The following is a 288,358-nucleotide window of genomic DNA, read 5'->3' on the forward strand; positions in this document are numbered from 1 at the left end:
CAGTTGGCTGATCTCCTGCTTGGCTAGAGGGACAAAACCAGCTGCAAGAAGACTTTTACTAAAGTGTCCATCTGACCAGTGGCAACTGTACCTTGTGGCCTCTGCTGGAGTGAGTACTGACCCTTAAATGGTGTCCCTGGGGACTTGGAACCATTTGTTGTGTCTAACTAGACTCCTTCAATTTCTTTAAAGCTGAGAGACTTTGAAAACATCTTACTTCCAGGCATGGAGCAACCTGAACAACCACCTAAGCCGATCAGGCTCAGTTGTGACTTCAATGGGCTGAAGAAGCAGGTTTCTGCTGCTTGGAGCTTCTCTGCAGTAGGAATTCCCTTTCAGAAGGCCCTCAGCGAGAAGGTATCTGGTCTCCTGGAACTCATTGCTGGATACAATCTGCAGACTTGCTGGAGGATTCTGAACTCCCCAAAAAAAACTGAACATCTACAGACTCTCTCCTGAGGCGGAAGCCGGGAGATTTTAGCCCACTATCACGCTGCATTTTTAAAACTGTAAAATTGAATGTGACTGCATTTCTTGTTGACGCTCGCTCGCTGATGACACCTGACCGCCCAGCAGATCCATTGCTGTAGCAGAGAGGGTTGCCACAGCAACGCCGCCCTCGGCCACAGGACACGCCCATCGGCGTTGACACGCCCACAAGCCAGCACTTAAATCGAATTGCGCTGCCTACTAGCGCTGTCTACAGACTCTCTCCTGAGCTGGAAGCCGGGAGATTTTAGCCCACTATCACGCTGCATTTTTAAAACTGTAAAATTGAATGTGACTGCATTTCTTGTTGACGCTCGCTCGCTGATGACACCTGACCGCCCAGCAGATCCATTGCTGTAGCGGAGAGGGTTGCCACAGCAACGCCGCCCTCGGCCACAGGACACGCCCATCGGCGTTGACACGCCCACAATCCAGCACTTAAATTGAATCGCGCTGCCCACTAGCGCTGTCTACAGACTCTTTCCTGAGGCGGAAGCCGTGAGATTTTAGCCCACTATCACGCTGCATTTTTAAAACTGTAAAATTGAATGTGACTGCATTTCTTGTTGACGCTCGCTCGCTGATGACACCTGACCGCCCAGCAGATCCATTGCTGTAGCAGAGAGGGTTGCCACAGCAACGCCGCCCTCGGCCACAGGACACGCCCATCGGCGTTGACCACGCCCTCTAAAATCCTCGAATCCAACACTATTTACATGTACAGGAACCGGAAGCGCAGCGGACGAGCGCAGCGGGCGCGACGATTGCGCGCCGAAGGCGCGCATAAGGCAAGCTCGTCTGCGCTCGTCCGCGCCGAGGATGGGCCCAGGGCCCCCCCCCCTGCTCCGCCTGGTCCGCGACCCATCACCAAGACACCTCTGCTATCCTACTCCTCCGCAGAACTCCGGGGTTATAAACCTTATGCTGAGATAGCCCATCCCATACCCCTCTTTAACCACGACTCCTGCATTGGACCGCTTAAATGTCCCACATGCACAGAGACACCGTCTACAGACACCACCACCCCCATACCCACAGTGTCTGCAGCTTTAATAAACGTTTGTTCCTTACCCAAACACAAAATGGAAATCGCCGAGTTCATTGACTCCCATGACCTGGACATATTATTTATCACCGAAACATGGGGAGACGAATCCTCTGGACCTGATTTCAGAGACGCCATGCCTAACAACTATTGTGTAAGCAAGCTAGACAGACCCCTAAGAAAAGGCGGAGGAATAGCAATTATACATAAAGAACACCTAAAATTAACAACATCAGAAACCACTCTTCTTGAGTGCGAAGCTCTCCTCTTTGCCATACGCACCTCCAGTAAAGCTACCTTTAGAGGTTTGTTAATCTACCGCCCCCCAGGATCCAGATCAAAATTTCTCTCAAACGTAGATAAAATCATCGAGATGTCTATTGGAGCCCAACACTTTACCGTACTAGGTGACTTCAATTTTCATCTCGAATCTCATGATAACCTTGATACAGGAACATTACTTGGTGACTTGGAGACAGTAGACCTCCTACAAATTGTCAAATCACCTACCCACTCAGCAGGGCATACCCTAGACGGTCTATTCACCAACGACAGAGATATTACAATTACAAAGGTCATTCCTCTAATATGGACAGACCATTCTGCAGTATGTTTTTCAATTCCCGTTAATCCTTGCCCACCCTCCCAGACAACTTCTGGATCAACGAAATTCAGAGACTGGAAAAACATTAATATCGACCAACTCACCGAGATCATACTTGACAGTCCTCTTCTAAACAATCAAGACCCTGTAGCTGCGTCAGCCATCTACTTGAACAATCTGAACGCAGCCTGTAACAAACTAGCCCCCACAAAAACCTCTCACAAGAACAGAAAGCTTCCTTCCGCCCCTTGGTTCTCGGAATCCCTCAGATTGCAGCGCCAATATTGCAGAAACTTAGAAAGGCAATGGCGCCGACATTATAATAACGCGGACAAGATCAGCTATAAAAATGCCCTTTCTAATTACAAAAAACTGATTACATCCGAGAAAACCACCTATTACACCAACCAAATTAATCAGGCCAAAAACTCATCAGGAAAACTGTTCCAGGTGGTAACATACCTGTCCAATCCTCTGCCACCCCCCTCAGAGGGATCTCAGGACCTCTCAGATGCACTAGCCAAATTTTTCGAAGATAAGGTCAGAGCCATTTTCTCCACCTTTGCACCAGACCCTTCCTTATCCCATACCGAGCACTCCACGACAAATAACACTCCACATTTTTCAGCCTTCGAAAAAATCACGAAAGATACGGTTCAACCCCTTATCGCCCGAACCAAATCCGGATCACCACTTGATCCATGCCCCCCTGCTGTTCTCAACCTCATCCCAGAAGCCGTTGCTCCGTCACTCACTACGATCTGCAACGCAATGTTCACATCCGGCACCTACCCTTCAGTATGGAAGGAAGCTATTATTAAACCGCTACTCAAAAAACCCAGTCTAGACCCTTCTCTCCCAGCCAGCTACAGGCCTATTGCATGCCTTCCTTTTCCGGCCAAAATCTTTGAAAAGATCATGAACCAGCAACTGTCAACATACATCCACAACAACAACTTACTGGATGACACCCAGTTCGGGTTCCGTCAGGGACACGGCACGGAGACAGCACTCCTGAAGGCGGTGGACGAGATTCGATCCACCATGGACAATGGAGGAGCTGCAATCCTCATACTTTTAGATCTGTCCGCAGCCTTCGACACGGTCGATCATACCACACTGATCGACCGTGTCGCGGCCATAGGAATAAGGGACAAGGCTAAGGAGCTTCTCGCCTCATTCCTGTCAAACCGCCCACAAACGGTGAAGCTGGGACAATACACCTCCCAGACTTTCTCCTTGCCTTGTGGTGTACCACAGGGATCCTCGCTAAGCCCGACACTATTCAATATATATGTGTCTGACTTAGCGAGGGTCATCAAATCCCAGGGGATTTCTCTCACCACATACGCAGACGACACACAACTGGTGTTGTCCGTATTTGATGATGGCCAAACAGTAGCGTCAAACTTCCAATCTGGCATGAAAGCAATAAGCTCCTGGATGTCATCAAACTGCCTCAAGCTAAATTCTGATAAAACAGAAGTGATGACATTCGGGAGACTACAACCAATCTGGTCTCCACAATGGTGGCCCCAACAAATGGGACAACCTCCAGAACCAGTAGTCAAGGTACGAAACCTGGGGGTCATCTTTGACAACAAACTTTCCTTCCAGCAGCACGCAAACTCAGTGGTCTCATCCGCCTTTCACACCTTAAAAAAAATCAAAAAACTCATCCCGTACCTACCATCTTCCGCAGGCAAAACTTTAGTCAGCACGCTAGTCTTTTCCAAAACCGACTATTGTAATGCCTTGCTTCTAAATGCACAACAAAAGGTCCTCAACAAACTACAGACGGTACAGAATGCAGCAGCTAGGACCCTGCTACACATTCCCAAATTTGCATCTGTCTCCCCCTACATCCAACAGCTGCATTGGCTGCCGGTAAGGAGCCGCATCAAATGTAAAGCCTTGTGCATAGCTTACAAAGCGACCCACAACCATGGCCCCCTATTCCTAAAACAAGCCTTTCGCCCGCTCGAACAGCAAAGAACACTGCGTTCATCCTCGGCCCATCTGCTAACAGTCCCCCGCACAAGAAGGGCCAACTGGGGAGACAAACGCTTCACCGTTGCCACAGCTAGACTGTGGAACACTCTCCCTCTCCACATTAAGTGTGCACCAACTCTGCTCAGTTTCAGAAAAAATCTGAAAACATGGTTGTTCCATGCCTAGTCCCCCTTCTCCGAGGAGAGTTCTGTGACACAGCGCCGAGACACCCTCGGGTATTTGCGCGCTCTAAAAATCGCCAAAATAAATAAATAAATAAATAAAATCTTGACAGGACGAACGACGAAACCCATTGCGGTGCCTTAGAAAAAGGCACTGCAATGGGAACACTACAACATTTTCCTGCATGGCATGGAATTTAAAGACCATGACATGCAGGAACTGGTCTGCATGCACACAGGGGGGCACATGTTATGCCCCCTGCCTGCCTCCACTTGCGGATGAGGCACAGGGGGCCCTTTAGGTCCCCTTCATTTCATCTCCTGCACAGTTTTCATGGTGTTGGAACTGCCATGAAAACCGTGGTGGAGAGTAACCTCGTAATATGCTTTGCGGGATCACGGTAATCACGCCAATCATACAGCAGCCTCAGGAAATTCCATGGTGGCGTTGGCTGTCCCAGGTAAGTCTTACTGCCCAAATTCCGACGGCCCAACTCATAATGGGGCCATTGGACTGCTGGTGCGGTGGTGGCCGCAGACCACAAGACTCTTAATCAGGGCCCAAGTCTGAATGTAGTAATCTTCACTGCAACTTCATCCAGTGCCTCCCCGACGTCTCCTCCATGGACACAAACTTCAGCCTTGCTTCGCTGATGGTCACCTTCTCAGAGCCTTTTTCCTGAAATTTCTTCTTAGTCCAAAGGTAAAAGCTGATAATGCCCAATCCACTTTTTGTATCCGACCACGCTACTTCGCGGTCAGCCATATTTTCAACATTGACCTGTCTCGAGTGATTAAATGTCTGCAGTTTGCTCTTTGATCTTATAGGTGCTAGTTCTTACCTTGAACTATACAAATGTATAACTCTGGTTCTACTAATTGTAATTTTTTTGTTTAGGTGTCAAATAATTTACTAAGGTATACTCTATATTCCAAAATTGGTGTGGAATTTTTCTTGTGCTGTATTTTCACTTGATTAATGTTTGTGTGCTGCATAAATACGTTAGACTTTGACTCTAAGTTAAGTCTCACTGTTTTCATGCTAAGCTACCAGAAGGCTAAGCACAGGTTAATTTAGTGACATTTGTGGTTCACTATGAAAGGGATTGTGGCTATTGCATGAGCAGGTTTAACAACCCACTCAATCAACAACTGAATGTATCACAATATTGTATTATGTTTTTGGTCATGTCATAGAAAATAACTACCAGATCCTTCATTATGTATAGGCTGCACTGTCTCACTCTGCTGCCCGCACACTCTTAAATGGGTGCACCGGTAGCAGACCGGAAGAGTGCACCCTATTACACTAAACATGAGGGGATTCATGAATCTAGCTAGCCGCCATTTAAGGGGTGCACAGCCAATACATTTTCTGACAGTTCCTTTGCCTTTGCACTCTCACCTGTAATACTGTTTGGGTGCAAAAGCAAAGTGTTTCTTCTTGTGCATGGAGCCATGACCCAATTCAAATGAGGGAACACTCCCTTGTGATGGCACCTGTGCACATGCAGCACTAGCACGATCTGCATTAAGGATGGGACTGTGCAAATGTTTGGAGCACGATCTGTCATATCAAAATGCCCTAGGATTGCAGAAAGCAGATGCACATGCATGTTGCGCCGGGATGCCCCTGGGTAACTGCGCGCGTTACAAATTTTATATAATAATAATAATAATAAGGGGCACTTAATGTTATACAGCTCCTGAGCTTTTGAATTCTCAATAATGCTGCACATACAATGCATCTCATTTTTTTTTTGCAAAGGTATTCCTGTTAGTAAAATCTTACAGTCTTATAAAATGTCTGATTAGTTCTCCTTTGTCTCTGTTTTTCTCATTGTGGCAGTTTCACAATGTAGAGAAACATAATTCACGTTAACACAGCACTGAACTTCAGGGGCTCGCACTCCACTTGCAGTCTGGTAGGGCCACCTCCCTTAACTCAAAACTGCTCAACAGTACTTCCAGTCTTACCTTTTCTAAGCTAATTGTCACAAATAATAGAAACAACAATTTCTGGGTGGAATGCAAACAGTTTTAGTGAACTATAACAGTACTTAACAGAAGCAAAGGGAATAGAGTACAGCAAGGTCATCTTAGGGGAAATAAAAGAATATAAGGGCCCAAACAAAACTCAAATACAAAAATACACTCAGCCATAGCCTTCAGCCTTTGCAAATTTATCTGAGTTTTTGTTTGTTGGCACTGTTTGGCTTCTGTGCATCCACTGGAGGACCAGATGTTGACTGGCTCGATGGCACGTTATCTTGGATTTGCAGCGATAGTCCGTGCGTAAACACATAAAATCAAATATCATAGAGTCTGCATCTTCACAACATAGTTTACAACCGGTGCAGTCTGCAAGGACATCGATTATTTGCACAAGCTCCAGCAGTGTTCATCTTACGAGGATAATTGTATGTTGATTCATATCAAAGCTGGAGTCCTCAGTCTCCAGAACTGTGTTGGCAGTCGAGGTTAAATTGTGACCCATGAAAGTACCACCAGTGCATTTGTGAGCTTTCCTTTCAGTCAGAATTGATGATTTAGACAAGTCACCAAATGACATGTTCTTACACGCAACTACTGCTAAAACCATTTGTCCTGACCTGAAGGTAGTTTTGGGTGCCATTGATTGAAGGCAATTCGTGTGTCAGAACTGTGGACCGCTTATTTCGAAAGGAGGACATTGAACAGCGGAAGGATCCTGTCACCGATGAAGGAATGTCATGTTTGGAGTTCATTTTGGCCCTGCCACAATACCGCTGCAGACCCTTGCGGAAGTGGATTGTAAACAGGCCGTAGGTGATGGGGTCCAGGCATGCATTGAAAAGTCCGAAAATGAACAGAATGTGGGTTAAGGACTGTGAGACCTTCCCCTCCATGGTGTCTGGATAGAACCAGTACCAGAGGCCCAGCAGATAGTAGGGGGTCCAACAGATGATGAAGGAGCTCACAATCACAATGCTCATCTTCAAGGTCCTCATCCGAGCCTTTGGGATATTATTCTTCGAACGACGGAGATAAACCTCCTTTGAGGAAACTGAAAGACAGGTAAAAAAAGAAACTGTAGTCTCAACACACCACAAATAAACCATTTACATGTTATTAATGGCTAAGATTCAATCAATACTGAATAGACAAGAATATCAGTGCTTTTTCTTTTCATTTAAGTAATATAATGCAACTTTTATTACATGGGTTATTGAATAGACAACTCTTGCCCATTCAATAAAATGTATATTTTTACTGAAATGTCATCTGTTCTCAAATCCATTATAAAAGTGATATCTTAAAAAAAAGTTACTTACCTGTAACAATAGTTTTGCACCTTAAAGCTGTTTTGGATTTGCATGGTGTGCAAGTTCACGTTAATTTTAGGAAAAACAATCTGTTTACTTAAATCTTAAAGCAGAGCGTTTTTACCATAGACATTACCAAAATTACTCATCAAGACACGGACCTGACTTCCACCATGCCCCACACCTTAGACACCACCTTCACATTTTTTCTTCCACCTGGTTGGGAAGCACGAGAATTTGTTTGTGTAACATTAACCCCCAAAGTTATTGAATATTTGCCTTCGATTCATTTTCGGATGTCGAGCGTGCCCATTTTGCCAAAATGTTTCCATGGATAGATATACACCGGGGGGGGGGGGGTCATGGTTAGACGTTGATGTAGCTGGAAGCGGGCTGAAGAGCTCTGCCCCGAGAATCCCCCATACAGCAAAATCCTGTGCCCCAGTCCCACTCAAAACTGACAGGAGCGGTGGGGGAGACATCCCGGAGCCTTTCCCCACCAAATCCGAAAGGCCATGTTCTGTGGACAAGCCAGGATTAGCGAAATACAGACACGAGACGCCGTGAACAAAATGGCGTCCACCCAACAACCGAATGCTGAAGCTGATCAGTTACTAGCTGAGCAGTGCAGGAGACTGGTGACCAGTGGCTCCACCCCAGGAGACCAGCCGCCGATTCTGGAAATACCTGTTGTGCCTGACAGAGCGGTGCAGGTGGGGCATGGAGGTGGAGGAGAGAGGCCCTGATACCGGAGGCATGGCTACAAGGGGCCGAGGCGACGGCGCGACTCCAGAAAATAAGGTAGGCTGCAGGGGAAGGCTAGCACAACTGCGCTCTCGAGTGGTGGCCGCCAAGGGGGCTCCGGGTCCTCCCGCAGCCATTAGGAGCAGGAAGTGCCTATAAGACTGCAGCTGGAATGAATTGCTGCGGAGCGGCCCCAGACGGAGAAGCGCTGCAGATGGGGCAATGACGGCCTTGAGCCCTGAAACAGCAGTGACTAGACAGTCCACGTAGGGAGAACTGAATGGGCTGTAAGGAGCGCAGCACCTGACTGGTGAGGCGGCAGAGACGCCTCGCCTGACAGGCAAGCAGTGGTGGAGTCGAGAGCGGTAGGTAAAGCGCACACAACAGAAAAAGGCACAAATAGAAGGTGGACTGCCCGGCTGCAAACGTCCCATGACCGCCAGGAGATCGGCGGAGAGAAGCCTGCAGGAGCCACAGTGGGGGCAGCTCAGCACCTGGATCATTGATGCAGGAGTGAGAAGAGGACCCTAGGGAATCATAGCATGGACGGCGGGCTGAAGGAGCACCCTCTGTACGGCGGGGGCACCGATTGAAGGGGCACCAGAGGACAGCACTCTGAGCCCTGTGACTGTCTCTGCAGGCTTCAAGTACATGGGGCAGTGAAAGGGGGGTGTGGAGAGAGGGCCCCCTGTGAGCACATAGGGCAGTCCGGGTACAAGGAAGATAGAGGAGTCCCCTGCAGATGCCATACCAGCCCAAGGCCAGGTGACGGCTGGTGGAGTAGAATCAGGTAGATTAGGCCGTGGAGGGCCCATGGAGCACTCTGAGCGCCAACGGCTGGAGATACGGCGATCACGGATAGGTGGCCTGTAGTTCCGCCCTGAGCCGCCAGGCATTCTGAGAAGCTCCCTACAACAAAGATTATTCCAGGGCACTAAGGTTAGTGGTTGAAGGTTGGCTGAGTGAGCGCAGCGAGTCCAGTAATCACGTTTCGACAGCGTGAGCCACTGGGTGTTGTGCCTCAGCGAGGAGAAGGGAACGGGGAGCAGTGAGGGACCATGGCCTACCCCCCCCATTTGTGAATATGAGGAAAGTACCAAAACGAATTGGGCACTGCACCCTTATCATGGTAGGGGGAATTGCCCAGACAGATGAAGACGAGGACAGTACAGAGCTGGTGAAGGATGCTCCTATCGGTATGTAACTGTTACCACAGATTTTTTACAACGCATACCATTACCACAGATTTTTTACAACGCAGGTCATTTTACAACGGAAACCTTTACAACGCAATACACTACAACGCAGATACTATTACAACGCATACCATTACAACGTAAGTATAATTATAGGTAAGTTTATCTTTTTTTTAAAACATTTATTAGTGGTATTTTGTTATGGGGTACAGGGGTATCTTTAGGTTTTAGGGCTGGGTTTGGGTTTTGGGGTACAGGGGTATTTTTAGGTTTTAGGGCTGGGTTTGGGTTTTGAGGTACAGGGGTATTTTTAGGTTTTAGGGCTGGGTTTGGGTTTTGGGGTACAGGGGTATTTTTAGGTTTTAGGGCTGGGTTTGGGTTTTGGGGTACAGGGGTATTTTTAGGTTTTAGGGCTGGGTTTGGGTTTTGGGGTACAGGGGTATTTTTAGGTTTTAGGGCTGGGTTTGGGTTTTGGGGTACAGGGGTATTTTTAGGTTTTAGGGCTGGGTTTGGGTTTTGGGGTACAGGGGTATTTTTAGGTTTTAGGGCTGGGTTTGTGTTTTGGGGTACAGGGGTATTTTTAGGTTTTAGGGCTGGGTTTGGGTTTTGAGGTACAGGGGTATTTTTAGGTTTTAGGGCTGGGGTGGGTGATAGCAGGTGTCCCATTACATTGCACTAAGCAAATAATTGACCCAAAGGGGCGATACATAGTCTTAATGGGCAAGCTTGATGGGAAAGATGTGATGATTGGTAGTGTGTAAAGGCCAAATACAGACCAGCAGAGAGGGATCAGATATCAACAGCAGGAAATCACCAGCATGTTCTGTGGATATTATACTGACTTATATAAAAGCAAGGTGTCCCCCACGGATGCAGAGATAAATGATTGGGAAATATTGAATAGCCAACAGTACAAGGGGAAGAGGCGGAAGCACTAGGGAGGGAGATAGAGCTTGGGAGGTGAGGAGTGCCATTAAAGCTATGGCCAGAAACAAAATGCCTGGGACGGACGGGCTCCCAGTTGAGTTTAACTCCACGTATGTCGAACTCTTGGCTCTCCCCGCTTAGTGGAGATGTATAACCAAGCAAAGCAGATTGGGAAATTACCAGGGTCCTTCAGAGAGGCAATGATTGTCCCGCTGTTCAAACCAGGGAAGCAGGCGTCTGATAAAACAGTGTACAGACCACTATCTATGCTCAATTTGGATTATAAAATCCTGAGCAAGATACTAGCCATGCGTCTCCTGCTGCATATGTCAGACCTCATCCAGCAAGATCGAGCAGGGTTTATACCATCCAGGAACACGGCAATGAACGTCCAGAGACTACTGCGACTACTTGAAGCAGACTCCTATTGCAAGGAAGAAGCTGCCATCTTTGTAGTAGATGTACCAGTTCGGGTGATGTGAAGGTTTGGATTGGGATCTGAGTTTGTGGCATGGATAACCTTACTCTACGTGGATTCTAAGGCCAGGGTTAGTACTCGTGAACTTATATCAGACAGCTGCAGGGGTAGACAGGGGAACACAGCAGGGGTTCCTGCTTTCGCCCCTTCTGTTTGCCCTGGCCATGGAGCCCCTGCCGCTAGAGCTCGGGAGGAGTCTGCCTTCCATGGCCTGGAGGTGTTGGCCTGACTTCATCACAAAGCACTGTACGCTGATGATTTATTATTATTCCTTATGAACATGGGAGAAGACCTTAAAGGTGCCAGGGAATTGCTGGTGGCACTGGGGAGGGTGGTGAGTCTTAAGGTAAATTGGAGGAAATTGTGCCTCTTCTCCAGCCACAGGCTGGGGAAAAAATGTTATGGGGAAATTGATGTCTTCCGTTCCTGGGGTCCAGATCTATTAGGACCAGGTGGACATGCTAGAGGCATGTATTGATTTCCGGGGGACCCTTCCCTTATCAGTGGCAGGCAATGTAGCACTACTGAAGATGGTGACTTTGCCAAGGCTTCTATACTTTTTCGGGGTGCTCCCAGTCTGGATCCCAGCGGTTATGTTTCTGCATCTCCAAACACTGATTAAATCAGTTTTATGGGGAACGTGGAGACGTAGATTGGCGCTCACAATGCTAATGAGACCAAAAATGGTGGGGGGATTAGCAGTGGCAGACTTTGAATATTATTACACAGCTGGACAGCTGCAATCGCTCACGAAACAGGTAGCAAGCTGGGTACGAGGGGCAGCGCCACAAGATACTTCCACACCAAGCCTGAATCTTCTCTCACGAGTGGTGTTGCGCCTCCCTAATAAGGGATGAGACACTATCACTGAATTAAAAGTGATTTGCAAATATTGGACCAGAAGCCTGCAGAGATCCAAAACCAAACATCCCTGTGCCCCAGATATCCAGCTGACTATTTGTATGGCACTGTCACATGGGGGGGACTGGAGAGGACTAGAGGACTGGATAGAGGCAGGGGTGACCACTGTTGGAATGCTGTATGAGAGGGGAGCCTTGCTACCCTTTAATGATTTTAGGGAGAGATATGATATACCCAGGGGAGACTTTCTGCTACACACTGTCCTCATTGCGGCGATACGCAAGCTGTGGGGAGGGGGACTCTCCGAACCGCCCCTGTCAAAGGGGTGTCAATCTGTAGTGTCTGCCGCTGGGACATATAAAGAGGTCACCTACCTATACAGACGTCTCAGTCATGCTACACTCCCAGCCCTTAGTGATCTGCAACAGAGATGGGAAGAGGACTTAGGGGAACCCATAGATGAAAAAACATGGGGGGATCTGGTAGAACGAGCTAGCAAGGGCACCAGAAACTCTAGATTTCAACTTGTTCATTTCTATGTCCTTCATAGAGCATACCTCACGCCAGGACGGATCAATAGATATTTTAATATAAGAACTGCAGTTTGCCCCCATTTTAATGAGGAGGGGATGGAATTTCTCCATATGTTCTATATTTGTCCGAAAATAGGAAACTTCTGGGGTGCGGTGGCCACAGTACTGGCAGAGGTGATAGAGAGGGAAGTGACCGCAACACCGGTATACTGTCTTTTACACTGGTTCCCCTACACCTCTAAAATAAAATGACATGTAAGTTTCAGGATCTGGGTCTTATACTGGCAGAAAGAGGTATCACAAGCCACTGTAAGGCGCGGGCGCCCCCAAAGAAGAGGGAGTTCATGCCGTGGGCAGACTGTGAGAGGGCAGTAATGCTATGAATAGCCAGAAATACTGGAAATGCGAAATCGCTAGAATCAGCTAGAGTAAGGGAAGCTCTAGTGGCATTACTGAAGAAACCGAAGGCTGAACCAGAGGGATAACCACAGGGGACATCGCAGGAGCTGGAGACAGGAAATAACCGCCTGTAAACTATTATGAGTAGCGGTGAGGAGGTACTGGGTGGAGGTGGTGGAGACCACCCAGTTCATGACGGTCGGTGGGCAATCTAAGGCTGTGATAGCCTTGATCCATAACTGCAACTTGGGATTGGTTTTTGGAGGGAAAATTAGGAGAAATTCTGTTTTCTTGGCGTTAAGTTTAAGTTGATTGGAGGTGAGCTAATGGACGGTTGATTTCAGGGCCTCGTTCAGGGAGAGAATATCCTCGAGAGAGAGAGAGGAGGCTTTGATGTAGAGCTGAGTGTCATCAGCATACATATGGTAGGAGATATTTGCTGTGCGTAGTACTTCGGCAAGTGGTTCAAGGTAAAGGTTGAAGGGGACAGGGTTGATCCTTGAGGATCTCCGACCTTGACCGGAGAGGGAGCGGATACGTTGCCGTTGATTAGGAATCGCTGCAATCGGTTTTGGAGGAAGGATTTGAACCATTCTAGAACAGAGCCATCCAAACCCATCCTCAGTTTGAGGCGTTCGATTAGTTTTTCGTGGTTGACCACGTCGAAGGCAGAGGATAGATCTAAGAGGATTAGCAGGCACATTTTCCCTTAGTCCAGGGCTTGGAGGGCATCATCAACGATGTGGAGCATGGTCGTTTCAGTGCTGTGCCCAGGTCTGAAACCAGATTGGAAGTCATCAAGAAGGTGGAAGTAGTTGATGTGCTGACTTAGTTGCTGTTGTACACCTTTCTCCAACACTTTGGCTAGGAGGGGGATGTTGGAGAATGGTCTGAAATTGTCGGGGATGGCTGGATCCAGCGATGTTTTTTTCAAAATGGGCAGGACTTGGCCCGCTTTCAGAGAGTCAGGAATGGAACCCTGCTGGAGCGAGGCATTAATTATTGCGGTCCAGATAGGAATAATGGATTTGACGACAACCGCTAGGCAGTTGGAGGGTAGCGGGTCCTTGAAATGGTTATTCGGGTTTAGGGACAATAAGATTTTAGAAATGGAGTCTTCGTCATAGAGCTTGAAGTCAGTCCAAAGTGCTTGATTTTTTGGTGAAGACTGTGGGGGCATTGCAGGGGGAGGAGTGGGCAGGCCAGGAAGGGATAGAGAGTATGTGGCGGCACTAAGTTCATCTTCTAAGGCTGCGCCTTTGTCCGCGAAGAAGGATGAAAATTCCAAAGCCTTGGGGGTTTCTTTCGAGGTTTTGACCAGTTTATTGGATTGGTGTTTGACCAGGTCGAAGAGCTTACGAGGTCTGTTCTTGGCGTTCTCAAGTTCGAATCTGAAAAATTATTTTTTTGAGTTCAGGATGTTCTTGTTGTAGGCGTTTCTGGTCTGGCGGAGAAGTTTTAGATGTGCGGCCGAGGGGTCCTGTCTCCAGATTCTTTCGGAATGGCAGAGGCATCTCCTCTCATTGTTGAGCGGTCCAGTGAACCAGGGGCTCCTATCTTTGGTTTGGGTTCTTTTTAGCTTTAGTGGGGCTAGGTCATCCATAATGTTCGAGATAGTTGCAGAGTAGTGGTTATTGAGGTCATTGACCATTGAGCAATACGAGTGGGGGAGGTCAGACTTGCAGCGAGCCTCCAGTTCATTGTGGTCCCGGTTTCTAGTGTCTCTAATCCAGCTTTTGGGAATCACCGGTTGAGGAGCCCTTATCTTGTGGGTGCCAGGTAGCAGGAATGCTATGGCGTGGTGGTCAGACCAGTTGCACGGGTCTATAGAGATAAGATTGACTGATGATTCCTTGTTGGAGATGATCCAGTCAAGGATGGCCCCTTTAAGTGTGTTGGAAGAGAGCAGGCTTGGGTCAGGGCTTGATCGGATAGGAGGTCTTTGATGGCATTGACATGAGGGTTCTTGGGGTCATTCTAATGGAGGTTGAAATCACCCAGGAAGATATCATTGGAATTGGAGGAGAACTTAGTAGTAATAAGTTCCATGAGGTGGTCAGTGAAGAAGTCGTTCGTGCCAGGGAGATGCTAGATGATGTGTAGGTTGCACAATAGGGCAGAGTTGCTATAAATGGAGAGTGCGAGGTATTCGCAAGAGTCGGTGGAATCAGCCAGATGTTCAGTGACACTGAGGTTAGAATGGTAGATGCAGGCGATGTCCTCTCCTTTCTTGCTAGATTGCCTTTCCAGCCTGGCAGTGTTATAGCCGGGAGGTACTAAGAGGTCCAGGCAAGAAATGAGGAATGGTTGAGCCATGATTCTGTTAGAATAGCTAAGTCGAAGTTTTGTTCAGGATGAGTGCAGCAATGTCAAAGGCGTGCTTAAACGCCGATCGGCAGTTGATTAAAAGGCCACACAGAGAGGAATCTGAGGGAATGTTGTGAGTCAGGATGGATAAGTGTACAGGCGCTAGGTTGCTCTTGACCACACTTCTGTTGCGGAAAGTAGCCGGTCTGTTAGTGTTGATAGAAACTGAGCGGATGGCATGTTCGGCTCTCATGCCTAGTGGGCAAAGGGTGGTTGGGTCAGGGTTGTAGACACTGAAGATGGCAATGATTTCCTCTTCAGTGAGGTCTAGCGGACTAGGGGTGTTCCTGCGAGGGCAAAGGTGTCTCACGGGTCGTGGTAGAGGGTGCTTGGGGACCTCTGTGGTGTGAGGGGGTGTAGTTCTGCTGGGTTTTGATGTTGGCGAGGGAGAGTTCAGCGAGGTGAAGGAGGCTCATAAGATCTAGTATGAAGAGGTGGACACTCTGAGTTAATTTGGCCTCTCTGGAGTGCAGTGTTTCGAAATCCCTATAGGAGGGAGACGTTAGCGGGCAGGGCGGCAGTGGCTCTGGGACGGTACTTTCGGACTCACTGTAAAGGGGAGGCATTAGGGGGCGGGAAGGTAGTAGATCTAGAGTCCTAGTAACGGGTGTATCGTGGGTTTCCGGCAACTGACCTGTCTCATGGTCTGTCAGGATCACGTAGCCGCAACTACCTAATTGGTTGAACTACATGTTCCATTATTCCGGTGTGTGTTTCTGGGGTATAAATAAGGGCGGGACCAGGAGACTTTGTGCGTCTTTTTGGTTCATTTCCGGTTTTCTGAGTTCCTGCGTTGGTGGATGATTTCTTGCTGTGTAACTGTCCTTTTAGGAGATTCCTTGGTTACGTGCTGATTCAGCTCGGTTTTCCGAGCCATGTGCTTGCCTAGTGCCTTTCCTCTTGGCCCCTTGCTTCCGGGTCGATACTCTTCGTCTCAATGGTCGGCTGGTGAGCTGGCTGATAGCTAGCTTCTTAAGGAGTGTGCGCAGGATTTCCAGACGTCCGAAGCGTGAGTAAAACGCCTTCTGACTTGTGCTGAACTTTAGTTAAAATATACCGTCGTGGGTCTTTCTACGGCCACGACGGGTCTTCATTTTTGTTTGCCTCGTGAGCGGAGCGCAGTGGCATTGCTACGCGCTACCGTTACGAAATCCCACATTAGCTGGGGGGAGTTGGAGGTTTCATTGCAAGTGCCAAAGCGGGAAGTAGTGGATGGCTCTACACTTTTCCGGATTTGGAGACTGGTGTTAAAGTACGTTTGTTTCTGAATGCAAAAGGATATATGCGCTGAACTAATACAACGGAAGATAGTAGTAGGAGGCTACATCTTACCATTTGTTTAACTGTTACTTTGTTACCTTCAGATCGGGTAATGGAACCCTTTTCTGATGACTTTGGATATATGTCAATTTAGAAGGGACAAGGAGAAGGATTTCTCTTTTTTCTGGGAACAGTTTTCTAAGGAGCATCATTTCAGTATGAATATTAATACTAGGGGGTATGTTTTTTCCCACTGATTTGTTCCTAATGAAGTATTTCACAAATACGTATGGGTCTGAGGAATAACCTGTCTTTTCTATCATTAGGGATCAGGAACGTGTTCAGTTATATATAAATCTACCTACAGCATCAGGAGGGCACTTTTGGAGGACCTGAGCCAGGTGAATAGAGAGACATTAGCGAGAATGAAATGAGAGTAGTATTTCCTACATGTAGTATAACCCGATGTGTTTTCTCTTTCAGCTATCCCTTCCCTGCTGTTCCATCCCGTCCCTCCCTGTTTTCTTTATTTCCCTCGCCCGATCACTCTAACACCCTGTGTATTTATATATCAGGGTGTTGGTGAGGTCAGGAGGTGGAGCCTACATTGCTGCAATTGGACCCTGCGGAGTGCACCCTGACATGGTCAGCGTGTGGGACTGGCAGAGAGTGGACCAAAGGTCTGGAGAGAAATCTATTGGCAAGGCTAGGAGATGAGTTAGCGATGTCGGGAGGGGCGGTGGTAGAGACTCTTAGAGAGGTGGTTTGTGGGCTGGGTGGGCAGGTTCGATCTGTGTCGCAGCTGGATGGAGGTGTATCAGGCTCACAGTTAGAGTGGGGTGCTGAAGGGGAGGAGATCAGAGGTGCAGGAATGATGATTCTCCTGGTACGGTCAGGAGCCGTGTGAAGGGGGATGGGATGATCTGTGTTGGGAGCCCAAGAGGGACTGGTTGGAGGCTGTTCCAGAGCAGTGCAGCGAAGGCAATAGGGAGTGGCGTCGGAGCTCGCCGGACCACAGGGGGTGTTGGGGTCCTGCCCCAGAGCAGTGCAGCAAAGGCGATAGGAAGACGGGTTTATGGGGCTCGGAGTCAGGTTATGGCTTCAGCAACTGGCTGGGCTTGGGAAGCTGTTAGTGCGTTGACGATTTCAAAGCTAGCCAGAGTGTGGGTAGTCATGTGGATTTACTATGCCGCCATTTTAAGGTCAGGCATAGGGAGGCCATTACAATGTCCACGTAGCGCCGCCATCTTAGAGTAAGGCAGCAAGCCGATTGCAGTGATAGTTGGGCCGGTCCTGGGTATGAGTCGCAATCACATAGGCATTAGTTAGACTGAGCGCCAATCTAGTGTGCGACCACAGTAATGAGGGAAAGCAGAGATCTGGCAAAGCGCCGCCATTTTAGTTCCAGGCAACCATCAGCCATTATTTGAGCATAATAATAATCCCAAAATCTCCATCTCTGGACCAGCATGAGTGAGCGCCAGTCAATCTGCGGGAAGCGCTGGCCGGGGGAAGCGCTGGCAGGGGTGGAGGCTGCTGAGAGATGCTCCACCGGGCTCCAGGCAGGGGCTGCAGGACTCAGAGATCCTGGAGATAGCGAGGTGCCGCCATTTTGGGTCCAGGCAGCCCTCATCAGCATTCGAAGTGCAAGGAATACTAAACTTGAACGCACCCACCTCAAGAGAATCTGTAACGCGCACCGAGTCAGTCAGAGAAAGCGCGGGCAAGGGGGGGGGGGGCGCCGCGTGATGCAGGCTTCAAGCGGTGCTCCACCGGGCTCCAGGCAGGGATTGTAGAGCTCGGGGGAGTCCGTCACAGAGTGCGCGGCCCCAGCCACATCCAGGAGATCGAATCACGCTGGCAACGACTCGTCGGCCACTCCGCAGAGTCACAGGGAGGTCCCAAGGGCCAGCGGCCGCTCAGCTGGGTAATAAGGGATCCCACGAAGGAAGGCTTCGAGATCGGGATACTCTGCGGGCCAGACTTCAAGTGTTCCCAGAGGCCACAGCGTCAGGCAGTCTCGGGCTCGCCATACTGCAGAAAGTCCCTCAGCAGCAAAAACAGCCTGGGAGGATCCGGTGTCTGGGCAGAGCAAGAGCAGGGCAAGAGAGGCAGGCAGCACCCCAGCCACTGCAGTGATCGTCCAGCAGGCAAGATGGCTGTGAGGTATATCTGCCGTGCCATGGTGGGCTCCCTGGTCCACAGCGTCAGGCAGTCGCGGGTTCACCGTATTATGGAATGGTCAATCAGCGGCAAACAGACCTGGGAGGATCCTGCATCTGGGCAGATTAAGAGAAGCAAGGCAAGAAAAGCAGACAGGACCCCAGCCACCGCGGCGATCGCCCAGCAGGTAGGATGGTTGTGAGGTATATCTGCCGTGCTGCGATGGGCTCCCCGGTCAGCTTCAGCAAAAGTTCGGTTTCGGGCGAGCAGGCAGGAGGGCCGGGGCCTGGAGCCGGAAGAGAGCCGAAGGAGCAGTTTTTACGGGGATAAACTACCAAAAGGTACTCCCCAAACCGGGAGCTCCTTGAGATGGCTCCTACTCAGCAGGGACTCCCAAATGCCCTGACCGCTGTTCTTATGTGGTATTGTTCAGTCTTGAGATTCCAAAGGGGTCACAATGCAGAAAAATACTCGACAAGATACTTTAAAGCCGCATCATTATATCATCTCATGCTATACTTCAACTGAGAACCAGTTGCTGCCAGGAAAATAATGTCTGCTATCAAGAATCCGCTGATAGCAATTTTGAGTAAGACTCCTTTTTAGGTCTCGCCTGTCAATGCGCTTGCGCATTGATCTTGCGAGAGATATTGGGGCTTAACGAGAGCTTAACCATCGGGCGATTTCATGCTGTGCCCGTGAAAAGCAAGGCTCAATGCGCAAGCGCATTGACCTAAAAAGCGCATGCACATGAAAGCCAGCCATCTGTACCTCACTTCTCCTCCCCCCTAATTGCTTGCACTTTCACGGCCGCCAGGCCGTGAGCTACATCAAAGGGTTCCGCTGCCCCCACATCTCTTTACTGAAAACTGTTATGATCTCAGATTACAGGTTATTCCGAAGGTTTTCATAATAGGTATTTCTTGGATTCAATGGGCACGCTTGTTTCTCTAAGACCTTCAAGAGGACAGGGAGTCGCAATATAAAACGAAAGTTGTTAAAATCATCTCTGTCCACAAAGGCTATTTTAGGTCTCGTCTACAGATGGCTTTACATTTCTCACAAGCTTGAACAGTTTTCCAACGCATAATATATGCTTTTCGTCAGCATCGTCAACCATGGCATGTTAAAGTGTCATTCACATTTCATTTTGTTTCTTCCCACCACATAAGGGAGCAGTGGTTCAGTACAATGAAACCATTGACACACTTCACAGAGAGTTGTGCATTTCCACCTTGGCTGCCCTGTGTTGGTGCCCACGTGGCGCCCTTTGCCTCCCTCCAACTTGCTCCCTTAGCACTGCCCCTCCCAACGCTGCACTGCAACTCCAACCACCCACCAATGGACACACCACATGCCCCCACCCAGACGCAGCCCTTTGACTCTCCTAGAGTCGCCCCCGCTGCCCTGTCCATCTCCTCACTTAATTCCGATCTCCGCCCACCCCATCTCAGCACCGCCTGCAACCCGCCTGTTCTGCTACACGGAAAACTTTATTTAATCATTTATTTTCTCTCCCCCCTGGATGCCTGCCAACCCCCCCACGTCCTGCACAAGAGGGCACTGCGTTGGTGCCACAATCCCCCCACTCCCCTTTACCTCGCCCACCTCTTGCTCGCCTTGCACTGCACCATCCCCAGAGCCATCGGGAGCCCCTTAATGGCCGTAACGTTCTATATTACAACGCTATGCTCCAGAGCGGCCCATGCGGCTGACACCCCACCCTCCCACCTCACAACCTGTATCAGCAGCCCTCTCTTCTCAGACTGCACCACCATTCAAGCCGCCACAAGCACTGCAGCTGCCCGCATATCCCCCACACCCGCACCTCGACTGCCCAGAACCAACCCCCAATCGCACCATGTCTGACCCCTACCGTCCAGCGCAAGCAAACCAAGGATACCAACTCCCCCTCCCATCTTTCGACGCCCCTTTCTGCCGTCAATAGTCAAGTGATAAATTACAAACGTTAAATCTAGTACCATTATAAATTACAACAAATATTATGTCAGTATTCATTATTTAGAAAAATTCTATGCCATTGAGAATTGTCAGATCAATACATGTAAGACAGGGAAAAACTAAACATGTACCTTTACTAATGCTATAGGTGTCACATTTGCTACTTTTATAACTATTGCCATTTCAAAGAACAAAATTTATACTTTTATTATTGGAAAAACATAAACATAACTCAAAAAATAATTACATTTCCACAACACCAATAGATGAAACTTTTCTAATGCGAGACCTATTGCATTTCCAATGCTTGTTTAGCCTTTGAGTTACACTGTGATTTTTGGATACATACTATCCAATCTCCTATAGTTTGTTTTGTTTACCATCTTCTTCAGCTATTTCTTCATTTACCATATCCTTCTTATTCTCTGGGAAAGAACATTTTATAATTTCATTGTCACCATCTCATTGTTAGAGTGTTTAACTCATGACTGTATGAATGCCCCCCAAAACCCCTTATTCCATCCCCCTCACCCTTTAAATCCTCAACCCTATAACCCACGCACTGAATACATATTACTATTACTCTCTTACTCTTAACTTTAATCTCTTACTCTTACTCTTAATCCCTTACCCTAATTTTGTTACCTTTGTAATTCAACCCTTACCCTTAAATCCTTACCTTTAATCCTTTACCCTTACCCCTTCACCCTTATCTTTTCACACTTACCACTGTACCCTTAACCCCTTACACTAATCCATAATCATTTATCCTTTCTCTTAACCTGTCACTTTTAACTAGTTCCCCTAACCCCTTTCCCTTAAGCACTTATTCTTAACCCCTCATCTTTAATCTTAACCTCACATCCACCCTCTGCCAGCAAAACTCTGATCACCTCACTAATCTTTTCCAGAACCGACTACTGCAACGCCCTCCTTCTCAATGCCCAAGAAAAGGTCCTGAACAAACTCCAGTTGGTGCAGAACGCAGCGGCAAGAATCCTACTCGGTATCCTCAAGTTCAAATCCATCACCCCGTTCATCCGCCATCTCCACTGGCTGCCCATCAGAAGCCGCACCAAATTCAAAGCCTTATGTATCGCCTACAAAGCCATCAACAACTCTGGCCCTCAGTTCCTAAAAAAGGTCTTCCGACTATACGTAACCTGCAGATCTCTACGTTCTTCCTCAGCATACCTCCTACCTGTCCAACGAACCAAGAAAGCCACCTGGGGAGACAGGTGCTTCGTAGTCTCCACGGCCAGACTCTGGAACTCCCTCCCTCTCATCATTAAAACCAGTCCCAGCCTTATCTCCTTCAGGAAACAACTGAAAACGTGGCTGTTCAACCAATAATCCTGAGCGTCTCCCTGTCTAATATCTATAATCCTTAAGCGCCGAGACACCCCAGGGTATTTGGGCGCTATACAAATCGCCCAAACATAAACATAAAAATAAACATCATTAATCCCTTACATTTTATCTTTAGCCCCTAATCCCTTAACACGTTATCCTTTACTGTTACCCAATACGTTTAACACCTTACACCCTTATCTTTAACCATTTTCTCTTGATCCCTTTACCCATTCTCTTTCACTTAACCTCTTACCCCTAATCCCTTACCCCTTTATTGCTAAATCTTATACCTTTTCAACCTTATTCTTTACATTTTGGCCTTATCCCACTAGCTCTTCAATCTTTACCCATCATCTATAACCGCTTACACTTAAACTTATGCTTAACCCCTTTCCTCTTTACCTTTTATGCCTTGACCTTTACCCCTCACCCTTATAATTAAACTGTTACCCTTAACCCCTTACCCCAATCCTCTCCCCTTATTTATTTGCAGGTAACCCATCCTGTTACCCCTTATTCCTTTTACTTCTACTTCTAATCACTTACCCTCAACAAACAAACACTTATCCTTACCCTTTTCCCTAACCCTTAAAACAATACCCTTAACCCACTAACAATACTCTTAACCATTAGCCCCTTAACCCTAACTCCCAATCTTGCCCTAAAAATATTACCAATATACATTGTCATTCTATTACTTACAAGGAAAAAACAGATGAAGTAGTCTAAGAGGAAATCACCACAAAGAAATTACCATGAATTTCATGCAAACAAATTGTATGTTTTTGATTGTTTTACTGCTTGTTTCCACCATCACTACGTTTTCCTTGCAGAAATCCATTATTGATGGATTAGGAACAGATTCTAGCCCTTCAAGTTTATTTAGATACCTTTATTTTGCTGGGAATTACTCCTTTTTTTAAGAAAATTCCATTTGGCTCAGTGTCAAGTGAGAGAGCATCTAAAACTACTTGCTGCACTGTGGCTGACACATCACTTAGTAGTTCCACTTCAACCCTATCGACTTCCAGACTCCATACACCAAACTCCATAACAGTGGCTATTATATACCCTTACAATAGAGTACCTGGCTACTGTGTACCCTTAACACATAGTACCCCGAACATGTCTGCCATTTCAATCACATCTTCTTCATTTCATGATGAAATCAACATGCTTCTCTAATGATAAACATAATGTCACAATTATGATAGTCAATCTGTGGAGTAATTCACTTGCCTGATCATATCCAAATCTGTGCAAAAAAGAATCTATGAGACTGTGAGTAATTCCTTTGAGAGTTCAAGGCCGTGTTTAAGCTTAGGTGCGTGTCATAGTTTAAGGGGTAGAATTACTACAAATACAACAAGGCAACCATACCTTGGTTTCAATTATCACTCACTGATCAAAAGTGTTGCACCTGGTGATGTTTCAAAGTGGATCGCGGAATGACCTACAAGATGCTATCATTCAAGGGGTATTAACACCTTGATAGGCTTGGTAGACCTAACCTTACAAATAAAACATGGCCAGCATGGAAGATGTTGTGACTGTAAAAGAACTAGTAGCATGTGATCTCAAAGATCATGAGCTGCAACCTGCACATCTGTGGCCAACACAAATAATACTTACAGTCTGAAAATCATGAGCCTGTCTATTTAGATGAACAAAATTTACGCCATAATGAAAGCTTGTGTATATACTCTGAAGTTAAGGGGCATTGTATTCACAATTGCTGTTTGTCAGTTTGAAAAAGCTGAGACACAAAAGAAGGTAGAAGGCTTTAGTATGCTATTCCTAACAACCTGGTGCCTTTTTGTTGCAAAATGCCGACAGCCCCAAACTTTCTCCGCCCCGTTCACTTAATGCGAGAATTGTAGTTTCCATCTATCAACATCGTTAGCAAATCAGGAGCTGTAAGTAATTCTATTGCCCACTAATTTGCTCAATGGCATTCTAGTACCATCGTATTGAAGGAACCCCGGCTTTAACCATTAGGTCAGTGGCAGATCTGAACTCATTTTGGGGTGCATTACACATAAATGTATAGCTCTGCATAAGCGCATTGAGAAGGCTATCAAACGTATTTGATCTTCTTGAAGGGCGACCCTGTACTTAAAACATGTAAATAGCAGTGCCTGCAACAAGACTTCATTTGCCATTTACCCGCCCCTGCGAGGCTATGAGGTTTTTTGTCAGAGGTCTTGAACACATACATAGAGAAAACACTTTGGGAAGGCTTTATCTCCCATGATTTATGCAGTATCAAATGTTGGCAGACTGAAAATTATGAGTATGTTAAATTACATAGGGCCATATGTATGAAGCTCAAATAGGTTCGCAAACGCCAAAATTAGCAGAATTTCTGCGTTTGCGAACTCATTTTCGGTAAATGGCATGTATGTAGCAAATTTGAGTGCAAAATAAGGAATCGCAAATTACGATTCCTTATTTTGCGATTGCATTTAAGGAATCGCAAATTTTGCGATTCCTTAACTGCAATGTATGAAGCACCCAAGTTGTGCAATTTCTCATTAAGAAATCGCAAATTATTACCAACTTCAAGTTGGTGGTAATTTGCGATTTCTTTCACAAAAGCACTTTTTTGCATTTGTGAAGGTGCCATGTGGCGCACATACATGTGAATTTCAGGGGTGCATCAGGGTGTCCTTATGAAACCCTTGCACCCTTGAAATTATTCTCAATTTGCGATTCTCGAATTGCGAATCGCAAATTGAGAATAACTTCACATTCATTCCTATGGGGCTCCTGGCCCATAGAAATAAATGGGAAATTATTCCTTAATTGCGATTCGCAATTTGCTAATCGCAATTAGGGAATTTAAAGAAAGCGCAAAAAAATGCGAATTTCTACATACATACCAATTTGCAAATCTCAAATAGCAAATTCTAAAAGAAATCGCTATTTGAGATTCGCAAATCTGGATGTTGATACATATGCCCCATAGTCATTAAAAACTGTCATCCACTGCAACTCATATCCACCCTGGTTCATCAACCTGGATTTGAGAGGTCTTCTAATCTAATGTGAGTGAAAGTGGCAGTGAATGTAAAAATGTGCTGGAATCAAATTTATACATTTTAAGCTCTCTGTGACGCCGTCATACCTGTGCAACACCCCATCTGTATTCTAAACATTTGTGACTCATAATATGACAGGACATATTTGATGTTTATGTCAAAGCATATCTAAATAATAATTCAAATGTTGTACTACAACTTACTGCATATGTACATGAGATCCAGTCTAGAAGTTGTTAGAGTTTGGCGGATGGCATACTCCATCACAAATGTAGTATTGCAAGTGCATAATAGCCTACGGCTCTTATAATGTGGCAAGTGATATATCCACCACATTTTAACAGAGTATCCTGTCTGTGAAGTAGGACCTCAGTTTTCATCACCTTTGTGCAAAAATACAGAACTCCTGAGATAAAAAATGAACCGAGCAGCCTTTGTGATAGAACGGGCAAGATTGTTCTCCTGTAAAGAAGTGAAATTGTTTTATTTTGGGAGTTATTACGAACATTATACATCTCACTTTTCCACACTCTTTTCCCCAGACACTCCTCTTACAAACAACGTTTTCTGTTTCATTTGCTAGCAGTGAAGTGGAAGCATCCATTACGTTCCTCAGAGATGAGTCGGTACTGATTCAGTACTAACATAATCAGAGGCCTGTAAACTCTACATTTTAGAAAAGGACACCTCCAGCCCAGCTACCTGCACTTTCCTTCCGCAATATGATGAAAACCTTCACCCCGGTGCAGGTCATTTGAAACCTGTCACTCTCAAGTCAAATTATATCATCTTCCAGTTGCTGGCTACATAGAATGGATTTTTACAGGTGAAACAGAATTTAGAAGCCATGAACCAGTCCATTGAAGTTGTCACTGATAAAAAGCTTTATCTTTTTAGGTCGAGCATTCAAGACCTTTTATATATACCTTAATATATACTTATATGTCTATGTACTTTGTGGGCTCAGGAGCTCAGCCCTCAGACTTATCTGCTTACGCTTAGGGACTTTTTTTCTGTTCACCTGCCTCTAATTAACTGTCTCGATAGAATACGACCAGTAGAGGTCAGTAAAATGCCAGACTTGCTTTCTGCTTATTCAAGTGCCTCTATTTAACTGTCTTGATAGAAACCGACCAGTAGAGGTCAGTAAAATACCAAAAGTGCTTTCTGCTGAGGGACTTTATTTTTTTTATTTGTCTGGCAACTGCCTCTATTTAACTTTCTTGACAGAAAACGACAAGCAGAGGTCAGTAAAATACCAGAATCACTTTAGATTCCAGTCCATAGTAAGCGTCTTCCACGAGCACCCTTAGACAATACATTTTTTTCAAATCTTGTATTTTCAGTGATATGACTACCGAAGGCTCTGATTTAAAGTTAAAAACAGAGTTTTGGACTATATCATTTCCTACTGAAAGACAATATTTCTCTCCATGTGTTCCCATACCTGTTGTGTCACGCATTTTGGTGCTTACTTTCCCTCCATGTTAATGAACAGTAGATGTTTCAGCACCCAGGCTAATGTGCTGCATAGCTAAATACATACGCTCTGATGTGCTTCCCCAGCGTAGACTGAAGCCAAGCACCAAGGCACACAAAGAATTTAGAGCCCATAAATGCCCACATTCAAGTAGTGGCATTTCTATGCGAACTATGAGAAAGCCACCTTTAACACTGCCGAAGGGTCTCCGTTGCACATCCAATGATATGAAACATCCGGAGGCTGCTCCATTACAGTCCACTATTGCAGCCTAAAGTGCTTTAACCCTTTCCCCATGTTAGCCTATGGGAAGAGCAAACCTCATAGGTAGTGAAAACACCCATGGGTATTCCTCACTATCTGGGCAGGGACACAAGCGTACCTGCCCTACCTTTTACTTCCACTCGTTTAACCCCTTACGATGTACCCTTGGGTACTCAGGTGGGAGTGAAAGGTCCTGTCAGGATGTCTAGTGACTTAAGCAGGCCAGTCTGAGTAAACGTGCAATTGTGTGTATCAGCCTACAATGGGAGGCTGGAGACGTCTTTAAAAGCACCATCGGGACAAAGCAAGCAACAGCGCGAAATGGCAGGCTGGACATATATTTAAGAGCACCATCGGTGTGACGTGCATACCAGCCTGCAATGGCAGGCTGAACAAGTCTTTAAGAGCACAATCAGTACATAGTGAATGTAAGCCTGCAATGGCAAGCCAGACATGTAGTTACGAGCGTAGCTCGTAGGAGTCACAGTTCCCCTAAGAGAGAAGTAGAGTAGATAGTGGGAGGATGGAGTCGTTCTCAAATTATACTCTATGGGGACAGTGTGTCCTTCTCATGGTGTCCTCACACACCCAAAGGATGTCATGCTTCATCATTGGGCACTGCTCCACATTGGGCTGGTGCTGCTATGCCCTACTGGTCCCCCGAAGGGTCACTTTATCGGAGATCTTTTAAGTAATAAAGCCGAAAGGATGTGTGCAGGTCCGAGTGGCAGTGGTGTCCTAGTGTGTAGTTAAAAGATGGCGGAGTTCTGGCTAGTAAAGTTAATAGGAAATAGCTCCTCTGTCATCAGTAAAAAGCTATCCCTGGGCAGAGTATGCAGAGTTGTGCTCCACATAGTTCCACAGAGTTTTAAAAAAAACCCTGTGGAACTACACTCTGCTCCGCCCCATCCCCCCTCCCGAGGGAATCAAAAATAATAAAAAAGGCATTGTACATCTTGCACGTGCGCATGCGCATTCACAAGACACAATATGTATCAGTTTATATAGCTGCGAGGATCGTTTCAACTAGCGTACCGCTGCCTGAACAGTCAGCGTCAAATTTATCCACATCACTTCTGAAGGGTCATTCATCATTCTAGTTAATGTCCTGAGGATGGTCTGGCTTTTGCACACAACATTAGACCAAAAGATTGACCTTCACACCTATTTCTCAGTACTATTGAATTGAAGGACATGTTGTCTGTGTAGTGAGTCACATTTCCTATGATTGTTGTGAAAAGGTGCTCACTGTTGTAACTAAGAAATGGTTGTTACATCAAAAACACTGTAAACTTCAAGGTACATTGTGTTTTTTACTGAATAATTGTATGCTTATTTTTGTACCCTTTGCAAATGATTTTGCCAATATAAATGTATTTGTTGAATACATATACCCGTGTTTAAAAATTTCTTTGAAGATTTGTACATGTGGAAATAACTGAAACTATATTAGAACACATCTAATTATAAGCTACTCGACAGAGCTTGTTAACATTTGAATGCAGAAATTAATATGAATTTATAGCTGAATGAATCCCTTGTAGGCATACGTACCTGATAATACTTCACTACACTAGCACTCACTGCACTTTTACATTGGTCCTGAAGAAGGGCAAGGGATCTCCTCCTGAGACCACGAGCTGCGGAAAACATGTTGATCTTCAACATGCCCATTATTGGTATGACACTGGTCTAGCTACTGAGGGCTATTGTCACCCACAGGCAGCACAACCTTCGGGTTTTTTACTGACGAAAGAGGGGCTATACCCTATTAAATTTACTAGTCACAGCCACTCAAACGCGCACATACCCTTACGGCTTTATCACTTAAAAGATCTCTGATAAAGTGACCCTTCGGGGGACCCATAGGGCATTGCAGCACTAGCCCAATGAGGAGCACTGACCAATGATGAAGCATAAGAGAAAAGAGTGTGTCCACATTGTCTAAGTTTGTTTCACTTGTCATTTTTGTCTTTAAATTTGCTCGTTTTTAAGTGGAATATAACATTGTGTTTAAATGTGTTTTTATAAATGTGGTGGTCTGTAAATGGAAGGTTTCTTTTCTAAGACATGAAAAATTATTTATTTGCTTCGCTAATCTAAATAATTTAAAATAAGCTAAATAAAGCAATAATAACCCTATAATTGATGTTCTAGGGTATTCTCTTTCAAGTGTGCAAACTAGTCCTTTTGGACACACTCTTTTCTCTTGTATTTACAGTGGTCCAGTCCAGGAGGTTTTAGGACCCGAGCCTTCTTTGTTCTCAACAATGATGAAGCATGACAGCCTTCGGGTGTGTGAGGGCACCAAGACAAAGACACACTGTCCCCAGACACTATAATTGGAGAACGACTCCAGTCTCCCACATCCTACGCTACTTCTCTCTTAGAGGAACTGTGACTCCCACGAGTTATAATTCAAGTTTTCAGGACCACGAGTCATTGGACCTAGATCCAGCTCCTTGTCCCCACTCCCCCATTTTTTATGACGTAGTTAGGAGCACCATCTTCGAAAAGTGCCAACCAGCCTGAAATTGCAGGCTGGACACGGGGTTCGGAGCACCATTGGTGCAGCACGCATACAAGCCTGCAATGGCAGGTTGGGCATGTATTTAGGAGCACCATTGGTGCAAAGAGCACACCAGCCTGCAATGACAGGCTGGTCACGTATTTAAGATCACCATCGGTGAGAGTGTGCACACCAGTCTGTAATTGAAGGCTGGACTCAGGTCTCAAAACATAATAGGTGCTAGTGTGCACCCACGGGCCAGCCATGGCAGACATATTCAACATTTTAGAAACCTCAGGTGAGCATCACTTCCTTCACTTTGTGTGTAGTAAGGGCATGCACACTTTCACACTGCAGTTACAGTGGGAAAGTGCCCCAGGCCCTAAGACCGTAACAAAATAATCAGAGAAATGTCCCATCTGGAAAGCCGACCCCTAGGTAGGGAAAACTCACATGGGGCGTTCACCCTTACCTGTGCACTGCACATGCAGCGGTACCTACCCGGCCACTCATCTACCTCAGTTTGGTGGTAAAGAACTGCACCCTCAGGGTTTGCTATGGAGTGAGACCAGCCACCCTGAGTATAAGAAATGTTGGCAGCCTATTCAGGTGGATGGCCCAATCAGTGTGGCAAACACCTAGTAGCCAGTGTCACATCTGCCCTCGATATGTGGTATTTCTTTTTACAGGCATGGCACCTAACCCAAACAAGTAAGCACACTATCCTTACATGTGTAGAATGGCACACACATTTTTGCACTGCAGTACAGTGGAAAAGTGCCCAGAGTCCCAAGGTCTAGAAAAGGGAGTTGGCAAAGACCATGTGGACAAAAAGCAAAACATTTTTTTAGGGAAATTCCCCTAACAAGGGCCATGTCCAAAATGACCACCTCCCAGCCTAAAACCAGCACAGTTTACTCATCGACTTGATAAACTTCTTGGCTCAGGGTGAAAGAGCTTGGACGATGGCCCAAAACTGCGGTGGTACCCCCTGAGCTATAGGCCCCATGATCCCAGTAGGATACTATTTGTTTCCCTCAGGGTCCACCATAGGGTGTGGCCACTCCGCCCCTTGAGTTGTACTCCCGTCTCTACTCCCGGGCCACCTTACTTCACTGGGAAAAACACAAGTCCCAGGGTGCCAACAGCCACCAGCATCCCCAACCAAGCTCCCCATCAACCCAGGAACTCTGCCCTGGGGGCTCCAGGAAGTGGGACCAATGGGCCCAGAGGTTTTGCCCCTTTTTCCTGCTTCCCCTTCACCGAGGTCAGGGATGGCTTTCTGCACCTGGTCCCACAGCCCAAGGTATGTTTATGTTTATGTTTGGGTGATTTGTATTGCGCACAAATACCCTAGGGTGTCTCGGCGCAAAGGACTGTGGTTCCAGACGAGGAAGCGCTGGGGAGGGCTTATTGATTAAAAAGCCAGGTCTTCAGTTGTTTCCTAAAAATTGCGAGTATGGGACTGATTTTGATGGAGTGGGGAAGGGTATTCCAGAGTCTGGCCTTGGCTACTAGGAAGAGTCTGTCCCACCAAGAGGAAGTTTTTGTACGTGGGACTGGTAGGCGGAAAGCAGTAGAAGAGCGGAGGGACCTGGTAGGGGCATGAATACAAAAAGTGTCTATGAGGAACTGTGGTCCTGATTTGTGAATGGGTTTTTAAGGAATACAGAGTGCCTTAAATGTAATACGGTTTCTGACACGCAGCCAGTGAAGATGCCGTATGGCCGTGGTGATGGAATTGTGTTTGGGGGTACCAAGCAAGATCCTGGCTGCTGCGTTCTGAATGGACTGAAGCTTGTTCAGGACATTCTCTTGGGCATTGAGAAGGAGGGCATTACAATAATCCATCTTGGAGAAAACTAGAGTGGTAACGAGGGTCTTTCCTGCCGGAGCCGGCAGGAATGGCATTATCTCCTTAATTTTTTTTAGTGTGTAAAAGGAGGATGATACCACATTGTTTACATGATGATGAAATAGCAGTTTATCATCAAACATTACTCCGAGGTTTCTGACCTTGGCCACCGGTTATGGGGGGGGGGACATTTCGTTAGGCCACCAGGTGGCAGACCAAGCAGGGGATAAGGTGCCCAAGGTCATGACCTCTGTTTTCTCAGAATTTAATTTCGGGCAATTAATTCAATGGCATCCAGGTGCTTATAGCTAGCATGCCCTCCTGAAATCTGTAGGCAACTGCTGCCCCATCTTTATGCACAGCTAGCACCAGCTGGGTGTCGTCAGCATAGGTGGTTAAACTCAGGCCGTATGATTTAATTACCCTCGCCAAGTCCGATACGTATATATTATATAGCGTTGGACTTAGCGAGGATCCCTGGGGCACCCCGCACGGGAGAGTAAAGATGGGCGAATAGAGGGTGCCCAGTTTTACTGTTTGCGTGTGATTGGAAAGAAATGAAGCAAGGAGATCCTTTGCCAAATGGTTGATACCTAAGGTTGAGACACGGTCGATCAAGGTGGAATGATCGACGTGTCAAATGCGGCGGAGAGATCTAGAAGTATGAGCACCGCCGACCCGCCTTGATCAAGAATTGCCCTGAGTTCATCCGTTGCTTTTACCAAGGCCGTTTCAGTCCCGTGGCCTTGCCTGAAACCAAATTGGGTGTCATCTAGCAGATGGTTGTGATGGATATACTCAGATAGCTGTTTATTCATGAGATTTTCTAAGGTCTTGGCGGGGAACGGAAGACACGCTATAGGTCTATTGTTAGCTAACGCAGTGGGATCAAGGGAAGACTTTTTGAGAAGCGGTTTTATTAATGCTTTTTTCCAGACGGGGGTAGGACCCAGTGAGGAATGTGGAGTTAAAAATATCCATAAGCGGAGGTGTAATGACCTCCGGCATCAGTTTGAGTATGGACGGTGGACAGGGAAATCCTGACCTGGTGGACACGATTAGTTTACTAATTTGTTCCGGAGAAACATTGTGAAAATTGGAGAATGAGGGAGAGCAAGGCGTGGGGGGGGGACAAGGGCTAGCGGCGTTGTGGTGAGGAAAGAAGGTGAAAGCTGAGTATATCTTTGTGACCTTGGTTGCAAAAAAGTCTGCAAGAAAGTTACAGAGACCTTGGGATACTTCTGTAGCTTTGCATATTTTTGGAGTAGAAAGTGTATTGACTACCTGGAACAATTTCTTGGCGGAGTTCTGGGCAGCCTCGATTTGAGAGAGGTAAAAGATACTTTTTTGAGTAGTGATCGAGCGCTTATATATGGACAATGCGTCCTTATAGGTTTGTCTGTCCTGAGGGTTATAATGCTTCCGCCAGTGTCTTGAAATCGGATAGCCCTGATATACTATTTGTCACTGAGACATGGCTAACCACAGACTCCTTGCCAGATATACTCTCGGCCTTACCATCAGACTATTACATCCTGTCCGCAAATAGAAAATCAGGAAAAGCTGGTGGAGGTGTTGCCGCCATTATTCATAAAGACCACACGTTTACCACCTTATCTCCCCTAGACTTACCAGATACGGAAAACTTAGTCATCAAATCTGACACCGATACAGGCACCTTGGCACTAGCATTAATCTACCGACCACCTACATCCATGCCTTCCTTCCCTGCTTCCTTGTCTGTGCAAATAGCAGGTCTAGTCGTTGACTATGACAAGGTCATGGTCATAGGAGATTTTAATTATTGGTACAATAACTCAGAAGCTGGACCTCACGCCACAGAACTTATTCGAACTCCTCTCTAATCTAAATCTCCACCAACACGTCTTGATCCCCACCCATGAAAAGGGACATATCCTAGACCACATCTGGTCTTACAACATCTCTACCTCTTGTCCCACGGCCTCACCATGCATATGGTCTGACCACTACTTATTGCAATTCTCTATTACCACTCAGAGCCACCCAAAAAACCAAGCACCCACGGGGGGGTCAGTCAGGAAATGGAGATCCCTAAACCTCCAAGACTTCCTCTCCACCCTGACCAACTCCATCCCTACCCAGGGACCAGACATCAATCTGATGGACAAAGCGCACACCGAGTGGCTCCTCTCTGCATGCAACGAACATGCCCCCCTCACCAAGTTCTCCTGCGCCCGCCGTATGGACGCACACAAATGGTTTACCGCTGACCTAAAAAAGCAGAAACTAGAACTCCGTCAACTAGAGAGGAAGTGGAGACATGGCTACCACGCCATAGACAGAGCACTATACAAGATAGCCCGCAAAAATGATAACAACTCTATCTTATCCGCCAAAGCTACTTTTTTCTCAGACAAAATCTCCAACGCCAAAAACAAATCACGGGAAATCTTCAGAGTCGTAAACGACTTATGCAATGACTCCAGAACCTCTCCCTCTCAACCTGCATCACAAATGATGTGCAACCGACTTAACGATTTCTTCAAGGAGAAGATTGATACCATAAAAAACAGCATCCAGACCAACCATGCTGCAACAGACGATCCGGACATCTGCATAAATCCTAATACCCTTCAGAACATCCCCCCATTGACCCACCCAAATTACTGGAACTAATGAACCGAGTAAAATCTGGCTCACCTAACGATCCCTGCCCCCCGCATATTCTGAAAGAAGTCTATGCCGCACTCCCTCAGGGCATACTTCCCATTTTGAACACCTCCCTATCTCGAGGAATAGTTCCCGATTCCTTCAAAAATGCCACCCTGGTCCCTCTAATCAAGAAACCAGGTGCCGATCCCTCTAACCTCTCTAATTACCGCCCCATTTCCCTCCTCCCTTACTGTGCGAAACTGCTGGAAGCCTATGTAACCAGCTGCTTATCTAATTTCATCGAAACATCAGACTATCTGGAACCCAACCAAGCGGGATTCCGCCAGGCACACTCCACTGAAGCAGTGATCCTCGCCGTGCAGAACACTCTAAGGGCCAACGCCGACAATGGAATTCACCAGGCCCTCGTACTTCTTGACCTATCGGCCGCGTTCGACACGGTGGACCATACCATTCTTTTACACCGTGTCGAACAGGCCGGCCTTAGCGGTGCGGCTCTCTCCTGGATTAAGTCCTTCCTGACGGACCGATCCCAGGCTGTAAAGCTGGAGAACTTCACAGCCCCCACACTCCCAACCACTTGCGGTGTCCCACAGGGCTCCTCACTGTCTCCCCTTCTTTTTAATCTGTATCTTAAACCCCTACTGCACTCCCTGAAAAATAGGAAAGTCACTATATATAACTACGCAGACGATCTGCAGCTGGTATTCCCTCTCAATTCCCCGGACTCCGTTGAGGAATTTCAAAAGACCATGCTGCGCATTCAGAGTTGGATGGATCAGAACCACCTTAAGCTAAATCCAGGAAAGACTGAGTTGGTACTCCCTTGCAACAGCGCACTCAGCTGGGGCCCCCACTTCTGGCCATCCTCAATGGGCACTCCCCCTTCCCCCTCCCAGTCAGCTAAAAGCCTCGGGGTTACTCTCAGCGCCGATCTCTCACTGAAAACCCAGGCCGGAACAGTGATCTCCTCCTGCTTCTTCCAACTAAGAAAGATCAAATAAATCGCCCATCTGCTGACCCATTCTGCCCTCATCCAGGTAGTACTTGCACTGGTACTCTCGCGATTAGATTTCTCCAACTCTATCTACCTGGGCCTTCCCCTCACCATCGCTAAACGCCTGCAGATTGTTCAAAATCAAGCAGCCAGACTAATATTCAAGAGCAATCGCAGGAAGTCAGCCAAACCTTTGTTGGCCTCCCTCCATTGGCTCCCCATTTCCCATCGGATCACCTTTAAGACAGGCTGCATAATTTTCAAGGCTCTCCACGGAAAAAGCCCCAGGTTCGTTAACCAACTTATAAACAAACACGAACCTACTCGCGAGCTCCGCTCTGCCCATCTGTCCCTCCTCACGGTGCCGACATTCAAAAAGAAACAACTTGGCGGATCCAGCTTCGCATACCTCGCCCCAAAAACCTGGAACTCACTGCCCTTGTCTATCCGGAACTGCATCAAGCTGACAGAGTTCAGGCGTGCATTGAAGACCTGGCTATTCATACAAGCGTACGGTTAGAGCACGACTCCATCTGCCCCTTCTCTTACCATCCACCATCTGTTTTCTTCAGCGCCATGAAACCCCTGGGTGACCGCGCGCTTAACAAATTCAGCATAAGATAAGATAAGATAAGTGTCTCTCCAAATTTCTGCAATACTGTCTGTGGAGTCTGAGATCCTCTGTAAACCAACGGGCGGAGGGGGTAGTGCGGTTGGATAAGGTCGATTTAGTAGGTACTATGAGATTACAAGCATCCTGGATCCAGTCCTGATAAAGGTTTGATGCTATGGCTGGATTAGAGGTGCCCTTGTATAAGGAGTTAGCAAGAGTCTGGGTGAGAAGCGGTATGTCAGCGTTGTTCCATGCTCGGGTGATCTTAGGAGTATGGGTCTTAAACTGTGGAGGATTAGGATTCTGGGCCTTAATAGCAAACATCACTACTGTGTGATCCGACCAAGTCACGGGGAGGACCGCTAGCAGGGTGATGTCGCGGTCATTGGTGAACAGACCATCAAGAGTGTGGCCAGCTTGATGGGTAGGGGAGGACACTATCTGATGGAGTCCCACCACTTGCAAGTCGGTGATGATATTAATGGTGTCTTTGTCTTTAGGGGATTCGAGATAGAAGTTAAAGTCTCCTAATATGGTGTACTGCGAGGTTTCCACAAGAGGCTCAATGAGATCGTTTAAGGCTGAGAGAAAGCGTTTGCGGGAGCCGGGGGGGGGGGGCGATACAGAAGGGCACCTCTAAACACTTGATTGTTGTTGAGTGAGAGGGAGTAGGTAAACGCCTCGCAGTCTGGAAGATGGAGTGGTTCTATTTTTGAGGCATAAAGGGCTTTGTGGATAATGGCTAGACCGCCACCCTTCCCAGTGGGTCTATCCTGTCTGGAGACACAGTAGCCCTCTGGGGTAGCTGAACAGAAGTCCGGTCCGGAGGAGGCATCGCCCCAGGTCTCTGTAATAAACAGTATATCTAGATCTTGGTTGGCGATGAGCTCCAGAATATCTAGATTGTGTTTGGGGAGGGAGCACACATTACTGAGCACCGCACGAAAATGGAGCCGATGGGTGGAAAGGGCTGAGATGGAAGAGGGGCAAGGAGTAGGATGGCCAAAGGAGCATGTAGGACATTGAGCTGATCCCGGTAAAGGTGTAGTAGCAAGCGACAGAGGGGAAGAGTGCACTTCCTTGGCACCGGTGTTGAGTAACTTTTGATGCTTACACTGGATTTAGAGTTGTAATGGGTAGGTTCGAGGGGGGTGGCCCTAGGCCCGGTCCAGGCGTGGACTGGCGCAGACGGTGCGCCCGCGGCGTGCCCGCTGCGCGTCAGGGGGGGCATGTGGTTTTTATACTGGGGGAGGCGAGCAGCTAGACTGCTAACCTCCGTGGTAGCCGGAAGTGTGATGTCTCACTTCATGTTCTGGCGATCGATCCCTCCACAGCAAACTGAATAATCAGTGGTGGAACGGGGAACATGCCAAAGACACAAAGTTAACTTTTAACTCAGCATACAATTGTGACAAGCTTAAAACGTAAAGTGAAGTGCAGATGAAATAAAAACGCTAGGAGCCATTAGGGTCGAGCCTCCGTCGGCGATTTTTTTAAAACACACCTCTGGGTAAAAATGTCAGCATTTAGTACAGGACCTGACTGGTCAGTAAATCAGGAAGCGTGCTCACGGCACTCCGATGTCCAGAGAGTCCGAATGCTATCGGTATAACACAGGTTTTTGTACCGGTGGAAGCGAGCAGCTAGACTGCTAACCTCCGTGGTAGCCGGAAGTGTGATGTCTAACTTCCTGTTCTGGCGATCGATCCCTCCACTGCAAACTGAATATTCAGTGGTGGAACGGGGAACACGCCAAAGACACAAAGGTAACTTTTAACTCAGCATACAATTGTGACAAACTTAAAACGTAAAGTGAAGTGAAGATGAAATAAAAATGCTAGGAGCCCTTAGGGTCGAGCCTCCGTCGGCGATTTTTTTAAAACACAGCTCTGGGTAAAAATGTCAGCATTTAGTACAGGACCTGACTGGTCAGTAAATCAGGAAGCGTGCTCACGGCACTCCGATGCCCAGAGAGTCCGAATGCTATCGGTATAACAAAGTTTTTTATACCGGTGGAGGAGAGCAGCTAGACTTCTAACCTCCGTGGTAGCCGGAAGTGTGATGTCTCACTTCCTGTTCTGGCGATCGATCCCTCCACAGCAAACTGAATAATCAGTGGTGGAACGGGGAACACGCCAAAGACACAAAGGTAACTTTTAACTCAGCATACAATTGTGACAAACTTAAAACGTAAAGTGAAGTGCAGATGAAATAAAAACGCTAGGAGCCCTTAGGGTCGAGCCTCCGTCTGCGATTTTTTTTAAAACACAGCTCTGGGTAAAAATGTCAGCATTTAGTACAGGACCTGACTGGTCAGTAAATCAGGAAGCGTGCTCACAGCACTCCGATGTCCAGAGAGTCCGAATGCTATCGGTATAACACAGGTTTTTATACCGGTGGAGGCGAGCAGCTAGACTGCTAACCTCCGTGGTAGCCGGAAGTGTGATGTCTCACTTCCTGTTCTGGCAATCGATCCCTCCACAGCAAACTGAATAATCATTGGTGGAACGGGGAACACGCCAAAGACACAAAGGTAACTTTTAACTCAGCATACAATTGTGACAAACTTAAAACGTAAAGTGAAGTGCAGATGAAATAAAAGCGCTAGGAACCCTTAGGGTCGAGCCTACGTCGGCGATTTTTTTTAAACACAGCTCTGGGTAAAAATGTCAGCATTTAGTACAGAACCTGACTGGTCAGTAAATCAGGAAGCGTGCTCACGGAACTCCGATGTCCAGAGAGTCCGGAGAGTCCAGAGAGTATGTACTGGACAGGGGACAAGGGGACTTTTTTCCCCTGCCCCCTCTATGAAGGCCCATACCCCTCACTTAGAATGGGTACGCCCTGAATCCTGAACTGGGGACTTCCAGTTCTAGTTACACCCCACCCTCCTTCTACTAGGGGATCCCTCTCATTGGATTTCCTCCCGGCACAGGCCAGCTTACTCTCCTGAAGTTCCCATTGGGAATACACCAGCCCTAGGAGCTGGTTGTAGGGCATCCTGGATGTTGGCCTGCCCCGACTCCCCCTTTCAGAAGAAACCCGGGACTTCCTTGCCATCAGCCCACTCAACTCCCCTCTCACTTGGGGATGGATCATAGTACCCCTTCTTCACCCGGTCCTCGGGGAACTGCCTATATCAACATGACTTTCCCCAACTCATGGTGGGGAGATAGCCGGCCCATCTGACTGAGGGCCATCCCCCAAAGTCTTCCCAGCATTGAGCAAGGAATCTCTTCCCTTCGGTTGGACCATTTGGGTCATCCCCCAAATGTCTTGATCAAAATGGCTTTCTTGACAGGGTATCTCACCATGCCCTTCTGTGCTGGTGTAAGGAGGGTGTCCCTCTCCACCTTAGGTACAAACCTTCACAAGTTACCTCCTTAGAGTTTCTCTGGAACCTGTGCACTAAGAGATGCCGTCTCTTAGGTTGCCAGCCATTTTTTGATGGACCCCCAGAGAAACTTTGGTACTATTGTTTTGGGGAACAGACTTCTCCTCTCACTGTCTGACACAGCAGATATGCTACCACCATTACTACGATTGGATCCTATCTGTAGGGTTCTAATATCCAATTATTTGAGGCTAAGCTCATGGGCCATCTTTTTCTCTTCCATGGCTAGCTTATTTTCAGCCAGGGCTTGTTCAGTTCCCAATCTGGAAACAACCTGCTCTTTTTCGAATTTAGCATGGGCTGGGCCTTTTCCTTGTCCTGTCTGGCAAGCTTTTAATCTAGCATCCTTTCTTCCCTTCTGTCTTCCAGCTCCTCGGAGAACAGGCCCCTGGAAAAAATACTGCAGCCTGTGGGCAAGAAGATCCCCGTCCCAAAAGACAGCGGCTGCCTCCGTCCACAGGTAGTCCATTTGGAAACCCATGTGCTCGGTCTGATCCTTCCTGACACTCAGAATCCTCCCCACCATTCACTGATCCTTCTGGGTTGGCATCAGCCCATGCTCACAGGGTTTTTGGAAGATGAGCCTTTGTGGCACTTCCCCTGCCAAGCACCCCCTCTCCTGGCAGAACCCCTTGAGTTGCATCACTCAAAACAGATAAATACAGATCTATATCAGCCAACTCGAATAAGTCTGCCTTAGGCATGGTGGCAAACTAGCAGGAGCAAAAAAATAGAGATCTATAGGGAACAACAATCATCGACCCAGAGGTCAATCAATCTTTCAGGCACCCTTCAGGAAACAAAGGAACAGTTTGCCTCGGTGACGTTTTGGCACTCAATTAGCTACAGTGCAATGCTATGCAAATGAAAGTACTATCCCACTGCTTGACTACCAAATGATGGAACTAGCACTTTCTGGATCGCTGAGGGACTACCCAGCAATGCAGAAAATACCACTCCTGTCAAGGGTTTGTGATTACTCACACTGTATACCCTGCCCTCACCCTTGGGTAGCTTGGCACTGAGGAGTCAGGCTTACCACAGAGGCAGTGTGTAAAGCATTGGAACAGAACTCATTCACGATGAATACCTTGAGCAACAACGAAGAGACTTCACATGTGATAAATGTAAATAAAGTTTGCATTCAACACAGATGATAATCAACATAACATAAGCATCATGTAAATCACATTGGGAATCATTACCAGCAATACTAGGCCCAGTCGTGTTCAAATGGCATTAGTAATATGCACACTTGGGAAAGATACTAATCTACACTCCCATCAGCACCTTTATGTGGTGAAATATGTTGTCCACCCTAGCCCTATCCTAGCAATACTTCTAATTCAATACCACACATTTATAGGATGCCCCCTCAGGTCACAACGATATCAGAAATATGTACATACCATAAGCTATAACCATTTTTAGCAACATTTTGGGCAACGCCGCATGGGTAAAACTAAGGTCACGCGTAATGCTATTATTGCAAGAAATCAATGTATCAGCCCGCCCGTTCCAGTGTCATGAATCACAGGTTGTTCCCCACTGTCACTCCCCCAAAGAAACTCACTCCACACTGCTCTGCGGTGCAACAGTTGGCAGACAAGTCAGTACTTAAGCGCCCTAATGTGGTACAATGATACCAGCATGGCAAGTGGTTACACACTGCAGACCCCGTGGCTCCAAGCATCCCTCTACCCTCCAACTTTCCCTAACCATCAATCACCCACAGATTGGAGACACCCCGTCCTCACCCTGCCCCGGAACTAGGCTGCACACGGTTGAAGTCACTCTTGGTCAGGGTCCCAGGAAGCACATGGGAGTAGGCAGCAAGGTCACTTAGGAGACAGTTGAAAAAGGGGGTTTGGAAACCACACGAGAAGTTCACCCACAGGATACGGAGCAGACACAGGCTAAGGGAAATAGGTGGTCACATCAAACAGGTCCCTGAGGGCCTTCCAACACCAGTCCAATTCTGCTAAGCATATGGGGGGTCACACAGTGGATGTATGGAGAATGAAGCAGGGGGAGGGTCTCCCCAAAAGAGGATGCACCATATCAGGTACACATTGATCAAAGTTGCACCCAGGCAATCCGGGCACAACGCAGTGGGCATGATGATACGGGTCTCTCCAGACCATTTTGGTCACACACAAATAAGACTTGAAAATGAGGCACAACATCCAGTGCACACTGATGTTAGCCACACCAGACAGCTCTTGTCATACAAACAATGAGGAGTTGTAAAATATGGACCTCATTGGAAAGGAGGCATAACATCTGGTGCAAGTATAAAGGTCTTAATCTTTAGTGGGGCCCTGATCTGGATCCAGAATTCAAGTGTCAAAACCTCTTCCTCCAATCTCCAATGGAAGAAGTCTGTCATTCCAGTTGCATGCCAAGTGGTTTATTGCTGTTGCTGGGGAATGCCCAGATGTGCTCCCCCAACCTCCAGTGTGGACTGAAGGCAAGCACCAAGGCACACAAAGAGTTTAGGGCACAGAAAAGCCCACATTCTAGTAGTAGCATTTCTGCTCAAATTACAACAAAGCCACCTTTACCACTGGCAAGGGTTGCCACTGCGTATCTAAGGATATGAAACATCCTGAGGCTGCTTCACGGCAGTCCTCTTTTGCACTGCAAAGTGATTTCAATTATTCCTCTATGTTAGCCTATGGGAAGAGCAAAACTCAAAGGTAGTGAAAACTTGCATGGGAATTCACTACCTGGGCAGGGGACACGCATGTAAACCTGCCCTGCCTTTTACTTTCCAATGGCTTCACCCTTTTTGATGTACCCTCGGGGTACTCAGGTGGAAGTGAAAGGTACTCTCAAGATGGCTAGTGACTTAAACAGGCCAGTCTGAGTAAATACGCAATTGTACGCTTCTGCCTGCAATGGCAGTCTGGAAACGTCTTTAAGTGCAGTATTGGGGCAAAGCACACACCAGCCCGACATGACAGGCTGGACATGTATTTATGAGCATCATTAATGCAAGGTGCATACCAGCCTGCAATGGCAGGCAGGCCATTTATTTATGAGCACAATCAGTGTCAGTTTGCACACCTGCCTGCAATGGCAGGCCAGACCAGGGGCCTTATTTATGAAGGCCTTGCGCCACCGGTGCGTCACTTTTAAAATGGGAAAAAGTGACGCACTAGTGGCGCAAGGCCTTCATAAATGAGGCCCCAGGTCTTTAAAAATAATAGGTGCAAGTGTGCACCCACCGGCCGGGCATGGCAGACTTGACCGACGTTTTAGAAACCTCAGATGACCACCACTTCCTAACATGTGTAGAAAGGGTTCGCACACTTTCACACTGCACTTACAGTGGGAAGTGCGACACACCCAGGAAGTGTCCCATCAGGAGAGCCGACCCCCTAGATAGGGAAACCCACATTGGTATTCATCCCTAACCAGGCCATGCATACACAGATGAGTCTACCAAATCAGTCACCTACCCTGGTTTGGTGGTAGTGAAAGGACCCCTAAGGGTTGGCTACAGAGTGAGACTGGTCAGCCTGAGTATGAACCACAGTTATAGGCTATTCCGGTGGGTGGCACAATCAGTGTGGCATTCCCTTAGTAGCCAGTGTCGCACCTGCCCTGGGTATGTAGTGTACCTTTTTACAGGGCACTCACAGGTACGACACCCAAAGCCAATCAAGTAAGCGCCCTATCTTGACATGTGCAGGAAGGGTGCGGACACTTTGCTGCTGCAGTACAGTCAGGAAAAGAGCTGGCAAAAACCAGGAGGACAAAAGGTTTTAGGGAAATCCCCCTAAAAAGGGCCATGTTCAACAACGACGAAGACCAGCTTCCACAACAGTATAAAGAACGTCTCAGCCTGGATAAAGAACAACTACCTGAAGCTTAACATGAACAAAACGGAAGTACTGATCTTTGGCAGACACACCTCCCTCTAGAACGACTCCTGGTGGCCATCGGAGCTTGGACCGACCCTCACTCTGAAACACCATGTCTGCTACCTCAGCAGTATCCCTGACAGTGAATTCTCCATGAAACATCAGGTCAATACTGTGTCCTCAGCCTGCTTCCACACTCTTTTTGCATTCTACACAAAGTCTTCAAGTGGCTCCCCAAAACCACCTGGAAAACTGTGATGCAGGCCCTCATCACCAGCCGGCTATACTACAGCAACACGCTAAATGCAGGCACATCACCACCAAACTCATTAAAAGATCCAGATGATCCAGAATGCAGCAGCCAGACTGATCCTCAACCTGCTAAAGAGGACTCACATCACCCAGCACCTGAAAGACCTCCACTCGCTCCCCATCCAGGTACGATGACAATTTCAGCTCCTGACCAATTCCTGCAAAGCCCTCCACGACCAAGGACCCAACTACATGAACCAACGCCTGAATTTCCACATACCTCTAAGCAACCTCCGCTCCACTCATCTCACCCTCGCACTGATACCACATATCCTCTACTGCCGCACCGTAGGAAGTTCCTTCTCCCTCTTTGCCGCCAAGTCCTAGAACACCCTTCACGTCACCTCCAAACTTCACCCTGGCTGACCCACTTCAGGAAGGGACTCAAGACCTGGCTCTTCGACTGACACCACAGCACAGCTGTCAGGTGATTAGCAGAGCTATATAAATATAGCCTCGTGGATTGACGTATAACTGACAGGTAATATTATCACATGTTTTGCTATTTGCAAATTTATAAGGCGCAAACTCGACCAGAAGGTATTAGAGCACTGTACATGAGCACCAGTTGCATTACACAAGGATACATTCATTTTGTTTTGTTAGGCTCGGGTAGATTAAGTTTGCCCAGAATCTCAGGATGATGAGCTGATGTTGTAGCGTCCTTCCCAGCCTGGGTTCTCGCCAATGGCTACACCACACATAGAGCTTAGAATTACATCTATTTATTTGTGTGCTTGTAACTTCAAGCTCAAATTTCAAACCATCCTTCAGTGCATTCCGCTCCAATACGTATGTCACAGTTCTACGTAGTCCATAAGGATCCAAAAGGATTCCATCATTTATCATCTTTCAAGAATAGATAGGTATATACAATTAAATCTCATCAATCAATCTTTTTGCCATTTTAATTGTTTGACCTGATCTTGTTCTTGGAAACTGGGAACTGTCATTACCAATGTCCAGGATCTGTGTCAACGGTGAAGAGGCAACAGCAGTCTATGATGTTTCAGACCCAATCTCTCCTTCAAGAGTAGGATAAGTGCCTAAGATGGAAGCGTTTCTGATAGTAGACTTCCTAGGGTGCTGGGCAGTCACCATGTGTCCATTGGTAGACATCACTTGAAAAGGTTCTGCATCAAATGGAGAATCAGATTTTCTTCTCTGCTTCTGTGGTGTGAGTACTTGATCTTCTTTCTGAAAGACAATGTTCTTCACTCGTCGTCTTTGGTAAGCATATGCTTTCATCTTTCATTTGTTAACCAAGTCCTTCTCATGCTTTCTCATCTTTCATTCTCTGATTGGTCCATTGAGATAACTTGGTGTTCATTAGCCTCCTGAAAATCAATGTTGCAGGACTTTCATCTGTCGTCGAGTGGGGTGTTGAATGATAGCTCTCAAGGTAGAATTCACCACATTTTCAAATTGAGCTTCTCAAGAGTAGCACCCTGCACTGATTTCTTTAGCATACTCATAAAAGGTTCATCAAGTCAATTGGCTCATGTCCACAGAGGTCTGCTCTTATAATGCTTTAGATTCACATTTTCCAAGAAATCTTTAAACTCTCAACTGTTGAAAGGCAGACCATTGTCAGAATTCACTATGGCTGGAACACCTCATGTCATAAAGATGCCACCAGGTTTTTCAATGACTCGTTCTTGAGTAGTAGATCAATGATCTTCAATTAATGGAAACTACGAATATTTGTCCATAATCACCAGCAGGTGATGGCCATTGTCGAATGGACCAAAAAAGACAAGCATGTCTATTCTCTTCCATGCATGCTTTGGGAGTTCTGACATGTTCAAGATGTGGTAAGTAGTTTTTGTAGAAAGGCAGTTGCATAGATGATATGCCTTTAACTCCTTTTCAACCCAGTCATAAAGATAAGGAAACTAGACTTGGTCTCAGAGAGCTCTTTTTCTGGCAACGATTCCACACTGTCCTTCATGGGCCACTTCAATTATTTTCTGTTGCAGATTCTCGGGAATCGGAATTCTCAACCCTCATAGAATAACTCTTTCCTGAGTTATGGACAGTTCATCCTTGACATTTTTGTATTTTCAATATTCACCAACACTGGTGAGCGGTTGAGTGTATTGGTTACATGACTGATGTGTAAATATATCCTTCAACTTTAGCATGTCACTATAATGGCTTGTGGCAGTGATAATCTGGGCTAACAAAATGGCAGCTAGTGTGTTTGATTTTACCATCTTGGAGGGAGTACCATGACCAGTGGCGGCCTGTGCAGGTAAGCGCAGTGGGGCATTTAGGGGTGGAGTGGGGGATGAAAAAGACAAACGACGGGTTAGGGAATGTAAAATAAATAAATAAAATCACTTACCTTGCGCACACTGCATCGCCGAGTCAGCGATGTGACGAGCGCGAGGTAAGGTATTTTTTTATTTATTTTAGATTCCCTATCCCATTGTTTGTCATGTTCACCCCCACCCCACCCTTTACCGCCTTGTCCCACACCGCTGTCCACTTACCTGCATGGGCTGCCACTGACAGTGACCTTGTATAAGCACTCTGAAAAGTAGTCAGCAGAGTTTCAATCCTTCCCTGGAAGCCGTGCAATGGTATAATTATACTCAAGTAACCGTAGTCTTCATCGTTCAATGCAAGGATGCATTTTGGCCTTTGGATTTTTGGATAATTAGAGAGCAACACTTGATGATCAGTTACAATTGTAAAAGGTTTTCCAAACAGGAATACATGGAAATGTTCCCAAGCTCATACCATGGCTAACCTTTATTTTTCTGGTTGTGAGTAAGCACATTCTGTTTGGGACTACTTCCATATGCCACAATGTGCCTTCCAGCATTCGGATGTCCGCTGTGCTGTGCAAGGATAGCACCTATCCCAACTGGCCTAGTATCAACAACTTCTGTATGAACCTTTAGATTGAATTATGCCATTTCAGTAGCATTCTCAATGGCTTATTTAATTCTTTTAAACTTTTTCTCACATTCATGTGACCAAGAAATGAAACATTCTTTTTCGTCAAGTCGCTCAATGGATCACTTACAGTGGCGAATATAGAATGTATCTGATACAGTACCTGGCCTTATCAAGAAACGAATGCCCCATAGAAACATTTTGTGGGGGATCAGCATTTGACAGCGCTTGTACTTTAGCAAGATCTGGTGTCATACCCCTATCAGAAAAGATATGGCCAGAGATTGTTATCTTTGTCTTACGGAATTCACACTTGTCTGCATTCAAGGTCAAACCAGCTTCAGCAAGGAAGCAACATACTTGTGAGGAGCATAAAGTATTCTATTTGTGTAGCTCTGAAAACTATTATGTCATCACTGTAATTGATTACATTCATGAAAATCTGTATGTTAAGTCAATGACATCTTGAACCAGTTCTGCAGTGTATGACACACCAAAGCATAGTCTTTTGTATCGAAACAGGCCAACATGTGTACAAAAAGTTGTAATGTACCTGAAATCTTCTTACAGTTCTAACTGATGTTAACCTTTAGTTCAATCAAGGCAAGAGAAAACCTTTGCACCATTTAATTGCGGTTACCAAATAATCAATGTGTGGACCTCTATGTTGTTCTCTTTAAATTGCCTTGTTTGCCCCACGCATTTTAAATGCATATGCATACAGCTCCTTTACTGTCCTTTTTTAGGTACTACTAATATGGGAGAAACCCATGGAGCTGGACCAGTGAAGCGGTCAATAATATCAAGCTTAAGTAATTATTCAAGTTATTTTTCAACAGCTTTGTGCAGATGAAAAGCAATCCATTTATGTCTCTGAGCAACAGGAAAGGTATCATTATTAATAAGTAACTCTACTTTCATAGTATTAAGCTTTCCCAAACCATGAAATGAGAAAGGGAATTGACATACTATTTTGTGGTGAGCATTCATGTAATTCACGGAAATCAGTCACATATCACCGGCTGTGCTGAAACTGAGTAAACTGACACTTGACACTGTGCTTTGAAGCACATGGATAGGTACTTCCCCCTTTGTTTCTTGTGTTTTATTGTCACTACAAATGAACCTTGAATTTTTAAGGTTGTTGATGTAGCCCATGTATACACTTTGGTTTTTGATGGTGTAAGTTGCGGCAATGGAGATACTTCATTGTATTTCTCCTTAGGCATAATGTTTAGGAATGCACCACTGTCGATGATAATAGGTATTAAACAACCATTTACTTGCAGTGTAATCTTCGGACAATGCATGAATGACTTTGGTGCTTTGGCCTGTCGATATTTCTTTGACTGACATTTTTATTCACAAGCTGACAAACCAATAAATCTATGCTTTTCGGAGGTAAACATCGACATCAACCGATATTGATACAGAATAACTATTTGACAATGATTTAGGTGACGATTGACTTTGTTCAATGTTGATTTGTGCTAACTGATGTCGCTTGGCCTTGTGGGTGTGCGTTGAACGTTGCTTCTGGAATGTTCTGGCAGCCATTTTGTCTTCACGCTGTCATGCACTTACTTTTTCCTTCACCTTTCAAACCATCAGAAAATGGTTCTCCTTTCCACAGCCTTTTGTCCAATAACAGGATGTTTACCTTTGTGTGGAAATGAAAATCCACATCTAAAAGAAAACTTCTTTTTACGTATCTAGACTTCACATTGTGTACTTCAGTCCTTTCATTTTGACCTACTTTTCACACTCCTGATGGATTCATTCTGGGCACCTCCATGTCAGCAGCTTGTCTATCAACACTCTCTTCAGCTTTGGCAGCCATTAACACTCGCTCCAGACTAAGAGTTTCTCTCAGCACTCGTCTTCTGAATGAATTTTACAAGCATTCATCAATAACTCTCAGACGCATAGATCTTTATCATTGAATTCATTGAACTTACAATGTCTCATGAATGTGTCTAGTCTCACCGCATATTCATCAGTGGGTTCATCAAATTCAAATTCATATCAAATTAAATCAGCTTTATTCAGTTAAAATGCAAAACATAAAAGCATTCTAAAATGTATCAACAGTAGATGTACATTTTACATTAGTTATCCTTACCACATTTTAGAGAAAATGGAATTAAAATTAGATAAAAAGTTGTATAAAATTCCTTAAAAGAGTTTTACAATAAAACAATGGAAAATAATACTGTACATGTGGTTAACAACTCGTGTTATCTTTCATTTTATCCAACAGTAGTCTAAAACATGGAAACATAAAAAGTTACCCTAACAGTATATATCCTATACAGTTTCATAAATCAGGACCTCAATATGTGAACTAGTCTTCCTTCTTTTAATTGCTAATTAAAGATAGGAGGCTACAGTGTAACATACTCTCTCATTTTCCAGACTACAAATAAAATTAAATGTAACTTTATAAGAATATACTTTCTCACTGGAGAAAAGTGGACGCAAAATTCTCTTCCTAATATCTCTAAAAAAATTAGAAAATAGAATAAAGTGTAAAGTTGACTGATGTGACCGACCGTCGCAAGGGCAGTTTGGTAACTTTTGGTTCCGTTTGCCCATGTCGGGAAAAGCTATCAGAAAATTGAGAGTGCCCAAATTGAGTTTGGTGAGATAAAAGCTATGTTGTAAATTTAATGCCCAGAGCAGATATTTTTGTATACCTTTCTCAATTGGCCCTTCACAGTAAGCCTCAATTGTTGGCTCTGCGCATTCACAAATTTCTCATAAAGATTCTCTGGTCCCTATAAAGCCTATTTTCAGTTCCTTCTGTTTATAACATAAAACTTTCATTGGGTCGCTAATATCAATATTCTTATCAAGATCATTTAAGAGACTGTTGACATGTGCTAGCCATGGGAATTTTTTGCTATAGTCAAGAATCAAACAATCAGCTAGAATAGCTTGAGTAAATTTAGTTCCAGTTTTACTCCAAATCCCATGCCAGACAATCAGTGGGGTGATGCTTATTCAGTTCTCGATATAGGGAACTGCAAACCCTTTGCATGCTATATAAGAAGGGATTGAATTTGCAATGGGTAATAGTCATCTTAGGAAGATGTTTTTTTGAATCTCAAGTGAGACACAATTGGTCATTTTCCATAATACTGAGATGCAGCAAGTTCCGATTAAACACTTTCTCTAGTAAAGGGTCGAGATCTCTCTAATTGGCTTGTTCCACATCTTGGCGTAAAATCTAAAAATGACCTCTATTGACCGTAAAAAGTTTAGTTTACATATTTCTATCTGCGGCCCCCAATTCCCTTTGTATGTAAAATGCATGCCCAAGTATGTAAAAGTGTGGGTTTCAGCTATTGGTTCCCCTTTGACATAGTGTTTTCTAATTTTTGGTTTCCATTTCCCATATACCATTGTAAAAATGTTTTAAAGATTTAACTTAATCTTTTTCTTTCATGTACACAGAGAAATTGTCGATTGGGCACTAAAGGCCATTTCAGATTGTGGACACCAGGACTGCATAATCTGTGTACAATATTACAGCGGTCACAACTTTAGGAGCATAAGCAGTTAACTTTTGCAAAGATTCGTCAACCCTGTTTACACAGAGGGAAAACAACAACAGAGCATGGACACAGCCTCGCTAATGCCATGTGTGTCCCTAAAACCTGACGTACTCACCTCTTATCCCATAATGCACCCTAGCAGATAGATGTTTATATATCTGTGATAAGTAAATATTTATCTCCTATGGGGCACTCATTTTATCCAGTGTCAGTCATAATTTTGTGTGATTGACCAGGTCAAACACACTTGTTAAGTCTACAAAACATAAGTGGAGGTGACCAATCCTAGAAAGGGTATATTTACTAACAAATAAAGGCAAGGTTTAAACAGTGCTCTATAATCCATACCTCTCTTCTAAACTCATATTATTTATTTATTTATTTAATTAAAAATTTTGTATAGCGCTAGTTGGACCCAAGGGTATCAGAGCGCTTCACAGCAGGTACAGTTATGAGCAATTTTTGGCAAAGACAAACATCTGCAGATTACCAACTTGAGAGCATTCAAAAACAAAGTTACAATACAGATCTTCAGGCTGAGGGGTATCAGGAGGAGGAGTTAGTTCTCTTTCCTAGAGTTAATAGTGGAATTCACGTTGCGGTCAAAAGCGCTCAAGGAAGAGGGCTTTGAGAAGGATCTTGAATTTTGGGAAGGAGTTGGTCGTTCTGATGTGGGGGGGGTGGAGTTCCAGATCTTAGGTGCATTTCCCGCAAAGGATTTGTTTGCGGTTTTGAGTTTCCGTGATTTCAGTGGGATGAGTAAAAGCGTGTTAGAGCTTCTGAGGTTCCTGGACTGGCCAGCCCTTTTGAGTTTTGCAGCCAGGTATTCTGGTTTACCAGTGTGTAGGGCTTTGTGGGTAAGACAGGCTGTACGGAAGCTGGCTCGTTGGTCAATGGGGAGCCACTTCAGTTTCTTGAGTGCCGGAGAAATGTGTTCGAATTTCTTAGTTCCTGTGACCATTCTTGCTGTGGCATTGAGGGTGGTGGTCAGGGGACCTAGGTGGGATTTTGCTGTCCCGGTCGGGGCTGCGATTCCGTAATCAATTCTGGAGAGCACTAGTGCCTGGGTGGCTTGTTTAAGATCTTTCGGGGGAGGAAGGGTTTTATTTTGTATAGCAATTTCAGATTTAGGAATTCACTTTTGGCGGCTTTTGAGATGTGATTTTTCTTGTCCAGTTTGGGGTCAAGGGTAATACCTAGGGATTTCACTGAGTCCTTTGGCGCAAGGGCACCAATGAGGGCATCAATGGCTTTGAGCCATTCTTCGATTTGGGGGTTTTCATCTTTGTTAGAAATGAGGAGAACTTCTGTATTCTCTTGGTTGAGTTTGGGGTGGTTCGCTGAGAGCCAATGTTGGACCTCTTTGAGCGTGACATTTAGTCTGTGTATGTCTTTGATCGTGGTGATTTCCAGATAAAGTTGTGTGTCGTCTGCATAGAGGTGAAAGGGGATGTTAGAGTTCCTGAGAAGTGTGGTGAGGGGTTCCATGTAGATGTTGAAAAGTTGGGGAGAGAGTACTGACCCTTGGGGAACTCCTCTGTTGGCGGGAAGGGGGTCAGACTCAGAGTTATTGATTTTTATTCTTTGCGTGCAGTTAAAAAGAAAGGAGGTGAACCAGTTTAGTACCGTCAATTCAATGCCTGCTCTTTCAAGGAGGACTTTGAGGCGCAGGTTGTGATCAACAGTGTCGAAGGCGGCCGATAAATCTAGGAGAATGAGAAGGCTCCATTGATCTGAGTCAAGTGATTTGTGGAGATCGTCGAAGACATTTAAGATTGCGTTCTCGGTACTGCATCCCTTTCTGAATCCTGATTGAAGGGGGTCGAGAAGCTTGATATTCTCTAGGTGTTGGGTTAGCTGTGGGAGAACACATCTTTCAAGAGTTTTGGATAAAAGAGGAAGGTTCGATACCGGTCTGAAGTTGTTCATGTCCTCCGAGTCTAGCCCGGGTTTTTTTAGTAGCGGCGTGACTTGTCCTACTTTGAGGCAGTCTGGAATGATTCCGGAGCTCAGTGAGCTATTGATGATCTTGCACCAAATTGGGGCTAGGGTAAGCTTTAGGTCTTTAGCCAGGCTCAAGGGCAGCTGGTCTAGAGAGTGAGATGAGGGTTTAGCAGAGGCGATCAGATTGACTATGTCTTCTACCTGGATGGGGAGGAAGGAGGACCAGTGAGTAGGTGTGTTCACTGGGATGTTGCTGTGTGTTGTTGGCCTCAAGTTCTCCATGGGAGTGGCGGGGAGTGTGCTGAGAGAGAGATCAATTTTGGACATTTTTTTGCTGAAAAAGTTGGCAAAATTGTTGCAGTGATCTTTGGACGCCACTATTTTGGATGCTGTCGGTTTGGATGTTTGGCTCCTAATGATGTTAAAGAGTTATTTGGGGTGTTTTTTTGCATTGTCTAAGGCGGAGCAAAAGAAAGTAGTCTTTTTGTTCCTAATGTGTTTGTTGTAGTTTCTACGTGCTTCCTTGAGTTGATCGCGGTGAAGGGAGGAGGGCTTGTTCCTCCACATTCTTTCTAATGATCCGAGGTGTCTTCTTTCGTCATTGATCTCTGTGGTGAACCAGGACCTGGAGGGGGTATTTCTGGGTCTTTTTAGTTACAGGGGCGCCAGAAGGTCCAAGGTGGGCATCATGTTTGAATGGTAGAGAGGGGTGAGTTTGGTGGTTGAGAGGTGTTCTGTTCTGCTTGGGAGGAGAGTGCTTAGCCCTTCTTTTATTGACGTCCGGGGGACTCGACCTGTGTTCCTGACCCATTTTGGAGGGGCCTGCATAGGGGGTTGAGATACGTCCAGTTGGTTGATGTGGAAAAGAATAATGTGGTGGTCCGACAAGTCCATGGGAATGATATAATCCATAGTGATTGTGGTTCTGTCCGAGATGATTGCGTCTAGGATCGCTCCTCTGTGGTGTATTTCTTCTGAGCAGTGTTGGGTCAAACCGTTATCCAGCAGGTGATTGTTGAAAGATTGGATGAGCGGGTTTTTTGTTTCGTTCCAGTGTAAGTTGAGGTCGCCCAGAATTATACTATTGTCGTCGCTGAGTGCGCATTGGGTGATCAGGTTAGAGAGCTGTGTTCCAAATTCGTTGGAGTTGCCTGGATGGTGGTACAGGAGAGGCAACGAGGAGATCTGTTCGTGAGCTATTTGATGTTGACCGACAGGCACTGAAAGGTTTTATAAAGGCACGAGGAGCATTCTGAGATGGAGAGATCACTTCTGTGAATGATTGCTATGCCACCGCCTCTATGTTCATGTCTATCTTTGTGGATAATTGAGAACCCGGGTGGCACCAGCATGTCCATGTTGGGGTAGGACAGGGTGTTGAGCCACGTTTCCGTGATGAAAGCTACATCTAGGTAATGGGCGAGGATGGCTTCTGCTATTTCAGTTGCATGTTTGGAAGCAGATCTACTGTTGATGAGCATGCAATTAATGGAAGGTTCTTCTTCGAGTTTCAAAATGCTGGGCTGGGCTCTAGCTAGGAGGATAGGTGCGCTGGGGGTCTGGTATCTCCCCATGGGGAATGGTCCCCACCCACTCCAGTGATGACTTGGATCGAGGATTTAGGGGTAGAGTTCATCGGCAGGCCCTGTGCTAGGATGGGTGGAGTCACATTCTGTGAGCGGAGTGTGAACTTAGGGAGGGGGTATGTGGGATGGTTGTATGATGCGGCAAGTGTGGTCGCTTCCTGAGGGGAGAGGTTGGGGTTAGATCTTCTAGGCCCATCTGCTCTTGACTCAATCCACGATTTGGAGGGTGACGGGCGAGATCTGTTGGGGGCAGAGGTTTGGTTGGGGGTGGTGGTTCACTCTTACTAGGTTGAGATAGGGAGGGGGTATCTGCGGACTGTTGGGTGGGCCGACGGATTTTTGATAGGGAGGATAGGGTTTCCTTCAGGCCACAAATCAGGATTTCGAGTTGTGCTTCCATAAGGTTGAGGCGTTGCGTCATGTTGTTAGCGGGGGAGAGGAGGTGAGGCTGGGGGGAGCTGGGCTCTGAGGGGGAGGAGCTGCTTGATATATTGCTTCTAGTGGGGTTCCCGGGAAGCGTGGTTGCTGACTCAGGATTAATGTCCCTCAGCAATATGACTGAAGGGGGTTGTGTTCCCATTGTGGGTGGGAGTGGTGTTCTTCTCTGGGCGGGTGGCCTTGCTCTAGTTGCATTGGGGTTGACGGTGAAGAGGGCTGTGGATCGGTTTTGGTTGGGAGTTGGACTTTTCTTTGAGCGGATGACTGTGCTCTGGGTGTGATTGTGCTGGTGGGCTGTGGGTCAGATGTGGATGGGGCGAGGCTTGTCTCTGGGCGGCTGGCTGAGATGGGTCGGGGGTATGGTTGGGCGCTAGGAGAAGCCATGGTTGAGGAGGACGCGCGAGGGTAGAGTCACGGTCTGGTGAGGTACAGGGAGAGGGTGCGGGCGTGATCTGGTGACTAGATGTTTGTTCGAAGCCTCCCGTGAGGGGAGTCCGTGAATGGTGTGTGTTGTGGGATGAGGCCTTCTTAAGTGAGGAGAAAAGGGAGTCGAAGAACTGGACGTTCTCGCTTTTTGCCTGGATTAGGATGGTGCCGTTTTCAAAAATGGTAATGGATATGCATCCGATAAGGGTCAGGTGTTTCGAGAGAGAGATTGTCAGTTTACGGTTGTGGGCTGTGATGGTGGTTTTGGAGCTGATGAGGTGAGAGTTGAAGATGGTGGCCCAGGCTTCGAGCCTGTCAGTGTGGAAGATGAAGTCCATTTTACATTTTACGTTGCCCTCTCAATGGTCAGTGGTATGTGTCTACAACTAGCGTTTCGGGATGTTGTCTGATTAATCTGTGTTTAAGGTGTTTTTTTGCTTTGAAGGAGAGTCTGTGGGGTAAATTTATTGCGAAGGCATTCTGTCCGTGGGGTGTCAGGTAGTTAGGTGTAGGACTCAGATATGGGTCCAATTGTATGGCCGGGGGCATCTTCGTTGAGCGGAGGGGGAAGTTCCTCTCGCGCGAGGAAGGGGGAGGGTGTCGCGTCGGGTGGGGGATGAGCTGCTCGACGTGGTGTGTAGTGGGGTAGTAGGTAGTGAAGTCTCTCAAGTGGGGTGGGCTATTGCCATGGCGACAAGGGGTTTACATGTGTGGCCTATTTGTGTGAAGGGGGAGAGTGTTGCGCCGGGGGGGAGGGCGGGAGTTGATTGACAGGGTGGAGTGTGGAGGTGCTAGAGGTGGGGACTGGAGACCTCTCTGAGGGTGGGGGGTTGGTGGCCTAGGGTGAAAATAAGTCTTGGTTTCGCTTGGTTGTGGGAGGATGGTGTGACTGGGGTGACAAGCTTTTGGTTCCCTCGGTTGTGGCTGCAAAGCAGTTTGAGGGATCCCACTAACCTGGTGTTGCTGGTTCAACGGGAGACTGTTTGGCTTGGGAAATCCCGGTCAATAGCAGTGCTTCCTGACCGTGGGCTCAGTCAGGCGACTTTGTTTTGCACCCCTCTAGTTTGCCGCAGTGGGGGGCAACTTAGAGTCAGTGCCCCTCTCGTGCTTTGTTGGGGGTGGTCGCTCCAGCCCCTTGGGGGGGGTCGCTCCGGTACCTTGATGTTGGGGTGGGGCACCAGTGCACCTCCAACCCAGTCTCTAAGAAAGCAGAGTTAGTGACTCTGAGTGGCGGCCATTTTGGGGTCAGGCGGCCCCTTCGCAAAAGTGTGAGTTGGGGTTAGAAGGCTCTGTGAGTCTCTTGATTTGGGCTCTCTACTCGGTCGCTGCAGGGGTCAGCTCATCTCGACCCGAAGCTGGCATCAGTTTGGGCCGTTTCTGCTTTGTGATGTGTTACTAGACTGGTTGGGATTAGCGGGCGACCATGTTGGGAGCAGGCAGCATTCTTTAAGCATCAAATTATCGTTCACCCAATTTTCTAGCCTTACCAAAAGGACTCTGCTCATCAGTTTGGAGGTTGAATCAAGAAGGGATATGAGAGGGTAGCATCTTGCGTTTCCCTGTCTCCCTTCTTGAAGATCAAAACAGTGACACTCTCTGTCCAGGTTGTGGACAAAAATCGACCAGATGATGCATTACACACCCAAACAAGATTTGTGCCTAAAAGTGGATATCCGATTTAAAGGTATCTATGGGTAACCCATTGGGACCAGGTGCCTTCCCATTGGCACATTTCTCTAGAGCAACTGTTAACTCATTCAGGGCAAAGGACATCGAGTTTGGGCAACCTATCATTACTGGTTTTTTATATCATAAGCTAGTAAACTATTATTTTTTTAGTTAAATATCTCACCAATTTGACTTAGCCAATCTGAGGGTTGCACTATAGTCTCTGCCTTAACAGAGGTTTTATCTTTAAAAAAGGGTTGATTTATTTTTTTCCAAAATAGTGTTGCAACCCGGGTATCTGCTGCCTGTACTAGTTTCCCCCAGGATTCCTCCTGTATCACTTTTCTTCTTTTGTTTAAGGCCTGTTTATAAGAATTCCTTAAGGTTTAATCATTACACTAGTTCTAGGTTTGTCTTCCAGAGCTTTTTTAAGGTCTTGATTTGCTACTGTGCACTGGTGGTCAAACCAGCTAGACTTTTTCCTAAAGTTCTTCTTATCGCTAGTTTTTAGCTTTCCTGCAATTGCAGATGTAATTTTACAAAAGGCCATACTAATATGTGGGTCGCTGGAATTCCCCTCCATACATATTTTAATGTCTCATGATTATGTTTCATATGCTATTTTATCGAGAAAGGAGGATGGATTAACACACAACCATTTCAATGCTTCTGCCATTATTACCTTGAGTTTCAATATATGTGGCTAAGCAGAACCCATCCTGATAAATTGCCATGAGTCTAAGAGTAAATAATCACGGATGGCGATCACTAAACGGGCTTTCAACAACCTAAACTTTCTCTATCAATCCTAGGCCAGTTTCGGACACCAAAGTATGATCAATAATCAAACAATAATATATGACCTTCATACGCTGGGGCAACAACTTTTCCTTCTGCACAAGATTGCTCCAAGAGCTCTAAATTATGCTTGCACATTATCCAAATATTTGTCTTATCATTGGAGAAAGTGAGGTTGGACTTCGCTATATTCATCCCAATATCCACACTTTTCCCTTCTAGAACATCACACTTCCTACAAATGAAATCACCAGTCCATATATATTATATATATATATATATTTCGTGGTGTGGTTCTATGTAGAACGCCGGCGCTCTTAGTTGTAGCGTGGTGCCCGTGATCCCGTGATCCCGTGATCAAGCCTTCGGCTGAAGGCGAAACGCGTTTGGGTTAAGACGAATATGCTGAAAATAAAGCAGTTGGTCTAAAACTGAATATTGCCTGAGTGAGTGCCTCCTTACCGGTTTCCAGCCGGTTTCTGCGTGCATATATATATATATATATATATATATATACATATATATATATATATATATATATATATATATATATGTATATATATATATATATATATATATATATATATATATATATATCTCGCTCCAGTGTCAAAAAAGATTGACCAGAACAGCACACACAGTAGATAAAATCTTCTTAGATTTATTGCACAATATATACATATATATATATATATATATATATATATATATATATATATATATATATATATATATATATATATATATATATTACCTACTGGCGATAGCCAGTAGGTATATATAGTTAGGATTTTTTTCCTATGGGACTTTTGAAAATTCTATGTCTAATAACTTTGGCGTTTGTGGACGGAATCGGCTGAAATTTTCAGGAAAATGGCACATTTTGTTTCTGAGCAGCCCTTGAAAATTTGGGGGGGTTTTGTCAAGGGGGGGCTGAGAAAAAAGGGGGGTCCCAAAACGCGTTTTTCCCATGTTAATTTCCATAGGGCGTTTGGCCTCACTTTTAGCTCGAACGGCTGAATGGATTTGCACGAAACTTGGCAAAATTGTAGGGACTGTTAGCCCGATGTGCCTTTGCTGGGTCTCAATATATGTGCTCCAGTGGATTTTGAGAAATGAACGTTTTAAAAAATGTATATATCTGTGACAGCGTCCCAGATAGCGCTCCAGATCGCGTACTTTTCGCGTCACGGAGCTTTGCGAAGCGATGCTGATTGGCTCTCCGGTGTCTGTCAACATTCTAAACAGTCCGGAGCGGCCGCCATCTTGTCTCTCGGTAGGATCGAGAGACAAGAAGAGGTGAAAAACGAAGGGGGAATTTAATGAAAGGGGGCAAGGTAGACCCCTCTTGACCCCCTAGGAATGATGTTGGGGTTATTAAAGGGTCCCGTGGGGAAAATTAAAAAAAATTGATTTTTCACGGTAGAAGCGCTTCTCGGTTCGCAAATTAACGGCTGAATGGATTTGCACGAAACTTGGCAAAATTATAGGGACTGTTAGCCCGATGTGCCTTTGCTGGGTCTCAATATATGTGCTCCAGTGGATTTTGAGAAATTAACGTTTAAAAAACAGGTATATCTGTGACAGCGTCCCAGATAGCGCTCCAGATCGCATACTTTTCGCGTAACGGAGCTTTGCATAGCGAAGTTGATTGGCTCTCCGGTGTCTGTCAACATTCTAAACAGTCCGGTGCGGCCGCCATCTTGTCTGTCGGTAGGATCGAGAGACAAGAGGAGGAGAAAAACGAAGGGGGAATTTAATGAAAGGGGGCTAGGTAGACCTCTCTTGACCCCCTAGGAATGATGTTGGGGTTATTAAAGGGTCCCGTGGGGCAAATAATAAAAATTTGATTTTTCGCGGTAGAAGCGCTTCTCGGTTCGCAAACTGGTAGCGAAACGTGAATTCGCCATTTTGTGTTTCAATTTCATTAAATTACTAGGTATAAGGGGGTACGGGAGACGTATCCTGACCCCTTTTGTTTTCTGAGGGTGGCTGAGGAGGCTCATATATGTTGATACATGTCTTCCAGCGGCTGTGCGTGAGCGGTTTTTTTTTTTTTGCGTGACGTCTGTTAACGTTCGATTCGATGGAAATCAGGAAATGTTGACCGCCATTTTGTCACTGCGAGTAAATATTTTGTTTTAAATAATTGTTATAAATTAATCCTTATTGATAAACATTCTCTGCGCCATCTTGTCTTTTTTGCAATGCCACACTTTTGTTGAGCACGGCAGCCATTTTAGATGCCATGACCAGACCCACTCTCTGCACGCCGCCGATCCTCAGCATGGCTCCTCACCCTCGCAAGCATCTCCCCCACGCACTGGTCACCCCCGCTCTCTCTCTCATGCATGGGCCAGAAACCTCCTCCCATGTGCGCTGCTCTTCCCTGAGAATCACACCCTGTGCCCGCCCGACACCACCCTTTCACCCTATTCACTACCGCACCCTCTGACACTCTTCTTCCTCTGTGTCCGATTGTTCAGGCCGGTCCCAGGCTATCACCTAGCCCTGCAGATGTAGTTTATGGCCCCAGCTGTAGAGAATCACCCCTCTTCAAAGGAGTTACAGTAGATTTGTCACACCACACGCGTTCCTACTATCTGATAACCATCTGTATTGTGCTTGGGGAGGGGATTCTCACTGTGAGGGTGTGTGGGACCGAGCCTGAAGCGGAAGATTCCAGGGATGCCTCTTTGTACATCAAAGTTTTTACAATTAAGTGTCACATTATAAATATATAGTACTCCAACAAAGTAGGATTATAACACTTTAATAACTTTTAAATATATAGAACGCAACAAAAACAGTAAATACATTTAAACATTTTTTTGAAAAAAGAAGCAACAATGGTCAGTAGCTGTGTTTTGTGCGAATAGTCCCAAGGCAGCACAACGTGCTGAGTTCTGGAGGGCACCCAGGTGATGTTACCTGGGTGCCGCACTGGTTTTTGGTATCCTACAATGCAGCTCCGAAAAACGGTGTGGGGCGTCCCGGGTGGTGCGCGGGGAGGCCTCGTCAGTAGCGGTCTGTTGTGCGAATAGTCCCAAGGCAGCAGAACGCGCTGAGATGTGGATGGCACCCAGGTGATGTCCAGTAAGTTGTCGCACTGGTTTTGGCATCCTACAATGCTGCTCCGAAAAACGGCGTGGGGCGCCCCGGGGGGGGGGGGGGGAGGCGGCGTGAACGGGTCTCCCCAGGTGGAGGCTCGTCGGCTGTACTGGGGCGCCCCTTTACCGTTTCAGTTGCCATTCCGCCCGCTTTTGCTACACTGTGCCTCATCCGCCATTCAGCTGTTTATCGCCCACTCTTGCGGCTACAGCGTCTCGCTCACCATGTAGTTGAGTTGCGCCCACTCTTGCGGTGCAGCGATAGGCGGCTGCCACAGGACTCTTAAAATGGCGGACGGCTCTTCGGATTTGGGCCTGGTCCACTAACATGGCCCTGGGACACCTTGGAACTCAGACGTCCCCTGAGCCTTGAAGATTTTACAAAAGTCTTGGGGGCTCCCGACTCCTGCAGGCTTCCGGTGGGGAGCAGCTGCCATGATTGCTCGCGGAATGACCACGACGGAGCCACGAGATGGTGGTGCTCTCAGGCTGACGCCAGCTTTAGTCTGAAACATCTAGAAACAAGGTGGGGCTTTCATCGTTTGGGAAAAAAAAATGTTTTAATCCAATGAAAAGTGATATTTTTAGGTCATATGATCAAGCCTTCCATCATTAGGAAACCAAAAGTAAAATGAACCAATGAAAAGTTTTATAAAGAAGTCACATGACCTGTTATGCTTACGTTACGCGCTGCTATAAAAAGCGTAGAAAATCCGTTGGCACGTGAGGCGGCGTCAGTAGCGGACCGATGTGCGAATAGGCCGAAGGCAGCACAACGCGCCGAGATCCGGATGGCACCAAGGTGGTGTCCAGCAAGTTGCACTGGTGTGGCCATCCTACAATGCTGCGCCGAAAGTCGGCGTGGGGTGCCTGGGGGGAGAGGGGAGGTGGCGCAAACTGGCCTCTCTCGCCTCCCCAGGTGGAGGCACCTGATGTGCAGTGCGGCGCCCCTTATCTTTTCACTCGCCGTCCAGCAGAGTTGCGGCCGCACTTGCTGCTACAGTAGGCCGAAGGCAGCACAACGCGCCAAGATCCGGATGGCACCGAGGTGGTGTCCAGCTAATTGCCGCACTGGTGTGGCCATCCTACAATGCTGCGCCGAAATTCGGCGTGGGGCGCCCCGTTGGCCTGTGAGGTCGCGTCAGTCAGTGGGGGCTGTTTGAGAAAGCAATGTGATGCTGTGCGTCGCCCCCAAGATGGAGGCTCCTCGGCTGCAGTGGGGCGCCCCTTGGTGTTTCACTCGCTATCCAGCTGAGTTGCGTCCGCACTTGCGGCTACAGTAGGCCGAAGGAAGCACAACGCACCGAGATCTGGATGGCACCGAGGTGGTGTCTAGCAAGTTGCCGCACTGGTGTGGCAATCCTACAATGTTGCGCCGAAAGTCCCATGGTCCGGCGGAACTTTTTTCCTTTTCCTTTCTGCATCTTGTCCCACAATCCGTTTAACCTTTAGACACGACCAGGTCCCTGAATGTGTGCAGGGGGACGCTATTGATTGAATCAAAATGGCGGCTTCACACAAAGCTGACTCAAGCGTTGCTGGTGATGCTATACAGTCAAAAATGGTTTTCAGTTTGTACATTCTTCAGGATTTTTCCATCCAAGTCTGCTTGAGAGTTTCTAGAACAATGGCTTTAGATCTTGCCCTCCCCTCTTTTGACTGTTGGTCTTGTTGCCTATCTCTTCTGTTGTCATTTAACTGAACCTTTTTTGACTGCCGAAAGGGGTTCTGGTCCGACCGCTGGTTGGTGGAGATATTTTGACTATATCCTGGACCTGCCCGGCCTCGCCCAAAATGGCGCCGGTATAAATGGGACTCGTAACTTCTTGTTGTGTACTGGTTGCACAACCTTGATATCACGAGATACGTATGCAGTTTTGAAGCACATGGCGGGTGGGAATGAGAATTGATTGAATATTTCGACATCCCTATTGATATTAAGTTCTGATGTGTTATTGATTACTGTACTATTGAAAGTTCGAATTAACGTCACCCATGGTACTTGCCCGCAAATGTATATCTAGATAATTTTATTGTAAGTGGCCCTGTCGTATTTTAATTACAAAATGTACGTCCACCGATTCCGCAACTGTTAGACACCTTAGTTCTTGCAACCTAATGGCCCGCTCGTTGCGTTCCTCTACAGTGTAAATGTCTCCTCATCATATACGATTCCAGTTTGCTCCGTGGCCGGCTCACGTGGTTATAGGCCCGTATTTGTATACTGACATTTTCACAATAAAGGTTTTTAAAACAAAACATGGTAGTAGTATTTACATTGGTAAAGTTTTTAATTTTAGTTACTGTTTTCGAATCAGTAAAAGGCAAGTGAAATAAAGCAGTCCAATTACATGACGGATAAAAGATATAATACGCAGGAACGCAGTAAAGATAAATGGTCAAGGGCTGTTGTGTTTTTTACTCCTGCAACATAAAGTGATCGATAAGAATCTGATATTCAGGCGTATCGGCGACTAAGACAGCAGGCCGAGCATCTTTTGCTCAACGGCTCCGTCATAGGACGAAGAAACGCCCTTTTGCTAGAAAAAGGAATATATTTTACTTGCAGGACAGTTGTAAATTTTCCGGGAAAATACATTAGCCTGGAACATTATAACATATATGTTTAAGAAAAAATAATGTTCGAAAGCAATAAAAAGCGTAATTTTTAGGTCATATGACCAAGCCTTTCATCATTAGTATAACAAAAGTAAAATGAACCAATGAAAAGTTTTATTAACAAGTCACATGACCTGTTATGCTTACGTTACGCGCTGCGCGCCGCGCCCCGGATCCCTTCCGGGAAGCTGCGCTTCGCGCACTGGAATACTTCCGGGTGCGCTAACGCGGCGTGTCATATAACGCATTACGCGACAACGTAGGTCCAGAATATAGTCAAAATGTCTCCACCCACCAGCGGTCGGAACACAACCCCTTTCAGCAGTCTAAAAAGTTCTGTTAAATGACAACAGAAGGGACAGGCAACAAGAACCATCAGTCAAAGAGGGGAGGGCAAGTTCTTCCCTACCGGGTCACGTTGGGGTGCTACCGGAACTGATAGAATTGGTATTCTACAGTGTTTCTGGATGTTTCAGACTGAAGCTGGCGTTAGCATGAGAGCACCACCATCTCGTATCTCAGTCGTGGCCATTCCACGAGCAATCATGGCAGCCGCTCCCCACCAGAAGCCTGCGGGAGTCGGGGGCCCCCAAGACTTTTGTAGAATCTTCAAGGCTCAGTGGACGCTTTCGAGAATGGGGCCCAAGCCCTAGCAGACAAGCGTCCGAGTTCCAAGGTGTCCCATGGCCATTTTAGTGGACCACGCCCAAATCTGAAGAGGCGGCCGCCATTTTGAGAGTCCTGTGGCAGCCGCCTATAGTTGCATCGCAAGAGCGGGAGCAACTCAACTACATGGTGAGCGAGACGCTGTAGTCGCAAGAGCGGGCGGTAAACAGCTGAATGGAGGAAGAGGCACAGTGTAGCAAAAGCGGGCGGAATGGCAACTGAAACGGTAAAGGGGCGCCCCACTACAGCGTGTCTTCAGGTCAAACGGATTGTGGGATAAGGTCCAGAATGGAAGAGTCATCAAAAGGCAAAAAGTTCCGCCGGACCCCGGGAGCCGGCCGCCTATGTCGGGGGCGATCTTAGGCCACGCCAGGGCAACACGACTTGGGGAGGGGGCAGAAGTCAAGCGCACCCTCCCAGTCCGCGCCACCACACCGTATGTTGAAAATCTGAAGCCATCGTTCTACAAACTCTCAACCAGCCTTGGATGAAAAATCTTGAAGAATGTACAAACTGAAAACCAGTTTTTGTTTGCATAGCATCAGCAGCAACGCTTGCTATCAGAATGCATGAGTTTCATGCTCGATCGATTGAGCTAGCCGGATCAGGCAACAAAAAGTATAAAATAGTTATGTAAATAGTTATTTAATAAAATGTTTTACCCTGTTACTTTGCTGGTGTGTTGTATATATTTATAATATTTGCATAGAGTTTATCGTTATTTTGGGCAGGGTGGGTGGCGGAGCCGAGCTGTCTTGCAGCCATCATGGTGTGGAGCTCAGTTCATCTCACTAGTTTCGTATTTCTCATGAAGGGTTGTTCCTAATGTTTCTATTTTAGCGAGGTCAAAAAGAGATCCCATTAGTGGCCTACTGATTTTGCTCGATTTTTTTTTTTTTTTAACACGATTTTTCACTATCTGCAAAGACTAAACAGAGTATTGCGGCTTTGTGCTTGTTAGTAAATAGAGAATGAACCAAAGAGAATAAATTCTAAAATAGTAAATGCTTGGATAACAATCAATCAAATGGAGAGACAAGCAGGCACGACGGATTACAATGGGGGCAAAGGCCTGCGTTAACTACCCTTCACTATCTGCAAAGAGAGAGTACTTCTAAGAGAAAAGAGGGGGGGGGGCAGCGTTTAAAGCACATCAGCGTGCATAAACACGAAAATGTTTTTACCTATCACGTACTTGACATTTGACAGCTTTTGATATTTGTTATTAAAAAACCATTGAAATTCAATGAAAAAACCATAGGTTTTAGCCCATATATAGTTAGGGATTAGCATTTTCAAAACCTTATTTTACTCGCATAAAACCATTGAAATTCGCATATATAGTTAGATGCGCTAACTATATATCGCGCACCCGTAATCCACTGCTGATGATGTCACATATTACATCATTCATGACATGCTCAGTGACATCACTGATGACATCACTGATGACATCTCAAATGACATCACTGATGACATCACTGATGACATCTCAAATGACATCACTGATGACATCACTGATGACAACATCCAGTGACTGTATGTTTCTGTAAAGTTAAAATATGTCTTACATATTGAAGAATGAGTGGATGTATAAGTGTCTGGATGAAGGATTTAGTAAGTGCATGACTGACTGTATGAGTGAGTGATTAAATGTGTCTCACTGAGTGAATGGGTTAGTGACTAAACTGTCTTAATTTGTGCATCATTATGTCTGTTGTTCTGTAAACTGCTGCATGTGTTGATCAGTAGCTATATGAGTAACTATATGGGTTATTGATTGGTTGCCCAAGTATTTGTATTGGAGACTGAGTGTGTGTGGGTGGCTGGGAGGTGTATGACTCTGTGCATAGATGTGTGAGCAGTTGATTCACTAGATGTATGGGTTCAAAAGTGCATGTGGAAACAGCTGTATGGGCGGTTGACTGTGTGCATGAGTGTATTGGTGAGTGAATGGACATCTCAGTGCTACATGTCAAAGTAAGTACATATGTTAAACACAGTACATGTGAGAGTTGACATATATAAATAACTGTGCATAAGAGCCAGTGAATGTGTGAGTGGCTGTATGGATCATTGTGAACTTGTATCAGGGATTGTATAAGAGAGTAAATATGTGTTAGTATATGTTTGAATAAGTAAGGTGTGTATAACTGTATAGTAGAGGAAATGGAGGTGTGATTGATTCTTTGCATGACTGACTAGGTGTGTGAGTAACTCCATGGATGAGTGACAGTCTGTGAGTGTCTGTTTACACTGAGTGTATCTAAGGTTATATTAGAGTCTGAAGAGGTTCATCGTATTATCACATGAATGATGTCATTAGTGATGTGCTCAGTAATGTCAAATGAGATGTCATCAGTGATGTCATTTGAGATGTCTTCAGTGATGTCATCAGTGATGTCATTTGAGATGTCATCAGTGATGTCATCAGTGATGTCATTTGAGATGTCATCAGTGATGTCATCAGTGATGTCACTGAGCATGTCATGAATGATGTAATATGTGACATCATCAGCAGTGGATTGCGGGTGCGCGATATATAGTTAGCGCATCTAACTATATGTGCGAATTTCAATGGTTTTATGCGAGTAAAATAAGGTTTTGAAAATGCTAATCCCTAACTATATATGGGCTAAAACCTATGGTTTTTTCATTGAATATATATATATATATATATATATATATATATATATATATATATATATATATATATATATATATATATATATATATATATATATATATATACATATGTATATGTATATATATATTCCACGCACTTCTAACTCGGTTGAGTTAACAAATGGCAAGCACACGGGTATCCGTTTTCAGATGTTTATTTCACAAACCCCTCACCCCCGACAGACGCATTTCGCTTTGCAGCTTCGTCAGTGTCGATTAGTGTACACACCAGGTCACCATTTTAACCCTTAGGTCCATCCCACAATTTCAACAAATTAGAAGATGGTGCACAATGTAACTTATGTGAACGTGGAAGACATCTTTAAATGCATATTAACTTATACATTTCCAGGGTTGTCATGGACTATAATAAAGTGCTAAGTGCTCATTTAAAAACATGTGTCCATAACTAATTCATAAAGTGCATACGTGCTCCGGACATTGCAAGGGAATATTTAACATGGTCCTAAATAACAACGAGTCTCCTTTTATTCTGCTTATAATAGCATTTTCTCATGCTTGTGTTAATTAAGTATCCCTTACTTTGTTACTTTGTATAGCCCTGTATGGGCAGTTATTGATATTCAAATACGAGAACATGACGGTCGAATCACACATTGGTATTTCAGATAAGTGCACCTTTGCCGCCTACTTATGTAAGCTAATACCCAGAATGTTTTCCCGCATGATCCCATGCAGGAATTAGAGGTGTACCCACATTTCCTCATCGTTGTTTAGTTCCCATGGGGCCATTGTTTTGAGGTCTATAATGTATTTTGATTCAAGCACTCGGAGTGCTTTAGTCCTGTCTCCTCCACGTTCTGAGCGAGCAATCTGATCTATGCAGTAAAAACTCAAAAGGTCTCTTTTGCTTTGATGTAATTCAGCGAAATGGCGTGCCACCGGGTATGATTTATCATTTTTAGTGATGGCACGCAAATGCTCTAGAACATGGGTACTCACAAACTTTCTCTCGGGGGCCAAATTTACAGTTTGGTTTGTGTCAGAGGGCCGCATCGGTGGGGGGGCAGGGTCAGTGGGGGAGGGGGAGGGGCTAGAGCAACAACATAAAACTGACCATGAGGTTGATCATAGGTCCCTGTAGCGGACGCCTTCGTCCACTGAGCCGTCCCGGCATACACACATCTCTCTCGGTCTCCCTCCCTCTCTCTAGCTCTCTCTCCCTCTCACCCTCCCTCTCTCCTGTCTTTCTCTGTCTCACTCCGACTGTCTCACTCCCTCTCTCTCACTCCCTCTCTCTCACTCCCTCTCCGTCCCCCTCCCTTTCCCTCCCTCTCACTCACTCTCTGTCTCACCCCCTTTCCCTCCCTTTCCCTCCCTCTCCGTCTCCTTCCCTTTCCCTCCCTCTCACTCCCTCCCTTTCCCTCCCTCTCTGTCTCCATCTCACTCCCTCTCCCTCCCTGTCCGTCTCACTCCCTCTCCGTCTCACTCCCTCTCCCTCCCTCTCCCACTCATTCACTCTCACTCTCTCCCTCTCTCTCACTCACTCCCATTCACTCCCTCCCTCTCACTCTCACTCACTCACTCTCACTCACTCACTCCCTCCCACTCCCTCCCACTCACTCACTCACTCCCTCCCTCCTCTCACTCCCACTCACTCCCACTCACTCCATCCCTCTCACTCACTCCATCCCTCTCACTCACTCACTCCCACTCACTCACTCCCACTCACTCACTCCCTCTCACTCACTCCCTCCCTCCCTCTCCTCACTCACTCCCTCTCTCTCTCTCTCTCTCTCTCCCTTTCTCTCTCTCCCTCCCTCTCTCTCTCTCCCTCCCTCCCTCTCACTCTTTCACTCCCTCCCTCTCTCTCTCTCTCTCTCTCTCTCCCTCCCTCTCTCCCTCCCTCCCTCTCTCTCTCCCTCCCTCCCTCTCTCTCTCCCTCTCTCCCTCCCTCTCTCTCTCTCCCTCCCTCTCTCTCTCTCCCTCCCTCCCTCTCACTCACTCCCTCCCTCTCACTCACTCACTTCCTCCCTCTCACTCACTCCCTCTAACTCTCTCTCATTCACTCCCTCCCTCTCCCTCACTCCCTCTCCCTCACTCCCTCTCCCTCACTCTCCCTCCCTCCCTCCCTCCCTCCCTCTCACTCCTTCCCCTCCCTCCCTCTCACTCCTTCCCTCCCTCCCTCTCACTCACTCACTCCCTCTCTCTCTCTCTCTCTCTCTCTCTCTCTCTCTCTCTCTCTCTCTCTCTCTCTCCGTCTCCGTCCCCCTCCCACTCCCCCTCCCTTTCCCTCCCACTCCCTCTGTCACCTCACCCTGCCTGTGCGCCAGCCGGGGCACACACACACAGCCCACACACAGCCGCACCCGAGCACTTCACAGGTCATTAAAAGACCATTTGCATGTTAATGATGCCTTTGTATTTCACCTCTCCTTAGGCCCCTGCAGCTTTGCTCTGGCCATTCCTAGGATCGCCCGGCCGGCAGCCCCCACAAAGCAGCAAGAGTCTCTCTCGCTGCTGCAGACACTTTAAAAAAAAACTCGGGAAACACTGGTATGATGTCTCGGGGGTCCGCGGGCCGCCAGGGAAGGCTTGCCGGGCCGCCACTGGCCCGCGGGCCGTACTATGAGTACCCCTGCTCTAGAATATGCAGTTTTGTGGGGTTGATCGTACTCCCTATGTATCTTTTTTTTGCAGGGACAGACTGGACAATAAATCGTGAACTCCGAGTTGCAATTGAGGAGTTTTTTAATCTCTCTATTGGGTTTACCCTCATTAGTTCACCCTGGATAGCTGGCAACTTTTTTACTGTTTTTACACCCCTTACACCTAAGACATGGAAAGAATCCTGTCGCTTTAGACATTTTCGTTGGCTGTGTTTTAGGGGAGAAGTGGCTGTGAACTAGGTGATCTGCTAATGACTGGCAGGACCAATATGTGATTAAAGGCTTTTGTGGGAGGTGTTTCCTCAGCACATTATCGGTGGTTAAAATGTGCCAATTTTTCTTAAAAATCTGTACTAGCCCCCCTGCCCTCGTGCTGTAAAAAAAATGTATATATATATATATATATAGTCATGTTTAATGCATTTTGTAAATATATCCACCTCCTTTTATAGAGCCATGACAGCCGGGCCTATTGTGTTCTCAAAAATATGATTATAGAAAGTAATTAACAATATGCTCAACTTTTCAGTGGGTTGAAATCATATTAGCTGGAAAAATGTGACTTGGTGTACATTTTTTTACGACTCAATGGGGATTCAATAGAAATTAGGGTGGCTAAACCTCCCTTTGCCTTTCTATTTCGACATTCATGTGTTGACAATATAAGTCCGCTTTGGGTACAAGACACAGAATTTCTTCCCCATTTGATAATTCGTAATCACGAACTGTATGATTCTCTCCCCTTTTGTGACACTTTAACTAGGTTATGATCAAAGGTTTGGATAGATTCAGACCCAGAATACCAGAATGCATCAGAATGCCCCATCCTTAACTCATATTAGAGTTTATTGGTTTTCAGCATTTATAAGTACATATTTTGGTTACGGAATTAAACAATGTAATTTATCATTAGATAAACTGTGTATCTAAGGGCATAACAACGAGACAACTTGTTTTGCAAATGTTTATGGACTTTGGAAACCATTCCATGATGGCGGACGCAAGTGAATTCCGCTTTCTATGTCGGTGAATTGTAAATATCCATGTTATCCATAAAGCACAAATTGTTTACTAGAACGTTGTGTGAACAAGCGCTGTGTGGAGCGCGAAATGCGTCACAAGGTTTATGACTTCAATAAACCTCTTGATTTTGGCATAAAGAACCCGGATCCTGTGTTTTTTATATGAACCGCTTGCTCGGCGGTATCCCGTTTTCTTTTTATTACCGGCGGCTCCGCCGGCGGTGAGCAACCCCACGAAAGGCGAAGGACTATCAGAAAGAGCAGCTTCGTTTGGAATATTGATGGAGACAATCTACGCAATTGTGGAAATTTGAGCTGTATTGGATCCGTACAAGAAGCCCACCGAAGAGCTACAAACCTCACGATCTCCCAGGAGGGAGACTACGTGAAGGTAAGAACATTGCGGGGACTTTTAAAAATATTCACGTGTACCTGGGAGGTCCAATACCAGTGTAACAACTGAGACACTTAATTCTTGAGTGCAAAATTGAAATTAAAAAAGTGGCACAAATTGAAACCAACTAAAAACAAATTTGTTCCCTCCAATGACAGAGATGCTGCCAATGATGAGTTGATAATAGGGGACATAGACACTATAGTGGTCTTTGATGAACTGAGCAATGAGGACACTGGCTTAAATATGAGCTCAGATGCTCTTCGCATCTTGGATGCTATGGAGATAAGACATGATTTAGCAGCTTGCACTGAGTTCAAAACTAAATCTTCATTTTTACCCAAAATCAACCATGATAACATTGATATGTTTCAAGAAATTGTTGGCAAAGAATTACTTGAATTTAGAAGTAAAAATAGGTCAAAACGAATGAAAAAATGTAAACATATTTTGACTTTGGCACAAAGAAATGCAATGTGTGAATTAGCCAAAGACACGAGTGTGCTGATAAGACCCGCCGACAAAGGCGGGAATATTGTTATTCTTCCAAGGGAAATGTATATTAATGAAGCGGAATGCCAACTAAATGACAACAGAACTTACAAAAAATCTAACCGTATTAAATACAATCTCAGTATCAATTCTATCTGGGACAAATTAAGCGAGTGGAAGGATAGAGGACTCATTGAATGGGAAGAATACTGCTTCCTAAAAAAAGACCATCCTGTGTTACCCATTCTCTACCTACTGCCTAAGATCCATAAATGCAGAATTGACCCACCAAGCAGACCTATAATTTCATCGAGAGGAAGCGTATTAGAGAATGTGTCACGTTACGTAGATCATTTCCTTAGAGACTTCGTGACATCTCTACCTTCGCATATCAGGGATACCAAAAATATCCTGGACAAATTGAACAGTTTAACTTGGGAGAAAGATTGTCTCCTAAATACCATGGATGTTAACTCCCTGTAAACGATCATTGAGCACCAGCAAGGGACAGAAGCCTGTGCTAGATTCTTAAAATAAAGAAAGTTGTGTTATCTTGAACATACCACCATGATTTTAGATATGATTATGAATTGTCTCACTAACAACTTCTTCCTTTTTAATTTTTTGTACAGTCACATGGGACCGCGATGGGAACATGTTTTGCCCCAAGTTTCGCAAATGTATTCATGGGGGCATGGGAGAATAACATCAAATCCGAGTAATGATCTCCCGAGAGTCAAAGTATGGCTACGATACATTGACGACTTTTTTGTCATTTGGAGAGGGACGAAGGAACAAGCCCTAGAATTCATAGCCAGACTTAATCAGAATCGTCTTAACATCTCACTGACATGTAATATAAGTGACACAGAGGTAGATTACCTAGACACTAAAATGTAGATCAGAGAAGACAGATTACATACCATTTTGTATCAAAAAAGCACAGCAGGAAATACTCTGCTCCATGGTCTGAGCAGCCACCCGGAAAATCTTAAATGGAGCATTCCTTACGGTGAGCTGCTCAGAGCCAAAAGGAACTATAGCTCCGAATCAGACTTCCTCCTTGAGGAGAGTGTAATGACCAGTAGATTCTTAGCTAGGGCATATCCTAGGTGGGTCATCCAGAGGGCCAGCGACAAGGTCAAATTGGTTAAACAGGAGTCTCTTTTTGACACCAACTCACCCCCACAAGTCGAGAATAGTGAAACATCTGAGACGCGTATCATTTTGAATTTCAATGGCAACTCTGAGCAAATACGCAAATGTATAATGAAAAATTGGAACATCGTGAAGGGGGGCCCCATTATAGGTGCTAGCCTACCGAATAGACCTAGCATAACGTACAGACATGGGAAGAATCTGAAGGACATGTTAGTACGTAATGACATAGGTAACAACAAATTGAAAAGAGGTATTGATCTATGTGGCTTTTATCCACGTGGACACTGTAAAGCCTGTAACAATAGTCACATGGTAAAGGACTACTGGTGTCCTAGTTCCAATAAGATGATTGAGATCAAACAATTTTTGACCTGCACCAGCATGTTTGTCATATATGTATTGGTCTGTCCATGTGACCTTAAGTACGAGGGCAGTACCACGCTCATGGCCAAAAAAAGAATTTTTGAACATTTAAGGGCCATCAGCAAAATTGACAAACAATATCACATAGCAAGACATTTTGAGGCTTTGCACTTTTCTGACCCAACCAAACTGTCTTTTTTCATCGTAGAACAGGTGATTTTGGAACAAAGGGGTGGGAACCGTACCTTGAAACTAATATAACAAGAATCAATCTCTGTACTCGTTACCCAAATGGACATAATATGGATGAGGAGATGGCTATACACTTACAGATTGAGTAAATGTTATATATTTCACAAACACATGTGGGATATAACAACAGTGCCTCTTCTCCTTAGGATTATGGTCCTATTGAATCTAGACACATGTATATTTTAGCAAAGTAGGGGAAGTCTCATATTTGGAGCAATGTATTACATGATGATGAAGTTTATTGTGTTAAATTTCAGTATTTCTTCTTTCATGTGATCTTATTTTCTTCTATCTCTCTCTCTCTCTCACAGGAAGGAAGGGAGGGGCTCTGTCACAGGCTTGCGACACTGAAACCCTAAACCTTTCTCAGTGATTCATTTTCCATCCACTACCACAGGATGTAATGTATATTTCTCTATAAGAACATGGTTTTATTATAGCTTTATCATTATTATTTTAAATGCACTTTAGTTTGATTGTTGATGGTATGAGGTTTTTTCTAGTGCCTAAAGATGGATGTTGGACACCGGGTAAAAACGTCCTTGAAGACAACCTAAGAACACACATGATGAAGTAGTAACCAATGGAAAGTACAATATAGTTATATGAAGCTGTTTGGCACTAACCAGCCGTCACTGGAGTTCTCAACTCCACCACAATATGTTATGTTATGTTATGTTATGTTATGTTATGTTATGTTATGTTATGTTAAAAGGGTGCTTCTATAGCGCACGGCTACTCCGAGGAGTGTCCCGGAGCTGTTGGAGCCTCACAAGACGAGGAGAAGAGCAGAGGAAAAATCAGGCAGTATAGGTCCTGAGAAACAGAGCAGGGATGGAAGAGACTTATTGCTGAAACAACCAGGTTTTCAAGTCCTTCCTGAATGTCAGGAGATTGGAACAGGACCTGAGCGCGAGAGGAAGATCGTTCCACAGTTGGGGCGCCAGATGTTTAAAGGCGCGGCCGCCGATGCCAACTCGATGAATCCTAGGGGTGACTGCCCTAGCTTGTGACGACGAGCGAAGGGATCTCGATGGAAGGTAAAACGTGATCCACTTTCGAAGGTAGCAGGCGCCATGACCATGCAGGGCTTTAAAGGCGATGGTCAGGGCCTTGAAAGCGATCCGCTTCTTAATAGGCAGCCAGTGGAGGGTTCTGAGGAGCTCCGTTGCCCTGGCCCTTCTGTTAAGGCCGAAGATGGCTCGGGCTGCCAAGTTCTGTACTATCTGTAGGCGTGATATAAGATAGTCCGGGAGGACAAGGTACAGAATGTTGGCGTAGTCCAGGCGAGAGCCAATCAGGGCCTGCACTGTGGTCCTTCTGTGTTCGATGGATAGGAGGGGCAGGAACTTTCTCAGCATCTTTAAAATCGCGAAGCATCTACCGGCCAGGCCCGACACTTGTCCCCTAAGAGAGAGGCAGTTGTCGACCTGGATTCCTAGATTCTTCGCCGACCCTGAGTCACTGTCAGGAGGGAACATCGTGGCCGGCCACCACTCCTTCCACCTGGGATCGGCCGGGCAGCCGAAGAAGAGGACCACCGAATTGCACTTGAGGCAGTGTCGGTTGAACCAGTCAAACACCACCCGAGGCAGTTCCGTATGGAAGATCCGTCAAAGTCGTGGTCCTTATCATAGGTGAACAGGAGCTGTGTATCGTCAGCGTACGATACGATCTGGGCCCCAAAACCCTCCGCGAGTGCCACCAAAGGGGTCATGTAAATGTTAAAGAGCGAAGGGCTCAAGATTGAGCCCTGCGGAACTCCGACCTCCAGAGGTGGCATCGCGGCGGAAAAAGGTGGGGCCCAGATAGTTTGTTGTCGGTTAGAGAGGAAGGAACAGAACCAGTTGAACACCGTCCCCCTCAAACCCACCTCCCAGAGTCTTGCAAGGAGGAGGTTGTGGGGGATGGTGTCAAAGGCCGCAGAGAGATCGAGCATCACCAACATGACTTTTCCTCCCTTGTCCAAGGTGGACTTAATCACTTCGGTGACCTCGAGAAGAGCGGTTTCAGTGCTCAGGTTAGAGCGAAAGCCTGACTGGGATGTGTGAAGAATATCATTAGCCTCAAGAAAGTGGGACAAAGAGGTGTGGACATGTTTTTCAACCACTTTCGCGAGGGCAGGCAAAAGGGAGATGGGACGGTAATTAGCGTCCGGATTCAAATTGGATTTCTTTAATAGTGGTAAGATCAGTGCATGTTTTCAAGGCTGCGGGACTTCCCCTGTGCTCAGTGAGAGGTTGAGGATCAGGTTGATGAGATGGTTAAGGGTGGGGGCTAGTTGGGCAAGGGTTTTGGCGGGGCAAGGGTCCCAGGGAGAACCTGATTTCAGCTTAATTAGAAGGTCCAGAGAAGTCTGCAAAGACATATCCGGGAAGTTACAGAGGGAAGGTTCTGACGTGGGAGATGACGGAACCAGAAAATCGGGAGAGGAAGTATGGATCATATTGGGGACATCAAAAGAATGCTGGATATTTTTAATTTTGTCAGCAAAGAAGGCAGCCAGCTCGGTGATCCAGGACTCGGAGTGCATGATTTTGGGGTTCGTCCAGGAGGGGTAAATAAAGTCCTTGACAATCCTTGAATCCTTAAAGGAGCTTGTGGCCTCCTCAATACGGCTGGCCAGATATAATTTTTTATTGGCAATGATGTCGCGATGGTAGTCTCTAATCTGAGACCTGTATGATTCCTTGCAGCTGGCGTCGTAGTGTTGGCGCCACTTCCTTTCGGCTATTTTGCACTACCGGCGTTTGTCTGCCAGGGCCGAAGAGAACCAAGGGGCAGAAGATTTTACCGAAGATGACTTGGCGGGTATAGGAGGGGCAAGGTCTGAGAAGCGTTGGGTCAACCAGCCCTGTAGGAGGTCGAGGTCCGTATCCAGCGAGCCAGATAGCCTGCAAGGATGTGTCTCAAGGTCCTTCAGTATCATTGCTGGTGAGAATCGATGAAAGGCTCTCGAAGGCAGGACCTTGTCCCTATGTCCACAATCAGAGTTCTTTCTAGAGGAAGGGATTTTGAATTCTGCCAGGAAATGGTCAGACCAGAGGACCGGGGCAAGGGCAGTGACAGCTACTGGGACAGTTGAAAACACTTGATCTAGTATATGACCTTTAGAATGGGTGGGGGACTGGAGGTGGGGGACCAAACCTAAGGATAAAGTGATGTCATTGAGTTTAATACTATGAGGGTCATCTGATTTATCTAAATGAAAATTAAAATCGCCAAGGAGCAAGCAATGGTTCGATCTCAGGCATAGAGAGGAAATCAGAGAGTGGAGATCTTCAAAGAAGGTGCCTATAGGGCCAGGAGGCCTATAGACCAGCAGTCCTATACAGGACTGCTGGGGGGATAGAGATAGGGAGAAGGCCAGTGTTTCACTCCCATGGATTTTATCTAAAGGAAGGATAGTACAGGCGATACGTTTATTAATAATGAGAGCTACTCCACCCCCCTTCCCGCTGGCTCTATCTGCCCTATAAATCACGTGGCTCGGGGGGATGGCGTGGCTATATCTGGACCGGAGCCCTCTCCCAGCCAGGTCTCTGTCAAAAACAGGCAGTCGGCTTTAGAATCAGTAAGGAGATTGGAAATATCAAACGCGTGCTTGGCTAGGGATCTAGTATTCAGCAGCAAGCAGCTGGTGCTGTCGGAAGGGGGGGTAAGGGAGGCAATCTGACCTAGGTCCGGTAGCCAGCCACAACCCGGGCATCTGATATTGGAACGTGGAGGTTTAGGAAACACTTTAGTGCAGGAAGTGGGTGGGGAGTAGAGGGAGATAAGGGCATCTTTGGGGTAGGTTAACATCTTGCTAGCAGGACGCCCGTCCTGGCCAGCGCCCGGACGCCTCCGGGACGCTGATGGGCGCAGACGGGCTTTCCTTCGGCGCTCCTTAGGCACCTCTGCAGCGCGCGTCCGCTGCGCGGAGAGAAGTGAACTTAGTTTTAAGGCGGAGCTTGCCGTCCGTGGCAGGACTGCGCCACTAGACTGCAGCCCGACTGTCTGCCTACCCCCAATATGGCCGCCACCAAAACGCGTGTCTGCGGGTCCCGAGGGAAACCCCTAGCAGCCAGCTGAGCCGTCAGGAGGCTGGAAAGACCGCAGGCAGGGCAGCGCGGCGCCAACAGAGAAAGTGGCAGAGGTAGGGGGAAAGCGGAGCAATTTCAAAATAAACTCAGGTCACCCGGCTTTCCGCCTCAGTTGCCTGCCCAGAGAGAGATGTGCAAAGTGCAGAGGGAAGGATAAAAGAGCACAGAGGCTATTAGTCAGCCAAGAATAATCATCAATAGTAAAAACAGTCACAACACGATTAAGGTGTAAAAGCAATATTTAAAACGCTATTGTTCAGCACAGAGTAGGGCAATGTGTATAACGGTATGTCCTGGTCTGATCTCTGGTCAAAGGCACTATCCAGCCTGCACTCGGACATTCATGTGTTGACAGAATAAGTGGGTACAAGACACAGAATTTCTTCCCCATTTGATAATTCGTAATCACAAACTGCATGATTCTCTCCCCTTTTGTGACACTCTTACTAGGGTATGATCAAACGGTTGGATAGATTCAGACCCAGAATACCAGAATGCATCAGAATGCCCCATACTTAACTCATATTAGAGTTTATTGGTTTTCAGCATTTCTAAGTACATATTTTGGTTACGGAATTAAACTATGTAATTTATCATTAGATTAGATAATTTATCATTCTAAGAGCATAACAACGAGATAACTTGTTTTGCAAATGTTTATGGACTTTGGAAACCACTCCATGATGGCGGACGCAAGTGAATTCCGCTTTCTATGTCGATGAATTGTAAATATCCATGTTATCCATAAAGCAAGAATTGTTTACTAGAACGTTGTGTGAACAAGCGCTCTATGGAGCGGGAAACGCGTCACAAGGTTTATGACTTCAATAAACCTCTTGATTTTGGCATAAAGAACCCAGATCCTGTGTTTTTTATATGAACCGAGTGCTCAGCGGTATCCCGTTTCCTTTGCATATATATACATATCTATATTATACGAGGGCTGTTTGAAAATACATTTTTTGGTCAGCACGCAGTCTCGTCACCTAGTGGTTTTACTGCCTGAGAGGTGAAGTGTTGTAAGGACCTGACTTCGGAGGTCCTTTTCTTGACGAGACACCCGCTGTTCTGGCAGGCGGCAGTTCCAATCTGAAGTGAGGAGGAGCTGAATATATATATATATATATATATATATATGTATATATATATATATATATATCCATAACTCCAAACCACCTCCTGCCGCTCCACTTTACTCCGGGTGCCTCCTCAACGCGCGGTGGAGCGCGTAATATATTGACAACACACAGTTCCCATCCGTGGAACTGCTACGTAAATGAGGACACTCCAGCCCAATTTCTCGATCTCCGCTTATGTTTATTTTCTGCGCACACACACAGCTAACAAGCAAACGCGTTTCGGCGTTGCCGCCTTCGTCAGTGCTCGCCAACGGAGCCATATTTTTGAGTTTAAATAAAGTTAACATTCACAAAAAAACATCACATGTTAAAATAGTAAACATAAAAGAGGCACACTAAATTCATTTACATTTGGCAGCCATCTTTAAATGGTTAGTTCACCATCCGCAATCTAATATGCTGCTAGGGATATACCCTCATTAACTAGAATTGCATTATTTTATACAGCGCGTTTTCATTAATCTCCATTTTTTTAATATTTACAAATTTAGTTTACAACATTTTGTCCATGTCGCTCTCCATTCATATCCGCTGTATATTGCATTATATTCCCTTGCCTAGTTTGGGATATGGTCTCATTGTTTCAGCCCTGGATGGGCATACTCACGCATTCTTAATGCAGAATGTGTCAGTGAACAATTTAAGGAATGTGCCTCAGGGTATCTGTGTAGTGCCCTGGATGGGCTTCTAATTGTCTCCATATATTTCGGAGTGATACCCTTATATGGGGTGGTGGGGACAGCGTGCAGTGTCATAATTCTTTTAAATTTCTTCGTAGAGTATTCGGGTTGGGGTTTTATTCTATATATATACAGTTGGTGGCATTGTTGGACCTTTCCTATAAGTGTGCCCACATCTCCTCTTCATTGTTCAGGCCTGTCGGGTTCTTGGTCTGCAACATAATAATGTAGCGAGACTCCAACATTCTCAACTTTCTGACCCAGTCTCCTCCTCTTTCAGTCCTCACCAATTGATCCAATATGAAAAAGGATAGCAAGTTGTTATTGCTTTGATGTTCTTTTTCATAGTGGCGAGCCACTGGGTATGCCTGATCTTTCAGATTGATGGCCCTCATATGCTCCAGGACCCTCAACTTGGTCTGCTTGATGGTACTGCCCACGTATTTCTTTCCACACGGGCATACCAGGCAATAGACCGTAAACTCGGAATTGCAGTTCATCAGTTTCAGGATTTTTTTCTTTTTTTGCCCCCTTCCCGGTACCTCATACTCTTTCACTTTCTGGGAATTTTTGAAGGCCTTGCATTTCATGCACGGGTGGGAACTGTGTGTTGTCAATATATATATATATATATATAAACAGCTTCCAGACACCAACCGGCTGCACACAGTTTAATTCAATTTACGCTTCAAACATCAAACAGCACAATTTGACGAAGCCCTAAGGCGAAACGCGTCGTTGCTGTTTGGTTCTCGCAATAAAATCTTTGTGGAACCACCCCCTGTGTGTGCTACTTTCCTGAAGGACCAACGATCCCGGGATGTTTGAAGCGTAAATATATATATATATATATATGTAGAGAATAGAGAGACGGGCGTTTATCAATAAAGGGTTAACATTTATTGAACAGTCTTTCTTCTCGTACAAGAGAAATGTATTGCCACAATTGCAATAACTGTTATTATAAAAAGTACGTACAGTAAGATAAGGATTGCGAAATAGAACTGTAAAAGCATTGATATGGTTTCTTAGCCATACAATGGTTTAAAAGTAATAAAACATATATACAGTCATATATACATTAGGCTAACATACTCAACTGGTGCTTCTAACTAAGCCTACCCCAGTGTGCCTGACCTAAGCCTAACACGTGAGAAGGGGGAGTAAGTAAGTAGCTTAAGTTAAGTTGGTTTTGCCAAGGTTTGTTTCAAGAATTCTCGTCTAAGGGTTTAGTCAACACCATACCTCTGAATAGAATGATGGAGGATTGGTATCTCCTTCAGGGGTCTCTCTCGATATCCCAGTCACCCGCGAGGGTAAACCGGAAGCGCCGGGACTGGATTTCTCTGCACGAGAAATGCAGCGGCTTCTCTCAGCGCGTCGAGGAAGGAGGGGGGACAGCGTCCGCGGGCAGCTGGGCTGGATGTCTTCGCAGAGGACGGCTGCTCGGCTCCTCAAGCGTACTGAACCACAGTTCGCGCTGTAGCGGCGATAATGGTAATCAGTAGCTTCACCACCACAGGATAGCAGGCTGCAGCGACAGATTCGCTCACAGCTAACAGCTCACAGCTTCGCATTGCTTAAGGCAACGTTGGTAATATTTATACCTGACAGGTGCCGGGTTTGACGCAAGTTTGCTGGACATAAGACGTCAATTAAAGATGTCACTAGGAAGTGACAGTTATCAGTTGCTCATTAGAGTTCCATTACTAATCAAAACATAGCAAGCGGGGATTTCCAGGTTTGCTAAGTTTTTATCTTGTTGAAGAACTCGGAGTGTTATCTAGGAATATCAGATAGTGGCTGCTGCTCTGTCATTGCACTAATTGGTCGCAAAGGAAGTAGCAGAGAGTCATGCTGGAATGTGGCTCTGTTCGTGTGAGGCCAGAGATGACTTTTCAGAAAATCGCACTTGAACGGTTATGCCAATATAGGGAATAAATGGATTTATAGCCGAATAGGGGCATAAGGTCACAGTATCGATCAGGAACCTAGATAAGCACGCAATACTGATTTCTGCTGCACTGTCCAACATTGTCAATGCCCACTCCCCGTTTTTCAACTGTTTTTCAATATATATATATATATATATATATATATATATATATATATATATATATATATATATATATATATATATATTCACTGAAAAAACCATAGGTTTCACACCAGTTATAGTTAGAAATTAGCATTTAAAAAACCTATTAAATTCACTGAAAAAACCATAGGTTTCACACCAGTTATAGTTAGCTGGAAATTTTACTGACATAAAACCATTGAAATTCCCACGTTATAGTTAGTTGGACTCACTATAACTTGCGCGCCTGCAATGCACTGCTGATGACGTCACATATTACATCACTCATGACATGGTCAGTGACATCACTCAAGATATCACTGATGACACCATCCAGTGAATGTGTGTCTTTCTGAAAAATAAATATGTTTTATATATGTATTTGTAAAGGTCGATGGAAGAATACATGTTTAAATAAGTGTGTAAATGGATGTTTTTTAAATAAAAAAAATGATTGTTTAACTGGCTTATTAAGTGTATCTTAGTGAATACATATATTAGCAAGTAATTTTTAAATATTTAAATATATGTATCAGTGTTTCACTTTGTGTATAAGTGGCTGCATGGGTTGGTGACTGACTCACTGTTTGTATGTGTTTTGAAGACAGCATATGTGCAGGACTGTATGTCTGGATGAGTGTGTATATAAGTGTGTTAGTGAGTGAATGTCTGCCTCACTAGTGTCTTTATGAGTAACTACATATGTTTTAATCTAGTATATGTGAGTATTGATGTTTATAAGTGAGTACATGTGAGAGTGAGAGATTGTAAGAGTTTCTGTTTAAATAAGTATGTCTTTCTATAAGTGATTGTTTAAGAGAGTAAGTATGTGTAATTTTCCTTAGAAGTAATGTGCTAGTGTGTGTATAGCTTGTAGTGTAGTTCCTAGTTTCCCACTAGGCCCTGCGCATTGGAATAACATAAACAGTAGTATCGACGTGGAACTGCTTATATTCCAGGCCTCCACTGACTATGCTAAACTTAATTGGGTTGTGTTACCAACTAGCTCAGAGGTCACTGGAAACTTTCTTCTCTGCATAGGAAGTGATCAGCTTCCTTGGCACAGACAAGAAGGGATTCAGCTTTCCAACAACCGTGCAACATGACAACTTTGCTCCTCAGATCAAGAGTCGATCTCTAGGGTCGTGTGAAACAATAGACATAGATTTCACTCAGTCAGTCTAGTGCAGTTTACTTTCACAGTATGTAGAGAATAGAGAGACGGGCGTTTATCAATAAAGGGTTAACATTTATTGAACAGTCTTTCTTCTCGTACAAGAGAAATGTATTGCCACAATTGCAATAACTGTTATTATAAAAAGTACGTACAGTAAGATAAGGATTGCGAAATAGAACTGTAAAAGCATTGATATGGTTTCTTAGCCATACAATGGTTTAAAAGTAATAAAACATATATACAGTCATATATACATTAGGCTAACATACTCAACTGGTGCTTCTAACTAAGCCTACCCCAGTGTGCCTGACCTAAGCCTAACACGTGAGAAGGGGGAGTAAGTAAGTAGCTTAAGTTAAGTTGGTTTTGCCAAGGTTTGTTTCAAGAATTCTCGTCTAAGGGTTTAGTCAACACCATACCTCTGAATAGAATGATGGAGGATTGGTATCTCCTTCAGGGGTCTCTCTCGATATCCCAGTCACCCGCGAGGGTAAACCGGAAGCGCCGGGACTGGATTTCTCTGCACGAGAAATGCAGCGGCTTCTCTCAGCGCGTCGAGGAAGGAGGGGGGACAGCGTCCGCGGGCAGCTGGGCTGGATGTCTTCGCAGAGGACGGCTGCTCGGCTCCTCAAGCGTACTGAACCACAGTTCGCGCTGTAGCGGCGATAATGGTAATCAGTAGCTTCACCACCACAGGATAGCAGGCTGCAGCGACAGATTCGCTCACAGCTAACAGCTCACAGCTTCGCATTGCTTAAGGCAACGTTGGTAATATTTATACCTGACAGGTGCCGGGTTTGACGCAAGTTTGCTGGACATAAGACGTCAATTAAAGATGTCACTAGGAAGTGACAGTTATCAGTTGCTCATTAGAGTTCCATTACTAATCAAAACATAGCAAGCGGGGATTTCCAGGTTTGCTAAGTTTTTATCTTGTTGAAGAACTCGGAGTGTTATCTAGGAATATCAGATAGTGGCTGCTGCTCTGTCATTGCACTAATTGGTCGCAAAGGAAGTAGCAGAGAGTCATGCTGGAATGTGGCTCTGTTCGTGTGAGGCCAGAGATGACTTTTCAGAAAATCGCACTTGAACGGTTATGCCAATATAGGGAATAAATGGATTTATAGCCGAATAGGGGCATAAGGTCACAGTATCGATCAGGAACCTAGATAAGCACGCAATACTGATTTCTGCTGCACTGTCCAACATTGTCAATGCCCACTCCCCGTTTTTCAACTGTGTCCTCAGTATTTTCGGCATGGTTGATTACTCTAATACTGGCTACCTTCTTTTTCTGAAATTGAGATTTCTTATTTTGAGCAGGTTCCTTGTCTTTGGACTTGGTGTGCTCTCCTGGGTCTGACCGTCCTCTTCTTTCCGAATTCTGTGGAAAAGATCGAGAGGGACGTGTATCAATACTTTGATATCTGTCAGGTTTTTTTATATTATCCCTATTTCTAAGGTTATATCTTTTCTCAGAGGGCTCCCGTTGGGGAGACTGGCGTTCTCGAGTCGGAGTTCTTTCCCTCCGTCGAGGAGACCTTCCTCTGGACTGGAAAACTTTTTCCTTGGGACTGGATTGTTTATTTCCATCCCAGCTCTTTTTAGGAGTATTTGAATTATTTTTAATAAATAATTTTTCAGGATTTTCGAGCAGTTGGGGCTTAACTGGTTTCCCACCCAAGCTGTCTCTACCTAATTCTTCATAGCATTTTTCTATGATTTTTGCAAGTTCAACAGGATCTTTTATATCTGTTTCCCTCAACTTCTGGCGAATCGCCACAGATGCTGCTTCTCCCTTTACGTTGGCTAATAATCTAGCCGTGACCTGCTTGAAATCTTTCAGTAATTTCATACCTAGATTTAAAGCGGGCTCTGGACCGAATTCATTTTGAATCTGTTTTAGCACGTCTGGTATTACCGCCATAGACGGAACACCGTGTGTTTTTGTGTAAATGGAAGCAAAGACTGTACCCCAAGTGTCACAGTCCTCCACGTGTGGTGCGATTCCCATAGGAAGGCAGATGGTCAAGATTCTGTGTTTCTCAATAGGGGTAGTATCAGGAAATACTGCCTCTATTTGAGTGATTTTCTGGGCTAACCAGAAAGGAATTTGTTCCCGTTTTACGGGTGTTTTACCAAGACATGACTGTATGTTCTGTGGTGTAATTTTATTTGTGTTCCCCTGATGAGGGGTCAGCTGTGGTGAATTAACAGCTGGCTGGACTGTTGCAGTCCGTATTACATATTGGACTAATTGCCTATGTATTTTTATTAATGTGTTTAGCTGTGCTAACAGCTCTTCTCTAGACATTCTTGCAATGTCAGGATGTGGTGTGTAGCTGGCTAGAACCGGCCACGTGGCTCCTGGTCTACCTAGTGGACCGAGCCTAGTTATGTGATCATTGTGTTTTAGGGCGCCATTAAACCAGAGCAGGTGCTCTTGAAATTTAAGTGGGATTTCAATCTCCTCGAAAGGAGCGTACTCTCCCGGAGGTTCCTCTATTTTGTAATAGTGAAACTCTTGTGTTATAGCGTTTACCGCTGGAAAGTTTATCCATGAATAGAATACCTCTGTCTGCCGATATTCGTGAGCCTCTATCACGAAAATTACTGTACCACCTTGAGGTGTCAGTCCGTGTTCTATAAGTTTTAAAGTTATAGATCTTCTTAACTGGACCGGGATGATAATGGCATCCGGGTCTGTTTCTAGGAGACTCGTGTCTTCCTCTATTAGTATGGAAGCCAGCCTAGCTGCTTCTTCATTGTCTGACATTGTATAAATGCAGTTTTTGCAGAGTAGGTCTCCAAGGAGACAAAGATTAGGTGCACAATATTTTGGAACACTGTATCCTTCAACGTTGAATAAACCAGAGCTTTACATAGGAATCTCTTCCTACTAAGGTCGGGCGGATTTTAACCTTTCACCCACTCCAGACGTCTATTGGAGTATTTACGGGAGAAAGGGGTGTGAAATATGCACGACTGAGTTACTCTATAAGTCTTGCGTTAGTTTATCGCCTTACCAAACGTTGGGCGCCATGTAGTGTAGTTCCTAGTTTCCCACTAGGCCCTGCGCATTGGAATAACATAAACAGTAGTATCGACGTGGAACTGCTTATATTCCAGGCCTCCACTGACTATGCTAAACTTAATTGGGTTGTGTTACCAACTAGCTCAGAGGTCACTGGAAACTTTCTTCTCTGCATAGGAAGTGATCAGCTTCCTTGGCACAGACAAGAAGGGATTCAGCTTTCCAACAACCGTGCAACATGACAACTTTGCTCCTCAGATCAAGAGTCGATCTCTAGGGTCGTGTGAAACAATAGACATAGATTTCACTCAGTCAGTCTAGTGCAGTTTACTTTCACAGTATGTAGAGAATAGAGAGACGGGCGTTTATCAATAAAGGGTTAACATTTATTGAACAGTCTTTCTTCTCGTACAAGAGAAATGTATTGCCACAATTGCAATAACTGTTATTATAAAAAGTACCTACAGTAAGATAAGGATTGCGAAATAGAACTGTAAAAGCATTGATATGGTTTCTTAGCCATACAATGGTTTAAAAGTAATAAAACATATATACAGTCATATATACATTAGGCTAACATACTCAACTGGTGCTTCTAACTAAGCCTACCCCAGTGTGCCTGACCTAAGCCTAACACGTGAGAAGGGGGAGTAAGTAAGTAGCTTAAGTTAAGTTGGTTTTGCCAAGGTTTGTTTCAAGAATTCTCGTCTAAGGGTTTAGTCAACACCATACCTCTGAATAGAATGATGGAGGATTGGTATCTCCTTCAGGGGTCTCTCTCGATATCCCAGTCACCCGCGAGGGTAAACCGGAAGCGCCGGGACTGGATTTCTCTGCACGAGAAATGCAGCGGCTTCTCTCAGCGCGTCGAGGAAGGAGGGGGGACAGCGTCCGCGGGCAGCTGGGCTGGATGTCTTCGCAGAGAACGGCTGCTCGGCTCCTCAAGCGTACTGAACCACAGTTCGCGCTGTAGCGGCGATAATGGTAATCAGTAGCTTCACCACCACAGGATAGCAGGCTGCAGCGACAGATTCGCTCACAGCTAACAGCTCACAGCTTCGCATTGCTTAAGGCAACGTTGGTAATATTTATACCTGACAGGTGCCGGGTTTGACGCAAGTTTGCTGGACATAAGACGTCAATTAAAGATGTCACTAGGAAGTGACAGTTATCAGTTGCTCATTAGAGTTCCATTACTAATCAAAACATAGCAAGCGGGGATTTCCAGGTTTGCTAAGTTTTTATCTTGTTGAAGAACTCGGAGTGTTATCTAGGAATATCAGATAGTGGCTGCTGCTCTGTCATTGCACTAATTGGTCCCAAAGGAAGTAGCAGAGAGTCATGCTGGAATGTGGCTCTGTTCGTGTGAGGCCAGAGATGACTTTTCAGAAAATCGCACTTGAACGGTTATGCCAATATAGGGAATAAATGGATTTATAGCCGAATAGGGGCATAAGGTCACAGTATCGATCAGGAACCTAGATAAGCACGCAATACTGATTTCTGCTGCACTGTCCAACATTGTCAATGCCCACTCCCCGTTTTTCAACTGTGTCCTCAGTATTTTCGGCATGGTTGATTACTCTAATACTGGCTACCTTCTTTTTCTGAAATTGAGATTTCTTATTTTGAGCAGGTTCCTTGTCTTTGGACTTGGTGTGCTCTCCTGGGTCTGACCGTCCTCTTCTTTCCGAATTCTGTGGAAAAGATCGAGAGGGACGTGTATCAATACTTTGATATCTATCAGGTTTTTTTATATTATCCCTATTTCTAAGGTTATATCTTTTCTCAGAGGGCTCCCGTTGGGGAGACTGGCGTTCTCGAGTCGGAGTTCTTTCCCTCCGTCGAGGAGACCTTCCTCTGGACTGGAAAACTTTTTCCTTGGGACTGGATTGTTTATTTCCATCCCAGCTCTTTTTAGGAGTATTTGAATTATTTTTAATAAATAATTTTTCAGGATTTTCGAGCAGTTGGGGCTTAACTGGTTTCCCACCCAAGCTGTCTCTACCTAATTCTTCATAGCATTTTTCTATGATTTTTGCAAGTTCAACAGGATCTTTTATATCTGTTTCCCTCAACTTCTGGCGAATCGCCACAGATGCTGCTTCTCCCTTTACGTTGGCTAATAATCTAGCCGTGACCTGCTTGAAATCTTTCAGTAATTTCATACCTAGATTTAAAGCGGGCTCTGGACCGAATTCATTTTGAATCTGTTTTAGCACGTCTGGTATTACCGCCATAGACGGAACACCGTGTGTTTTTGTGTAAATGGAAGCAAAGACTGTACCCCAAGTGTCACAGTCCTCCACGTGTGGTGCGATTCCCATAGGAAGGCAGATGGTCAAGATTCTGTGTTTCTCAATAGGGGTAGTATCAGGAAATACTGCCTCTATTTGAGTGATTTTCTGGGCTAACCAGAAAGGAATTTGTTCCCGTTTTACGGGTGTTTTACCAAGACATGACTGTATGTTCTGTGGTGTAATTTTATTTGTGTTCCCCTGATGAGGGGTCAGCTGTGGTGAATTAACAGCTGGCTGGACTGTTGCAGTCCGTATTACATATTGGACTAATTGCCTATGTATTTTTATTAATGTGTTTAGCTGTGCTAACAGCTCTTCTCTAGACATTCTTGCAATGTCAGGATGTGGTGTGTAGCTGGCTAGAACCGGCCACGTGGCTCCTGGTCTACCTAGTGGACCGAGCCTAGTTATGTGATCATTGTGTTTTAGGGCGCCATTAAACCAGAGCAGGTGCTCTTGAAATTTAAGTGGGATTTCAATCTCCTCGAAAGGAGCGTACTCTCCCGGAGGTTCCTCTATTTTGTAATAGTGAAACTCTTGTGTTATAGCGTTTACCGCTGGAAAGTTTATCCATGAATAGAATACCTCTGTCTGCCGATATTCGTGAGCCTCTATCACGAAAATTACTGTACCACCTTGAGGTGTCAGTCCGTGTTCTATAAGTTTTAAAGTTATAGATCTTCTTAACTGGACCGGGATGATAATGGCATCCGGGTCTGTTTCTAGGAGACTCGTGTCTTCCTCTATTAGTATGGAAGCCAGCCTAGCTGCTTCTTCATTGTCTGACATTGTATAAATGCAGTTTTTGCAGAGTAGGTCTCCAAGGAGACAAAGATTAGGTGCACAATATTTTGGAACACTGTATCCTTCAACGTTGAATAAACCAGAGCTTTACATAGGAATCTCTTCCTACTAAGGTCGGGCGGATTTTAACCTTTCACCCACTCCAGACGTCTATTGGAGTATTTACGGGAGAAAGGGGTGTGAAATATGCACGACTGAGTTACTCTATAAGTCTTGCGTTAGTTTATCGCCTTACCAAACGTTGGGCGCCATGTAGTGTAGTTCCTAGTTTCCCACTAGGCCCTGCGCATTGGAATAACATAAACAGTAGTATCGACGTGGAACTGCTTATATTCCAGGCCTCCACTGACTATGCTAAACTTAATTGGGTTGTGTTACCAACTAGCTCAGAGGTCACTGGAAACTTTCTTCTCTGCATAGGAAGTGATCAGCTTCCTTGGCACAGACAAGAAGGGATTCAGCTTTCCAACAACCGTGCAACATGACAACTTTGCTCCTCAGATCAAGAGTCGATCTCTAGGGTCGTGTGAAACAATAGACATAGATTTCACTCAGTCAGTCTAGTGCAGTTTACTTTCACAGTATGTAGAGAATAGAGAGACGGGCGTTTATCAATAAAGGGTTAACATTTATTGAACAGTCTTTCTTCTCGTACAAGAGAAATGTATTGCCACAATTGCAATAACTGTTATTATAAAAAGTACGTACAGTAAGATAAGGATTGCGAAATAGAACTGTAAAAGCATTGATATGGTTTCTTAGCCATACAATGGTTTAAAAGTAATAAAACATATATACAGTCATATATACATTAGGCTAACATACTCAACTGGTGCTTCTAACTAAGCCTACCCCAGTGTGCCTGACCTAAGCCTAACACGTGAGAAGGGGGAGTAAGTAAGTAGCTTAAGTTAAGTTGGTTTTGCCAAGGTTTGTTTCAAGAATTCTCGTCTAAGGGTTTAGTCAACACCATACCTCTGAATAGAATGATGGAGGATTGGTATCTCCTTCAGGGGTCTCTCTCGATATCCCAGTCACCCGCGAGGGTAAACCGGAAGCGCCGGGACTGGATTTCTCTGCACGAGAAATGCAGCGGCTTCTCTCAGCGCGTCGAGGAAGGAGGGGGGACAGCGTCCGCGGGCAGCTGGGCTGGATGTCTTCGCAGAGGACGGCTGCTCGGCTCCTCAAGCGTACTGAACCACAGTTCGCGCTGTAGCGGCGATAATGGTAATCAGTAGCTTCACCACCACAGGATAGCAGGCTGCAGCGACAGATTCGCTCACAGCTAACAGCTCACAGCTTCGCATTGCTTAAGGCAACGTTGGTAATATTTATACCTGACAGGTGCCGGGTTTGACGCAAGTTTGCTGGACATAAGACGTCAATTAAAGATGTCACTAGGAAGTGACAGTTATCAGTTGCTCATTAGAGTTCCATTACTAATCAAAACATAGCAAGCGGGGATTTCCAGGTTTGCTAAGTTTTTATCTTGTTGAAGAACTCGGAGTGTTATCTAGGAATATCAGATAGTGGCTGCTGCTCTGTCATTGCACTAATTGGTCGCAAAGGAAGTAGCAGAGAGTCATGCTGGAATGTGGCTCTGTTCGTGTGAGGCCAGAGATGACTTTTCAGAAAATCGCACTTGAACGGTTATGCCAATATAGGGAATAAATGGATTTATAGCCGAATAGGGGCATAAGGTCACAGTATCGATCAGGAACCTAGATAAGCACGCAACAAGCTGTATATGCAAATAAATGGATGTTCAATAGTTTATTTGCATGTGTGAGTTTGTGTGTGAGTAACTTTTGGAAGACTGTCGGTGTGTAACAGGATGTATATGTGTATCACTACATATGATGAGTGAGTATATGTATGAGTGACTATATAGAACTGTTGGTGAATGAGTGGATGTGTATATAGATGGTGGTATTACTGGATTGGTTGTTGTAACTGGTATGGGTATCTCTATTTATGTGAACATTTTAGTTTCTATTTTTGAATATGTGTTTCAAGGGTTACATTACACTGAAAGGAGGTCTGTTACTCTGTCACAAGGATGGTGTCATCAGTGATGTCATGAGTGATGTCACTGACCATGTCATGAGTGATGTAATATGTGACGTCATCAGCAGTGCATTGCAGGCGCGCAAGTTATAGTGAGTCCAACTAACTATAACGTGGGATTTTCAATGGTTTTCCAGCTAACTATAACTGGTGTGAAACCTATGGTTTTTTCAGTGAATTTAATAGGTTTTTTAAATGCTAATTCCTAACTATAACTGGTGTGAAGCCTATGTTTTTTTCAGTGAATTTCAAGGGTTTTTTAAAAGCTAATTCCTTCCTATATCGAGTTTCTAACCTACAATTTTTTTATAAATGTGCTGTTTTGTGTAAGTATTATTTATTATTTTTTATTTTTTATAATATTATTATTTTTTTTAATCATTTTTTCCTAGGGTGCTCTGGGTGCGCGCACCGGTAAGCTCTCCGGAAAGCGCACCCAGAGCGCTACTTGCGTTCATGAAAAAAAATATGAATGAAAAGTAAATAATAACGCAAGACATTTAGTACCATACATATAAAAACAGTTTTTTTGAATAAGGAAACGAAAATGATTTTGCATTTCCGTGAAACCATCAAAACGTCACTTAGGCGCGCCGCGTAAGCTCCCCCGGAAGCGCCTTCGTTCAAGCCGCGTATGCGCCCCCGGAAGCGCCTACGTTCACGCCGTGTGAGCGCCCCCGGAGCGCTTCGGTGCACGCAGCGTAAGCGCATCAAGTCATGTGACCTTAAAATAACACTTTTCATTGGTTGCTTTACAAAGAATTAAATCCCCACCCATTTCCTTCACTTCTTCTTTCACTTTTGTGACTGAAAGACCTGCCTTTTTGCTTTCGGTTCTTTGTTGGATATCTTGGATTATCATGGCTGCCAGACCATCCAGCAGTGAAGATGACTCCAATGAATTCCTTGATGAAGAGCCTCCTCAGCCGAAGGTCAAAGAACATTTCATCTGGAATTTGTTTTCCATACCTGATGACCAGAAGAAGGTAAATGCTCCAAAAGTGGAGTGCAGGATCTGTCACACAGTCCTGTCACGGGGTGACCCCACTAAAAAATGTTCTTTTGGGAACTCCACAATGATTCGCCATGTGGAGAGGAGGCACCCCCAGGATTTTTCCCGGGAAAGTGTCAGGGCTCTGGCACAAGAGGTTCCCAGTGATGGGGCCTCTACATCAACCGGAGGACCAACAACATTGGTGAGGGGGAGATCACAAGAGCTGGTTCCGAACATTCAGCCTGCATTTAACAAAGGCGTCCTTAAATGCAGATACTGTGATCAGTTACTTTGCTTTGGGGAGCAAAGTGTTCTGCTCATGGTTCGATCATTGGAGAACCATCGCTGCCGTTCCCAGCCCCAATTTTTTTTTTTGCTCATGTTGAGCAGTTTCCATTCCCTGTTTTTGTTTATGTTTCCTAAAAAAGAAAAAAGAAGAAAAAAAAAGTTCTTTTCAGAACTACCTGCAATTCTTGTCAAAGAGCTATATTCTTAAAAAAATGAAAAAGAGTAAGTGAAGTGGAGTGCATTGATAAAGGAAAGGAAAATGAGTAAGAAAGAACAGAAAGGTATGAGAGGGGAAAGGAAGTGAAGTAGGGGGACTGAAAGAAGGTGAGTGTTGGGAAGAAAAGAAAGGAGAAGGAGAGTGAACATGGGGAATGTAGATATTCAAAGAAAATGTAGAAAAGGAACAGTGGTGTGGAAGGGTAAGAAAAGATGCATTGCTGGAGTTGCATCATTTTTGTGACACACTCCAGCAATGCATCACTTTTGCGCTTACAGATACATCTGAAATACTGACGTAATACGTCATATATTTAATATGACGCATGAGTAGAAGACTGAAGGCCTTATTTATGAGGCCATGCGTCACTTTTACGCCACCGGTATGTCACTTTTTGTGACGCACCAGTGCTGTTAAAAATGCACCTTATTGAGTCATATTTACAAAGTGACGCATCTAGGTAGATGCGTCACTTTGTACTTTTACGCCACCGGTACGTCACTTTTTTGTGACACATCAGCAGCGTAAATCATGCACCTTATTGAGTTATATTTACAAATTGACGCATCTAGGTAGATGCGTCACTTTGTAAACCCCGGTGCCACATTATACCTACGTCAGGTGTAATGTATGCAAAAGGGATGTATTGACGCAAGAAAGGGTCGTAGAGGTGACGCAGTGAATAAACTGGGTTTCCCCATGCTACGCTCCCCGGTGCGCGTACCGGGCGCTCCCCCCGCGAAAAATGTTTCTCCCGTGGAGCCCTTTTATAGCCCCCACATCAAACCTAGGGGATCAGGGGGGTCTACTCTGCCCCCTTATGGTCATTTCCCCCCTTTTTTTTTGCCACCTCTTGTGTCTCGATCTTACCGAGACACAAGATGGCGGCTGCTCAGGACTGTTTCGAATGTTTACAGACACCCGAGAGCCAATCAGCTTTCCACGCGCAAGTCGCAACAGCTTTAACTGCAAAGAGGTGACTGTTCCAAGCACTGGTAGGGTGTTCTCAATACAGAAGAATGTAAACTGTAATAAAATGTACTGTGTGTACCTACTTATCTGTCCATGCGATAAGTGGTATATAGGAAGCACCACGCTCAAAGCAAAGGAAAGAGTGCTGCAGCACCTAAGGGCAATTAAAAACCACAATATATAATATCCTGTAGCCAGACACTTTTTCGAACACCACTTCCAAAATGAAAATTTGCTTAGAATGGTAGTGCTAGACAAGATCGACCTAGGGATACGTGGTGGGGACAGGACTATGAGTCTTAGGAAGATGGAATCGAGATATATTATTGACTTTGAAACCACCTTTCCTCAGGGTCTTAATAATCATGAGGAACTTTCTGTACACCTTGAATATTGAGAAAGAAATGTAAATATGAATTAGCCTGAACATAAATTTATAGATGAATACTCAACTGCTGAACGTAAGTCGTCTCTTTTAAAATAATTTTTTCATGTTTTAATTCACAGAATGTGTTTGTATGATGGTGGAAATTGGAACCCTAACTCACAGAAGTGTCAGGTATAACCGGTAAATCAATGTGACAAGGAGGAAATACCCCTCTTTTCCTTTGGAGGATTAAAACAGAATAAGGAATAGTCTGGAGAAAGAGAATTACGAACACAGTTGTTTTGGATTCACCGTTAGTATATGCACAAGAGTCAATAAACTACGGACTTAGCCCACTGGGGCGAGACAATGTAACTACACATAGAGACAGATATGTGAGACACCCTGAATGATGCATTACTAGGGAAAGTCCGCAAAGATCCAACTATGGACTCGGATCTTCTAAATGTGTTGTAATCATATGCATAAAACTAATAAGACTTTTTGGCTTTGCCCACTTGGGCTTGATTCGAGAACTATGTTTGAAATAATTATGGTTTGAAAATTATGGGCTCAAACAAACTCCAAGACTATGCCCACTTGGGCAGAAGTTGGCATATTTGTCACAATCATATAAGGCATTATGCTTATGCATAGAATTGAAATTTGACATGCTTACTTAGCGAGTAATGGATTTATCAACGCAAATGGTGCGATGCTTATTGTTTATTGTAAGCACTCTAATGCCTTAAACATGTCATGTTATATAAGAGATATTTATTTACTTTGGCTTATATTTGACACTTACTAAACCAAAAAGAAATGAATATGTTTCCAATTCCAAAATGTCCCCCACACTTTGCACTTTGGGTGTTTATGTGTTAGTCCTATTTCTATGATGAATGTATAGAGAATGTAAAAGGACTACGTTTTAGAATCCACAGCAAACGTGAGCAAGCCGTGAGGTGAAACGCGTTGTTTGTTTTTGCTGCCAATAAATCTCCACAGCACAGCAGACTCTTGGTGTGTCGTCTACGTATTTTCTGGAATGGAAAGCGTGTGGTGAAATATATTGGGCTTCCGGGAGCGGGTACTAGCCTGTACCGGGAATCTGGGCTTGTCATATATATATATATATATATATATATATATATATATATATATATATATATATATATATATATATATATATATATATATATATATATATATATATATGCATGTTTAATGCATTTTGTAAATATATCCAACTCCTTTTATAGAGCCATGACAGCCGGGCTTCTTGTGTTATCAAAAATATTATTATAGAAATGAATTAACAATATGCTCAACTTTTCAGTGGGTTGAAATCATAATAGCTGGAAAAATGTGACTTGGTGTACATTTTTTTACGACTCAATGGGGATTCAATAGAAATTAGGGTGGCTAAACCTCCCTTTACCTTTCTATTTCGCCAACGGATTGCTGGTGTTATAACAGAAAATGCACCTCAATTTATTAAGCTTCTATATTCCAAGTTTCTTTTAAGGTAATTAAATGGAAGTTTTTACCCATATCTAGCCAGGCTTCATCTTTCACCTAATTTCCAATCTTAGGTATGTTCCATGTTGTAATAGTCAGATTTGTATTCAACTGGGTCTTTTTTGTGGCAATCTCGAGACTGGTTATAATTCTTGAGTGTGTTTTTGGACTCATCTTTGTGTTACTTGCTTGTACTGCACTCTTGTGCAGTCAGTCCAGGTCACTACATCTTCTGAGTGGTGCAAATCTATTTGATGTTGATAATGGTGTGTACTAATCTGTTTGGGGTGTCTTGTTCTAGTATTGGGAGGTTTTTCAGCACCTGGGGGCAGATTTATGTTAACTGGCGCATCCCCAGGGATGCGCCAGTTAAGATGCGCCACAGTGCGCCACAGCTCCGCCAGCCATAGTGCGCCGCATTTATAATGCGGCGCACCATTGTGCAAAAACGGCACAGATGCGTGACGCATCTGTGCCGGAATTGTGTCGCATTGCTGGAGTTGCGTCACAAGCGCGACGCAGCTCCAGCAAGGCTCGGGGGTGCCCCATTTTAACAATGCTGCGTCAAGACCTACGCCTGCTTCAAGCAGGCGCAGGCTTTTGACGCAGCATTGGCTTAAAAGTGACTGAGTGAAATCTCATAGATTTCACTCAGCCACTTTTGCGAGGCGCACCTGCCCCGGAACGCCCACCCTGCGCCAGAACGCCCACAAGCGGCGCAGGGCTTTACAACGTGACGCATCTACCTAGATGCGTCACATTGTAAATTGTTCGTAGGGATGCGCCACGTTTACGCCACCTTGCGTGACGCAACAGCGGCGTAAACGTGGCGCAAGGGCCTCATAAATCTGCCCCCTGATTTCTAAAAGACCCTGAGTGGTATTGCAACAATAACCTCTGGTCGGTTTGCAATCATCCTTTGCCTATGGTACAACTCCCTGAACAATGCTTCAACCATCAATGGCGAGCAGAAATTTACAACACAATCCCTTGGCACAGTTTCCTTGAAAACCCAACCCAATTTTCCCTCCATTATTCGTTGACCTTAGATGCCAGCTTTTGTACGTCTTTCACTACTATTGTGTATGGCGTTGCCTGAGGTAATAGGTGCAAAGTGTCTTGAGCATACCTCATAGTACTAAAGATTGTGACTTCCATATCGCCAATAGTTTTATTGATGGTATTAATACGGGCAGGCTTGGATTTTCTTATACACATAGTTGTATTCTCCCTAGCTGAACCAAATAAATTATTATAGGCTACTCCACTTGAGGACTTTCCCGTGAGCTCCATATTAACAAGTTCAAAAGCATGATTTGCGCCAGAAAACTTAACAGGGAATGTAAGGTCTCTAACCATTTTCCCGATTAGGTTAACATCTTTCTTAACCCTTTTTATTTCAGACATAAGTCTTATTTCAGTAGTATGTATTATGCCATCTAACTTTTTGAAGAAACCCTCTACAGTTTTTTAAGTTATTTGGCGCTTATTTGTTATCCAACTCTTGTGCTTTTACATGCTTTGTTTTTGGCTTAACCGTTTAATCCTGAATATTTGGCCTAATTGATACTACTTCTGTTGGCTGCTTACTTTTTTGGCAGGAGGGGAAATACGTTTGGTGCTATGTGACAGGACAGTTATCTCTAATGGAGATGTCAATAAGAAAGTCAGGTGTGCCCTGGGACCACAAGTCCCACCAGGGCAGAGCACAAACAACAACAGCAGAGTCCCGCGCTGTGGAGTGAAAGGCTTCGCTATGCAGCACAATGTGAAGGTATTTCCCCCTCTCAACAGCTGCGGCCGATTTGAAAGTCAGGTGAGCCCAATGCACAATTTATTAGACAAAGGGGAGCATGCTGCTATGATATTCAGGGGAAGCAGGCTTGCAAATGATCACAGCCTACCTCTTTTTTTCCACAAAGTTTCTTATAGAGACTACACACTCTGAAAACGTGAATTTACATTCTTAATAATCACACAGATTTTGATAAACCATGCTCAAACATGATATTTGGAGAGACAGAAAACATTACTATATTAATTATTTGAAAAATATTAAATTGTGCATTATATAATAATATAACACCGCATAGCTTATCAGTCCTATGAAAACATTGTAGCTGCTAATTTAATGCACCCCTTCTTTTAGGCAAATTTAGTGAAATGGATAAATTGTGCCAACCACTCTCCTCAAACCTTTCCCTCCCTCACCCTTGAAATCAGGTTATGCTGCTTGGTCTACTTGTTTGTGGGGAAGACTCACTTGTTCCTTTAGTCATTCGCCTGGAAATCTCCACCAGGATCCTGGAGTAACAGAAGATCATGATGAGAAGAGGCAGGAGGAAAAGGCAGACAAAGCTCACCATGTTGTAGCCGGTCTCTTGCCAGTGTTCTGGGAAACTGCCCCTGGTAGTGCACTGCGTGAAGTTCTGTGGAGCGGTAATTGTGACAGTGTGGAACAGGAACAGCTAAGGCAAAGGAAACCAAGAGTAACTGTAAATCAGCTGCAAAATTTAACTAGTTTCACCCATTTTGTTTTTTGTTTAGGAAAATTTCCCACAAAAGTGGCTATTACACATGTACAAGTTTGCTCTTACACTTTTAAAGAAATGTACTACTTTGGCTATTCACCATTTATAAGCGTAAAGTTCTAAAAAACAGAAGACTCACATGTCTTAACCCCCTGAAATTGAGTGCAAGCTGCCACAGCCAAAAAGGAGCAGTAGGACGTTTAGCACCACACGTGTCCAGCCACTAACACTGCACCACCCTTGCACACAAATTAAATGTAATGTTAAAACATAATTTATGTTTCAAAAATAAATATTATTTCATGTTAAAATAATTTTTACTTTAAAAAATGATGCAATTTTTATTTAATGTATGTAATAATTATTTAAACCATAGGGTAATAGTTTAGAGTTTCTACTACTACCTTTTCACATGTAGGTGGAGGTCTGTGCCACTCCACATGTTAATTAAATGAAAAAACATAAAAGGTTGGAAAAATATTTTAATGTAATAGATTAATGTTTCATAAATTTACTTTAAATGTTGAACAGTGTAAAAGAGCATCATTGATAACTTTAAGATTTAAATAAAGACATATATATATATATATATATATATATATATATATATATATATATATATATATATATATATATATAGTTTTTATATATTTTTTTTTATATATCAAACAATCCAAACAAGGAACCACCACACACCAGGAGAATGTAATCTTTTCACTTTTTATTTGCAAACGTGCATATTCCACCACTACCACCACCTGGTGGTAGCATTGGTGGTAGTGGTGGAATTTGCACATTTGCAAATAAAAAGTGAAAAGATGACATTCTCCTGGTGCAAGGTGGTTCCTTGTTTGGATCGTTTGATATATAATAATTAAGAGAGGAAGAGTCCACCCTCGACAACCGCACCCTCTGTGAGAAGAGCGTGCTACTATGGACGAATTGGTGTTGGAAAGATATATATATATATACACTTAGTAAATCGCTGCAGCCCAAGCCTACTTGTAACGGGAAGCCCGTGGTGGGGAAGCGATCCCATATATCTCCAATCTTTGGGGAAATCTTCTGATTTGGTCTCTGAACCAAATCTCAAGAAACTCACACAGCGGCTCCAGTCTTTACAAAGCGTGTTTGTTATTTGTGCAACAATGCTGCCCAATGCGTTTCGAAGCTCGAAGTCCTTGGTCAAACCCAAGGAACGGCGATGGGAACTTGCTTTGCCCCCAGTTTTGTAGTTTTATACCTGGGTTGGTGGGAGGTGCAGGTGGTGAGTACCATCAGTCATTTTGACAACTACATCATTCTCTGGGTGTGGTACATTGATGATATCTTCTTTATTTGGAGAGGAAGGGTTGATCAAGGTTCTAAATGTGTGAATACTCTGAATGACAATTAGCTGAATCTCTCATTCACTTGTCAAATTAATAAAACCACCATCACATTTTTAGATCTGAAAGTGACAGCTAAGGGCAGCAAATTAGAAAGCAATCTGTTCCGAAGAAGCAAGCTTAGAACAGTCTACTACATGCAGAAAGTTGTCACCTGAAAAATCTGATTCAGAGTATCCCATTTGGAGAATTATTAAGAGCAAAAAGGAACTGTAGCTCAGATGAAGGGTTTGACAATATAATTAAAAGATTTGGAGAAAGAGGATACTCCAAAAAGGTGTTAAACAGGCATGTAAGAAAGTGAACAAACTGTCCAGAACAGAACTGCTAAACCCCATCAAGGAAAGCCCAAAAGAAGGACAGGCAGTTAGGTTTATTACCTCCTTTCATAGCCAGGCAGGGGCTGTCAGGCGAAGTATCAAAAAGTTTAGGAAATTTTTGAAAACAGATCAGGATTCAGTGAGCCAGATAGGAACAAACCCACAAATTACATTCAGAAAGGCCACATCTATAAAAAACACTTTAAGTCAAAGTTTAGTTACACAAAACATTAAACCCAATATTATACAAGAATTTTATACATATGGCACATGAAAAGCTTGTAAATAAAGCCACAATTGTGAGACAATAAAGTTATCCAAAGACAAACCCCCTTTTAAGATAGCGAAACATCTTACATGTAATTCTGATCATATTGTATATGCACTAACATGTCCATGTAATAAACATTATTGTGGGAGTACCATTAAAAAGCACAAAAGTGTGTCCTAGAACATCTGCGGGCAATTGAATAATGACAAGCAGTATCCAATTGCAAGACATTTTAGATGCAACATAATCAGAATACCATTTTACTGTCCTTCTGTGTGTTGGGTAGAATCCCCATCAGAGAAAGGGTGGAACAGAGTACAGGAATTAAGACGGTTGGAATCTTCATTAGATACAACACACTTCATCCCACAGGTCTCAATCTTGACGAGGAACTAGCTATATATCAGGGATAAATTGGTTAAACATGACTTGAAAACCAGAATAGTATTATTAAAACCAAGGCCTCACTACATACTAGGTAGAAATAAATGTTGTTTTTAACTAAGTAATCTTGTAATCATGATGAAATGATGATTTTTTAATAAGTTTCATTTGTGAGCCATTTGCGACAATTTTTATTTTATGCCCACTTGGTCAGAATACAATGCAATGTAATAGCATGTGCCGGCACTAGTACTGAAAGCTAGAGAGTTAGGGTTATAAAAGCCCACTGGGGCAGAATTGTACATAAGAAAGAGAAAATCATGCTAAAATGTATTATGTAAAGTGCAATTGACAAATCAAATATTTTTTTCTGTCTTGGCTATATGAAGACTCATATAACGATAGATGTGAACATGTATTTTTATATATATATATATATATATATATATATATATATATATATATATATATATATATATATATATATATATATATATATATATATACACACAAGGAACCTTCGGGTTTCGAAACGCGTCAGGAGTTGTTTGCCATTCTTTAGGAAATTTTCCAAAAAGATTCTCTTTTTTGATCACTTCCTATCTTGAAAGTTATGGGGTGATTGGTTATGAGGGGCTGAGAAAAAAGGGGGGTGATAACGTGTTTTCTCAATAGATTTTTCATAGGAAACTTTAGACAAGGCTACAGGTCAAACTGCTGAATGGAATGTCGCCAAATTCGGCAGGGAGAAAGGTTTTGGTCTAGAAAGTGCTATTTTGTTGAACTGGTGTAAATCCGTTCAATAGTTTTTGAGCACGAGCTTGCCTCTGATTGGCTGCTAACTTTTCAAAGCAGGAAGTGTCCTCTGATTGACTACTAATACTTGAAAACAGGAAGTGTTAGCAGCCATCAGGTGCCTCGCATTGAGTGAAAATATAATATAGCGGAGCTCTGTGTAATAATGATTTGGAGGCAGTAAAGGTTTAAGATTTATTAACAATAAAGGAGAAACAGGTGAGTGCCAGGCAGCACGACTTCAACTCCACAACACTACTAGGAAGATAACCCTTTCAAGCTCCCAGTGCCCAACATCACTACTTCAGAGGTATGTCTTTAGAAGCTAGTCCGTTGGCTCGCAGCTCTCCACTTTTGCGAGCTGGTACGGTGCTGTGCCTGTATCTCTGCGAGCTGCTACGCTGCTGTTCCTTTGGGAGTGGATGGCTCGTAGTTCTGCCTCTGTGAGTTGAGCGGATGGGCCACAGTTGTCTCTCTGCGAACCTGGGTACGAACTGTTCATAAGTCTCACTATATGAGCATTGAAAAGCCATTTTGTGATTCAGTCTGTCAGCTGGCATCTGTCTGAGGCATTTCTGAAACAAACCGGAGCTCTGTCTGTGAGAGATGCCCTTTCACTCTGCCTTTCCCTACATCAGCAGATAACGCACCTTCTTCCCACATCACCAGCATACCGTCAACTAGGGGTGGGCGGAAGTCGCGTAAGGGACTTACACAGAGAGGCACGGAGATTGAACCAAACTCTGTGCCTCTCCGCATATTTCTGTTACGCGCCGCCCACCTGACGCCCGCCTCCGGCCCCCAAATATTAAATGACATCAAAAAGCCTAAAATAAGATTTAAATAAAACTTACCTTATCGCGGATGCATCCTTGTCCATCGCAGCTTCTTCTTGGAAATGTGCATGCGCGGAAGCCTGCGCATACGCATTCCTCACCAGGAATGCGCATGCGCAGGCTCCCGCGCATGCGCAGTTCCAACAAGAAGGGGCACAGTGGACAAGGATTCGCCTGCGATAAGGTAAGTTTTATTTGAATCTTATTTTAGGCTTTTTAATGTCATTTAATACTGCTGACAGGAGGCGGGCGGGAGGCGGGCGGCCAACTTCTGTTACACCCAGAGTGTGCGGAGATTTGCCCCGTTTCTCCGCCTTCATTGCGAAAGTCGGAAGGGGCAAATCTCTGCACATTCCGTGGGCGTAACGGAGATGTCCGCCCACCCCTACCGTCAACAACCTTTTTGGGCCCGCAAAACTCCCTCTGCGAACCACTGGTGGGCTCGCAGCTCTTCCGGTGCGACTTCTCGGGCCCGCAATTTTACGAGCATCCCACCGGCTTGCAGGTCTCTGAGAAGAGATGCAATGGAGGCAACGGTGACGCAGGTCAGACACCCAACGCTACTCCGACATCGCCCAGCAGCAGCTCCTTGTCCGCCATCCCCGCTCACCCCACACAAACAAATGTGACAGGAACGTTTTTAAATGTGGAGCCTAAAAAATTGGCTGGTGTTGCAGTTTTAATAAAAGATATGCTTGTGAGGTTCGACAAATAAGAATCTTAGTCATTTATGGGTTTACATATAAAACAGTTTATTAAAACAAAACAACAACAAATAAAACTATGATTAGCCATGGCATGTCATCCTTGTGAATCACAGCCTGCAAGACAAAAAGAAAAATAAGATGATGCGTTATGAGTCCAGTAAAGGAGAGAGATAAAGAGGAAGAGTTAGATACAAGGAAGATAGAAAGAGAGAAACAATGTGAGAGAGATGAAGAGAGAGACAGAGTGACAGAGAGAGAGCGGAAGAGTAAGAGATAGAGGAAGACAGAAACAAAGAGTGAGACAGAGACGAAGACAGAGAAAGAGTAAGAGAGAGAGAAAGAGAGTAGTACAAGGAAGATAGAAAGAGAGAAACAGTGTGAGAGAGAAAGAGAGAGAGAGAAGAGAGAGAGAGAAAGACAGAGAGAGAAAGAGAAGAGGAAAGAGAGAAAGAGTGAGAGTGAGAAAGAGTGAAACAGTGTGAAGAAAGGAAGAGAGAAAGAGAAAGAAAGAAAGAAAGAAAGAAAGAAAGAAAGAAAGAAAGAAAGAAAGAAAGAAAGAAAGAAAGAAAGAAAGAAAGAAAGAAAGAAAGAAAGAATGGAGGAGAGTGTTGACACTGGAGGATCACAGCTCACCTATGTGTCACAGGTGTGTCTCCAACAACGTACCGGGACATACTACACCTTCAAGTTTAGTTATCTGAAAGATAGTATAGAATTAGTAATTGCAAACTATATACAACTGCACATGCGTAATTCACTGTTTCTGCTTTGGGCACCCAGGCTGCTGTATCCCATCCACTTCCACTGCCCAGAGGTGTCTAACAGCCGCTGCGCACCCAGGGCCATATTATCAAGAATGAAAGTTTCGATATCTTGGCAGAGCCCAAGTCCCGTGCACGATAGTGTTTGATGTCCTTCACACCAGAACCTGGGCTTCTATGAGAATTCTCAAGGGCATATTATCAAGCCCCTTATCGCCGCTTTAGCTGCAATTTCCTGCTGCTAAAGAGGTGATAATGTTATCGCCGTTCTTGGTATTATGGTCCCCAGTCTGGTGTAGCCCATACAATTGCACTGCCCAGAGGTGGATAATAGTCGCTGCGCACCCAGGCTGCTGCACCCCATGCACGTTCACTATCCGGAGCTGACTGCCTGCCACTGCGCATTCAGGCTGCTGCACCTCATCCACTCCTACTGGCCGGAGGTGAGTGTCCGCTGTTGCTCAAACAAGCCTCCCTGCTCACCTTCTGCCACCGGCGTGTGTCGAAGAGAGTTGACCACGCGCTGAAGGAACCTCCTCAGCCTCAGTACACGCGGTGAACGGAGCTCACAATTCAAACTGGGTGTTCATTGTCAGGATGGCCACGCATTATCGCAGGTTCTACAAGTGTTCAGCTCTGGTAGTGTTTCGGCAGGGACGTCAATTTGCGAATCAGAGCGTGTTAGTTAAAAAGCAAGAAAAGATTGTGCGTCATGCGTCCACCAAAAGAGAGAGAAAGAGAGAGAGATAGAAAGAGTGAGAGAGTGACACTGGAGAAATTCTGCAGCTCACCTTTGTGTCACCGGTGTGTCTCCTACAACGTGCCGGGACATAGGGGACCCTCAAGCTCCCACATCTGAAAGATAGTACCGAAATAGTAATTGTAGGAAAACTAGTATGCAGGAATGAAAAGACAGAGACGGTTATTCTCTTGATTTATTTATTTATTTATGTATTTAGAAGTTTTATATAGCGCTGGCTGGACCCAGGGGTATCAGAGCGCTTTACATTTTGAGACAAGGTCAGTAAGACATGGGTCATACATAGCATAAATGGATATAAACAACATAATAAGTCTCCGCCTGACAAATTTCAAAATGATAAATATGGGAAATAAGAACACCGAAATGTGGGAGATGTCAAAAAATCAAAAATAGCCAGGCATACATTGAAAAGAGAGCCGGAAAATTGCAGAGGAGGATAGGGAGGTTGGTGGTAAGATTGGGTTTGTAAGGAAGAAGAGCAGGAGGGGCAGAACTGAGGGCAGAGGGTGGACAAGGGGGAGGGGTGCAGGGAAGAGTGAAGGTGGTAAACAGGGAGGTGGAAGTGACGAGGGGGAAGGGCGGAGTAAGGCTGAAAAGAAGGGAGGGCGGATGCATCTGAGGTCGGACAGATGTGGCCAGTGGAAGAGAGCAGATATGGATTATGGTCCCCAATATTTATTGAGGAGATGTAGTTTGAGTTCTTTTTTGAAGCTAGAGTAGGAAGGGTTGCAACAAAGGTCAGTTGGAAGGGCATTCCAAATGCATGGAGCGTTGCCGGAAAAGGACCAAGACTAACTTCTACCTCCCAACCTTCTCACATTCAAAACATAACATTCCCAAAGCGACGCAAGGTAGCCACGAGCTGTGAGAGCCCATAGTTGGAACTCAACACCTGCCCCTCGGGCATTGTACCAGTGCTCGTGTTACCAATCCGACGCTGTGCCAGAGTATACACGAGTGCGTATGCCTAAATCGCTCTGCTTTCTTTCTGCATTCAGGGTGCTGTACCCCATCCACTCCCCCCTCCCAGAGTTATCTGCCCAACGCTGCGCACCAAGGCCTCACTGCTCACCTTTTCCTGGTCACGGCACCCTCCACATCATGCAGCTCCGTTATGCAAGGTGATAGGTCTAACATTTGCTACTGAGTCTTGATATGGCCATGGCAGAGGACATACTAGTGCACCTTTCACCATCGTAGGCTGCACACCCGCTCAGTGCTTGCGGTGCTACCAACTCAGTAAGAAGTAAGGCCACATACTCCAAACTCGAAAATGGCGCAGAGCATGTGCGCCTGGTCTTTTATATCAGCAGGGTCACGTGTCCTGTGACGCCTGTGCTGGATGGGTGTGGTGTGGGTGTATACCAGCCGTGAGGGAGTTGCTGTGCCATCAGTGTTGCAGAGATTGGGCTAGATTGCGCACAAGTGGGCTATATTTTTCCGGTTGTGAGGTAAAATTTTAGTTTCTGCTAGTTGCCAGATTATAAATATATATACAAAGCTCCAGCAAAGTAGTATGTTAAAGCGCTTTATTAGACAAATATTTACTTGGCATACTGCTGCAACATCAATTCCAATGCATTCGCTGCCTGCTTGACGCTGTCCTTGCACCTCCTTCCTTAGAGTAGCAATATGGGGCTATTTTGGGCTACTTTTTATTTATCTTTGAACTATGGAAAGCTTGAAAAATCTGACAAACCTCGATGCGGGTGTCCGTGTTGGAGAGCTACTGTCACCCGGGTTGCAAAAGTCAGTGTCACTCTATGAGCCAAGTCCAACAATATGGCCAACATGTAAGGTACGGGCAATCACTGACCCTATATTCATCCATAGTTCCACACAAGAAATATGGTGGACATGAGAGATATGTGTAGATATGAATGCTTATTGAACATTCAGTTGAATGTTGCAGCTGTAGCAATACAGGACAAAGGAAAGTTGAAGTTTCAGTTTTTGGCTCATGGAGGGCAGCCAATTAGAGACAAGGTTGTTGAAAGAGTTAGACTGCATCAACATATGTACTTATACAATCACAGCGACGATCTTCACGCACATAAAAATTCAGTATACGCTCTCCTTGCAGTATAATGCAGTCTCAAAGTACGCACTTGTACAATGAGCGAGACAAAGTTACATAACTGAAGATTTTCCCCACTGTCAAATGTAAGATGGTTGCATACGCTGTCCAGAGCACTAGGTAAGGTGGTAGGGCCTAGGGGCAGCATGTTGCATATATAATGAACACATGGTCACAGATAGATAGCAGAACTGGGCACGTGCACTCAACTCCTTTTTATTACTAGGGCCAAATGCTCAGTGACGTCTTTCTTGGATGCGTGTGGGATGATTTTAAGCCAACCCTCCGGGAATGATTGGTGCTGACAAGAAGTACAACAGTAATTATTGGATCAGACACAGAAACTCAATTATAAAGGGTCAATGATTTGTGCTGCACTAAGGTACGGGCACTAAATATGAAATAATACAGAAAAGATTCTATTGTAAAGGGTTCATGACTTGTGTTACACTGAGGTAGGACAGCAGATGTGAAATTATACACAAAATATTGTATTATAAAGGGTTGTAGTGACAACTCGACAGACGTATTTATAATTTCAGTGATAAATTACTGGGAACTTCGTCCAGCTATAAAGAAAGGTGCAAGTACAATCTCTGCACATCATATCTGTCATCGTAACGTTCTCCACCTCTTGGGTGCAATAGTCAGCACAGACATCGAGGAATGTTTTTAGTCACTTCCTTTTGACATAGTTTGAGGAGATAGAGTACAATTCTCTCTGTAATAAATAAAACGTCTCAATTTAAATTGTGAGCTCTTCTGACAGAAGTGTAGGTGTATGAAACAAAAGATGAAACATTTATGGAATACACTGTCGAACTTTGTAGGTTTCAGGGTCCATCAAAGGATCCCATTTCTCGATGTAAAAGCATCTTCAAGCTGAAGCTGTACAATTTTTTGCTAAGTGTCTTCTCCTGTGAAATTTTCTCCCACATTTCTTTCAATTCTGTCTTCTCAGACTTGGTAATTATTTGATGTGACATTGCGAGCAACAGCAATTGAGTTATCTGCAACAGATTGTATGTCCACATCTTCAAAATCACCGGATTGTAATCATTAATCTAGTTTGATTCTTCTGTTCATTTTATATTATAAGTATTTTTGGGTGATTTTCGAGTGATAGTATGCCTCACTGCCGAAATAAAACTGATCCCTCTTCCTTGCGATGACTTATGGTGCACTAAGTTAGTAGTACTTTTGGTGCTTCGCGTGTACGTACCCTACGAGGATGCATGGTCCGGGGGAGTCACGCTCGATCAATGTCTTTTTGTCTAATGAAACCTGCCTCAATACCACCATGTGGAAATGACTTACGGGGCACTGAGTTAGTTAGTAGTACCTTTGGCGCTCAGCGTGTATTACCGCTAGTTGTTGGTCTCATTTGTGACAAATTTTTGTGTGGAAGCTATTGCTGGAAAACTGGAGATATAGGCTGTTTTCACCAGGTTCATAATGAAGTGATAATTTCAATGCAACTTGCTAACGACGCCAACTATCCAATTTACACCAACGTTCCATGGAAGAGGCGCCCAAACATTAATTGATTACATCCTAATTTCCATTAACAGCGCCACACGCATAAAGCACTTTGCAGTGGATAACAATGCACTTAGCGACCACCATCCACTTAGACTAATCTACTTAGAGCCTGACCATCATAAAATGCAAGCTAAGGACTACACCGGCCTCCTACATCAAGAAAACCTCACATTAAACAGACTGAACGGTTTCACCCTCAAATGGGGTAACCTAGACCAAGACTTAACCTGCACAAGTATAATCAAAAAATGCAGGACTCATATTGACAACTGTCTAAACCCTCTGGCTACTCCAATGGAAATTCTGACCAATTACAATGAGATAGTGAAAACCATCGGTACAGAACTAACCAAACCTAGGAAACAAAGCAACACTCTAAGAAAAGGTTGGTTTAACACCCAGTGCACAAAAACCTACTCAGAATTAAAGAAAGCCTTAGCAAAGAAAGATCGAAACAGAGAAGAGATTGTGCAATTAAGGAAAACATACAAGCTCTCACTCAGGCAGAGAAAAAAAGAGATACAAAGTAATCTCTGGACCCAACTCTTAAACAGCAGCACACAAAAGGACAATGTAGCCTTCTGGAAAATCGTAAAATCGCCATTCTTAAATGGAAACAATGACGGTCCTTTGCTGGATGTCGCAATTAACGCCGAGGACTGGGTGCAACATTTCTCAGGGGTCTTCGGTAAGGATAAACCCGGAGACTTGGTCCCTACTCCCCAGCTCCTACCTCCGGTGAACTACCCGATTGAAATTCACTTCACTATGAACGAAGTAACAAAAGCGATAAAGACTGCAAAAAATGGCAAAGCCCCAGGACCGGACTCAGTCCCAATGGACCTTTACAAATCACTTCCTGATCTCTGGTCCCCTCTTTTAACCAAGGTTTTAAATGCAGCCAAGGAAATCAGCCTCCCGAACTCCTAGTCTACATCGATCCTGGTCCCCATATTTAAGAAAGGCAACAGAGACTCTCCTACTTGCTATCGTCCCATTTCCCTCCTGGATTCGGTCGGAAAGATGGCAGGGAGGATACTTCTAGACCGTCTCCAGGAGTGGTCAACAGAACACGGGGCATTATCAGATCTTCAATATGGGGTTAGGTCAGGACTGAGCACTGTGGACCAAGTTTTGAACTTAACACTACTGGCTGGAAAATACACCTCAGCAAAAAAATCAACTCTACACATGGTCTACGTTGACCTTACGGCAGCGTTCGACTGTGTAGAACATTCAAAACTTTTGGCAATAATGCTGCAAATGGGGATCGAGCCTGCAATCATAGATTTCCTGCGTGAGTTATACTCTGGAGCCACGGGAAAGGTTCGATATGGATTGGAAGGCCAACTCACAGACAGCTTCCCAGTACAGAAGGGGGTCAGGCAAGGGTGCGTATTGGCCCCCTTCTTATTTACGCTCTATACTAACTGACTCGAAGCTGCTATGCTACAGGGCGTAAAAGACCTGCCAGAAGTGGGTCGGCGACCAATCCCAGCATTGTTATATGCTGACGATGCGGTGATCCTCGCACGAACCCCGATCCAGCTACAAAAAGCACTAAACAACTATTGTACATTCATGGCAAGTCTTAACCTAAAAGTCAATATAAAAAAAACCTTTGTGATGCACGCTGGTACCAAAAGGAAAAAAGTAAAGTCAATACTCGTGGATAAAATCCCTCTTGAAAGAACTAAAACTTACTCATACCTCGGCATCACTATTGACGAAGAGTTTAACTGGAAACAAGCAATCACTTCGCGTAAGCTGTCTCTCACAAGAACAATTGGTGCTTTAAAAGCGTTCTCTCTCCGTCTAGGAAAAAGACCTATAACAGAGATGTTAAAAATTTATAACGCAAAATGCATCAGCACGGCCATCTTTGGTGCAGGAGTCTGGGGAACAGCCAACGCTGAACAAATACAGAAAATTGAAAATCTCTTTCTAAAATTCTTACTAGCAGTCCCTAAAACCACAACTACGTTCGGGTGCCACTTGGAACTTGGATTGGATCATGTTTCAGATCTCATCAAGATTCAACCCATCATGCTGTGGCGCAGAATATGGGCAACAGATGAATGCCACCTCACAAGAGCAATCATCGAGGACTGCATGGAACTAGACTGTATGAATAAGATAAAGTGGCTAAGTTATGTAAAATCCTTCCTTGCGGATATCGGTCTCTCGAGGTTCTTCGAAGAACCACAGTCAGTAACAGACATAGCAAAGAAAGATTTAAAAAAGCTATGCCTGTCTCATTTAACTCAACTGCGATTGATGTCCGAAATAGGAAAGCCATCAGTTCAACACTGCCTTATGATACAACTGATTCCATCTATTCAACCGTATCTGCAGTATGACCTGACGCAATTTGAAAAGTTTCTTCTCACCCGCTTCAGGTTCAATCTCTTTCATATTATGTTTTCATTTCCGTCACAGAATATTTGGACACCCAATACGACACCATGCCCTTGTGACTCTATTTCATCTCAGTCCATGATACACGTTCTCTTCTTTTGCAGATTTTACACGCCACTTCGCAAAAGGTGGATTATACCAATTTTAAAAGCCATGAAGGTCCGCAGATGCCACCCAGCGTACCTGGCGCTACAGTTCCCTGAAAACATCTTAGCCACGAAATCTGTCGTACACTATTTAAAACTGTGCCTCAGGCATCGCACAAACTTATGAAAACCATATAGCTGCATTGAACACGGACTTTAGAGACAGTACAGTGCTCTCTGTGAGAGATTAATTTTAAATACATTATGAATCTAATGTTATTAATAACTTTCCTTCTTTTTTACTGTGTATATTTGTACTTTTATGGCTTTCACCACGAAAACCGAATAAAGTTCTTTTGAATTTGAATTTGAAGTGATAATTTAAAATCTCTGAAAAAACTATAGGTTTAATGAAGATTATAATTAGAATTTAGCATTTAAAAAAACCTTTGAAATTCAATGAAAAAACCATAGGTTTCAGGGACGTTATAGTTGGTTTGACATTTCACTCATACAAAACCATAGAAATTCCGCCGTTATAGTTAGTTGAGCTAACGATAACTTGTGCCCCCACAATGCACTGCTGATGATGTCACATATTACATCATTCATGACATGGTCAGTGACATCACTGATGACATCTCTCTTGACATCTCAAATGACATCATCCACATGAAAATCGAATGCACCTCTTCACAGTCTAATATAATCTTTGATACTCCCACTGTAAAATACAGACTACCATTTTCGAAACTATCAACACACCTATGCCAGTTACTACATACGCACTCACTGATTCCTAGGTCTACACACACATCCACACATTCACCCATACAATCACTCATAATACAGTCACTCATCAATATAACACTATCACATGCACTCATACACCTATACAGACACTCACACACCACCACTCATCCATGAAGTAACTCACACACCTAGTCAGTCATGCAAAGAATCAATCACACTCCCATTTCCTCACCTATATAGTTATACACACACCACCTCACTTATTCAAACATATACTAACACATACTTACTCTCTTATACAATCACTGATGCAAGTACACACTCATACATAGAGCCACTCTCACAATCACTGACTCACATGTATGGTCATGTATATACTCAAACTCTTGCATACACTGCCTTTTACAAATGTAGTTTCTTGGACATGTGCCACTGAGGAAACCAATCTCTCACACCCATACACACACTAACCGGCACATACAGCTGTTTCCACATGCACTCTTGAATCCATACACCCAGTGAATCAACCACTCACACATCTATGTACAGAGTCACACACTTCCCACCCACCCACACACACACTCAGTCTCCCATATAAATAATCAGGCAACTAATCAATAACCCAAATAGACAGTCATGTAGGTTCTGACCAACACATGCAGCAGCTTACACAACATCAGACATACTGATACAGACATTCAGACAGTTTAGTCACTAACGCATGCATTCAGTAGGACACATTTAATCACTCACTTATACAGTCAGTCACGCACCTACTAAATCCTTCATCCAGACACTTATACACCCACTTATTCTTCAATACACCTTGGCATATATATAAAACATATTTTAACTTTACAAAAGCACACAGTCACTGGATGATGTCATCAGTGATGTCATTTGAGATGTCATCAGTGATGTCACTGACCATGTCATGAATGATGTAATATGTGACATCATTAGCAGTGCATTGCGGGGGCGTGGGTTACAGTTAGGTCAACTAACTATAACAGCAGAATTTCTATGGTTTTGTATGAAAATGTCAAAGTGAAATGTCAAACTAACTATTACATCCCTGAAACCTATGTTTTTTTAAGTGAATTTCAAAGGTTTTTTAAATGCTAATTTGTAACTATAACGTCCCTGAAACCTATGTTTTTTTCAGTGAATATATATATATATACATATATATAAACACACACAAAAATATAAATAATTTATTAAAAATTATTACAATTGATGTATAGAAACAATGACAAGTCATTTCGTTATATTTCACTCAAATTAAAGTTATTTTAATTTAAAATGTAAAAAAGGCTATTAAAATATGTTAAATTAAAACAAAAATGATTTTATATTTAGCTTTTTACCATCAAATTCAAATTTAATTATGCCTTTTCTGGGAGAGGTGTGGCGCCGCCGCCAGGGCGACTGACGCTTGCATCTGGGGATCATGGTTCGATCTCCAGCGGCAGATTAGCCCAGCACCATTTGACTCTGGACAATAGCTTGCTTAATCTTTCCGACGGCCCCCAGCGCCTGGAGACCCTTACGGGTGATTGTTTGCACTTCACAAATGTGGATTATTATCATTATTATTATTCTGAGTTGTAATGATGTAACCAAAATCAACATTATTTCCTTTGGGGTTTTATTTTAAGCCTTACCTTCACTCACTTTTATAAGAAGTTTGTTGCTGTATTAGTGGTTTGCCATGATTTTCTCCTGCTCTAAGCCAGCACTGCCAAGTGTCACATATCACATTTGTTATTTTCTCAGCACTGCCAGTGACTCTGTTGGTAAGTGAAAGCAAATGTTCCTGCGAGAGAGAGATCGGAGTTTTGTCCAATGCACATTGAGAGTTACCAGCAGGTAGCACAAACGGTTAATGTGCCTGCTGTAAAGAACGTGAAGCATGCATATCACAGAACCTAATGTTGCTAAAAGGTGTTAGTTTGGGTACAAATGAATTCTTATTTGTAAAGCCAACCCCAATTACTTTGGTACATTTTAAATCTTGAGTTTGTGCTTCCCCACACCTCTTAAAATATACTGTTTACTAGTATGGCTGACATGGGATTCCTAAACTGATTTACACATATGGTTCATTGTCTTTGTGTAATGTTTCTGTAATGTAGTGCTCCGACACCCTGCCCTGGTATGAACAGCACTATAACATGAATGAAATGTTTGTGAGAGAGAGACAATGGAGAGATGAGTGGCACTGTTGGACAGTGGTTGTGATGGACTCCATGAAAAAGAAGGTCACAGAGTGCCACAAAAGATTGTTGCCCTGGGCACCACCTGCTGGCCCTGAGCAAAAGTCATTAATCTATCACTCTGCTCTTTGAGATTGATAGTTTTGTCCAGGTGGGAAGGTTTTGTAATCGGTCTTGACTGTATGTATGGACTTCAGTAGTAAATTGCTTGTTTTATAATGCAAGTGACAATTCATGAGATCTAGGGCCCGATGTAGGTAGCCCTTTACCGATCGGAATCGGCCAAAAATACCGATTTTCGGCCGTTTCCGATCGGTAAAGGGCTATCGAGATGTAGGGGCACATTTTCGGTAATTTTACCGAATCGTTATCATTACCGAATCGGTAAATTTACCGAATCGGTAATATTTACCGATTCAGTAATGATAACGATTCGGTAAAATTACCGAAAATGCAATGTAGGTAGCCAATGTTCCATCAGCACATGGCTTACAGGATCGGTATTTTACCATGGAATACAAATCCAAGGTAAAATACCGATTCCTGTGTACGTGCACATCTGTGCATGTACACATGTGCCATGTGGCAGACAGACGTGCCCTTAGGGCATGTCTGTGTGCCACATTGCACACATGCCCGTTTTGGGGGTGCTAGAGGGTGTCAAAGTGACACCCCCTGCACCCTTGCCAAATTCGGCATTTATCGATTCGGTAAATACCGATTCGGTATTTGACTTTAATCCTATGGGCTTCAAAGGCCCATAGGATTCAATACAAATACCGATTCGGTATTTACCGAATCATTAAATACCGAATTTGTAAGAAATCGGTAACGATTCCAGATGTTGGGACCTACATCCCATTTACCGATTTTGAAATACCGAATCGGTAAAATTCGGTATTTCAAATTCGGTAAATGGGATTTACCTACATCGGGCCCCCAGTGAGTATTTTTTGCATTTAGCTGTGTGTGTTTGCATATGTGCAAAACACTTTAATAAAGTACTGCCTCTGAAAGACATGTTTACTGTTTAATATCACAGTTGCACAATTGTTAACGTCCATTTCAGGTGCTTTGCAGCAGTTTCAAGATCTTATTACAGTTTCTTGTTGCTCAAACAGGTGCAACATTTCTGTTATTTAAAGGTTTCTCTTGTCTTCATTGTTTGATTTTGCTTGCAATACAGTGTCACTCATAGTCATTGGATGTTACTCATAATTACACTGAAATTATGAACATGTCACATATAAGCAATCTGAAACCTAGGCAGCTATGTCTTAGCTGGAGTACATCTACTAATGTTTTTTTTTTTTTGGTTGTAGTAGCTGTAGAAGTGCAGTTTGTGACTAGCATTGGGCCTACTCTTTCGTCGGTGGATGCATGCTCCTCCCCAGGCTCCTCCCTAGTCCTCCTTAAACCCCTCCTTGCTCCTTCCTTAACCCCTCCCCTTTAGTCATAAGTATTACCCAATTTACAGCCACTCCCTTTCCCTCCCACTTTTACTATAAAAATTTAAAAATGAATACTTATGTGTGTTGAGATCCTGCAGCCAAGGCAAAGGTCTCAGTACAGACAAATATAGGGAAGGAGATGGCTGAGACTTCCGCATGTAGGTTTCTGGGTGGCATTTTGTAGTTCAGTGGTAGTATTAGTGTAATAATACTAAATATGCTACAAAAGGAAGTTTTAGAGTAGCCTACCATGATTTTCTGATGAACTGGTGTTAAACATTAACATTAACATTAAAGTGGGTTATCTCTAATTGGCATATTTAATTTACTTATAAGTCCCTTGTACAGAGGCATACCATGTACTTATAAGTCCCTTGTACAGAGGCATACCATGTACCCAGGGCCTGTAAATGAAATGATACCAGTGTGCCTGCAGCACCTATTGTGCCACCCACTTAAGTAGCTCTGTAAAACATATCCCAGGACTGCCATTGCATCCTGAAGGCAGTTTTAAACTGCCATGTTGACTTGGCATTAAAATCTCCGATGCCTGAAACTTCCCCTATATTACATATAAGTCAATGTAACCCGAGGGTCAATTCAGCCCCTTTTGTGTCTGTAGACTGTCTTGGGTTGCATAACCGGGTGTAACTGACAGTTACACTTTGTGAATTTCACCCAGACAGGATCACAGTAGAGAGATTAGGTGTGCCTTGGTAGGCCATCTGCTAACAGGATGGGGGGAGGTGGAGCTGAGCACAGCCCAATTTACAACTGAATAGTGTGTGCTCTGCCTTCACACAAAGGGCCTAACAACCCCACGTTGTTACTGCAGTCAGCTTAGAGACAGGGTGGGGCGGGGCAGTGAATTCCATACACTTTAAGGCCTCTGTCAAGAAGTTTCTCTCACCTTCCAGAAACAGAGCACCAGGGAATACAAATGGGACTTCAGCAGGGCCAGACTGGGAACCCAAATTTTGTCAGACCAGCCCCTGTACAGTGCGTAGTAAGCAAACACAGTGAATGAGAGTGACCACATCAAGGGGGCTTAAGAGCACTCTCCCCACAAGAAAATTTGGAAAAAATGTTGCATGCTAAAATACATTTTTCATTATATATTCAAATGTATTATCTTGGAAAGTGCAGTAAATTATGGCCTTACAGTGCAGCAGTCTACCCAATCATATCCACAGACATTCATACAGAGAACACCAATAAAAGATAAACTAGGGATTATAGAATCAGACCACAAAAAATAAGAGAGGCATGTTCTCATTTGGTGAGGTGGGCACTCACATAAGTAGCCTTCCACATGGCTGTGGCATTTGGCCCCATTGCGACACTGATTTGGCTGCCACTGGTCCACCTCTACCTTGCAGTAGCTGATTGTGTAACCTTCCATGCAAATGCTCTGGTGTGTGCTCCCAACACTAATGTATTAGCATCCATGTTCACTAGGACATTTCACTCTCACCCCTCTCTTGGCAGCTGTCATGATGCAGGACTCACTTGGGATGTCACAGTATTTGCCAGTTAATCTCCCAGTATATTCACACTTTACAGAGAGATCTGCTACACTAGTCGAAGTAGTTCTGGCACAGGTCACCTGTAAGAGAGCAGAGTATGCCCTACTTCAAGACCGCCGGGGGATTATGTGCTGGCACTAGTCGACTACAGCGCATCCCTCTGAGGCCCTGACACAACACCCAGCATGTCTCTTTTGTTGGCAGATGCATTGCCCCAGAATCTATGGGCAAGCCAGAGACAGGATTGATTGCCGTCCCTGCCCAATCCTTGCTGAGGACAACACCAGCTCCTCAGCTGGATTGGTCAAAGTTGATTTTCTAGGCAGAGGCCCTGGTCTATTTCTGTGTACTTACGTGTACTTACAGCCATTGGAATGCTGTTCCCTAATCTAATTGCATTACCTACCAAGTGTTTATCGGTTTCAGATGCCATTTGATATTTCCTGTGCTTCCATCATCAGCAGATTTGCATCACATGAGCTAAGTACTCACTACTGTTACAGGTGTGCTTATGGTGATCTTTGATTGATGTGTTCTGCATCTAACCTGACTACTGCATTCTATGCCCTGATATTATAACGTATGTGGTTTTGATTTTTGCACTTTCAGGATAGAAGGATTGGTATAATATACACAGTATTTCGTTTTTTATGTCATTTTGGTCTACGTGTTATGTACAATATAATACATATTTTTATACAACTCTGTGTGGGGTCTCTTTTGTGATGTGTTCATTGTGAAACTGATGTGAGTGTGTTGTGCAAATGCTTACATATTGCCTCTGGAGATAAGCCTTACTGCTCTGTGCCAGGGTACCGGAGGGTAAGCGCAGAATGTATGTGGTGTGTAACTTATCCTGACTAGACTGGTGGGTTCTGCTTGGCTTAGGTGCATACTGTAATAAAGCCAAATCCAAAAGGTAGATTATCCAGGTACATTCTTTATTATGAGCCCCCCCATCCATCATATTCAGTGGCAATTGACCAAGGTGTTATGATAAAACAGCTGCTTTAGAATACAGCACGTTCTACATTATTCCTTTTGTAAGTAAACACAACCAGCACATGTATAAACAAACATTGGAGAAATTAACTTATAGTAACAATAGAACTACCACACACCTTCCCCCTTACAAAAATACAAATAAAGATAATCAAATAAAACCTGAACAGGAACAAAAGGAAATCACATGTTTTCTTCACCATTGAATCTCACTCCCTGTTGAGGTTCCAGACTCTACCATCTTCCATCTTGACCGTGTTGCAGAAGAGTTTAATGGTTTTCAGAAGACCCATTAACTTGGAACCATCCATTGACAACACAGGTTTTTTATCAGCACCCTATCACCCAACCTTTTTCACACCTTTACGGATATCATAGTAAACTTTGCGCTTTCTCACACTGTGCCTCTCTTTCTCACTTCCACCTTTCATTGATGCTCATGATACACAAGCATCTTTAACCCACCGCAGCCTTCCAGGAGATAGTTAGGTATTTGCTTTCCTTTCCTTCAACACCTCAAAAGGAACTTCTCCTGTTGTAGTATATGGAGAAAATCTAGCAAAGGAAAGAGGGAAAAAAGAAGGCAATGGAGGTTAGAGTAGAGGGGTTGTAGATAGGAGAGCAATAAACAGAGGTTAGGAAAGTAATTAAAGGTAGAGGACGAACTTCATCGGAAGGGAGGTCGATGGATGTGGAAAGGAGGGGAGTCAGGGAAGGGCAGAGGGTGGAGGAAGAGAGATCCAGAGATGAGGAGGGATAATGGCTGCAGGAGAAAAATAAGAGCAGTGCTAATAAAACTGTTTCAATTTTTAATCGTGACGATCTGGATAGAGGTTGAGGGGTGAAGGAGAAGAAAGGTGGAACGAAAGTAAAAGGTGGATGAGGGACATATAAGAAGAAGATGAAAGGAGAGGATAACGAGTGGAGAGAAGATGGGTACGAAGATTTAAGAGTGTTGATGGAGGTTGAAGAAAAGAGGGCTGGGATGGCATGTGGTAAGTGGCAAGTGGCAAAGGAGGGACAGTTTAGGATGAGCAATAAAAAGGAGTGAAGAAGAGCAGAGAATGGGATTTAGGGGCTTGAAGGTAAGATTACAGGTGAGTGGCAGGAAACAAAAAAGAATTAGGAACAGGAAGAATGCAGCAAGGAAGGAGGCATCAGCAAAAGAGACAAAAGCACATGAAAGATATTTCTTGACTGATCACAGCTCTGGCAAGGATCTTGCCCTGGTGAACTTATGTTACTTACTCTTTTGTGTATATATTTATCTTGTATGATGGTGCACTTTATCACGCAATGTTTGTACCCTTTTCTCTGTACCGCAATCTACTGCAGACATCAGAGCAGAATAAGTCCACATTTCAACAAAAGCACTAGACATTTTATCGTGTGTGCCTTCAAATATCCTCTATAAATACTCAAATAAAGAAATTAATACATAAGTAGAATAACCTAGACAAATGCATTTTCATATAATCCTCCATTGCCAAGTATGTTGCTATAATTTTAGCTGTGGCCTGTCCTATTGAAGGATGATATAGGATACCCTCCATTGTATCCTTCACTGATTCAGAAGTATTCTCGGAAGAGACCTATACTTTTTCATTTAAAAGGAAATGGGAGATAATGGTATTATAAACCATAATTATCAAACTTGGAGTCTTCAGGGACTATCCAGCCCAATACAGTCTCCAAGGACCCAAACATCCTCTTCCAGAAAAGTTTCAAGGCCGGGCAACACAAAAATGTATGTAGCAGGTCTTCAATGGGGTCTCCACAGAGCAAGCAATCTCTTGAAGCAATCAACCCCCTTTTGAACAGCTGTGCCCTGGTGAGATACGTTCAGTGTAGCAGTTTGAGTTGAATCAAGCGAAATTGGAAAACGAACACAGCCTCCCTGGAGGCGGCCATCACTCCAAGCTAGTCCTCATGGTCTATTTATTTATTTAAATTTATATGTCGGCGCAACAGCTACCCAAAAAGGGTTTCCCGGGGCCATGAGGAACAGCAGAAAGAGTGGCGAGACCGATTGGCTGAAAAGCCAGGTTTTGAGAGATCTACGAAACAGAAGGACATTAGATTGTATGCGAAGGGGCAGAGACAAAGCTTTCCATAAAACAGGACCCAAGTATGCAAAGCAGTGCCCTCCCATTCGAGAAAGTCTGACCTTAGGAACTTGGAATTTCTCTTGAGTGGAAGACCGAAGCGTGTGAATTCAAGTCCTGCGTCATGGCCTCCTGCACCCCCCCCCCCCCCCACGCTCCCCCCCTCAATTCGGTCTGACAAATTGCGCAACAGAATCTGATAGAGAATGGATGATTTGTGCTCCTTGATGTCGGTGAGCAGAATTTTCGCATTAAGGGGACAGTATTCAAGGATGACCACATTATGCGGCAAGTTTGGCATGAGTGCATGTCGGAGCTGGAGGTATCGGAAGAGTTGGATGCAGGGTAGGTGATACACGATTCCTAGCTCTTGAAAGGACTTGAGGGATCCCTTTTGGGGCATATCTCCCAAGGTCGATATGCCAATGGTATCCCACTGGGAAAACCCGCTGAGTGACGAGACCTGCAGGAGCCTGGTCCCCCTCCGCAGTGGAGTTTCTAACGTGTGCCTGCCTGCCCACCCCATAGTCTTCATGGCAGCTGCCCAAATAGACAGCACCACTCATGTGGAAGAGGGCAGGCAGTGCGGGACTACACCACTGTATAGTAAATGCAGGATGTTGTTTTGGGCCATAATCCATCCCTTTTATGTGTATGCCAGGTCACAAAACCCTCCCGAAACACTAGTCATTGATCATTAATATGGCCACCCTGTAATATGACAGCAGATCTGGGGTTGCTAAATCACCCTCAATGTAAGGTCAACAGCACTTCTTGAGGGCAATCCTGGGGACCCCACGAGTCCACAAAAGGTGGTGTATCAGAGAGTTGGCTCTGGTGCAGAATTCAAGCTTTATTGGGAAAGTGTGGTTCTGGAGCTGGAATAGCAACCATGGGGCGGAAATTATTTTAAATATGGCAGAGCGGCTGAGAAAATATAGCAGTGGTGTGGCCCAAAACTTCACGTCTTTCGCTAGGCCCATCATCTGGGACTGGGGTGCTAATGGTAAATCTGGGAATGTGCCAAAATACATGGGTGGCAAACAACCAAGCTCCAAACAAGGCATGCCTCCCTGCCAAGAGTAACGCAAGGCAGTGATTTGTACTTGCTTGCTTCTCTCTATATTTATTAAGCCACTGAAGACCACACACCCTGTGAGACTTGATAAATCTAATTTGTGTCGCCATGGCTCCCCCTTACATAGCGATGCATAACCTTGATAAATATGCCCTATAATCTTTAAGCAATCTATGAAGGGGTTAGACAGAACGCCCCATTACCCAAATAGATGAAAATAACTTTTCCCTTGAAGCATTTCTTTCATGCTAAACCAGGGGAACGGAACTGAAAGCATTCCTTACTCATAACCTGCTTACTTGAATTCTCTAGAGGTGATTCCTTTTTGATTAAATCTGCTTTCTCTCATCTCTAATTGTGGGGGTCATAATTGAAAATGACGTCAGATTTTTCTTTTAAGCATAAACTAATGAACACTGATACATTTGGTACTTTAAATTGTCGGTGCTTATTGGCTAACTGAACTCAGTAGCAGCCTTCTGATGCCGCATTGGGAGGAGAGCAGGGGCCAAAGCAGACCTGGATCCAGTCCACACGCTGGTTTGAAAACCAGGGTGTGCAAAATAATATAATTGTATAATAGAGGACTTTAGACTATTTGACCAGGAGGTTGGCAGGGTGGCTTGTGGTGGCTACATTGATATGGTATTGTTATAATTGTTGCTATAACAACATTGTGCACATGCCAATGAGTGCTTTGGATTGTGTTCTGAATTCCATAAGAATGTTTAGTCAAGGAATGCAGAAGGCACTCTTACTCTTGGATTAAACATTGTTACAATGGCGACAATTTAAGTAGCTATTGTTGTAGCGGTGATTTGGGCATTAGGAGCTCATTGTTAGCACGTGGACAATAGTCACTATTCCTTGCTGAAAAACTGGTGACTATTTAGGCAACAGAATTTCTTCTGAAGGGATTCAGCCCAAAGCTGATCTTCTTGAAGCTCTCAGAGAGGCCCCAAGTCCTAAAGGTAAGGATGAACTTGGATCATTCATTGGTCTACTCTAAGGGACTATTATTGAAGATTTTTTTTATGAGTATGCCACTTTAATGGAACCACTCAATAGAATGCTCAGAATAAATGAAAAATATGTGTGGGGTGGTAATGAGCAGCGAGTCTTCTAAGAAATTAAACTGTTGTCATTGCCAGTGCCAGCACTGAAAACATTTTGCAGTACTTTGAAAACTGTTGGAACTGTGGATGCAAGTGCTGTGGGTCTTGGAGCAGTGCTGTGTCAAAAAGAAATGGTGTAGGACATGCAGTTGCATATTCATTCGAAATTTTCAAAGATGCGGGAAAAAGATACAGCATGATTGAGAGAGAGGTGCTAGCCTGTGCTTGGCCCATTGACAAGGGCAAACTTTTGTATGGGGTATGAAACTTACTCTTCGAACAGATCACACACCCTTAACTTATCTTTTGGGAAACAAAGGTGTGACATCAGACTCTTTCCGTTTGATGAGAATACTAGCCAGGTTGCGAGAATATAATTTGGAAGTACAATATCTTACAGGGAGAGTCAATTGTAGAGCTGATTGCATGTCTCTGTTGCTTGTGGAAAAGAATATCAAGCATGGGGGTTAGAGTGATGAATAGTGTGTGATTGCAACGGTGGACATTGAGAGACATTGTCAAGGGGTGATTTAAGAAAAGGAATGGTTGTCAGCAGTTAGTCAAGATGTGACTATGGCTAAAGTTATGGAGTTTTTGTAAAAAGGTTGGCCTACTTTTAGACATCCCAAAGCGGAATTATTGAATTTTGTGGAGGATGAGCTATCTGTTGAAAGAGAATTTTTGTTACATTTGGCATAACGTGTATAGTAATTGATTTTCTCTCAAAATGTATATTATTGTTCTTATTCATTCTTGTTTTATTGTTCTTATTCATTCTTGTTTTGGGGTTATGTATTTTTTGTTTTTTTTAAGGGGGAAAGATGTAGCAGTGATTTGGGCACAAGGATCTTGTTGTTAGCACATGGTCCATAGTCACTATTAGAGGCAGGAATTTCAGAACTGGAATCCAAACTCCAGGAGAACTATTGGTGGGTTGGAGATCAGATCTCAGTGCTGGTGGACATGTGTTGGTGGGCTACACATATATACTGGAAATAAAGAAGATTTACATTTGAATTTACAAATGAGTCTTGGCAGTGTCATTTATTACACCAGGAAAGTATCCCGTTGTTTTTAGCAGATTATCTCTGTTGAACCTATTTATAGTAGGAATTATTTCAAGGAATACTCATGAGGGTCTTTGGATTTACATAAGCATTTTTTTTAAACCTTTACTGTACAGTTCAATAAAATTACAAGCACGAGCCAACAACCGCAGGGGCCGGCCGCAACACAAGAATAAGACCCACTATATTATCAAAAGACACAGCTCTTCAGCCGACAACCCTGAGGTCCGGCAGCGAATCAGGATAAACATTGTATTGAACTCACCACACGTTACAGGATAAGACAAATGTTTCATTTTATGTTTAACCCCCCCCCCCCAACCTAAAAAGCGAGGAAAAAGAAACAGACATATCTGGTGCCATACATTCAAACACTATGATAAAGTGAGCAGGTACAAAAATAGAATAATCACAGATCAATTTAAAGGGAACGACCGAGACGCCTGCGCTAGCAAGCACAAAACAGGATGTACGACAAAGCAATCTATAACCCAACGCAGTCGCCCGCACACCGACCCCGCCCACCCATCGACGCCAGGATAGAAAAAGAAGTACGGTTACCAGATACTGGAATACATACGAGATCAGGATAATACCCCAACATTATGAAAGGAGAGGAAAGCGTGAGATAAAGAAACCATAAAAACTAAACTAACTAACAAAACAATAGAGCCATCCCCCCACCCTGCACCCCTGCATGTGGCTTTCGCCTAACCCCAACTAGCAGTGGGCCTGTCGCCCCGACTAACTAAACTGCAAAAAGTAAAAGAAGAATGGAGGAGGAGAATGTCATACAAACTCCCGGTCACCTTTCCCCCCCGCCTGAAACAAACAACCCCTGTCCTAAGACCACAGAGTACTCAAAAATATTATAGACAGAGCCAGACAGGGGAGACGTTAAACACCGCCCAACCTCCCGCAAGCATTACGTTAGCGAATCCCTTGTCCTCTAAAGCCCCGAAATCAGACCCAGACCAACAGTCTCATCCTTGACCCCTCCGATCTTTCATGCGGACTCTGAAACTGTTTCAATTTTTAATCGTGACGATCTGGATAGAGGTTGAGGGGTGAAGGAGAAGAAAGGTGGAACGAAAGTAAAAGGTGGATGAGGGACATATAAGAAGAAGATGAAAGGAGAGGATAACGAGTGGAGAGAAGATGGGTACGAAGATTTAAGAGTGTTGATGGAGGTTGAAGAAAAGAGGGCTGGGATGGCATGTGGCAAGTGGCAAGTGGCAAAGGAGGGACAGTTTAGGATGAGCAATAAAAAGGAGTGAAGAAGAGCAGAGAATGGGATTTAGGGGCTTGAAGGTAAGATTACAGGTGAGTGGCAGGAAACAAAAAAGAATTAGGAACAGGAAGAATGCAGCAAGGAAGGAGGCATCAGCAAAAGAGACAAAAGCACATGAAAGATATTTCTTGACTGATCACAGCTCTGGCAAGGATCTTGCCCTGGTGAACTTATGTTACTTACTCTTTTGTGTATATATTTATCTTGTATGATGGTGCACTTTATCACGCAATGTTTGTACCCTTTTCTCTGTACCGCAATCTACTGCTTTTCAGAGACATCGGAGCAGAATAAGTCCACATTTCAACAAAAGCACTAGACATTTTATCGTGTGTGCCTTCAAATATCCTCTATAAATACTCAAATAAAGAAATTAATACATAAGTAGAATAACCTAGACAAATGCATTTTCATATAATCCTCCATTGCCAAGTATGTTGCTATAATTTTAGCTGTGGCCTGTCCTATTGAAGGATGATATAGGATACCCTCCATTGTATCCTTCACTGATTCAGAAGTATTCTCGGAAGAGACCTATACTTTTTAATTTAAAAGGAAATGGGAGATAATGGTATTATAAACCATAATTATCAAACTTGGAGTCTTCAGGGACTATCCAGCCCAATACAGTCTCCAAGGACCCAAACATCCTCTTCCAGAAAAGTCTCAAGGCCGGGCAACACAAAAATGTATGTAGCAGGTCTTCAATGGGGTCTCCACAGAGCAAGCAATCTCTTGAAGCAATCAACCCCCTTTTGAACAGCTGTGCCCTGGTGAGATACGTTCAGTGTAGCAGTTTGAGTTGAATCAAGCGAAATTGGAAAACGAACACAGCCTCCCTGGAGGCGGCCATCACTCCAAGCTAGTCCTCATGGTCTATTTATTTATTTAAATTTATATGTCGGCGCAACAGCTACCCAAAAAGGGTTTCCCGGGGCCATGAGGAACAGCAGAAAGAGTGGCGAGACCGATTGGCTGAAAAGCCAGGTTTTGAGAGATCTACGAAACAGAAGGACATTAGATTGTATGCGAAGGGGCAGAGACAAAGCTTTCCATAAAACAGGACCCAAGTATGCAAAGCAGTGCCCTCCCATTCGAGAAAGTCTGACCTTAGGAACTTGGAATTTCTCTTGAGTGGAAGACCGAAGCGTGTGAATTCAAGTCCTGCGTCATGGCCTCCTCCCTCAAGGATGACCACATTATGCGGCAAGTTTGGCATGAGTGCATGTCGGAGCTGGAGGTATCGGAAGAGTTGGATGCAGGGTAGGTGATACACGATTCCTAGCTCTTGAAAGGACTTGAGGGATCCCTTTTGGGGCATATCTCCCAAGGTCGATATGCCAATGGTATCCCACTGGGAAAACCCGCTGAGTGACGAGACCTGCAGGAGCCTGGTCCCCCTCCGCAGTGGAGTTTCTAACGTGTGCCTGCCTGCCCACCCCATAGTCTTCATGGCAGCTGCCCAAATAGACAGCACCACTCATGTGGAAGAGGGCAGGCAGTGCGGGACTACACCACTGTATAGTAAATGCAGGATGTTGTTTTGGGCCATAATCCATCCCTTTTATGTGTATGCCAGGTCACAAAACCCTCCCGAAACACTAGTCATTGATCATTAATATGGCCACCCTGTAATATGACAGCAGATCTGGGGTTGCTAAATCACCTTCAATGTAAGGTCAACAGCACTTCTTGAGGGCAATCCTGGGGACCCCACGAGTCCACAAAAGGTGGTGTATCAGAGAGTTGGCTCTGGTGCAGAATTCAAGCTTTATTGGGAAAGTGTGGTTCTGGAGCTGGAATAGCAACCATGGGGCGGAAATTATTTTAAATATGGCAGAGCGGCTGAGAAAATATAGCAGTGGTGTGGCCCAAAACTTCACGTCTTTCGCTAGGCCCATCATCTGGGACTGGGGTGCTAATGGTAAATCTGGGAATGTGCCAAAATACATGGGTGGCAAACAACCAAGCTCCAAACAAGGCATGCCTCCCTGCCAAGAGTAACGCAAGGCAGTGATTTGTACTTGCTTGCTTCTCTCTATATTTATTAAGCCACTGAAGACCACACACCCTGTGAGACTTGATAAATCTAATTTGTGTCGCCATGGCTCCCCCTTACATAGCGATGCATAACCTTGATAAATATGCCCTATAATCTTTAAGCAATCTATGAAGGGGTTAGACAGAACGCCCCATTACCCAAATAGATGAAAATAACTTTTCCCTTGAAGCATTTCTTTCATGCTAAACCAGGGGAACGGAACTGAAAGCATTCCTTACTCATAACCTGCTTACTTGAATTCTCTAGAGGTGATTCCTTTTTGATTAAATCTGCTTTCTCTCATCTCTAATTGTGGGGGTCATAATTGAAAATGACGTCAGATTTTTCTTTTAAGCATAAACTAATGAACACTGATACATTTGGTACTTTAAATTGTCGGTGCTTATTGGCTAACTGAACTCAGTAGCAGCCTTCTGATGCCGCATTGGGAGGAGAGCAGGGGCCAAAGCAGACCTGGATCCAGTCCACACGCTGGTTTGAAAACCAGGGTGTGCAAAATAATATAATTGTATAATAGAGGACTTTAGACTTTTTGACTAGGAGGTTGGCAGGGTGGCTTGTGGTGGCTACATTGATATGGTATTGTTATAATTGTTGCTATAACAACATTGTGCACATGCCAATGAGTGCTTTGGATTGTGTTCTGAATTCCATAAGAATGTTTAGTCAAGGAATGCAGAAGGCACTCTTACTCTTGGATTAAACATTGTTACAATGGCGACAATTTAAGTAGCTATTGTTGTAGCGGTGATTTGGGCATTAGGAGCTCATTGTTAGCACGTGGACAATAGTCACTATTCCTTGCTGAAAAACTGGTGACTATTTAGGCAACAGAATTTCTTCTGAAGGGATTCAGCCCAAAGCTGATCTTCTTGAAGCTCTCAGAGAGGCCCCAAGTCCTAAAGGTAAGGATGAACTTGGATCATTCATTGGTCTACTCTAAGGGACTATTATTGAAGATTTTTTTATGAGTATGCCACTTTAATGGAACCACTCAATAGAATGCTCAGAATAAATGAAAAATATGTGTGGGGTGGTAATGAGCAGCGAGTCTTCTAAGAAATTAAACTGTTGTCATTGCCAGTGCCAGCACTGAAAACATTTTGCAGTACTTTGAAAACTGTTGGAACTGTGGATGCAAGTGCTGTGGGTCTTGGAGCAGTGCTGTGTCAAAAAGAAATGGTGTAGGACATGCAGTTGCATATTCATTCGAAATTTTCAAAGATGCGGGAAAAAGATACAGCATGATTGAGAGAGAGGTGCTAGCCTGTGCTTGGCCCATTGACAAGGGCAAACTTTTGTATGGGGTATGAAACTTACTCTTCGAACAGATCACACACCCTTAACTTATCTTTTGGGAAACAAAGGTGTGACATCAGACTCTTTCCGTTTGATGAGAATACTAGCCAGGTTGCGAGAATATAATTTGGAAGTACAATATCTTACAGGGAGAGTCAATTGTAGAGCTGATTGCATGTCTCTGTTGCTTGTGGAAAAGAATATCAAGCATGGGGGTTAGAGTGATGAATAGTGTGTGATTGCAACGGTGGACATTGAGAGACATTGTCAAGGGGTGATTTAAGAAAAGGAATGGTTGTCAGCAGTTAGTCAAGATGTGACTATGGCTAAAGTTATGGAGTTTTTGTAAAAAGGTTGGCCTACTTTTAGACATCCCAAAGCGGAATTATTGAATTTTGTGGAGGATGAGCTATCTGTTGAAAGAGAATTTTTGTTACATTTGGCATAACGTGTATAGTAATTGATTTTCTCTCAAAATGTATATTATTGTTCTTATTCATTCTTGTTTTATTGTTCTTATTCATTCTTGTTTTGGGGTTATGTATTTTTTGTTTTTTTTAAGGGGGAAAGATGTAGCAGTGATTTGGGCACAAGGATCTTGTTGTTAGCACATGGTCCATAGTCACTATTAGAGGCAGGAATTTCAGAACTGGAATCCAAACTCCAGGAGAACTATTGGTGGGTTGGAGATCAGATCTCAGTGCTGGTGGACATGTGTTGGTGGGCTACACATATATACTGGAAATAAAGAAGATTTACATTTGAATTTACAAATGAGTCTTGGCAGTGTCATTTATTACACCAGGAAAGTATCCCGTTGTTTTTAGCAGATTATCTCTGTTGAACCTATTTATAGTAGGAATTATTTCAAGGAATACTCATGAGGGTCTTTGGATTTACATAAGGCATTTTTTTTTAACCTTTACTGTACAGTTCAATAAAATTACAAGCACGAGCCAACAACCGCAGGGGCCGGCCGCAACACAAGAATAAGACCCACTATATTATCAAAAGACACAGCTCTTCAGCCGACAACCCTGAGGTCCGGCAGCGAATCAGGATAAACATTGTATTGAACTCACCACACGTTACAGGATAAGACAAATGTTTCATTTTATGTTTAACCCCCCCCCCAACCTAAAAAGCGAGGAAAAAGAAACAGACATATCTGGTGCCATACATTCAAACACTATGATAAAGTGAGCAGGTACAAAAATAGAATAATCACAGATCAATTTAAAGGGAACGACCGAGACGCCTGCGCTAGCAAGCACAAAACAGGATGTACGACAAAGCAATCTATAACCCAACGCAGTCGCCCGCACACCGACCCCGCCCACCCATCGACGCCAGGATAGAAAAAGAAGTACGGTTACCAGATACTGGAATACATACGAGATCAGGATAATACCCCAACATTATGAAAGGAGAGGAAAGCGTGAGATAAAGAAACCATAAAAACTAAACTAACTAACAAAACAATAGAGCCATCCCCCCACCCTGCACCCCTGCATGTGGCTTTCGCCTAACCCCAACTAGCAGTGGGCCTGTCGCCCCGACTAACTAAACTGCAAAAAGTAAAAGAAGAATGGAGGAGGAGAATGTCATACAAACTCCCGGTCACCTTTCCCCCCCGCCTGAAACAAACAACCCCTGTCCTAAGACCACAGAGTACTCAAAAATATTATAGACAGAGCCAGACAGGGGAGACGTTAAACACCGCCCAACCTCCCGCAAGCATTACGTTAGCGAATCCCTTGTCCTCTAAAGCCCCGAAATCAGACCCAGACCAACAGTCTCATCCTTGACCCCTCCGATCTTTCATGCGGACTCTGAAACTGTTTCAATTTTTAATCGTGACGATCTGGATAGAGGTTGAGGGGTGAAGGAGAAGAAAGGTGGAACGAAAGTAAAAGGTGGATGAGGGACATATAAGAAGAAGATGAAAGGAGAGGATAACGAGTGGAGAGAAGATGGGTACGAAGATTTAAGAGTGTTGATGGAGGTTGAAGAAAAGAGGGCTGGGATGGCATGTGGCAAGTGGCAAGTGGCAAAGGAGGGACAGTTTAGGATGAGCAATAAAAAGGAGTGAAGAAGAGCAGAGAATGGGATTTAGGGGCTTGAAGGTAAGATTACAGGTGAGTGGCAGGAAACAAAAAAGAATTAGGAACAGGAAGAATGCAGCAAGGAAGGAGGCATCAGCAAAAGAGACAAAAGCACATGAAAGATATTTCTTGACTGATCACAGCTCTGGCAAGGATCTTGCCCTGGTGAACTTATGCTACTTACTCTTTTGTGTATATATTTATCTTGTATGATGGTGCACTTTATCACGCAATGTTTGTACCCTTTTCTCTGTACCGCAATCTACTGCTTTTCAGAGACATCGGAGCAGAATAAGTCCACATTTCAACAAAAGCACTAGACATTTTATCGTGTGTGCCTTCAAATATCCTCTATAAATACTCAAATAAAGAAATTAATACATAAGTAGAATAACCTAGACAAATGCATTTTCATATAATCCTCCATTGCCAAGTATGTTGCTATAATTTTAGCTGTGGCCTGTCCTATTGAAGGATGATATAGGATACCCTCCATTGTATCCTTCACTGATTCAGAAGTATTCTCGGAAGAGACCTATACTTTTTAATTTAAAAGGAAATGGGAGATAATGGTATTATAAACCATAATTATCAAACTTGGAGTCTTCAGGGACTATCCAGCCCAATACAGTCTCCAAGGACCCAAACATCCTCTTCCAGAAAAGTCTCAAGGCCGGGCAACACAAAAATGTATGTAGCAGGTCTTCAATGGGGTCTCCACAGAGCAAGCAATCTCTTGAAGCAATCAACCCCCTTTTGAACAGCTGTGCCCTGGTGAGATACGTTCAGTGTAGCAGTTTGAGTTGAATCAAGCGAAATTGGAAAACGAACACAGCCTCCCTGGAGGCGGCCATCACTCCAAGCTAGTCCTCATGGTCTATTTATTTATTTAAATTTATATGTCGGCGCAACAGCTACCCAAAAAGGGTTTCCCGGGGCCATGAGGAACAGCAGAAAGAGTGGCGAGACCGATTGGCTGAAAAGCCAGGTTTTGAGAGATCTACGAAACAGAAGGACATTAGATTGTATGCGAAGGGGCAGAGACAAAGCTTTCCATAAAACAGGACCCAAGTATGCAAAGCAGTGCCCTCCCATTCGAGAAAGTCTGACCTTAGGAACTTGGAATTTCTCTTGAGTGGAAGACCGAAGCGTGTGAATTCAAGTCCTGCGTCATGGCCTCCTCCCTCAAGGATGACCACATTATGCGGCAAGTTTGGCATGAGTGCATGTCGGAGCTGGAGGTATCGGAAGAGTTGGATGCAGGGTAGGTGATACACGATTCCTAGCTCTTGAAAGGACTTGAGGGATCCCTTTTGGGGCATATCTCCCAAGGTCGATATGCCAATGGTATCCCACTGGGAAAACCCGCTGAGTGACGAGACCTGCAGGAGCCTGGTCCCCCTCCGCAGTGGAGTTTCTAACGTGTGCCTGCCTGCCCACCCCATAGTCTTCATGGCAGCTGCCCAAATAGACAGCACCACTCATGTGGAAGAGGGCAGGCAGTGCGGGACTACACCACTGTATAGTAAATGCAGGATGTTGTTTTGGGCCATAATCCATCCCTTTTATGTGTATGCCAGGTCACAAAACCCTCCCGAAACACTAGTCATTGATCATTAATATGGCCACCCTGTAATATGACAGCAGATCTGGGGTTGCTAAATCACCCTCAATGTAAGGTCAACAGCACTTCTTGAGGGCAATCCTGGGGACCCCACGAGTCCACAAAAGGTGGTGTATCAGAGAGTTGGCTCTGGTGCAGAATTCAAGCTTTATTGGGAAAGTGTGGTTCTGGAGCTGGAATAGCAACCATGGGGCGGAAATTATTTTAAATATGGCAGAGCGGCTGAGAAAATATAGCAGTGGTGTGGCCCAAAACTTCACGTCTTTCGCTAGGCCCATCATCTGGGACTGGGGTGCTAATGGTAAATCTGGGAATGTGCCAAAATACATGGGTGGCAAACAACCAAGCTCCAAACAAGGCATGCCTCCCTGCCAAGAGTAACGCAAGGCAGTGATTTGTACTTGCTTGCTTCTCTCTATATTTATTAAGCCACTGAAGACCACACACCCTGTGAGACTTGATAAATCTAATTTGTGTCGCCATGGCTCCCCCTTACATAGCGATGCATAACCTTGATAAATATGCCCTATAATCTTTAAGCAATCTATGAAGGGGTTAGACAGAACGCCCCATTACCCAAATAGATGAAAATAACTTTTCCCTTGAAGCATTTCTTTCATGCTAAACCAGGGGAACGGAACTGAAAGCATTCCTTACTCATAACCTGCTTACTTGAATTCTCTAGAGGTGATTCCTTTTTGATTAAATCTGCTTTCTCTCATCTCTAATTGTGGGGGTCATAATTGAAAATGACGTCAGATTTTTCTTTTAAGCATAAACTAATGAACACTGATACATTTGGTACTTTAAATTGTCGGTGCTTATTGGCTAACTGAACTCAGTAGCAGCCTTCTGATGCCGCATTGGGAGGAGAGCAGGGGCCAAAGCAGACCTGGATCCAGTCCACACGCTGGTTTGAAAACCAGGGTGTGCAAAATAATATAATTGTATAATAGAGGACTTTAGACTTTTTGACTAGGAGGTTGGCAGGGTGGCTTGTGGTGGCTACATTGATATGGTATTGTTATAATTGTTGCTATAACAACATTGTGCACATGCCAATGAGTGCTTTGGATTGTGTTCTGAATTCCATAAGAATGTTTAGTCAAGGAATGCAGAAGGCACTCTTACTCTTGGATTAAACATTGTTACAATGGCGACAATTTAAGTAGCTATTGTTGTAGCGGTGATTTGGGCATTAGGAGCTCATTGTTAGCACGTGGACAATAGTCACTATTCCTTGCTGAAAAACTGGTGACTATTTAGGCAACAGAATTTCTTCTGAAGGGATTCAGCCCAAAGCTGATCTTCTTGAAGCTCTCAGAGAGGCCCCAAGTCCTAAAGGTAAGGATGAACTTGGATCATTCATTGGTCTACTCTAAGGGACTATTATTGAAGATTTTTTTATGAGTATGCCACTTTAATGGAACCACTCAATAGAATGCTCAGAATAAATGAAAAATATGTGTGGGGTGGTAATGAGCAGCGAGTCTTCTAAGAAATTAAACTGTTGTCATTGCCAGTGCCAGCACTGAAAACATTTTGCAGTACTTTGAAAACTGTTGGAACTGTGGATGCAAGTGCTGTGGGTCTTGGAGCAGTGCTGTGTCAAAAAGAAATGGTGTAGGACATGCAGTTGCATATTCATTCGAAATTTTCAAAGATGCGGGAAAAAGATACAGCATGATTGAGAGAGAGGTGCTAGCCTGTGCTTGGCCCATTGACAAGGGCAAACTTTTGTATGGGGTATGAAACTTACTCTTCGAACAGATCACACACCCTTAACTTATCTTTTGGGAAACAAAGGTGTGACATCAGACTCTTTCCGTTTGATGAGAATACTAGCCAGGTTGCGAGAATATAATTTGGAAGTACAATATCTTACAGGGAGAGTCAATTGTAGAGCTGATTGCATGTCTCTGTTGCTTGTGGAAAAGAATATCAAGCATGGGGGTTAGAGTGATGAATAGTGTGTGATTGCAACGGTGGACATTGAGAGACATTGTCAAGGGGTGATTTAAGAAAAGGAATGGTTGTCAGCAGTTAGTCAAGATGTGACTATGGCTAAAGTTATGGAGTTTTTGTAAAAAGGTTGGCCTACTTTTAGACATCCCAAAGCGGAATTATTGAATTTTGTGGAGGATGAGCTATCTGTTGAAAGAGAATTTTTGTTACATTTGGCATAACGTGTATAGTAATTGATTTTCTCTCAAAATGTATATTATTGTTCTTATTCATTCTTGTTTTATTGTTCTTATTCATTCTTGTTTTGGGGTTATGTATTTTTTGTTTTTTTTAAGGGGGAAAGATGTAGCAGTGATTTGGGCACAAGGATCTTGTTGTTAGCACATGGTCCATAGTCACTATTAGAGGCAGGAATTTCAGAACTGGAATCCAAACTCCAGGAGAACTATTGGTGGGTTGGAGATCAGATCTCAGTGCTGGTGGACATGTGTTGGTGGGCTACACATATATACTGGAAATAAAGAAGATTTACATTTGAATTTACAAATGAGTCTTGGCAGTGTCATTTATTACACCAGGAAAGTATCCCGTTGTTTTTAGCAGATTATCTCTGTTGAACCTATTTATAGTAGGAATTATTTCAAGGAATACTCATGAGGGTCTTTGGATTTACATAAGGCATTTTTTTTTAACCTTTACTGTACAGTTCAATAAAATTACAAGCACGAGCCAACAACCGCAGGGGCCGGCCGCAACACAAGAATAAGACCCACTATATTATCAAAAGACACAGCTCTTCAGCCGACAACCCTGAGGTCCGGCAGCGAATCAGGATAAACATTGTATTGAACTCACCACACGTTACAGGATAAGACAAATGTTTCATTTTATGTTTAACCCCCCCCCCCCCAACCTAAAAAGCGAGGAAAAAGAAACAGACATATCTGGTGCCATACATTCAAACACTATGATAAAGTGAGCAGGTACAAAAATAGAATAATCACAGATCAATTTAAAGGGAACGACCGAGACGCCTGCGCTAGCAAGCACAAAACAGGATGTACGACAAAGCAATCTATAACCCAACGCAGTCGCCTGCACACCGACCCCGCCCACCCATCGACGCCAGGATAGAAAAAGAAGTACGGTTACCAGATACTGGAATACATACGAGATCAGGATAATACCCCAACATTATGAAAGGAGAGGAAAGCGTGAGATAAAGAAACCATAAAAACTAAACTAACTAACAAAACAATAGAGCCATCCCCCCACCCTGCACCCCTGCATGTGGCTTTCGCCTAACCCCAACTAGCAGTGGGCCTGTCGCCCCGACTAACTAAACTGCAAAAAGTAAAAGAAGAATGGAGGAGGAGAATGTCATACAAACTCCCGGTCACCTTTCCCCCCCGCCTGGAACAAACAACCCCTGTCCTAAGACCACAGAGTACTCAAAAATATTATAGACAGAGCCAGACAGGGGAGACGTTAAACACCGCCCAACCTCCCGCAAGCATTACGTTAGCGAATCCCTTGTCCTCTAAAGCCCCGAAATCAGACCCAGACCAACAGTCTCATCCTTGACCCCTCCGATCTTTCATGCGGACTCTGTCCGGTAACACCATCACGGCCCCAGGAGAGTCAAAGTTCGTAGGAAGTTCAATGAAGATTAATGTGTGACCAGTCGAACACATTGAGTCTCTGCAAGCATCCGCCACTGGTAAGATCTCCCTCACCGACATGCAGTCCAGATATCCTTTCCTCCGTAGATTTAAAAGAACCACAAGGGCGGGAAGGGACGGTAGTGACTTTCGGTTTTTGCTAGTCGTAGTCTCAAGGTGTGAAGAACCAGGTAGCGCCACAATAATCGGCTGCGATGGTGAATGCAGCGATACCCCCAGAGAAACAATTCTGCAAGTATTATGCAAACAGGTCAATGGCATCAAAACTTTATCGCGCACGGGGTCTCCATCCTCCTTTACTACGGGCATCGTGGGGGAATCAGTTCGTTGAAAGTCATGCAATAGAACAGAGCCCAGACTCAGTCGCCCATTTTCGCCCAGTTTCGATGTTACCAGCGATCATTTTATGGACAATGGTCTCCAGATGCAATTGAAGTGCCCCGATGGCGGCCATTACGGTCTTCAAGAACGGCTCACAGTTCGTCAAATCCGCCTCCCCACTCGCTCGGTTCCAAGCATGGGCGGGTTCCTCAGAGAGCCGGGTATCTCCGAGAGAAGAGGCAAGAGCGGAGGGGACGGCAACAGAGGGTGCATTATCGGTCAGCAGTAAGCCACCGTGAGCGAGGGCCCCGGCCCAGCAGACCCAGGAAGTGGCGACCGGGTCGCCGGGGACGGGGACCCCCCCCCCCACAGCCACAGACGAAGCCTATCACCACTCCTTCAGTATAAAACAGACCAGACGCTCGCCACCAAAAACAGGCCAGGATAACCTCCACTGCAAGAGACCGGACCCTGTTTGAGTCCCACGGCCAATGTTATTCAACTGAAACCCGGCTGGGCAAGTACTCGAGGCCCCGGCTCAGAAGCTGGGTTAGGCCGAGATCTTAAACACGACACAACTCCGTCAATCTGGGCGATAAAATTCTCGGGATCGCACCGTCAGATTCAGTAACAGTGGGGTCGGGCGTAAAATTAGGATATCTGGCAGTATCGTCAGGCAGCAGACGGAGGTCGGCGGAGCCGGGAGCCAATGCGGCCATCTTGGTTGCTGCATAGCTCCTCAACCTACATAAGGCATTTGTGCTGGATTTCTCTTTCCTTGGCAAGAGGGTGCTTTTAATTTCTTTGGAAATTTGTGTGTTACTAGACTTTAAGGAGCAATTTATTTAAATCAAGCTTGCGGTTCAACTTGTCCAGTCGCAAGATATTAAGGAGCTTTTGAATGTCAACTCATGCTCTTAATGGACCTGAGTGGCAATTCAGCATGAGGCGTGTATGCCGGCACGCATGCAACATATCTTCATGAAGACAACGCAGAGTTCCAGTGCCTCTGCTCTCAAGCGTATGCCACCAGCTCACTAAGCAAGTCATTATATGGGATAATCATCATGTGGGAGCTGCATGTGGTGTTGCATCATTGCGCTGAATGTGGTGGCCATAGCCTCAAAATGATGTTCTTGTGGGTGCGGTTGTTTTTTATATGTGTAACAACATATCGAAGATTATACAAGCCTCAGATTTATGGATTTCTTCTAGGCATTCTTAACTCAGCCTTGTGTGGTCAGTAAATTCATTTACATTTTCTTTCTTGCTATAGTAATGTCATCAAACAACATATATTGACTGTGGAACATGTTTGTTTCACATTAAATAACAGTATTAATGGGCATAGACACTATGCAGTTTAATCCTCCAGCAAAATGTCTACAAAACAAAGGGAAACCTCCTATTTCAGGGATAAGGGGACAGGAGAAGTTCATTTGGTGCACAAAGGTCATTGATGGAGAACACATGGTGGCAGAGAGGTAAAATAACATATTTTTGCATAGTATTTGTTCGGGAGGCCAAGTTGTATTTAGGACATTACCCCAAGTTATGCCTACGAAAGGCCAAGGAGACATTGATATTTATAAAGAGCCACTTCTGAGGATGGAGCTAAGGTTCGAACCCACTACTAATATCACTCTGAATAGGTTCAAGTTTTATACTAGAGCATAAAAGTAGGTACAATCATTGGACGAACTTTTGACAGCTTCAAGAGCGTTGTCTATGACTTGCAATTTCGGTTCTATGACAGATGAAATGGTCAGGCACCAAATAACATTGCATGTGAACATTCAAGAAAACCTAAGAGCAGTTATGGGTTATGGACGATCCAAAGTTACAAGATGCTATATCCACAGCGAAGGCATTAGAGCAGTCTAAAAAAATGGATGTCAATAGTGAAGAGCACAAGCATACACGTGGGATGTGCTGGGGATGTGTTTGTTATAAAACGTCCAGATGAACATCGTGCTAATGAATTTAATGCGGGTGAGTCTTGTGCAAAGAGTTCGAGTGGTTTTAGAAAATCTGAAAAAAGAAGAATGATACTTTCTATAGATGTAGTAGTAGTGCAAAGTTTGCTTTGTATGCTTGGTATCTTGCTATCAGCAAAGATTTCAAGAAGTGTGGTAGAGTGGGGCATTTTGAATGCATTTGCAGGGGTCTCAAAAAGAATCCTGGTCAAACATGTCATAAAGTCTCGTACACTGCTGAAATGGTAGACTCTAAACTGTGCTTGAATGTGGAAAAGTAACTGGGAGCAGTAAGGGAATTGTGTTATCCATCCAAGAGGGTGGGGAAATGCTAACAATCTGTGAAGAATCCGCCTAGATGAATTGTTTGCATTATTAAGATGTTATCAGATAAGGATTTATTACTGGTAGCAATGAGACATAATTAGATGTAATATGCATATAATCCATGAAAAAAGGATATCTATTTTATATCCTTTAGCTTCTTCTTCTGATATTAATCCTTATTAGAACCTATAATCAGGACTGGAGCCAATTTATAAAACAAAGACCTGTTTCTTTTTCTTTACACTTCTTTATAAGTCAGAGAGTCACTGTGATATTTCAAATCATGGCAACCATTTATTGTTACAAAGCTCTTTGACAGGTCTACATACGATTGAATCCAAGGACTTATCGCAAGTTGGGTTTGGCACATCATGAAATCCATGCCTTTTATTATCAACTTGTGTTAAATTTTGCTTATCTCAAATTATGTGACCTGGTTCTTTCTAATGGGGAACAAGTATAAAATATAGACATATTGGTGGACAAAGTGAAGCGGATAATAAAGAACAAATGTAATTCTCTTCTACTAGCTCTATAGTTAAGGGTGTACCTGCACACATACTAACTGAAGCACATGTGCATAACCCTCAAACTGACTCGACCCCTCCCCCCTCGAGTTGAAAACTGGAGTTGTCTTCTTTAAAAGGTTACATATTGTATGACTATTTACCTCCTCCTGGACTGATGGGAGGCATGTTTATTGCTGTAGCAATTAATCTATGTACATATTCCAGGGTTGTTATATTATCAAAAGATGTTAGCATTTCTGATATCATGGCTAGGTCTCTCTTTAGTCATTTTTATTGTATATTTACTGCTAACTAATTTCTCTTTACTGAACAAACACACACAATCTTCCTGGGGAAGATTTACAAACGTTTTATGCAGTGCAGTGCAGCAACCAAAGTTGCTGCTTTTTGTGACAGGGAGAGAGCAGAACAGCACCATATCTACTATGAAATGTTGCTGTTGTCTTCTCTCTCTGAGCTGGTGCACTTTAGGAAAGGGTTCAAAGGTGTTTGGGTACTATCAATCCTACGCAATGTACTGGAAAAGGACCCGTCTTGTAAAAAAATATGCTTTAATTATTTTCCCAGTTGGTATTGGTGCCACACAGAGTAGCACACATGAAATGTTGGAAACATGTGGAGACTTTTAATCTTGCTCCAGAGTTACACTAACCTCCAGTAGGAGTTGGTTATTGGTGCAAATCCCTATCTATCAATGTTAGTAGATAGGGATTTGTGTTTAAACCCATGGGTGGGGTCCTGAAAATGCCCATGTATCGCCCATTTAATGCCATTTTGATGCATAAACTCTCACTTTTGCAGTTTGTTTTTCTAAAAACAAAAAGTTTGCTGGGTTTCATAGGTGGCCTTTAAAACTGATGACAGCCATCTATCAAACATTTGTATCTTGACAAGAACCACAATGACTGTTGTTTCTGTAAAGGTGCAGAACAACTGCTGGGCAGTGGTGATCTCTAAATTTGGAGGATGGTAATGCCAGATGTAATGACCTTACCACCCTGATGTACGAAGTATTGAATGACAAACTCTATATCTGGCACAATTTCGTAGAACCATACACAATTTTGCTGCTATTTGTCAAGGTAGGCAAATTTATTGCTGGCGTCTCTCAGAGCTGTCCTCCATCCATGGTACATAAAAGCAGTTGGTATAGTTATAGAGTGCTTCAGATTAGTGAGTTACAGCAATAATTTAGTTTGGTGATCACTGTTATCACATCTATGTGGTTATCTCGAAAAGAAATTGCTCATAATCAAAACTTACACAGAATGGAAATGCATAGTTTAATCACAATTCTGCAAATGTTAGACGGGCACCCATTAAAGCTGGCAAAATGGCACTTAAAGATAAGAATAGTTTGTCCTTGAAACCTGAGCACATAAAGTTAAGCAAGAAATATAGATCCTTTGTAGATACATCTAAAGCAGTACATGAAGAGAAGTAGTGGGATAAAATTATTGTAGCTGTTACAGAAAACAATAAGCATTCATTTTAGATATAAAATGACCAACAAAGAGCCATACTAACAATGCTCAGTGCATCTAGTTTATAATGAAGTTATATGGCAATGATCTAATTCTTTAAATTTTTGGCCTTCAGTCTTCATTCTTTCTCTATCAACAGATAGGAAATATGGGAATTGTTTAAAATTGATGAAATATTCAAAGTGCTCAAGAGCCCTGGGGCCCAGCAGGATTTTGACAGCACTTTAAAAATCAAACTCCGACTTTTGGATGATTAGCCTTTTCCATTATTTAAACTGACCTTACTGGTAGAGATAACTCTCTATCCTGTTTGGGAGTAAGCTGTTTCCAGTCTACGAGAAAGCGGATATGAAGAATCAATTATCACATGATACCTCTATTATATTGCAAGGACAAGCTATTTGCCAGGTATATTTAATGGGATCTATTTATTTGGATATATAAAAGCAGCATACTGCCAATAGAAGAACCTGGCTTCAGGTCACATTTATGTATGACTGACAACAGTATGGCCCAGTGCTCCTTGGCAACTAATAGTTTTCACTTGGGCAATAATTTATATTGTTGCCTTGTGGATTATTCTAATGATCCTGATAAAGCCTGGAAAAATTGTCTGTGCTAGAAGTTGGTGAATTATGGAATAAAACCTGGGGTTGTTGCTTTAACTAGGAGACTTCATCATGAAACGTAGGTAACGGTGGATCTCAGCGAGTTTGATGAATGCACCAATATAATAAATAACATGAATGATATGAAGCAAAGATGTGTGTGTAGTATTGTGTGATCATGACTACTTTCTCCATGGGAGTTTGCTGAGGTCCAGCAAACTGCTTGTGTGTGCCCTAAGAAGCAAGCAACTATTGGCACATGTGGAGTCAAAGTGTCTCTCTAGCTAGTATAAGGCCTCAAAGAACTTGAAGGCCTTACGAAGTAGCAATGTCAGAAAGCCCCCCAGAAACCTACTGGGAAGGCAGAAAGAAAAGATACTGAGTTACAGCATAACACAGAACCTTGTCCATACAAATCAGAAGCACTAAAGGCAGCAGCAGCTAAGTGCAAGAAAGTGTTAGAGGCAGAGACAATCAGGCACAAAGTCTACTCACCGTAAAAAAAAAACAGATAAAGAACCACACAACCTCAAAATCTGATGAGGTGACTCAAGCACAAGCATGCAGGTTGTGCTTATGAATCTGTTGTTCCCTGGAGAAAAGACCAACAAGGCAGTTGGGGGAACTCACCACAACTCAAAAGGTCTTCAAGAAAGTTAGGATCTCCAAAGGCTGCTGAAAAGAGTGCCAAATATGGCACAGCCGTTCCTGAAACCACCACAGACATTTAATACTACCAAAAATCTGAATATTGGCGACAGATGGATTGTATGGCTGGAAACGTTCAATGACTTTATAGATTTCCTGGTCGAAATAGATGACAAAGGATGATCAAATACTTAAAGACCAATGTAGGTAATGGTGTCAAAGAAGTGATAGAGAAAATATCACAAGCTAATGAAATATTGTACCTCCAAATCAAAAAAGCATTGGAAGCCAAGTTCATCCAAAGCTGAGTATCAACTATGAAAGATACATTTTCAATCAGGCAAGACAACAAGCTGGTGAAACGATGAATGAGCTTGTTGAACGATTTGATACCCTCATCAAACATTGCAAGTTCAGTGAATTCAATGACGAAGAAGCCATGCGCCTTAGAGTCATTGATGGTTGCCGCTTCGATTCATTTAGACGTTGCATGCTGAGAGAGACACTCAATCTACAAAAGGTACTGATGGCTGTGGGAGCTGAGGAATGTGCATATTGCAAGGCTGCTGATATGGAAGCTGGAGCAACCCAGAATGAGACAGCGTTGACCATGAAAAATTAGCAGAAACACAAATGAGAGACCCAAAAGACGTTGTCTACGAGGAAAAATAAATTGTGTTCCTGATGTGGATTCTCATTTCCAAACAAAGGTAAATGGACAGATATGCAAGGGATGTGGGAAAGAAACCATTTCATAATGGTCTACAAAGCAAAAGAGATACTAAGTGCATTAAGACGAAAAGCATAAATGTGTGCCAGAAAGTTTCAGAAGCACTCTAGCCACACTCACAAGGCCAAACAGCAAAATCAACTGAGGTAAGTAGGGACAAAGCAAAGTTGATCGTCATCAAACTCATCTTTCAAAAGTTCTTCAGTGTCATCATTGAGTGACAGTGAAGGATTTTCTGCTTGCAAAGAAGAATACAAATTAAAGAGAGATCGCCATGTGAAATGACCCAAATTATTTGGCCAATGCCCAGGTTTAGTCTAAAGGTGAATGGCTGCCGTACACCTTTCATTATAGACAGTGGGGCATCGATCAACATCATGCAGGCAGAAAAATACAATAAGCTGGAAGAGAACTGTAGTTACATTACTACTTTCCCAAATTATGTTTCGGCTGCAGAAATCTTTCAGGATGTCTTTCGCTGAGTAAATCAACCTGTCACACATGCTTTTAATGACAGTCATAATATATTAGTGTTTGAGGCCACACTAACAGAACATGACAAAGCACTTGTGCAAGTGTGTTGTGTTCTCGCATATGCAGGTTTCATGTTAAATGTGGAAAATTGTGAGTTTCACAAAACCAAACTCGAATTCTTTAGGCATATTTTCTCTGAAAGGGAGATGAGTCCTGACCCAGCAAAAGTACAAGTATCATCGTCCACCTGTCCCCCACAGGACATAACCATTCTGTGGTCTTTCTTAGGCACGGCCAGTTATTGCTCCAAATACATTTGAGATTTTGTATGTTCACTTCCAATGGTCTTCGGAATGTGATCAAAGTTTCAAGAAAATCAAGAAAATCAAACATGTAATTGAAAAGCAAATGAAATGGATTACTTTGTTCCAAAATTAATTACTGAGACTGTAGATGCAAGCCCGGTGGGTTTGGGCATGGTCCTTGCTCAACACAATGGACATCCAAATACTCAGAGAAACATTTTGACCTATGCCAGCCGAAGTCTATCTCAGACTGAACGTGTCTATTCTAAGGCAGACAAAGAGAGCCTGTTTGTAGTGTGGACTTGTGGACATTTTAATGTGTTTTTGCACGGAAAGCCTTTCACCCTTCTCACTGACCACCAGACATTGCTCACCATTTTTGGAATTCCAAGATACCCCCTCGCATCGAAGGGTGGGGGTTGAGTTTGCAAGAGTCTGACTGCACTGTTGTACATAAGCTGGAGAAGGATCACAGCCCTGCAAATTACTTCTCATGAGTAACGTTACAGCGCCACAGTGCAACTTCTAAAGTGTCTGAAGCATACAATGTTTTCACAGTAAATTTCAGCACCCCTGCAGCTTAATGCATTGAGCAGATCCTTGCTGCTACTAATACAGACTAAGGCATGCTCCCACTCAAAGATATAATTACAGCACAATCATGGAGAAAACATACACGACTTCTCACAAATTATGCTGAAAATCAAAAATTCAAGAGTGTGCAGGAACCTTTTCTGTCACACAAGAAGGTATCATACTAAGAGGTTTGGGAATTGTCATACAAGCTTGAGACAGCAAGTTATTCAACTGGCACACAAAGGGTATTGTCACCATCAAGAGAGCCCTCAGAGACTGAGTGTGGTGTCCTCACCTTGACGAAAGAGTCGAGAAGGAAATGAGAGTATGCCACTTGTGTAACTGGTTGTAACCCAAGACAACACAGCATGTGCTAAATATGTCCTTACCTCCTAACTAAGCATGGGAGGAAATTGCAGTTGATTTTATTGGACCTTCAAACAATTGCTATTATCTCGTGGTAGCTATTGATGAATACTTACATTTCCCTTAGTAGAAGATTTATCATTGACCACACATGACAAAGTCATCAAGAGACTGGATGGTATTTTTGCAGTGTGGGGTGTTCCCTCCATCCTCAAATCTGAGATCAGTCCGCCCTTCAATAGCAGAGAGTTTAAGGACTTTCTCAGTCGTTTGAATGTCAATCATCTGAAAAGTACCCATCTGGCCACAGGCAAAATGGAGCTGTTGAACAATTTATGGGTACTGAACTCAATTCAGTTTTGTGTTCAGCCTTTTGTGCTATCTGTACACTCCCCATTCTACAACAGGTGAAAGCTCTGCCTCCTTGCTGTTTGGGGGAGCCATTAGAACACTGATACGACATTGGACCATGAGCCGAGTCCTAGACACTGATGAGACTCATGTCATGAACGCTTCTTGCAAAAGAAAGATGAAGGCCTATGCAGATAAGTGCAGGTGTGCTAGGGACACGATTTGCGAACAAGGAGACAGCGTCCTAGTCAAACAAAAACACAAGACTGACGCTACATTTGAGGCTGATCCATTGGGAGTCATAACAAGTAAAGGACATATAGTGTTTGCCCAGAAAGTCAATTAGTAGAAACTCATTGCATTTCAAACATCTGCCTCGATGTTCATCGGCTCCAGAGCTAACGAGTGAAACAAGTCCACCTGAGTGCCCAAGTCAAGCATCTACAGCTACCCTAACAGTGTAACTCCTTCACCTTATACTACTCAATCTGGAAGATTGTGAGCACCTCGATGACTAATGTATACATGTTGTCTGTATTTCTTATCTAACAGAGAGGGAGATGCAGTGTTGTGTGATCATGTGCAGTAGGTCCCCTGTAGTTCTAGGTGGACTCCTTGCAAAGTTACATAATCAGTTGGGAGGTATTTAGCTGTGTCTGGGTGTGGTCAATAAAGTCTAAGAGGCAGTTCAGTTAACAGTTGCAAGTCAAAGAATAAAGATTTGTATTGCTGAGCTCTGTGTGTGGCGTAGTCATTAGCATGCTCCAGGGCTGGGATGGATGCTGCAGGGTTCATGCACTTACTTTGTTCAATTTATAATTAGCAGGTCAATATCTTTATTTAAACAAAGTGTTGCCTTTTGCAGCTAATCATGGGGGCACTCAAGAGGGCCCAGCTGATCTCTCCTTCCCAGCGATGTCTCTCCCAATATGATTGCTTCTTACGAATCAAAGGTGTGCCACGATCCACAAGCAGGAATCACCAACAGGCCATCAGAGGGCCTGATGCACAAAGGCAAACATACACTTTTGTGTAAGTTTAATATTTTTATGTTATTTACAAATTACAAGTTTTACTTTAGAAATAGCAATTTTATAACAGTGAAGGCCCTGCAGCGGGGTTCAGAACTCCTCATATAAAAAGATAGGACAGGCCTATGTTTTCAGGTCTAGAGTCCTTTTAGGAGAGGGTGGCCCCCATGTACTGGAGTCAAACCCCCACCCCCCAGTGTGGTGGTGAGCCTTAGCAAGGCCTACCAGTGCAAGGGATTCGCCCTTCTCTGCACAGAGTCCTCAGACCAATAGGAAGAAGTTGCCAAAGAAACTGGAATAGAAAAGACAGAGTTTATTAAACCTCATGAGGTGGAACTACATTCACACAACACCCTTCAGTAATATATGAAGTAGCACACTGACTGGAAGGAGAGTGGTCCTTTTATACCCACACTGGGGCTTAAATGAAGGCCGTACAACTACAGAATGCTGGTTTTAAATACATACAAGGTCATACAGAGAGTGTGTTGGCAACAAGTGGGAGGGGCTGACAGCTAATTCTGGTGGACACATCCTAACAGTTACAAGTAGGGGACAGCTGTAAGCTCAACTGAGCATGTGCAAAGCAGAAGAGGCTAAATATATCTTGTCTCTAGGCAGATTTGAAGAGCAGTTGACAGGAAGGTAGGACAGAGCACATGGTGAGCACATGGCAAACAAAATGGCTGCCAGAAATACAAAATGGATTCCACACAATGGAAAATATAGTCTCTAAATACAAGATGTCTTCTGCTAATGCTTAACATAATCGCTGCTAAATTACAACACCAGGGGATAATAGTTTTGATATATTTTGACAATCAGCTTATGATCAAGAATCTATTGCCACCCCAGGTAATGAACAAAATATGGTGGCTACTTTTTGGGGTCGCACGTTCCTGTGGGCTTTCTGATTCCTTCAAGACAGCAATTCTGACATAAGAGGCACCATTCGAAAGCTGAGGGTTTCCCCTTTTCTAATGGTGCCATTTTTCTCATGGATTCCTGGTCAGGGATCCTGCTGGAACCATGATGCCAGTTCCTGAAAACTGGGAAGATGATCATCTTAGCACAGCAAACCTTTTGTTGATGCCACATTTAGAAAACAAAACACATGCTTTCTTGCACATCTATACTACTATTATAAAGTAAGAACTTTGAACCTTTGAGACGGGTAAACTCGGGAACCACAGCGCCAATCCACACACCCGATACATCATTGTAATTGTCAGGGTGTGCAGATGGACATAGGCTATATAAACTATACAAATATGCATTTAAAAAAATTACATAAAAAAAGTAGTCCCTTCGAAGTAGCGCCGGCCGCGACCTGCGTGCTGACGTCAGGAGCGCGGGGAGGAGCGTCGTCCAGGAGCGCGAGGAGGAGCGGCAGACATGGCGTGGGGGATGAGCGGTGAGGAGCGGCGGACAGGCGCTGAGGAGCGGCGGACAGGCGGGAGGAGCAGTGAGGAGCGGCAGAGCAGTGAACTGAGGAGCGCAGGGGAGGAGCGGCGGCTGAGGTAAGGCTCCGGGGGACTCTCGCACAATGTCGGGGCAGGCGGAGGTCGGGGCAGGCAGGGGTCTGGGCAGGCGGGGGACAGGGCAGGTGGGGGCGGGCGGGGGCCCGCGTGGCTGGTCAATGTCGGGGCGGGCGGGGGTCACGTCATGGATAGAGCCAAACAGCAGCAATGTCACATCGCTCCAAAAGAAAAGTACACTGTGCTCAATACCAAGAACCCCAAATAACAAAGGCACTAATGATCGCAGCGGGGGCCCGGGCTGCTGGACAATGTTGGGGCGTCGGGGAAGCCTGATTGCTCCCGGACAAGGTCGGAACGGGCTACTAGTAACTTATAAACTTTTTCCAAAACCCCTCAAAATAGTGGTATATTTTGTCTGTTTTCTCCTTAGGTACAGGGGAATCCACAAACCCTGCAGGGAAGCTAAAGCTTATATTTCCAGGTTCTGTCATTTGACTATCAGAGTCAGTCCTGTGCTGTTTAAATATCCAGCTAGGAAGAGCCAGACTTCACTCTTCAGCAGACTTTCTGTAAAGAGAACCTATTACCACTGAACATAATACACTGTGATGGTTACTGCCAATGTGGAAGTGTTAAGGTACAAGTTGAAGGGGTCTGCGGGAAACCTGTGTATTCCCCCAGACAGTTCTTGAAGACAAATAAAAAGGAGAGGCAGTAGAAAACAGAGGTAAGCTGTCTTTGTTGTGCAGCAACCATTCTCTTCTTATGAAGGCCAGTGTCAATACTATAAAGGTTTTTGGGGCATATTAACAAGAACAGGCGATAAAATTATCGCCACTTTATCGGCAGGAAACTGCCGCTAAAGCGGCGATAATGGGCTTGATAATATGCCCTTGTGAATTCCCATAGCAGCCCAGGTTAACACCAGAACCTGGGCTGCTATGGGAATTCACAAGGACATATTATCAAGCCCATTATCGCCTCTTTAGCGGCAGTTTCCTGCCAATAAAGCGGCGATAAGTTTATCGCCCGTTGTTGATAATATGCCCCTTTGTTCTCAACTTAGGATAACCAGAATGACAGCACACAGCAAATGATCGTAACTATTTTATGTGAGCAAATGTACAAATGTATGCGATCCTCATGGATAATGCATAATGTTGAGCATAATGTTTGTGAACGTTTTCACTCCTAAAAAACATAGCTACGAAGGGATCCCAAAACTTTCATAGGCTTCTGGGCGTAATTTAGATGGGGATGCCCGTAAAGCCTCACCCTCTGAACATTTGTGTATTGCAAATACAGCTTTTGCATTTACACTGTCAAAGGAATTTACTAGTCTCGCTACATACCAAGATACATCAGTTAACCGTGCCATGGTGTCCTTCAAATGGAAGGTGTTCTTTTTTTGCCCAGTTACTGAAAGGTACGTATTTCACTGTGGTCGTCTTCTCTCTGATGGGAAAGTTTGCATTGAGTAACTCTGGAGAAAATGTTATCCATGTTTTGAATGCTTGTCCTAAATGTTCAAATCAAATCAAAATATCTTTATTCGGGTTCCATATGTGAAAACCATAAAAGTACATAAAAACACAATAAATATTAAAAATCATTATTCATTCATTGTAGAAAAATTATTAAAACTATTACACATCATTACAGGTTCGTACGGTGCCTAATGCATAATTTTAGATATTGTGCCACAGATTTTGTCATCAAAGAATTTTCCAGAAGTTGCAGGGCTAAATAGGCAGGGCGACATCTACGGATGTTCATAACTTTTAGTAGTGGTAATATCCACCTCCTGCGTAGTTCCATATAAAATTTACAAAAAAATGTGACATGTATTGTAGACTGTGGGGACATAGAGTCACACGGACACACTGCAGTGTTATGAGTCCATACATTCTGAATGGGAAATAGAACCAAAAAATGATATATGTTAAGCCTGAAACGAGTGAGGAGTAACTTTTCATATTGCGACAAATGGTACTGTAAATAAGGTTGGATAGTTGGGACCAGCTGTATCATTAAGCATTGTTGTACTGAGGGTTTACCTATTTCACACAGCATTCGGAGTTCAGATAAATGTGACAGACAAAGTGTTTTTAGATCTTTTTTTGAAATGTCTGTTACAGATGGTGGGTCTTCAAAGAAACTCGGACGGCCGATGTCAGTGAAAAAAGATTTTACATATGCCAACCATTTTATCTTATTCATATGGTCTAGTTTCATGCAGTCCTCTATTATTGTTCTTGTAAGGTGGCATTCTTCTCTGGCCCAAATTCTACGCCATAGCATGATAGGCTGAATCTTAATGATGTCCGATATATAGTGTACTCCGAGTTCAAGGTGACAACCAAATGTGGTGGTGCTTTTGGGAACAGCCAATAAAAACTTTAGGAAGGAGTTTTCGATTTTTTGGAGTTGCTCTACATTAGTTGTACCCCAGACTCCTGCTCCAAAAGTGGCTGTGCTGATAGATTTTGCATTGTATATCTTAATCATTTCGTTGGGTGGTCTTTTTCCCAAACGAAGTGAAAATGCTTTTAAAGCGCCGAATGTTCTTATGAGAGCTAACTTTCTGGAATTAATTGCCTCTCTCCAATTAAACGCCTCATCAATAGTTATACCAAGATAAGGATAGATGTTAGTTCTTTCAAGAGGCAGGTTGTCCACAAAGATTTTTTTCTCTTTGTTCCCTCTGTTGCCAATGTGCATTACATAAGTTTTCCTTATGTTCACTTTTAGATCGAGACTGGTCATAAAGGTACAGTAATTATTTAGGGCCCTCTGAAGCTGGACAGGTGTTCTTGCCAGTATTACCGCGTCGTCGGCGTATAGTAACGCTGGAATCTGTCGACGACCGGCTTCCGGCAGATCTTTAACGCCCTTAAGCAGTGCAGCCTCTAAACCATTCGTATAAAGTGTAAATAGGAAAGGGGCCAGCACGCACCCTTGTCTGACCCCTTTCTGAATTGGAAAGCTGTTAGTTAGTTGTCCTGCTATTCCATATCTGACCTTTCCCGTAGCGCCAGAGTATAGCTCACGGAGGATGTCTACTATAGGTGGTTCTATCCCCATTTGTAGCATTATTGTCCAGAGCTTCGAGTGTCCCACACAGTCGAAGGCTGCTGTAAGATCGACATACACCATGTGTAGGCACGATTTCTTCGCTGTTACATATTTTCCTACAAGTAATGTTAAATTTAGGACTTGATCCACGGTGCTTAGCCCGGCTCTGAAGCCGTATTGGAGGTCTGAGAGTACCCCTTGCTCTTTTGACCACTCCTGAAGTCGATTTAGAAGTATACGCCCTAGCATCTTTCCAGTTGAATCCAAGAGGGATATGGGGCGGTAGCAGGTTGGACTGTCTCTGTTGCCTTTTTTAAAAATGGGGACCAGGATCGAGGTTGACCAAGAGTCAGGAAGGCCAGTGTCTTTTGCTGCGTTTAACACTTTAGTCAGAAGGGGAGCCCATAGTTCAGGTAGAATTTTGTAGAGGTCCATAGGAATAGAGTCTGGTCCCGGTGCTTTGCCATTTTTTGCAGATTTTATAGCATTAGTTGTTTCTTTGAGTGTGAATTGTATCTCTATCGGGTATTGCACCAACGGGAGAGGATCTTGAGAAGTTAAGTCTTCGGGCTCAATCTCCCCAAAAACCCCTGAGAAGTGCTGTACCCAGTCTTCTGCAGTTATAGCAACATCCAAAGAGGGGCCAGCATTATTATCAGTTAAAAAAGGAGTTTTAACTGTTTCCCAGAAGGATGTGCTGTCTTTTAGGGTACTGCTTTTTAGGAGTTGTTTCCTAGAGGTTTACTTGTAACTCCTTTTTCCTTTGTTTAATTGCCTGTGCGTAAGTTTTCCTTAATTCGGTTACCTCTGCTCTGTTTCTTGGTTGTTTTGTTAAGGCTTTCTTTAAATTTGAGTATGCTTTTGTGCATTTTGTGTTAAACCACCCATTTTTCGAAGTATTATTTTTTTTGATGGGTCTGGTTAATTCTTGACTTATTGTATTTGCTATTGCATAGTAGCTACTCATGATCTCTGCTGAGTTTGAGGAAGGGTCTAGACATTTGTCAATTTCATTCTTACATGTTTTAATTATTTTCACCTTAGTAAGTTCTTGATCTAAATTGCCCCATCTGAGGGTATACCCGTTTTTTCTGTTCAGTGTTAGTACTTCTTGGTGTAGCAAGCCGGGCTGAGTCTTTCCTGAGTTCTTTTGAGAATCTAGTTCTTGAAATATTATTCTGAGTGGAAAATGGTCGCTAAGTGCATTACTCTCCACTTCAAATGATTTTATGCGATTAGCTTTACTGCTAGATATCAGAATATAGTCAATTACCGATTCACAGCCTCTGCCATGAAAGGTAGGAGAAAACCGAGAAATGGGCGTTTTTAACATATTTGCAAACCCTATGTCTAGTTCAGCCATTGTGGCCTGCATATTGGTGCCTTCGGGGGTGTGAGAGAAGTGAGGTGTCGGGTTTTCATATTCGTCTGTAATCCCGCAAATGTGGGCGTCACTATTTTTACATAAGTGAAGATTGAAATCGCCTCCCCAAATTATTGTATGTGGAGTTCTGGCATATTTTATCTTTAATTCATTAATCTCCTCTATAATTTCTTTTAAAGCTTTGGACTGCTCGATTATAGTCATGTTGTTATAGAAGTTTATCAGAATATAAACCTCTTGATTAGATCCTTTAATGCTAATAATCTGGTAATTCTGGTGGAGTGTAACAGGAGTTACTTCACGACATGGCCAAAGATTGGAGATATATGTTGTTAAACCTCCTTTACTTCTCCCTGATGTTGATTTTGTAGCCTGGGAGAAGTATGTTCTATATCCCACAAGATGGATTGGGTTATTTAGCCATGTCTCTTGTAGACAGACTATATCGCTTGAGTGAACCAAGTCTAAAAAACTGCCTTCCATGTGTTTGGTTGCTAGTCCCGCCACATTCCAGGATAACAGGTTCCTGTCATGGTATTTACTAGAAATAGCAGGTGACCTTGGGGAGATTTGTAGCGTAGTTGTTGTTCTATTGCTGACATTAGTTATACTCTGAGGTACTTCAGCCTGTTTTACCATGGGTTGGGATTTTGTCATTACTTTTAATTCCAGTTGTCTTGCTTTTGGTGTACCTTGGATATTGTTTGAGATCGTGGTCACAAGATGTTTAGCTGGTCTTTCAAAGCATGTTCTATTATTATGTGAGTTCGTCATAATACAGGGCTCTGATGATGGTCAGTCGACCATATCCAGGCAGCTATAACTGTTTGATGTTGGTATTCCAGCCCATGTATCTCTATGAGGTGGTTGTCGTGGCCTCCTACCATAGTTGTTCCAATCACCCCGGTCGTTGTAGTCGTGACCCCAATCTCCCTGGTGCCAGCTCGAGTGATTATTTCCTTGATCCCAATCTCCCTGATTCCAGTTTCTCTGATTGTTTCCTTGACCCCAATGTCCCTGGTTCCAGTTTCTCTGTTCGTGATCATGATGGTTCCAGGACCATTCTGGGGGGCAGTTGAAGTCATCAAGGGGGCGATTTTGTTGGGGGTAAAAGAAAGATAGACGTTTGACCTTTATTCCTCCTGTATTACCTAATGAGTCCCAGGAGCATATGTATTCCACAGCACGGGGATTTTCGAGATTGACAATTATGCAGTCTCCAGATATTGTTTTTGGTTGGTGACCTATCCATGAAACCCTTTTTGCAGTGGAGATTCTGGTAATATTATTTGGATGGTTTGGTCTGTTTATATTTAACCAATATCGAGTTTTATTTAATAATGACCAGGTTGGTTCTTCTGTGTCGTTACTCAATTCCGGAACACCTGTTAAGATGACAACAAAGGGTGCTGCTTCCGGTGGAAGGTTTACCAATTTTGACCGTTTTTTATTTGACCTTTCTGATTTATTAAATTGTCTCTGTGTCTGATCATAACCAAGGGTATTTGATGTAGGAACTGTAGAAGGAGTTTTTGCTGGGGGAGCTCTTTTGTCCGTGCCATCTGCACTAGGGAGTTTTCCTGGTGATTTGTTTTGTGTGCTTATAACTGTTTTAGAAGTTCCTTGAGAAATCTTGTTCTTTGGTGAAGATATCTGATTAATAGTAGTTTTTTTTGTTATCTCTACTGGATTTGCATTTGTATTATTTGTAGTAGCCATACTACTAACTGGTTGTTTTGGTTTATCTGTGGGTTTTACAATACTTGATGAGACCTTAAGTCCAGGCAAGTTTAGATGTTCTTTATTTCTCGGATTAGAAGTTGTTTTTGAGATAGCAACCAATATTGCTAATTGCTTTTCTATGATTTGTATACTTTTTTGAAGCGGTTGGAGCTGATGTTTGACTATTTCAGAGATTTCTTTTAGTAGAGAAGCTTGTGTTTTGGTGTTAATCACATTTTTTGTTATGGTACAAGCCGCCGGCTTCTTGTGAGTTTGCTTGGAATTGGATCTGTCGTTGTGAGCTTCAACTAGTAATACATCGGAATTGATGTTACTATTGGATTCCGACGAGAAAGCAGTTTTGTCATTGTTTGAATTTAAAGCGTTGTTTGAGTCACACATTTTAGTAAGTGAATCTGAGTTTAAGTTTGCAGTGTCTTTATTTATTGATTTTTTATGGTGTTTTTCTTTATGATGTTGCACTTTGGAAATTGCTCCTTCCCTAATCCCTCTCGATTCACTTTGTGTGGGTTCGATAGATTTTCGTTGCGGGCTAGCAAAAATGTCAGGGGTCTGTTCAAGACCTTGACTCAGTTGTGAATCTGAAAATTGTAATGATACGGAAAGATCAACGATGTTTGGGATTACGTGAATGTCCGCGTTTGTTTCCAGATTTATAGATTTTTGCAATGGGACATTTGGAGTTTGTGCTTGTGCTAGCATTCCCATTGACGAGCGTCTAGCTTGATCTAGTTCATAGGATACTCGTCGGTCGATCAGCATTACCGTTTGGTCGATGGTTTTATTCACTTTAGTTATAAAAAGATCAATAGGACCAACAGTAGATGTCATGTTTTTCAGGGTTTTACTCCTAGAACCTCTGGTAGACATTTGTATGCTGATGGACAGAGATTACAGTAGTGAAGTTTGATTTCTAGTCAACACTTAGATGACTTTGTGAACACAGATTTACTTACTGAACCGGTTCTTGTTTTATAGAGGATCTTAGGGGTGTGGGCCCAGCCCAGTCTCCTCCGGTCTTCCCGCTCGCGTCCCGCGAGAGGGAACGGTGACACCCTTTATGCGCCTCCTGGCGCGTCGTGAAGGGGGTGTGTCTGGAGACCTCGAGGGCTGCCGGGAGTTGTAGGCAGCCCCTCGCCTCGCTCCACTCGGCGGCCCCGCTGTCAGGTGGAAGCAGACAGCAGGACGGCGGGAGGGGGGCGGTGGGAGGTCTCAACAGCACAGGGACCCGGTGATGTGGCAGGATCTTCCTCTCTCGTAGCGTTGCGCAGGTCAGAGTCACTGCGGGGCAAGTGTGGCGAAACAGCGTTACACTACCTCCTGTAACGGGGACGCCCTTTATGCGCCTCCTGGCGCGTCGTGAAGGGGGTGTGTCTGGAGACCTCGAGGGCTGCCGGGAGTTGTAGGCAGCCCCTCGCCTCGCTCCACTCGGCGGCCCCGCTGTCAGGTGGAAGCAGACAGCAGGACGGCGGGAGGGGGGCGGTGGGAGGTCTCAACAGCACAGGGACCCGGTGATGTGGCAGAATCTTCCTCTCTCGTAGCGTTGCGCAGGTCAGAGTCACTGCGGGGCAAGTGTGGCGAAACAGCGTTACACTACCTCCTGTAACGGGGACGCCCTTTATGCGCCTCCTGGCGCGTCGTGAAGGGGGTGTGTCTGGAGACCTCGAGGGCTGCCGGGAGTTGTAGGCAGCCCCTCGCCTCGTTCCACTCGGCGGCCCCGCTGTCAGGTGGAAGCAGACAGCAGGACGGCGGGAGGGGGGCGGTGGGAGGTCTCAACAGCACAGGGACCCGGTGATGTGGCAGAATCTTCCTCTCTCGTAGCGTTGCGCAGGTCAGAGTCACTGCGGGGCAAGTGTGGCGAAACAGAAAAACTCTTTAAAAACAGAGAAAAACCCCTCTCAGAACGGATACTCAATATATTTAAGCCTCCTTTCTTCTTGTATAGTGGCCACTATAACAAAATCCATGTCCTAAATGTTTCTTTCATAGGTGCATGTACGTTAAACCACTGTCTTCAAATCGGATAAACAGAAGCTAGATAGTTGATTCAAATTAAATTTGTTTTGCACTGGGCAAGTTGTTGGATTATTAAATATGCTGAACTCATTAAAAATGGATATGTTTCCTCAATAGTATAAAAAAACATGAAATTGATACTTGCAACATTTTATACCAATATACTCTGATGACTATCCAGACATTTCAGTACTCGATTATTGGTTTGTGAATATGTGTTTTTTATGGTTATCAATATTATAATTGACCATTCATTTTTTTTCACTTTAACTGAAACCGTACAATGAGCTAGGCTAAACCACTAATGCATCCACTGATGACAAAATGAGATGACATCTCAGTTAAGGAAAAAAATCTAACCTATGTTTGTAAAACTATGCATTCACTGCGACTTCAGTTTTGAATGTTTATGTTTAAAAGTCATTCACCAACAAAATAAAAAATGTAGTTTACATCATCCAGTGTTAAAGATGCTCATCTGACAAATAGGTAAACGGGCCCAAACAAGCATTGGATTCAATGGTGAACCATCTGCAAAACAGTTCTCCAACGCAGGAAACACTTTAGTGGATTTTTCAGCCTTAGGATAAAGAGGCGATTTATTTGAAAAGTATGTTTCAATAGAAGCCCTGAAAATTAAAAATGATTAATATATACATTCAGAAGTGATGACTCAACTTGCATTATTGCTTCCTATGGATTATGCAAATAAATGAATACCATACCTCATAATTTATTGCCGTTTCCTGCCATGTAATGTGTGGATATGGGCTTCGTAGGCATGCATCGAAGCTCTCACAGTCAACAACATTGAGTGAAACTAGAGTTGCATGTTAATGCATTTTACCAACTGAATATGCAGCTCTCTTTGACCCATAGCAACACGGTCCTCTCTCTAAAGAAGAATAAAGAAATTAGTGAAGATTTCTGTCTAAGTCATATAAAGAAGGATGGGTGACACTTGAAATTAATTGAGGGTTGCAAAGCAATCTCTTGACTACCCACCAACTCTTTATTATATGACATAAGACCAGTCTACTGTGCACCAAAGGTTGTGCCCATTGAGATCTACACCCTAACTAAATCCCCACAAGAACCTGGAACCTCTCTTATCCAAATGTACTTTCTTTTTATGGGTTGACCATGAATTCGGCAACCATATTCATCTAATGGCCAAGATCTACGGAAGAGTAGTGTACAAATATGCTTAAAGTAAGTAGTTAGTGAAGGAGAAAGTTGCCCAGAGCTTGCAGCAGGGCAGCGTTGGGCATTCTGTCCCTCTGGCGCTTCCCCAGCGGGCTGCTGCTTTGAGTGTGGCTTTGAGAGTTGGATGTGCTTCCATGCTGCCCCCCCTCCTCGAAACCCCCCTGAGCACGCAGTAGTGTGCGTCTCCTGCTGCTATGTGCTGTGGTTCGCACATCTTTGCCAGGACTGCATTTGGTTTATTGCGGCCCTGGCCAGCAGTCACCTTGCTGTCTTGAACATGCGCTTTTCTCCTGGGTAGGAAGTTGGAGAGAGTATTCTTTTCGCTGTGTAGGCACTTCTTTAATCTCATTTCTCGTCACTGAGTAATCAATAGATCATACGTGGTAACTGATAATTAGTTGACCTCCAGAAAGACCCCCTTGAGAATGTTTGTGTTAAACACATTTTAATTATTCATTTGCAAGATGAGCGACTTCAGTTAAAGACATAAGAGTCCTTCCCTCATTCAGCATTGCCTGCTAAGAATAGGATGCACTTTCTATTGAAATGTTTAATGAATGCTTATTGGAATCTTTGATTAAACTTAGTTTTACTGTATTTGATAACCAGTGGTGCCTTGTCTATGTCCACACAGTTAACTCTGAGAGGCCTTGTATATCAAATGAAGGTGGCACTGCCCTACCGCAGCGCGGGATGCTCCTTGGCTTGTTTGACCTACCGGACCTGCCGTGAGGGGAACGGCCAGCTTACCTCTATTCTCCATCTTGCTGCTCCACCGGGGGAGAGGGAGAGATCATCACCTCGCAGCTTCGCCGCCATTTCCTCTGTGAGGGAAATGGCACTGGCGCACAACAGCTCCCAGGGGGCCACAAGCGGCGCAGGCTGCTGACCTCACCAGAGGGTGCCAGAGGCCCGCAAAGGCGGCGCTGCCCTACCGCAGCATGGGACACTCCTTGGCTTGTTTGACCTACCGGACCTGCCATGAGGGGAACGGTCAGCTTGCCTCTATTCCCCATCTTGCTGCTCCACCGGGGGAGAGGGAGAGATCATCACCCCGTCGCTTTGCCGCCATTTCCTCTGTGAGGGAAACAGCACTGGCGCACTACAGCTCCCAGGGGGCCTACGCGGCGCAGACTGCTGACGTCACCAGAGGGCGCCACAAGCCCTCAAAGGCGGCGCTGCTCTACGACAGTGCGGGATGCTCCTTGGCTTGTTTGACCTACCGAACCTGCCGTGAGGGGAACGGCCAGCTTGCCTCTATTCCCCATTTTGCTGCTCCACCGGGGGAGAGGGAGAGATCATCACCCCGCTGCTTCGCCGCCATTTCTGCAGTGAGGGAAACGGCACTGCCACAGGCCCTCAAAGGCGGCGCTGACCTACCGCAGGGCCAAGGGCGGACCCATCCGCGCCAGTCAGAGGCCGGAAGAGGCTGGTCTGGGCCTGCTCTTGTACTTTTGAAACCCTGGAATCTGAAATCAAGGTACTGTTGCCAATTACATTGGACCGTTAAACTATTCCGGAATTTGTCTTCTCCCTCATTGGACTATAGTTGGCTTAGTGTATATCATAGAAGCCCCTGGTTAAGAATAGCAAGGCACAAGTGTACCTAGATCTATTTGCATACCCTGATCATCTTAGTCAGTGCATTTATTCATTGGTCTAGTTACCAAGTATAGGTTTAGTTGTGCACTCTCGCTATTTGAAATATCGTGTGCCCACAAAAAAATATTTAAATTGCATAGTCAACGGGGGAAACTAGCCACAGAGCTTGTAAAATGGGGAGGAGAGCTTGCACGGTGAAGAAGCAGGTTCCGGCTAAGCCAACCTCCAAACCCACTTCCAGTGATAGGATTTTGGAAAAGGCCCTAGGAGCCGTGACAACTGAAATTGAACGGACCGAGAGACTCTTGTCCCTGACCCCAAATTTTGAAATTGTATTGCCTGACCTCAGATCCCCACAAATCTTAGGGGCTTTATTATCTGATCTTTCTAGTTACCAACTATTAACAACCGAAGTTGTTTCCCAAAATCAACCCAGGGTCACAATACAAAATCAATCCGGTAGAAAAAGCAAACCTAAACCCAAGGTGAAACCAGTTGTAAGGAGGAAGAAGGCCCAGGCTCTAACCTCAGATAATGGAAAACCTGGAACGGGGATTCAAGAAGAGAGCATAGAATTTGTAAGTGAACAGCCAGTGTGGGTCACAAAGTTGGTAGTGGATTTACAGATTCAAATGAGGGATATAGTTAAGGACGAACTTAAGTTCCTACAAGAGAAGGTTGAGGGGTTGACTGCACTTTTTAATGACTGGGGCATAAACCATGGTTCTGCTAGTTTAGACAATAGGACACAAGCTCAGATCATCTCAAGTAATGTTCCAGATCATGCTCACAGTAAACCCTGTGATCAAATATTGCCTTCAAATACAAGGGGGATGGAACATGTAGTGGAGGCAAATAGAGACAGCATTGCCAAGCCTCCCCCGGTTATCTCCAATCAACCCATTTGTATACCCCCATCGCACACATCAACAGGGCAATCAGCAATACATTTTAGGTAGGATGGGGGTTGTGTTCCCAAAACTAATGAAGACACCAATCATTTTTACTCTCCACCAGTCATTAATCTCCCCCCGCATCAAAACCAAATGTCCTTATACTTGCAGGTATCAGTGAACTTAGGAGGGATCAACTTGAATCCCACCAAGATCTAAAGAATAAATGTGTCCACTGGCTAGCAAATCACAGCCATTTTAGATATGAGAATGTGGAAGAAATGTTAACTACACGCATTGTGGGATGGTTAGGCAGACGCCATAAGGACATACACAGGGATTGCGTAGCAATTCATTTTAGAAATCCCAGGTCTTAGCACATGGGTGGGTGCCCATTTAGGATGTAGGGCCGAGCAGATAGACACAGGATCTAAATATATATTATGTGCCTTACTGCAATTCCCATTAAAGATTTCTGTCGCCCTTATAAAACCCTATTGACCACAGATTGACACTCTCTAATTGCAGATGAATCGCGAGATGGTCTGACCTTAGCCAATCCCAAGCCAAAATGAGTTCCCTATATGAAGTCCTGATCCCAGTGCTTCAGACAGCATCTCACTCATTAATTCAAAATGGGGACGGTATAGATCTTGAGATGGTGAAGGAGAAAAATGCTAGACTAGTAGAAGCCACATTGGATTTCTTCTATCCAAAAAGAACCTGCAGGCCAAATAGGAAGCCCCCCCACCCATGTAATAACGATCACTGCCGTAAGTCTAAAAGATCGCTGGTACTGTCTATTAAGGCCAATGATCGTCCGTCAATCAAATCTGCCAGGATGACATATAAAACGGCGATCTTAGAAGCCAAGATAGGGTGGGAAAGGGATAAATGGGACACCCTGAGAAGCGCTCTGGGAGCTAGGGATATGAGGTCATTCTGGAGAGTTATTAACCTGGACAGTTCTGGCAATAGATCACCGGCAGACCCCAATCTAGGAGAAGAGGTTTGGTGGGAACATTTTGAATCTCTTTACTCTAAGGAAGAAACACAGTTTGCTGAGCCAGATGAAGTCTGCCTATCCCCCGAGAATGCAATGTAGTCCCTTATGCTAAAAGCAATATAAGTATAAACCTAAATGAAATCAAGGGAGCATTAGCGAAAATAGCCCCCGGGAAAGCACCCGGTCTAGGCAAAATTCCGGGGGATCTTTTTCGCAATGAACCACGTGTTTGGGCTCCATATTTCTGGGTCCTATTTAATGAAATACTACAGGGTATGAAGATCCCCCCTAGCTGGGCGGGAGCGGAAATAATTCTGATCTATAAAAAAGGCTCTCCACTCCTGCCAAACAATTATAGGCCAATTACCCTGATAGACATCTCACAAAAGGTTTTTGCGCTTGTAGTGCTGCTTAGGCTACAATCTTGGATGGAAGAACAGCACATACTAACTCCCCTACAGGCACAGTTTAGGTAAAACCTGTCCACTGTGGACCAAATACTTAGGCTCCAAATGTTACATTGGAAGAAAGTGTGCTTGGAGGGTGGCAGCTTCTATTTAATATTTGTTGACCTCCGGTCAGCCTTGGAAAAACTGTGGTCAGTCCTCTATGAGATGAGGGCCCCGTTTACCTAATCCATCTTATCAAGCTGCTGCATGAGGAAAACTTTGCGCACATCAGGTTTGGCAAGGATGGGAAGCTTACTGCACCTATCCCGATCAAGGGCAGTGTACGCCACGGATGTGTGCTCGCCCCCACTCTCTTAAGCCTTTACATCAATGGCTTGATAGATTTTCTACTAGCAGGAAAAGACCTTGATGCCCCTAAACTAGCCTCCTGATCAATACAGGCAATGATGTTTGCTGATGATACTTTATTAGTATCCAAATCACCCATGGGGATCCAGAGCGTACCTAATAAATTTGAAGTATTCTGTAGTCAAAGACGTCTGGACATTAATCTACAGAAGACCAAATTTATGGAGTTTAATAGCCCTAAAAGTACAAGACCTAACCCTACACTAAATGATAACCCCCTCGAAAGAGTTACCTCTTTCGATTTTCTCGGGATAACAATCGTAGAAACTATGGATTGGGGGACTCAAATTAAAAAATCAACACTAAAATTTGCGCAATCATCAGGTGGTATCATGAAGGTCTTCTGTAAGTCTAGTCAGAAGCCATTGAGCCCTGCTATTGAAATTTATAAAGTTCAAGCCCGGGTAGTGGCGTTATATGGTGCTGAACTTTAGGGGTATGCAAACCAAGAGAACCTTACTCAAGTAGAGAATAATTTCCTTAGACAGTTGTTAAAACTCCCACAGAGTACTCCGCTAATTCCTTTACGATTAGATTTGGGCCTTACGGCAATTGCGGATGTATCAAACCAGAAACCTTTATTGTATTGGCGTCGCCTGTGGGTTACCCCCGAACTACTACCATACAGGGAGGAACTATTGGAAATATTGAATCTTTGAGGGGCTGTCAAACTGCCGTGGCTTGCCTATATTAAACACTGGCTAGTTAGCATGGAGCTGGGTGAGCTATGGGACTATCCAGAGCCCGCCTGTTCCTCTTTACCCAGGAAATCATTGAAAGCTCATTACGAGGAGTATAAACTCTGACAGCTTCATAGTCCCACCTCGAACTGGCAGATTAACCACAGCCTTTCTAGAAATTAAAGACAGGTCTAGCTTTGAGCCGGTCTCAGATTAAATCAAACCAGCAGCTGATAAAAAGCTATATCTCCAGTTCAGGCATGGGACCCTCCCTCTCCTCTGTTTTTTGCACAAATGGCGGGATATTCACATTTTAAATCGTCCGGCATGTGAATACCCTGAAGAGTTAGTACTTCACGTGCTGTTCAGCTGCCCTGGGTATCATAAGGCCAGATAACGATGGTTGGTGAAGATTTGAAGGAACCTTGGAACTAGACGTTGCTCTGAGGCCTTCAGGATACTGAAGTATGATACTAGTATCCCAATAGTTTACTCAGTTGCAGGTTTCCTATTTTCCATGTGGTGTACCCGTAGGACTTACATGAAAGCGTCATGAAAGGAGTAACCAGGCCTTTTTTGGTGGATAAGAAACAACTACATTCATAATTTAATACTTGGGAAAATAACCACAGTGGCCATCCCTGCCAATTTTAAAATCAGACCTTGTCTTTATTTGAATAAATTAAGTTTGCTTGATTGGCCCCCAGTTACGTTATAGAGAATTAGTAATCTACTAATCAAGCACTTTAACCAATTCCAATATCCTTTTTAGACGCAGCTTGTAGCATAGAGAGTCTCTAGTCCTAGGTCCCATTGATGTAGAATGGTAGAACACAGGTCATCCTTTTTAGAAAATTTGTTAGGCAAATGTTTTTAGGTAAATTATTTATTTATTTGCACTTTGCACTTTCCGAGTATGGAGTATTATGGACTGCCATGAACTACCTTTTGCCCCTTATATTCTTCCACGCTAAATTAGTTTGATGAGTATCTCTTTTTAAAACGTTGTACAGAATGTATTCATTATTATACATGTGTCAATTGTGTTTATCTTTGTTCCTTCTACTTTTTTTAAAATCTAAATGTAATTGACTTACGTTTCAATTTTAAATGTATTTGTTCGCACTGTGAATGTACTTTTTAGGTCAAGTTGACCGAAATAAAGTCTTTTTTAAATGAAATTCAAATTTATAGTTGAGAATATTTTAGGGTAGGAAGATGCACTGTTCTATGAAACCCAGAACTAGCGAGCTAGGCTGCTGCCTTCTGCCCCCTAACAACACTTTTAGGGCTTTTAGCCCTTAATTCTACTACACTGCTATCCTCTGCTTGCTCTACCCTGAGCGATACCATAGGTACCTTCAAACAGGAAATACCCACAGGGGCAATTAAGAAAATGTTGTACAGTACGTCCACCACATGTTTCCCCAGTGAGACTGGTCTGGACATCAGAGCACTTCCACCCTCTCTACAGAGACATAGAGATTGGTGCAGCAATGTAGGGGCATATTATCAAGCCTGTGCGCTAAAATTATCGCCGCTTTATCGGCCGAAAACGGCCGATAAAGCGGCGATAATGGGCTTGATAATATGCTCTGTGGAATTCCAATCGAAGACCATGTTAGATGTCTTCATATCTAACATGTGCTTCGATTGGAATTCCATAGAGCATATTATCAAGCCCATTATCGCCGCTTTATCGGCCGTTTTCGGCCGATAAAGCGGCGATAATTTTAGCGCACAGGCTTGATAATATGCCCGTAGTCCACAATAGTCTCCAAGCATTCAGGCGCTACAGTAGCTCATGTATGAAGTACCTGTTATGTAATTTCTCTTCTTTGGCATTCATTATGCTCACTATTTTAGTGCAACTTTCATTATTTTTTTCTCACTTGAAATGATAAACTTTGAGTATTTAATTTTGTTATCTTTGTTCATGTTTTGTGTACTTGGCCTTGTCCTGCTCACATTCTGTGTTTTGTTTTCATATGAATGTCTACAGTCAATGTTTGTTTAGAAGGCTGGTTAGCTCATTTAAATCCAGATGGGCGCCATCCCAACCGTTTAGTCAGTGGAGGCGCTATCATACGTTCTCTGGTAGAGTTCCGCCTATCATACTTTTGTTACACCTGCTGTTCTGGAGGGTATCAAACTGCCTTCAATGCAACCACTGGTGTGGAGGTTGCACTGAAGGTGGAGTTGTTTGAAGAGTAGCATTATATTTGTTTGGCCCTAGTAGTTAAACTCTTTTATAAAAACAAAATAACAACCGTGCTGCACAGGAGGTATCCTTCCTCTGCTTTGGGGGCACTATTTGATTTCTATAGATGGAACCGCCCAGTAAGGTCAACACATACATATCTTCTCATCATGTAGATTGCCAAAATCATAGCTCTTACATCTGGACAATGAATTATGCATATTATGTAAGGTAAACGCAGAATTTATATAAAGCACAATAAAATCTGCTTGCATCAAGAATCCTTAATTTAGTTTCACATGAATTTCCAAATCAGACAACAAAAACTTCCGAGCTCACGCCACATTGCAGCCTCAGTTTTGAAGTAATGTGGCATGGCCTCCCAGCTCTTGAGGTGGGCTACTTGTCTGAATGTCGGTGCCACTCTTGCCGCGCCGAGAAATGTTTGTGTTTACTTTGTACAGTGTTTATGCAGTTGTGGAAGCCATCGAAACAGAAGAAGGACATTTTCATGCAAGGGCTCTCACCTCTAGCTAGACTGCCAATTTCCTACACAAAGAAAGCTATCTTCTCCACACCAAGATGAATTTACTGCCAGATTTTCAGGACACACGTGGAGCTGCAAATTGTGAGTGATACTGTCTTAGTTACATATCAGTGAAATTATTTAGTCTTTTAATTTAGGATGTCCTCATTAATAATAATCCAGTCATTTTCGTAGATACTGCTTTGTGTTTTACAATTTTTTTTTATCTTGAAATGTTCGTTTGTTAACTTTGAATTGTAAGCTAGTAACTGTCATCATGTAAACTGCTTGCAAGGAGTAAAGCACTCTGACCCCCCTAGTTCTAGTTATAGCTGTATACAAAAATAAATAAATAAATAAACATGAATTTCGAAGTGGAGAAGTGATGTGGTCTAATTAATACAGTTTCAAGATGAGGCCAGTGGTTTTGTCTGGTAGACTGATGTGGAAGGCATTGACTTAGCTCGCTCTGGATATTGATACTTCTGTTTCTTCTCCATGAACAACTACATTCTGAAATGGGAAGATCAGCAAGGGAGAATAGTGTAAATGGTGGATGATGCTTTTGACCACATTGTTGACCTGTGGGTTGGAGGCCAAATATGCATCAAATATAGGCTCAAGTTTCTGAACTGTTGAAAGCGCTGTGGAGGGGGCCAAAGAGGTCGGCTAGCTGACTGGGAATCTCATACAGGTAGTTGGGCACGCACATGGAATCTTAAGTGTTCATGCAACAAGGCAAATCTTGTTTTGATGGATGCAGTTTTATATCTTTACCAAGCAGGATCGGAATATTTGTTTTCAACAGTCTGCTAGTCTAATCTACATTTGGGTGACATCATGTACATGTGAAATCTGATTTTTTAAAGATAAGAACATCTCGGCCTGCACAACGGGGTATATAACAATTCATCTATGATAAACTACTGATCCTTGTAGGCCACCACAGATAAAGGGTGCAGTTTTGGAAAGGAAGGTCCATAGCTTAACCTGGCCTCTTTGTTTCAGGAGTCAGGCAAACCAATTTATAGTTATGCTGCCAGGATGTGTTGTGTTGTGTTGTACTGGCGTGGCTTTAATCTATGTTAGTAAGAACCTTCCACAAAGTTATTTAGGATTATCTCTGTCCCTTGGCTTGGGCGGAAGACAAACTGCAAATTATTGAAGATATAGTGTGATTCAAGGTGACCAAGGGGCTTGCCTGATTATGATCATCTCAAGAAGGACTTTTGCCAAAGGGGATAGCCCTGATAATGGGTTAGATTTGGTGAATTTATTTGGCTATGACCCTGGTTTTTTGAAGGGACGTGGGATTATAATATGTTTTAGTTTCTGAGGTTCATGGGGCAGAGAGGTATTGATGATGATTGCGACTAAAGGTTTCAGAATTCGGGTGAAAAGTTTGGTTACCTAACCTTGGCATTTTAGAAGCCTGTTAGTGGAAGAGTTTGTCTCTAGGAAAAACGTGGTCACTTTTGTTCCATGAGCAGAAGAGAACTCAGAGTCCAAGACAGTTGGACAGAATAGGCTGGTCCACAGTCAGCTGTGGGGTGTCATTGGGTATATTGGAGTAGATGGCATTTTAGTATTAGGCCTGCTTGACGTAATACCTTACCATCTAGGGCTAGAAGTAGGTAAATAGGTTTTACCGATTCTTAAATACCTAATTTTACCGATTCGGTATTTAAGAATCGGTAAAACCTATGTAGGTAAAAAATCAGTAAAAAATACCGATTCGGTTAGATTCTGTATTTACCGATTCGGTAAATACCGAATCGGTATTTGCTATTGAATCCTATGAGCCTTGAAGCCCATAGGATTCAATAGCAAATACCGATTCGGTATTTACTGAATCGGTAAAACCAACGAATTGCCAAGGGGGACAGGGTGTCACTTTGACACCCTGTTGCACCCCTGTTTCTGGCTTGTGTGCACACAGACATGCCCTTAGGGCATGTATGTGTGCCACACGGCACAGGTGTACATGCACAGATGTGCAGGTACACAAGAATTCGTTATTTACCATGCAAATGTATTGCATGGTAAATACCGAATCCTGAAAGCCCCGTAGCAGTGTTAAAAGTGCTACCTACATTGGAAACATACAGAATGGGTAATTTTACCGATTGGTATATTTACCGAATCGGTAAAATTACCGATTCTGTATGTTTTCAAGGGCCCTACATCTCCATAGCCCAAAACCGGTCGGAAACTGTATTTTCGGCCGTTTCCGACCGGTATTGGGCTACTTACATCTGGCCCCAAATGTCTAAAGGATTGTTTTCCTTTTTATGAAATGGGACGATCACTCCTAGGTTGTCATTGCTATATGGAGTTTTGAACAGGGAAATAAAAAACTATACATCACATGTTTGACTTGGATTTGGAAAAAATCCTGCATTGTCACTTTCTTCTCATTGAAATTGGATTTGTTTGAGCTAATGTTCTATAAGCAGACTGGATCACAAAGGGTGTAATGAGTGTTAGGTGCAACCATGAGCATGCTGTGTGTGTATGTTTTATATTTGAAAGCAACGGTGCACCATTAAATTTAACAAGCCTCTTTGTCAAGTTACAGTTGAAGCCAAATTTTGAGCCACAGACTTAACGGATAGCTGTACGTTTGGGTGGGAGAGTGAGAAGTGTGCCCCTAACAGTATACAATGCTTTTTTCAGTGCTTTTTATGTCTCGCTCAGGTGTGTTTTTCAGACCTATTGTTTTCAGTACATTACACATACTTAGGCATGGCTTTGGGTCAACCCATTGCTCATGATTGATTGGCTTTGTCATCTAGCTCTGTCTCTACCTCTATACCTATCCCTATTTCTCTCTCTGTCTTTAGCTCCTGCTCTTGATGGTTTTCATTAACCCTGGGCGAAGCACTACGCTACGCTCGCGGAGTTTGCGAAGTTTGTGCAACTTTGCACTACGCGAGCTGCACGTAGCACAGTTCGAACACGCGTAGTGCAGCGTAGAGTAGTGCAGCACTCATTTTTTGCTTGTTCGCGGTCCTGACCGCCATGTTCGCGACTGCGAGCAAGCAAAATGACATCCCGGCGAGATTCTCAACGCGGGAAGGTAAGGTTTCTCATTGTGAGTGGTTGCGCATGCTCGCGACCGCTCTCAATGAGAAACTACCAGTTCGTGTTGAGAAATCTGCAGCTCGATTAATAATCTACTCGAGCAGCAGAAAACTACAGCTCGCACTGTGCAAGATGCCGTTTTCAATGATTGCACAATGCCGGATGCTTATCCGCACTGTGCAATCATTGAAACACATCTTGCACAGTGCGAACATGCTACTACGCAGCTCACGTAGTGCTACGTGAAGTTCGCCTAGTGCGAAGTGCACTTCGCGTAGCTTCGCGTAGCGCTACTTCGCGAACTACGCCCACCCTTAGTTTTCATCCATATTCTTGTGTTTGTCCCATCCAGGAGATTTTAAATTTCACACTGTTTTGATTGGATGAATTGAATCCTTTTACTGCGCATGTCATGCATTGCATTGCATGAGGGACAATTTTCTCTCTCTGTCCTTTGTCACCTGCTCGCTCCCTCCTGACCACCCTCTTCATATGACCCCATTACCCAGCAAGCACTTGTCGCGAAGCTCCATTACAGTCCCTAGTTTCGTGTCCCGTACCCAGGGAAGACACAGACACGAGCGGATCGGGAGGACACGTCTTTATTTCCCTTTTACAATTCCCGAACTGCCACTTCCTCCCACAACCCTGACCTTGGGGCGAAGCTACGCCAGGCACAACGACACGACAACTCCCCCTTTTGTATTTTAGATTTTCAGCATCTCTCTCATAGTTCTTCAATGAGTCGGACGGGTTTCCGAATGTCCCGTCGTTGTCGGCTGGGTCGTGATTGACTGTGAGGATGTTTACTTCTCCGATCAGGTGTCTCCGAGGTCCGTATGGGTTCTTCATGGCTGCTTTCTTCTAGAATTAACACTTCCATGTCCCAGTCAGGTCTCCGAGCCCAGGTGTAGGCCGTTGGGTTGCATCTTTTGAAATGAGACACATTTCTGGTCATTCTCTTGTTTCCTGACGCAGCCGTGATCATAGTCCCTTTCCTTCTTGTTACTGGTAGTGGGTGATTGTGGTAACTGCTGTCTTCTTTGGATTTCCTTTTTTGTCTCACTAGCACCCAGTCTCCTTCTTGGATGTCGGATGTCTTGGCGTGTCTCTGGTGATCAGTGTATTCCTTCATTTTCGCCTTCTTGCTTCAATCCAGGTCGACCAGGGTTTTGTGGTCTGAAGTCGTGATTCTGGACTGTGTAGTGGCGTTGTGGTTGGTATCCGGGTGCGAGGGGTCCGTCCGAGCATCAGGGTGGCCAGGTATTGGTTTATGGTGCTGTGAGGAGTGGTCCTGAATGCTCGGAGTAATTTGTTTAGCGCTGGCTGAATATCACAGTGGGTTAGCTCAGCTTGTTGCATTGTCTTTTTAATAGTGGACATGAATCGCTCCACCATTCCGTTAGCTTGAGGCAACAGGGGAGTGATTTTCCGATGTTTGAAGTTGAGATGTCCTGCGAAATGGGCGAATTCTTGTCCATTGAATGGTAGACCGTTGTCAGTCTCCAACACCTTGGGGATGCCCCATGCAACAAAAGCTTCATCAATTACAGGTATGACTGTGGTCGCTTTGGTAGAGGAAATCTGGTGAGCGATGGGGAAGCGGGAATATTCGTCCAAAATAACGATGTTGTATTTTCCCGACTTCAGTGGGCCAAAGAAATCGACTGCTACATGTTGCCAGGCACTATCTGGGAGGTCCGACATCTGCAGGGGGGTGTGTGGTTCTTCGCACCCTACTAGTTGACAGTGTGGGCAGTCTCGAAGTGTGAACTCTACCATCTGGTTGAGAGAGGGGAACCAGACACGCTCTTGCAGCTCTTTCTTCATGGCTACTACTGCTCGATGTCCTTCATGTGCCAGATTTACAGTTCCCTGTCACAGCTGGGTAGAGTAAGGTTGACAATTCTCTGACCTCTTAATAGTAGGCCCTTGTCACTGATGAAAAGTTCATCTTTGACGTGCTTGAATGATGCAAGTTCCTGCATGTTGATGGTCGCATTCCTCTTCAGGTCTTCTAGATGTCGCCATGAGTCAGTGCGAACACGATGTATGACATTTTGTATTGTGGCATCATCTGCCGATGCCTTGATGATGGCTTCAAGTGGAACGTCGGTGTACGGGCTCGGTCAATTATGAAATTTAGATATTCTTCAGCCACAGAGTGGCGCGCCCGTGTCAGAGCCTGGGGGTGTTGTGAAATGTAGTCCGCCGGATTCTCTGCCTTCCACGGTTTGTGAATGATGGTGTATGTAAAATCTTGCAGGCAGAGACCTCACCGTTCAATTCGTTTAGGCCTTTTCGCCTTGGGGTTCCCAAAGATGGTGATCAGCGCTGGGTGGTCGGTGATGAGTGTGAAGTGTTTGCCATACACAAAGAGGTAGAAATTCTCACACGCCCACACGACTGCCAGACTTTCTTTTTCCGGTTGGGAATAGGCTTTTTTGATGTCAGTGAGGCTGCGGCTTGCATACATGACGATGTGACATTGGTCTGCTTCATCATCATATTGCGCTGGGATCGCCCCTAGCCCTACGGGGCTGGCATTGACTGTGATTTCAGTCTTTCGTTTGGGGTTGAAGTAAGCAAGGTTAATGGCTGAACTCACTGCTGCCTTGATTTTGTGGAAAGCTCGGTCACATGCAGCTGACCACTGAAAGCTTTGTCCTTGTCGAGTGAGTTCTCCGAGAGGGTAACTGATTGTGGCATAGTCCTTGATGTACCGGGCGCAGTAGCTGGCCATCTCCAGGAACAAGCGAACATCACTGACATCATGAGGTGTCGGAGTGTCCAAGAGTGCAGACACCTTGTCAGGGTCCATACTCATGTCCTCCTTTGAGAAAATGTGGCCGTAAAACTTGAGGGTCGACTTGTGGAATTCACATTTTTCCTGATTGAGTGTGAGGTTGGCGGTGAGTAGGGCGTGACAAACCCGCTCCAATGCGTTCTTGTGGTCTTTCTGGGTCTCACTGAACACTAGGATGTCATCACTGTAGTAAAAGGCATTTGGAATGTCTCTTATTACTCGTCTGACAGCCTCCTGGAAGATCTTCGCAGCAGAGGAGATTCCAAAATTGAGACGTTTATAGTGGAAGAGTCCTTGGTGTGTAGTGAATGACGAGATGTAACATGACCGTTCATGTAATTCAAGTTGATGGTATCCCTTGTTGAGGTCTAGTTGCTCGATTCAGGCATGTGATCATGTCACTGAATTGGGATCCTGGGTGTCACTTCCGTTTGATAGCTGTATTTGAGGCTCGCATGTCAACGCACAGGCGTACTTTGTTATCCTGGCTCCTCTTAGGTACGACCACAACAGGGGACACCCACGAAGTGGGTCCAGTTGATCTCTCAATGATGTCTGCTTTTAGTAGGTCTTGGAGTTCATCATCTACCACTTGTTGTAAGTGAAAAGGCACTTTTGAGTGATGCTGTGCCACTGGTGTCACTTGCTCATTTATGTGTAGCTTGACTTTGAAGTGGGCGAGCTTCCTTAGCCCATTGAACAGTTTCGGGAACTTGTTGACAATGTCTGGCGAATCGTCTACTTTGTATAGGATCTCGACTAGCTGCAGGCATTCCGCCATTGGTAAACTGAGTAGGCAGTCTGCTGCTTTAGGGCCTTCGATCACGTGAATGTACGCTTGGATTTTCCTGTCCTTGTAGGTCAGTGTGGTAGGAAATCGCCCTAGACACGGCAATGGTTCTCTGGACATCCATGTGTAGAACCGCACTGCGGGTGGCTCTAGTTTCAGCTTGGGATTCATGCTCTAGTGTTCGGTGGTGCAGATGTAGTTGAGCGTTGCGCCTATGTCTAAAACAAACTTGGCCGAGTGACTTCCTATTCGGATGTAGAGTCGCGGGTACTTCTTCAGTCTATCTGGGTCTGCCACCATACATTCATATTAATCGCTGTCCTGTGATATGGGAGTGAGGGAGGACGACTATCTGGATGTTGAGCTCTGAGATCGGTAGGAGCTGTGTGATTGGGTACTGGATGTGGACGAGCTCGTCGAGTGGTCTCTCCGGCCTCTTACAGCCTTTTCGTGGTGACGTGATCCTGTGGCCTGTCTGGTCTGTTTCGGTTCCATGCAACGAGCTTGACAGTCGGCTTTGAAGTGGTTGTCTTTCCCACATCTATGGCATTGTTGTCCAATGGCTGGACATTGCCCCATATGAGGATAGTCTCGACCACACCGGTAGCATTGTGAAGGTTGTCTATGGGAGTGGCTGTTCTGTGTCTCGCAGCGACTTCATACGAGGCTGTCTTGCGAATCTCCCCGATGAGTGTCGGTCTGAGAGACCACTTGGTTCTGCGTGAGAGTGCATGCAGAGGGCTCGTTCTTTGTTTTGGATTTACTGGCCTCCATTTTCGTTGTGTGCTCTTCGGCTTGATCATTAATGCGGGTGAGTTCTTCTATTTCATCTACAGTGTAGTGTTTCTTCAGAAGTCAACGGTGTAGTGCGTCAGATTGACTTCCGTCAATGATGGGTAAACGTAGCACGTCGTCCATGTTGAAGTTGTCGAACTCACAATAGCGGCTAGACGCTTGAGGCGGGAGATGAAGTCACCCCTGGGTTAGTCTTGCTCCTCAGATGCAAGTTTTATGGTGTAGTGCTCATATTCTAGGTTCCGGTTGGGAAGGAACTTCTTATTCAACGCGTCTCTCACATTCTCTTTTGATGCAGCGCTGGTCGGTCTTTTATGATTTGTCCAATGTCTTTACCTACGAGCTTGCGTAGGGCTATGAGCTGTTGGTCGGAGTCATGGACTTGTGACCCCTTCATGAAATACTCGAAGTCCTCGAGTCAGCTCTTCCACACAGGTCCCATGCTGCTACCAGAAGTCAATGGTAGAGGCTCAGGGGGGCACAGGAATGATACTCCCATGGGCATCAGTCCAGGCTGCGGGGCATTGTGTGCCGGGCCAGGCACCGCTTGCTGCCATGGTGGGGCACAGGTGCAGTTCCAATAAGCTTCAGTGGCATCCGCAGCCACTTAATGTCACTTTTGCAGGCCTCAGGGGTCTTTTTAATATGTTGCCTGACTTCAAAATGGCTGCCGCAGTCAGGACTAAGCTTGGCCAATGGAGCGTGCCTGACTTCAAAATGGCCATCAAAGGGGACTCATGCAGGCATGCTTCACTTCTCTCAGCGGCATGTGACAGAGCTTACCCCTGTTCATGTTTCTTCTCTCCGTGGGGCAGTGGTTCTGCCTTATGTGTTAGACCCTCAGGTACATCTCTTGGGGTTCGGGCTGCATGCGCGCTGTCCCTTATTTCGCTCTCTTTCATCTGTTCAGCGCTCCACTTGTGGTTGTGGCAGCCCGCGCTTCCTCTAATTTGCAGAATTATTGAGGGGGTGACTCCACATTCCACCCTCGTTCGCCAGTATCGTGTCCCGCACCCAGGGAAGACACAGACATGGCCAGATCAGGACGACACATCTTTATTTCCATTTTAAAATTCACGAACTGCTGCTTCCACCCAGGGCTCCTCCCCTTCCTCCCACAACCCGGCCTGACCTTGGGGCGAAGCTACGCCAGGCATGACGACACATCACCTAGCTCTTCTGAACTGACTGCCAGTATTAGCAGGTAAACATCTCAGACTGGTATTCAAACCATTCTGAGATACCTAGTCATGTGTGCAAGTGCATATGTGTGCAGACACTTACCGTGACTTGGGAAAGGTTTTGTTTTATTGTTTATAAAAACTATTCCAAGATTTTCACTGTGCATGCCTGCAGAATGGTGTCATTGTGGAAGGAATTTTGTTAACGTTAAAACAAAATTAATTCTAAATGGCCACTGTATGTATGCAAAACATGCACAATTATCTTAGAATGCATTCTATTTTTAGCAAAACTCATTCCAAGATGGCTAATGTGTTCAACAGCTTTGCTTGGGGAAAAACACACGAGGCACACGTCAAGATGGATGCTTGACGTGTGCCCAGTAAGGGCTGACCTTACTGGGCATCAAGCATTACCCCGGGAGGCTGGAAGGGTGGGAGGTTCTTTTGTTAGTGGGGGGCGAGGGGGCGGTGTTGTACCAGTGCAGCAGCTTTAAATGTACTGCAGAGTTCCTTGTACAGCCAGCAGTTTTCAGGCTACAATAAAAGTGTAAAGATAATGCTGGTGATTTATGCACCAGCTGGAGAGAGATCGAAGTTTTGTCTAGTGGCAGTTTTAACTCATCTAAATGATACACAAGAAGCGAGCAACCCAATATACCCTTGAGGGTTGGGGCAAAGAACATGAAAGGGTGAAGTACCTTCAAGGGATTTTGTTTATACTGTTTATAACGTTTAGTTATCAATGCTGATTTAAGACCAAATAAATATTGGTCTACTGTGCAATTAAGCAACGGTGGTTATTGATTCAATTTACAGTAGTCACAATAAGTGATCCAGACATAGAGAGCAAAGAAAACGGGTGTATGTAGAGAGTTTGTATTTAATACGTGTTCATAAAAAATAGGGTACAGAAAATATATATCAACAATGTTGCAAGAATTACATATTATAAAAATAAATCAAAACACTTCATTGAAACTATTGTATACGCTTTTCTTCTTTGGTACAATTGGTATGGTAAATTTGACAAGGAAAAAGCGTAGGTCGACGTTTCGGTCTCTATAAATTGATTGTTGAGAACATCTTCAGGACAACAACGATATATCTGAAGACCCCTTGGGATAAGCGTGAGGCAAAATTTGTGCAGTAATAGCTGTTGTCTTTGCATAGATCCCTCACAGCGTTGGATTCTTGGTTAGTACGAATCAGCTCGTCACATAAGTTCTGGCTGTTGTCAAAGAATAGGCACCTTAGATTCAGAGGTAGAATCTCCCAGATTAATATGGATCAGCTCCTCGCATAAGTCCTGGCTGTTCACAAAGGTTAGGCACCTCAGTATCGTGAATGCAAAGTCGTCACCGATATCAGATGAAGTCGAGGATCTTTGCGCCTTAGGTAATGGAGAGTGTACAATCGTAACATCCACCGGCTCATTGCCTGCACTGCATCCCCAAATGCAATGCAGTGCGCTGAACGAAATTTGTTTTATTTGTTTATATGTGTACTTACCAGTAAACCGCCGTAGTCCATAGTTTACTACCCCCCACCCTGCCCCTCCCCATCCCACATCACCGCCCGGCAGGTACTCCCACTACCGGCCGCGGCTGGAAGCAGGTGTCATAATGGCAGTTGGCTTTGACATGGATCAGCTTCCCGAATGACAGTGACGATCTATCAGGCTGATCTCTACACATTTGTGCTCCTATTGCGGAGGCCGTTTCCCTAAAATAAGTGAGCCACAGGTAGGCGACTTTTTTGACATTTTCTTGGAACCTATTCAGGCAGTCTATTATTAATTTCTAACATGTTTTAGAACTTTTTACTCACCCCTTTGCCCAGACTCTGTCCTGTGAGTATTCATCGCATGCTGTATGCACACATCGAGTGGCCCTTCTTTACAAATGTATCTGGGACTATGCACCCACTTAGATTCTCTAAGGTATTCTTCTAGGAGAATTACATACTATATCATTGATTCAGTCCTAATTCTTTCATTTCCTTTATGTGGGTCCCCAGGTTATTCCTTGTCTTATAGAGACCCTTGCATCCTAATAGGGTCGAAATGCTGTAAACATCTCTGCTGACAAACCATTGATAATTACAGCACTATGTGACTTTTACATAGTGTTGCTTTATTGTCTAGAAATAATACATTTTATGGTAGTTTATCAAACCAATATACCTCGTACCATATTCACCTTTTCAAGTTTTTTATTGGTTATAGTATTTCCCTTGGGGTTCACTTTACACATCATATTGCTTAATTTTTTATGTTCTACAATGTGCATCAAACACTATTGATGACTCAAACCTAACAAATGTACTGATCTTCTCTGATTCTAACCACAACATTGATTATGCTGTATTACTGATAAATGTTGAAAATGAGTCCATTGTGAAAGATTGTATAAGTCTTACTTAGATACCCAAGTTTGCGTGGACATTTGGTCCGCTCTTGTTTTATTTTAATATATAAAGAAAATAAAAGCACTAAGAAGCGGTCAATGCTGGCCGCCTCATATTGTTTTAAAAAAAAACACTGACAAAACCAAGTGTCACAGAGCTATTTTGCTTTGCTTTTGTCATGTAGGACAGGAGAGCATTTGCTCGCAGCAAGGTGAAAGTGAAAAAAGACTAGGTAGCCAGCATTGACCAGCTTTTAATTAGTGCGAGCGTTAGTGCACTTGCGCTGTCTGCAAGGCCTGTTTTAGTCAGTATATGGGGTGTAATCCTGCCTGCTGCTTACAACAGGCTGTCTTCTGCATCAGTCTTCTTGGCTGGCTCTTTATTGACTGGTGCTCCCGATACATCACTTCAGTTGTATCGCAAGGAGCACCGACCAACTGCAGTTTTGTTATGCTCTAAGTTGTCATTTGTACTGTCTAAGGACTACTTCCTTTATTATGTACTGGGCTACCACAGTCCCTAGCACAGTGCCATTTTTTGTTGTTATCACCATGGCGTCTGCTTCACGGGCCACCATAACATAACTTAAATAAGTACGGGCGCCTAGTTTCATATTTTAGCACTGCACCCACTTTTTTTATTGTCTACTGCTTGTTGAATATCAGTCAGATTTAAATTTTGAATAACTCACTAAAGTAAAATATTATATTGAAATAAATCCAGTTTGGCTCGATAACGTTCTTGTCTTATTTGATGCAGCTTTGCGCTGCATCTCCGTATGTTGTACTCTCCCTTCCTTCCACCACCACCAGCTCCTGCTCGTTACCTGCCTCAGCTCTGATTGGTTGCGCCGACAGGGCAGAAAGGAATGGCGGAACCCGCCCCTCGTTGGTCGCTTGTCATTCAGTGTTTTGTGTTTGCAGCCCGACCTCAGTCACAATACCTTTTAGCAGGGCTGGGGCCGTGAGGCAGTTGTGGGGTGTCCATGGCCCCACTATGAGGAGAGGTGGGTGCCGCGTTGCGGCTCAGAAAGCTGACTATGCACATCTTCTCCTTTCTGTCTGCTCCCGACCGGCTTCATGCCTCAGCCGCCTGTTAGCAATGGTGGGACTTTCTCTTCTAACCAGTGCTTTACCCCGAACTGCAGCTCAGCTTCATGTAGCAGAATGTAGCAGAAGCAGCTGTACTCCTCACACTGAAACCAAACCAGCTTTCCAATCCTGTCACCAAAGTCATCTTCAGCTTCCTGATGTGCCTACCATAGCAGAGGAAACGCGCAGAACCTATGTCCTTCGCAGTTAACTCAAGCCCCACAAACAGACTCCAAAGAGGAAGGCAGATTAGAATACAGAAACCATCCCACTGTTCCTCTAGGATGCTTAACCATGCAGGAGGAGCTGTGTCCTCTGAAGCACCCATATTAAGGACAGTCAAAAATCAACATTCTGTGATCAGTGGTTGTAGGTTAATAAAATTGTGAATGCTTTGTCTTACAGTTGCAGTCTCACATGGCGCCACTCTAGGCTCTCACTGTGCTTGCTGGTTTTAACCGCTAGGAACGGCTGCCAATTACAAAGTATATTCACATAGGTTGGTAGCACAATTGCGGACATGTTATAGTCAGGCAAAGCATCGCTTTAGTTCCTTTTCAACACTCATGGTCCGCATCTATTGTAGTTTCAGTTGCCAACTTCCTGCCTTCAGTTTGGGCATGAAATCATTATGTAGTTTTGTTACATGCTTGTAATTCTTATTTTAGTCCCCTCCTACAAAGCATTCCAATTAGGGTCTCTCAGTGAAGCCTGAATCTCCTCTATTATCACCCACAGAATCTCATTTGCATTCCTTAATTACCTGCATGGAAATTAATTCCACATAGTCTATGATGGGTGCCGCGATTTCACCCAATTTTCAAACAACCTTTCATGCAGTCCATCTTTTGTTTTGTTACTCTGGTATTTCACTTGAATATGCAGCTGTGTGTTCAGACCTTGGTAGGTGATGTCGCGTAGTATCCCCTGCCAGAACTTGCTTTTCCAGTGAACTACATAGATTACATTTGAAATCCGATACAAAGGTGCGGTTGGCCCTCTAGGTGTGTGTATGGGAAGTGTAGAAAGTTGCTAAAGCGTGCCAATCACCGACAGAAATGCTTGTCTTGTTTACAGTATAATGGTAAGTCGAGATTTGTGAGTTTCCACCATAAATTATTGCATAGCGTATTCCACAGTTCTACTACTACTATCCCATGTGGAGTAACCCCCTATGAGGTAGTTTGCCAAGTTTAAAGCTGTCCAGTAACCACTAAAACTGGGTAAAGTACCATTTAAAAAACACCACTGAAAAGCAGGTGGTAAGCACTTGCATCAGTAAAACCAACAGACATTGCCCACACCACATTAAGTAACAAGTTTCCAATAAAGAAGTTCAGGATAACGGAGGCGTCACAATTCTACCGGCTCTCTAGTGACACTGTGTATATTTTCACAATATTGTATTGTATGATAATGTATGATAATGTAGATACCGTATGCTAATGTAGGTAATGTATGCTAAAGCATGCAGTTATTTATTTATGGGTTTATATCGCGCTAGAATAAACTCCAGAAGGAGTATCTCCGTGCCCAGAAACACAGATTAGGAGAACAGTCGCCTATAGAGAAAGGTAGTTCTGGAACAAAACGGTTTTCAGCTTTTTCCGAAAGCTCAGATGGTCAGGACATTGCTTGAGAAACAGAGGGAGCTTGTTCCATAATCTGGGGCCGACCACTGACAGAGCTTTGCCGCCCTGTCTTGCCTTCTTCACAATAGGCACTCAAAGGAGGAGCTGGTTGCTAGACCTGAGGGAACGAATAGGATTATAAGGCACAAATTTATCCCTCATGTATGAAGGTCCAATACCGCTAAGACTCTTGTGGATTACACAACAGATCTTAAATTTGACCCTTTGGCGCACGGATAGCCAATGAAGTTTGTCCAAAAGGGGTTTGGATGGAGATCTAGGGGGGGGCATTCAGAACCAGCCTAGCAGCAGTGTTTTGTATTACATGAAGTTTGGCTAATAATCCATCGTTGGCCGATGCCAACAGTCCGTTGCAGTAGTCAAGACGACTAAGAATAAGGGCCTGCACCAAGGTTTTCCTGGTGTAATCAGGGAGTAGTGGAAACACTCTGCGGAGAAGACCTATAACATGAAAGCAAGACCCCATAATGTTGTTCCCATGCTGCTTTAGGGTTAGCTCCTGATCCAAGCGGACCCCCAAGTTCTTAATGATCTGCTTAGGATCAGGGACCGGACCTAGATCTTGCGGCCACCTGTCGGGGGTCCATAAAAATGTGGCCTCCCCAAAGAGCATAACCTCAGTCTTAGCAACATTGCATTGTAGGAAGTTCGAAGACATCCACTGGGCAACTGTCTTCATGCCGTTAGAAAAAGCTGTGCCAAGACGCCCATGGGTATATGCAGCGCTTTATAAATATTAAAAATAAATAAATAAATAAAATAAATAAATAAATAAATAAATAAATAAATAAATAAATAAATAAATTTTAACCTCGGTGATGAGGGATTTGAAAGGAAAAAGGAGCTGTGTATCATCTGTGTATGATACCGGAATGAAACCAAATGATCTCATGATCCTAGCCAGGGGGGCCACATAGATATTAAAAAGAGTGGGGCTCAAACCGGAGCCCTGTGGCACCCCCTTTGTGATCTCTACCTCAGCCGAACGGAACGCCCCCATGTTGACACATTGGGTGTGATCAGATAAAAAACTCCTCAGCCAGGCCAATGCCATCTTCTCAAGGCCAATCTCTGCAAGGACACTATGTGATAAGGTATCGAACGCAGCCGATAAGTCTAACAGTACCAGGACCACGGAGTAACCATTGTCCTGGTACATTTGGAGATTGTCCATGACTGACAGTAATGCTGACTCCGTACTGTAATTCGGCCTGAAGCCGGATTGAGAATAATCCAGGCTACCTGACTGTTCGATGAGATTTGAAAGATGTTTATTCACATGCTCCTCTGTGAGTTTTCCAAAAAATAGGAGCAGAGATATTGGTCTGAGGTTGGACAGATCCGTCCAAGGAATTGCGGAGTTTTTGCAGATAGGTCTCACCATAGCCTTTTACCACTCTAGCGGGACTCGGGCTTTGGTGAGCGAAAGATTGATAAGACGCTGAATCCCAGGGCCGAGTGTGCCACCCACTACCGGCATTAGTCTAGCTGGAATTAGGTCAGATGGACAGCCACTTTTAATTTGGCTCACTAAGCTTTCTACCTCTTCTAAAGAGAAAGGAGGAAGCACAGTGAGCGTCATAGGGTGTGCTTTTTCCATGACCTGGGGCAAAGGTACAGGCCGACTTATAGAGAGATTAGAGATGGTGATTTTCTCATAAATCTTATCTATTTTATTTGTGAAGAAACCTGAGATTTCATCACATAAATGCTGTGACGAAAAATCCGAACTCTCACAGGCAACTGGTTTCACATAGGACTGCAAGATCTGATAGAGCACCTTCTGATACCACCGGTTTCTGAGAGTTGTAACGCAATGTAATTTTTACGAGCGGCTCTAATGGCTTTATGATGGATAGTTAGAGATCTCCAATAGCTGTTCTTGTCCTCATTCAAGTGGGATGTTCTCCATACCTTTTCGAGCTTCCTGGAGGCTTGTTTCAAGGACTGTAAATGTTCAGAAAACCACACTTCCTGCTTATGTGCAGGACGTGGTTTGAACACTTTCAGGGGGGAAATGGAATCAACTGCTATGTAGATAGCATTTTCATATTTAGTTAAGGCCACCTCCGGGGTGCAGCATTGGTCTAATATGGAGATCGCTGTATCGCTCCTATATACAATAGCCACCTCCTGTCTTGATGGCTCGGTATAATCTGATTATTTTATAACCACCAGGGATCCCTAAGGTGATGGCTGCAGTGTTTCTGCTTCTTTTACCTCACATTTTATAACGTTTCTTGCAGACCTTATAAATGCAGCAGCATTCGCCCGCCCTTGCATGCTCCAGTGTTATCACCTCGTGGGATCATGTTTCCAGAATCATCACAGTTTCTACATGGAAGTGTCCACTGGCCACGTTATGTGTGTCATGCATTATACACGTACCTCCCATCCAGCCGCAGCCGCTGCAGGTAAGTGCGGTGGGGCAGTGGTACCCGCTTAGGGGATTAAAAGAGACGACCGACAGGGAAAATTAAATATTTATTTGTCTTTCCCTTGTCTATCAAAATCCCCCCAACCCCAGCCAGCCCCACCTCTCTTACCTGCAGCGGCCGCGGCTGATCCCATCGTCACACCTGCCCACTGTTTGCTTTCTGCGTCTCATTTAGTCTCTTTCCTGCTTCCGAGGAACAGTGTGCACTCCTTCGTCTTCTTTGTTTCCCCCATCCCAAACACATACAACCAAAGCTTTAAAGCCGATCTTAAATTCCCTCTTAAATATCTGAAATTGCAACGGTCGACATTTAAATACAAGTGCATAAATCCATTGTTTTTTTGCACTCCACACCACCCCAGTTCAGACATGGCCATATGCAAATCAGCCTTGACCCTGTGCCTCATGGGAACAGTCCAGCCCGAACTGCCAAGCCATGTCTTTCCTGGACCGGAATCAAGCATTCTTTTTTGCACTCCACACCACCCCAGTTCAGACACGGCCATATGCAAATCGTGCAAAAAAATGATGGATTTAGGCCCAGATCTCTGCACTGGGGTGAATGTATGACATTGTTCGGCATTCTGTCCATCAATTGTTGTTTTTGCATTTGTCACCCCGAGTGGGATGGGTATGCTCAGACGTGAGTCCCATGCTCTCCACACCACTGGAGTCAAGCTATCCTGGTTGAAGACGGCTGATAGCCAGAAACCGGCCCTAGGATGCTTGATTCCGCCACTTTTACGTCACTTTCTCCATTTTAAAAGTGACGCAAAAGTGGCGCAAGAGTCTTGTAAATAAGCCCCTAAACCTCTAACTTGCTCCTGCATTGGACCAGAATTAGAGATAAGGTATTGTGTTTAAATTAGGTGCAAAAGAGCTCTTCAAAATACCCCTAGCGCATCAGTATGCTTGAAGGCGGGTTGTGTTAGAAATTTGTAGTTTGTTTAGCACTTAAAACCTGAACGATGTGCAAGAACCAGCAGGAACATTTTAAATCAAAACCTTGTAATTTAAACTTCAGTAGTTTTTGTAACTGAATTGCCAATGAAAGAAAGAGTCAAACGCCTAACTCGTGGCTTAGATTACCTGGCTTTGAACACTGAATGGTTGCCTGTAAATTCTCTTCACTCTGAAGATGGCCTATCAAGACAGTACATAATTGAGTGTTATAGGTTCCCCTATTGAAGCTCTTACAGACAAGGAACATTCTCCATTAGGGGGGCTTCCAATAATCGGTTCTTGTGCGTCATGTGGCATCAGATCACTTCACTGACCAAGCCTCTTTCAGGACCTCAGAACTTTGATCACAGTCCCAACCAGTCAGGGAAGTACCTTACTTACTTAGTTTGTGCTCCCCTATTGTGGGTGGTGCCCCTGATGGCTAGGTAACCTACATTTCAAGGTCAGAGGCATTAAAAGCAAGGCATCCGGTTGCCCGACACCATTCATACCATGAATTGCTCATTTTAGTATCGGTCTATGTGTATTTTTTTCATTCAACAGGTTGTTTACTAAAAAAGCAGGACCGACACTGCTGTTTCATTTCTGTTGGGTTTTGATTCCTCCATTGCGTTGCACATCTGTAGGGCATTGCATAATTTGATGCATCTCCTTGTCCTTGCTCGCAGCCCTGCTCTAGCGAGCCAGCTTCATTCATAGACTATTGCTGTGTCCATTCAAGAATCCTGGACAAGACAACATCTTGGCTCTTTAATTGTTTCTGGGGCCAGTGTCCCCTAGTGCTTGAAAGATGAGCTCTGTGAGTGCTACAAAGGAACTGGTAGTGATCATGTTAATTATAACTGTAGTTATGGGACTGGTTATAGATTCTGGGAGACAGCCCAAGACATAAATCTATAAGCATAAAGTTCGTACCACATCAGTGCAAATCTATATGCCAAATAATATGTGATATGTAGAACAAGTGTGCTCAGACTTTGTTCTACATTGCAAGCGTCGAATTCCATATTTTCACCATAGTTCAGCCATAATAACTTCTAATATCAATACTTACTGACACACAGATTCATGCTGCAGTCACTTTACACAGGAAATCAATCAATCAATGGCCATTTATAGAGCGCACAGCAAACTTGGCTGAGGTGTCCCGGTGCTAACAACAAACAGGCTCGAAAGACTGCTTGGCTTGAGAAACGACTCCACCTGCTAAAAAAGACAGGCTTTTAACGCCGTTCTGAACTCGTGCTCCATATCTAGCGTGCGTAAGTGACAAGGAATGGAGTTGCAAAGTTAGGCAGTCCTGACTGTGAAGGACCTGCCCCCATGTCTCATTTTAGCAAAGCAAAACTACGGAGTACTTTCTCATAACGCGTATTTAACGTCATTTTATCTCGCAGGATAGATTTAAGCCCGTGTGCTCATTTTACCATTGTTTGTTTATTAATTGCTGTACATGACCACCCTTTATGGTAAAAGCCATATATGCAGACCTGTGGCCAGTAGTATGCTATTTGTTACTATAATTTAGGGAGGAAAAGGGCCATCATGAAGAGGCCTTGCTGCTCTTAAAACATAGACCCTTTCCACATTCAAAAATGCATTTTCCTCAATACTCAAGACTAAACAAAAATTCGTAATGCAATAGGTCATGCATTACTGGAAGTTTGAGTTATTGGCGTTGACATAACAATGCAATAGCGCAAACTTTCAACAATGCGAGACCTATTGCATTGCAAATGCTTGCTTTTAATTTCAGCCATGCTGCATAGCATCAGGTTACAATACAGAAGGCCAGATTTTTTTCAGCGCCCGAAGATAAAGTGATGCGCCCAGAATTACATGATATTGAGCCAACTCTGGGACTTAAAGCTTGCCCCACAGTTCCAAGGTTGGCAGCTCACACAGTTAGGCTACACATCCTCCGACCTGATATCCATTACGATGAGACATTTCTGTTTCGTAGAAATGACCTGTCTGGTCTACCATCAAGTCAGAGGGTGACAGGACCAACGCAGGCAGCCACTCAAACTTTCCTTCTCATCATATACTAGACATTGTAAAGGAAAAGCCAATGCACACTCTAGTTCCTTCCTACTGATGAGCAACACATATGAATACATTTTCTAGTATTCAATGCATTCAGGGACGACAGAATAATCATGAAAGTTAGGATAGCCAATTGCTATTTTGCAAACCCCTCACCTGAAGTTGGAGTCCTCGCACGAAATTCTCCTGATGGTTGGAGACTACAATGTCTCCAAGACCCATGCCTGCATCTCCCAGAGAGCCGAGTCAACATGGGTTTTTGAGGTTTGGTCCATGGTAATAGCGGATAGTTTGGGGTGCTGCTATTCTAGCCTGTAATCTTACCCACCTGCATTCAGAAAACCTCACCCCCTCCATGCAGTTATACTCCTGCTTGCATCAGGTAATGTGAGGCAGCTTCACTTGCAAAATTGGCCACCCATACCAATACCAGAAAAAAGGCAAAAACAGAGCCTTTGGTGATTTCCCATAATTCTGAAAGCAAATAACTTTCTTCTAAACATCATGAGGAGTCAGCCCCCCCAGCTAGCCTAGTAAAACTTATAAGCACACTCTGCAGTACATGGCTGGGTGCAGTGAGTCTTCAAGGATGCTTGAGAGAATAAATTGAGGGGGTGCCTGCCATCTCTTATCCATAAAAGTGCAGTGTTTTTCATGGGTATCAGGACTTGGGGATTTCTGAGCATTCTTCACTTATTCATGTATATTTGTAGCAAAAAAACAGAGATGCCGCTGCACCCGTGGGACAACAAGAGCAGTCATTAGAAACCTGGGACACGTTTGAGAGAAAGTCATTGTGTATTTACATTTCTTGACAAGGAGGGAGCCTTCAATCTCGATCATGTAAAGGGTTGGAATGATTATGATTACTAGTAATTAATCAAGGCATTAAACTTCAGTTGTTTTTCCCAATGCTTATTACAGGATTTAATTCATTTTAGTTTCTCTGTTTCTGTCAGCACCTTTTAATAGGCAATTAAAGCGAACTTGGAGCTTGAATTTCAGCCTTTAGCCTTCCATTCTCTGCTAAGAGAATATGGGGCATATTATCAAGGGGGTTTATCTCCGCTTTTTTGGCTTTAAAAGCCAAGAAAGCGGAGATAAAATTATCTCCCTATTACCTAGCTGTCGCTAACACCAGTTAGCGACAGCTAGTAGGAGATAGCGACCACTTGGACCCCACTTTGCATGTCAGTGATATTTATCACTAATGACATGCAAAGTGGGCGTGCCAAGATGTTACCGACTGGAAACAGTCGCTAACATCGCTATCTCCTATTACCAACTTTTGGAGATATTCGCGCTAAGCGCGAATATCTCCAAAAGCTAACACCTGCCCTGAGCAGTTCTTAGCCATGTTATCCAATGGAAGGTGGATAACATGGCTAAGAGCATTAGCTCGGTAATGCATGAATACTGACTTTTCAGCGATATTCATGGATTGCGGCCGATTTTTATCGCATTTGCGATAAACCTTGGTAATACCAAGGTTTATTTGCGATAAAAATCGCCGCAGCTCAGCGGTAAATTTTTGTCTCTAACCAAGCATTGGTAATATGCCCCTATATTTTGCTTACACATTGTTTTAGAACAGGGAGACTCCTGGTACATTTAAACCCGGAGACCAGGATGCGGCCGCCATTATCTGCCCCTTTCCCTGGAGGTCCCTGAGAATTTAGCACAACATGCTGTTTTCTTCCTCTGTATGAGCCCCTGTCGCAGACGCAGTCAAGCAGTCCAATTAGTTGCAACATCTGACCTGATTCATCACTGATCCCCAGAGGTGATGGCGTGGCAGTAACCTCAGTACCCACTTCTATTTATATGGACCCCCTCTGTGGGACGCTGCTGACGCCGCAGATGCTGTTTGACTGTGGTTCTTTTAATTAATCTTGGTCTCGCTAAACATAATCACTTTCAAGAACTACATTTACTAATCAGCAGCATTGTGTCTTTACAGCATTATTGTCCATGATACACTGAGCTGTCAGGCACTGCTCTCACCAAAATGTGCTTAGTCAGCGCAAGAACTCCGAAGGCCTCAGTTACGAGAGTAGAGTTCTGCTTCGCTCAATTATGGTAATTTAAGACAGATCTCTTTCACAGTTTTGGGCCCACTTCACTTGTATCAAAAAACAGTTGAAGAACCGAAGCATTGGTATTTGCCACCTTAGATTTTGTTAGCTGGTTGTTTCTCACTGGACTTATAAATGACGCTTTTTGGTGGAATTGTAGAAGTATTTGTTGCCATCACCAAAGTAAACAAGACATAACACGATAATATAGCACAGACACAACGCAAACAAAATGTATCATAGCACAATGAACAATCAAAACAGAAAATAACACAGCACCCATAGTGCGATTCAACAATAATACAGTGCTTTGATGAAGCATAAAAAGCCCAACAGACCAAAAAATTCACTTCATCGACACAGCAAATTCCAACAAATATGCACCAATATTATTGTTACACAATACCATATCCACAAATCTTCTTTCACAATACTGTGATAAAAGATGTATGTACCAAGCACTGCTCTACTTACCACCATGGACATCATGTAGCACCAGTCAATAATGGTTTGTGATCCGGTGCTTGCTGTCTCACCTTTATGATGGCAAACATTTAGTCGAGTTCCCATTATCCCATCACTAAGTGGAAGATATTTTACATAATCACGTTTTAACCTCCTTTAATTGTGTACCCTAAAGGCAAAACGTGAGTGACAAACCAAAAGTCAGGAAAGTAGAGATAGTCACTAGGGGGCAAATTACCAACCTACAGCGATATTTATCGCTAAGTAGGCTCAGCGGTGAAAATATTATCGCCACGGTTCACCTGTTTTTATCGCAGAGATTCATGCTATTAGCAAGGTATATCTCTAAAATGATAAAAAGCAGGCGAAATGCGTGAATATCGCTGTCGATACAGCGATATTCACACATTATCGTGACAATGCTCTTAGCCATGTTATCCACCATCCATTGGATAACATGGCTAGGAACTGCTCTGGGCAGGCGTTAGCTTTTGGAGATATTCGCGCTTAGCGCGAATATTTCCAAAACTAAGCCATTGTTGGCAATAGGAGAAAGCGATATTAGCGACTGTTTCCAGTCTTAAACATCTTGGCACGCCCACTTTGCATGTCATTAGCGATAATTATCGCTGACATGCAAAGTGGGCCCCAAGATGATCGCTATCGCTAACTGGTGTTAGCGACAGCTTGGTAATTGGGCGATCAAATTATCGCCGCTTTAGCAGGAAAAAGTCCCGATAAAGCGGCAATAATGACCCTTGGTAATATGCCCCTGGGTTATTTGCAAATTCAGGTCATATTTCCCCAGCTTGCTAGCTGCAATCCTCACAAAACCAAAGAAAATACACGTGCACATGGTCTCCAACGTCGGGTCAGTTGGGAGAAGAAAGAAATATGTATTTATATTTTAAAAAACGTACTAATGACCTAAACGCACTGAAAAAGAGGAGCTACACATGGGTTTCAGAGTTCTCATGAAAGATGTTTTACTCCAAAACACAAGGGGGCATATTAGCAAGGCAGGCGATTTGAAATTATCGCCGCTTTTGCAGCCGTTTTCGGCCGAAAAGCAGAGATAATTTCATCGCCCTATCAGCAAAGACACGCTATTGCATGTTCTGCTGATTTTGCGCCCTTGTCAACACGCCCAGCTTTGCATCTCCAATGAGATGCAAAGTGGGCGTTCAAGGGCAAAATAATAGGAGAAATGTCGCTAAGCGACATTTCTCCTATTATCAAGCTGCTTGCTAATAAGTAGAGTGTTAGGAAAAGTAGCGCTAACCACAGTTAATGCTACTTTCCTAACGCCTGCTTGTGACCTGTACTTAGCCATGTAATCCAATGGGAGGTGGATTACATGGCTAAGATTGTTCTTCCCTATCAGCAAGGTTATCGCCATTTTCAATGGAATATCGCTGGAAAACCAGCGATATTCCATTGAAAACGGCGATAATCCCTGCTATCACTGGGATTTTAATCTCCATGGCGCCAGCGATAGCGGGCAATAGAATTCCTCACGCTAGCAGCGGTCAGCGATAATTATCGCTGCAGCTTGCTAATTATCGCTGCAGCTTGCTAATATGCCCCAAGATGTTTTACTCCAAAGGAACTTTATGTCAACTGGTAGAGGCATAAGAAAAACTGAAGACTATGTGCATAAAGGGTAGCCCAGGAAGAACTGCCTAGGGCTATAGGCTTCTTTTTTGGGGCCTAGTTGGCTTTGCTTATGCATTTTGACAATACTGTACAGCATCAACAAGATTCTGTTCACCATGGACAGAAATAAATTGAAAAAGAAAATAAAGGTGCAATATTACAGCAGCAGCAGGCGTGTCATTTTGTAGGTGCACCCATGTGTTTTTATGTATGTGTGTCTCTAAAAAATGATGTATGCATCATTTTAGGTCTCACCTAGGCAGCGCTTGCGCTGTCTTTTCGAGACATGCTGTATTCAGGATATGTGAATAAAGCTCCACCCACTTTCCGCCCATCTTTTTAATTGACTCCTGTCCCTGTCCTTTGTAAATGGTGGCTTTTCATTGGGCAATAGGCTTAGTAGTTCCTCTTTAGTAACTGCCTCATCTCTTCTTGTAACCTCCCATGAGGACACCTCCTGTTACATGTGTTGTTACTCCCTAGATCTTAATTAGAGCCTCAAGAGACTATTTTTGTTAAATGGCTTCAGGCAGGAAACAAACTTGTTCCTAAGTTAGGCTTGCAATGCTTACTTCACTCACAAGAACATCTCACATTTAAATGAGAGCGTCTATTAATTTCCTTTCATCAGCTCCACACTTAGTAGAACCTAATCCGGAATTAATTATTTTGTCATATTTCAAAGCTACTAATTTTATATATGGACATAGCTAGTTGGTAGTGTCTTGCATGCAATGCATTATAGGTAGGGTGGATTTACCATATCTTCTGCATGGTGCAGTATCAAAAGAGGTTCTCTTTCGGCCACATATGGTACTGCACCCATTAACAAGTCTAGATAAAAAACAATTGCATTTATAATGCCAGTAACTCCAACAAATGAAGTCCAATTGAATTTCAAATGCAATAGATCTCAAATTTGTTATAGTTAGATTTGTGGTATTATAAATGACAATGTTTTTTTACCTTTGGTTTTTATACCATTGGCATTAGTGCAAAGCAAATATAATAATCCCACTGCAAAAAACTAAAAAAACTAAATGTTATGCCCCGCTTTTTTAATTGGTTCCTGTCCTGTAATTTATAAATGGTGGTTTTTCATTGGTCAATAAGCTTAGTACAGACAGAACATAAGCTATGTCCTCTGTAAGGGTGGCAGTGGTTACTTTACTCACTATCACATCTCACATTTATATGAGACCTTCTATTAATTTCCCTTCATCAGCTCCACAGAAAGTAGAACATAATCCGGAATTAATATATTCTTTTGTCACATTTCAAAGCTACTAATTTTATATATGGGCATAGCTATTTGAATGTACTTGTGGTACTGTCTTGCATGCAATGCATTATGGGTAGGGTGGATTTACCATATCTTCTGCAGGGTGCAGTACCATATGTGGCCAAAAGAGGTACCCTGGGACCTATTTTGGCCTCATATGGTACTGCACCCTATAATATGGCTAGGTAAATAACATTGGCATGTATAATGCCAATAACTCCAACTTTGCAGGGTACTACACTATATGTGGCCAAAAGAGGGCCCCTGGGACCTCTTTTAGCCACATATGGTTATGCACCCTGCAACATGGCTAGGTAAAACAAGCATTTGCAACTTGTACCCAAGTTTGAGATTTCAGCATTGTAAAATGACAATGCCTTTTATTCATATGTTGGTTTTTAAAACATAAATAAAAAGCATTGCCATTTACAATGCCAATAGCTTAAAATGGCATAAATGCGAGACCTATTGCATTGCAAATGCTTGTGATTTTTTTATTGATTTGAGAAAGAAAAAAAGAAATAAGAGTGAATGCCCTTCTTTTTTTAATGAACTTTTTCGGCTTGCAATGGGTTGCCTGGTCCTTTCTAAAAATTATAAAGATGGTGGTGTGGAGGGGGGGAGCGCAATGGAGAATCAGGAGGGGGGGAAGCAGTAGTGAGTGGGCTGGGAGGAGAAAAGTAGCACACAAGGGAGAGCACAAGGGAGAAGTAAAAGAGCAAGAAAGCAACATGGAGCGCAAGCGGCAAGGAGTTAAGCAACAGAAACACATGAGAGTGAGGTTGCAACATGAGGGAAACAGCAACACGAAGGGCAGGGGTGGATATTTGGTGAGAGACAAGAAGCACACAAGGGAGAGAGACAGAGAACGCATGCACACTCTGTCAGAGATATGGTATAGAGGCTAGGCTCCATCAGAAGGCCAACCACAAGATGGGGAAGTTGGGACAAAGAAAGACATTGACTAAGAAGCAAGCAATTGAGAGTAGCAATGAAGCCAACCAATGGTAGGCAATGAGCAGGCTGTAAGCATCTGGAAGTTCTTAGTAAGCACATAATAGGAATGTAAGAATGAGAAATTGCACTGTCTGGTAGGTGCAACCTAAAACTCAAGATCTGTGCAAGATAATGCTCTCCTAATCAAAAATAACACAGACACTCAATAGTTACCTTATATCAGGTGAAAATGCTCCTTGGGGTACAATTGTTCATTACTTTCCATTTTGTAGATGCCAGAGAAGACTCTGTGGGGCATATTACCAAGCAATAGCGATAATTATCGCTATTGCTTGGTTAGAGACAAAAATTTATTGCCGACCTGCGTCGATTTTTTTGTCACAGATGTTTATCGCAATGCGATAAAAATCGGTCGCAATGCATCAATATCGCTGAAAAGTCAGCGATATTCATGCATTAGCGAGCTAATGCTCTTAGCCATGTTATCCACCTCCCATTGGATAACATGGCTAAGAACTGCTCAGGGCAGGTGTTAGCTTTTGGAGATATTCGCGCTTAGCGCGAATATCTCCAAAAGTTGGTAATAGGAGATAGTGATGTTAGCGACTGTTTCCAGTCGCTAACATCTTGGCACGCCCACTTTGCATGTCATTAGTGATAAATATCACTGAAAAGCAAAGTGGGCCCCAAGATGGTCGCTATCTCCTACTAGCTGTCGCTAACTGGTGTTAGCGACAGCTAAGTAATAGGGAGATAATTTTATCTCCGCTATCTTGGCTTTTAAAGCCAAAAAAGCGGAGATAAACCCCCTTTATAATATGCCCCTGTGTATTTTATTTTTGCTCGTGATCCAATTAATTCAAAGATGGTTACAAAAAGTACAAGTGCTACATGAAACACGCCGCGTTTACACGACCTCTGAGACAAAATTTCCCACGTTGATTGTGTAGCTGTGTTTGATGACATGAGTTGTCTGCATTTCTGAAAAGCTTGAAACCTATTGTGCAGAGGTGGAATCCAGGCAGTCTTCATCAACTGTTCTACAGTTCCGTATTCTTGTGATTTTAAGGTAGCAGCTTTGCTTCTACCAGGGTAAGACTATACAAAGGCGAAACATGTTTTGGATGTGTTTCCGCAGAACTGTAACCCAGAGGACCGGCTAATTAATGGGTGCTTGGCAGTTCAATTCAACGTGGTGCTTTTTTTGAAGTACAAAATTGGCAACATGTATTAGGGGTGACAAGGATGGGAGACAAAATGTGACAAAATGCCACTGACCTAGCTCCAGCAGTGCGTTATCATACAAAGTATATATTATTAAGAAAATATTCAAAATAATTGAAAGTACAATGGTTTACTCGAACTAATTGCCCTAAAATCTTTGCGGATTGTTTCTCTAGTTCTTATTTCACAATAAACATTTCCAATCATCTAAACTTTGGACTCATGTTTCTGCATTAAAGGAATGAAGGATACAAAGCTGACAAATGGTTTACAGGCATGGGCTGCCGTGCTGGATGACTTACTTGATCACCCAGATACCAGACCGCCCTAGATTGTCATTATTCAGTTTTGGACACTTCGATGGTATAATAAGTGGTATTATTGGATACTATAATAACTGGCCTAAGCTAATATGTCAGGTGCCTAAGAACCCAGATTGTTTATAGAAGAAAATGTTTCTCTCCGTGAAGGTGTATGCTTGAATCTTAGAATATTCTTTACCGAAATATTAGTACGCCGCTATCCAAAACGGATACAGATGTGGTAGAGCGAGGGTGGGCTGGGGTGGGAGGGAGGATACTACGCTCTGTCATTAATATATCTGTGTTACAAGGATGTTGTATGTTGATAAGCCATTAAAGGTTATGTTTAAAAAAATACCAAGATGAGTGGAAGGCTTTCAAAAAGGCTAAACTACTGGCAATCCATGCAAACCAGTACGGACCCTGATTTCCACTGGATCAGTCATGAACTGATACGTGTGGCCTCCTCCAGTAGTACACACAAGCAAACCCACACTGGTGCCCCTTCGACGTTACATTAAACACACAAAAGAAAAAAGGAATGCTTGCAAAAAGTCTTAGCCACTAGCAATTACTCTGAGTAGCATAAAACACCAGGATGTGGCAACTTGAGTATTTGTGCATGTTAGAAATTGGTTGGCTAAAGCTTGCGCCAAAGCCAGGCAAAAACCACCACTCTTGTCTGGGCAAGGGAATTACACGCTGAAGATAACCCCTTAACACCCTCTTGGTAGCGTGGCACGAGTAGTCAGGCCTATCCCAGAGGCAATGTGTAAAGCGTTTGTGCAACACACATACACAGCAGCAACACCCTAGGCACACTACAAAAGAAACTCCACACAAGGTTATATCAAAAATAGCCTTTGTAGTACCATAAACACATTAGAAACATAATCACACATTTACACTGTGCCAACTGGCCCTAGGCAATATTCACAGGGGATTATATACTGGACCAAGCCAATCGGGCCATGGTCAGTACCATCAGAACAGGTAAGTAAAACCACAACCTGTAACTACTGGTACCATAATAACCTACGCATTATCACATTAGCATTAGACAACATCTGAAATATCATAACATGACATTAGGCAATAAATCACATTAGGCCTACACCTCATTAGGATAAACACATTATGCACTAGGCCTCATCAGCCTAAACCCATTATTCATAAACATCCTAAACATAAACACATTATGTCATAGGCATCACAAGCAAAAATCACATTACACAATCACATTAGGGCCTTGCGCCCTGCCAACATAGAACTGACCCCCTGGCCAACTGGCCTTTTGCTGGGGCTCAAATGCCCTCTATTTAAAAATGTAAGGGCCGGCTGCCAATGCAGCAGAATCCCAGAGGTGTGCAATTGCGCTGGCACCACAGTGCCTCCTGGGTCCCCACTGGCACCTCTCAAAGTGCTCTGGCCTAAATGTGGCAGCTGCTGCTAATTGCCATGCAGCTGTGAAGGAAATCAGGTGCTGTCATTGACTGTGTCCTCTGGAGCCCCCACTGGGACTCCCTAAAACAACCGTGGCCAAATGAGTACCGGCAATGTGCCCCTATCGGCACCCCGTACCCTTGGACTGCCCACCACCGTACCTGTTTAAGTTCCACTCCGGGACTTCTGAACAAAATTTTACCACTGTTACAGCTGACCGCAACCTGTGGTGCAGCTGGGGGAGAAAACACGCACTGGCCCCAACCGTGCCTTGGGAGCACAAGACAACCTCTCCCAACTCAGTCCCCACTCATTCGGGCTCTTTTGCTGACTGCTCCAGTTTCCTTTATGGTGGGGCAGGCACCGGCCTTGTGCCTCGACCGGCCTCTTCGTGCAGACTCCTTCTGCCCGGTTTGTGGACGTCCAGGACCCCCTGCAGGGCTCACGCCAAGGGAGTTCTAGCTCCGTGCAGGCTGACACGGCCTCGCCTCCAGCAGCACTATGATTGGTTGGCCGGCAGTATCCTTTCCCCGGCTCCTCCCCTAGTCAGGTAGCTTGCCTGACTTCCGGGTCAGCCACACTACATTCTCCCTGGGCCGTGGCGGTGATTCCTGATGATAAAACGCTGGGTGGGCTCTCCCTTCAAAGTACAGCAATTGCAGGGTGGGCACCCGCCACATAATGAGCAAAAAGGCGAGGTGGGAACCCGCTCTTTAAAAATTCACAAAAGCGCAGTTGGCACCCGCTAGAGCACCCAAATGTGGGGTGGGCACCCACTTAGCTCAGTAAACCGCGGGGTAGGCTCCCACTCGATTCCCACCCCGGGTAGGGGAATTCTCAGGTTGCAGCTCAGGGCTGAAAGTTAAAAGTAGAAGCGCTCCACTAGGCGCTAGGTCCTGGAAAAAGGTCAGGGGGGCACAAGGCTGGGCTCAGGCAGGCCAGCCCACAGGGCCCTCAAGCAAGGAGGCAGACCCTTGTGGCGGTTCCTCCTGGAGCCCAGCAGCAGCAGCCCCCAGCTTCAGAACAAGCACCCCCATGGGGTCACATACCCTACATTTATATCACTGTTTCCTTTGTCTGCAGGACAGGGCTTTGTGGGAACCAGATGCAAATGGTTCAGAGGGATTTGGAGCAGCCTGTTGACAGGGCTCCTCTTCTCCATTGTTAGGTGGGGGCTCGTCATCAGACATACCACAGGGGGGCGGAGCCAGCATTCACTAGGGCAGGCATAGTCCTATTTAGGGACCAGGGACTTCTCCTCCCACCACTCCAAATAAAGATGTCCCATTCAGCCTAGCGCTGACTCACCCTGCCCCTCCTGGAGCCACACACACCTTACCAGCCCCTGTCACTCAAACGCCAGACATGCAATTCATATCAGGCAGGCAGACACATAGCACACAGAAATGCCAACTTCTAAAAATGATTCAGAAAAGGGGATGGTGATGAACAGAGTGTCTGAATTAGACAGACCACTCTTACCCAGTCCAAAGATCAGGGCTTGATCCATCACCGTTTTTTAGCTCACTGCACCATCCCAGCTCAGAACCTGGCTACATGCAAATTAGTCTGTTCCTGTCCCAGTGCATGATGGGAACAGGGCAAACCAAACTACCAAGCCAATTCTTATACTGGGAAGGAAACAAGCTCCCGGGGACCGGTTTCTGGCATTTCAGCCGTCGTCGGCCCAGCTTGCTTGAATCCTGATGGTTCAATGAGCAAGGGACTCACATCTGAGTATATCCTTCCACGCTTATGGTGGACAAAATGATTCAGAAAAGGGGGTGGTGATGAACAGAGTGTCTGAATTAGGCAGACCACTCTTACCCAGTCCAAAGATCAGGGCTTGATCCATCACCGTTTTTTAGCTCACTGCACCATCCCAGCTCAGAACCTGGCTACATGCAAATTAGTCTGTTCCTGTCCCAGTGCATGATGGGAACAGGGCAAACCAAACTACCAAGCCAATTCTTATACTGGGAAGGAAACAAGCTCCCGGGGACCGGTTTCTGGCATTTCAGCCGTCGTCGGCCCAGCTTGCTTGAATCCTGATGGTTCAATGAGCAAGGGACTCACATCTGAGTATATCCTTCCACGCTTATGGTGGACAAAATGATTCAGAAAAGGGGGTGGTGATGAACAGAGTGTCTGAATTAGGCAGACCACTCTTACCCAGTCCAAAGATCAGGGCTTGATCCATCACCGTTTTTTAGCTCACTGCACCATCCCAGCTCAGAACCTGGCTACATGCAAATTAGTCTGTTCCTGTCCCAGTGCATGATGGGAACAGGGCAAACCAAACTACCAAGCCAATTCTTATACTGGGAAGGAAACAATCTTCCGGTGACCGGTTTCTGGCATTTCAGCCGTCGTCGGCCCGGCTTGCTTGAATCCTGATGGTGCAATGAGCAAGGGACTCACATCTGAGTATACCCTTCCACGCTTATGGTGGACAAAATGATTCAGAAAAGGGGGTGGTGATGAACAGAGTGTCTGAATTAAGCAGAACACTCTTACCCAGTCCAAAGATCAGGGCTTGATCCATCACCGTTTTTTAGCTCACTGCACCATCCCAGCTCAGAACCTGGCTACATGCAAATTAGTCTGTTCCTGTCCCAGTGCATGATGGGAACAGGGCAAACCAAACTACCAAGCCAATTCTTATACTGGGAAGGAAACAAGCTCCCGGGGACCCGTTTCTGGCATTTCAGCCGTCATCGGCCCGGCTTGCTTGAATCCTGATGGTGCAATGAGCAAGGGACTGACATCTGAGTATACCCTTCCACGCTTATGGTGGACAAAATGATTCAGAAAAGGGGCTGGTGATGAACAGAGTGTCTGAATTAAGCAGACCACTCTTACCCAGTCCAAAGATCAGGGCTTGATCCGTCACTGTTTTTTAGCTCACTACACCATCCCAGCTTAGAACCTGATTACATGCAAATTAGTCTGTTCCTGTCCCAGTGCATGATGGGAACAGGGCAAACCAAACTACCAAGCCAATTCTTATACTGGGTAGGAAACAAGCTTCCGGGGACCGGTTTCTGGCATTTCAGCCATCGTCGGCCCGGCTTGCTTGAATCCTGATGGTGTAATGAGCAAGGGACTCACATCTGAGTATGCCCTTCCACGCTTATGGTGGACAAAATGATTCAGAAAAGGGGGTGGTGATGAACAGAGTGTCTGAATTAAGCAGACCACTCTTACCCAGTCCAAAGATCAGGGCTTGATCCATCACCGTTTTTTAGCTCACTGCACCATCCCAGCTCAGAACCTGGCTACATGCAAATTAGTCTGTTCCTGTCCCAGTGCATGATGGGAACAGGGCAAACCAAACTACCAAGCCAATTCTTATACTGCGAAGGAAACAAGCTTCCGGGGACCGGTTTCTGGCATTTCAGCCATCGTCGGCCCGACTTCTAAAAGTGGCCTTTCTAAAAAAGTTATATGAATCTGCGTACACCTTTGCGCTGCATTTATTATTACTATTTCAAACTTACCAAACATGACCACGCTGCTCCTCTCATATCAGGAATTACCACTGAAACACTTATTAGGTAATCCCCAATACATTCCTATTTAAGGGCAGCCCCACAGTAGTGAGAAACCAAAATGGCTGTCTGTCACTACCAGGACATATCACACACTTAAGGTACGTGTCCTATCTTTTACCTACAATGCACCCTGCCCGTAGGGCTAGCTAAGGTCTACCTTAGGGGTGACTGACATGTAGTAAAAGGGGGTCATGGATGGAACACACTTTAGGTGCAATGTCACAGCGGCAGTAAAACTGCGCGCACAGGCCATGAAAAGGCAGAGGCCTGAGACAGGTTTGAAAGGCTACTTTGGTGGGTGGTGCAATCATCGCTGCAAGCCCACCAGTAGTATTTAATTTAGCAGCCCTGGGTATCCACTTCATTGCCTATATTGGAAGCTGTTTCTTCGGAAGGTCTGTTTACTTCCTTCTCCCCAGCCTCTGAAAAGGATGTTTTACCAATTCTGTCTGCCCTTAAATCTGGTTCGCCCGCCGACCCCTGCCCTGCTAGAGTTCTGGGAGGAGTGTCGGCGATAGTCTGCCAGGAGGTAACTAGGATTGTTAACTTATCTCTTTGCTCGGCCTCTGTGCCTCTGAGTTGGAAGCAAGCCAAGCTCCTCCCATTACTGAAGAAGTCTGGCCTGGACCCGACTATGCCCTCTAGCTATCGGCCCATATCTCTTTTGCCAGCGTTGGCTAAGACATGTGAAAAGATTGTTTTTAGACAACTTGAAGGGTTTATTGAGTCTTCTCACGCGCTCCACCCTGCTCAATCGGGGTTCAGAGCGGCCTACAGCACCGAAACAGCATTAATTGAGGTTTCAGAGGCTATTCGGGAGTGCCTGGATGGAGGCGGCAGGGCGGTTCTGATCTTACTAGACCTCTCTGCCGCCTTCGATACGGTGCCCCATTCGTTGCTTCTGGCCAGACTGGGTGCTGTCGGTATTTCAGGCCGCGCTTTGGGTTGGTTGACCTCATTTCTGAAAGATAGATTACAGCAAGTGTGGGTCCCCCCTTATGCATCTAAGGCTAAGGAACTTACCACAGGAGTCCCGCAGGGGTCTACCTTAAGCCCCTTGCTTTTTAATGTTTATGTGACCCCTTTGGTCTATCTAGCTGAGCAGCTGGGTGCCAAAATATTGGCTTATGCTGATGATACCCAGCTGCTCTTCACCTGGCCAAAAAATCATCTAGACCCCTTGACCGTTCAGAGTTGCCTGTCGCAGGTTTTTCGCTGGCTGGCAATGGCCCAGCTTAAATGTAACGAGGAGAAGACGGAGATCCTCCTCTATGGATCTTTTCCGGATAATTTCCGACCTACCCTGTCCGAACTCATCAGGTGCCCCTGTAAAGAACCTAGGTGTCTGGTTCGGACAGGATTTAAAGTTCGGGGAGCATATTAAGAAACTAACCGGTACCTGTTATGCCACTCTAAAGGCCCTCAGAAGGTTTTTTCCCCTCATTCCCGGCAAAGCTAGAGAGACTGTGCTTAGAGCGTTGATTTTATCACGCTTAGATTATGCAAATGCACTCTTCAGTGGCCTACCTGATTACATGGTCCGTCGACTTCAGGTTATTCAAAACTCGGCAGTCAGGTTGATGTTTCAACTACCCAGGAGAACTAGTGTTCGTGAACATCTGTGCAGCCTTCATTGGTTGCCTATTGCCAATCGTATTTTGTTTAAAATTCTGGTCCTGGCATATCGGGCTATCAATCAGCAAGGCCCAGTATACTTGCGGAATAGATTTGTTCTTTATGCTCCTAAACGGGCTCTCCGCTCGGCTAACCTTTGTCAGATGGTCCAGCCTAAATTTAAGCTTGCCAGAACTGGAGGCAAATCCATGTCTGTTAAGGCTGCTAGAGTATGGAATGTTCTTCCTTTGGCCCTTCGCACTGCCTCCTCACTTTCGCAGTTCAAGAAGGGACTCAAAACATACCTGTTTAATATTACTCTGTAATCTCTCTCTTCGGTGTGTTAGTGGCCCCGCCTTTTTATCATGTACTCATCGCGCCAGGATACTCCTGAGTAATAGAGCGCGCAATAAAAGGATTTATAACATATAACATAACAAGGGACTGATAGGTAAATTAAATAGCCCAAATAGGTGTAGGCCAATCTTACCATATTTACCACAGAGAGCACATGCACCTTACACTGGACAGCAGTGCTAAAGTGCCCAGAGTCCTAAAACCACCAACATCATGTCAGAATAAAAGCTAGGAGAAAGGCAAAAGGTTTCGGGATGACCCTTCAAAAAGGGCCAAGTCCAACAGAGCAGTTCTTGTTCGTGCCCAATATAGGTTAGAACAACTGTAAACTTGGTGCTGCAAAGTAAAATAGGGTAGCCACCACACCCTAATTTTTTCAGGAAAACCTGATAACAATGTATACAGTTTTCCTGAGCATCTTCAATTCAAATAATGTCCAGTAATATAATTTTTCATATGCATTCCAAGACACATGCATTATGTATTCCAATTAATCATTCATCATATTCAAAATAGGTGTACATGAATTTCAGTTTCCAAGCATATCAGCACACTTGATACCTCTTGACTTACCCTCACTCAGCATATTAATGATGTTAGTATCTCTCCGAAATGGAATCTTTCCAGGACATTGAGCAGTCCCCATCTTTCCCTTACTAAATGTAAATGTAGAGTATTTATATAGCGCACTTCTACCCGGAGGCCTCGTATCGCTGTATTCATGCCGCTGTGGAACCCATCCTGGCTTTCCTGTGAAATGTCCACTCCTGGGCACCCCCAAGGTGAAGCCAGGCATCCACAGCGCTGCTGGGGCCGTTGCGGAGATTAAGCAAGCTATTGCCCAGAGTCACAGAGTGAGACCCATGTTTAGACTAGGCACCGAGGCGAGAATTAACAGGTCCGGGGAAATTGAGTTCAAGAGCCGCCGAGGCGGGAATTTTACCCTGGTCCCGGGCCAGACCTCTGCATCAGAGTCTGCCGCTCTAACCATTGAGCCACGCTTCTCCACTAGTCACAATTTGCAATGGCTCAGCGTCAAATGGAGAATCAGATTTGCATTTCTGCATCTGATTGACAAGGACACGGTCTCCTTTCTGAAACAAAATGTTCCAAGCACATCAATACTTATCTGCATAAGTTTTCATTCTAGACTTTTGAGATGAATCGGTGAGTAGAACTTTCTGAGCATCAATTGTTCTGTCCATGGTCCTTTGGGACAGCTTTGTACCCATGGCTCTCCCAAACATCAGAGTGGCCATGCTTTCACCAGTTGTAGAATGGGGGTAGGCACGAAGACTAGAATGATGAATGGACTTGAGTTCAAGTCTCTCTAGTGCAGTGCTCTGAACAGCCTTCTTAAGAGTGCTCATAAAACATTCAACAGCGCCATTAGCCTGTGGCCACAAAGAGTGTTTTTCTGATGCTTGATATTCAAATGGGTGAAGTCTTTGAATTCCCGACCATTGAATGGTGGACCATTGTCAGATTTTAGAATTGAGAGAACACCCCAGGTTGCAAATATGCCTTCTAGTCTTTCAATTACTCGATCATGAGTGATTGGCGAAAGTTCTTCCACTAGAGGAAACCAGAGTACTTATCTATAATTATCACACGTTAATGGCCATTTTCAAGGGTTCCAGGGTAGTCAACAATAATATTTTCCAGAAGTTTCTTGGAAGATTCAACATGTTCAAAGGATGCTGTGTTGTTTTAGGAGATAAATAGTTACACAAATGACAAGCCTGGAGCTCTCTCTCAACTCACTCATCAAGACGAGGGAACCAAACACTGTCTCGAAGTGCTTACTTTGTGGTGACAATTCCACAATTTCACTCATGTGCCACTTCAATGACTTACTGGTGAAGACTTTCAGTAGTGACAATTCTCGACCCTCACAAGATAAGCCCTTCTTGTGTAATGGACAGGTCCTCAAGTAAATTCTTGAATTTCTGATATTAATTGTCATTATCAAGAGGTCGAGTATCTGTTCTCTAGGATTGATGCATAATAATGTCTTTGAGGATGAGCATACTCCTGTCTGTTTTGCTAGCAGCACTTATTTGCTCCAAAGCCACAGCTGGAGAAGTCCTGGATCTCTTAACGTAGGCCTCAACCATTTTTGAAGGGGTACCCTGGCACTGCATGGGCGTCGTGAATAGCTGTTGGCAGGGTTTTGATCTTTTTCAGGCTGGTGTACAATGGTGTAGTCATACTCTTGCAGTTTCAACCCACACCTCTCAATGCGAGGGGGCGTCTTGGCCTTTGGATTGCCAAAGATTGTAAGCAATTCTTGGGGGCAGTAACAAACATAAAATGTTTTAAACACAAAACACATGAAAGTGTTCGCAAGCCTACACAACAGCTAGGCTTTCTTTCTCAGGAAGTGAATAAGCTCAGTCAGTCTGTGACAAGCTTTAGTGGCATAAGCCAAAATGTGCCTTCGTGCATTTGCATGTCTACTATGTTGGGCAAGAATCCTGCCCAAGCCCACTGGGGTGGCCTCCACAACAATCTCTGTATGAAATGTCAAATCAAAGTAACACATTTCAATAGCATTTTCAAATGCATGCTTAACCGTCTTGAAAGTTTGACACACTACTGTGACCACTTAAATGAAACATTTTGTTAGCAATCTCAATGGGGTCTCATAGTGGCAAAGTCTCTGGTGTACAAAGAAAAGTAACTGGCCATACCAAGAAAATAATACAGCATGGTTACATCTTGGGGAGGGCCAGTGGATGAAAAAGCCTGAACATTGGCCGGATCTGGAGTCATTCCCCATTCTGAGAAAATGTGCCAAAAGAATGTTAGTTTTGTTTTGTGAAATTCTCACTTGTCAGCAATTTACGTAAGACCTGCATCAGCAAGTAGACGGAACACTTGCGTAAGAGATCTATCATGTTCCTTTTGTGTGGCCACAAATATTAGCACATCATCAATGTAATTGAAAGCATGTGTGACAGGCTGTATAATGCGACAAATGACATCTTGAAAAGGTTCATCAGCTGAAGACACTTCAAAACTCAATCTTTTGAATCGGAACAAATCAACATGAGTTGAAAAGGTAGTAATAAACTTGCAATTGTCTTCTAGTTCGAGCTGATCATATCCTTTGTTCAGATCAAGGCACAAAAAGACTTTGACACCATTCAACTGGGTAATCATGTCGGCAATATGCAGACCTGGGTGTTGTTCTCTTTCACTTTCGCTTTGTTTGCTTGATGAGTTTCCACACAGATTCACATGGACCCTCCACTGTCCCTTTTAGGCAGACCCCCCAGGATATTGCGGCGTAGATTTGAAAATTTTGCAGCACAAAAATTGAAATTTTGCGGCATTATTGCAGCACTTTATTTTACTGTAATCATTCCTTTTCAGTCTTAAATCAATGGAAATTGTTTAAGCAGACTATTCAACTTTCAAATGAGCATGTTTCTGAGAGTATTTTGGTTTCTATGCTAATTCCCAGAGTCCTGTAATGGCTAGCAGCAATATTTTTCTCATGTTGCTAGCAGCCAATCAGAGAACATGAGGTACTCTGAGTTTCCTCATAAGCAAGATGGCCCAAGGGAAATAAAGATCCCAGGGCCAAGCATAACTCTCTACTTTTAAATTGGCGCGCCTGTGAGAGTCTAAGACACTCCTGCAAGCCTAAATGCACCCCTGCTGGGTCCCGAAATAGGAGTAGAGGAGATGTGTTGATGCACAACTCTGCTCCCCCTTTCTGTCTACTCTTGCCCCAGAACAGGGTGCAGACACCCCTACCCTGACCAGTGCCAAGAACCCTTCACTCTCCCGCTAACGAGCCTGCTTACAAGCCTACACAATGGTTTACTCCAATTCGATTCTCTCCCGGCACTTTATAACTGCACAGTAAACAACAAGTTTCACACTTGATTATACTGACTGACACCCCCCTTGCTCCCACCTTCCACTTACCACCACCCCTCCTTCAGGTCACAAGTCCTAAAAAAAGAAGTGGGGAGACTAACCAAGTTAAGTAGTTTGCAGGTGACATCATGGCAAGTTCCACAATAGCACATGATGCCGCGACGCATGGGATTGCACGTGTGATCACAGGAAGTGATCTCTCTGAAAGTGACATCAGGTATTAAGACCTCACACATATGCATATCAGGTATATCATGTGTACATTTAAGCGCATTATGAGATTCAACAAATTAGATTTTGCTTTGGGCTTGTGCCAAACAAAGTGGTACAGTCCAGACGCACAATCTGGGCATCAACTAATAACTTGGACAGATCAACACATCTGACATTCTTACAGTGCATGGTCATACTTACATAAAGGGACTGAACAAAGTCTAAAGCCTGACTCTCTTAAGTACTAGTGAAGAGATAACAAGCTGTGTGCTTCTGTTTCCCCTCCATTGTATTTGCATTTAAATGAGGTTCCATGACAGGTCCAGTCAGGTTACGCGATCAAACGGAGCCGCCTGATGGCCCCTTAACTTGGCCTTTATCTAGGCACAGCTGCTGCCTGCACATTGTTGCTGAGAATGGAATGCAGGAATTTCTCTGCACGCTTGGCATGTGAATGGGATTATTTGCCTGCTCTGACAGGACTGCTGCAGCGTTCTGCTGCAGAAGCCTTAATTAGACCTGATTGCCTGGCACTTAAAAAAAAATTGCAGCCTTTTTTATAAAAGTGCCGATTTTAAGATTATTTTGCGAATCACAAAATCCTGGAGGGTCTGTTTAGGTACCCCCCCTATTGGCAACACTCATGACGTTTGACCAGTACAGCACTCAATGATATCACAGTTGAGCAAAGTCTCAATTTCTTTTACAACAGCCTCTTGTAGATAAGTGCAATTCCACGGTGTCGCTGAGCAAAAGGCTGAATGTCCTCATTAATGTGGAGCTGCACTTTTACTGTCTTAAGCTTTCCTAATCCATGAAACAATGACAGAAACTGATGTACTATGTCATGATGAGCATTGATATGGTAATTCACAGAAATTAGTCCTGTGTCAGCAGCTCAGCAAACATGCACTCAACGAAGTTGCCTGAAGGACATGAATTGGGGCCTGTACCTTTGTTTCTTTATGTTTCAAAGTTGCCATAAATGAACCTTGACTTTGCAGTGGTGTTGAGGCTGGCCCCTTGTATGCCTTGGTTTTCAGTGGTATGAGACGGGGCACCAGAAGCGGTTCCTGGTACCTTTCGGCTGGCATGATATTTATAGACACACCGCTGTCTATAATGAACAGTATATAGCAGCCATTAACCTTCAATTTTATTTTGGGACGATGTCCAAATGAATATCGTGATTTCACTGTTCAATTCTGTTCCCGGCTTGTGTTCTGTCTTGCAAGAAAACAGACCTGAACGAGCACATCTTTCAGTGTAATCATCGACATCGCATTCCCATCTTCCTCACTCTTGCTCGACAGTGACGTCGAAAAACCTTTCGAAGATGAATAATATGGCAATCAGTCTCTACTTGCTTCAACTGATGTTGCAGTTTAACCTCAGTGGGCGTGACTGGAATGGTTCTGGAACTTTCTAGCAGCCATTTTGTCTTCTTGATGTTTCACATTAACTTTTTCTCTTACTTTGAAACTGTTACAAAATGGTTCTCTTTACCGCAACCCAATAGCAATACATTTATCTTCATGTGGAAAAGAAAATCCACATCAAAAACACAGCTTCTTCTTCTTTTGAGACATCACATTTCAGCCTTCTACCTTGTGATTTTTCTAGCTTCTCTGACTAATTCACTCTGACCTCCATGTCAGTGACTTGTTTGTTGGCAAGTTCTTCAGCTCTGGATGCCATAAGCACAACGCTCCAGACCGAGTGTTTCTCTCAGCATTCGGCATCTGAATGAATCGGAAAGGCAACCATCTATCACTTAATACAAATGACTTCTTTGTCATTGAGTCTGTTGAACTTACAATGCTTGATGAGCATTTCAAATTAATCCATTGTTTCTCCATCTCTGTTTCTCCCGATCGTTTATAGTTAACATCAGATTGAAATTGAGGTTCAAAGCCTCCTTCAGATCCTGGTAAGACACTCTGCCTACCTGAGGTATTTCCTTCATCACTTCTTTTACTCCTTCTCCTGCTATGTTCTTAAGATATTTGATGATTTTCAGGGTGATCGGTTATTTCTAGGTTTTGTTCCAAGCAGTCCTACGAGTGGCAAGACTTTGCTTCTTTGTTGAATTTAATGAACTGGCAATTTTAGGAAAATGGTGGCATCATTCTTTGTACTTTTTTCTGCAGCTGCTGCCAGGATTATATGCTGATCAGGCCACTCTGACCTACTATGCATTATATGGCCTGGTTTCACCACTGCAAACATCAGTCCGCTGACTACTGCTTGGACCATCATGCCCAACAGGAGGTGTTGAGGCACCATCTTATTCTTTGACGGTGAATAGGGGTTTTGTCTCTTGCGCTTGTTCTTCACCACTTTCTGCATTGAAACTGGTTTTCTCCTCCTATTACCTCTATTTGCATTTATCTGCTCTTTTCCATGATTGTTGTATAGGTCAGAGAGTACCTTGGTGCCAATGTTAGGGTGAGTTGGGGCGTGATTCCCGACAGTAATCCCCACTACCTAAATAAAATGAATCCCATCAAAAACATTAGAAATGTATTTTCCCCACCTACTGCAGTTGGATAAGGGACATTGTGGCTACATGAAATGTGGGTATATGGCAGGGATATGTTATCCTGTCTGATGGCCTGGAATTGGTCTTTCTACACATAGAATTTAACTGTATGTTAATCTGATTATGACTGTTGATTTAGCTGTTTTATCCTAACCTTGCTTTTTTAGACACTAATGATCACATACAAAACGTTTTGCACATGTTTTTTGCAGGTTACCTCCAGTGAATCCTTCACCGTGTGATGTCTCATAGAATCACTGGAAGGTTTTGTTTGTCATAAATATAATTCTTTTTTTATTTGAGCACTTGAGAAGCAGCACTGAATTTTAGATCCTGAAGAAAGCTGCAAAACCTCTGCTGAGGATTATAGGCTGAAACATGTTTTTTTACACTAAAAGCGGATTTAATCCCTCCCTGCAGTGCCCTGTTTTTAATTCCTGGCCCCAGGACACATTAATATAGGTATTTGCGAGCCCTGAAGCTAGTTTTAATTATCACTTTCACATTTCTCTGCTGCCCTCACCACCACTAGCTCATCAATTGGGTATTTATTTTACCTCTTTTTCAAAAAAAAATTCCTTCTGCTCCTCCCTCTGAGAGAGGGGTTTGCAACCCGTTCCCTGACTAGGCATCATAGTAGGTGGAGGTTACCAATGATTAAACATGCCACCTATGGTAGGTGAGGGAAACCGTCCTTTAAAAAGGAAACTCCACTATAGCTAGGTCTCCAGCTATGATAGTAGTATCTACAGACCCAAGGGTTTCCCTTGTGGTGCATATCAACTTTATTGATGACTGACAAACGAAATTGGCAAATGGGTTGCTATGAAAATGGGTTGCCCATACAGCTATGCAACTCGGATAATTCCTGTAAAGAATATAGATGTTCTGTCCAAGTATGCTATTTATAACCCTATAAAAAAGATGGCTGTTTCATTGAAGGCACTCTGAAGCCTGTTTGGGTGGTTCCAGGCCCTATAGATATTACAGATGGAGCCACTAATGGATGTACAGCCACTTCTGTAATTTGCCTCATGCAGTTGCAAAATTAACATCTGTATTGATAATGTACTCTTATAAGCTTGGCAACACAGCCTTGTGAAGATGAGGAAATGCTGATGAGAGATGTGGTAACTATTAGGCCTGGGTGAAATTTTAATTACGCTTGAGTAATTGGTGTAATTTTGTTAATGTATCAAAACAAATCTTTGCAAAATTACTCAGGTTATGTCGTTACTTCACATTGCATACTTTTGAGGAGAAAGTTTAATGCAAGATGTACCGTTTGGATCATTTTTTAACATGAGTGACATTTCATGCAGATTCTTTAACTGAGTGGACCATGTGGGTGATTCTTTTTATGCAAAACTACAAATCTGGACTTCAATAGTAGTGTTTTAAACTAGATTGGCAGTTCCTTTAATATGGGTGGTTAACAAACCTTTCAGGTAGATCTTTTCACCTGTGAAAGAGCCTAAGCATGCGCTTTAAAATCTAGATTCACTAATGGCAACCTTGCATTTTGTGCTACAAAGTGAAAACATGAGGTTTGAAATTCACAAGCTTTAGTCAGATGCTTTCCACTTAGCAATTTACGTAATCCATGTGCAAGTAATTCATAGCTTGATTTAAATGTATTTAGTTTAGATTTTGTTCTCAATATGAAAATGTGATTATAACTTGCGAAAGTGCAAAAGGTGAATTATTAAAACATAACTTGTATTATAATTAGCAGGACATTTTACAATGTAGAAAAACTGAACCAGCTTGTAATTAAGCACCTGCTCTCTGAGTTTCTCTTGATCTTGAAGATAAGCATATGCATTTCTCTCTCATTGTGAAGAGATCACAGTGCATAATTTATAACTGTGACCTCAGAGCTTTTCTCTGTAGTAGCTTGGACTGTTTGAACAAAACCTCATTTAAATTCTTTGCTTTAGTGAAAATAGAAAACACATGTTATTTTAAAGTGCGTTTCAATGTTACCTTAAAAGTTTCTTGAGGAGATGAAATTGTATTAATTAAGATGCAGAATGTGCCTGCTGTAGGAAGGACTTTCACCTGTCTGATAAGATGATGTATGCAGTTGCCCGGGTGTCCTTGTGGAGAAGGCTGGATTCTGGTTGGAGGAAGATGAAGTCACACCTCATGCTTTGTAACATTGTTCTTTGATAAATGCTTTCTAGTTAGGAGTTTTCAGAATGCTTACAGATCTCTTGCAGAGACCTTTGTGAGAGACAGAACCCTTGCAAACAGATGTAGAGACGGAGGGCTGCGAGAAGTTTCAGACTCCGATGCAGAAATGAAAGGAAACGAGCAGATGTGATTTGCAAATGTAGAATATGGAGAGGGCAGACTTGATGGATGGCATATCGGAGGCAGACAAAGGCAATTCAGATGTAGGTTTAGTTCCATTCTGAATTTTTTTAGATCCCAAGCTTTGTCAAGGCGTATTGGTTTTATACTTGATTTCTCTTCATGGGAGATTCTGCAATTATTGATGATTGACATAGCTTCATGCTATGCTCACTCGTGCACTATGATTCTTTAACTCTTCATGAGTTCTGACTGACATAGTTTGTGCCTCACTATCTTAGACAGGGTTTGTTTCCTTATGGAACGCTTGTAAGAAATGATGATATGCTTGTACTAACTTAACAAAAAAACAGCAAGATGGCAGCAAGGAATTACTAGTTGCACAACTGCTCTATACACCAAAGTCACAGTACATTACTTTTACAAATGCTGCCCACCTCTTTGGTCCACTGCCAAGGAACCATAAACATACAAGCAACAAGAGAATAGAGAGGCAACAAAAAGAATATTTGCGCAATTTTTCAGAACTCTGAAACAAGTGAAAGTCCTTCAGTGATATGAACGAATCACTTTTATTACATCCTTTAGGGTATTCTTGATACAAGATGATTGGACAAACAGCCAACACATTTTGCACAGGTTGGGCTTCCTCAGGGCTGTGAATATAACAATAATGTAGTCAGGACACACATTCCATCACCTTCATAAAGATATATCAATTGTTTACACCATTTTTTAAAGCTTATCTCTTCATCAAATGTACTTAAATACTTGATCCGCTCCGAAGGACATTTGCACTAAACACTCTTTAAAATGTTTAGGACCAAAAGTAGCAATAGTGATTTAGTTGGAGAAACACAATAACCACCGAAGAGAAGAAAATAAAATAGTACCCAATCCAAAGTACGTATTTAATAAATAATGAAAAAACATGCAAGTGTTCATATAGCAAGTGAAAATAAGAATCAAAAACAAGAAAGGAGAGAGAAAGACGCCTAAAAAGATTTAAAACTTATGTAGAATATTTACACAAATATTCCACATCATAAATAAAGATGGTATATTTAAGGTTCTACTTATGAAAAACTCCTTTTAACAGCAAACAAAGCTACCTTAATATCCACGAAAGAAGGAAAAAAACAACATTGTGTGAAAAGAATGGGAAACAAATGCCACACACTAATCAAAACAAACACCAAACCCAACACATGACAATTATAGATGGAAACAATTCAGTCCTCACCAGATGCACAAATTTACCAATGTAGCGGTGTTGATCTGTACCTTATCAACAATGTAGTAGGCTAGAAAAAGGAAAAAGAAAGCACAACAGCCAATTTCGCTGTATTTTTGCTCTGGCTGTATCTCGACATAGCTACATCACCCAGTATAAGTAATTACTTAAGACCCCAAATACCTTTCAAATAGAGGTATCCAGTACCTCCAAAGGATGGATGTTATATGGACGTAATATGTTAATCAGCACAGTGTTTCTAAAACAGAATATCAAACATCTTTCAACTAACTTTGGAATGTATATTAGAAAAAAAATAAAGCAAAACAAAAACTGCTACAGGTCCAAATTTTACCTTTCATGAGTTTATGTTCTTTGAGGTGCCGACATTCAGCTGGAAATAGCAGTGTGCACTGTGATATGTGACACTTCCAATATGCTGCAATCAATTATAAAAATATAGAATATATAAAATGCCCATAGCTGCACCACAATCTATATGAAGTTACATACTAACAACTCCATTCCTCGTGAATGTCAACCATGTTACCATACTTAAATACTCTATAATGCAGCATATAGAGTGCAAAGTCACATAATGCTATTCCAACATAATGTGACTGAAAGAATTCCAAAAAACAGAAGAAGAGGTATTAAAAACCCTCCAAAATTATATAAATACTTAAAGCCGCTATTATGGTCCCCGCACCGAGTCAAACATACTCTCCAAATTGTGGTCTTAATACACGGGAAAAATTAATTACCGTACATCAAATTATATCCAGCAAATAGTTTTAGGATGCGTATATGACCCAGACATATAGAAATAGTAAAATGTATGTATTAACATTATATATCGAAAAAGCAACCAAGCATAAAGAGAAACGAGACCCCATCACCACATATGCGTCTTTTAAGAAAACCAGAGGTATAAATACCCGCATAATTGATAATAACATCAAAGAGTCTCGTACATAGCAAATGACAAGCGTGGTGATAATAATAACCGTCACAACAAAAACACATCTGTACGGGCATGTGTGAAACTACTTACCACCAATGTCTCTAGCAATGCCCCACGTAGGACGCCGAATCTCTCAACTCGCCGACGGCCAAATTCAAAATTTGCGCAAAAAGCAGGGAGCGAGTCATATAACTATTTATACTCCAATAGGCCAACCAGAACGTCAAATTCATGCATCAAGACACACTACGCATCTCAACCCTTTTTTCAAAAGTTGAAAACCAAATACTTTATTAACACACATACGCATCCACCTTCTGTTCCAATATACCTATTAGTGTATATTTTGGTAGACTCAAACATGCCCCAAAATAACCATTAGTTTGATTTTCATCATTTAAACACCTCGTCATACGTGTTAGTTAGCCAAAGACCACATTATTCAGATATATGCACAAGAAGAAATTTCGTATTAAACTAGCCCGGTCGCGACATAAACACCAAATATAAAATTGTATAAACACAAAATCTAAAAATTCTGCAGCAGATACCGTACTCGAACTCCCAGAGCCTCACGTAGTAGGAGTGCCTCACGACACCACCATGAGCTTGAAAAGTCATCATCATAATACTTCTTTATACATAACACCGCCCAACTGAAGACAATGTAAATAACCGGGGTCAAACAACTCGTATCATTAGTATCTACGAACAACCAGTTTTGGAAGAGGTGATCAAAAGGTTATTAAAAATAACACTATCTATTAGTTAATAGAGTAATTTAAAACAGCATGCAGCAAGGCCCAAATAAACCACCACCAGTGAGGCAATTATATAATCATATAGGATCCAAAGAAAGAAAACTTGATAGATCCACAATCAATTAAAACAAGACCCATCATAACAATATTCTCAGTATACTATCCTATACATCATCTTGTCAATGTTAGGACATTTATCATATTGTTGTATTTAGCTATATTGCACACAAATTTGACAGTTCTAATGTTGTCTTAACAATTTAAGTACAGACAATTTAGCAAAACATGCTTCAGAAATTCGCAAGAGAGAGGAAAATTAGCAAATTTACATATACATTTCAGGAAGTGTCATAGAGGACGAAACTATAACAATTCTGCAAAGTCTTCCAGATTTTTTTTTACAAAAAACAGGGGGTGGAGAGGGAAGGAAGGGAGAAAGAACAAATATCTCAATGCAAACAAACCATTATGACTTCAATATCAGCAAACCTCTATAATACACATAGTCAGTATTTTTTTAAAATACATTACAGTACTTAATGATGCAAGAAGAGGGGATGATAAAAACAGTATTCATAAAGCCTAATAAGTACAAAAGGCTACTTCAGGCATCTTTTTTTTTTTTGGTTTTTTTTTTTTGGTGTAAGGCATTTATTATCACAGAAAAAAGATAAAAGTTACACTGCGTCACGCCAACAACCCGGAGGCAGGCCGCTATCAAAATCGAGCATCTCACAGAGATTATTGAACTATCCATATGAATATAAATAGGCAGATGGCATGACAATAAAAAAGGCACATCGTGATCATATAAATCCCATAACAGCAGTGAAACTGTAGCACAGTAAGTGGCCTCACTTTTAGTCAGCACCGTAGACAACAGGCGAATCAGCAGAAGGTATTGCTGCCTCGGAATCCTGTAAATAGCAACAGGCCACGGCCTGCTGCACCGGCAGCTGGAAGAAACATGTCTACGGCCACTGTTTTCACCCATCCCACCCCAACCAGGAACCAAAACAGAAAGAGCAACAAACATTGGTGCATGTCAGTAACGTCAAGTACATATAATTCCACGCATACAGAGGGTCATGTGCGCCCGTGCCAGGCAACCATATAGCAGCATCAATCAGTGATAGAGCCAGGAGTCAGCCACCTAGAGGGAGGGGGGAGGGTGGAGGGGGGGAATGAAGAAGCTCGGCGGAACATCAACGTCCCCTTTTGCCGAGGGAATGGAAAGGCGCATACAAGGCAATATCAAGACGCCCCGGAGGTGGGAGCCTGGGGGTGCAGTAACGCTCCAGAGCAGACACACTCAGCCCTATCACAGCAGACCAAGCGCAACATGTACACATTCACAAGTTTCTACCCCATGTCATCCGAGACTGCCCCAGCAGGCGACAGTCCAGACACATCCGAGCTAGCGCGCTCCCTAGTCCATTGTAGGAAGCGTTCCCATATGTCATTAGGCCTAGAGGCAGTAGGCATCGTTTCCCAATAATACGTGAGCTGCGGGTGGCCATACGTCACGTCCCTAATCCACGCTGTAAATGTTGGCAGAGCCTTCCGACCCCAGTGCAAGGACACCTGTCGCTTAGCATAAAGGAGCAGCAGCGCGTGCAGTTTCCTGTCGCAGGGTTCCGTGTCTTTGACGTAGCCCAGCAAGCCCAGCAGCGCAGAAGGTGCATCAGTCCTGTGCAAGATTTGGTTAATGGCCACAAATATGTCTGACCAGTATTCCCCTAATCTGGGGCAGCTCCACGCCACATGGAGGAAGGATGCATCCTCCCGCCACATTTCCAACAGGAGGCATCCACGCAAACGCCCATACGGTGCAGCAGTAGTGGCGTACGATAATAGCGATGAAGAAATTTAAAATGAATCAGCCTGAGCCGGTAATTCGGAGACAACGCCGTCAATTGTTTACAGCAGTACTCCCACACCTCATCCGTCAGAGGGTCCATAAGCTCAGCAGTCCAAGCCTTCCTGGCTGTCGGAACTGTTGCCGGGGCCTGCTCTTGCATACTGTTATAGAGCCTCGACACCAGTTTTTTGGGCGATGGTCTCGAAAGTAGATTCTGAAGGGCATCAAGTGTCGGTGGAGCCTCCGGGAAGTGTGACCACATTTTCTTGCACGATTCCCTAAGAGAGTGGTATAGGAGTGCGTCAGCAAAGGACTCAAGCTGGCCGCCCTCACAAGCACCCAGTTCATCAAATGTACCATCAGGGTATATATCCGCAAAAGTGTGCAATCGCTTCCCACGAAGCGTAAGGGAGTCACCCCTGGCACATAAGCAGGGCAGCATCGGGTTGCTCTGTAGGGGGATAGCCGGTGCATAGAGTAAAGCAAGTCCCGCTCTGTCACGCAACTCTCGCCAGGACCAACGGATCATTTCCACGGTGTCCACATCCCTCGAGGGGCGTGAGACTTTTCCATAAAGTGCCACACGTAGCGGTGAAGGGGCTACGGCCGCAAGCTCCACAGCCACATGCGGTTGGTAGGGGGTTGGAAAGACCCAAAAGTGCAAGAATTGTGCCTGAGCACATAATGAGTATAACTTCAAATCCGGTGCGCCAAGGCCACCCTGTCTCAGTGGAAGCGTAAGCAGGTTCCAGGAAGTTCTCGCCTGACCCCCCGCCCACACCAGATTCAGGAGCAGGGACCTGACACGCGCATGGAAGTGCGCCGTCATTGGCAACGGGATGTTGACAAACAGGTACAAAAATTTTGGGAGAACCACCATTTTGGCCAGAGCTATCCGCGCCACCAGGGAGAGGGGGAGCTCATTCCAAATTTCCACCTTGCGCTCCAGCCAGTCCACCGCCCTGCCAAAGTTAAGAGACCACAATTCCTGCACATCTCTACTGACCCAGATACCCAGGTATTTGACAGCATCAGTCTCCCAACGCAGTGGGTAGTTGGGTGGCGGCCTACCAGTCCCGTCAGTCAGAGGGAATGCCACAGATTCCGACCAGTTGATGGAAATTCCCGCTAGGCCCTCAAATCGTACGAATTCTTGAAGGAGTGGGTTCATATTGTCCACGGGGTTAGTGACATAAAGGGTGACATCAGCCTGCCTCCCTAGGAACTTAACCTCGCGCTGCGCCTCCTCATTAAATGTCAGTAGCTTGGATTTTAAGCTGCCCGCCAGTTCCAAGGTTGGCTCCCTGCAAAAGGCCAGATCCAAGTCTACCAATTCCAGCTCCAACTGGGCCAGCGTCTGGCGTATAGTGCGCAGCACCCCCGCCTGCCTCGCTATGCATTGTCCCCTGATCACCGCCTTAAAGGCGTCCAATACAATGGCTTCCGAAGAAGCTGAGCCTTCGTTTTCAGCAAAATATTTAACAATATCAGTGCGGATCTCCTCAACAAACACCAGATCAGTTAGTGCATGAGGGGGCAGGCGCCACGTGAATGCTCTGGGGATTGTGGTAGGGATGCGCAACTCCAGCATGCAGGGGGCGTGATCCGAAAGCGATCTAGCCTGGATGTCCACATTCATCACCCATGTCGCCACTTCAGGCGACGCCAGCCAGAAATCTAAGCGGGACCATGTAGACTTATGGTATGTATAGCAAGTCCCCACCCTGTCCCCGGGATGTCTGACCCTCCACACATCAGACAGCAAACCCTCTTCCATGATATCCAGAACAGCCTGCCTCGCGTTAACATGTGTGGGCCTGCTCACCCCTCTTCGGTCCATGTCATCGTTCAGCACAACATTGAAATCCCCCCCAAGAATTATTGAGCAGCAGTCTAGTAGTGCTATTTGAGCCCAAACGTTCCAGAAGAAGCCCGGGTCATCAACATTCGGACCATAGATAGCAGCCAGAACAATCGGTCTACCCTGCAGAGAACCATGCACAATACCATAACGTCCCTCCTTGTCCAGCACACAAGAATATTCAGGCCCAAATTAGGGCGTGGGCAAAATGCAATCGTCATACAGTACTTACAGACATGGCATACTTAATCATTGTCACTTAGGTGAGCTGAGTCTTCTTCCAATCTCGGCGATTTTCTCCTCGCCCCCGGGCCATTGATATGTTTAGCAAATTTGAGGGCGGATTTCGCATCCGTGAAAAAATGCGTAGTGTTGTCATGAATCACTTTTAGTTTCACCGGGTATAACAGGGAATATTGCACCTCAGCTTGTGCCAATAGTCTCTTTGCTGGGACGAATTCCTTACGGGCTGCCTGAACCAGGGGGGTAAAGTCCGGAAAGAAGGAGATGGTGTTTCCTTTATGCGTAATTTTACCCTTTTCTCTGGCTAGACGCAGGATGAGATCTCTATCTTGGAAATTGAGCAGTTTTGCAAGGATCGGACGTGGCGGTGCACCCAATGGAGGTTTCTTGCCGAGCGATCTATGTGCCCTCTCGACCGTAAAGACCGACGAGAGGTTCCAATGTTCATCGTCTCCGGAATTCCAGTAATCCGGATGTTGGACCTACGGGAACGCGCTTCCAAATCATCCGCTTTAGCTCGTAGGCTGTCCAGCTCCCTCTCCAAATTCGTGATATGTTGCTTGGCCTGCTGTTGAAATTTGCAGCATTCGGTCTGCCTATTCTCCAAGCAGTCCAGCCGCGTTTCATGGGTCCACCGTGGCCTTCACCGATTCTAGTTGGGAGGACATTACATCCAGCTTGGAGTCGATGCTTTTTAGGCTAGATCGTACCTCAATTATGAGCGCTCTAAAGTCGATGTCCGCCGGGGCAGACTGCGATAGCGGTTCCCCGCCATCCGCTTCAGTCGCCAGTTGCTTGGGCGGGCGCTTATTATCGAAGCTTATCTTGGGCTGTCTAGCTTCGTTTTTCCCCATGACGGCAGCAGACGTAGGGTACGCCTTATAGTCTTGAGTCGCTCACCGCAGAAAGTCCTACGCCGTGTGCAGTGGGGAGATGCCCACGCAGCAGCCAAGCCCCGACAGGCACTCCACCGGAGATCTCGCAGTGCACAAGATGGCGGGCTCACCAAGGCTTTACTCCTTCGTCACAGCACCGAGTGCGCTTCGCCCGACCAGATCTGCTTGAGCAGCCGTGTAATGAGTGAAAAAGTCCGTGTAGGTCGGGTGTGTAAGCCAGAGCAGCCGCGTGGCTATGGAGCAGTGGGTTAGCGGCCCGGTGGCAAAGCGCCACTGTTCCCAAGATGGCCGACCTCGTCCGGAGTTTCAGCAGTGTTACCACGTAATTGATGATTCCCAGTGTCCTCCGCACAATTGCTTCGCCACGGCCCAGGCCGAGTCCACAAGGCTACGGGGATGCACCGAAGAGCTCCAAGTCGACCGCCCCCTCGGATGCAGGCGGCCACGCCACCACCCGTCCAGCACACAGCGGCCCTGCAAGCCGCGGTCTGTAGTAGGATGCAGCACCCCGTCCCCGGCTCCGCAGCCGCGGGTTCCACCAGGCGCACGCTCCGGGCTGTCTTCTCCCAGTGATTTCTCCGCGGCGCAGCAAGCTTTGCGCCCCAAACTTCGGTGGTAGGATCTCGAGAGTGTGTATCGTCGACTCCCGGGTAGGTTAGGGGCCCTCAGGGTCTCGGATCAGGATTAATTCAGGATTAGGTGATGCAGCCGGCGGAGCTCGCTCACAGAGCGGCCATTTCGCTGCCCGGTTGGCCACGCCCCCCCCACTTCAGGCATCTTAATTTCTGAATATAAGGACATCTAAAATACAATAGATCATCCTCTGGTCCGGAGAGTGTCCAGTGACTACATTGGAATTCACAGAGAACAGGTCACACAGATTACAGAAAATAGTGCATCTCATTATCAGAATTCAGACCAACAGCATTAGCTCTTAATTTACATATCCAAGTAGCCTTTAATTGACGCAGGCGTAGCTCCCTTGTACTAATTTACATTTTCTATTTTCAATTCTGTAACCTGATTGATATCTGACTAATGAATGAAACTTAGAGAATGTTAAAAATAAATCCCTTTAAAAATACTCACAACCCTCATTATTGACTGAAATGTTTACTTGCATTTGATTAATTGCCCATGTTTATGAAGGAGCCTTTGGGTCAAAACATGGTGGACAAGATCTATCGACCCTAAGCGGAAACAAGGGTAACGGTAATCAAAGGTAATAGTGCCGAATTTCCTGAATTTACCAAAGAGAGATTACTGTGAGATTCCGCTCAATCACCTGAATGCACCATTCGGGTAATTATTTAATGCAAATCTTCAAATCCAAATGCAAGAAGCATTGTGTTGAATGTGAGCAACCAGAAATCACCTCGAAATTTAATTTTGAAGTTACATTTTCACTCAAACGAACAGCTCTGATCATTTTCTCAGTGTGAGATGCAGTTCTTGCACATGTGCGTCGGAGGGCTCCTGGCCATTCACGCACAAGGCACAGGAAATCCCACTGGTGTGGACACCTGAGGAATTCCCTTTTTGTCTAAACACCCTCCGGAGCTGGGGAAGAGCTTGACAATCTGCCCCCCAGAGGGCAGCAAGCACACCAGACACCATGGATTTTTTTGGTTTTACAACTGTAGGGGTGGGGGTTGCTCAAAATGAGCAAGCCATGGCCCCCACCTCCCCCAAATACCACAGTATTTCTGCCCCCTGGGAGGCAGATGGGCAAAATAGCTCCCAATCTGTTACTGGGGGGGAGGGGGGCAAAAAGCATACCAGGCACCTGGGATTTTTTTTTGCTTTTTACTCCAGTAAGTTTGGGGGCAGCCCCGAATGGCAATGCAAATGCCCCAACACCCCCCTAATCCCAGTCTTTCAGCCCCCCGGGTAGGGCAAGAAGCATACTAGACACCAGGCTGGCAGTGTACGTGGGCTAGCACTTGGCTGGCGGAGGGCATGGATGGAGCTTGGCTGCCAGAGTGCGTGGATGGTGCTTGGCTGGCGGTGTGCGTTGATTGCGCTTGTTTGGTGGTGTGCGTGGATGGAGCTTGGCTGCTGGTGTATATGGATGGTTGTGTGCATGCACTGACTCTTGACTGGCGATGTGGCTTGCATGGATCCCACAGCGTTTTCTTACCTCGAATCCCCTGCAAACCTCCAATTTACTTACAAAGGCACATGCTCCTCACATTTCTGTGTGGGTAAGTTGTACAAAAACCGTGTAGGCACAAATTTCCTACCACCCACCGTTCCCCTTGATCTGGCGAGAAAAGTGATACCTCACTTGTGTAGGTGCCCAAAGTAGCCTTAGTCTAAAGGCATATAAACAAACTGCCCTTTTGGATCTGCCTTGGGCCCCGCTCAATCTCTATACATTTTTGGCCTTTTCATGTGATAGGCACTTGGCCCATCCACACAAGTAAGGTAGCATTTATTTCGGGAGACTGAGAGGAACGCTAAATTGTAGAAAATGTGTGCCTATCAGTTATCTCACATTGTTACCACACAGATATTCCATACCTTCCTGGACTCCCACAGGTGTATAGTTTTTAGAAATACCTGGGTTTTTTAGGTTCCCTAGATGTCTGCAAGTACAGTACCAAAAGCACATTTGTCCACATATCTATCACAAAATGACCTGTTTTTTCAAGGGTGTCATCTGCATTTTTGGTCCCGGACTCAGCAGCCATCTAAGGAGACCTACAAAACCCAGACATTTATGAAAAGAGGTTTCCAGGACAGTGCAGCTTAAGTGGATCTCCCAACATTTTCCTACCAAGCGTCACCTGTAAACCTCAAATTTAGCTTACAAAAATTATGTTTTACTTACTTTTCAGTGTGGGAAAGTTGTAGGATCACCGGACCACCACAAATTTCCAACCAACCAGCGTTCCCCCCAGTTTCCAGATAAAAATGGTACCTCACTTGTGTGGGTAGGCCTAGTGCCCACAACAGAAAATACGCACAAAATGTACTGTGGAGACAGCAAAATTGCTTAGCCCAAAACAACCTGGTTTTGGAAGGGGGGTCATCTGGGTTTTTTGCCCCGGGCTCGGCGGGCATCTAGAGAAACCTACCAAACCCACACATTTCTGAAAAGTAGACACCCGGGGTAGTCCAAGAAGGTTTGGCTTACATTGACCCCCCAACGTTTTCCTACCCAGAATACGTTTTGGGCCCTTGCCTGTCGCGAGCACTTGGCCCACCCAGTGAGGTACCATTTTTATTGGAAGACCACACAGAAGTTTGAGACAAATGTGACTTCTTTTACCTAAATTTGAGGTTTGCAGGGAATTCTGGGTAGGAAAACATTAGGGGTGTCCATGCAAGTTATACCTCGCTGAACTCCCCTGGGTATCTAGTTTTCAGAAATATGCGGGTTTGGTAGTTTCCCAACATAGCCGCCGAGCCCGGGGCCAAAATCCCAGGTGACTTCCCTTGCAAAACCAGGTTCTTTTGTGATAGGTAATTTGGATGTCTCCTCAATACATTTTGGACCCTTGCTTGTAGCAGGTACTTGGCCCACCCACTCGAGTGAGGTACCATTTTTATTGGAAGACTTTAAGGAATGCGGGGTGGGTGAAATTTTGTGGGCCCATGCAGATTCCAGAATTTTCCATCACAGAAATGTGAGGAAAATGAGTTTTTTGGGACAAAGTTTGAGGTTTGCAGGGCGTTCTGGGTAACAGATTATGGTGCGTGCCACACAAGTCACCCCCTACTTGATTTCCCTGGGTGTCTAGTTTTTTTTTTTAAAAACTTTATTGACAGGAAGGAATAGTGGACAATCAGTTGCATACAGTTTTCCGGCAATCGTTACATAATGTGTAAATCATCATTTCTACAATTGACGATCGGCCTTCCGGTAGCCCGGACTGCGCTGCCCATGGCCTCTCGAGTTCTACATACACATTAATTGTTCGTTACAGTGTGCAAATCACAGCTTCCTGATAGCCCTTCCCTCATGTATCAGTGATGTCAGCATCTCATTTTCTGCAAAACATTATCAACAAACTTCCCAACTAACCCCCCCCCCCCCCGAGTCATCGTCGCCCCTTGTTCACCCACATCACTTAGTTTCCTGTGTCTCCACTTGCTCTGTGGAATACTGCCAGGTCAGTGCCACTCATGTTTCATTGTCCCGCTATTGAGGCACTTGCCACGCCTGCATTCAGTTACTCCTCCTCCCCCTCCGAGTCTGAGTCCTCACCCTCTGGTAGGGGTTCACATATCTCCCCTCTGTATTTGTTCCATGCCGCCCAGACCTTGTTCCACTTCCGTGGCGCTGCTCGAAGCACGTAAACTGCTCTTTCCGTCACCATTAGGACGTCCATGTTTTTGGCCCATCTACTGGCAGTGGGTACGTCTGGCGCTCCCCATTTCTGCGCTATATCCCGCTTAGCCACTGTCATAGCCAATGATGCCCAAATCAGGTCGTATCTACCCAAGTCGTTGGGGTCCCAGATGTTTAAAAGGCATTTGCGCGGTTCAGGTAATATGGAGAGTTTAAGGGCCTGGGAGATTGAGCGGAGTATCTGTCTCCAGAATTCGCGTATTCGCGGGCATTCCCATAGTGTGTGTATTAGTGTACCCTCCTCCCCACAGCCTCTCAAACAAAAGGGGTGTGGTGCTCTCTGTATTGTGTGCAGCAGTGTCCTGGTGTAGTATATGCGGTGTAGGATTTTAAGTTGTACCAATCTGAGCCTACTAGAAATTCCGACCTCCTTCGGGGAGGCCAGCGCCTCATTCCATTCGAATTCGTCTGTCTCACCTAGTTCCCTTTCCCATTTTTCTTTCAGTTTTAGCGTTGGGTCTTTGAGATTGTTAAGCAGTTTTTTATAAGTGAGGGAGGTGGCGCTTTGGAGCATGAATTCCGTTAGCAGTCTGTCCTCCAGCGGGGAGGAGTCCGGTAGAGTGGTGCCTGTAGGGATTGCTTGCAGTAGTGCATGCCTAATTTGGACATATCGAAACGTCTCGGTGGGGCCAAGATCGTACTGTTGTTGTAGGTGCGGAAACGGTATCACTGTGTCATTGTCCCAGAGGTCTCCTACTGTAGAGATGCCAATGGAATCCCATCGCTCAAACCCCTTACAGCCCCTCAGGTTTCCCAGTGTCTTTGTGTCCCACAAGGGGGTCATTTTTGTGATTCGACCTGCCCATCCTAGACGGGCCTGTGCCAAGTGCCAGAGGGTCGCCGTGTGTTTGGTCGGGCCAGTCAGGGTTTTCAGTTGTGACTTGTTGTAGAGCACAGACAGCATACAGTCCGTCCCAAGTTGCGACCAATCCGCCCGGTAGGCCGGGTCGTCTTTCGGGGCGTGAATCCAGTAGTTTATAATTTTGAGTTGGGCAGCCCAATAATATAGCTGAATGTTGGGGAGCGCTATGCCCCCCTCGTACCAGCTTTTTACAAGCTTGTCGTACGCTATACGTGCCGGACCCGTATTCCAGAGCAGGACAGTAACCAGTGCCACAATCTGTTGAAAGTAGCGCGGTGGTACCAGGTGGGGAGTATTTTCGAGGACATAAAGGAGCCTCGGGAGGGCCATCATCTTGTATAATGCCGCCCTTCCCAGTAGGGTCAGGGGCAGGGCCGCCCAATGTTTAACATCTGCTCGCAGGCGATCTATGGGTGGCTTCAGGTTGTGAGCAAAAAAGTCTGCTTCCCCGCTTGTGATAACAATACCTAAGTATTTGAAAGAAGTCGATGCCGTAAGCAGCGGACAGTTCCCCCGTACTCTCGGCGCCGGGCCTTTCAACGTATATAAGGTGGATTTTGACCAATTTAGAGTGTAGCCCGATGTTCGCCCGTGCGTGTCACATAAGTCTAGGAGGGCTGGGATGCCGGTATCAGGCGTGGTCATGTAGATGAGCATGTCGTCCGCGTATAGCGAGACTTTGTCTTCCCACCCCTCCTCCCATTTGATTCCCGTGAACAGGGGTGTGGATCTGATCTGTATGGCCAGAGGTTCGAGCACCAGTGCGAAGAGCAGGGGGGACAGGGGGCAGCCCTGTCTAGTCCCTCTGCCCAGCGGGAAACTCGGTGAAATGTGGCCGTTGGCTACTACCTGTGCAACGGGTTTTGTATAAAGCAGTCGTACCCATGCTATGTATTTTGGCCCAAATCCCATACGCTCCAGTACCATGAAGAGATATTCCCACTCTACCAAGTCGAACGCCATTTTAGCGTCGAGAGAGAGAATCACAGCCTGCTCCGTGAGGAGGTGCGCTCGGGCCAACACTCCGTGTACTCGCCTTAGGTTCATCGCAGTGCTCCTATGAGGCATAAAGCCCGACTGATCAGGGTGGATCAAGGTGTGGAGGTGGGGCAGTAGGCGGGTAGCTAGAAGTTTGGCTAGTATCTTGGCCTCGATGTTCAATAATGATATCGGGCGATACGAGGTACATTCTGTCGGGGGTTTCCCCGGTTTGGGAATCGTTACAATCGTCGCTGTGCGTTGATCGAGCGGCAGCTCTAGTCTGTCCCTGCTCTCCAAGTACATGGCCAGTAGTGGAGCACTGAGGTCTGGGGCCATGGATTTGTACCACTCCACCGGTATCCCGTTAGGGCCCAGTGCTTTACCGGACTGCAGCGCCTGGATCGCCAGCTGGATCTCTTCCTCCGTCGGGTCTAGTTCTAGGACGTCCCTATCCTCTTGTGCGATGCTGGGGATAGTAATGTCTGCAAGAGTTGCCGTTGCCATCTGCCGTGTGACCCTACGTTCTGGTGTGTATATTGCCCGATAGTGTCGTGCTAACTCGCAAACTATTTCTTCTGGGTGTACCAGTGTCCGCCCCTCCTCCGTGTGAAGCCTTTGAATACCTCTCGTTCCACTCCCTTTCTTATCCAACCATGCCAACATATGACCCGCTTTATCACCCACATCGTAAACCCTATGGCGAGTGTTTGCTATATATCCTTTCTCAGTCGTTTTGAGGTGTGCTAGGTATTGTTGTTGTCTAATCGTGAGGGTGTGTGTCGTGGACGGGGAGGGGTCTGCCATGTGTGCAGTATTTGCTGTGTCGAGTGCAAGTTCCAGGTCTGTGAGGCCCTTCCGTGAGTCCCGTCTGTGTCCCGTAATCGTGGAAATGGCCGCCCCCCTGAGGACCGTTTTGTATGCCTCCCATAGGGTGGAAGGTGACACCACTGTGCCAGTGTTCTCCGCAAAATACTGCGTTGTCACCAGTTTTAGTTTTTTCCGAATCTTGGGGATTTTTAAAAAATTGGGGTAGATCGGGTAAATTCGGGCCTTTCTTTTCCCCCCGGTGGTAAGCGATAGGAGAATAGGAGAATGGTCTGAGATTCCCCTGGGTAGTGTGTCAACTTTGTCTACCATATCCAGTCCCAGACCCAATGCCATGAAGTAATCTATACGAGAAAGGCTATTATGTACCGCCGAGTAATAAGTGTATTGTGTGGTCTCAGTGTGCAAGTGACGCCAGATGTCCGTGAGGCCTAGTGCTTCCACAAAGTCCGACAGCGGTGCAGCATCTCGGGGTCGGGACCTAGAGGGAAAGGCGTCCTTAAGTGGATCCATGATTGCGTTAAAGTCCCCCCCAACAATCGTGTCGCCATCGGGGAGATCAAGAAGGAACTTGCCCAGTGCTGGCAGAGCCACAGAGTGTAGGGCTGGGGGAACATATACTGATATTACATTGAGAGCCTTGCCCTCCCACTGTCCATGGATCGCAGCAAATCGACCCTGGTCATCTGCCACACTGCGGGTTACAATAAAGGGGGAAGACTTTCTCACCAGTATGCCTGTTCCCCTGGAGCCAGTAGTGAAGTCTGCGTGTACCGCCATTGTGTAGCCACGTCTGTCTAGAGCTTTGCAGGTGGACCCCGTGAGGTGGGTTTCTTGTAGGAGGACTATATCTGGGTTCTGTCGTTTTATGGCCTGCAGGACTAATCCCCTCTTGATTTTGTCACCCAGGCCCCGGACATTCCATGTTAGTATGCGAAGTGGGGGAACCCCCCCGGCTGTGGAGGAGTCCACATTGGGCGCGTGATTAAGTGGCCTGGCCATTAAGCTGAAGAGGGAGTTTTGCACACAACGTGTGCAGTGGCGTAACCCATGTGTCGATCTGTGCCGCCCTGTGTTGGAGATATACAGATGTCGGGGCGATAGTGCAATGTAGGTGTGAAACGACGACTACAAACAAATTTAAACATCCCAACATGTAAACTTCAATCCCATCCCCCCTCCCTGCTACCCTGCTCCACGGACAAACTCCCGCCCGCTTCCCCAACTGTGCAGAGTGCTTTAACCCTCCCCTAGACATCTCACTTGCTCGTGGGGTTGGTGAGTCTCCTTTGGGCACCGCCTGTGCCCACCCTACTCAGCCGCGTCCGAATCACGGCACCCGCGGCCCACACAGTCCCAAAACAATATTGTTCAGTTTCACACTGGAGCCACTTGTCCAGAGTCTAGCGGGTCTCTCTCAAGATCCGATTCTATTTCTTCCTCGCCTCCCTGATGCGGCGGAAGGGAGGACTGACTGGGTGTTGGCCTTTCAGTACGGTGACGTGGTCGGTCTCGCTGTGAGCGGTGTCGCTGTCCCGTCGGTCTCCAGCCCTCCAGCCATTCTTGAGCCACCTCTGGTGTGTCAAAGAACCAAGTCTTTCCCTCGGCCACTATCCGTAATTTAGCAGGGAACATCATGGAGTACGGCAATTCTCTGTCTCGTAGTGCCTTTTTGACCTCCGTGAAGGATTTGCGTCGCCTGGCCACCTCCGCCGTGTAGTCTGGAAAAAACGCTAGAGTCGCATTTTGGATCCGTACTGGTGGCGAGTTTCTTGCCGCTTGTAGAATTGCGTCTCTGTCTCTGAAATTAAAGAGCCGGGCCAGTACCGGTCTTGGTGTTGCCCCGGTCTTGGGCGGACCTCCCGGGACTCTGTGAGCTCTCTCTACCGAGAAGAATTGAGATAGGCCTTTGGGCTGGAGTTTGCTTTTGATGAGGTCTTCTACATAGAGGTCCATGGCCCCTTTCCCTTCCGTCTCAGGAAGTCCAAGGATACGTACGTTGTTTCGTCTTGAACGCCCTTCCTGGTCGTCCAGCTTGTCGTGGAGGAGCTTGGTCACTTTCTGCATCCTTTCCATTGCCACTTGTAGCTCCGAGGTGTCCTCCACGAGCGATTTTGTGACCACTTCTACCTGCGAGACCCTTTCCGCCATTTTGTGAAAGTCCGCTCGCAGCAGGGAGACATCCGAGGAGATGGCGCCCACCGTCGTTTTCACCTCTGAGAGCGTTCTCATGATGTCTTCCAGCGTTATTTTTGTCGTTTTTTCTGCTTCTTGGGCGTTCCCTGTGGAGGATCGCCCAGTATTCTGTTGTTGACCCTGGTGTCCATAGGCGAATTTGTCCAATTTAGCTTGCGTGGACCCACTCCTGAGGCCTTTGCCCGCCATGGTGCTGGGGCCTATGAAATCCCGTGATAGGCCCTGCGGGACCGTGACCTGCGCTCCGTCCGAAGTCGCCGTTAGTGGGTGTTAGCCAGAGAAGTGTAGTCTGGTAGGTGGCGGATGGAGTGGCCCCCTCCGGTGTCCGCGGAAGCCTCCCTGCGTGTCAGCGCGGGTGTCTGTGAGTCACTGGGCTACTCTGAGTTGCTGCCCCCGATGCCCTCTTTCAGGGCTGGAATGGCTCCTTTGCTCCTCACCCCCCCGCAACAGCTGACAGTGTTGGTTCTGGGCCCGGGCAGCCGCCCCCCCGCTCACCGAGTTCCTGCCTCTGTGTCGGTGTTGCCGGTAGTATGCGGGTCCTAAGGGTCCCCTCTGAGGTTCACAAATGCTGCTGGTATGGCGCCTACCCCCTGGGGCACCGACGTTGCCTTCCTCAAGACTGGGGCGATAGTGTTGGCCTCCCCGATGGTGCCCCGTGGTGCTCCGCCGTCCGCTAGGCTCTCGCGCTGAGGGGGGTGTCTGTACCGCTTCGCGCGGCCGAGATTGGGGTCCCACTGACCTTGGTGCTGCTCCGGTCCCGCTTGGTGATCGCGGTAGTCCTCGTGCCACTGGATGACGCCGGGGGTGTCAGGCTTGCTCCGGGTTCCGGGCAGGTACCGGGGTGCTTCCACTTTCCACAGCCGGCCCGGCCTCACTTCCGCCGGGGCCTGGATGTCACTCGAGACCGGTGCTGTTCCTCCGGTCCTAGGCCCTGATTTGTCGCACGACGTAGATCAGGCTCCGGTGCGCCGATTCCCTCACAAATTGGACCGGTGACACCGCTTGGGTCCCGGACCCGAACGCCGCCGCTTCAGGCGTGCTAGGTGTCGGATTAGTATGTCGGATTTATCAGAAGGCTGCAGTGCCCTCGGGAGCTCTCACTCTAGGCGTCCGCCATGCTTGGCTGCTAGCCACGCCCCCCCCTGGGTGTCTAGTTTTAAAAAATGAATAGGTTTGCTAGGTTTTCTTGGGGGCAGGCAGAGCTAGGGTTCAAAATCTACAGCTAGGCACTTTGCAAAAAAAGGCTCAGCTTTTAACGTGAAAATGTGGTGGGTCCATGTTGGAATTTGGTCCGTTTCCTGTTGCGGGCACTAGGCACAACCACAGCAGTGAGGTACCATTTTCATCAGAAGACTTTTGGAAATGCGGAGTAGGTGGAATTTTATGGATACACGCAGATTCCAGAACTTTCAATCAAAGAAATGTCAGGAAAATTTATTTTTTCAAAATGTTTGAGGTTTGCAGGGGATTCTGGGTAACAGAACCTGGTGGGAGCAACACAATTAACCCCCTCCTGGATTTCCCTGGGTGTCTAGTTTTAAAAAATGTATAGGTTTGCTAGATTTCCCTAGATGCCGGCAGAGCTAGGGTTCAAAATCCACAGCTAGGTACTTTGCGAAAAAAGGGTCAGTTTTCACTGTAAAAATGTGGTGTGTCTCTGTTGCATTTTGAGACCTTTCCTGTCACGGGCACTAGGCCTACCCACACAAGTGATGAATCATTTGTATCAGAAGACTTTAGGGAATGCAGGTTGGATGGAATTGTGTGGACCCACACAGATTCCAGAACTTTCGATCACAGAAAGGTGAGGAAAATAGTTTTTCTTTACAAAGTTTCAGGTTTGCAAAGGATTCAGGGTAACAAAACCTGGTGAGAGTCACACAAGTCACCCCCTCCTGGATTTTTCTGGGTGTCTAGTTCTCAAAAATGTATAGGTTTGCTAGGTTTCCCTAGGTGCCGGCAGAGCTAGTGTCAAGCCCGCCCTGGTGTCAACCCGCTGTTCCCCACTGCCAGGAATAAGACTCAAAGAATTTCCGTGGTATTACCGTTCCTGGGAGTGCAGAAATTCATTGAGGCGAGAACGGCATACCCGGCAGGTCAAGGCAGCGCTGTGCCGCTTTAGCGCAAGGTTAGCGTTCTAGTCTTTCACAATGCGGGCGGCCATTTCGTGCGCTCCATCCCTGAGTACTGCGCACTTCAACCGTCATACTGAAGCGAGCGGCAGCATTCCGGAGAGTCTCCTCAGATTCTCATTTTGGTTGTCGTTCCTCAGAACTTTGTCCTTCCGAAGAGGATTCGTTTTGGACAGCTCCTCGCATCCTGTTTTTTGGTCTTTCCGAATTCACAGCTTTTGCCTTGTTTTGACCTCCGCTACAGTAGTTGTGAGGTAAGCCGCTACGGACTGCTCCTAGCGGAAGATCCTTCAGCGTTGGTTGGTCCCTCGATCAAGTTCGTCTTGTACTTCAAACTGATATTGCTAATTTGGAATTGGACACTTGTCGGAACTGTTTGCTTCGTCAATTCCTGTTAGCAAGGGTTCCAGTTCTGTTCCTTCAGCTTCCAGTCAGCAGCCAATTTGTGAACTCTGTGTCTAGAGTCATTGGAGACTTAGTTGTTCATTTCTCTCGAGCTTCAACCGAACCTACAAAGACATAAGAATTATTCTGTCAGACCTAATTGGGATGTTCAAAGCCATCAAGTGTTTCCACTTCATCCTTGAACTGTATCCAGTCGGAGAAGTGTTTAGGGGTTATAATATATGCGCATATAGGTTATGCCCTTACTCACACACACACCAAGCAAGGTCTTAGCATCAGCAGAATACGACGCCGTTACCATTGTCATCCGAGCGTCCTAGGAGAGCAGCTCAACCCACACTCTTATCAGGTACAACTCGGAACTGTGATATCACAAAAGTGTAAAGTTGCTTGAACAGTGCTGTGAATGTAATTCCACTCCTTGAAGGGACGTATTAATTTGTGGTTACTTTTGCAGGTGTCCTCAATTCCATCAAGCCTAGACGACACCAGGGTGTGGCAGCCTCTCTTGTTTGTTATCCACTTCCCCTTTCCCTTTCGTTCCTGGGCTCAGAGATCTCTGGGTGCAGGGGCAATTGGGAGTTGGGAACTTATCTTCTGAAGACCCTCGTTGATCGCCCCCACAGACCATAGGAGTTCAGGTTAGTCCTCTTGACAGATTGAAGTGCCAATAGACACGTTGTGCCTTCTGTCTGGGCGAGATGACTGAGGGTTGGGATATGAAGGCCTTGACCTCAGTGCTAGAGGGAATGCAAAAACAGTTGAGCGACACTCAGGAGGAGATTAAGAAATCCAATCAAGAGACTAGTCATCTACGGCAAAGATTAGATGAGTTAGCTACTAGTACCAACCCCAGTTTTGAAAGATCGAAGTTTCAGAGTTTTGCTTCCCCCTCATCTTCCTCAGAGTTAACAACCCAAGTGGTACATGCCATGTCACCCACTATTCCATTAGCTCCTCCAGAGAGGTTTCAAGGGGACCCACATAAGGCCCAAATTTTTCTGACACAATGCTCGTTGCATTTTTTGTGCAAACCCATTTTGTTTAAGGAAGACCAGTCAAAGGTGGCTTTTGTTCTGTCTTATCTGAGTGGAGATGCAGCAGCGTGGTCTCTACCCTTGGTCTCTGCTAATGATCCGGTACTCTACAAGTTTGAAGATTTCAAAGCAGAATTCTTACGCATTTTCGATAGGAGGACCATTTCACAGGCCACCGACAACGAATTGTTGGATCTCAGACAGGGCAATAAGGAGTTAGTTGCTTATATTGCACAATTTAATCAGCTCATCGTAGAAACCAGTTGGCCTGCGGCCAAGAGAGCAGCTATTTTTTACAGAGGACTTAAAGATGAGCTCAAGGATGGTTTAGCTCAAATTCCTAAGAGACCCACAGATTTGTCGGAGTTGATCGACTTAGTTTTACACATCGACCAGCGCCAGTCTGAGAGGCGGAGTGAGAGACGCAAGGATTTCCGATCAGCCCCGCCAAGGTTGGACCGAGCTCGAACTGAGGCCAGTAAGAGCCTTGAAGGCACCCAGGCCGAGGAACCAATGCAAATCGGCTCAGTACGAGGCCCTCTCAGTATGGAAGAACGAGAGAAGCGTCGGGCGGGAAAACTGTGTATGTATTGTGGTTTACCGGGCCATTTTGTTCGTGAGTGCCCGAAGAGACTGAAGAAGTCTACGACGGTAAAAGATCGGCTCCACCAGTAGACGGGGTTGCCCTGGTGGAAGCGACACAAGAGTCGGCCCCAAAATCGCAGTCTTTGGCAAATACCTTACAATGTGCAGCACCACATCTTATCTTGTCCAGTAGGATTCAGTTTGGAGAAAATGTTCATCAGCATGTCTCAATTATGATCGATTCTGGAGCCACTGGGAATTTTTGCGATATTCAATTTGCTAAATCTCTGGGAATTCGATTTGAGAAGAAATTAAAGCCTGAGTTGGTGCGAGCAGTTGACGGAACTAACCTGTCTTCAGGACCCATCGTAGCAGATACAGAGACCATTACCGTATTCGGTCCAGGGAGCCATCGGAGTTTGGTGCGATTTAATTTGATTGATGCCCCGCAGTTTCAGCTCATCCTTGGTCTGCCTTGGCTCACCGAACATAATCCTAAGATCGATTGGGCCAAGCGTACATTGGAGATGTCATCGGAATATTGTCTAGAACACTGTAAGGCATCCTCTCCGGGGGAACTTCAGCAGTCCCTGTCCTCTAGTCTGGCGGGTCAAGTCCAAACAATTTGTTCTCTGGAGATACCTGAGATTCCGGAAGAATATCAAGACTTGAAGGAGGTGTTCAATGAACAGGAGGCACAGAAGTTACCTCCTCATCGTGTTTACGACTGTCGCATAGAATTGGAGCCTGGAGCAGCACTTCCGTGCAGTCGCATTTATGCCCTTTCAGAACCGGAGAACGAACACCTCAAGGAATACATTGAGCGGCATTTGGCCAATGGATTCATACGACCATCCCAGTCCCCGGTGTCGTCTCCGCTCTTTTTCATTCCTAAGAAGGATGGATCTCTGCGGACCTGCATTGACTATAGAGCACTCAATTTGGTCACAAAGAAAAATCGCTATCCTTTGCCCCTCATTTCGGAGCTCTTGGACCAGGTCAAGGAAGCATGTATTTACACAAAACTCGATCTCCGAGGAGCTTACCATTTGGTTCGCATGGCAGAAGGAGAAGAATGGAAGACAGCATTCCGCACCCGGCTGGGCCTATTTGAATATCAAGTGATGCCCTTCGGGCTCTGTAATGCACCGGCTGCGTTCCAACACTTTGTGAATGATATCCTTCGGGAATATTTGGATCGCTTCGCAGTCGTGTACATTGACGACATTTTGATTTTTTCTAACAGCCGAGAAGAACATGTCACCCATGTGCGAGCCATTCTGAACAGATTACTCGAAAATCAGTTGTTTGTGAAACTTGAGAAGTGTGTCTTCCACTCATCCAAGGTAGAGTTCCTGGGATTCATTCTGTCTCCGGAAGGAGTGTTCATGGATGACACCAAATTGCAAGCCATCAAGGGTTGGCCAGCTCCTCGATCCGTCAAGGAGATACAAAGTTTCCTTGGATTTGCAAATTTCTACAGACGGTTCATCCATGATTTTTCCAGCAAGGTTAGCCCAATCACTAAACTGTTACGGAAGAACGAAAAATTTGTGTGGGACTCAGCGACTGAAGAGGCCTTTCAATCTTTGAAGGAGGCATTCACCACCGCACCGATCCTTCAGCATCCTGATTTAAATGTTCCATTCTTCGTGGAGGCAGATGCCTCGAATCTGGCCATTGGAGGGATTTTATCCCAGCGACACAAGAACACGGGTCAGCTCCATCCTGTAGCTTACCATTCGCGAAAACTCACTCCTGCTGAGATTAACTATTCGATTGCTGATAAGGAGTTATTAGCAGTGAAGGATACCTTCCAGGTTTGGCGACATTACCTTTTGGGAGCCAAGCATCCCATTACAGTATTCACAGACCACAGAAATCTCCAGTTTTTGAAGTCAGCTCGAACTTTGACTCCGCGACAATTAAGATGGTCTTTATTCTTTGCAGACTATGACTTTGTCCTAACCTATAAGCCTGGAGCTGCAAATGCGAAAGCAGACGCCTTGTCTCGGTTGGAGTTTGGAAGTGAGGCTGAGCATCAGGAAAAAGGTTTTGTTATTCCCACCGAGAAAATCGTGGCCACCGCAGTTGAAGACGACCTGGAAAACAAGATTCGGGTGGAATTTTCACAGCAGAAGTTTGAAGGTTGGGTGAAAGGAGGTCCTGATCGTGAAGTCAAAGAAGGGAAGCCTTACCAGTCAGGGAAGATGTTCGTTCCCAGTGAAGATCTTCGAGTCCGGATAATTAAGCAATGTCATGACCATCAGTTAGCCGGCCATAAGGGAGTAGCGAAGACGTCGGAGTTGATCAAGAGAGAATTCATTTGGCCCGGCATGGAAGCTCAGGTAAGACAGTTCATAGCCACTTGTGAGCAATGTGTCAAAGGCAAAGTCATGAGACAACTTCCACAAGGTCTGCTCCAACCCCTCCCTGTGGCCCCTTCTCCTTGGCATACCATCTCCATGGATTTTATTGTTGATCTCCCCTCCAGTCAAGGTAGCACTACTATTTGGGTGGTGGTAGATCAGTTTTCCAAGATGAGTCATTTCATTCCGTTAAAATCCCTACCAACAGCTCCTCAACTAGCAGAGTTGTTTGTCCAACATGTGGTCAGGTTACATGGGATTCCCAAGGTGGTGATCTCGGACCGTGGACCTCAATTTGTGTCCCGTTTTTGGAGATCTTTTTTAAAAGGAATGGGGGTGGATTCTCGCCTGTCCACCAGTTTCCATCCGGAAACGGATGGACAGACTGAGCGGGTGAACCAAGATTTGGAGCAATACCTCCGTTTGTACCTTATGGATCGGGAAGGCGACTGGCCCTCCTTACTCAGTACTGCGGAATTTGCGTACAATAATTCTGTCCATTCTGCCACAGGTTTCTCCCCGTTCTTTTTGAACTCCGGTAGGCATCCAAACATGAGGGTAGGAAAAGCTGATGTTGAGGTCCCAGCGGCTCAAGAGGTACTATCGAACTTACAACAAGCTTATCAGAAGGCCTTTGCTAATCTTTCCAAAGCTAAAGCTAATTATAAAAGGTCAGCAGATCGTAAAAGAAGGGACAGTCCTCAGTTTAAAGCGGGAGAGTTGGTTTGGGTCTCTACCAAACACATGAGGCTTGGGGGGACTAAGAAGTTCCAACCGAGGTTTGTAGGCCCTTTCCCGGTGATCAAGATGATAAACCCTGTTAGTGTTAGAGTCTCCCTTCCCAGCTCGATGAAAATCCATCCCACTTTTCATGTTTCCTTGGTCAAGAAAAGTCCGCCCCAACTAAGGCGGGAAACCCCTCCAGCACCCATTTCAATCCAGTCTTCTGAAGAGTTTGAGGTCAAAAGAATCCTTGATTCCAAGATTAAGAGGGGAAAGTTGTTCTACTTAGTAGATTGGAAAGGCTATGGTCCTGAGGAGAGGTCTTGGGAGCCCAGTGATAACGTGCATGCTCCCAGATTAGTGACAGCTTTCCACAAGACGTTCCCGTTGAAACCTGGAAGGGGGGTTTTGGTGGGGGGTACTGTCAAGCCCGCCCTGGTGTCAACCCGCTGTTCCCCACTGCCAGGAATAAGACTCAAAGAATTTCCGTGGTATTACCGTTCCTGGGAGTGCAGAAATTCATTGAGGCGAGAACGGCATACCCGGCAGGTCAAGGCAGCGCTGTGCCGCTTTAGCGCAAGGTTAGCGTTCTAGTCTTTCACAATGCGGGCGGCCATTTCGTGCGCTCCATCCCTGAGTACTGCGCACTTCAACCGTCATACTGAAGCGAGCGGCAGCATTCCGGAGAGTCTCCTCAGATTCTCATTTTGGTTGTCGTTCCTCAGAACTTTGTCCTTCCGAAGAGGATTCGTTTTGGACAGCTCCTCGCATCCTGTTTTTTGGTCTTTCCGAATTCACAGCTTTTGCCTTGTTTTGACCTCCGCTACAGTAGTTGTGAGGTAAGCCGCTACGGACTGCTCCTAGCGGAAGATCCTTCAGCGTTGGTTGGTCCCTCGATCAAGTTCGTCTTGTACTTCAAACTGATATTGCTAATTTGGAATTGGACACTTGTCGGAACTGTTTGCTTCGTCAATTCCTGTTAGCAAGGGTTCCAGTTCTGTTCCTTCAGCTTCCAGTCAGCAGCCAATTTGTGAACTCTGTGTCTAGAGTCATTGGAGACTTAGTTGTTCATTTCTCTCGAGCTTCAACCGAACCTACAAAGACATAAGAATTATTCTGTCAGACCTAATTGGGATGTTCAAAGCCATCAAGTGTTTCCACTTCATCCTTGAACTGTATCCAGTCGGAGAAGTGTTTAGGGGTTATAATATATGCGCATATAGGTTATGCCCTTACTCACACACACACCAAGCAAGGTCTTAGCATCAGCAGAATACGACGCCGTTACCATTGTCATCCGAGCGTCCTAGGAGAGCAGCTCAACCCACACTCTTATCAGGTACAACTCGGAACTGTGATATCACAAAAGTGTAAAGTTGCTTGAACAGTGCTGTGAATGTAATTCCACTCCTTGAAGGGACGTATTAATTTGTGGTTACTTTTGCAGGTGTCCTCAATTCCATCAAGCCTAGACGACACCAGGGTGTGGCAGCCTCTCTTGTTTGTTATCCACTTCCCCTTTCCCTTTCGTTCCTGGGCTCAGAGATCTCTGGGTGCAGGGGCAATTGGGAGTTGGGAACTTATCTTCTGAAGACCCTCGTTGATCGCCCCCACAGACCATAGGAGTTCAGGTTAGTCCTCTTGACAGCTAGGGTTCAAAATCCACAGCTAGTTACTTTGCGAAAAAAGGGGCAGTTTTCACTGTAAAAATGTGGTGTGTCTCTGCTGCGTTTGGGACGTTTCCTGTCACGGGCACCAGGCCTACCCACACAAGTGAAGTATCATTTGTATCAGAAGACTTTAAGAAATGCGGGTTGGATGGAATTTTGTGGACCCACTCAGATTCCAGAACTTTCCATCACAGAAAGTTTAGGAAAATAGTTTTTTTTACAAGGTTTGAGGCTTGCAATGGATTCTAGGTAACAGAACCTGGTGAGAACCAGACAAGTCACCCCATCCTGAATTCCCCTGGGTGTCTAGGTTTTAAAAATGTATAGGTTTGCTAGGTTTCTCTAGGTGCGGCTGAGCTAGAGTTCAAAATCCACAGCTATACACTGTGTAAAAAAGGGACTGTTTTCAATGTAAAAATGTGGTGTGTCCACGTTGCATTTTTGGCTGTTTCCTGTCTCGGGCCTACCCACACAAGCGAGGTACCATTTTTATTGGGAGACTTAGGAGAACACAGAATTGTAGAGCAACTGTTATTACCTATTGACTTTCTATGCGTTTCTGCCTTCCTAATGTAAAAATATGTGTAAAAAAAGTAACTTTGAAAAATGTCCTACAATTCACAGGCTAGTAACCACAATTTTGGAGATGTGCAATTAGTTACTGTTTTTAAACTCTATATTTTTTTCCCATCTCGGAAATACATAGGTGTCTTTGATACCTATTTTTCACTCTTTATATTTTAAAAAATTAATTACTATGTACCCGGCACAAAATGAAACACCACTTCAAGGCGCTGCTCAGTTATTAGCTCTGGATTCCTCTGTTTCTTGGTGAACCTACAAGTCCTATATATCCCCACAACAGGAGGGTCCAGAACATGTAACAATATATTGCTTTTAAACATCTGTCATACTTAGAAGAAGTTACAGGTGAAAACGCTGGCATAAAGGGCTGTTTTTTTCAACTCATTTTCAATTTCAGCCCGAACATGAGCTACTATCATTTAAAATTCTCGCAGAGAATTTTATCATACTAGCAGGCGCAGTTGTCTACAATCCACCAGGACAACAAACCAGCGTCAGCGCCAAACTTCTGAACCAACTGCTCCCTTTGTGCCTAAAACACAAAAACGACATGGTCATTGGGGACTTTAATGTCCATTACGAAAATACCAATGCCCCTGGATCGACACAACTCAAGTATGACATGGAAATCCTGCAACTCAAGCAGCTGGTCGAGGGCCCTACGCACATAGCAGGGCACACCCTGGATCTCCTTTTTACTAACATCGAGTCGACCATCTTCAAGGAAATCCTCCCCCTGTCCTGGTCCGATCACTTCATGCTTTCATTCTCTTTTAAACTTCCCGGCAAATCTGTAAAGACCAGACCCACCCCCCTCACCTCCAACAGAGCCTGGAGACTAATCAACGACTCCAATTTCCAAAATCACTTTCGTGAAATAGATATCTCCTTACCAGACGATTCATCTATTTGTAACAACGTCGTTCGGCTAGAAACCGGAATCCGCCAAACGTTGGACAAACTAGCACCCCTGCGGGAAGTCAGGAAAAAAACATCCACCAATGAAAAATGGTACACCCCCATCCTCAAGAGCCTTAAAAGGGAATGTCAAAAAACAGAACACCAATGGAGACAAACTAAAGACTCCGAAACCAGAGCTAACTATATCACCAAGAGGAGACAATACATCCTTGCCATTCGAGATGCAAAAAAAGCATTTTTCACGCAACAAATTCACGAAAACCACAACTCCGCAAAAGAGTTGTTCAAAATCGTAAAAGAGCTTAGCAATCCATCCAGTACTTCACAAACCCTCACCCCCTCAACAGAAGCATGCGAACGGATTAGCACCTTCTTTTCCCAAAAAATTAACAAAATTTACTCTACCTTTACCCCCTCCCATCCCACTACCCCTTACGACAACTCTGACGTATACTAGCCTACATCCGACAAAGACAACGCCCATCTATACGTAGGCAACTCCCCACGTCTAACCAACTTCCAACCACTCTCCGAAGAGGAGGTGTTAGCAGTTCTTAAAGCAATCAAATCCGGCTCTCCTGCAGACCCCTGCCCGCACTTTGTGTTCTCAGAAATCGCACCAACACTCTGCCCCCTCATTACCAAACTTTTTAATCAGTCCCTCGCCTCCGCGTCCTTTCCAGACTCCTGGAAACACGCATCTGTAACCCCCCTCCTGAAGAAAGCCGGATCCGACATCCTTAACCCAGAGAACTACAGGCCAATCTCCCAGCTCCCTTATTTCTCCAAGGCTTTGGAGAAAATGGTCAACTCACAACTGTCCAAATACTTGGAGGACAACTCGCTTCTGGACCCCACCCAAACCGGCTTTAGATCTAACAACAGCACCGAAGCTACGTTGCTGGCAGTGTCGGACAGTGTCAGATGCATCACTGATCAAGGGGGATCTGTGGCTCTGATACTGCTAGACCTGTCAGCAGCGTTTGACACGGTGTCGCACAAATGCCTATTAAACATCCTCCAGAGCAAAGGAGTACAAGCCACAGCGTTAAAATGGATTAAATCATTCCTAAGCAACCGCACCCAAGCAGTGCACATGGACCAATTCCATTCAAAACCCCGTCCCATCGGCTGTGGGGTCCCACAAGGGGCCTCACTAAGCCCCACTCTCTTTAATGTCTACGTTTCATCTCTGGCTGACATTGGAAGAAAGTGGGGCATCAGCATATGTTCATATGCCGACGATACACAGCTGATGGTGACTATGGACGAAAGATCGGAAACAACCAAAAAAAAACTAAACAGTTGCCTCTCCGAAATGGCAGACTGGATGCGCAACCACTGCCTTAAACTCAATGCCGGAAAATCTGAAATATTACTGTTCGGAGGAGCCAAACTATCATGGAATGATACGTGGTGGCCACCGTCACTGGGAACAGCCCCCACCCCGAAACAGTACGCCAGAAACCTTGGCATCATGATGGACGACGCACTGTCCATGAAAGACCACGTATGTATACTCTGGGGCAAAGGATTTGCAATTTTGAAACTCCTAGCTAAAATCTTCTCTTGGATCCCACTGGACTGTCGGCGTACAATTACCCAGGCCCTCCTGGTTAGCCGCTTGGACTATGGCAATGCCTTATTCGAAGGGATGAACGAGCAGCTGTTCTCCCGCTTACAGGTCCTTCAAAACCAGGCAGCCAAACTGGTATGCAACAAAGGCAAACGAGATTCGGCATCAGCATGCCTGAAAAAACTCCACTGGCTACCAATGCGTCAGGGAGCCACCTTCAAACTACTTTGTCACGCGCACAAAGCCCTCCACAAAACAGGCCCTACAATCCTGCAAGGGAAAATCGAATTTTATATTCCAAACAGGAACCTAAGATCCAACAACTCAGCCCTAGCAAAACCCAAGCGCATCTACAAAACGAGGACAGGTGGACGAGCCTTTTCACACCTGGCGGCCAAACGATGGAACGAGTTACCTATGGATCTTAGACACACTACAAACCTCCTTCAATTCCGGCAAAAACTCAAAACCCACCTTTTCCCAAAAAACTAACTCCCCCCGCATAATCTCAGTAGTCCCCTTTTTCTTTTAGCGCCGTGATATCCTATGGGATGAGTGTCGCGCTCTATAAATACCAGAAATAAATAAATACATTTTCCTAATTTTCAACTGTTAGTTTCTATTACAAAAAAAACTTTGAAGGATCTACAGAAATGACCCCTTGCTGAATTTAGAATGTTGTCTACTTTTTTAGAAATGTATAGCTTTCCAGGATCCATTATTGCTTTCGCACCCATTTCTACCACTAACTGGAAGGATGTTGACAGCACAAAAAGGTAAAAAGTCCCAGTAAAATGCCAAAACTTTGTAAAACATTTTGGTTTTCTGACAAAAGTCTGCTTGTCCCTGAAAGCTGAGAAGATGATGATTTCAGCACCACAGCCCCTTTGTTGATACCATTTGTAGGAGGAAACCCAGATGCTTTATTCTGCAGGACAAAGGGATTGGAGTTTGATGAAAATAAAGAAAAGAACTACAAAAGCCCCACTGATAATCTTTTTGGATTTTTTGTGATATTTACAAAACTGAAACTTTGAATTGTGCATGCGTGCTCCAAAAACTATTATTACAGAAGAGGGCACAGATTTTTGTGCATCTACTTCTATAATACAGATATCACAAATGTACATACAGGGCAGGTGCTATTTTAAAGGGAAGTGTTGTCATTTGCCTAGCCCCATGATAGAGAGGGAATCACTTTGTTTCTGTGCCTGCACTGCATTATGGACGAGAGCACCCAGACAAATATTCCATCAATCAATCAATCAATCATAACACTTGTATAGCGCGCTACTCACCCGGCAGGGTCTCAAGGCGCTTGGGGAAGGGGCCTGCTATTGCTCGAACAGCTAGGTCTTGAGTTGTCTCCTGAAGGAGATGCACTAACGTAGTGCCACAAAGAGGTAGTACAGAGTCAGTCTGCCCCTTTGAATGGGTGAACGGGGGTCTCATGCATCACCCAGACATCCTACTGCAGGGAGGCGCAGTCACTCATTGCACACGCCAGCTGGGGGATGTATATCCCATCTTTGAAATGTGGGCAGGTCCTGCCTGCAGAGAGAACGGCGGAACATCTGCTTCAAACAGCAGGTCCTATTTCAATAATGCGCTGCCCTAAGGGCCCACTTTCTCTTAATAGGTCACACTTTCCCTGTTTTGCACAGCTCACCTATTTAAAGGTGAGCCAAGATGCAAACAGGGACTGAGTCCTGTCTATAACACGGACCAAGGATCACAAATACATTCAGAAATGCACACTAACGCATTTTATATATAAAAAAGGATCTCATTACCTGAGGCATGGACAGCAGAGCACTCATCAGCCAGGCCACACACAACATGATCTTGTTCTTCTTCTTCGCATCACTGATAGCAAGTGGATTGAGGATGGCGGATTGCCGGTCAATGCTGATCACCACAGTGACAAATGCACACGAGTACATTGAGAGAAGCTTCAGAAACATCAGGAAGCGGCAAGCCAAGTCCCCTGCCTGCCACTGCAAGGTTATGTTCCAGACAGCATCCAGTGGCATGACCACGAAGGTCACCAGTAAGTCAGCTGCGGTCAGATTCAGGATCAGAATCCTCACATGAGACCTCTTCTTCCGGCTGGTGCGGGCAGCAGCCCACAGCACAGCTAGATTGCAGAAAGCTGAGACAACAAAGATGGCAAACGTGATTATTACACGTGCCTTGGCAGCCGATGTGAATGTGGGCAGCTGAAAGCTGCTGCGGCTTCTGTTCTTCAAGAAATCCTCGGGGTCCAGCACACATGTGCTGTTCAACAGAAGGAGGCTGGAGCAGTACATGACGTCTAGAACGTGCGTGTTGTTCATCTCTGAAGAGTAGGAGGAAATCTACTATTTACATCGAGTTGTTTAAGTGGAAAAGGCCATAAAGACCATTCAGGTGAAAGCATATGCCATCGTTCCAAGACTGTAAAGAGAGCAAAGATACACCAGTTATAAAACAAAACATGACATCCATGTACATCACAAACATCAAAATGTGTCTTCACAGATTAAATGTATGCCAAACTTGTACAATGTGTCTACATTTTCCAAGAAGTTACAGGCAAAGCTTTTAGTTCTGCAACATCTACTGTGCTAGTATTGATGCGCTCCATTTCAATCAAAACTATTCATAATGAAGGACAACACATAAAATAATTTAAACAAGGCTTTCTAAAGAGAAAATGGAACAATGTAGTCACCTTCCCAAGTCATGGTGATATTAAAGTGTTATTATGATGCAAGAGCTTGAATTTGGGCAAATAAATTCAAATTGATGAGGAGAGGATTTAGAAAAGGCTCATACAATCGAATCCACTGCTAGCAACCAGAGAAGAGGTTATAAGGATGCAAAACTCTAGGCCCACAATCCAGAAAAATACAACCTGAAAGAGACTATCATAGCAACATCCTCTTCCAAAGCAGTAAAGAGTTACGGTTTCATTTATATCCAAGTGGAATACAGAGACGCAACTAGAGCTACATTTCGGTGGGGTGTGGGGGTCTAATAAAAATTTCGGGAGGAGAGGTAATTAATTCTTCCAGCAATAGGCGGAGTGGAGATGCAGGGGCTCTAAGTGGTGAAAAACAGCAAAGCCTCGTTAACAAGTAAATTGTTTTTTAAATACCTCGGAAGTACTCAAAAACTGTGTGTGTGCTCAGGAAACTGTCTTAACCCGGGCTGACACACACGAAAGGGGGTGGGGTGGGGGGGCTGAAGCCCTTTTAGCCCTATGGGCGTTGCGCCCGGTGGAATACCACCAGCAGACCACTGCCCTATTTAGAGGCAACCTCAGAACAGGCCCTTTCCTGCTGTCACAGGGATGGTACTCCCATCAGAAATAAAAGCAGGGGCACGTTGTTGATTTTGTGTGAGGCCCATTGTTGACTTTTCATGCCTAAGTTTACTCGGGAATGAAAAATCTACATCATGAAGACTTCCAAAATAAGGTGGGCCTTTCAATGCACTAAACGAGGTGGCTCTGTGGTGGACGGGTCACTTTCAATGGTTATTACGTGAGGCATAAATGGAGCAGATGGTGAATATAATGAGCAGTTTTCCCAACTCTAAATAGGATCTGGGAATTGCAAATCGGGTGAACTCATTGCGAGTCTTCCTGGAGGCAGTCTGCTTGGCAACTAGGTTAAGAAAGGGGCTTACCAGGCGGACCTCCACATCTCTTGAGAACAATAACCCACTGTTCTTACCGGTACAGCAGACCAATATCAGGTTTCTGCAGTTCACTTCACTTTTTTTCTTTTTAAAAAACAAGCCCCTAAGCATTTATTTGAGAAATAGAAAAAGGAAATAATGGCCCTAGCATGTAGTGAGATCTCTCCCTGCCAATATTTCCATAACTGACTTCCCTGTCCAAGTCACAAGCCCCTATATTTAAGGTCACACCTAGCCAGGGCACAAGTCCTAAAAAAAGAAGTGGGGGGACTCTCCAAGGTAGGCGTGGTCACAGGAAGTGACATCACGACAATAAGTGACATCACGACAGGAAGTGACATCACACCAGGAAGTGACATCACAACAGAAAGTGCATCACATGTAAGGCAGATCTATCATTTGCATTTAATGCAAGATTTAACAATTGAAGCTGCTTGGTACTTAAGCCTGTGACTCAAGGTCCCTGCCTGGAGGAATTAGCAGCCCAAATGTGGATGAAGTTTGGCGAAGGTGACATGAACACATTTTCAAAACGCTACAGGAAAGTTTGACTGCAAGATTTTGTATACATTACAGGTTCCCAGAGAGGCTGCTTCCCACACTCGACAATGACTATTACACACATTAGGGCTCCATATTCACGTTATTCTATCGATGAGTGTTATATGTTATCTCCCCACCTATTGTAAACTGGCGACTCTGTATTAAATAGTTTTGTCTCAGCTGCCTCTCTCTAGCTGTGGCTAGATTTATTTATTTTATTAGAATTAGGGTGACCAACTGGCATTGGTGCAAATTCAGGATGGTGAGTGTAAAAATTCAGGACAAAGGGTCAAAATTCAGGACACAAATTCTGGACAGGAGGTCAAAATTCAGGACAAAACTTCAGGACAATAGGTACGTTTTACAGACACATCAGAGGTCGCGCAATAGTATATAAGTAAGCCCAGCCATTTCCAAAAGTATTCAACCATTTGCAAACCTATCCATCATGTATCCTTCCATCTATCATTTCACTCATCCATCCCCTCATCCATCCTTTCACTCATCCTCCATTATCCATCCATCCATCCACCCTATCCATCTGTACACTTATCCATCCACTCTTCTTCCCATCCATCCATTCACTCATCCATTCAGCTATTTACCCTTTCACCAATCCAGCCATCCTTTCACTTACTAATCCTTCCACCCATCCACTCTTTTAGTCATCCATCCATCCTCCCTTTCTCTCTCCATCGACACTTTCACTTAGCCTTCCTTCCATCCATCCATCCACCCACCCATCCATCCATCTGCTCATCCACTCATGAATCCATCCATTGCCCCTATCACTCATCCATCTATCATTTCACTCCTTCACACATCTATTCATCCTTTTGTCCATCTACCCTCCTTTTCACTCACTCATCCATACTTGCACCAACCCTTTCACTCATATGTCCATTCATTCACCCTTGCACTTATCAATCCATCCATCATTTCACTCATCCACCTACCCCCCATCATCTACCCACCATCCACACACCCACTCATCCATCCTTTCACCCACCCACCATCCAATCCACTGATCCATCCTTTCATCCATCCACCATCCACCCACCCACTCATCCATCCATCCTTTCACCCACCCACTCATTATCCATCCATCCATCCATCCCTTCACCCGCCCACTCATCATCCATCCATCCATCCTTTCACCCACCCACTTATCCATCCATCCATCCATCCCTTCACCCACTCTCCATCCATCCATCCTTTCACCCACCCATCCATCCATCCCTTCACCCACTCTCCATCCATCCATCCATCCTTTCACCCACCCATCATCCATCCATCCATCCATCCATCCATCCATCTGTCCTTCCCCTCATCATCCATCCATCCATCCCCTCATCATCCATTTATCCATCCCCTCATCATCCATTTATCCTTCCCCTCATCATCCATCCATCCTTTTCCCTCATCATCCATCCTTCCCCTCATCATCCATCCATCCTTTCCCCTCATCATCCATCCATCCATCCTTTCCCCTCATCATCCATCCATCCATCCTTCCCCTCATCATCCATCCATCCATCCAGCAGTATTCTAGTATCATTTTGGGCTTCTCGCCCCCTCCTGCAAAAGATAACGAGAAGACAGGCTCTCTGTCCAAAATGCCATCCTCCATTGTGATGTACAGTACTTACAGGAGATACTCCAAAAGAACTGATGGAACTGATTGTCCTCCATACTTTGTTAATCAGTGTGGGTGCGATTGTGCCATTTCTTTATTGTATTACATTATGCATGTTGGAAGAACCGAGGTTTGCTTACAAATTAGTGACAGTAATTAAGCTCAGTGAAGAGAAGCAGGTGCTGCCTCGGTGTGATCAGGGGTGTAATCTGGCCGAGTCTAGGATGTTTGGGGCCCTGGGTAGAAATGGAATGTGTGAGCCCCCCTCTAAATAGCAGATACAAGACGCATTCAGGGTTGTTTGCGTGTGAATGGATGCCTCCTGCTCCGAAGCTGCCGCCCCCCCCCCACCCCCCCTCTGTCACCTTCAAGCACCTCTTAACAGCTCATCAAGGGCTGGAGGTGTGAGGGTTGCCATCCCGCTGTGCCTCTACAGTGCTACTGGGGGTCAGCTTTCATACAGCATCGGAGTCAAGTAGGGAGGTGGGGGCAAGTTGTGCCCGGTTAAAATTCCGGAAATACTTTATTTACTTTGTGCGCGCCGCGCTCCCGTTTTTTAATGGTGGACGCGGTTTTGATTTAGCAGGGTGGACGGCGTCCACCCTGAAAAATCCTCGAAAATAAGTGGGGGGATGCCGTCCACCCGCGTGGTACCCCGACTCGTGCCCTGCACCTAGCAAGGTTTATCAACCGCTTGAGGTATGTCCTTCCTGCAGAGAAAAAGATAACCGACAGGCCCTTCCCACTGTCTCCTTTAAGCCACACTCCTATGAATATAAGAGGTGTTACTAGCAAATAGTAATATTTTTAAAACGAACACGATATCTACTCTAAATATTATTAATCAATAAAAGCGTAAGACTTCACTACCTATATGTTGGCAACTTGTTACTTTCAGTCCAGTTAACGACCCTGGTAGTACCTTGCCGCAAAGATGATGCTAACCTCAAGGTCTTCAGTACGGGGGCACGTAGTGCAGCTGTCCCTGCAGCATCGGGATTCTCCCTCTTTCCCTCCATAATTGCAAGAAATAATATGGCCCTTAAGCCATAGCACCTCCATGGAGCTGGCAGGGGGACCATTAACTAGGAATCCTGCTGTAGGGCGTATCCTCAAGTAACACAATTTGCAGACATCGCTTTTATTTAAATCATTAGAATGGCATATGTTGCATTTGAAACCTATCCAACACAGAAGCCAGAATCCTTGCACAGATGCAGAAAGGAAAATGTCACCAACAAGCTGCAATTAATAATGAGCAATATGGAAATTGAGGGGCAGGTGTAGCAAGCATTTTTGAGTTCGCAAAAGGGCAGATTCTCAGAATCTGCCCGTTTGCGAACGAAAAAATTGCTTTTCCGATGCAGCAAACCTAATTTTAAGATTCCGTAACCTGTTACTGAATCTCAAAATGGGTTTGTGATTCGGTATTAGGAAGGAGTTGTTTAGGGCGTCCCTTCCTAATATCGAATTGCATCGGTATGTATGAATGTTTTGTGACCGAAATTGCGATGGCAAAACATTCGCATTTTACCACCTACTTCAAGTAGGTGGTAAACCATTCGCAAATGGGAAGGGGTCCCTTTGGGAATGTTTGTAAAACTATTTGTAAGAGCAGGCAGTGGTCCGTTAAAAAATTAAAAAAAAACTTTTCATTCGTTTTGTAAAGCATCTCGTTTTCCTTTAAGGAAAATGGACTACTTTACAAAAAAAAAAGATTGCTTTATTGAAAAGCAAATCACGGACATGGTGGTCTGCTGACCTCAGCAGGCCACCATTCCCGTGATTTTTGCGATTCCTAGGGGGTCGCAAATTGCGACCTACCTCATTAATATTCATGAGGTAGGTCATTTGCGACCCCTTAGGAATCGCAAAAGGTGAACTATATACCTTCATACATTGCATTTTGCTATTTCTTAATTGCCAATCCTTGTGATTTGCAATTAGGGAATACCAAAATGCGAGCTACATACATTTAGCCCTGAATATTTGTCTCCCTTTCCAGCCGCAGTGTAGCCGAGTTGTATGGAAACAAAGAACGACAGTATGGACACAGAAAACAAAACAGAGCATTCTGCAATATTATTCTGTAAAACATACTTCAGGACACAAACCAAACACATCTAAACTGATGTAAACCGTTTTAATATATAAAATTGACTATGTATTTAGTGTGTAGTACATCATCACAAATTAGATAGAGGCCAATTGTATTCCACACTTGGGTCCTCCATGCTTCAGGGGAAATCAGCACTGGGAAGACCCTCCCCCAACCCCTGCCCCCACCAAATAGGTAAACATCCTGAATCACCAAAGGTTGCATCCAGTTGGTGGTTGTGTCACTGCCAATTATTATCTGCCAGTATGGTCAGTTGAGGTTTAAACGGCACACCATTTGCAGGCCCATTACCTTCAAATTGAGGAACAAACAACCAATGGGCAGGATCCGCACCAATTCAGTGCTGTGCTCCTGCTTAGCCAATCTGTAAATGAGCCCTTTCAGCTATTACTACGTCAACTGATATTACATAAAAAGACTTTGAGAGGTGGCAGTGTGCAACTATCTAGAGAAATAAGCCAGGAAGAACTGTTAAAAATGTTTTGGGGAGTGTAGCCCAGGGCCTTGGTCTGCAAAGTACAAATATTGAGGCAAAAATACCAAAGATAAACTGAATGGACAGCAGCTTCTCTATCTCTAACAGTGATTGGACTTCTGGCCCAGAATAGAACTCAAGGTATTCAGTCATCATCAAAATATCTTTATTCGGATTTAGGTTATAATTCCATAAAAGTCACACACATACATATAACAAATATTCAGCAGTGGGAAGGTATATCTGACAAATATTATGATTGCAAAAAAAAGGAGAGCGAGTCAATTGAATACATTAAATATCCATAAAATTTCTTGATTTCACAGTAGACTTTAAAAAGCTAACAATAAAATATATGCAATCAATGGGTAATAATTGTAAAAACATCAGTGCAGGTCTGACTTGTTTAAAGTTCTTTTTCTTTAAAATTGGTACCAGGAAAAGTTTTCTAAGATCAGAATATAATGGGCAGAGAAGCATAAAATGTGACAGATCCTGTGGGGAATTCCCATCACAACTACAAGGGGTTAGCACCTGGCCTCTGGAAGTCACCTTTGGTCTAGCCAGCAAAAGATGGAAGGTGTTCATCCGTAGCCTCGTTAATAAAAACATTTCATGTGAGGTGAGTGTCCCCAAGAGATAGGGTTCTACAGAGAGAGACGTGATAAGGGGGAGATATGCCCGGACACATGGTTTCATAGACTCCGCAGCCTCCCTAATCTTTTCTGGGTCAAGAAAGCAGTCTTGTTTAATACAATATCCTTCTTCAGAATGGATTCTGGTTTGAAAAATAAAATACCCCTTCCCAGTTGCTCAAAACTCTTTTTTTAAGTAGCTGAACCAGGAAATTCGGGCCTTATTATCAAGCAACATGCAATCTTTAAGTATAGCATGAGTAAGGGGGATATCCCAATTGAGCCAGCATTGCAGCCAAAAGATCAGGGAGCGCATTGTCACAAGGTCACACAGGTAAGGTGCCCCCAATTCCTCGTGAACTACTAAGTTTGGAGTACTCTGGGGGACACATGGTAGTCTTTTTAGGAACTTATTTTCTTCAATCTGTAATGACTTGATAGAGCCTCGCCCCCAGAGCTCGCTACCATAGCTTGCTATTGCTATGCTTTTGGCTCTATAGACCTGTAGCATGGCTCCTATAGGTTTTTTTCCCACCTTTGAAGCGAAATAAAAAATGGCCGTATTTGCCCGGGCCATATCCCCCGTTTTTTGGGGGGGGATCAAAGGGTCCCATTTTAGCTGGTCATTGAATAGGACTCCGAGGTATGAAAAATCCTTTCTATTCGGAATTATATCTCCGCCAGATCTATACTGAAATGCCCTTTTAGAGCGTTTCCCCATTCTCATGGTGTATGATTTGGTAATATTTATATTTAGATCCAGTTTTGTCATAAAATCCTTAAAAACATTTAATAAAGTTTGCAAACCAAGTTCTGTCCTTGCTAATAATGCAGCATAGTCTGCATAGAGCAGAACTGGTATACCCCGCTTCTCAATATAAGGGAAGGCAATTTTTTCAGAAACCCTATGACAGTGTGAAAACTGTAAGAAAGCCAAATGATATATCACTGTCCATCTAAAAGCTTAGATAACGAGTACTTGACTGACAGGTCAAAGGCCTGATTTCAGACCCAACATTTTTCTTTCCGAAGGTACGTCACCATCTATGATCCTGGTTGCTATAGGGAGCTTAATACATTAACTACAAACCTCCCATCCATATGTTCTTAGACAAACAGCATCACCAAAACATCAATAAGGAGACCATTAATGTTTCCCAGAGATCTAATTGAGATATACTGATGGATTAAGTCCATATTTGGGAAACTCAAGAAGTGAATTGACAATGAAGTACAGTTCACCAACCAAGGAGGCTTGTGTCAAGATTACCAATAATTGACCAAATGTTTAACCTAGTTTCAATTATGTCTTCAACATAATGAATTAGGGGGTGGGGGAAGTCAAGTTGGATCCAATGCAGATAGAAACTAATCTGCAAAACCTCAACACACCTAAACTCTGGTACCACCACACACGCTCATATTGGTACAGCAGCCAATATGACCAAGACATTCCAAACAATTAGATTAGTCAAATAGAAGTATATGCTGCTCTCAATCCTACTTTGCTTCTGAATCCACAATATATACAGTGAGGTTATGGCCACAGTCAAAGATGTCTCACACATTTATATGTTGCCAGTGCCGTTATTTCTCTATATGAAGACCTCAACCTTTTTAGCACAAACACATACGCCATTTTACAACAGCAAAACTGAGCCATACTGTAAAACATCAACTTGTAGATGAACAAGATCAAAACAAGAAAATGATATTGTGCAGATAACACCACAACAAATCATAGCTTACATTTAGCATGGGAAACGATTATTGAAGAAGTGATGGGAGAAACTGGGTTACTGGTATAGGGGGTGAACCCCTACTCAAGCACCAACCACAATCGTTGTCAGGGTGAGGCACAAGCAAACACACAGTTAATATGTGCTCAACCTTCTGCTAGCTTCACTTAGGTCAAAGGCAATGCGTAAAGAATTTATGCAACACTTCAAACAGTAATGAAGTGAAAACACAACACAAGAAGTATATCCCACCAATTTAGAAAAATAGACCAACATTGCGCTTCCCCGACAAGCTATGTAGCAGCGAGGGAAAATGCTGCAAAGTTTAGGTACAAAGAAATAAAGACCTGAAGATCTTCCAGAGGCAGCACGCTTCTCCGGGGATGCAAGAAGTTCTCGGTTCGAGGCGTGGACTGCAGAGGTGACACCTTTGTTCAGCGATGCGACGGTAGCAGCTCCAACTGCGACACTCTTCTCCCATGATGCGTAAAGCTTCTGCGCAATGTGACAACTGCAGCGCCGACATTCATGATGCGACGGCAGCAGCTCTGGCGGCGCCGCGCTTCTCGGGATGCAAGGCGCTTTTCTTCGATGCGGTGCAATGCAACAGTTCCAGTGGCAACACCCTTGTTCAGAAGTGTGATGGCAGGCACAGCGACGGCGACACGCTCCGACCTCGTTGCGAGACTCTTCTCTCGATGCGGTGCAGTGCGACAACTCCAGCGGCGACACCCTTGTTCAGAAGTGTCACGGCAGGCAGCAGCAACGGTGACACGCTTCCTCTTTGTTCTTCACGCTTCTCTCAATGCAGTGCAGTGCAACAACTTCAGTGGCGACACCCTTGTTCAGAAGTGCGGTGGCTACAGGCTTCGATCTCGTTGCGTAGCGCTTCCAGCTCCTTCCGACACGCAGTTTCTCAGAAGGCCCAAAAGAGCAGCAGGTTCTTCCACAAGAACTCTGGGGAGCTGGGGGTGAAGTCTGTTGTCCCTGAGACTTCAGCAGGAGGCAAGCTCTTTTCCAAGGAGATCCTTCACAAGTTGAAAGCAAAGTACACAAAGTTCCTTTATCCTTCCTTTGGCAGTAAGGCAACCACTGCAGGCCAATGCCCCAAGCAACACTTCAGCTTGGGAATAGTCTCTTGTAGGTTTCTTCAGGTTCCTCTCCTCAGTAAAGGTTTCTTCTTGTAGTCCAAAGTGATCTAATTTCTTGGGATCAGGGTCCCAATATTTATACCCCAAAATTCTTAGGGCAGAGGGACCTTTGCCCAGTTCAAACCAGTTCTGGAGCCCTCTGTTTACATGACTCATTCTTTCCTTACACAGTGCAGGGCAGAAACATCGGACGCCCCACAGGAGGTGGAGCCAGCAGTCCGGAGGGAATGCACAGCACTGGAGCACTTTTTTGACGTGATTCCTTCTCTTCTTTCACAGTGCAGGGCCGTGACATCAGACGCACCACAGGGGTGGAGCCAGCACTGTGAGGGGTGGGCACAGTCCTTTTCAGGTCCCAGGTGCAACTCCTCCTTCCCATCTAGATGCAGATCTCTCCATTCACCACTGGGCTGACTCATTCTGTCTCCTGGATTTCCCCAGCCCTGTCACTCAAAAACACCAGACAAGAAGTACACAACCTAGCAGAGGCAGGCTTTGGATAGTTAGACAAGAAAATACCTACTTTCTAAAGGTGTTATTTTCAAACACAGGATGTTAATACCAACTTCACTAAAAGATGTATGTTATCATTCTGAGTTCAGGCATACTAAACTCGAATTTCTACCGTATTCCCTGAGTCAGTTAGGACGATTATAAGATGTAATAATCTAATTGCCCATTCTGGCCTATGAAGAACAGGTAGCCTTGCAATAGTGAAAAACGGAAATGGCTGTAATTCACTAATAGGACATGCCACACACATCAGGGCTTGTCCTACCTTATACTTACAATGCACCATGCCTTTCGGCCTACCTATGGGTGTTTGATATGAAGAAAATGGAAGGTTTAGGAACTGGCAAGTGGGTGCACTTGCCCTGTCAGCATGACAGTACCAGACTGCACACAGGCTCTGCAATGGCAGGCCTTAGACACACTTTTACACACTTTTACAGGCTGCTTCTGTGGGTGGCACAACCAGTTCTGCAAGCCCACTAGCAGCATTTGGATTTATAAGCCCTGGGCAGACTCAGTGCACTGTACTAGGGTCTGACAAGGAAACCAAATCAGCCAATCGTGGAGTCACTAATCCATATATTAATTTACAATAGGGAGAGCATATGCACTTTAGCACTGATCAGCAGTGGTAAAGTGCCCAGAATCATAAAACTGACAAAAACAGGTCAGACAAAATATAGGAGGATGGCAAAAAGTTCAGGGATGACCCTGCAAAAAGGGCCAAGTCCATCACAACCCCCTTCCAGCCAAAACGCAAGGTAGACCAATCACTACTTTGATGGGCTTCCCTGCTTTGAGCGATAGAACCTGGACCTGGCCAGCATCAGCACGGGCATATTCCAGTTCAATGTCAATCTGAACCCATTTCAGTTCCTCTGTCCATACTCTCAGTGTCCCCCAAGCTAATCCAGGGGGAACCCTTCTCTTCACCTGTGGACACCACCTGTGCAGCATCTAATCTTAACTTGCTCACAGGTGTGTACAACAAACAGACAGCAAGTCACAGTGGCCACTGACAGTAGTCAGGGGTGAGACCCAAGCCTTATGCCACTCAGGGCTCTCAACCCTCTGTGGCATCAGAGAGCGGGGGCAGCAGCCCCAGGTTCTTGGAACCCTTTGTCCATTCTCCCTCCTGTCAGGCCAGGTATGACATCCTGGCACTGACCCACCAGCCCCAGGCCTGCACCCGGCGGCTGGACAAGAGACTGGGGTGGGCTCTCCCACACCCGGTCCTCCTCCTTGGGGCTCTGTACCCTGCCACCTAGAGTGGTACCCCCTTCCAGAATTGTCAAGATGCCTGGAGCATGTGTCCTGCACAATTCACCCACCAGTTCTGGGGTTCTATCCTGCAACTGGGCTTCCAGATCAGGGGGGACACCCTGAACCTGGCCCTCCAACCTAGGGTCTAAACCCTCAGGCTGCACCAGGTTTAGAGGCGAGGACTCCCTCCCTCTGCAGCCCCTTTCAGAGCACTGCACCCTCCCATCTGGAGGGCTGCCCCTGGAAGCTACCTCAGTCAAAACACTGATTACAGTTGCCCCTTCTTCCCGGTCAGACAACACCTGAACCTGGCTTCCCAACCCAGGGACTAAACCCCGCAGTTGAACACTTGCCTGGCAACCCAGGACTTCCTTGGGAGCACGCATGCTCCCCCTGAGGGTAACACATAACTCATGTGTTGTGTGATAGTCTGCCTGGCGCAGATCTCCCGACCCCTGTCCATCTGACAGTGCGTGAAGATCCCCAGGACAGTAGGGGTGTCACCATGGTCTTTCACTGGTGACGAATCCCTTTTGGCTGGCCTCTGACCCACTGGTTCCTCTGCAGTGGACTCTTTCCCCCTCTCACCCCTCAGTCTGGACTTCTGTACCCTCCACTTAGGAGCGGCGCTGCCAGACAACAGAACTAATGTAGGCCTGCTTACAGACACTCCCAGTTCACCAGACACTAGGGGATCTCCCTCAACGGGTGGTCCATCAGGACAGCCTAAGCTCCCCACCTGGTGTTCCCTTAAAGAACCATCCAGGCTCTGATACTGGGTTTCTGGCACCTTGGGACACGCATACCCACACTCACTCCTTCTCCACTGAGACAGGATATGAGCCCCTACACCCTTCCCATTACACTGGGACCTAGCTTGGCTACACTGAACTACTTCTACCACTCTAGGTTGGAAGATACCTGAGCCACTCCCCACAGGGTCATTGCCCAATGCCTCTCCAGACCCTCTGGAATCCACCAAAAGGTCTGCCTCCAATGTGAGCTCCGTGTGGTCAGATACCTCACTCTCCAACAGGTGTTGGCGTAGCAGTGGAAAACAGGGACTTACAATATGCTCTCCCACAATTGGATAACACAGCCCCCTACAGGGGTTAACCAAACTATCCTTCACCTCACCATCCAGTACCTCGCAAACGTACCCCACACCACTCTCCTGAGATTGACGAAACAGTATCTGACTGTCTCTGTAATTCAACCCACACTCTTCTGGGTGGTCTTCACACTCACATACCAGGACTTCAACCTTGGGGGAACCCCTCTCCCTGCACCTCCCATCTACAGTCAGTAGAGTGTCCCTCCCACTACTAGGACCATGAACCCCTGCATCAGCTTCCCTATTACCTTCACGGCGCTGCACACTATGGGAGCTGCCTCATGTCCTTGAATCTCCTGGTATATTTTAACCCGCTCTTCAAGTCAGGTGCCACATCTCTGTGTGTCTGTACTGCTCCGTCAGCACTGGAAAATTCAATTTGGCTGCCACCATCTGAGCTGGATTCCACCTCCAACTCAGCAAAGCTCAGTCTTTGAGCTACACACATTTCTTGTTGCTCTGCTGAGACACTCGTGGCCTCAAGCCTCTCGAGCTCTAAATCAAGCACCCTTATTTTCAACTCATGCTCCAGTTGCATTCTCTTTTCCTCTAGGGACAATTTCTATTTTCTAACCCCAGTTGCCCATTCAATTTGAGTTTAGCCAGCTCCATTTCATGCATCCTACATCTCTCTCTGTCCTCCCAATAAAAATCAACAGATGCTATGGATGCTGCTTTACTCATGGTGGTTAAACTTGGCAGTTCTTGGCAAAAAAGTAGAAAATCCCAAAAAGAAATCTACCAAAAGGTATGTGGATGCGTTTTGGTCTGCACTCACTAGTAGTGTTAAAAAATCACTTTACATGAGTCACAAATGCAAGTCCAGATTCCTCACCGCTGACCACCAATGTTAGATTTGGGGGTCTCTAATTGGCACAGGTAGGTACTTGTGACAAATAGGGACCCTTGCCTCTAGTCAGGATAAGGGGATTACACCCCTAAACTAATCCCTGCTCACCCCCTTGGTAGCTTGGCATGAGCAGATAGGCTTATCTCAGAGGCAGTGTGTAAAGCATTTGTGACCACATATAGTGACCCAGTGATAACACTGCAGATGGACACCACAAAAGGTTTCAGACACTCACCCCAAGTCACAGATCTGGGTTGAATCCTTCATCATTCTTTAGCTTACTAATAAGCATGAGCGAATTTTGCGGATCTCGCGTTCGCGAATTTTGCGGATTTGCGGATTCGCAATCCGCAAAATCCGCGAATTCCCGCGAATTTGCGGATTTTTTTTTTTTTTGTGTTCGCCCGTGTTTCTGCCAGTTCGCGAGGGTTTTGTACACTTTCGCAAATTGCGAACTTACCTGTCGGGTCGCAAGTTTCGCGAACTTGTTGTTTCTACGTGTCCAGCCTGTTTGGGACACTCTTCTTCATCACTGCCACTCTCTGTCACCACTGCCACTCTCTGACTACTCATGCCACCCTCTGGCCCACCCATGCCACCCTCTGTTTCATCACCACACCCTCTGGTTGTCCAGTGTACATTATTTTCGGCAAAGCAAAGCACACCTTCCCTGCCTCAAGTGACCTGAATTAATTTGGGGCTGATTCATGTGTCACAGAATATTTTTTTAGCTGGCACCTGCTTCCTTAGTGCGCCCTGATTAGTGATCTTTTGCACTTGCTAAGTGCTTTCATTGTTGCAAAATTAGTTACAACACCTGCCCTGCCCCAACTGACAATAATGAATTAGGGGCTGATTAATGGATTTTAACTTCCAGCCTGGCTCCTGCTTGTCTCCCTTAGCTGTAATTCAGGACCTTTGTGGCATATGTGTAACTATTCTGAGGTTCAGAGCAGGGTCACATACTAGTTTCAACTGGCAACTGAACTCTGGAGGGGCCCCTCAGGAAGCACTCCAGGAAATGGCTACTAATGATGAGCCTGAACTTTTGAACCTGGTAAGTAGTTACTTTCAGTTTTGCTAAAATCGTATTTCTGCAATTTTGCACTTATTCGCGGGGCGCGAACTCACGCGAACAGTGCGAGCAGTGCGAGCAAAATCCGCTGCTCGCGGATTTGCGGATTTTGCGGGAAATTCGCAAATCTCGCGGATTGCGGATTTCCCGAAAATCCGCAAAATCCGCGAGCGGAACGGATTTTCCGCCCACGCCTACTTACTAAGACTACCCTAAGGCAACAGGTCTAACACATGGAAAATCTGAAGCTCTATGCCAGACCTTTCTGCCAGAGGACAGTAAATCCAAGGCAACAGGTATTGCCACTTTACTAGGGACTTACAAATACATTAAATATGCCAATTGGGTATAAGCCAATTCTGCCAGGTTTTACGAAATGAGCACAAGCACTTTAGCACCGGTTAGCAGAGGCAAAGTATTCTGACTCCTGAAGCCAGCAAACAAAAAGGCAGCAAAACAGGAGGGTTGAAGGCAAAAAGGTAGGAGGAAAACCTTGCAAAGGATGCCGGGTCTAAACAATTGAGTTTTCACTTACAAGCAATATAATTTCAAAATGTCACATCTTCTCCCCTAATAATATTATTATTAACGCAGAGACACCTGCAATGGTACTAAGGACCTCAGTTTGAGTTGTGGTTTTCCTGACTGTGAATCATGCACTGTGGCTTTACTGATAGTGTCAAAGATGGCTTAAAAGGTACCATCCGATTTAGGTTGTCCCTCTTAACACCATTCCACTGGTGTTTTTTTTCGCCCCTGGATTGTTATGTCAAACATGCAGATCCTAGCAGAAAAACATCCCCAAAATATCCATCATAGTTTGGGTGAAAACTCTCAGTGTTAAGGGACATAATTTATAGGATTTACAAATAAAGATCCCTTCAACCATCTAAGGTTCAGTGAAACAATGTACTCCGAGATAACATTACATAACATGTATTTGTAAAGCGCACGTTCACCGCAAAGGGTATCTTCGCCTTAAATAAAAGATGTTTATTGTTACCCATTTCAATGGTACGTATTTTATTAATCTCAGAAGGATGAAAGGTTGAGTGGACTCACTGGGATTTGAACCTGTGATTATGAGTCAAACACAGGCCCCTACACATGACACATTATTCCACTATTGCCACTCGACCTGAGACCACCCAATCTGGTGGACATATTTAGATTTAATGGGCAGGGGGGATGGAGTGGTCCCATAGCAGCTGGCTTGCCCACATTTAAGTGATGTTGAACGTCACTTCAGAACTATTTCTTGGCTTACTGCTGTAAAGTCTTATGAATTCACGAAAGTTGCATATATGCACTTCATCATCATCACACAACTTTATTCGAACTTGGTTACACAAGTCATAAAAGTACAAATTCATTCTAAAAATTGCAAAACATATAGTATAACCATATATACAAAGGTTAAAAAGTAAAAGACCCATCTGTCAAAATTGTCAAATTCATGATAGACCATTTCATAAATAAAACCCACAAAAAATTCAGTTAAAAATTGTATAAATCTCTTGGTAACCGGTCAAGCCTATATTTCAAAAATGAACCCAGTTTATCTTAATTATTACTAATTAAACAGTGGCCCCCGTATTTCCTCTTTCTAATGCAAGCCCAAAAAAAGGAAGCTAGGGAAAAACATACAAATGGATCTCGGAAGGTCTTTAAAAATACATGGCCACTCTATATTGTTTAAATTTGTGGTATCTCAAAATTTGGAGGGTAACATTGTTTCTTTCTACAGTAGAATACTCACAGAATAGTGTTAGATGGAGTGTCTGACTGGGTGGAGTGATTTTTGCATGGGCAAGGTGGCAAATCTGAATATTTATATCTCTTTTCTGGGTACCCTAGCATTAGTGTGATCAGGCTCATACGAAAACGTAAAAGGATACATCTGTGCTGTGTCTTATTAACAGACGAGAGGTAATAAAAACCTTCCCCTGGACTGGGTGGGACTAGGTCATAGGCAATAGTGGATTTTTTAAGGTACTTGTTTTCCCTTCGTGGAATCATTTGCTCTCTGCAAGAATAACTCACTTAATCTTACTCGCGGAACTCTTCTACAGGATTCGGGGTCATGTAACAATTTGGCTAGTCCTAATGCAATCAGTTGTGTCTCCATATAGTTTAGCCAGCCAATCCTCTTATAATAATCAAACTTGAAGTAATCCTTAATGATACTTTGGGTCAGATCCACAGTGGACCTCCGCCAGATCGAGAGACACATAAGAGATAGTGCAAATCTAATGCAGTTGCTCAAGTAGGGTAGCCCTAATTCTAGATGTAAGACATAATTAGATGCAGATTCGGGTAAAGGTACCCGGTTTAAAAAAAAGCTATCTTCCAGTTGCTAGACATGTTCAACATTAGCCGTCCCCCAGACTCCCGCCCAATATGTTATAGTGGCCTTGGTTTTTGCGGAGTACATATTTTTGACCGTGTCCAGGGGACTCACCCCTAGCTTCTTTGCAAAACGTTTGATGCCTCGGAGGCTCCTTTCCATACTCCAAGTTAGTCCAAGAGTGATTTGTATCACAAAGGACTCCTAAATAGGAAAACCAGTCTACCACCTCGATCTTCTTTAATGCCAAATTGAAGTTGGAGTGTTTCTCTCCTCTGGCTGCTCCAGCTACTATTATAAAGGATATTGATTTGTTTACTTTTAAATCTAGGGAGGCCATAAACGTTGAATAAGCTGTAATTAGGGATTGTAAGGCTACCCCCGTTCTGGCCATTAATACTGCGTCATCGGCGTACGCCAGTATTGGAAGGGCGCTATGATCGAATTTGGGCACGTCCCATGGTGAGGCAGAGAGGGCGGGCTCTACCCCGTTTGTGTAAATTAAAAAGAGAAACGGGGCGAGAACGCACGCCTGCCTCACTCTCTTTTCTATCTTAAAGGAACGTGTGCACTCCCCATTCCTGCCATACTGTACATGAGCGGTGGCATTGGCGTACTGCTGACGGATAACACTAATTATCGGTGGATCAATGCCTATCCACTCCATCATAGAACACAGCCTCTGGTGGGAAACTCAGTCAAAGACTGCGGTCAGATCCATAAAGGCCATAAAGATCTTCCCGCCATTTGCCTTAGTGTATTTTCCCATGGATAGAGAAAGGTTTAGATATTGATACACCATCCCCATACTCCTCCCGAAACCATATTGAGCCTTCATAAAAATGCTATGGTTTTCGGCCCAGTCCTCCAATCTGGTTAGTAGAAACTGTCCCATGAGCTTGGCAATAGTATCAAGGAGGGAAATTGGACGGTAATTCTTTGGGGACCCCAAATCCCCCATCTTGTATTTTGGCACTATTACACTCTGGTTCAAGAATAGGGGGGGGGGGGGCTCTATCTGGATGGAGTTAAAAACATTAGTTAGTAGAGGGACCCACTTGTCATAGTTCTCCTGGAAGAGATCGATTGGATACCGTCAGGCCCCGGGGCCTTACCAGAGGCACAGGATTCCAGCCCCTTTCTAACCTACTCTAAAGAGAAGATTATCCCACCCTGGGATGGAACAACTGGACCAAGGGGTAGGGAAATTGAAGAGGTCATGGAACAAAAAATATTTTGAAGTGTCCCACCCTTGCATCTCCTTCTTCATGTGAATATAGGGAGGGGTCTTTAGAATCTTTAAAAAAGGGGGTGTTCACAATTTTCCAAAGATCCCAACTGCTGCCCGAGATAGCTGCATGTTCAAGTACTTCCCATGCCTGCTCCCTGAGGTCTTTCTCTCTTTTCCTTCTCATTGCTTATGATCAATATGCAGTGCTCTTATCATTATGGGATCTCTAGGAAGAGTTTTTAAGGCATTAACAAGAGCTTTTTTTGCTAAAGTGCATGCTGAATCAAACCAGCGGGTGGTTGGAGTAATGGTTGTTGCCTTTTAGAGAGTAAGCGCTTCTTCTTATTTCATCAGGAGGGCAATAAACTGAGTTACCAAGAATGTGGGCGTGGCTTCTCTTCCAGACATAGTATTATTTCTTTCTTGGCTTGGGCTAGAATTTTGGGGACCAAATTTAACTTATGGGCCTGTGACCATTTCAGTTGGTCACAATTTTTCCTAGTCAGAGACACGCCATCCCTTACCTGCTGGTAATCTTTCACCTTAGACAGGATGCTTAGATGGATAAATTGGATGACATGATCACTGTAACAGAAAAACGTAGTACCCTCATGAACCACTGTCCCTTTTAACGAAGCAGATGCTAAAACAAAGTCTATGGTGGACTCTTGGTTTCCCCTTCTAAAAGTACTCCCTAACTTTCCTTATTTTTCTTAATTTATTATGCCCAAATCCCACTTATAAAGCGATCTATTTAAAGATTCACCATACTCATTATGTGTGAAATGTCGTAGAAGATTACCATAAGGGTCCTCTAGTCCACACTCCATAGTCCTATTAAATCTGCAGAGATGGATGTTAAAAAACCCCGCCCATATGAGGTTTACACGGCCACTGGTTTCGGCTGTAATAAGTTTCTCTATCTCCATTGCTATTGCGTCTGCGACTACCTTCATGTTCCTCCCAAACTCATAATTATTATTATAACAATTAATAATTAACCAGGTTTCCTCTTAACAATTTGGAAGAGCTGGACGTGGCTATTGATAGAGCCAACCTGCCTGACATGGAAAGGTGTGGTGTTCAAAATTAGGGTTAATAATCCCCCCTTCGCCCTCCCAGATGCCAATGGAATTGCTGGGGTATGAAAACTAGAAAACCCTGAAAAAAAGACTGGGTCTACAGCCCAAATCTCCTGGAAGAATATAGTCTCCAATGATTGCCACAGGTTTTGCCAATCAGGGTTTCCTCTCTTAGCGACGATTCCTCCTACATTCCAGGATGCTATAGTGGGCCTGGTTTCCTGTGTAGTAGTCAGCGGGAGTAAGTTACTCAAGTCACTCTCCCGACTACTTAGGTCGGGAATTACTCTAAGCAGGGCCTCTCTAAAACTAGTGGGGTTGATGGTTTCACCTGTAAGTTAGACACTGGGAGAACCAGAGTATTTTCCCTTCCTGGTGGTGTGGGGAATGAGGAGTTAAGTCAGTCACACGACTCCAGATCTGAGAGAGCTGTAAATCTGTTTTGCAGCCTTAACCCTAAATTGGTATTGGAGCCCTCATTATCTTTCGGACTTGCAAATACTGGAATTCTCCTAGTCCTGTAATCACTTTGTGGCTTTACACCCTGGTTATAAAAATGCTCCAGTAATAAGGGGATGATCTGCGAGTTCCTTGGGGAGAATCTATAAAGATTATCTAAAAGGGAAGGTCCTGTATAAACATTGTTAAAATTAATAACCACACAGTCACCATTGAAACATTTTTTTGTACTGCCCACCCATTCCATTCTCCTGGCCATGATGATTTTGGTGGTCAGTTGGTAACTCCCCACTGTGAATCCTTAACATTGTCTACTAACCAGTGAAGCCATTTGTCCATTAGCTGTCTTGTGGATTCACTCTGGTTTTCTCAAAGAGGGGGAACATTCTCCAGGACCAGTATGAGTGGGGATGCTGCTGGCGGAAGGTGGAGATATTGTTGTGAATAATTGACTTTCTCTCCTGTGTAAGCCTCACGTAATCATATTGCCGGATTGCAAGCTCTGCTGATCCTCTTGTGCTATTGGTGCTGGAGTTCTGGACTTTTTGGTTCCGTCCAGAGGTGTCAGGGAACAACACCCAAAGACCCCGGAGTTCCACCTGCCTTGGTGCACAAATGAACAGAAACACGGGCTTCTCGATGGTGGCGTCAAAGACCAAAGGTTTATTACTGCAGGGACACAGAAGTCACAGATACTACACACGGGCAGTAACCAGGAGCCTGTTCAATTTGTACAAAGCGGGTTGCTCCTTATATACTAAATTTTAAGCTGGGGGCGAATTCTTTACATGTAATACATTCCCAAAACCTTTGTGTCTAAAACAATAAATATTTGGTGTTACACAGGAATCGTCGATAATATCTGAGGCCAAACATTGCGAAGAGAGGGGTTCCCACTAGTTTGTCACAATTCCCTGTCAATATTGCATTCAGGACCCGGACCGCCTCATCGTAAAGTTCGTTACCTCCCCCTAATAAAGATTCAGAAAGAAAGAAACAGAGCCAGGTGTGGAAGATAGAAAAGTGGGATAAGGGATGTTTGTGGGTTGTAAATGGGCAAGGCTACCGGCTTCGGCCGCCTAATCATGATCAGGACAATGGACACGAAGACCAGTTTGGCAGGACTGGCCTCGGGCAGAGGAGGTAGCCTTTGTCGAGTCATGCAGCTACAGCGTGATCTGGTTTAAGGTGCACGTGTTCAAGAAAGAGGTGAATCTCCGGCTAAGGTTACGTGTCCTTAATCGAAATGAAGTGATCAGAGGCTATTGCGTATGTGAGGGCAAGAAACACAAAATGGCGGCCATGATCTAAGATGGATGTCGTGGGTAGGTCAGAAATGTGTTTAAAAAAGGAGTGCTCTTGCTCGTAGCGTAGCGAAAACACCAGGATATACTAAATGGATCATTTGCGGTTCGCTGATACCAATATTATGTATTTCCGACAAACTTGAAAACACGGGTTCAAATCGTCACGGAACCTCAGACCCTCCTTTTGCCCTTACATAGGCAATTACTCAGTCTATGTCAGAATCTAGTTCTATGCTCATCAGGTCAGTGACATGCTGTTGTATCATCATCCTTTCTCGTGTCTTTTCTCCAAACGCAGGTGGTTTTCTGAGACAAGTTGCAGCACAAAGACTACACAGAGCAGGACCACACTGGATAATCAGACAACATGAGAATAGGAATACTAAGATGACACCAATGACCATCAGAACCTTCCATCCCCACGCTGAGATCAGAGTCCAAAACCACTCCATGAAGGACCAGTTTCCCTTGTCTACATGTATGGAGTCTGAAATCTTGTGCAACTTAGAGATCGCCTCATAGACTGTTGGAGCATTATTAGGAATAAAGACACAGCAGCTCGATTGGATCATTCTGCATACCCCACCTCGATCTGCAAGTATAACGTCTAGAACCATACGGTTCTGCAACGTCATGAGCCTATCCGCCTGCAGCTCAGCTGTCAAATTGCTAAGGGCACCAGCAGTTTCGGTGATAGTAGATTCAACTACCCGTGTTAGCTGACGTATGTTTCTACTATTGGCCATAGGTCCCCAGAATGGAAGGAAGCCTTTGAAGAAGTCTCCAGCTTCCTGACCAGCGGTATCTTCCTTGCTGAAGACACCTCTCGCTATTCTGGTTCTGTGGTAATCAGATGAAGCAGTGTATGTCGGAGGCAACAATCGAGCAATGTAACATGATCCTGAAAAGTCGGCAGGCAACCATGTATAAGCTCTGTCTCGACAAATGAAGTAGGTACCCCTAGCAGTAAGAAAGGCAGGGGAAGAGTTAGCCGGAAACACATAAGTCTCTACGCACTCACTCCTCCCTAGCTGAGCTCTCGGATTTCTCCCGTTACCTTGCAAACAGACCTGACCTCGGTGAGGTACGACCCAGATTGGAGTTGAGCTTTTACGCTTGCTTTCTCCTAAACTAAGGCGATACTCTGAAGTATTCCAACTTAAATATACTCGCAATTCGTCTCTAGGGTAAGATGGAGTATTATTGACGTCCTTGACCATGTCAATAATTCCCTGGACTAAGGCTTTGTTGGCAGAGTTATATTTAGTGGAACGCGGTGGACGTGGAGGATAGGTTTCAAGGGCATAAGCAAAGATGGTTTGGAAGGCCTGAAATGATCCATTATAGCTGTAAGGCAAAACCAGATAGGGAATACCTTTATCCATAGTGTGGGGTATCAAACCACACACCCAGCAGTCTGTAGTGTTAACTACCAGTTGGTGTTGGTGTAAGAGCTGTACAAAAGTGTTGTTGGTGAACTCTGAGCGTCGGGCTTGCTCATGTTCTGGAAACGAGTGAAAAGAGTGTATAGAAGAAACAGTAGAAATAGCAGGATCAAGGGGAGGTACTGTAGAAACTGGCACAAAAATCAAATTTATACTAAAGACGATTCCACCCACCAATGTTGCTAAAACAATCAAAAATGTAATGGCACATTGCATCAAAAAGCATTTGCTATGAAGAATTCTATTAAGTCTGTTTCTGCGAACATAAATCACATTTTCTCGTTGCAGCGCAGGAAGCTCCATCTTCTACAATCCGCTCGCGACCACTGATGATGTGTACGTAGATGAAAATGCCTCTATCAGCCCTGGGAGTTTCCAGAACCAACAGAAAGATCGACCTTGTGTCAGACCCCTGCAAATTCAAACTAGGCACACAGCCACGACCCTACGGCTACCCAGACGGCAAGGCAATTTTAAAAACAATAAACAATAGCAAACTTCCTGGCTGAAGGCAAAAGTTCAATATATCAAAATCACAATATGCAGTTGCCTGCTTTATTTGTCCATTTTACGGCTTCTTAGGTTGTATCTCTGCTTCGCTGGTACTGTCTGATCGGAAAATAGTGTATCACTAGCAGCTGTTGCAGAGTTTAAGTTCGCAGATAGCAAAGTTTCTTCCGATGCTGGAGACAAATGTTCAATGTTCAAAGGAGTCTTTTCAGGAGGAGAGTCAGGTTTTAAAGTGTCAGTAATCAATTCGGCATCGCTGAAAGAGATGAACTTCGGTGTGATTTCAGATTCGGAGGCACCAATTCCCTTTTTCACCCAGTCGTCGTAAGGGAGCGGCAAAGGAACACGCTTAACATGAGAGGCGTGTATCCAGTGCTTACGGCCAGCTACACGAACTGCTGTCCTCGTTGTCAGTAAGATCTGAAAAGGCCCCACAAATCTCGGCTGAAGGTTCTTCGTCCTCGCGAAGTTCTTGATGACAACCACATCTCCTGGTTTCAGCTGATGCCCTGGACTCTCCGGAGGTTTTGGCAAAGCATCGAAAACCTGTTGATGAATAAGACTCAATTTAGCAGTCAAGTCGTAAAGGTAGTCTATCAACATAGGATATTCTATGGAACAAAATTCTTTAGGCCTTGGTACACCCCAGATATTTGCCGGGCGACCAAAGACTATCTCGTAAGGACTAAGCCCTATTCTAGAATGTACTGTTGCTCTCGTTGATAACAAGGCCAAGGGAAGTGCGTCTGGCCAGGCTAAACCTGTGGATGCTTGTATTTTGGCTATTTTCAGCTTGAGGGTGCCATTGTAACCCTCGACTAAACCAGCAGACTGGGGATGGTTTGCACTGTGAAATTTCTGTTTCAATCCTAGGCCGGCACACACACTCTGCATAACTTTCCCTATAAACTCACTTCCGTTATCTGACCATACAATCCGTGGCATTCCATATCTAGGGAAAAATTCTTTGAGAAGAATTTTGGCAGTTGATAGGGCAGTATTGTCCTTTAGTGGGTATGCTTCTATCCACCTGGAAAAAGCACAAACTACCACCAGGACATACTTCAAATTATTGCAGCGCTCCATGTGAATGAAATCTAACTGAATCACTTCAAAGGGGCAGGAAGGAGGAGCGAAATGACCAGCTGGAGTTGGAGTTCCCTTGCCAGGATTATGCATCAAACACACCATACAATTTTTCACCACTCTCTCTGCACACTTACTGATTCCCTCATTCTTCCAGACCGGAGCTAACATCTTACATATCCCTTTAGAACTTATATGCGCTACTCCATGCGCCATCGTCACTACTGCAAGCACATACGCATCGGGCAACATCCAACGCTGCTGTTCTGTCAAATCAATCCAACATCCATTCGAGTCCAACTTGCCCGTACTTTCTCTCCATACACGTTTCTCTTCCTCAGTTGCTTCTTTCTGAATCTCTTTCACACTTTCCATAGTATCCTCACACATTCCAGACTCAGCAATCCATCTTGCAGACGTAGCAACATACATTCTGCTCATCGTGTCTCTAGCTGTCTGTTTAGCAATTTCGTCAGCAAAAGCATTCCCACGACCAACATCATCCGTGATTGCTTTATGAGCACTGCACTTCACAATTGCAACTTCAGTCGGCAAGGTTAGAGATTCCAACAAGTCGTTAACTAGCTGACCATGTTGGATCTTAGTCCCATGGGACGTAATGAAACCTCTTTCTCTCCACAACCGGCCAAAACTATGGGCCACGCCAAATGCGTACTGACTATCTGTAAACACATTCACTCTCTTTCCCTCAGCTAAAACACACGCTCTCGTTAGAGCTATCAATTCTGCAGCTTGGGCAGAATTCTGACTCACTCTTGCAGTCTCCACAATCGTCTTCAAAGTCGTTACTGCGTAAGCAGCAGTCACATCACCATTCTCCAATTTAAAACATGACCCGTCCACATACAGCGTACCATCCGGATCTGATAGCGGAGTATCTTTTAAATCAATGCGTCCTTTTGTCTCTTCCTCCGTTTTGAAATAGCAATCATGTGGCTCGGAATCACTCGACTCTTGATCAGTCGGCAACAATGTTGCTGGATTCAATACATTGCATCTTTTGATCTGAATATGACTCGCTAGTAATGTCAGCTCGTAACCAGATAATCTCGCACTAGTAAGGTGTTGTGTCTTCGTTCGGTTCATGAGTGTATCCACAGCATGAGGAACCATGACCACTAGCATGTTATTCATCACCAAACCAGCAGATTGTCGAATGGAAGCCGCAGCTGCCGCTGTAGCTCTCAAACAACTAGGCAACGCTCTGGCTACCGGATCTAATGTTGATGAAAAATACGCACAAGGGCGTTGTTTATCACCAAACTTCTGTGTCAGAACACTCAACGCGCAACCTTCTCTTTCGTGAACGTAGAGCGTGAATGGTTTACTGTAATCAGGTGTACCCAATACAGGAGCTGAACACAATGCTTTTCGTAATTCAGTAAAACTCTCTTGACATTCATCAGACCATGGCACCAGACTCGGAACATTTTTCCCAGTCAAAGCTACCAATGGTTTCGCTAAAAGAGAAAAATTTGGAATCCACTGCCTACAGTAAGAGGTAATACCTAGAAAGGCACGTACTTCTCTCTGTGTGCGTGGAACACTCATCTGCGTAATTGCTTTTATTCTCTCTGGGGTCAACTTCCTTCCCTCCTTTGACAAGAGATGACCTAGGTAGGTCACTTCTTGGCAGCAGTATTGCATTTTGGAAGGAGACACCTTGTGATTCAAATTAGACAAATGATGCAATAGGGAAATTGTAGCTGCTTTGCAAGTTTCCTTGTCATCGGCAGCCACTAAAAGATCGTCTACGTACTGTACTAGGGCAGAACCTGGAGGAAGGACAAAATAATCTAACTGGCTTTTTAATGCTTGACTGTAAATGGATGGACTTTCACAATAGCCTTGTGGTGCGCGTTTAAATCTGAAACTGCGACCTCCTAGACAGAAGCCGAAAATATCCCTACTTTCTTCGGCTATCGGAATGCTGAAAAAGGCATTCTTTAAGTCAATAACTGAGAACCATGTAGCTGTGGCAGGAATCAATGTTAACAAGGCAGTAATGTCTGGCACTACAGGAAACTGCGGGACTACAATCTTATTAACTTCTCTAAGGTCTATAACAAACCTGTACACTGGAGGTTTTGTAGGATCAGTTCGTTTCAGAATCGGTAATACAGGACTGTTACAGACATTTCCTCTAGTTTCTTCAACCACACCTTTCTTAATCAAATCTTGCACAATTAATAAAAGTGCACGCTCTCCTTCACTCGATATTTTATATTGGGGAATTCTTGGAAATTTCACATTCGCTTTCAAAGTTACCACATACGGTGGAATTTCTAGGAGACCTACATCATTAGGACCAGTCGCCCAAAGAGAATCAGGGAGTGAATGTAGCTCCGGCGGGAGTGCATCCATTGACAAGTACATCGGAGAGGTGATATTTTTACCCAATGTAAGCTGTACTCCTTCCGGAGAACAGTACAATGTCGCATATAGTCGTTTTAACAAATCTAAACCAAGCAGATTTTCATTACAACCTGTCGTCAAAATCAGGGGTGCTTTCAATTGGCATGGTCCAACAGAAATAGACAAAGGACCAGATATCGGGTTGTAAACAGGGGCGCCTGAAAAACCTACAGAAACATTTGTTGAGCCGGACAAAGGTGCGCCAGGGAGTTTCGCATGAATGATAGAACTTTTTGCGGCACCAGTATCCAACAGAAACGGTTCGACTACACCTGATGTTGCTACTGCGACATAAGGCCCACTCTGATCCACTGGAACTGATACTACTCCCTCTCTCTGTCCATGGCTGTCCTAGTACCCATTTTGCTGCTGAAAACCCTCATCTACTTCATTATAGTCCTCAACAAGATACTGTTGAGATCTATTTTGCTGAGCAGATTGTCCATTTCGTTGATCAAAGTGATTGGAGGGACGATCATTCGTTTGTGGAGGCATAGCACCTCGTCCTCGTCCTCTAGAATTCTGCACAAAACCACCACGACCTCTCTGAGCTGCTGCTGCATTATTTTGCGCTAAGATCGGACATTCATTTTTATAGTGACCCTCTTTCTTACAGTACGCACACTGATTCCACTGGTATTGAGGTCTTGATGAACCATAATCTGTCCTTTGGTACGAACCTTGCTGCGTATTAGTCTGATTCGTGCGAGGCGGATACGCCTGCTGCAAAAGAACTTTAGTTTTTAAATCTTTCGTTTTCTTCTCTGATTTTTCCTTTTCCTCTTTATCCCTATTTTCGTAGTACTGTGCAGTCGCAAGTATTTGCGCTGTCGTAGATACAGCCCACGCACTTTCTGAATCCTTTAATTTATTGCATAATTCAGGTAACAAATTATGCACAAATTTATCTACAAACAGTCTTTGCCCTCCTTCTGTACTCATGTCCTGACCACTATGATCTACAAAAGTCTCTTCAAACCTCGTGAAGAAGTCGGAGACACTTTCGTCTTTCTTCTGCCTGCATGCTGACAGCTTGTCCCAATTTACACGCAATGCTGGCATCAGAGTCTTCATTAGATCAATTATTCTACCTGGAAGATTAGCAATTAGAGGTTCGGGTTTTGCACCACCTATTTGCTGACCATCTGCTGCAGTGATAGCTGCCCAATCACCACCTAAGGCAGCTTGATGATCCTCTCTACGAATTTTAGCCCACACTGGTTGCGGAACTACGTTACCAAACAACATATCGATGTCGGCTAGGTTCATTATACAAGCCTCAACTGTCTGTGTTAATTCCTTGTAATATCCAGCTGGATTCTTACGTGGATCTGGCAAGGCCTGTTTCACCGCTAACACTTCAGCTCGCTTCCATGGAATGTGTATCCACACTCGTTGGAACTGTGCTGGAGCAGCTGCAATTCCTGCATTATCATCACGTTGTATTGCTTCGCGCCAGATTGGAGGAACCTCCCTCATAGGATATTGGCGACTTAGCTTCATTTTACCTTTTTCTAAGTCTCTCGGTGAACGAAGGGATGGATCATTCCTAAAACTTAAAATAAGTTCCATCGCTTCTTTTATATTCTCACCCACTATCATTCCAGCAGCAAACTCTTTTTGAACTCTAATTAAATCTTCCAAATCTGATTCGACATCATCTTCTTCTATTTCTTCACGTAACAACGAGCACATCTCATCAAAGACGTACCGTTGCGTTGGTTCCCCCCACTGCATAAATGTGTCTAGCACATCTCTCGTACTATATCTTCTACTCTTCGAAATCCATCTGAGAGCCGTGGAATCCAAAATTCCCCGTTCCTCAGTACTTGGAAGCTGACTACGTCTCTGAACAGAGTCAGGAGTAGGAGTCTTAATTAGAGTTTTATATAAAGGAGACAGCATATTAGTAACAGAATCAGTGATTCTTCGACGAACAGAAAGTGGAGTTAGCACACTCGCAGACGTAGAGAACGCAGTAGAGGTAGGAATAGATAACGGAACAGTAGGAGTATCGAGGAAAATAGTTTCTGGAGCAGTAGGTACAGAGGTAGGTATGGAAGCTGGCAGTGCAGGAAGAGGAGGAGCTGTAGGAACATTCACATTCATCACAGGAGGTACGGGAACTTGATTCTGAGGGACAGGAGCAGGAACACCAGGTTGTCCAGCAACCGGCAATTGAACATTCGGGACAAGTGGAGCCGTAGCACCTTGTGCATACGGTGGAGGTGACCTTAACAGATAAGATAGCAGAGGATCGTTTTCAGAATCCTCCAGTATCTTAGCCATTTTCGATGGCAAAGCAGGATAGCACTTGTCAATCGCTAGGTTATGCTCTCTAATGGCTACATCTATGGCCTTCTCACACTCGTTAGCCTGCAACTGTTTAGCCGCTTGCTCTAGAGTTAACTCTTCTTGTTCTTTCTGTTCTTTCTTCAACCTTTTCATTTCTCTCTGTTTGGATTCTTTTCGCCAGTAACGGAAAGAATCAAACATTGCCGGCCGGGCTTTCTTCTTGAACAATTTCGCTTCTAAGTTGTCGAGAATCTCTGGTTCAAAACTACCATGCAGTGGCCAACTAAGGACACCATCCTTCTTACAATAACGGACCCATACCTCATTATAAGATATAGGACCCACGCCATGCTTACAATATAAATCATATTGGGGAGTCCCAATCGGAGGAACCAGACAAGAGTCCTCCAATCGTGAGTCACGGTTGCAACCAAAACAAGACAACATTTTCCGACTTACCATTTTCAGTCCGGAACACTAAACAAACAAAACACGAAACAAATATGTGCACTCGAACCAAGAACTTAGGCCTACCAAAACGAACTGATGTATCGATACCCAAACTAAACCAAATAGATTATCGTAACCTAGAACAACCAGCGATAATCTGACAAAACCAAACCAAACCAAGAACCGATCAAGGATTTTAACAATCCTCACAAAGTAACCAGCTAGCTATCACTAAATACTTAACTGAGTCACTGAAGACGTCACCAAGGAGAAACCCGTCACGTTTCGCCATACTAAGGACTGCACCTCGGGTCCAAGACAGGGCGACGGTCAAGGCAACGGCCCACTGCAGCCGTCTTGAACGGGAAACCCTCGTGGAAGAGAACTTCGGGCCACTTTTGCGATATGCCGGGATCGATGAAGTGGGGCGCCTCCCTCAGGAATCTTCACACGAAGCTTCTCGAACTCTTCAGGCTTTTGGACCGGTACCGAATGACGTCGCCCCACTTTGGGCGCCAATTGGAGTTCTGGACTTTTTGGTTCCGTCCAGAGGTGTCAGGGAACAACACCCAAAGACCCCGGAGTTCCACCTGCCTTGGTGCACAAATGAACAGAAACACGGGCTTCTCGATGGTGGCGTCAAAGACCAAAGGTTTATTACTGCAGGGACACAGAAGTCACAGATACTACACACGGGCAGTAACCAGGAGCCTGTTCAATTTGTACAAAGCGGGTTGCTCCTTATATACTAAATTTTAAGCTGGGGGCGAATTCTTTACATGTAATACATTCCCAAAACCTTTGTGTCTAAAACAATAAATATTTGGTGTTACACAGGAATCGTCGATAATATCTGAGGCCAAACATTGCGAAGAGAGGGGTTCCCACTAGTTTGTCACAATTCCCTGTCAATATTGCATTCAGGACCCGGACCGCCTCATCGTAAAGTTCGTTACCTCCCCCTAATAAAGATTCAGAAAGAAAGAAACAGAGCCAGGTGTGGAAGATAGAAAAGTGGGATAAGGGATGTTTGTGGGTTGTAAATGGGCAAGGCTACCGGCTTCGGCCGCCTAATCATGATCAGGACAATGGACACGAAGACCAGTTTGGCAGGACTGGCCTCGGGCAGAGGAGGTAGCCTTTGTCGAGTCATGCAGCTACAGCGTGATCTGGTTTAAGGTGCACGTGTTCAAGAAAGAGGTGAATCTCCGGCTAAGGTTACGTGTCCTTAATCGAAATGAAGTGATCAGAGGCTATTGCGTATGTGAGGGCAAGAAACACAAAATGGCGGCCATGATCTAAGATGGATGTCGTGGGTAGGTCAGAAATGTGTTTAAAAAAGGAGTGCTCTTGCTCGTAGCGTAGCGAAAACACCAGGATATACTAAATGGATCATTTGCGGTTCGCTGATACCAATATTATGTATTTCCGACAAACTTGAAAACACGGGTTCAAATCGTCACGGAACCTCAGTGCCTGCCGCAGTAGATCTCTTGAGCTCTTCTCTTGGAGATTTCGGGTCTCCTGAGATGTATTTAGATTGGAAATACCAGTTAGAGGCAGTGCTGGGGCCATGGTGGTGACAGCCGGTAAAGTTAACAATGTTGCTGATGTAGATGGTTCCTGATCCTTATTTAATTCAATTGAGTTACTGCTTCTAGGTGTTTCCGGAATGGTATCTCTTGAAGGGGGGACTCAAGATATTAATAAACGGTTCTGTGACTCTAGGTCGGCCAACCTATTTTCAGTTAGAGACAGTTTACTTAAGATAGGATCCATTATAGCTGTCAACCTTTTAGCCACTTCAGTCCAAATGGGATCCTTTGGAGGTACTTGGAGTGATAATAAACTGGCAGATACTGGAGGGGCTGTTATAGGGTTAATTGTAGTCACACTGGTTTGGGGGTCTGGTGGCACGAGTGATTTTGGATTGTTTTAGCTTCGTGTTAGTAGTACCCCCTTTTCTAGTACGCTTGGCCGATTGGGTGAGGACTAGGCTCCATTGGGGGGCATATTTGAGGGAGAAATTTCCGACCCTCTCCTTGGTGTGGCCTGAGTGATTAAAATTGGTGGGGTTGGTAGGGTAAGCCTGCCTTGACCTGGCGGGAGATCCGATGATGTTAACAATGATGAAGATGGTTGCTTGGCCGATGGAGACTCGTTAGATCTATCTAGTGTTGCCCCCAGAGGGAAAAGGTGCGGTTCCATAGATAGGCGCTTTTCGGTCAGCTCTATTTTGTGAGTAAGAACACTTGCCGCTCTGGCCAGGAATGAGTCCAGGGTTGAAGCTACCCCTCCTGTGTTCCTATTCCCAGGCCCCTTCCTTTCCCATAATTTCACCAAAATAGAACAGTACCTGTGAGTGACGATGATGTTAGACGGGGGCCCAGCCCAGCCTCCTCCCTGCTCCGACAGGTGAGCCGGCATTCAGTTTTATTAGAACATCCTCGCGCTATGCAGGCTGGTGCTTGTGGTCCTTGGGTGTCTTGGACAGCGGGAAGAAAACCAGCGGGAGCAGCTTACAACACACTGTAGGCCGGCATTCAGTTCTAATAGCGCGTCGACATGCTATGCAGAATGGTGCTTGTGGTCCTGAGGTGCTCTGGACAGCAGGGAGAAAACCAGCGGGAGCAGCTTAATGCAAGAACATGGGTGCACTTTTGAGACTTTATTTAATATTTGGACCCCTAATTAGGTCTGGCAGTAACCATGACCTTTTGTGTTTATGAAAATTCTATCTATTTCTCTCTCTCTCTCACACACAATCAGCTAGCTTCACTGTGAGTGACAGCATTCTGTTCTTTCACAAGGAGCATATTGACACACAGTCTTTTTGTTCAGTGTCAAGAACTGCTGTGGCATTGTGTGCCTTTTGAGTCCAAAACAATTTTTGCTTTTGCCAATGTTTGTTGTAATGGAGAGGGCCCAGCAGCTCCCACACATGTAAGGTTTTACAAAAACCATGCCAGGGCATTGATAAAAACCAAAAGGCTGACCAGCAATTTCATACCTACTGGCTTTACCAGTGCTTGTTTATTTTTGTTGCCCATAATCTTTTTTAAAATGGTTACACTGAATTTCCATTCTTTTTTTATTTTTATGCTAGCATACAGCAACACATTTTACTAAATTATGCTGTAAAGAAATGGTACCTAATATTTTATAGTAGTTTAGCTAAATGTTTTTGCATTTTTTTGTAAACATTTTATTTTGAAGGCAAAGAATTATCAATCTTGCTTTGAAGCTTCTGCAAATATTTGCATCTAATCAGAGTTGATGGAGTAAGGATTCACATATTCTGAAACTTGCTTTTATTCAGCCCTCTCTAAATAACTTGTAATATATTAACCAACATGTTTTGTTTACTAATATTTACATTTCACGACATTTCTAGTATCTAGGGGAAGCTTTTCAATGTGCTTTTGCTAACAGTAACTTTAATGTATTATAATAGCCGCCATAACGCAGGAAACCTTCTGCGCACGCGTCTGCCACACTCATATGATGTGACGTACCTCTCTGCTTGGTGGGAAAACTCTGCTTCTGTGCACTAATGCCAGAAATGGCTGCTTTAAATTTCACATGCTAATGTTTATGCTGCAGCTTGTACTAAACGTGCTTGTTCTGTTTAATCATTAACGCACAAGTTAAAATAAAGTAATGGGGATAGAGTAGAGATAAGTGGTATACAGTGCATTCATTTATTTTTTTATTCTAATATGTTTCTTTTTGACTTTGCTACTAGCTCGTACTTTGGGCCTGACCACTGACACATCTTTCATCCTGAATGACACTGCACATGCGTACTCAGACTCTGAATTGCGGAAGCACTGGCATTGAACCTCTGCCAGCCCACTTCTTACCCACGATGTGCCTGGGAACCTGCTCAGCTGACCTCTTGAAAGGAAGCTACCAAATACAATGTATACAAATCGTGTACCAATATAGTTGGGCGGAATAAAATCATGGGAAAGTAAATTGTGGGTGGGGATTCAATCAATATGATTTAAATTGAAATTACATCATCTTAGTATGGTGTGATGACCTCTCCTCGTCTTTCCAACCAATCACTGAAGGAGAACACATAGATTTGCAACATTTAGGGGTGGTACATTGCCCTCGAAATGGTATAAGTAAGGTAGGCTCAGATAGAGAAATTGTACGACTTGTCCGAATAGCTGACCTGTCACTGACCCAACGCACTCAATAGGCGATCAAGAGCAGAGGTGCTGGCGGAGCACTCTGTCAGAAGAATCGATTACCCAATCGGGGTATTCATTGGCTTTCCTAGAGAGAGGGTTGTGACGCAGGTGTTGAACTTAGCTGAGGTCACCTGTCCTGATCTGCATTTGTCTTTTCCCGTGGGCACCTGATTAGTCGGGAGCCTGGTCCTGGTCCGTATTTTACCCCAGCCCGTGGCCAGGATTGGTCATTGCACCATTCTAGGTAAATATAATCAATGTGAGATGTCCTTGTACTATTTCCCTTCCACACCCTTCCCATGTACCAATGTCTAAAGGTGATACTGTGATTTTTTTACAAACTTTATGTCCTGCTGGTTATATTTTGCTTGTAAAATTTATGGTCACAAGATTGTGGCCCTTTTTCATTTGACTCAGACAATCTATCATAGATAAAGGTTTCAAAACATTCCCCGATTTTGTGGTTATTATAAGAAAAGTAAATGTGTTTAAATACTATCTGTTTATGCTAACTCTCTGATCCACAGGATTTACAGTAAGGTGACAAGGATTGGTAAGTCATGTTCTACAGGTATAAGTCCTAAATCGGACCTCTGGGTAAACTGATTGGGCTCCATTATGATGTCGGGCGGATCGCCACTGCCATGGTGGCGGTGGCGATCCGCCTGACAGAAATGCCCACCCGCCACCCTTTTCCCCCCGCCACATTACAATGGCAGGGGGGACCGCTGCGGAGCCAAACACCGCCCGGCACTTTTCCGCCCCGGTCGCCTTGCGGCATGGGCGGAAAACGAGTAACATGCAGGCAGTGTCTGTCAGACACCGCCCGCAATATTACAATGGGCTTCTGTCAATGCCTTTCAGTGGCGGCAATGCCGCCACGGAAAGGCATGTGGTGTTCACTCTGGGGGCCCCCTGTGGGCCCCCAGAGTGAAGGCCAAAGGGGGGTGGCACACGGGGGTTTACCTGTGGTACCCCCCTGCCTTTGCATACTCAAAGAGGCAGGCACCGCGCGGTGCCTGCCGCTTCGAATATGCAAATGCGTGCTTCTGTTTTTAGCATTGTGGCAGGCGGAGCAGTGAGCACCGCCCGCCACAATGTTAAATTGAGGGATGCGCCCGCCACTGTGGCGGGTGCATCCTAATGGCAATGTCGGGACCCCCGCCCTTCAGGCGGGCAGTCCCGAGTTCCGCTAGGGTGGCGGGCGGGCAAAGCCCGCCCGCCATCCTAATGTGCCCCATAGAGTGATTAAATTAGTAGATTGGTTAGGCAGGGCTACTAGTTCAATGTGTGAATGTATACATAACCTTATATTGCTAAACATTGAAAATGTGTGCACCCATTTTTATACTGGAACCACTGTCAATAATGCAGTCTGAGCTTACATTTACTTAGAGCGCTCACCCTAATAATAAAGGCTTCGCTTTAATGAACCATAAATACAAGTTTGAACAGCAATACAACATGGACACAAATATTTCTTTAACTGCAGGCAAATCCTTTCCCTGATCCATAATGTGGTCCTGTAAACTGGAAGCCAAAGGGTTTGTGCTGTAGGGGTTTGGGCCGATGTGTCCCAAGGCCAAAATAAACATGAAAACGTGTTGCCCTTGACCCCAAACAATGTGTCCTGGGTGTCGGGCAATGGGAATTCCACATCCCTGTATTATCTCAAAATGTTGAAGCAGATGAAACTGTTCTTGTCTAAGAATCACCTTACCGCTAAAGCCTTGTAGTATCTCAAATCAATTACTGCTGGGTGTGCACTCAGGCCCACTGGGGCTAAAATAACTGTGTACAGTATAATATAAAAATAGTTTGTACTGACACAAGTTTTGAGATTTAGCCACTGACCTATATAGTAAAAGGATTCATACGGTAATCTAACAAAATTGAACCTTTGAGTATGTCTAGTTTGGAGAAGATTATATATAAAAAAAAATTAAAGTTACGAGGCAGAACCTAGCGGAAAATTGTGACTTTTCAATATATCACTTTATCCATAAATAAATATGAAACTTAGAGGAGTGATTTGAGGAGGGGTTGGTTTGATAGTGTTTTCCATAGTGACATTGTATTTAGTTTGAAAAATGTAAGTGGGCCTGGAAATATGCCAGTACTGTATGTGTAATTTAACATTTACAAGCATTGAAGTTTTGTTTGGTCTTTAATGCATAGAAAGCTTCAAACACATTCTTTCTAACAAAATCACACTTTTATAAGAATGCAGAATCTGGAAACCCAAGGCTAACTTATGCCTTGAGAACACCCACTTAGGCAGATCTCTCCACATCAGATGAGAGATGAAACATCCCGAAAGAATTTACCCCATACCTTCCTTATCAATAAAACTAGTCCTAGCTGGTGCATGAAAACAAATTACCCTGACGTTGCTTCAAGGGTTTCTGTGTTCCACACACATTATGCCTGGACAAGAAGAAGATAATCAAACAAGCATTAGTAAGGGTGACCTATTGGATTTGCCTATGTGTACTAGTTTGGGCTTAAACAACTTCCAAAATTGTCAGTAGTGAATGATGATGCATGCAGACAAATAGGTGGCAATTTTGGAATGGGTTTTTCAATAAAGAAAAACACTCCAAGATGGCCACTGATGCATGTGGTGCATTGTAAAACACCAATGGCATTTTTCATCTAATATTCCAAGATGATTGATGGTCATTTTAGACTGGTGAAAGAAGTAATGGCAAAACAAATAGGTCCAGTTTTGATACATTTCAGCCAGGTACATGTCTTGCAAATATCGAAATGCATAAATTGCTCCACCCTACGCAATCGGGCTCTCGGGCTCATCATTCCATGGAGTCCGTCTTACTATTCTCTACCGAAAGCCTCCTTAGGCATGTGGATGGAGGTCAGACAGCGGAACTTATTCTTCTTGACTTAAGTGCCGCTTTCAACACTGTAGCACACCACACCTTTCTGCAGTGTCTTAGTAGAGGTGGAGGGGTAGGCTTCGCATGGAAATGGCTGGAGTCTTTTCTTCAAGATCGCAGGTTCCAAGTGGCACAGAGGCCCTTTCGTTCGGATGCTTTTGCTTTGAAGCAGGGGGACCCTCAGGGGTCGAGCCTCAGTCCAACTCTTTTTAATCTTTATGTGGCACGGGTGGCCGTGATCACTGGAAAGTATGGGGTGGAAGTGGTGACATACGCCGACGACACCCAGCTGGTTGTGGCTCTGACACAGCCAGCTGAGAGTGCAACCAGCAACTTCGCCTCATGCCTTCAAGAACTGGCGGTCTGGATAGCTGACAACTGCCTCAGACTAAACGGTGATAAAACCGAGGTATGGATTGTAGGAAAGGCTCCCTCTGTTTGGTCGTCAGCGTGGTGGCCTCAGACTTTTGGGACTCTTCCTATTCCCAGTGATCAAGTGAGGAACCTAGGGGTTTGGATCGATTCCAGGATCTCATTTGATTATCACACCAGCCTTGTGGTGGGCACTTGTTTTGGCATCTTGCGGGGCCTAAGAAAGATCTTGCATTTACTTCCAAAACAGGTAGGAAATCACTGGTCCATGCTCTGGTTACTTCCAGACTGGATTATGGCAATGCCCTCTATTTAGGGGCCAACGTGAGATGCCTACAAAGGCTGCAGCGGATCCAAAATGCTTCCGCACGGCTGGTTTTGAGGCTGCCCAGGAGAGCTCCCTCACTTAAGGCGTTGGAGACGTTACACTGGCTTCCTGTAATGAAGCGGGTAGAGTTTAAGGTCCTATGCGTCAGCCACCGGATTATTCAGGGGAAAGGCCCTCGCTTTCTTCTTAATCTGCTAATGCCACACAGCCCGACTCGGCAATTAAGATCTAGCGAGGTGGGACTTGTACAGGTGCCCAAGGTTAAAAGAGCCAGAATAGGGGGGAGATCATTCCGGTTCCTGGCTGCTTGACTGTGGAATGAATTGCCCAATAAGTTGGGTCGGGAAGATTCTGAAGTGGTATTCCGCAAAGAATTAAAAACCTACCTTTTCCTGAGAAGATGTGGTTAAGGTCTGAGTATGAGATGTGGGCCGCTTGGGGTTGTATGTGAGTCAACACACTAGCGCTGGGACACACTGTTAGAGTAACCAGGTGCTTTATAAGCTCAGTTTACTTACTTACTTAAAAAAACATGGGATAAGGAAAATAAGAGGCACAGAAAGAAGCAAGTTGTCCAGAGATCTGACACAGACAGTGTGTTCATATTTGTACATTCTAGTGTTTGCATTTTACAGTATGCTAAAGCCAGGCCTAGTGCTTGTTTTAAAGTCTTATTGGTAGAAAAACCCCACATATACAAATACTCCTAGAATGCCGGATCATTTTTTTATTACAACTCTGATTTGAATCCTTTCACTTTCTATGTTCACTAGCCACCACTGAAAAAAGAAAAAGAGACAAAGAAGTAAGAAATACAAACTGTATCAACACACATAATGTACCGTGGGATTGTTGGAATGTGGGTTATTGATAAGGGTAAGTATGCACCTACCACTAGTAATAAGGCCACTAACACGGTATAGAGTCCAGTAAAGGTCTCAGTAAAATAGCCTCTTGCTCAACCCTTGGTATCTGACAACGAGCAGTCAGGCCTAACTTCGAAGACAGGAGTGTAAAGCATTTAAAAACACAAATACATTTAATAAGTAAGACACAACACACAATAAAAAATCCCACACCAATTTATAGAACTAGTAAATATTTTTATGAACAAATAGACAGCAACGTGACAAAAATCCAATGTAGGGAAACCAAGATATGAATTTTGAAGGATTAACAACTTTATAGTGCTTCAAAACATAGAGCGCCACTCTGGGATATCTGGTCACGCATGACCAGGACAAGGTTTAAGTTTTAGGCCGACCATGATTGGCCCTGGTTGGATACACTAAGCTGGATGCCTTGGTCAAAATTTTACCTTCACACTTAAAAACTGTTCTGGAGCTTTTTGTTCTGACAGCACTTGAGACGCCTCAGTAGGCCAGAATTGGTGAGGATTCACCAGCTTTACTTTCTGCAAGGCGGCAGTCAAATCCTGGAAGTCCAGAGCTCAGGAGCTTTCAGCGGGAACCTGGAATCATGGCTGGGTCATGGTTGAAGGTAGTTGGCTTGCTTCTCGCTGGCGGGTTGGTCACCTTAGGAGCTTTTTCCCAAAAGTTCTCCAAACTTCAGGAGGTGCTTCCTGGAGGTCTTTTCAATGGGTTCAAAGTGTCCAAAACACAAATCCAAAGGTTTGGAATCTCCTTGATGGTCTGGACCACAATACCCACCAATGCACCTGGCCACATCCTTAAAAGCCCACTTGACACATTTCAGGCTCGGCACTCTTGGTGGAGATGATGTAGGTGTACTTTTTTAGCCTGTAGCTGTAAGGAGTCCACTCATTAGTCCTTCTTGAAGCAAGGCACAGTTCCCAGGGCTGTAGTACCAAATTGTGCAGCAGACACAGTCATTCAGATGCCGGCCTTTAGGTGCAAATTCAGATTCCAGCAGGGCCGACTTTCTTTTATTTGTATTTTCAGGCAGCAGATCTGAGATGCTATGCACCTCTCACATAATTATTTACTCTCAGCTTCTGGGCATCAAGAGGGAAGCACCCTGATCAAGTGGAAGCTGGGTGCCACCCCGGGGCATAACCACTTACTCCAAAGTCTGGCATCATCTTGTCCCAGAAAATACTATTCCTCCAAATCCATTATGGCTAAAATGTCAGCAGGGCAGTATGAGCTAGCTAAACCAAATCACTGTCTGGCTCATTTCCATAAGCTCCCTCTCCTCACATCTGCAAATTCCTCCCCTAAGCCTGCCTAGCTGGCATTATACCCTGTTCTGTCTTTTTTTGAATCTCATACTTATGGCCCTTCCCCCTGCTGGGGCATTCCTTTGCAGTTGCAGAACTCCCTCCATCTGATAACATCTGCTCAGCCAAGACACTTATCACCCAATCAAGGCAGCCTGGCTAATCCTGTTAGAGCTGACCAATCAGGGAAGAGTGCAGGGCAGATGGATTTTGGCTCACAGAAAGGTCCTACTTATTTTCTGTACAAATTATGATAAAAACAATAATAACAATTTGTTGGATTTCTCAATGTCATGCGGTAAAGCCTTTGACTGATATTTATTCCCTTCCTAGCAATAATTATGCATGCATATAATATTACAATGTTAGCCTATGGGCCAGTCTCTAATGTGGAAAAAATAAAAGGGCCAGATTTCCCTCACCAGGGTTTATAAAGGACCAAGGTTGAGTTTGCAGTAAATATACATTTAAAAGTAGTGCTGCTATTTATGTATTTGCTCAAATAAATATAAAAAAAAAGTAGTGCTGCATAGCATGGCTGCTTTTAAAATGGGTACACAGACAAAATATCGAGTTTTAAATTTCGATATACAAGTATATCGAAGTTTAAATATCTATGGGACATAATATAGAAGGTAAGTAATCTCGACAGTCTTAATATCAATATTAGTAATTTCGAAGTTTTAAATATCGATGTCAATAATATCGAAATAAATAATTTCGATGTTACTAATATCGATTTTTAAATAAATTTTGTGTATATTATATTGTATTTATTATGTTTTATTATTTATTTTTAATATAATTTAATTAAATATTGTCTTTTAGTACTGTAGCAGGTTGTGGGTTTATAGGGAATAGGGTGGGAAGTAATTTAATTATGTTAAATTAATTATTAATTAGTAGGAATTATTAATTAATTAATTGAGAATTAATTTTTAATTAATTTTAATTAATTGATAAATTGATAAACATGTTCTGTATCGGGTTAAGGGTTTATAGGGGAATAGGGTGGGAAGTAATTTAATTATGTTAAATTAATTACTAATTAGTAGGAATTATTAACTAATTAATTGAGAATTATTTGTAAATAATTTTAATTAATTGATTATTTGATAAATATGTTCTATAGCGGGTTATGGGTTTATAGGAGAATAGGGTGGGAAGTAATGCAATGATGTTTAAATAATTATTAATTAGTAGGAATCATACATTAATTAAAAATAATTGGTAATTATATTTCATTATTTTGGTAATTATTTTTAATTAATTGATAAATATGTTCTGTAGCGGGTTATGGGTTTATAGGGGAATAGGGTGGGAAGTAATTTCATTATGTAGAATTAATTATTAATTAGTAGGAAGATACATTTATTTTTATTAATTGGTAAATAAATGTAATTAATTGGTAATTAATTTTAAATAATTAATTAATTGATAGATGTAATTTATAAGTATGTAATTTAAACCCCTACGCTATCCAACACTTTCCCTACTGTTGCACTCGCTGGAGTGGGAATAGTAATTTTTACCCCTATGCTATCCAACAATTTCCCTACTGTTGCACTCTCTGGAGTTGGAATAGTAATTGTTACCCCTACGCTATCCAACACTTTCCCTACTGTTGCACTCTCTGGAGTTGGAATAGTAATTTTTAACCCTATGCTATCCAACACTTTTCCTACTGTTGCACTCTCTGGAGTTGGAATAGTAATTTTTAATCCTAGGCTATCCAACACTTTCCCTACTGTTGCACTCTCTGGAGTTAGAATAGTAATTGTTACCCCAACGCTATCCAACACTTTCCCTACTGTTGCACTCTCTGGAGTTGGAATAGTAATTTTTACACCTACGCTATCCAAAACTTTCCCTACTGTTGCACTCTCTGGAGTTGGAATAGTAATAGTTACCCCTACGCTATCCAACACTTTCCCTACTGTTGCACTCTCTGGAGTTGGAATAGTAATTTTTAACCCTACGCTATCCAACACTTTCCCTACTGTTGCACTCTCTGGAGTGGGAATAGTAATTGTTACTGCTACGCTATCCAACACATTCCCTACTGTTGCACTCTCTGGAGTGGGAATAGTAATTTTTACTCATATGCTATCTAAAATGTATTTGGCTTTTTTATTATTATTATGTTGTTATTAATTGTTATTTATGTGAATATTTTATGTAAATAAATGTATTAGTAATTTATTACATTTTTATTTGTTTTTAAGTTATGACAATAATTAATTTAGAGTTATTATTATTGAACAATATATTATGTATTATATATTTATTATTATTAATTTGTATTACATTATGTATTAATTTGAAATATTATAGTACATTTTTAAATATGTTTTTTACATTTATAAGTATTATTTTGTTAATATTACATTTTTATTATATTAAAAAAACGATATTTTACAAAAAACGATATTTTTGTCATTCTATATTTTATTTTCAATATATTTGTACTTACCTTGTTAGGGATAGGATTCCTATATTTTTGACTTCGATATTTTTGTTCCGATTTTTTTGTATATCGATATTTTTGTTTTCGATATTTTGTCAGACATTCTTTAAAATGACTTCAGGCACTCAGCAGTGCACGCATGTAAGTGCAAAAAACAGGCTGCATGCCACTAAACTTTTATCCCCTATTATATACTAGAGTCTTATAGGTAGTTTCAATTCCCCTTCCCTATTATCTACCAGGGGCTTGTAGGGTAGGTCATGCCAATTGTACGAATTTAGTTTTGAAGGCAGTCTGCAAGGCAAGGCTGCATTTAAAATGACAGCCACACATGCAAAGTGCATACAACCTGCTGGCTTCTGACCCTCCATCCATTGTTATCTAGTAGGGGCTTAGAGATAGATTAATCCCCCTTGTCCTATTACCTACTAGGAACTTATGGTGTCTGTCAAGCCCAAACTCTGGCCTAATCTTCTGTCTTTCAGGAAGGTGCTAAAAACTTGGCTTTTTACTTCTTATTAACAGGTTTTTCCTTGTGTTGCTTTTATCCTGGTTGCCAATCAGCTAGCGCCAAGACACCTGTGAGAACTGGGGGTCTCTATTTGGCTAAGGTAGGTACCAGGGACCCTTACTTCTAAGTCAGAGAAAGGAAGGACACCGTCTCAGATAGCCGCTGCTCACCCTCTCGGTAGCTTGGCACAAGCAGCCAGGCTTATCTCTAAGGCAAATGTGTAAAGTATTTGCAACCCCGCTCTAAGTAACCCAATGATGACACCACAAATGGGACTCCACACGAGTTTCATAAAAAAAACAAGTATATCTATATATATAAAAACGAAAGTATGTCCTTTATGCATTACTACACCATTCATCCGATAGGCATGAAACTTTGGGAAGTTGTTGAGTACACTCCCGCGAAGGTTTCTGGCAAAAAAAAAAAAATTTGTTAAAAGTTGTTGATTACACTCCCGCGAAAATTTCTGGCAAAAGAAATTTAAGGAAACATTTGTTAAATATTGACTCCCCTGTCCCCCAGGGCCCTCATAATCTTTCCAATACTGAACGTTTACAGTTTCCGGTGCGAATCGCTTTTGCAATGACCATCAACAAAGCACAAGGACAATCGCTGCAAGTGTGTGGACTAGATTTGGAGAATCCATGCTTCTCACATGGACAACTGTATGTGGCCAGCTCACGCATCGGAAAACCTTCTGATTTATTTGTGTACGCACCACACGGAAAAACATAAGATACTGTGTATCCACAAGCACTCGAATGAATAAACAGAATTAAAACAACACTTTAAAATGTTTTCCATATTAAAATGAATAAGTTAAAAAAAATGACACAATGTAAATTGAATGTTATCATAACAAGTTTCCTTAAATTTCCTTTTTTCTGAGATCGCAGCAAAACGCGACGGGTAAGCTAGTGTTTATATAAAAAGATATATAATGAGACCACACAATAAAAACCCAACATATGCGTATTTGTAATATTTCACCAGGCCGGTTATTAGGCCAGCAAGCCCTTGTAGGTTCTTGCAGTATTAATGAGCAATTCTAGATGATCCATTGCAGTCCTATTGCAATGCTATGCAGTTTGTAATGCAACAATCAGGCACTTCACAATGTAAACCTAATGCAGTATATTATGCAACAATCAGGCAGTTCGTAATGCCAAAATAATGCAATTTGTAGTGCAACAAGCAGGTAGGTTGGTATGCAAAATAAGGCAATGCGTAATGCAACAATCAGGCAGTTCATTATGTAAAATTTTGCAATGCGTAATGCAACAATCAGGCAGTTTGTAATACCAAAATGATGCAATGCGTAATGCATCACTCAGGCAGTTCGTTATACCAAAATAATGTACGCTCTCACCAATCACGGTGCTCAGGACTGCCTCTAGGCAACTCCTGCTGACTCACAGTCAGCTACTGCCAAAATATGCCCCCAACAAGGGTATGGTGTAACAAAAAGTGTAGCTCCACACCCTGGCCCCAGTACTGCCACTCTTCGGCAAGTAAGGGCCGCAATATGAGCCTGAGCGGAGGCTCTGCGAGAATGGGAAAGGCTGAGGGTGTTTCTCTCCGAGCCCGCACACCACCCCAGTCGACGACACATGCAAGCTCGCTGAGCGTTACCTGTGGGGTGCAATCATGCTCTCCTCTCCTCGCGACTTGGGCCTCTGATGCGACTTCGTTGATTTGGGCAGTGGAACTTGGGCCCCTCAGATGACGGAGATGGTCCGAGGTACCTGCGGCACAGCTCCTCTGGGGTTGCCAGTCCGGGCCAATGGAAATGATGAAGATCTCAGGCTGCAACAGGGCACAAGCACACAGCGTCGCTGGGACTCACTTGAGCTCTGGGGGATGCACGGTCACAGAGCAATCCTCACAAAAGTCTCAGGCTGCACGAAGCACACACACCCAGAGTCACTGAGACTCCCTTGTGATCCGGGTGCAAACGATCACAGGGTAATCCTTATGAAGATCTCAGGCTGTACAAACCACACGCACACAGCGTCGCTGAGACTCACTTGGATTCCGGGTGCGCACGATCACAGGGCAATTCTTAAGAGGGTCTCAGGCTGCAAAAAGCAAACACACACAGCGTCACTGAGACATCCTTGGAAACGTTTGTGTTCCCGAGTTTCCACAACAGCGTGCCAGCTCCCCTCAGGTCCTTGGGGATAAATTACTTCAGGATACAGCACACAGCAAATTCCTTTCAAGCAGGGGGACACAGCACACAGCAAAGTCCCTTCAGCCTCCCCTTGGTTAAAGCAGCAAACATATTGCTACGTGCTTTGGCTTGATTCTGGTGTATTTTTTTCTGTGGGTTTTATGGTGCATTGTCCCACCAGGTGGGTGAGATTTGCAGGCCTGTGGCAGGTTTTCGCTACTTTTTGTACCGCGCTTGGCCTCATCGCATGTTTTTTTGCGTTCAAGTATCACATTTTTGCTGCGTGGCATTGATTTTCACTCGGACATTTTCCACGTTATCTGTGTCTATTACATGCTACTGCCGCATTGTGAATTCCACGTTGACACTGGGTTATTTTCCCGTGATAGTTTGCGAGGTTGAAAGTTGTGTTACGCTACTCTTGCGGTAGTTATCACACTTTCTTGTGAATATACCCCCTTGTGTTGTCCAGGACCCCTTTATTTATAGCCTCTGGCCGCGCCCAGCTAGAGGGTGTAGTGCATCGACATCCGGGGCAGAGAGTTGCCCCTAAAGAGTCCAGGTGGCTCATCACACAGGCCATCTGATTGAATGCTGTTAAATTTCCTTATGGGATGTGCTGGCTGTAGAAATCAGTGTGTAATTTGAATACCGAAAAATGAAGTCGTTAATGTAGTTTTTACAAGATTTGCATATAAACAGCAAGTCAAATTGGTAAATTCCTGACAGCCATCAAAGTGATTTAATATACTTTCTGCGGAGATAAGTGTGAACCCATTTTGTCACCTATTTGTTACTTGGTATATAAAGAAAGCTGGTTAATGCTCCAGCAGCTGAAATCAATAAGTAGCATTCTGGGACTAATTAGCATTTCAACATCCATCAGTAAATTAAATACCAGTGAGGTCATATACTTTTATACACTCCGCACGTTGTGAGTGGTAGGGTTTCGCCAATTAATGCAGCTAAAATAGTATGTGGAAAATAATGATAGAAACAGCCAATGAAATATTTATGTGCTTTAAAAAAAATATCATTTGCAGCTGCAGAGTTTTTAAATGGCACAGTGAACACCAGAGGAACATTAAGCGGACTAATACATAGATTTGCAAATACCTATACACCAAATGTTTCTATCAAAACTCACCAGTTTTATACACAGATGTAGAATTTGCAAGCTGATATTTTCTTCTGTTTTGTTGTCAATGCAAACGAAATATGACTGAAGGTAACAACGTGGCACATAAATGTAATATTATTTTTTAACAATACTACACCACACAAGCAAAATTTAGTGTGGCAAGGTATCACCCTCAATGAGGAGCAGCTTTTATTTATGCTGACATGGCCAAAATATGCACAATGAGAGTACTGGTGGTGGAACAATTGTCAGACTTGGAGTTCTGCACACTTGTTTCAGTTTACCGACATCAAGATTCTTTGAAACATTATGAGTTGTTGAACGAATATGTGCAGCAAATGAGTCAAACACACTCCTTCAAGAGTATGAGTAAAGGAGAGATCCAACAAGACATATTAAAACCATGGGCTCTACTAGTGCATTTTGAAGCATGCTTTCCTTAATATAATGGCAACATAAGGTGCATTTATGGTATAGTAGTATTTAATATCTTTTAGTGGACATTGTAATTTGTGAGTCCTTAATAGCAAATTTTACCGATTCACTATTAAGAATTGAATTGAATTGAAATCGGATTTCTAAAGGACTTACAAAATGCAATGTATGTAGCTTTGGCAATAATAATTGCGATTCCTACATATTCTTTAATTACGAATCACAAATTGCAATTCGCAACTAAGGAATACCTTCCCATTCATTCCTATGTGCCTAGAGGCCCATAGGAATGAATGGGAAGACATTCGCAATTTGTGAGTACCCAATAGGTATGCAATGCAATACGATGCAATTTCAAGGGTGCATGGGTGCCAAAAGCACACCCTGTTGCATCCCTGAAATATGCATGTGTGCATATGTGTCGCACATACTGGCATGTATGTGCGCCACATGACATTTAGAAAAATGCAAATAAGTGAATTTTTCTAGGAAATCGCAAATTACCACCAACTAGATGTTGGTGGTAATATGCAATTCCTTAAGGTGATAACGCACATTTTCAGTGCTTCCAAAATTGCATTTAAGGAATCGCAATTTGTGGTTCCTTAAATGCATTTGCAAAATAGGGAATCGCAAATTTTGATATTCCTTATTTTGCGATGGCCTTTTGGGATGATACATCTCAAATGGTTTTTTCGTGTTTGCAAATAGGCCGATTCTACGAATTGGCTGTTTGCGAACGGGAAAACCCATGATACATCTAGCCCACTATGTCCTCTGAATTAGTAACCAATGTGCAAGTATATCACCAGACAAAACTCTTAGACAGCTACGGCTTACCTGCTTCTCACAAATTACGCTGCTGGGACTTGAGGAAAATCAATGTCTCACAGCTAAAAACCCTACCATTAACCAATAAAATAGACTAAAAGAGGGCAATAAACTGATCTGTGTTGTCATCGATTGCAGCATAAAAACTGGCTAGAATGAATTGAGGTCTAAGTGCTGCTTTTGTGGCCCAAACGGCCTTCCGTAACTCAATGCCAAAGAAGGATCTCAGTATTAAGATTCTTTGCAATAATAATAATTGATAGCTTATCAAAAACACGTTAGACTTGCATAGGATGTCACAAATTTGCTTTATATCTAGTATTTACAAAAGAGCAATATTAATTGATAGTAAAGTCAGTGTGACTTGCTTTGCTTGATTTGACATTGCTAACATGACTACATAATACTCCAGCATCATTGCTTATGTTAGTATTAATGAACTTAAAATATTTCTGAAATGTACAAAGCAAACAAAGAAATATTTTTTGTCTTTGTATGTTATTGGTAGACCTGTCAGCTTTAGGCTTGTCTTTCCCCAAACCTTTTGCCTCAGTCCTCTATTCTTTCTGATCTTGTTTTTCTTGGCCGTATAGCTATGTGCACTTTACAACTGATGACCAATGCTAAAGTGTGCTTGCTCAACTCCCTGAGGCTTACACATGATTTACAACTCCTGTGGGCCTCGCAGAGGACGCCCCAGAGTGAGATTTCAAGGCCAAAACAGGGGCAATTTTCAACAAATCCATCAACAACATCAGCAACAAGAGCCCCAGTTTATCAGGGAGACCCGCAGTCGACAATACTGGGGTCGAGGGATGTAATTCCTATTTTCAACTTATCATCTACTATCTTGGATAGCCACAGTGAGACTCTGCTCTCCAAGGGTCTCTCTTTTGTGCCTCATGCACATGTAAATACCTTTGAACTTTACCAGGATATTATTTCCTTTTTTCGGAAAATAAGACTAACAAAGTTTTTCCAAATGAATACAGACAATGATACCGAATTTAATACAAATAGGGAATTAGCATTACCATCTACTTTCAGCCCCTCTCTGGACCAAGTGGGTCCAGAAGTGGCTACATTTGAACTAGTAGTCCTTCAAAAACTTGAAAGGACCCTCAGATATATACCTAAACCCCTCTATAACCGCAGTAGAGATGAATCACTAGCCCTGAAAACATTATCTGATAACAAAAGCCTTGTCATCAAGGGATGTGATAAAGGTGGAGGTATCGTTGTTATTGACTCAGATAATTACAAATGCAACATGACATCTATGTTAGATGATACTACTACCTACCAGAAAATAAACTCCAACCCTTCTAACACTATCTCTAAAAAGATTCAACATCTAACAAGTGAGGCCCTCTCTAATGGAGATATTAGCTCAAAGGAATATGATTTTTTAAACTTCAATAAAGGTAAGACAGCGTGTATCTATGGCTTACCCAAGATACATAAAAATGTAAGCAATCCCTCTTATAGGCCTATTGTGTCTACTATAGGAACGATAACAGAGCCTTTATCTAAGTTTGTAGATCACTATCTAAGACCCCATATACCTAGGATTAAATCTTATATTAAAGATACAGGCCACATGATTACAAAAGTTGAGAATTTAAATTTTGTGCCAAATAGGGACATTCTGGTCACTATGGACATTGAGTTCTTGTATAGTAATATCCCTCTGAAGGAAGCGATTTTGGCAACTGATTAGTTGATAAATATAGTATAATCTGTCCCCAAAAAGTCCTTATTGATTGTCTTTTTATTGTTCTAACAGAGAACATTTTTGAATTCGGAGACTCACTCTATCGTCAGATAAGGGGAGTAAGTATGGGTGCATCAGTTGCACCATCAATAGCGAATATCTATATGTCGGCTTTTGAAGACAGATTTATTGATAATGAAATTGCCCCCTTCTTTGAATCTATTTCCCATTGGTCCAGATATATAGATGACATCTTTTTTATCTGGACCAATGGGAAAGACTCCTTACTTGAGTTTCTTGAATGGATTAATATGACTGACGTCAATTTAAAATTCACTGCACAATACAATACTGATCAGGAAGAGTTTCTTGATTTACTAAGAAAAAATCAGAATACCAAATTAGAAGTTGACCTGTACGTTAAGCCCACGGCACGGAATACGTTACTCCAATTTAATAGTTTCCACCCTAGGAGTCAACGGCAAAGTATTCCCTTTTCTCAGTTCCTGAGGGTTCGCAGAAATTGCACGAGTCTCAGTGACTTTGATAAACAAGCCTCAGTGATGAGGAAGAAATTCATGGGCAGAGGCTACCCTCACAGATTAGTGAGGGACTTCTACAAAAGAGCGCGATTTTTTGATCACGATGCTCTATTGATATCCAAAGAACTGAATACTAATGACCAACTTGTTTGCGTTACAAAACATTCTACGCTTAATGATCGTGTCAAACAGATCATTAATACCAATTGGCATATTCTCAACTATAATCCTACTTCCAAGAATACTTTAGCAAAACCTTTATTTGCACACAAAAGGAATAGGAACATTAAGGATTTGATTGTTCATTCAAGATTTGACAAGAAATTGGCCCCCAATGGTCCTACTCAACGATCCTTACTGAATAACCTTCCAGTACGTGGGACAGTTCAATGTTCCTCTTGTGTTCCATCATGTGTAAGCATCTTAGGAGGTAAAAACTTCTCCCACAATGGTTTTTCTACTAAAGCATGTGATATTTTGAACTGCAAAACTACTAACACTGTGTATTTCATCCTATGCCCTTGTGGTTTGGGCTATGTTGGCGAAACCTCTAGATCCATCCTAGTTCGCCTTACTGAACACAGATCTGCCATCAGAATAGGCAAACTTGCAGCGCCTTTAGTCAAACATTTTTTAGAAAAACAACATAAACCAGATGAATTCCAATGGCGCATTCTAGAAAAAATCAGAACACCCGACAGTAAAGGTGGATATGCTATTCGTAAAAAGAAAGAAGTGTATTGGATTTTTGTTCTTAATACTTTTTCTAAAGGATTGAACAGCGAAATCCCATGGGAGAACGCAATATTCTAATGGCTAACAACAGTCCTTTTTCCGTATATGATATTCCTCCTTTACTTTATGTAATTATTAGTATGCTGCCAACAATTTTAAGTAAATAGGCCTCTAACTTTTAGATATAAACTGCTGTGTGGTTAAAAAAATGTTTAAATACTGAAATTTTCATATTGCACTTCCTACAGTAATAACACTAAGTTCTTTTGACAGTTGTGTCTGTCTGACTATTTGAATCATGTTGCTATGTTCGGAGAATATTGCAGAATCTTGGACCATTCCGGAATAGGTATATTATTGCATTGCTATCACTTAGTAATTACCACAAGGATCGATACGACTGTAGGCAAGTCTATACCTTCTTTCCCCTGGTCCCTTTAGGGTGGAAAGTTACGGTCGTGAAAGTTTCTTCTATTCGGGTACTGTATCTTTAAAACACACAGGTAGTTCGGCACTTGACTCGCATACAGAAAGTATTTAAATTTCTCGCCGGGTGTGTTTCGGTTGCAATTATCTTAAACCGACGTGAGACGCCACCAGCCACCTCCCGTGTGAGCGTTTTTCCGCTAGACAACCAGCCGCTACCTCGGTAAGTCTGTACCTTAGATGTTGGTTTCCGACAAGAAGTTTACGTAATGGCACCTTGTCGGTAATCCTTAAATTAGTAGAGCAATTATCTTTTACCCTAATGTTATAACATTAGCCGGTCCGTTTCCCCTTTATATTTAGACTCACATATCTTGAGTCCTGCTACTCGTACCTTGAAAGAGCAACACAGCATATTTCCAGCTTGTATCAGCAATCGAGTATGTCTCTGAACATCCATTTCGGAGCAATCGAATAACTCCTTTATCCCATGTGGTCGTTATTTAAACAGTCCCTTTGGTGAGTTATATTCACTTTCTACAACAGGTCAGAAAGTTTCCCATTCACTATAATTACGTGTTTGGGCGTAATATCCGATGCTATGCTTCCTTCCTTTCAGACATAATCACTGTAATGTTTTGAAACATACCGTTCTGGGAAACGTGCAGTTCATTACCCTCCAACCAAATGCCTGGAGAATTCCCGCCTTTTTAATAACTGCAGTCCTTACTATAAAGGTGAGCCAGCAAGGTTTACGCGAGAATCTAAATTAGCTATTTTTGAGCTTCACTATAGATTTTAATTGACATTTTCATCCCGCACTTAGGTGAATGTTCGAAGGAACATAGGATCATATTGAATTTCTCCAGATTAATTCGCTTGGTCTAAGGTTCTTCTGTACACATCTAAGAGACCTGGGATATGTTCCTCTCTCTTTTTTAAGTAAGTCAGCGTATGTGAATAATATGAATTCTATATTTCTAGACCAAATGCAGTTAACTAGAATCACATAAGGTTATATCTTCAAATAATGTTATACTATGTTTGATATGTTTGAAAACATCTTGTTGTTAGAACTTTTGAATCGATATTAGCTATGCTTTGCTACATAGGAATTTCCCTTTGTGTCAGTTTTACTGAAATCTTATTTGAATGTGAGTGCTTTGTTCTTTCATCTTGATGCTCAGCTATACGTTCATGTTTGAATTACTTAATCATGCTACTAGGGACTAGGTTTATAATCAAGGGGGGCATCTTTTATAATGTAATATGAGATCTGAATGTATTTTATGTAAATGTTGTATTTCATGTTTTAAATTGTGCACATATTAGCCTATGAATTGTCATTTATTTTCCTCTTGTTGTTTATTATGTGTTTCAGAAATGTATGTGGCTTCTGAAGAAGGCGCTGTGATAAACGCCGAAACGCGCGTCGACTACATTATTTGCAACTTTTATTATTAATTGTGTGTTTTAATTGAATTTTTTGTAATTTTGTTTTCACACCAGGGTCTTTTTTTCTCCTTGTATTTATTTGTGCATGTATTATGTTGAATATGAATTATGATTGTATCAATATTTTAATATAATTGTTTATTAAACAGTATATGGTTTTATTATAGAGTATGTTCCTTTATGTCCTCCAGCTTATACTTGTTCCCTATGTCAATGTTGTGATTGCCTAGGATTTGATACACACATTTTGTTTTCCCTGTCCTAGGAATGGTACCATCTTCTATTCAGGGGGTCCTTGTTTTTCACATATTTATGCTCAACTCCATGAAACATGGTGAATTGGCTTAAACCGGATTTGCACATTTATTTACTACTAAACCTCTAGTACACTGGTACTACATGCACTACATGCACCCAGTGCCTGTAGATTAAATGCTACTGGTGGGCCTGCAGCACTCATTGTGCCACCCACTTAAGCAGTCCTTTACACATGCCTCAGACCTGCATTTGCAGCCTGTGTGTACAGTTTTAAAATGTATCTTATGCCAGGCCTAAACCTTGCTTTTTAACATATAGATCATCCCTAGGGTAGGCCTAAATAACCATAGGGCAGTGTGCAGTGTATTTAAAGAGTAGGACATGTACTTTCATGGTTTAGATACCCTGGTAGTGGAAAACCCCTTAAATTCATTTTTCACTACTACAAGGCCTACTCCTCCCAAAGTATAACATTGGATTACCTGATTACATTTAATAAGTAATAACTTTAAATTGGGAGCTGGACAGAATGTTGTGTTTGATGCCTAAAGAATTGTAATTTAAAACCTTCTTTAGTGGTAAAGGTCACTTTTAGAAAGTTGGCCGTACGGGTAATTTCTGACTGAGGGGGGAGGAGCTGTCACCTACCACACTTACACATCACAAAGGCTCTGCCACTGCATACTCACAGGGTTTCACACAATTCTTTTGTGCCCCCAGACAAGCAGAGGCCTGGACAGGGAGGCAGAACATTTCAAATGTCTCTGGTGGTGGAAACCTACAGATCTTTCTCCTACTTCATAGCTGCCAGCAATTATAAATATTGGACCCTCAGACCCAACTCTTCAGTATACTCTTGGACCTGTGGATACAGAAAAAGGACACTCTGCTGCACTGCTTGCTGAGAAGGAAGAATGGACCTGTGCCCTTAATTTCAGGCTAAAGTGAATCCAAGGGTCTGGATGGCTGACCTCTTGTTCTGCTATACAGGGTCACAACAAGCTCCAGAGGCCTCCCTGCAACTGCCTAGCTGACCTGCTGTAACTGGATCTGCCAGGACCAACAATTGGACCTGCCTGAGGTCTGCTGGCCTCTGCTAGAGTTAATCCCTGATCCTCATGAGGCTCCTCCCCACTCACTGAGCCCTTGGTTGGCCTAGAGTGCACTC

General features: G+C 44.3%; 1 protein-coding gene across 1 annotated transcript; it reads right to left on the reverse strand.

The window, feature by feature from the left end:
- Positions 1-6,703: 6,703 nt before the first annotated feature.
- LOC147733551 (gonadotropin-releasing hormone II receptor-like) lies at positions 6,704-235,391 on the reverse strand. Its single transcript, XM_086958981.1, has 3 exons — positions 234,849-235,391; positions 95,550-95,754; positions 6,704-7,358 (listed from the first exon to the last, which is right to left on the reverse strand). Exons 1-3 carry the CDS (start codon positions 235,389-235,391, stop codon positions 6,889-6,891), a joined length of 1,218 nt encoding a protein of 405 aa, XP_086815107.1. The 3' UTR covers positions 6,704-6,888.
- Between the last annotated feature and the right edge of the window lie 52,967 nt (positions 235,392-288,358).

This window comes from Lissotriton vulgaris, chromosome 2_1 (genome assembly GCF_964263255.1).
Source record: "Lissotriton vulgaris chromosome 2_1, aLisVul1.2, whole genome shotgun sequence".
Lineage (NCBI taxonomy): Eukaryota > Metazoa > Chordata > Amphibia > Caudata > Salamandridae > Lissotriton > Lissotriton vulgaris.

Coding starts and splice junctions, on each gene's coding strand:
- LOC147733551 (XM_086958981.1), bottom strand. CDS start 235,391: ATGAACAACACGCACGTTCTAGACGTCATGTACTGCTCCAGCCTCCTT. Junction 95,755..234,848: donor CTCTGCTGTCCATGCCTCAG/GTAATGAGATCC, acceptor CCTTTGCCTTAG/CTGTTCCTGTTCCACACTGT. Junction 7,359..95,549: donor GCGAATGACTAAAGGAACAA/GTGAGTCTTCCC, acceptor CCTGTCTTTCAG/TTTCCTCAAAGGAGGTTTAT.